This window comes from Panthera onca, chromosome B4 (genome assembly GCF_046562875.1).
Source record: "Panthera onca isolate mPanOnc1 chromosome B4, mPanOnc1 haplotype 2, whole genome shotgun sequence".
Classification (NCBI taxonomy): Eukaryota; Metazoa; Chordata; class Mammalia; order Carnivora; family Felidae; genus Panthera; species Panthera onca.
Window position 1 is genome coordinate 131,294,037 of NC_138345.1, and position 273,529 is coordinate 131,567,565.

Below are 273,529 nucleotides of genomic sequence, written 5' to 3' on the forward strand. Positions count from 1 at the left end.
TGCCGCCTAATTTCAAGGGAGGACACGTAGGAGCAAACCAGGTATGAATCAGTAGTTACGCACAAAGAGGTCTGTTGCCTCGTGTAGAATATGACCGACTGGCCACCACCTTAATGCTCAGCAGTAGGGAAGGGTCACGGTCCGGGGACAGAGCGTGACGCAGCCATTGAAAGTGATGTTTACGACGAATTTTTAACGACAGAGGAAATGTTTTCCGTGTATTCTTAAGTGAAAACCAAGATGTAGGGGCGCCTGGGTGGCTCGGTCGGTTGAGCGTCCGATTTCGGCCCAGGCCGTGATCTCGTGGTTGGCGGGTTCGAGGCCCGCGTCGGGCTCTGTGCTGACAGCTCGGAGCCTGGAGCCTGCTTTGGATTCTGGGTCTCCCTCTCTCTCTGCCCCTCCCCTGCTCGTGCTCTGTCTCTCTCTGTCTCAAAAGAATAAAATTAGTTAAAAAAAAATAAAGTTATTTGAAATGAAGGCATGGTGTGTATCCTGTCTTTAAGAAGGAGTCTCGTTTCTCTGGAGGATCTGTTTATGTGAATATACGAGATCTTGGAGTGTATTTATATATTTTTCAGCTTGAGGTAAGGAGCTTGGGTCAGTTAGGAATGCGTTTTGACTGCAAATAACAGAAAATCCAGTGACATGGGCGGGGGGGGGTGGGGAGGGTTGTATTTTTCCCCTGTACCAAGAAGTCCCCCTTCACATCCGGGGCTGGTGTGGCTCCGAGAGGCTGTTAAGACCTGTTTTCACCCTGAAACTATCTCTTTCAAGCCTCTGTCCCCCACACCCTATGGCAGTTCTGGGACTGAGACCAGCCTCTGCACATGGCACTCCCTGGCGGTATGTCTGCGTTCATCATCCGGCTCTGTCTTCCAGGTTCCACTTGGGGGCTGGGACCAGGCGGCTCAGAGGGGGCCAGCTCGTGGGGGGCTGTTCATGAGGAAGTGACCTGCCCCAGTCACGCTGCTGCTCAGGGAGCCGGATGAATAAAGACTAAACGGATGGATGGGGGCACAGTTAGAACCCGGCTCTCAGCTCTTTTCCCCGCCCGAGCGGCAAACCACCAAGTCTCAACATCTAGCATGGCCTGTCAGTCCCTGGAAGCCCTGGCCCTGCCGACCCGCTTAGCCTCACGTCTCACCACTGAACTGCTGTGGCTCACACGCCCGCCACGCCGGGTTTACTCTGTGCCTTCGCATATGCTGTTCCCTCTGCCTGGGATGCCTTTCTTTGCTGCTGCTGCCGCCGCCGCCACGCCCTTTGGTCTAACTTCTGTTCACCCTTTTAGAGTCAGCCCAGCATCATCTCTTTCTGGAAGCCTCCCTGACCTCCTGGCTGGGCTAGGGGTGCCGCTTCTGACACCCCAGAGTACTCCGTGCTTACCGAACTTACCACACTTCAACGTTTATGTTCATGTTCTGACCGCCCCCCTCCCCGCCCCCAGCCGCTCCCTCCTGGCCCGTGAGCCCCTCGAGGGAGGACGTATCTGATTCACCTCAGCATCCAGCCCTGGCCTCAGAAGGGGCACGTTTGAGCAGGAAGTCAGGGGACCTGGCTGTGTACCCCTGGTCCTGAGGACAGCCTGGACCAAGGCGTCCCCGGGTCCCATCCAAAATGTTGGGCCACATCGGGTCACTTCTGAGCATGTGGTCATTTACTAGAGGGGCGGGGCTGGCACGGGACCCCCTGTACTGGGTGCCCCAGACGTGGGGGGAGGGTCATGGCCAGCGCCTTTGGTCAGCACCCCCACTACTTACAGTGTCTGGTGGTGGGGAATGGGGGTGTGGGTGCGAAGCAGAGGGGTTCTGGGGCCCCAGCACACCAGACCCCGCCAAAGAGGCTGGCCTGGCATCCCCCCACGGCAGGGGGGGTGGCCCTCAGTGGTTATCAAAGGCCAGCAGGGATGCCTCCCTCAGATGATGGCTGGGAGGGGGAAGGGGTCTCCCTGGTGACACGCTGGGCCATCCGTCAGCCTTGAGCACCATGGGGTCATTAACCCCTGACCCTGGGCCCTTCTTAGCCACTTCCTCTGGAGGGCTCTCCCCACCAGAAGAAGAAGGGAGGGGGGGATTGCTCTTAAGCCTCCGTCTTCAATGAGAGGCCCAGGGGCCCCTTGGCTGGTCTCGGGAGTCGCAGCCTTGCAGATTCTTCCAACGCTCAAGGTCCCGATTCTCTAGCTCCCATCCTCTGCAGCTGCTTCGGGGATCTGGTCGTGGCTCCCACCCTCGGTCAGCCGCAGGAGCAGTGTGTACGGGGCGGGACAGAGAGGGACCCTGAGAGCGACAGAAGAGACACGGGCCTCCTGAGAGAGACACTTGAGCTCAGAGACGGCTCTTTGCCATTTGCATACTATATTCAAAGGGACCTTCCAGACCAGTCCCACTTGCGAAAAAGTCAACGCAAGGACCCTAAATAAAACAGTAGCGGAACAAACCCAGCAATGAATCAAAAGGATACATACATCATGACTGATCGGGTTTACCCCAGAAATGCAAAGGTGGTTCAACATTCGAAAGATCTATTAGTGGCATCCATCACGTTCATAAATTAAGGGAGAGAAGTCATATGATCCTCTCGGCACTGGCGATAAATTTCAACATCTGCTTATGATAAACATGTTTTAGCCAACTGGGGATCGAAAGGAACTTCCTTCAGTTGATAAAGATTATTGACAAAACCCAGCACAAATACGGTTCTTTACGGGACAGTAGACAAAATCCCTTAAAACCCAGGGCAAGGCAATTTTGCCTGCATCCATGCGTCTATTTAATATTGTAACCGAGGTCCTAGATAGGGCAATAAGAGAGTAAAAAAAAATAATAATAAAACAAAACAACAAGGTGTAAGGATTGGAAAGCATCATTTGCGGATGCTAGGATTGTCGACATAGAAAACCCCAAATAATCTACAGGCGAATTATTAGAACCACGAATGAAATGTAACAGATATATAGAATATTCCAATATCCAATCAATAGGAATATACTATTGGATTGGATATTGATTGGATATTGATATTGATTGGATATTGGAATATTCCATATATTCCATATATTCTATATGTACTGACTTGTACACTTTAAAATGATTACTTTTATGGGGCGCCTGCGTGGCTCAGTCGGTGAAGCGTCCGACTTCAGCTCAGGTCACACGATCTCACGGTCCGTGGGTTCGAGCCCTGTGTTGGGCACTGTGCTGGCAGCTTGGAGCCTGGAGCCTGCTTTGCATTCTGCGTCTCCCTCTCTCTCTCTCTCCCCCTCCTCTGCTTGCACTCTGTCTCTGTCTCTCAAAAAGGAATAAACATTAAGAAAAAAAATAATAAAATAAAATGATTACTTTTATATTGTGTAAATTAGATCTCAATAAAGAGCAGTCACGTTTCTAAGCATGAGAGCAGAGTGTAATTTTTAAAAATCCTCCATTTGCAATAATAACAAAACTTAAATCTGACAAAATACCTACAGAGAAAAGCACAAAACGTTACTCAGGTACAGCCCGCCTGGAAAACACTTCGGCAGTTTCTGAAAAAGCGAAACACACACTTAGCGTTTGACCCAGAGACCGCGCATCTAGGCCCTTGTTATAGAGAAAGAAAACTAATATCCACATGAAAATACCTACACAATTACGCGCGGCGGCTTTATTTGTAATAGTCAAAAATAAGAAAGAGGGGCTCCTGGCTGGCTCGGTCTATAGAGCAGGTGACTCTTGATCTTGGGGTGGCAAGTTCGAGCCCCACGTTGGGCATAGAACTCACTAAAAAAAAAAAAAAAAGAAAAATCTAAATGTATCTAAATGCCCTTCAGTGAGTGAATGGTTAAAAAAATTAGTGTATCCAGACCGTGGACTATCATTTGCCAATAGAAAAGGAACTAACGATTGACAGGATTGACAGAGGCAACTACCTGGATGGAGCTCGAGGGAATTATGCAAAAAGAAAAAAGCCTATCTTGAAAGATTTCATGCTAAGTTCTCAACATGACAAAAGGAGAGAGAGGGAGAATGGGAGAATTGGTTAGTGGTTGGAGGGGTTGGGGAGGAGAGAGGGAAGGGAGATGGTAACTGGTGGGACAGCTCTGTGTCTGGCTCGTGGTGGCGATTACACGAGTCCACACAAGGGAGGAAACTGCATGGAACCACACACGCACGCACACGCTCATGTGCGCACGCTCATGAATGCAGGTAAAAGGAATGGAATCTGAACGAGGTCTGTGGGTGGGGCCGATGTCAGTTTCCCAGTTTGGATAAAGTACCAGAGTGTCGTGAGATGTGTCACCACCACTGGGGGAAGCCGGGTGAGGGGTACCCAGGAACTCTCTATACTGTTTTTGCAACTTCCTGTCAATCTAGAACTATTTGAAAACAAAAAGTAAGACCAAAAAAAAAAAAAAAAAAATCAAAAACACTATTAGAAGACTTTAAAGGAGACCCTAGAGACTTGCTTGAAAGTAAGGAAAGCTGGGAAGGGAGAAGGGGCAGGAAGGGACAGGGTTATGGCTGAACAGAGAGCGGTCACGAAGGGTAATGGGTAGAAAGTTCTCTGTTACCCTCCTCTCTGTCTTTTTGTACACCTGACATTTTTCTTAATAAAAAGTAAAAGAGGGACGCCTGGGTGGCTCATTTAAGCGTCCGACTTCAGCTCACGTCATGATCTCACGGTTTGTGAGTTCGAGGCCCGCGTGGGGCTCTGTGCTGACAGCTCGGAGTCTGGAACCTGCTTCAGATTCTGTGTCTCCCTCTCTCTCTGCCCCTCCCCCGCTCGCGCTCTGTCTCTCTCTATCTCTCAAAAACAAATAAACGTCAATTTTTTTTTTTTTTCAGTAAAAGAAAGAACTCTAAGCAAATGCAGAGAGATAGCCATTAACCTGCACAGGGAGATTGAATATCACAGATTTCTTCCCAAATCAATGTCTAGATTCAATTCAGTCCTGATCAAACCCCCACAGGGTTTCGGTGGAGCTTGTCAAGCAGATTCTAAAAGCACCAAGAGTAGCTGAGACACTCTCACGGAAGAAGGAGGTAGGGCGCTTACCCTGCAAACATCAAGGCTTATTATAAAGCTATAGCGATCAGGCCAGCTGGAACAGAGCTGGACCGCTCGGCGGATGGGGCGAGACAGAGAGACTGACACGCAGGCGGGGCCGTGGCCGATCAGAGGGGAAGGGGGAACAGACACGTTCACATCTGTGTCACATGTCACCCTCACTGCGTTCCTGTGGGGCTGGATCTCTCCTAAGCATCCCAAGGTCCCATTGCACACTCGGCGGAGGCTCGGAGGAGGCCAGTGGTGCCCGAGGTCTTCTGGCTCTGGTCCTAGGCTCTTTCCAAAGTGGGGGTCCTCCCAGGGGTCCCTGCCCTGTGTCTGAACCATGGGCCCCCCCTCCCGAACCTACTGATTCATAATCTTTGGGGATGTCCCCGCATCCACACGACTGCTAACTTCCCACTTGAGCCCGAGACCTCATGAACTAGAGAAAGGGAAAGGCAAGGATGGGTGGGGGTGGCGGGCGAACGCAAGAGCGCGCACAGCCAGTCACACTGAGGCCCGCGGGGCCTCGCTGCCAGGGGTGGGGAACAATCAGGCACTGTCCCTCTCCTTCCACCCCCTTAGGCTTTCATCACTGACCTAACTCTGGGGGCAGAGCACTAGCAGTGTGTGTGTGTGGGGGGGGAAGGTCAGGGGTCAGCCTGCTGCATGCCAAGCCGAGCCAGGAATAGAGCCGGTTTGGGGACGGCTGGGGGGACTCAGGGCCCCACGGGAGCCCACAGCCCACTACCGGAGGACGCCACTGAGAAGAGAGGAGGGCAGGGAGGTCCACAGCTCCATCCATGCCGCTAAGGGGCTTCTGGAAGGATGCAAATGCCTCTGAGCAATGCTAATTCTCCTCCTCGGCCACTGCTGGCCTAGCGGGAGGGACGTTCCTGTCCCCAGGAGGATCCGGGATCTGGCCTCCACAGACCCATCGCCCCCAGGCTGACCCACTGGGCGAGTGGCCCCTTTCTGCCTTGCATCCTAGCTTCCGGTCTGTGGGTCTGCCGTGCAGTTCCTGGGCCCTGCTCCCCCACTTTGCTCAGATTAGGGGAGGGGAGATTCCCCCCACCCCCACCGACCTGCTGCAGTAGCCAGTGGGGTCCAGCCACCTACAGATCTGACTGTTCTGCTCTTCTGCTAGGCACCTGCGACTGCCCAGGCAGATGGAGTCTGGGGCCCCGATTCTGAGGGTTTTGAGCCCTCCGCTGTCTCTGGCCACTCCCCAGCCTCCGAGCGGCGGTCTCGATGATACAGTCATTCATTCATTCAATAGATGTGCATTAAATGTTGTACGTGCCGGGCACTGTGCTAAGTGTTGGCGAAAGGCGTGACTAGGACAGGCCAGGCTCCTGCCAGCGGGCAACTTGTAGTCCTGGGGAAATGAGTGGGTGTTCAGAGAGACCAGACAAGGGCTGCGCTTGGGCTGGCGAGCAGGGAGGGCTTGCCTGAGGTCGTAACCTGTGAGTAGAGACACGGACGAAGTGACGGGGTGAGTGTACCCGGGGAAGAATGCTCCAGACAGAGAGAGCTGTAAGGGCAAAGGCCCTGAGGTGGAAACATTCCAACACGTTCCAGGAACAGCAAAAGGCGCTGGAACAGGATGCGGACAGAGAGGAAAGCTGGGCCATGTGCCAGAGAAGCAGCCAGGCCCAGATCTGGGAGAAGACCGCGTGTGTTGGAAAGATAGCGGAGGGGTTCGAGCAGGGGTTCGAGGAGGGTCTCGAGCCCACGGAGACCAGGGCTCAGAGAGGTCAAGTGAGGTGTCCAGGGTCACATGGCCTCCACTGAGCCAATGGTCTGTCCAGCCCCCCTCACCAGCTCCCTACAAATCTACAATCACGCCCCTTCCCACTGGGCTCCCCTTTCGATTCGGGGCCTCGCTCAATGCCCCGAAGTCGGAGGTGTTACCCTCCTTGTGCAGCTGAGGAGGCTGAGTTCGGAGAGGCCAGGTCACCTGTCCACACGCACACAGCCTGATCCCAGAGCCGCTCCGGGTCAGACGCATCTGGCTTCAAACCCCGGCCTTACCCGCGATGGCCTGAGAGGTGTCTAACCCTTCAGAGCCTTGTCCGGGAAACAGGGGTGGCAATAACATTGGCTCTGACCCCCGCTGACCTCACTGACCGATTCCTGCGCTCCGCCCTACCCCTTCCAGCCACGCTGGCCTTTCTGTTCCTCGAAGATGTCCGCTCACATCCGCCACAGGAACATCCTGCCCCTCGGCTCCCTCTCGGGCGTCTCCGGCCACCTCCGAGGACTGTAGTGACCTTACCTGGGCTAACGTACGGGGACTGTTTGGCAGAGGGCCCGACGCAAAGGCCCAATGAGTGTCAGCTGCCAGGACTACTGTTATTATGTTCGATTCTCCAACCCACGCTCCAAATCTCTGTGCTGCTGCTCAACTGAACCAAACTTCATCCCCTCACCCCCGGTTTCTTGGCCTCCACGGGGGTCTTTGAAGCCAGCGGTCGGTGAGGCGTCAGGCCTTGTGCTGGGGCCACAGCGGCGCTGAGGGGCGGGCACCTTGGTCACAGCCCGGCGTATGACCAGTCTCACTCAGGGCCCACAGGGTACAGAGACTCCTGGTCTCCCCAGCCAGACCAGAGCCCGGCGGCGGGTGGTGGCAGGGACTGGATTGGAGAGGTGGGGACTCCCGCTAGGGCCCTGGCGCCCCAGGAGGTGTTTTTTCCCCATGGCCACTGGGTGGCAGCACTTCTCCAGGAATATGGGGGCAAGAGAGGCGCTTTTCCTAAGCGTTGGGAACACAGGACGGGAATCTTGGAGGGGACCCAGGCCCGGAGAGGAGTTGGGACTTTCCCAGGGTCACACAGCATTCAGGGGTAGGGCCTGGCCAGGTGAGGGGGTCACCCGCCTGCCTGGAGGAAGCAGAGGGAAGGAAAAGGAGGAGGAGGAAGCTGGGAGGGTGAGTGAGGGCCAGCCCGGACTCAGTCCCCGGGGGGGCGGTGGATGTTTATACCCCAATCGACTCCCAGAACCCTATCCATCCTTGGGTAGGTGCTCAAAGCTCCCCCCCCCAACCCCGATGCCCTGTTGACCCCTCTCACCCAGGCCTCAGGCGGAGGTGGTGGTTTGCACTGTATTCCCACCTGGACTTGCATGGCTGTCACTGTCCCCACTGACTGCCTCCCCCGCCACACTGGACTGTGCCTTGTACCCCCGGCTGCCTGCACTAGCCGTGTGCCCTCTGCCTGTGTCACCCTATCCCTCTTCTCAGCCTGGGTAGCACCAGCTCCTCCTTCAGGACTCAGCTGAGATGCCCCTTCCTCCAGGAAGCCTTCTCTAGCCTTCAGCCTGACTAGGAGCCCCTTCTCTGGGGACACATAACGCCCTGGACTCCTCCTGGATGGTGACACCTCTGGAACACAGTTTGTTGGTGGACTTATCAGCTCCTCCTACCCCCCCATCCCCCCCCCCCCCCCCCCCCCCGACTGTGCACAGACAATGTACATCCTGAGCCTGTGACCCGGTGATCCTCAAACTGCAGTAGGCTTCGAAGTCATGGGCGGAGCTTTGCCGAAGCGTAGCCTCCAAGACCCGCCTTCCCTCAGAGACTCTGATTGAATAGGTCTGAGACCGGGGCCCTGGAATCTGCACGGAAGACACTTCCCGGATGAGGCCGGAGCATCCTAAGGCCCTTTAGTGTGCCCTTGGCTCTGCCTGCTGAGGCAGTTGGGCAAAATCATTGCAATGAGGCACAATAAAAACCCCTGACATCTGAGTCACTTGCGAGGTACATGCACACCGGCTTCTCCTTTTATTTATTTAGTTTTTAATAATTCTTTTGAGCTTATTTATTTTGAGCGAGAGGGAATGAGTGGGGGAGGGGCAGAGAGAAGGGGACAGAGGATCCAAAGCGGGTTCTGTGCCGACAGCAGAGAGCCTGACCGCAGGGCTCCAACTCACGAACCAGAGCCGAAATGGACTGAGCCACCCACGCACGCCCCCACCCCCCGCCCTGCTTCTTTTATTTTTTTAATTTTTTTTTTAATGTTTATTTATTTTTGAGACAGAGAGAGACAGAGCGTGAATAGGGGAGGGGCAGAGAGAGAGGGAGACACAGAATCCGAAACAGGCTCCAGGCTCTGAGCTGTCAGCACAGAGCCCCATGCGGGGCTCGAACTCACGGACCGCGAGATCGAGATCCGAGCCGAAGTCGGACGCTTAACCGACTGAGCCACCCAGGTGCCCCTGGCCCTGCTTCTTTTAATCATCTTTTTAACTACTCTCTTGGGAGGGATCATCATCCCCAATTCTACAGACACCCGAGGCTCAGAGGCAAAGGGTGATGTGGCCAGGATCCCCTCCCCCCCCCCCCCCCCCCCCCCCCCAAACAGCAGGGCTGAGCTCAGATCGGAGCTGGGACCGTCCTCGGGTGGGAGTCGGCAGTCTAATGATCAAACCTCTGGGTTTGGAGGTTGCTCCAAACGTGCTCGTTTTTGCTAAAGACCAAAATTCCAAACTTCAGGACCTACAACTTGCTGTGATGATCCCAGCCCCGTGGAGGAAGCTTGGGGCCACTGCCACTGTTCAGGTTCAGGTTCAGGCCCTCGTCATGGCTTCTCTCCGCCAATCCGCATCCTGTCCTCCAGGGCCCAGAAAATGCCCCATCTCAGAAAAGGTCACAGCCATTTCTAGGGCATTTCATCCGCAGCCGGGTACCACGCCCGGCTCTGTGGGAGATGCGGGCAACCCCTCCCCTCCCCCCTTTACTGCACTTTATAGATGCCCGAGTCTCTTACACATCCAAGGCCAATGGCAGTTGAGCGAGTCTGTCGGCGCCATTTTTCCAACAGCATTGGCTGACTTCGTGTCTCTGGGTCACGTGTTGGCAATTCTCACAATATTTCAGAATTTTTGATTATTATTATATTTTTTGCAGCGATCTGTGATGAAGGATGATGTCTCAGTGAAAGCTCGGATAATGGTCGGCATTTTTTTTTTTTTTTTTTTAGCAATAACGTATGTTTTAATTACGGTATTTACTTTGCTTTTTCAGATGTATGCTATTGCACTTACTAGACTACACTACCTTGTAAACATAACTTATTTTTTTAAGGTATCTATTTTTTGTTTTGTTTTTTATTTTATATTTGAGAGAAACAGAGAGACGGACCATGAGCAGGGGAGAGGCAGAGAGATGGAGACAGAATCGGAAGCAGACTCCAGGCTCTGAGCTGTCAGCCCAGAGCCTGACGCTCGAACCCACCCACCCACCCACCCACCGTGAGATCGTGACCTGAGCCGAAGTCAGACGCTTCACCGACTGAGCCACGCAGGCGCCCCCCATAACTTGAAAATTTTTTTAAATTTAATTTATTTTTTAAATGTACATCCAAGTTAGTTAGCATCTAGTGCAACAATGATTTCAGGAGTAGATTCCTTAATGCCCCTTAATGCCCAGTTAGCCCATTCCCCCCTCCCACAACCCTTCCAGGGACCCTCTGTTTGTTTTCCATATTTAAGAGTCTTATGTTTTGTCCCCCTCCCTGTTTTTATGTTATTTTTGCTTCCCTTCCCTTATGTTCATCTGTTTTGCCTCTTAAAGTCCTCATAGGAGTGAAGTCATATAAACATAACTTTTATAGGCACTAGGAAATCAGAAAGTTCATTTGACCTGCCTTATTGCTGTATTTGCTTTGTTGTGGTCCAGAATTGAGCCTGCAATATCTCCGAGTTATGCCTGTGAAGAGGACAAGATCTGCCCCCAGGGGCTTTCCGTCTGGCTGGGAAGACAAGAGGTGCTTACTTTGGTGATGGAACAAGTTACTTGAACTTTGTTTCCCCTTCAAATTCATGGTCCCAACCTTACTCCCTTACTGGAACAGGTTTCCCTGCTGCGTGGGCTGACCCAGGAGGCCCCCCTCACTGATAAAGTGGTTCATAGTATTTTCACACTGCTAGGCATTACAGAGCAATCCGATTTTCTTTTTCTTGTTTGTCACGGTAATACCACCCATCGATGGATTCCTAGCATCCTCTGGCAGGTGGGAATGCCAAGGATTATAACGTTGGTACAGAAAAGGAAATCAGGGAGAGGCAGTTTGCAATTTATCAAGATATGAGCCCTGAAGCCCCAATTTTAAAGGAGGAAAAACTTCCTCAGACAAAGCACCAGCACGATCTGAAGCCAGCTCGGTGCTGAGAGGAGAGAGCCCAGAGTGGGGCTCAAACTCACAAACTGAGAGATCACGAACTGACCCAAAGTCAGACGCTTAACCCACTGAGCCACCCAGGTGCTCCTGAAGGCTGTTGCTTTTAAAAAAAAATTGGGGGGCACCTGGGTGGCTCAGTGCGTTAAGCGTCCGACTTCGGCTCAGGTCATGATCTCGCGGTCCGTGAGTTCGAGCCCCGCGTCGGTCTCTGTGCTGACAGCTCAGAGCCTGGAGCCTGCTTCCGATTCTGTGTCTCCCTCTCCCTCTGCCCCTCCCCTGCTCACGCTCCGACTCCCTCTGTCTTCCAATAACAAATAAACGTTAAAAAAATTAAAAAAAAATTTTTAATGTTTTATTTATTTTTGAGAGAGACGCAGTGGGGGAGGGGCAGAGAGAGAGGGAGTCACAGAATCCAAAGCAGGCTCCAGGCTCTGAACTGTCGGCACGGAGCCTGATACAGGGCTCGAACTCACAGTGAGATCGGGACTGGAGTCAGACACTTAACTGACTGAGCCACCCAGGCGCCCCATGGGGCTGCTGCTGCTTTTTATTTTTATTTTTTATTTTTTTTTTAATTTTTTTTCAACGTTTTTTATTTATTTTTGGGACAGAGAGAGACAGAGCATGAACGGGGGAGGGTCAGAGAGAGAGGGAGACACAGAATCGGAAACAGGCTCCAGGCTCCGAGCCATCAGCCCAGAGCCTGACGCGGGGCTCGAACTCACGGGCCGCGAGATCGTGACCTGGCTGAAGTCGGACGCTTAACCGACTGCGCCACCCAGGCGCCCCTGCTGCTGCTTTTTAAAACTAAAATCCTGGCCTGAACAGGGCTCGGCAGTTCCAGCCCTAGATCTGCCACCGACCATCTGTGAGGCCGAGGGAAGCTGCTTCACTGAGCCTCAGTTTCCTTACTTGCACAGTTGTGGCTGACAATCCTTGTCCTCTTCTCACAGGGTCGTGCTGGACTTGGAAATCCCGTGAGTAACCTGAACGGCAGAGCAGTGGGAACACGGGGAGGTCGCCCCGTGTGGCATTCTGCACATTTGCTGAGGCTCAGATTATCTTCCTAAGGAGGGGGTGGCGTGGCGATCCCATCGGATGGTGGGGTATTCGGATGATCATCCTTCTGTGTCTCTCCTTCCTCCGCTGCCCCTGGGAGGAAGCTGTGACCCTCCGTGGGGCCCCAGCGGGGCTGCTCCCGAGGACTAAAGAGGGAGGTGAAGTGTGAGGAGACTTTCGCCAAATACCGCAGAAGCATGTGCCTCAATGCTCTTAGTTTGCATATGGGGAAAGGGGGCACACAAAAGCAAACGAAGGTAACTTGTCCAATCTGTGGTCAATAACTGAGCCACTGAATACAAGTGTGCAAGCCTTAAAAGGGCGCTGAACCCGGTGGCAGGAATCTCAGGGTCAAGATCTAGATCTTATACCACCTGGGGGGTGGCTCCGGACCAAAAATCCCTTGCCTTCTCTGGCATTGAGTTTCCTGGTCGCAGAACTGGGATTAGGCTCCAGGGGCCCTAAAAGCTCGGAGACTGTCATTCTAGCAGAGGAGAAACAAACAGCACCCTAAGACGGGGTGCTGAAAATCTGAGAGGGTTTGTATTCCCCTGAACTTCGCCGGAAGCCTCCGCGCCCAAGGATGCTTCCGTTGCCAGGCAACCGCCCGGCCGGCGTGGTCCCCCGCGTCCCGCTGAGGAAGCCGGGAAGAACCCTACCCTTATCAAGATGGCGGCGGCCACAGGGCGGGGGGCGGGGTTGGGCGCTGTCGGCCCGTCCAGACCTTTCCTCTGTTTCCGCTGTTTCATGCTAAGGGCGAGCTTCCGCCCATACTTGTTCTCGTTTCTGGTTCTCGGAGCCCAGGGAGCCAGGGAGGAAGGCTTGTCTGCAGGGATCGGGGCAGATACCCGGGTGGTGGAGAAGGCGGGACTTCCGCGTCTCGTCGGAAGTGACGCGACAGTCGCGGCCGCAGACAGGTGGAACGGCAGGTGGGTTCAGGTGCCAGCCCGGCCTGGACCCGGCGGAGGGACTGACGCTTCCGGTGAGCGACCGCGGTAGCTCCCAAGGGCCTGGAGACCCGTGGGGCGGCCTCTGGGGTCTGAGTCCACTGCCCTGGCCTGGAGTTCCCCCCTGTACCCAGTAAGAACCCTTTACCTTCCCGCCCCCAAACCCCGGGGACTCCCCCCACCGGCCAGAGGGAAGGGGGAGGGTCCGGCTCTCCCGGATCGCCGCGGTGGAGGTTGACATCTGGGCACTGCGGGTCCCTAAACCCTACGCTCTTTTCTCTCCCTGATCCAGTTCCCCATTCCTCTGCCGAGCTGGGCAGTTAGCCAGCCCCCCTCAACTCTCGGAACCATGTTTGCAGACTTGGATTATGACATCGAGGAGGACAAACTGTGAGTATTTTGTTCCCTTCAAGTCCCAGGGATGCACGAGCCCCAAGGGCCTCCAGATCCCCAGACTTCCCAGGTCCAGAGGCCCTTGCCTCTCACCCTGGGGGTGGGGGGTGGGGGGGGATTGGGTCTTGTCCTGTAGCAGAAATGGACCCTGCCCTAACAGGAGCTCACCCTCTGTAGGGGGCTGTGGACACATTAGCAGATGATATTCCAGGGCCACATGGGCACTAATGGAGAATGGCCTGGCGACAAGGAGAGATCAGATGGGCCAGGGCTTTTGCTGGGATGTTCAGGGAAGACTTCGAAAAGAGGTGGCCACTGAGCCAGGTTTTGAAGGTGAACAGGAATCTCGTAAACGTAGCTTGCTCCCCGGCACAGATGATGAGTGGGACAGATTTTTAAAAATTGTTCGCCTCCTTACCGAAATGTATTCCCCATCACTCCGCTGCCCGTGTCCTTAGTGCTTCGTACGGTGTTCGACGTCAATAGGTTGTTAGCCAACGTTTGCTGAACGAGGAAGTGAGCGAAGGCAAATATTTTTCCACAACACATAAATAAGCGCCGACCTCGTAGTGAAAGCTGAGAGGTAATTGAGCAGAGCGATTGAGAGATGGGTGACGGATAGTTTAACAGGAGCCTTCCCTGTGCCCTCGGTCATCCTTCCTCCCGGGGAAGCAGACTCATGTCTTTTCTTTCTAGCGGAATCCCTACTGTGCCCGGGAAGGTGACCCTCCAGAAGGATGCTCAGAACCTGATCGGGATCAGCATAGGAGGAGGGGCCCAGTACTGTCCCTGCCTCTACATCGTCCAGGTACTGGCTGCCTTGGAGGTGGGGGTGAGGTCCTGGAAGGGGCGAGCCACCTCCCTACTTGGGCATGACCAGGGCAGGTTCATCCTCCACTCTGCAGAGCTGATGGCTCCCTGTCGCTGAGGTCTGACCTCCTCAGAGAGGCCTTCCTGACCCCTCCCCCTCCAGCCGGCGTGCCCTGGTTTTCTTGTCATTTCAGCGTGTTCTTTTCCTTCTCAGCACTTGTCGCCGTCTCTAATCACGGGTTTGCCCGTTAGTCGTTCTCTATCTAGCCGCTTCCCAGACTCTGCGCGGTGAGGACAGGAGCCGAGTTTGCTTTGTGACCGCAGTCAGCACCCAGTGGCGTTCCTGGTGCGGGGTCGACCTTCGGTAAAAATGCCTCTCATGAATCCACGGAACCGAGTCTGCCCCGAGTCCTGGTGCAAGTCGAGTGTAGGGGGGAGTGTGCAAGTCCGTGAAGTAATAACGGTCTGAGTTCAAGTGTCACCTTCCCTGCTTAGCAGCCAGTTACTTAAACTCTCTGGGGCTCAGTTTCCTCACCTGGAAGGTGATGGTGTAAAATGTGAAGGTCACGGTGGCGGTTAAACAGAATGCCCCAAACAGTGCCTGGCATCCAGTAAACACCCATGAGGTAGTAGCTGTTACTATGTTTATGGCGGCTGTTCATTTTCCCAGACGATCTCCCGGAGGTGCTGAACAATTCCGTGGTTCTTGTCAAAGAGACTGCCCTGGTGATACTCTGTCAGCCGTGACTCAGGAGTGGGGACAGTTTTCTTTACCCCGTGGCTGGTCAGGAGTGACTGGTTTTTCGGTAGCCTCGGAAGGAAACTTGCCACCTCAGACGTAAACTTGACCTGGCTTCTACCCTGATCTAACTTTCTCAGCTAGGTAGTCATTGATGGCAGATGGGAGACTGTAGTCTCCCAGGATCTTGCAAGAGTCGCTTCTGGGCCTTGGAGACCGAGATTCCCGGGATCTGGCCCGGCCTGCTCAGGCTCAGGGTGCTGCCTTCACGAGCAGTTTGGTCTGCTGTGACCCAGGAGGTGTTAGGGAGGCCTGGCCCAGGCCTGGCCTCCTTGCTATGTGCCTTTTGGGCCCCTGCCCCCTCCCCCTCCTCACCTGTTTGGAGTCAGTTTTGCTTAAAAGAAACTGGGATTATACACTCATAGAATTTGGTTTTCTAAAAATCGAATTGTTTTGGGTGCCTGCGTGGCTCAGTCGTTGAGCATCTGACTTTGGCTCAGGTCATGATCTCACGGTTTGTGAGTTCGAGTCCTGCATCTGGTGAACGTGAGCCTCCACTGCAGGGAAAAAAAAACAAAAACAAAACGAAAACAAAAACGCAAACCCCACTTTGGGTGAGACCTGCTTCTCTCTCTGTCTGTCTGTCTCTCTCTCTCTCTCTCTCTCTCTCTCTCTCTGCCCCTTGCTCACTTGTGCCCCCGCCTCCCACTCTCAACAGAAATTGAATTGTATTTTTATCAAAGCATATCCGATTTGCTCTGGACAAGTCAAGAGCACCAGAAGGCCTGTGTCAAATAACAGCCCACCTCTCCCACCCCTTCTTACCACCCTTCCCCACCCCCATCCGCCCTTCCCCCACCCCATCCGGCAGCAGCACCGCTTTTCCTCCCTTGTAGCTGTTTCTTCCGGTGCGTTTCCATTTTTCTCAGACGCTTATCTTGTTACTTCTTGGTCTGTCACTTGTAAATATCTGTCAACTTTTCCCAGTCCGGTGGATGGGAACGTTAGCTGTCTTCCAGAACCACTCTGCTTTCTCTCACCCCAGCCCCCCCAGCATAGTGAGTTTGCAGTTTCCGCGAACCCACTGTCACCACCGTCAGCGCGGCAGGCCTGGCTCCAGCTAGGGATCAGGACGTGAAGAAAATAAAGAGCCCGTCCTCCCTAGCTCGTGTTGTAGGAGAACGGTAATGCGCTGTTCTGCATACTGAGCTTAGGGATCCTCCATGGTTGTGCTTTTTAAAAAGATTATTTAAGGGGCGTCTGGATGGCTCAGTCAGTTCAGCGGCCAACTCTGGATTTCGGCTCAGGTCATGATCTCACGGTTCACGAGTTCAAGCCCTACACTGGGCTCTGCCCAGACGCAGACGCACAAATTAGCGTCTGTGCTGGTTATTTTATTTTATTTTATTTTATTTTATTTTATTTTATTTTATTTTTTACAGTTTATTTATTTATTTTGAGAAAGAGCAAGCATTAGTGGGGTGGGGGGGGGCAGAGAGAGGGGGAGAGAGGGAATCCCGAACAGGCCCTGGGCTGTCAGTGCAGAGCCCGACGCGGGGCTGGATCTCACGAACCACGAGATCGTGACCTGAGCTGAAATCAGGAGCCTGATGCTTAACCAGCTGAGCTACCCAGGCACCCCGTGTGCCGGTTATTTTCGATTGGTTGGTCATCTGGTTATTATAGAGGTTGTTTTTTTCTGGATATTTTATAGAAAAAGAATCTGCACACGTCACCTTTCGTATCTTGCTTCTTTCACGTAGCATAATGTTTTTGAATTTCAGTCAAGCTGTGGCATATTTCAGTAATTCATTCTTTTCACGGCTAATCTTCCATTTTGTGGATACCCCACAATTGGTTTCTGCACCTTCCGGCTGTTACGAACGACACCACCGCAAACATGCACGCGCAGTTTCTGTGGGGACACGCGCTTTCCTTTTTAGGGGGTGCGTACCTGGGAGTGGCAGCGGCATTGCTGGGCCCCCCGGTGCCTCTGTGTTTAACTTTTTTTTTTTTTTTTTTTTTTTTAACGTTTTTTTTTTTTTTTTTTTTTTTTATTTTTGGGACAGAGAGAGACAGAGCATGAACGGGGGAGGGGCAGAGAGAGAGGGAGACACAGAATCGGAAACAGGCTCCAGGCTCCGAGCCATCAGCCCAGAGCCTGACGCGGGGCTCGAACTCACAGACCGCGAGATCGTGAGATCGTGACCTGGCTGAAGTCGGTCGCTTAACCGACTGCGCCACCCAGGCGCCCCTGTGTTTAACTTTTTGAGGAACCTCTGTCTCCATTCTTAACTCAGTTTTGTTTTTTGAAGTCGTTTCTTGGGGGGCACCTGGGTGGCTCGGTCGGTTCAGCGCCCAACTCTTGATTTCAGCTCAGGTTGGGATCTCATGGTTTGTGAGTTCGAGCCCTCGTGCTGACAGCTCAGAGCCAGCTTGGGATTCTCTCTCTCCCTCTCCCTCTGCCCCTCCCCCGCTCATGCTCTCTCCGTCTCAAAATAAATAAACTTAAAAAAAATTTAAAAATGAAGTCATTTCCTGGGTTTTCTCCCTTTGCACTCTCCTCGCACATTCAGGGCCCTTTGGCTCTTGTCGATAGCGCTGCTATAAACGTGGGTGTGCACGTGCCCCTTCGAAACAGCACACCTGTATCCCTTGGATAAATACCTAGTAGTGCAATTGCTGGGTCGTAGGATAGTTCTATTTTTAATTTTTTGAGGAACCTCCATACTGTTTTCCGGAGTGGCTGCACCAGCTTGCATTCCCACCAACAATGCAAAAGAGATCCTCTTTCTCCGCATCCTCGCCAACGTCTGTTGTTGCCTGAGTCGTTGATGTTAGCCGTTCTGACAAGTGTGAGGTGGTATCCATTGTTTTGATTTGTATTTCCCTGATGATGAGTGATGTGGAGCATTTTTTTCATGTGCCGGTTGGCCATCTGGATGCCTTCTTTGGAGAAGTGCCTATTCATGTCTTTTGCCCATTTCTTCACTGGATTATTTGGGTTTTGGGTGTTGAGTTTGATAAGTTCTTTATAGATTTTGGATACTCACCCTTTATCTGATATGTCATTTGCAAATATCTTCTCCCATTCTGTCGGTTGCCTTTTAGTTTTGCTGATTGTTTCCCTTGCTGTGCAGAAGCTTTTTATTTTGATGCGGTCCCAGTAGTTCATTTTTGCTTTTGTTTCCCTTGCCTCCGGAGACGTGTTGAGTAAGAAGTTGCTGCGGCCAAGATCAAAGAGGTTTTTGCCTGCTTTCTCCTCGAGGATTCTGATGGTTTTCTGTCTTACATTGAGGTCTTTGATCCATTTTGAGTTTCTTTTTGTGGATGGTGTAAGAAAGTGGTCCAGGTTCATTCTTCTGCATGTCGCTGTCCAGTTTTCCCAGCACCACTTGCTGAAGAGACTGTCTTTATTCCGTTGGATATTCTTTCCTGCTTTGTCAAAGATTAGTTGGCCACATGTTTGTGGGTCCATTTCTGGGTTCTCTATTCTGTTCCATTGATTATCTGTTCTTGTGCCAGTACCATACTGTCTTGATGATGACAGCTTTGTAGTATAGCTTGAAGTCCGGGATTGTGATGCCTCCTGCTTTGGTTTTCTTTTTTGAGATTGCTTTGGCTATTCGGGGTCTTTTCTGGTGCCATACAAATTTTAGGATTGTTTGTTCTGGCTCTGTGAAGAATGCTGGTGTTATTTTGATAGGGATTGCATTGAACACGTAGATTGCTTTGGGTAGTATCGACATTCTAACAATATTTGTTCTTCCTATCCAGGAGCATGGAATCTTTTTCCATTTTTTTGTGTCTTCAATTTCTTTAATAAGCTTTCTGTAGTTTTCAGTGTATAGATTTTTCACCTCTTTGGTTAGATTTATTCCTAGGTATTTTATGGGTTTTGGTGCAACTGTAAATGGGATCGATTCCTTGATTTCTCTTTCTGTTGCTTCATTATTGGGGTATAGGAATGCAACCGATTTCTGTGCATTGACTTTATATCCTGCAACTTTGCTGAATTCGTGAATCAGTTCTAGCAGTTTTTTTGGTAGAATCTTTTGAGTTTTCAATATAGAGTATCATGTCACTGCAAAGAGTGAAAGTTTGACCTCCTCCTGGCCGATTTGGAAGCCTTTTATTTCTCTGTGTTTTCTGATTACAGAAGCTAAGATTTCCAGGACTATGTTGAATAACAGTGGCAAGAGTGGACATCCCTGTCTTATTCCTGACCTTAGGAGGAAGCCCTCAGTTTTTCCCCTTTGAGGATGAAATTAGTGTTGGGTGTTTCACATATGGCTTTTATGATCTCGAGGTATGATCCTTCTATCCCTACTTTCTTGAAGGTTTTTATCAAGAAAGGATGCTGTATTTTGTCAAATGCTTTCTCTGCATCTACTGAGAGGATCATATGGTTCTTGTCCTTTCTTTTATTGATATGATGAATCACGTTAATTGTTTTGTGGATATTGAACCAGCCCTGCATCCCAGGTTTAAATCCCACTTGGTCGTGGTGAATAATTTTTTTAATGTATTGTTGGATCCGGTTGGCTAATAATCTTGTTGAGGATTTTTGCATCCGTGTTCATCAGGAAAATTGGTCTGTAGTTCTCCTTTTTAGTGGGGTAAGAGTCTTTTTCTTGTTTTGTCTCTCTCTCTCTCTCTTTTTTCCCATTTGCACTTTTGTTTTTTTCTGAAATTCCACATATGAGTGAAATCATATGGCATTTGTCTTTCTCTGACTTATTTCGCTCAGCATCATACTCTCTAGATCCATCTATGTCTTTGCAAATGGCAAGATTTCCTTCTTTTTTATGGCTTTGCATATTGTGTCTCTATATACCACATCTTCTTTATCCATTCATTGGTCGATGGACAGTTGGGCTGCTTCCATATCTTGGCTGCTGTAAATAATGTTGCTATAAACATAGGGGTGCACGTATCCCTGTGAATTAGTGTTTTTGTGGGGTGAGTGGGTAACTCAGTCAGTTAAGCGTTCAACTCTTGATATCAGCTCAGCTTGTGATCTCGCGTTTCGTGAGATCGAGCCCCACATTGGGCTCTGTGCTGTGCGTGGAGCCTGCTTGGGATTCTCCTCTCTCTGCCCCTCTTCCCCGTTCACTCTCTCTCTCTCTCTCTCTCTCTCTCTTACAAAAAAATAAACATGAAAAAGAAAAGAATTAGTGTTTTTGTTTTCTTTGCGTAAATATTTAGTAGTGTGATTGCTGGATCCTAAGATGGTTCTATTTTTAACTTTTTGAGGAACCTCCACACTGTTTTCCAGAGCAGCTGCACCAGTTTGCATTCCCACCAATGGTGCCAGAGGGTTCCTTTTTCTCCACATCCTTGCCAACACCTGTTGTTTCTTGTGTTGTTGATTTTAGCCGTTCTGACAGGTGTGAGGTGGTATCTCATTGTGCTTTTGATTTGAATTTCTCCGACGGTGAGTGATGTTGAGCATCTTTTCATGTGCCTGGTGGTCATCTGGATGTCTTCTTTGGAGAAATGTCTGTTCAGGTCTTTTGCCAATTTTGTAATTGGGTTATTTGATTTTGGGGTATTGAGTTTTGTAAGTTCGTTATATATTTTGGATACTAGCCCTTTATCAGATTGGTCACTTGCAAATATCTTCTCCCATTCCGTCGGTTGCCTTTTAGTTTTGTTGATTTTTTCCTTTGCTGCCCTGGACAGGAGCCGCCTTCCTCGGCTTACTTCCTGATCGTGGTGGAACACATCCTCCTGTAGCTTTCTGAGAGAGGCTGCCGGGGAGCTGAATATTTTGAGAGCTTGTGTCTCTGAAAATGCCATTATCCTGTCTTTGTTGTGATTTTCATTTTCTTTCCATCTGACGCTTGGCCAGATCAAATTCAAGAATGACAAGTTTGAGGGGCGCCTGAGTGGCTCAGTCGGTTAAGCGTCCGACTTCGGCTCAGGTCATGATCTCGCGGTTTGTGAGTTCGAGCCCCGTGTCCGGCTCTGTGCTGACAGCTCGGAGCCTGGAGCCTGCTTCATATTCTGTGTCTCCCCCTCTCTCTGCCCCTCCCCTGCTCACGCTCTGTCTCTCTCTGTCTCTCGATAACAAATAAATGTTAAAAAAAAAAAAAAAAAGAGTGACAAGTTTGAAAATAATTTTTCACTTAGAGATTCGATGGCATTTTATTATCTTTGGACACGAGCACTGTTGTTATGTCTGATGCTTTTCTTATCTGTGACTCTTTATCTGTGATGCCTTCTGTCCTTGAAATGTCAAGACTCTTGGGAACTTCTTCTTGTCCTTGGCAACTTGAAGGGCCATAACGATGGCTCTTGGCACAGGCCTTTTTCTGTCTGTTGTGCCGGAGCCTCAGAGGGTGTGTTCCTCAGGGAGCCTCGTGTCTTTCTCTGCCCTGGGAGTCTTGAGTATTAGCTCTTTGATGAGATCCCGCTCTCTGGTTTCTGTTCCCTCTTGTGGGACCCCTCTTGGTTGGTGTTGGGCTTCCTGAATGGACCTTCTTATATTTTTCTTTCTCTTTTCTTCTGGCTGTCCAGTTTGTCAGTTTCCTCGGCTTGGTTTCCCTAGCTTCTTTGACATTGTACATTTCAATTAGATTTTGCATTGCTAAGAGATCTTTCCTATTTCCGAGTCGATCCTTTTACATCATCCTGGTTTCCTTTTTCTAATCACCTTGAAGATGTTAATTATGGTTTTCCTTTTGTTTTTCTGTTACCTCTGCTTTGTCGCTGCTTCCTATGGTTCCTTTTTTTCTGTTTAAGTATTTTTCACGTGGGGCACCTTTCTCAAGTGCCCGTCCTTACATTAAGAATGAACCATCACAGGCACTTACTACCATGAAGATCCGTGTGCAGGCCGTGTCGGGTGGGCTTCCCGTGGGGCGGTCGGGCATCAGGCAAGCTGTGGGGGGATCTCCCGGTGTCTACATCGACGGGCCGTTCAGGGCAGGGGCCTCCAGTCTCCCTCGGGGAAGGGCAGTAAGCCTGGCTGCTGGCATTCTGGGGCCCCAGTGGGGCTAGAGGGCTTTGGGACTCGCTAAACCTGAATCTGTCTAGACTCGTGCCTCACTCCCACCTCCCTCGGTCCCTGGGCCTGAGTCGGGAGCTTCTCTGGGGAAACCCATCTCCATCTTGCCCAGAGAAGGGGGAGTGGGCGGCTGTGTGGACAGGGAGGGAGCCCAGAGTTGAGTCCATTCCCTACTTTCTACACCTTGCCTTCTACCCACCTGTGGCTGTTTCCAGAGGTCCGCTTCCCGACCCTCTCGCAATTTCCAGCAAAGATTAGATCTCTCTTACTAAAGCCCCTCTGCGGGCCCTTGGCTTCCCACTGTCCAGCTTCCAAGGACAGGTGGATCCTCTCGCTGGTGCGGTCTCCTTTATCAGTTTTTAAAAAAATAATCCCCGGGGCGCCTGGGTGGCTCCGTCGATTAAGCGTCCGATTTCGGCTCAGGTCATGATCTCGCGGTCCGTGAGTTCAAGCCCCGCGTCGGGCTCTGTGCTGACAGCTCAGAGCCCGGAGCCCGTTTCCGATTCTGTGTCTCCCTCTCTCTCTGCCCCTCCCCCATTCACGCTCTGTCTCTTTCTCTGTCTCAAAAATAAATGAACGTTAAAAAAAATTGAAAAAGAAATAATCCCTGTGTTCTTAGCGTGATGCTCTGCCCACCTCCCCCACCCTGCACCCACAGGTGTTTGACAACACCCCGGCAGCCCTGGACGGCACTGTGGCGGCTGGCGACGAGATCACTGGTGTCAACGGCAGGTCAATCAAAGGCAAAACGAAGGTGGAGGTGGCGAAGATGATTCAGGAGGTGAAGGTAAGCCTGCTGCGGGGGTGGGGACACAGGCACCCTTCTGGGACGCCCAGCCTGCCAGAGGCCCCGGCGGGCCTGCAAGGAGACGGGCCCTCTCTCGGCTACCTCCTTGGTGCGCCGGGGTCTGGGCCACACTCCAGCCTCCCTCGGTGGCCCCCACGCGTGGTCAGTAAATACCTCAGGGCAAGCCAGCGTGTCCCCCCTCAGGGCTGGAGCTGGAGCTGGAAGTCCAAGGTGATCCCGCCGGGGTCAGTAGACCCTCGATAAATGTCAGTTGGGCCATGCTGGGCCTGGGAGGGGAAGGAGGAAAGAGAAGCCCCCCCCTCCTCATCCCTGTAGGGACTTTCAGTCCCCTGGGTCCTCCTGGGCTCACAGACTCCCCCCCCCCCCCCATCCTCTGAGCCCCCCATGGTGCCCACGAGGACGAGAGCTGTTGTGTGTGCACAGCCTTGACATCAACACAAGGATCTCCCGGCTCCCGTGTTTGGGTGCGGGCAGGGACTACCGTCCCCATTTCACTGGTGCCCGGAGAGAGGAAGGGATTGGCTTTGGTCACACGGCGGGACCAGAGCCCAGGTCTGACTCCCGCTGCTCCAGCCGCTGTCGGTCCTGGGGCCCCGGCATGCTCTGCCGCAGCCCGAGAGAGAGCCTCGTGCATCCGCGCGACTCTGGCTGCGTCAGGCCAGTTTGGTTCCCCTTCAGGACTCATTTTTGAAATCCTGTTTCGCATTCGAATGGATCCTGCCCCAAGTTCAAGGGTCTTAGGATTGCGTGGATGAGAGTGCCCGTGGTGGCCTCACGTGGTTAGGGAAGGCTTCTCAGGAGAAGCCGGGCACTTCTCTTCCAGATGTAGAATGCGACGTGCGTCAGCCTCCCTTGCTGCCTCGGTCCCTGGGAGGTTGGGGCCGCCCTGCACCTGCTCCTTGGAGCCCCAACACCGGGCACAGAGAAAGTATGCAGACATACTAGCTGAGTGAATGGAGGGACCCCTCAGGATGGGGTGGCTTCGAGCGCAGAAGACACTCCACGTGGGGCAAATGGCGTAGCGAAGGCTTGGAGCATGGCGTGCGTCGGGGAGGCGGGGCACCTGATCCGGCCGGAGCACGGGACATCAGGGACTGCCACGCCGTGAGCTCTGTGGCAGCAGGGACTGTGTCTGCCCTTGTCCCCGCTGCTTCCCCGGGGCCTGGCACATAGCAGGACGAGGAGGGACTGGAAACAAACCGGTTAAGGCAGGGCCGTGTCACAGCCCTTGGCCTGGCATGGCAGAATCCATAGTTGGTCTGGGTCCTTCCCGGGGCTCAGGATTCTCTCGTGACCGCAGATTTGGGGGCGGACAGGCCTTCCCCAGGGAAGGGGTCTGGGACCCAGGAGACTCCATCTGAACTCTGCCTATCCTGCTTTTCCAGGGGGAGGTGACTATTCACTACAACAAGCTGCAGGCGGACCCCAAGCAGGGCATGTCCCTGGACATTGGTAAGCTGGACCAGAGCAGGGGCCCCACAGGCACCTGGCCCCTCCTCTGCCTCTTTATGACAGTGTGTCAGGAGCTACGTGGCTTTTGACCAAGCCAGTGCAGAGGGCCTGGGAGGACCCACGATGCTCTCCCGCCTGCCACTGGCTCCCAAGAATCAGTCCTTGATTTCGCTCTGCCCCGTGTTTCAGCCCTCTGCCCTGGCCACCTCCTCTGGGACCTTGCTGCCTTAGGGTGGCCCCTTAGAGGCCAGCCCCTCACCCTTCCAAAAGGGAGGGCGGCTCACAATGAGGCGTGGTGCCCCATGACCACCCGCACGCCCCTGCTCGGCCCTGGCCTCCTCTTCCGCCTCCCTACTCCCGGGAGGGCTCGAGGTCTGAACTGGACCTCAGGCCTCGGGCCGAGGGTCGCAGGCCAGCCCCTCCTCCCACGGCATTCCCTGGGACAGGTTGCCTCCTGCAAGGGGGGCTGGGTTTGGCTCTGTAGTAACTTCAAAACTCCAGGCTGGACAGCAGCTTCGAAGTCCTCTGGACCAGCCGCCTCATCCCGCATCAAGGCCTGAGGCCCAGAGAGGGCTCTGCGTCCCCTGGGTGAATGCACGCGCAGACCTCTGGGCTCTGGAGCCCGGCACGCTTTTCCTCCACCCTAGGGCCGCAGCCACCTCCTGTTGTTTTTAAAGGAAAGAGGCTAAGAGCAGGTCAAGTCTGTCCTGAAGGTTCTCCCTAGAAAAGCCCTGTGGTGCCATCCCGGTCCCCTTCCAGGGACTAAGTATACGAACACATACACGATACTTGAGTCCGGGGTCTGAGGCCACTTGTGGTTGAGGGCACCTCCGCTCCCAGGTGCGGAAGGGACAAGAGGCTCTCCCTGGTTTGCCTCTTGGCATTACACGTATTTAGCTCCTTCCAGCTCCCGACACTGCCCTCGTGTGGAGTGAATAGGGCAGGGGGCCCAGCACGCCCTCCTGGGGCTCCCCCCACTCCACGTTCACCCCTGCACTAAACATCAGCGCGGCCCCTCAGCCCCTGCCGTCGCTTGCAGTGGGAGATGAGCTGGGGCAGGGATGGCCTGAGGGCCCTGCTGTAGATTACCTGTCACTGAGTCCACTGAGACCCTTTCTCGCCTGGTCCCAGTGTTGAAGAAAGTAAAGCATCGGCTGGTAGAGAACATGAGTTCGGGGACCGCGGACGCCCTGGGCCTGAGCCGGGCCATCCTGTGCAATGGTGAGTCCTGTCCTCCCGCCCAGCTGCCCCGGGGACGAGGTCTCAGGCCCAGGCTTCCGGAGAGAGGGGCGCCTTGGCTGCCCACGTTGCTGATGTGGGTCCTGCTGCCTGTGGGGCTGACGGTCACCATCCACCTGCCCATGGGCCTCTCTGCCTCCCCAAGAGCGCCCGCAGCCGTCAGCCCAGGCGGCCATGGCCCCCACACCCCGGTGGGGATCCCGCGCCCGGGTCACAGATGAGACCAGCACACAGTATGGAGGTGCTTCCTTCCAGCAGCCCGAGCCGGCGCCTTTGCCACTGCCCCCGGCTGCTGTCACAGCGTTGGCCGCAGCCACCGGGTGCCCTCTTCTCCAGTGTGGCCCCGGCTCCCTGCTCCTGTACCGCCCACCTCGCGCCTACCTTTCTCCAGAAGGTGGCGCTGCTGCCCTCGTCTTGGTGGTTTCTGCCCGGGACTGGGGGTGGGGGCGGGGAGCCACGGACACGCACGTTCACACCCACGCATGTGTGTGGCCAGCAAAACACTTGGTCCTGCTCCGACCGTCCCCAGCCCGGATTTATAAATAGCAGTTCTGCCGTATATATATGTGGGGGCGGCTATAAGTGCCTATATATATATATATATGGTAGGCTCAGCTGGGCCTCATTGGCTGGGACGTGGGGGTGGGGTCTGAGCCTGTTCCAAACGGCTACAAAAGTGGCAGCTGCTATTTTCAGCTTCTTGGTGTCTATAAATCCCGGTCACTGTAGTTACCATGCGTTGAGACAAAATTAGAACTGGTTGTTGTGTTTTTCCCCCCAAACCTTGCAATTTCCCCAGCCTTAAATAGGGTTTCTAAAATTGAAGCTGTCATGATGTCCCATGACCCAGCTAAAAACAACAGCGCGGCCCTTACGTGGCTCCTTTCCTGCCAGGCTGGCCAGGTGCCAGGGCTCCGGGGAGCCAGCGCCTGGGGGCCGGCCGGTGGCCAAGCTCCTGAATGCCCCCTACCAGGTGCCCTCCTCCCCCAGAGCCCACCCTCCTCCCCGCCCCCTGACACGCGGCCACTGTCTCTGCCCGCACTCCGCTTCTGCTCCCCTCCTGTCACTCAACAAGCCCTCAAGGTTACTCTGGTCATTTGTTGCCCCCACCCCCACCCCACCCCCTCTGCTGGACCGTGAGCCTCGAGGGCATGTCTTGGAGCTCATGACTCCGGCACACGAAAGGTGCTTGAGAAACACAGCCGTCAAGCGGGTGGAGATGTCCACCCAGGTCCGGTGCCAGGTCTGCCTCCAGGTCCCTCCCGAATTGGCCTTCCTGCCCCACTCGGTTCTCCCTTCTGAGCCCAAACCTTCTGAGCCGTCGCGATGGCGATGGCGATGGCTTCTGCGGGAGGGGCTGCGCCGTGCCTGCGTGAGAGTTGTCAAAACAGCTCCTCTCTGGCTCCTGCCTTCCTCCTTGGCTGTGGGCAGGGTTTGTGTTAGACGACGGGAGCCTTGACTGCTCGAGAGGGCCCGCCTTTGGCTGGCGGTGGGGAGCCACCCCCGGGTTGGGCCTCGGGGAGGGCCCAGCCGGTTTTCGCTGGTGACCCGCACTGGTGCCTCCGTGGCCGTCGCCTTTCTGGCCCTCTGATGTGCCCGTCCTGCGTGGGGCGTCGGGGGACAGCTCGTCTCAGGAGCCGCCCTGGGGGCGGCCCTGCCTGTCCCCCGCTCGCCCGTGGTTTGGGTGGCCCGGGTCGCTACGAAACGCTTCCGGGACCGGCTGAGATGCCAGACCCCCCCGCCCCTGGGACCCCGGCCCGTGCCAGTCCTGCTTCTCCTCTGGGCGCTGCCTCTCCCCTCCCCAGCCTGGCTCAGGCCGCCCCTGGCTCTCTCCTCGCCCCATGCTCCCCGAGACTCACTGGCCTCACCTTCTCCTCTGACCCCCGCAGACGGGCTTGTCAAGAGGCTGGAGGAGCTGGAGCGGACCGCCGAGCTGTATAAAGGTGAGCGGGCGCACACTCTGGCCGCCGGCCGCGTGCCCGGAGGGAGGTGTGCCCGGCCGGGCGGTAAGTGCCCAGCACGGCTCCGCCCTGGGGTAGAGCTTTAGGGCCCTGCGGCCATTAGGAACTCTTCAGAAAAAGAAGCCTCTCATCACTTCCTTTTTCTGACTACGGAAGTAACACGCATCCACAAAAAGTCGAGCGGTGGCACGCGTAGACAAGGCGAGAGTCTCTCAGAGCCCCGCCGTCTCCCGGAGACGAAGCCCATAGAAGGCCTCGTTCACCTTCTGCCCCCGCCAAGTCCTGGCTCCCCTGTCTTGACGGCGGCTCCTCTCGGGTGGTGCTGGGGGCTAAGCCTTCGACCCCAGGCCCTAGTGTGACTGTGGGAAAAGCCAGCGAACTCAGGAACAGGGAGGGCCCGGGGGTGGGGGTTGGAGGCCGTGTCCCGGGGGGCCCTTGTGGTGTCACCACGTGCCCCTGTTCCCCTCTGGTTGGGTCTCTCCCACAGGAATGACAGAACACGCCAAGAATCTCCTGCGGGCCTTTTATGAGCTGTCACAGACCCACCGGGGTAAGGGCACCCCCAAACCTGCCAAGTGGCCCCGGGAAGACCCTCACTCCCTCGTCAGCTCAGTCCTTCCCCGTACGGTGAGGGTGTGGCTGATCCCCTCCCCGGGACCTTTCTCACGCCCCCACTCGGGTGGACCCCACAGCACCTGACCTCGGGCCCTTTCCGGGCCGGGCCTTGCCTAGATGCTGGGATATAGCAATAACGGAGGCCAGTCGGGAACGTGTGGACCAGCCGGTCTTCTGTGGGGGCCCAGGCTCTCGTCTGGGCCCTGCCCAGTCTTACCTGTACCGCCTTACTGCGTACGGGGCCTTTCTTACTTGTGGTCTCATTTCCTACAAGGCTGTTAGCTGGGCAGGGCAGGGCAGCTGCAGTTAAGCCCCGTTTCCGGTTGGGAAAATGAAGCCCCGACAGAGGAAATAGTCATGCAGCTCCTTAGGGCAGAGCTGGCCTTAGGACCCAGGCATCCAGACTCCCAGACCGGTTCTCCGCTGTCGGGCAACGCTGGCTTCTCCAACCTTGACCGAGCCTCCTTCCCTCATGCGCCGGTCACTCTGGGGAACGAGGGCCACTCCGTCATGTACAGCCCCGGCTCCCTTAGGGGGTACAGACCCAACTCGCTTCAGGCGTAGAACCACCTACCTGGGTTTGTAGACTTCATGCGGACCTTGGCCTTCAGCCTGCCGGGCCCCCCTGCCCTGCCGCTTCTCCCCACCGAATCCCGGGCTCCTCCACGAAGGGGTCAAGTAGGGGCAGCCTTCAGGGCAGACTTGTCCCGCAGCCTTTGGGGACGTGTTCTCCGTGATTGGGGTGCGGGAGCCCCAGCCAGCTGCGAGCGAGGCTTTTGTGAAGTTTGCCGACGCCCACCGCAGCATCGAGAAGTTCGGCATCCGGCTGCTGAAAACCATCAAGCCGGTAGGTCACGTCGAGCACGCGTGTGTCAGCCTGTGAGGGTAGAGAGAGGGCAGCGCGGCACGCAGAAAGGGTCCCGTACTGGAGTTGGAACCCTGGGGTGCGGGTCCGGCTTGGTCACCGACGTGGCCGACTGGGGGTAAGTCGCTCTGTCCCCCCGGCCTCACTCGGCATTGACCGACTCACTCGTTAAGTCTGCCCTTGGCCTGGCCTGGCCTCTCGCCCTTCAGTGGACAGAGCCGTCTGGGAGCGCCCTTTGGCTCTGACGCCTGAGTGCACTAGAAGGATTGACGGATCGGTGTCATGCTTTGTCAGCTGGCCAGCCTGCCCCCTGCCCCTGGGGGACTGAGCATCCGCCCCCTCCATCCCTTCCAGATGCTGACAGACCTGAACACCTATCTCAACAAAGCCATCCCAGACACTCGCCTCACCATCAAGAAGTACCTGGATGTCAAGTTTGAGTACCTGGTGAGTGGAGTCTCCAGTCTCTGGGGAGGGAAGGGTCTGGCACCACGGGGAGGGAGCCCCCCTGGAGGTTTGCCCCTTAGTGGGCCACAGGGTGGCAAGCCGGATGGGGCCAGCCTCAGTCGTGTCTGATTGAGGGTGTGGGACCAGGGACCTGGGAGGTACTGGAATTGGGCAGCAGCCTGGACACTGGCCCCAACTGCTGAGAGGAGACTCTGGGAGGCTGGGAGCCTGGGGTAGGCAGAGGGCTTATTCTGGACCACTCTGACCTCTTGGGATTTTGGGGTCACTTTTACCAGTGGGTCAGTGGTTATAAAGTAGGTGCCAAGGGACATTATTGAGTTTTATGTTTACGTAATAATTCTCATGGTCAAAGGAGTTGAGGGAAAATGCTCCGTGAAGCAAGCCAAGGTTCCTTTGCTGCAGGACTTCTCAGAGCCTTTGACAGGCCTATGTGTAGCATGAGTCTTCAAGGGCCTTCCCACGCTCTTTTGACCACGGAATCCCTTTTTTCCCAGAGCATCTTGAGTTTAGTAAACGCTGGGCTGTCTTCTCAGGCCCTTGCCAGCCTCCCGGATGCGTGCTCGCTCCCGCGTGCTCCCACGTGCACCTCGCCCCGGGCCTCCCCGAGCAAGGGCCGGTCTGAGTGAGGTGCCAGCCTGCCCCTGACATGTCTCAGCCTGTCCTCGTTGAGGATGCGCAGGGCCCAGGAGGCCTGGCGTGGCTGCTCCTTGGCGGGGGGCGTAGGGGTTCTGTGGCGTGGGAGGAAGTGGGGCACAGGGTGGCCAGCCCGAAGGTGCCGCCGCCCTGACATCGTGGCCTCGCCCGTCCCACACAGTCCTACTGCCTGAAGGTGAAGGAGATGGACGACGAGGAGTACAGCTGCATCGTGAGTCCTCAGGGGCTGTCGGGCGGCCCTGGTGTGGGAAAGGGGGCTGTACGCACCCCCGCTTGTCTCCCAGGCCCGAGAATGTCCTGGGTCTGCAGGGGCACCGGGGGGGGGGGGGGGGGTGGTGGTCAGGCCTACCTGGGAGGAGGCTTGGGGTCTGGCCGGGCCTTTTGTCTCTGGAGCTGTGGGGCTCTGTGCCCCAACCCTGGCAGCTTGCCGTAGGATCCCCCCCCCTCCCGAAACCAGCCCCTCTGGGCCCTGTGAGGCTCTTGCGGGGAAAACCTGACTTTCCTCCCTCCCAAGAGGTGTTTTTAATCTAAATTTTTTCATATTTAAAAAAAATTTTTTTTTTAACTTTTTTTTTTAATTTATTTTTGAGACAGGGAGAGACAGAGCATGAACAGGGGAGGGTCAGAAGAGAGAGGGAGACACAGAATCCGAAACAGGCCCAGGCTCTGAGCTGTCAGCACAGAGCCCAACGCAGGGCTCGAACTCACGGACCGCGAGATCCTGACCTGAGCCGAAGTCGGCCGCCTAACTGACTGAGCCACCCAGGCGCCCCTAAATTTTTCATATTTTTGATGGCAGGATCCACCCTAGGACTAGATGTTCCTTGTTTAATGTGGCGAGGGTTTGGTTTTTTGTCCCCCCCCCCCCCCCCCCCCCCCCCCCCCGCCAAAGGTATGAGCAGGTGCTTCTGGCCATCCCGGCGTCCTCAGCAGTGGTAGCTTTGACGAGTGCCCTGTGTGCAGGGGAGTGAGCTGGCGGCTGGGCTCTGCAGCCTTCCTGCCCCCTGCCCCCATCTGTCCCAGGGCAGGCCCCGCCCGCCCCCTGCCAGGTCCCTGACGGTCACCTCCCTGCCCCAGGCCCTGGGAGAGCCCCTGTACCGCGTGAGCACTGGCAACTACGAGTATCGCCTGATCCTGCGCTGTCGCCAGGAGGCCCGTGCCCGCTTTCTCCAGATGCGCAAAGATGTGCTGGAGAAGGTGGAGTTGCTGGACCAGAAGCACGGTGAGGGGCGTAGGTGGGCGCCGGGGGGGCCTCGGGGGCGTGCCCCGGCCCAGCCTGTACCGCCCTCCGGGTTGGGGGCGGGGAGCGGGGGCGGAGGCTGCCGGCCTCTCCCCATCTCAGAGCCGGGAAAACCGCGGCCTGGACAGGTAGGCGCTTACGTGAGGTCCCACGGCCAGGCCATGGCGGGGCTTTGAGTCCGACCCAAGAGGGACGGTCCTGGCAGAAACGCAGCCCCCTTCCTAGGGTCTGGCCTGAGTGGGGCCGGTCCACGCCCTGTGGGCGCAGTGGGGTGCGGGCCCGGCTCCCCTCTCCCTGACGCGGGAGCTGGGAGACCCCGCTGCCCGCTCCCAGGGCGCGAGGCCTCCGCGGGGCGGGGCGGGAAGCCCGGGGGGAGGGGCAGGGGGCGCCCGGGCAGGCTTGGAGGGGCTTCTCCACCGGCGCCTGTCCGCTTGCCCCCCTCCCCAGTCCAGGACATCGTGTTCCAGCTGCGGCGCTTCGTATCCACCATGTCCCAGTACTACAACGACTGCTACGCGGGTGCTGCGCGACGCCGACGTCTTCCCATCGAGGTGGACCTGGCCCACACCACGCTGGCCTACGGCCTCAGCCAGGAGGAGTTCACCGACGGGGAGGACGAGGAGGACGAAGACGACGAGGACACGGCAGCTGGGGAGCCGTCCAGGGATGCGCGAGGGGCCGCCGGGCCCCTGGACCAGGGCGGGAGCTGGTGTGGCTCCTGAGTTGCCCCCGTGGGGTGCGGAGCTGGGGGGGGGGGGGGGGGCAGGGTGAGCGGGAGGACGGCGCCCGGAAGCGGGGGCGGGGCCGCCGCACGACAGGGCGGAGCCGAAAGGCCCTGCTGGCTTGGGGCGCCCGCCTCCCTGCTCCTCTGTCCTAGCTCAGCGAGCCCGGGGGGCCCCCGTCCGGGAAAAGGCCTGGGCCCCGGACACCAGCCCCCTCCCCCCTCCCCCCTCCCTCCCCAGCCAGATGGAGAGCTTGGCCTCTGAAACTGCCTTAGGAAGGAGAGAGGGGGCAGAAAGGAGGAGTGGTGGGAGGCGGCAGAAGTCCAGGACCCGTCCCCCCTGGGCGGCGCCACTGTCCCCACCTGGAGCCTGCCGGAGCTGGGGGGCCGTGGGTGGACGGCCGAGGTTGAGGCCAGCGTCTCACGTACACCCGCACCTCGCCCAGGGCGGCCCCACCGCAGCCCACACTCACACCTCGGCGGCCTTTATTTATTTCGTGCCCCCGGCTCAGCCGCTTCCCCGGGGAGGGGCTGGGCGCCGGGCCTGTATCGAATAAACACGAACCCAGACGGAGCTGGGCTCTTCGCGGTGGCCTCAGACCCCCCCTCCCCTCAGCGCCCCGCCTGCTGCCTCCCGGTCTCCGGGGAGGGTGGGCGACAAGATTTGTGGACGTTCCCTTCGAATATGTCATTTACGCCTCACCCTAGCTCTGTGACTGGCACTACCGTCCCCGTTGACAGACGGGAAACCGAGGCTAGAGACGTGTCTTGCTCAGGGCCACCCAGCGTTACAGGGACAGGGTGGGCTTTGGACTTCAATCTGTCGGGTCCCCGAGGCTCTGGGGAGCCTTTCCTGTCCTCCCGTATCTTTGATCTGTCAGTGCTTCTGGCCAGCAGCCCAGCCTTTATTTGGGGAAGGACAGGACAGACCCTGAGTCAGGAGGCCCCAGGCCCCACGTCGGGGAGAGAACGTAGGGTGCCCCCACCCTCCGGCCGCGCCTGTTCTGCCAGGGCCGTGGGAGAAGGGCAGTGGAGAAAGCCACCCTGGTACTCCGTGTCTTTGCAGGGTGGCCGTGTGTCCCGTGAGCCGCGCATCAGTCTGTACCTGCGGTCCCGTGTAATTAATAGTGTCCCTGTTTGGACAGTGAATTATACGGTCATCCCGACGAGGGAAGAGTCTGGGGGGGGTGGGCAGAGGCTAACATGGGGCGGGGGGAGAATGGCTTTCTGCTTATTAGCTGTGAGTTCATGGGTCACGGGCAACAGCCCGAATGGGACTGTCAAGCGTGGAGGGAGGGACGGGCTGTCGCTAGGAGTCCACGCAGGTCCCCCGGAGCTGCCAGACCAGACCGCCTCTCTGAAGGAACAGCCAGTGTGGAGGCCAAGGGCACAGACTGCAGCCAACCACCTGGATTCCCGTCACAGCCTCTCTAACCCTGAGCTCCTCCCTGACCTCTCTGTGCCTCGGTTTCCCCGTCTGTGATTGTGGCCAATAACAGGTCCCTGCCTTAGTGGGCTCTTTTGAGCATCCGAGGAGGTGACGCCTGGAAAGGACTTAGTGCCTGGCACAGTCTGGGCGCCGTGAGTGTTAGATCAAACGTAGTCACTGCTCCAGTGACCCAGGGGGAACCTCAGACCTGTGTGAGCCAGCCAGGCACCTGGAGGGCTCCCCACATCCTGTGTAGGGCCTGGATGGAAAATGAGACCAACAGGGAGGTCGGGGGGGGGGGGGGGGGGAGGGGGGGGGTCGCTGGGAGGATGGGCTCTCTTGAGCCCATGGCTGGATAGTCCGGGTCTGTGGTGGGAAGACTCTTCCTTCCACGCTTGGGCCTGGTCCCCACACCCACGATTGGGAGGGAGAGAAGCCGAGAAAGTGGTGTCAGGTTTGTGGGAGGGCTCCCCGCACTTGGATCAAAGCGCAAGAGGTCAAAAGTCAAAGTGCAAGAGAGACCGCTAGTGCCCCGGAGTCTGAGAACACCTCCCCCTCCACGCCCCACCCTTCCCCCTCTCTGCCACTTCCTCTCCCGACAGCTTCCAGGTCAGAGGGCCCCGAGCAGAGCCTCCCGGGCTCCTTCCGACCACCGACCCCCGGGGGGGGGGGGGGGGGGGGGGGGCAGCCAGAGCCGCCAAGACGCAGGAACGGGACTCGGTCTCGCAGCGGAGCTTTATGCACTTGAGTTTCACGCAGGCCCCGCCCCTGGCGGTGCACAGCCGCTGAGCGAGGGCAGGGCCTGGCCCGGGCCTGCTGGGCGGACGAGGGAGGCGGCCCACCCAGGACCCCAGGGGCGACCTCTGCAGAGCAGCCTGCAGAACTCCAGGCCCCCTCGGGACAGCTAGGGCTCTGAGAGGGTCGGCCCCGTTTCCAAAGTCACCAGCCACCTCGCCTAGTGCCCCCGAGCTATACAGACTCGGGGTCCACGCCCAGCTCTGCCTCCGCCTTTGGTTCCCCCGGCCCAGCCCCGGGGCTTGGCGCCTCCAGGGCCTGGAGGCTGCCGGGCTCCTCAGCGCCGGCGGGCAGGGCCTCAGCGTCCTCTTGGGCCTCAGCGTCCTCAGTGTTGCTGGCCCCGCCCTGGGCGCCTTGGCTGGGCGGGGTGTCCTTAGAGCGGCGCAGGCAACACTTGGTGGCCACAGCCATGAAGATCCCAGCCAGGGCCACCTCAGAGCCGGCCAGGTAGAAGATGATCTCGTAGTTCTTCAGGGCGTCCACCAGGCGGCCTGGGGGGCAGGGAAGGGGAGGTAAGGGTCTGCCGGAGGGGGGGGGGGGGACTCCGCCCACTGCCCTTCCCCGCAACCTCAGATAAAGGGCAGTGCCCTCCCTGGAGTTGGTGGGTTTACATTTGAGGGATGCAGACACCCACCCCGGTCTTTGTTCCCGTTTTACTTACGGACGCAAAACACCACCCGGGTTTTGCCATCTGAGACCTTAAAAACGTCACCACCTCCTGGGGCCTCCCTCAATTTCTTAAGTCGTGTGGACTCTTTGGGGAGGCAGCACCTTTCAGTTTACAGGGCACCCCGTCCACCCCCAGATCCAAGCCCCACACGTTCCCCGTGACTTGCCCAGCTAAGGAGTAGGGAGGGGACACTGCGCTTAGCCTCGCCCTCCTGGGGGTCCCCAACTCTTGCTCTTTCCACCCAACTTCAGGGGCCTGGCCCAGTCTTCAGGGGACTGGCCCAGCTTTCCCTCCAGCTCCCTCCCGAGCCCCCTCCTGCCTCTGCCAGGAGGCCCCGGTTCCCTCGACTGAGCTTCCCTAGACTCTGTGGGCTCCGTCCTCTCTGGGCATTTTTGTGGTGGACCGCCCCAGGCTGTGACCTCTTGGTCTACAGCTCTGTGGCCTCGGGGAGGCTTCCTTGTGTCCCCCCCCCCACCCCCACCCAGGCCGGCTGCCTACCTGAGTCCCTTTGAGCACCACTCCCAAACTTGCCTTCCTGCCCTGCCCAGCCAGCCGCCAGTCCTGTCCCCGCCCCTCCCACACTCGGCCCTGCAGTGTCCTTCACTGTCTCACTCCCTGTTAGATCTACCCCCCCACCCCGCCCCAGGCCACATGAGAAAATGGAAGAGGGCTCCCTGAGCCTCTGCAGGTGGTGGGTGGGGGTGGGGGTTGTGGCTGTGGGTGGGGGGCTTGGAGGCCACCCTCACCCAGGTTAGATGACAGAGCTGGATGAGGCCACTCGGCCAGCCCAGCCCTGGAAGGAAGGGGCAGCTCACTCCACCTCAGGGGCAGCCTGGGTCCCAGCAAAGGTGGCTCCCCTCCATCCCACAGCCTGACCTCAGCGCTGCTCACAGGCAGGCCCCCTGCTGTCTCAGGGACGACCTGCCAACCCTGGAAAACCCTAATATCCACCCCCCACCCCCCTTCCCAAGCTCAATTCCTGCCTCACTTGAGAACTGCCTCACAGTTTAGGAACACTGTCCCCTAAACGTGCCCTATGCTGTCCTGTGTCCTCTCCTGTGGGGTCTACCCTGCTCCGTGAGGCTGCCTTCATGCCAGCCTCTGCAAGAATCCTTTCCTGGCCTCTCATCATGGCAATTTCCAAGAGGCAATGACTGCAGAGTGCCCAGGGGCACGCACCGTGGAAGGCCCAGATCGTGTCGGGGCACAGCAGCTGCACCAAGCGAGGGCAGGGCCTGGCCGTGGCCCGCTGGACAGATGAGGAGGGAGCCCCTCCCTGGGCCCCTGGGTCACCACCCCATGTGCACACTGAGCACCCCCACTCTGCTCCTGGTCTCACGGCTGGTTCCTCAAACACACCGTCCCTACGTCCCTATCCTGGTCACCCTTAGAGGCTGGGGACGCTAAAGCACTAGGAGGCAGTGCTCCAAACTAAGGGCGTCTAGCACTGGGCAGGGCTCTGCTCAGTTTGGGGACTGCACCTGTACTAGACCTCTGTGCCTCAGTTCCCCCCATCTGCGAAAGGAGAATAAGCATTTGCACTTCACAAGGCCTTTGTGCCAACGCTTGAGATGACCCAGTGGGTCAGCAGCCGTCGATGGCGGGCTCTTCCTGGGCCTTCTTGGCCTCTCCGTCCCCACCCAGGGCTGGTAGTACTGGCTTGGAGGAGGGGTTCATTGGCCACGGGCAGCCCCACCCCCCACCCCACCCCCAGGCTGTCTCGGCCAATGGGTCCCTTCCTTTCATCCCTGGAAGCTCCATCTGGGACAGAGAGGGCGCTTTTTTCCATCTAAAGACATTAGCCCGTCACCCCCTCCTCCCGAGGGGCGCACCGGCAGAGGGGGGTCCAATGAGCACAGCCACGGCCTCGACGAGCAGCACCAGGCCCAGAGCACTGGGAAAGCGGTGCGACCCCACAGCTGCCATGAGCACCTCGAACTGCAGCGCGCCCACCATGCCGTACGAGAGGCCGAAGGCGACGCAGAAGGCGACAAGGGCGCCGTAGGAGCGCGCGCGCGCGCTGCTCAGGTCCGTGAGGCCATTGGCCATCAGGGCCAGGCTGAAGAGGTAGGCGACGTGAGGTCGTAAGCGCGCCAGGCCCGCCAGGGCGCCGCACGCTGGCCGCGCCACGATGTCTACGAAGCCCACAATGGACAGCAGGAAGGCGGCGTCAGCGTCCGGCACGCCCGCGTCCTTGGCGTAGTTCACCAACAGGATGGCGGGCACGAAGAGGCCGAGGGCCATCAGGAACTTGGTGACGGCGTACACCCCGAAGGCGCGGTCGGCGCACACGGCCACGTCCAGCAGGCGGCGGCGGGTCCGGCCGCCAGGGGGCGCCTCGCGCAGGCGCAGCCCGGCGCGGTCCGCTTCCGCCTCCCCGGGAGCGTCGTCCGCGCTGTCCCCGCGCGGCCGCGGGCCGGGTCCCGGCGGCGGCCGCATGACGGCGCCGCAAGCGCAGCAGTGCAGCAGGAGGCCGCCGAGCAGCAAGAAGCCGCCGCGCCAGCCGAAGTGCTCGAGCAGCTGTTGGCCGAGCGGCGACAGCACCGACAGGAACACGGGGCTGCCCGCCGCCGCCAGCCCGTTGGCTAGGGGCCGCCGCCGCTCGAAGTACAGCCCCAGCATGATGAGCGACGGCTGGAAGTTGAGGGCCAGGCCCAGGCCTGCGGGGCGAGGCGGCGCTGTGCCGGGGTCCCCGAGGGCGCCCCCACCCCAGCCCCGGGCAGGAGGGAGGGGGGGAGGGGGAGGCCCCGACGGGGCAGGCAGACCCCCGGGGGAAACTGAGCCGAGGGACGTCGAGGACCGCCTTTGGAGGGGAAACTGAGGACAGAAGGCCTTGCGGGGAAACTGAGGACAGAAGGCATTGCCACAAGGACTCCCGACCCCACCCCCACCCCCCACCTCACAGCCGGGCCCCGTCCGGTAGGGGAGGTGAGCAGTGGCCGCCCTCACCTGTGAGCACCCCAGCCGTCAGGTATAGCTCCAGGAGGCGCGTGGCGAAGGATGCTAGCACCATGCCCGCCGAGGCCAATAGCCCACCCACCAGCATCACCGGGCGACAGCCAAAGCGGGTCACGAGGATGCTGGAGACCGGACCTGTGGACCGGGCACGGTCACCGCTCCGGTTGGACTAACCTCCTTTCCCCGTGGACACTCCGGGCTTTGCACCTCCCGGCCCCAGAAAATGGCTCAAAGGGATAAGGTCACCAGCGGTTCAGAGAGGGCAGCGTCTGGCCAAGGTCACACTGCTTGGCTGGGCCAGACCAAGGAGACAGCGGCCGGCCGAGGACTCACGGGAGGGACCCGTCTTGGTCCAGAGCCCCCATCCATCCCCAGTCCTCCTGAGAACAGGGAACCCCAAGCAGAAGAGGTGGACCCCACTCCCTTTTTTTTTTATCTGCACAGCTGGAATCGCCCCTTGGGCTGCCCAGGCTCTTTCCAGAAGAAAGAAGAAAGCCTCCTCTTTTCCGCGAGGCTTGGTCAGGGTAACGCCTGCATTTCCCCCACCGCAACAGGTGGTTAGGGCTCAGGGGAGCGGGGAGCCGGAATCTTATTTAGACCGATTTCCCCACCTGTAACATAGGCGGGCGCAGGTCTTTTGGCAGAACTGGAGGGGTCCTGCCGGCTGGCCAAGCTTGCCAGGTGTGTGGGCTCTTCAGCCACTGTTCCTTTCCTGCCCTTTCGTCCCCTCTCCCTGGTGCCAGTGTTCACAGGCAGAAAGTGGTTCCCGCGCCCTCCCCCCCGAGGGGTCTGGGGAGGGCTCATGGGGTCCGTGTCTCCTAGTCCCTGATCCCTGCTCTCAATCCCGGGCCCGGGGTTGGGGGAGGGACCCGCGAGGGGGGCGCTGACCCGTGCCGTAGAGCATGGCGAGCATGATGGAGGACACCCAGGCCGTGTCGCTGTAGCCCGCGCCGAAGTCGCGCATAAGGGCGCGGAAGAAGACGCTCACCGCCTTGGGGAAGCCGTAGGCGAAACCGGTGATCACGAAGCAGGCGCCCAGCACCGCCCAGCCCCAGCCGCCGTCTGGGGGGCCCGCGCCCCGCCGGGGGCCGCCAGCGCCCATCGCGGCTGCCTCTGCTGGCGGAGGGGGACGAGAGGGAGCAGCGAAGGTTTGTAGCCCAGACCACAAAGGGGGATGGAGACCCAGCGTGGGGGAAACCGAGGCACGGGGCTACCCCTGCTCAGAGAATGAGCCAAGAAGGGAAACCCAGGCAAAACCTCACCCCAAGTGTCCCCTCCTCCGAGGGGCCCATGAAAGATGAAGGGGGGGGGGGGCGGTGGTGGTAATGGAATCGCTCCCACCTGAGCCTGAACTTCAGGAAGACTCCCTCTGGAAGACTCCTTGCCCAGGGACCTGGTGGTGGCAGGAGAAGGGGTGCTGGTGAATGGGAGCGCTGGGCGGCCAGCGTGTGCCCCGTGTGTTTGGGAATCCCGTGTCCCCAGTGTGCAGGTGTGAGGGTCTCAGCACAGAGGGACTAACCCCACGTGTGGGACAGAGAAGCAGGTGCCAGCTGCAAAATGGGTGGGGTTTATTTTCTTCCTTGGCCTTGCCGTATATTCCTAATTTTTCTCAATGATCAGAAATGACTATTGTCATTTAGGGGAAAAAAAGAAGAAGAAGAAAAGAAAAACCCAAGAACATGTAAGAACATCAGCCTTGCTTCAGGAGCAAGGGAGCCGAGTTCCGGTTCACCCCGGCTTAGCCATGGATTTGCTCTGTGACTTGGGCAGTTCCCCTTCCCTCGCTGAGCCTCTGTTTTGCCACCTGTAAGATGGGTGACGGATTATCCCAGGCCAACCAGGAGTCTTGGTGCCGGGGTGGGGGGTGATCAGATCTCTGGTTCCACTGGGCAGATAGGGACCTCTGAGGGGGCACCAAGAAAGAGAGCTTCTGCTCTCCAAACCCCTAGCAGCCTGCCCCCCCCCCCCCCCCAACCCTTCACAAGCAGAAAACAGCTCTAAGGCCTCTCACACTCTTGGCTCTCCTCCCAGGGGTCCACACAGCAGCCTCATGCACCCCGGTAACAGACGAGGCTGGTGGGCCTCCCCAGTAGGGGGGACCAACCCACAGCCGGGCAGAAGCCTCCTTCCCTCCCACCGCCCCTCTGCATGTGGGGTCTCCTTCCCGGCACTGGGGAACACCAAGATACCCGTGGGAATCTGGGACTCTGACCCTCTCTCACCAGGACGGGGTCCTGGCTTTTCCTGCCTGTTGTCCCCTCACCGCGGCCGCAGCCACTTGGAGGCCAGGACAAGGGGGTGGTCCTGGCGGCCCTCGCCCCACACTCACCTGAGCCGTCCTGTGGGTTTGGGCGTCCAGCCTCACATCTCCCGAGGCCTTCCGGGAGGGGTTGCCCCCCCCCACCCCGGTTCCCCCTTGAAGCCTAGCCTGAGGGGGGCGCACAGCCGAAGACCCCCCCCCCCCCCCAGGCTTGCCTACAGATCAGCCGCTGGCCAGACTCACCCACGGCTCACTCCCTCAGGCCTGGAGCTTAGAGTGTTCCCCACCCCCACCCCGCTAAGAGGCTTTTGCCTGGAAAGGGAGAAGGGACGGGGCAGTGACCGCAGCACAGGGCCAGGCTGGACCCCACGATGGGGGTCCCTGTCTCAGGCCCTCCCAGCAGAGCTAGAGAGATAATGAGGTCCCTCCACTGGGCAGAGGACACACAGAGCCCTGCTCTGGTGGTGATGGGAGAGGAGGATCCTACTGGTGCTGGGGGCGCAGCCCTGCCCTGGAGAGACCCCGCCAGCCCTACTCACCTCAGTGCCTCGCCTGCCCCCCACCCCCAGACCACATTCCAGGAGGGGCCTCCCAGGCTTTCCCCTGGATCAGGCTAATCCAGGTCAGAGAGCCTGGGACCGAGGGGGGGAGGGGGGGCGGAGGGGCCAGAACAAAGGGCGCTGTGTCCCAGGCTGTGGCAGGGTGACTGCTGGTGGTCCTGGACCTTGGCCACTGCCACCCCTCCGCCTCTGGAGAGGCCACCACAGCAGCAAAGGGACTGGGCCCGAACTGGGTGGATAGACCCTGAGGGCTTCAGGGCAGACCTAAAGATTTGCTTAAAATGAGGGATGTGACAGGTGCCCGGGGCGGGGGCTCAGTCTGCTGAGCGGCCGATTCTTGTTGGTTCAGGTCGCGATCTCACGTTTCGTGGGTTCAAGCCCCGCATCGGGCTCTGCGCTGGGATTCTCTGTCTCCCTCTCTCTTTGCCCCTCCCTCACTCGCTCTCTCACAAAATAAATAAACTTAAAAAAAAAAAAAGAGAGGGATGTAAAGGGCTGTGAGTGAGCGGGTCCTCTCGGTGAACTCCTAGTGACCTTCAGGACCTCCTAGACACCGTCCTCCAGTGGGAGGCTTCCACGCCCCACCCCCCGCCTGTCCCCCCAGTTCGACACCGCCACTCCTGCTGCTGTGTCTCCTTTATTTCTCCCCGTTTACAAAAGTTAAACCGGAGGACGTATGGGGGGGTGGGGAAGGGGGTGTGCGGGGCTCCTCCCTCCTGGGGCAGAGAAGGGGAAAGGCGGTGGGGTGCACCAGACAGGCCCCCAGGGAGAGTCCTGGGGCCCTTGGAGGGGAAGAGACTGTCCTGTCCCCCATTCTGCCTGCTTTACTTTGAAGGTCCCAGACCCCAGGTCAGTCCCCTGGGAGGGGCAGCCACCCCCAGTTCCAGGGCCCCGGCTTCTTGGGTCCACCGCTGCTGCTTCTGCTGCTGCCCCCAGCTCCCGACAGCCCCTGGGCAGGTGTGGGGACAAGCTCAGACCCCGGATGGATGAGGGCGCCTCAGCGGATGAGGGGCGCTGAGCGGTCGTTGGTGACTGTGGGCCGCAGCTTTACGGTGGCAAAGGGGTTTGTGCCCCTGCGAGGGGAGAGGTCGGGGTGAGAGGGGCCCAGGTTCCCCCCCACGCAGCTGGCTCTGGCTCCAAGGAAGGTCGCCAGGTGCCTGAGCCAGTGTCCACCCCGACCTCCTGCCCCCACTGGTCACCTCTCACCCCTGCCTCATCTCCCCCCTCCCCAGAACCCCTGCCGAGCCCCCCCCCCCACGCCGCCCCCAACTCCTGTCCTAGGACTCACCGAGGGAAGAGCTCTGGAGGGTGCTGTTCCGAGGACATAAGTTTCTGCAGTGAGGGTGGAGGAAAGGCCAGGTTTAGGGGGGGAAAGGGGCAAGTGAGCCCCCACCCCTGCAACTCCCCATTCCAGGAAGGCAGACGACTAGACCAGAGGCCCCTGCAGGCCAGGCTTCGGGGAAATCAGGCCCGGGCATTCCGAAGCTCAGAATTCTGTGGGTCTCAGACTTGAGAAGCCTCTGGGCCAGGGCACCAGCTGCTCTCCCTGCACCCCCACCCCCCACCCCCGGTCCTGCCCAGCCAGCCCCAGCCCAGGCTCCGTCCGACCCAGGACCCTGGTCTTGCCTCTCCCGGGAGGTGGGAAGGACCGGCCTTTTCCAGTGCTCCCAGCAGGACCACGGGGGCTCCAGTCCCTGAGAGGAATGTTTTCCCCCCACCCTCTGCCCCAGGCTCAGAAGCCCATCCCACACCTCCCTGCAGATTAGGCAAACTGAGGCTGGGGAGGGAGGGCCCCCCTCCAGCCAGCCAGTGGCAAAGCAGGGAGGGTCACCCGGTCTCCAGTCTCCCAGCCTGCTGGATGAGCCCAGGGCTGGGGACTGGCTGGGGGGGAGGGGGCTCACCTTGACGTCACTCGCCACCCCCATGCTGCCCACGCTGCTTCGGCGGTTACTAGGCAAGGGCGGAGGTGCAGGGCTGGGGGCGCGGCTCGGTATCCGGCTTGGGGTTCGGGAGCCGGATTGGCCGTCCCAGTACTCCGAGGGTGCTGTAGAGTTGCCCGGCCGGCCCAGGAGGTCATCAAGGCTGTGGCTGCCCCGGAGGGGGTAGGATCTGAGTCCAGAGCAAGGAGGGACGGGCAGGGGGTCAGGCGTCAGGCCCCTGCTGCTTCCCCCACCCCCGATCTTGCTGGGCCCCTCAGCATCCTACAGCTTCTTCCCTTGCAGGGGGCGAGGGGGAAGGCCACAGGGCTTAGAGGCAGTCCTCCGAGGAGGCAGAGGGACGCAGTGACTCTGGCATGCGGAGAGGTGAGGGTCCACTTCCTCCGGGGACCGAAGGAGGCTGGGTGCACTCAGGACTGCCACTCACAGATGTCCCCCTGGGGGGTGGGGCCACTCCCCCTGAAGTCCCCACCCCCGCCCCACCTCCGACCACCCAGGTACCTGGAAGGTAGCTCATTCATAGGGTTCATCAGGTTCATGGAGGTCACTGGGGTCAAGGGGTTCGTGGGGTTCACAGGCACCTCCACCAAAGGCTTCACGTAGGCCTCGGGGAACCAGCCGCTCCTGCGGGGTGGAGGCAGAGGGTCCCATAGGCAGAAGGCCCAACACCCGTGCCCAACAGAACGCTTCCGAGGGCAGTTACTGGGCAGCGCTGTGTGCCAGGCCTTGCTCGAAAGGCTGTGCCCAGAGTAACTCATTGAATCCCCCCCAGGAGACCTTTCTCCACTTTCAAGCCCAGCTGTCCAGCTTCATGTCCCGCCAGGGGCTAGGTCACCTTGGGGGGAGCTGCAAGTCCAAGGAGGAGAGCGACGTGGTGACCGGCTTCATTGGCTACTCGCCGAGTACCCACCACGTGAGGGCCCACAGAGAGCCCGACACACTTCCTGCTCCCCGGAGGCCCCCGGCCCGGCCGACAGGCCCACAGACGGATGATTACCAGGGGACAGGGGACAGGGTGGGGGGCCCGGGGATCACGGGCAACTGTACCAGCCAGGGGAAAGGGCACTCGAGCCTAAGGTGCCTAATACCAGCCAGTGCCCTTTCCTCCGCAGCCCTGCCCCTTCCCTCCACCCTAGAACCCTGGTTCCGGGGACCCCGGGCACCCTGCCCTTAGAGTCCGTGCCTGGCTGGAGGCTCATCACCGCCCCTCCAGAACAGCCAGGGTTCGGGGAGAGGCACTTCGCGCGACGTTCCTTAGCTTTTTCAGACCCCGCGGAGCCCAGCGGATTCTGGCAAGCACTCTGGAAAGCGTTCCCCACAAAAAGCCACCTTAGACCTCCAGACCCAACCAACAGCGCGCTCTCGCCTGAAGGTAACTAGGAGCTATTTCGCCTCAAACTGACAGACCAGAAGCATTTTCCACGCGTTTTGCTTCTGTCTTCACCGGATAAAACTTGCCACCTTCTTCCCTGACCTGTGAGGCACAGAGGGAACGGCAAAATGTCCCGGGAACGTGGGTGGAGAGCACCGGCCCCCGGTGGTTTGACACTCAGGTCCCCCGGGGGGGCAGTCTGCTACACGCCTGTTGTGGGGACTTGTGCGGGTCCACGAAGCAGGTGTTTCCAACCCTGGTGGCTGTAGCCATCTCCCTACGTCGCCAGCACAGCCTTCCGTTCTTGATCCAGCAGTCCCCGGGCCTCCACCCCTCCATCCATCCGTCATCCCACCCTGCCTCCCGCATCCAGGATCCACGTGGGCAACCACGCACGGACCGCCAGTCCCTAATCCGTCTCCACCTGCCTGCCCTTCTACCAGCCCGTTCACATGCTTCCCCACTCACCCCTCAGTCTACGTATGCACCCCACATCCGTGCATCCTCTCGAAAGCACCTTGACGTGCACCTGCTGACTCCTGCCTCTAAGCCTCCATTCATTCACTCAGGCCCCTATTCTTGCCCTCCTTCCTCCCTTCTCTCCCTCGCATGAGTGCGAGTGGGCACCACACCGTCTCCGGCCCGTAAGGCCCCGTCGGGGGGGGGGGGTGTCACTGCCTGGCTCCAGCAAGCCCCCACCTCCCCTTTTCCTTTGGTGGAAAGAGTAATCCTTGCACACTCTCTTTTCTGGCCGCCAACACCTGCTCTCCTCCAGGCTCGCGGTGACCACAGAGCACTTCCCCACCTCCCCGCTTCCATTCACGGGCGCGCGTCGAAACCGACCCCCAATTTGCCTTCTTTAAGGATCTGCACGGCCCGCGACCGCCCCGCTGGGCCTGTCGGCCTGCTCGGTCCCCGCTTGGCCTCTGGGCCTGGCCCCGGGGAGGCCACAGCCTGCTGTGCTCTGGGTAAAGAGGGGCCGCCCTGTTGACCCCACAGTAAGTGCTCAAGCAGTGGGGTTGCTGCAGCCTTCTGCAGCGCAAGAGAGAACCTTCCCGTTCGTTCCTCTCGAGGGCCACCGCCCTGTACTTCCCATCCCCCTTGGACTGGATGAGGACACTGAGCGCCGCGCGGGAGAAGGGGAGAACCGTCTACCGCCCTGGGGCTGGAGGTTGGGGGGCGAGGAAGCCTGCGGGCCGGTGGGCGGGGGGGGGGGGGCCTCCTTCCACCCCCCTCCCCTGCGCCCCGGGGGCGCCCACTCACGTGGACGAGCCCTCCAGCTTGCCGTAGAGCCAGCCGTTCTGGGCCTCTGGCACTAACACCTCCACGACGTCTCCGGCCGAGAAGCGCAGCAGCGTGTGGTTGGCGCCCTCCGAGTGGGAGACGAGGGCGCGGACTCTCCGGGCGCCCCCGCCGCCGCCCCCGCCGCCCGGGCGCTCGCCGAAGGAGTTGGAGCGCGAGCGCTGGGTGCTGCCGGCGTAGAGCGAGGCTGCCGGGGGCGGGGAGAGCGCGGCGGCGCGTGGGTGGCGGGTTCTCCCCCGCGATCTGGGCCCCTTCCCGGCCCCCGCGTCCCCGGCCCTCCCTCTGCGCTGCGGGGCGCCGGGGCCACTCACAGGCGGACGGCGTCCGGGGCAGCGACCGGCGGTCTGGCTCCAGCTGGGACGCGGACCTCGCCTCGGCGGCGGGCTCGGGGCCGGGGCCGTAGGAGCCGGAGCCGTGCCGGCTGCGCGGGGAGCTGAACTCCGCGAGCGGCCGCTGGGGCTGCGAGGGGAGACGGGCAGGGGAGGGTGGGGCGGGGAGGGGAGGGGTGGGCCGCGGCGCCCTAGTCCAGCCCCCACCCCCAGTCCCAGACGTCGGCGGCGTAGGGGTTCTGGGGCCTGCGGCCCAGCCACCACGGGGGCGCCGAGGCCGCGCCGGGGAGGAAAGGCCGGCCCAGGGGCGCTGCGTAGACGGGGAGCCTGGGGGGCAGGAGGCTCCATGGGGGGGGCCTCGGGCCCCAGGGCGCCGTGGCGGGTGCGGGGATCGGCGGGGGCGCGAACAGCGGCGGGGGCGCCCGGGGCCTCACCATGTCCAGGCGGGTGGGCGTCAGGCGGCCCGAGGGGTAGGGCGGCCCCAGCACGGGGCCCAGCAGGCCGGGGGAGTGGGCGCGCGACGGGCTGCGGCTGGCCTCCGACTGCTCCTTCCACAGCAGCACGCGGTTCTGGAGCGTGCTCCGGGCCTGGCCGCGTGGGGGGGGGGGGGGACACCGGGGTCAGCCAGATCGGAGCTGGGGACTCAAAAGTGACACCCTAGGCCTGGGAACTCGGGCCCTGCAAGCTGTGGATGACAGGATCCTCAAGCCGGAAGGAGCCAGAGATGGCGGCGGGGTCACCTCGTAGGGTTCGCTAAATAGAGTGAAGCCAACCCAGGAAACTACAACTAAGGAAACGTGGCAAATTTCCAATCGCACGTGTGCTCCTAGATCCAGCCATACCTGAACCCCTTGAACTAAAGGGATAAACTAACCAAAGGGATAAATACCTCTCCTGGGTAAGCTAGTTTGAGTGGTTTCCTAAAAGAGGCCCTTCAAATACAGTTTTTCCAGTCTATTCCTTTCAGTCTACGTAAGCACCCCTAGTGCTCCTGGTACATAGGCATCTGTTTGAATATTTCCAAGGACAGGAAACTCAGCAGTTGACCCCGCAATTCATAACAACCTGGGGTGAGAGGGCTTTAAATGTCAGACCTGCTGTGTGCATTTATCATTTTTTTAGGGGCGCTTGGGTGGCTCAGTTGGTTGAGCGACCGACTTCAGCTCAGGTCATGATCTCACGGTTGGTGAGTTCGAGCCCCACGTCGGGCTCTGTGCTGACAGCTCGGAGCCTGGAGCCTGCGTAGGATTCGGTGTCTCCCTCTCTCTCTGCCCCTCCCCCACTCATGCTCTGTCTCTCTCTCTCTGTCTCAGAAATAAGTAAACATAAAAAAACGTCATTTTGTTAACTTTCTGTATTTTGCGTGTTGACATCCCCGGGGCTTTGTTAATCCTGCCCAGATTGTCCCTCCCGGGGCCCGATAATTCCTAGAGATAGTAAGCAACTTGCCAGTAAGCAAGTATGCAAAACAGCTGGTTCAAAACCCACATCCCTAACCACCTCCCTTATCTAACACACACCAAGCCAGTATTTCCCCTGACCTCAATCACCCCAGAGCCAGGTGCCAGACAGTTAGAACCACCTCCTAGAGCCCAGAGCCCAGTGAAATTATTCACACCATCCCGTCTTTCAATGGCCTTGACCTCTCTGTGCTGTCACTCAGTCACTTCTATCAATTAAATCCCAGGTATGATCAAAACACCGTGCTCTCTTCCGTTACAGAGGTCTCCCCCTGGGAATGCAAGCTGGTGCAGCCGCTCTGGAAAACAGTATGGAGGTTCCTCAAAAAACTAAAAATAGAACTACCCTGCGACCCAGCAATCGTGCTACTAGGCATTGATCCACGGGATACAGGGGGGCTGTTTCGAAGGGACACATGCACCCCCATGTCTATAGCAGCACTATCGACAATAGCCAAAGTATGGAAAGACCCCGAATGCCCATCGATGGATGAATGGATAAAGAAGATGTGGTATACACACACACACACACACACACACACACACACAATGGAGTATCACTCAGCAATCAAAAAGAATGAAATCTTGCCATTTGCAACTACGTGGATGGAATTGGAGGGTATTATGCGAAGTGAAATTAGTCAGAGAAAGACAAAAATCCTATGACTTCACTCCTATGAGGGCTTTAAGAGACAAAACAGATGAACATAAGGGAAGGGAAACAAAAATAATATAAAAACACGGAGGGGGACAAAACAGAAGAGACTCTTAAATATGGAGAACAAACTGAGGGTTCCCGGAGGGGTCGTGGGAAGGGGGAGGGGCTCCCTGGGGAAGGGGCACTAAGGAATCGACTCCTGAAATCATTGTTGCCGTAGATGCTAACTAACTTGGATGTAAATTTAAAAACTAAATACATAAGTAAACAAACATTAAAAAATAAATAAATAAAGGCCTCTCCCTTTTCCAGTCAAACGTCTCCTCCCCCGAGGCCAAGCTCAAGACCGTCACCTTAGGAATAAGCAAAGCTTCCCTTTGTTGAGCATTTACTTTGTGCCAGGCCCAGTGTTAAAGCTTCACCCGTTATCATCTTATTTGATTCTTGCAATAGCCCTGGGAATTAGATGTCACTATTACCACCATCTTATCGAAGAAGATACTGAGGGTCAGAGCGGTTAATGACTGGCCCCAGGTCTCACAGCCAGTGAGCCTCGGCGTGGCCTGCACTAGTCCGTTTTGAGGCAGCTTCCCCGGGACGGCACCTTTGGACGCTTTCTCCCTTCAGTCTGGGCCAGCTGCTGAAAACCTCATGGGGATCTCGGGCAGCCAAACAGCAGCGACTCCGTCACAAGAGCAAGTGGCCAGCGGGTCACTAGGGTGGACAGCCCCTCCGTTGTCTTGTCACGGTGCTAGGGCGTTCTGGGAGGAAAGGTCCCGGCACCAAGTCCCAGCCTGGACAGCGCAGAATTTTACTGGCTTTCGTCAGCCCTGCCTCCGGGCGGTGTAGCCAGGGCTCGGGAAGAAACACCGCACAGGCTTTCAAAACCATAAAGAGACCGTGGGGGGATTTCCAAAACAGGGATGGGGTGGGAGAGCCAGTCTAAGTATGATACGGACCCCCCCCATGCTAGAAAAGACGGATACATTTGATTAAGTCAAGATAATTCTTTTAAGCACGGCAAAACCTACAATAAGCAAAGTCAAGCGATAAATGACAAACTGGGAAGATATGTGCCTCTCATCACCGAGGAAGCTCTAATCTCAGTAACATATATAAAGAGCTCCGAGAAACTAATAAGAAAAATGGAGGAAATGATGCTGATATCACAGTGAAGGGCGTCCGATGGCTCTGAAACATGAAAACGTATCAGTCTCACTTGTAAGACGATAAAATAAAACCACGTCTGGAGAGACCGTCTTTACCTCGCTGGCTGGCAAAGAGGGAAGTTTGCCGTCACGCTGTCATCGAGGAAAAGAGGATCTCCTATTTTGCTGGCAGAAGGGTAAACTGGCACAACGAATGCCTACATCCCTGGGCTCGCCAATTCCATTCCTAGGAATGTATCCTGGAGATACGCTCGCACAACTGCGACGAGCCCGGAGAAGCTGAGGGCGAGGTGGGCCGAGAGGCATGCTATTGACCAGACGCAGACTCAGCCAGTGTTGGTCACGGGAGGCGCGTGAGAATGACCGCTTGCTGAGCTCAGGCCCTCATCATTCTTTCTTTTAAAAAAAAAAAATTTTTTTTTATGTGTATTCATTTTTGAAAGACAGAGAGAGACAGAGCAGAAGCAGGGGTGGGGCGGAGAGAGAGGGAGGGGACACAGAATCCGAGGCAGGCTCCAGGCTCCGAGCTGTCAGCACAGAGCCCGACGCGGGGCTCGAACCCGCGACCGGTGAGATCGTGACCTGAGCCGAAGCCGGATGCTCAACCGACTGAGCCCCCCGGGCGCCCCTCATCATTCTTTCAATCTTGTTCCAAATCTTGTGCGTTCTGTTTATAGACAGAGTGACAGGTAAACACGTATGTTTGACTATCTTCGGGAGTTAGATCTTGTGTGTCCTAAAAACCAGCTGGGTAGAGCAACACGATACCTACCCCACATCCTTAGCAAATCCATCCCCTAGAGCCACGAGGAGTGAAAACGTGTCCACGCAAAAACTTTCACTTACATCCCTGCTGGCATTATTTCTAATAGCCGCAAAGTAGAAACGACCCAGATATCCATCCACGGATGAATGGATAAATAAAATGCGGTCTATCCAGACCATGGAATGTTATTTGGCAATAAAAAGGAATGATGTACTGATTCCTGCCACAACCTTGATGAATCTCAAGAGCGCGAAGCTTCGTGAGAGGAGCCCATCACGAGGGACCGCGTATCGCATGATTCATGAATTACGTGCTGTGTGGGTTAGATCTCAAGAAGACCATTTAAAAGAAGGTAAAACAGCTCTGGAATGGAGCCCCAGTCCGTGGGAGAGAGGAGGGGCAGGGGGAGAAGGCTGAGCCCTGAGCTTGGGGCTGGCTGTGGGGACAGCGTCTCCCACCTCTGCTCAGCACCGGGGGGTCCCTGGGTTCAGAGACTGGGGAAGGGGCTTGGCTGAGGCGGGGAGGCGGGAGTCTGCTGCTGGCTGTGGGGGGCAGCCGACTGCAAGCAGACAGATCTCCTGAAGGGTAGCTTTTGTTTTCATCTTTGGAGGCGGGGACAGAGCAGGGGCCGGGAGATCCTAATCCTGCTGGGCTCCTTCGCATGAAACTTACATCATTACATCAACCTTGTGAAGAGGGGATCATTTCCTTCTTTTGCCAGAGAAGAAATGAGACTCAGAGAAGTGAAATCACTTGCTAGGTCTGCAGCCGGGGCGCAGAGGCTGGGAAACTGAACGAGAATACGAAGAAAGAGAAATAGAAACGAAATAAGAATGCACAGAAATCGGAAGCATTGGACAGAGGGATGAGGCTGGGGCGGGGGGAGGGGGTGTGGGGGGAGGAGCCCTGTTGGGGGCATCAGGAATAGAGAAGCTGCCTGGGTGGGTGGGTCAGGGACCCAGATGGAAATAGAGACAGAGCCTCTATTTCATAGACACAGCGGGGCTTTAAAAATATTTATTAAATACGTGAATGGGGGGCACCCGGGTGGCTCAGTCGGTTAAGCGTCCGGCTTCAGCTCAGGTCATGATCTCGCAGTTTGTGAGTTCGAGCCCTGCATCAGGCTCCGCACTGGCGGCTCAGAGCCTTCTTGGGATTCTCTCTCTCTCCCTCCCTCTCTCTCTCTCTTTCTCTCTGCTCCTTCCCCACTTAAAAAAAAATACATAAATGAAAGAACAAACGATATTGGAAAATGCAGGGACAAGGTCATCAATTTATGAAGGCACGGTGGAAAGATCATGTCCCAGTGTCCTTGGCACCTCCTTCTGTACATCCCACCAGCCCCCCCACCTGCCCCCCAGAGGGGTCAATAGCTAGACTAGGCCAGGCGGGTAGGAACTGTGAGGCTTCAGCCCCTGTTGGACCTAGAGAAGACAGCAGGACAGAACTTTGACCAGTGCTGGGCTGGCAGGGGCCTGAAGTGCTCCCGGACAAAACACAAGAGGCTCTTAAATATGGAGAACAAACAGAGGGTTACTGGAGGGGTTGTGGGAGGGGGGGGCTAAATGAGTAAGGGGCATTAAGGAATCTACTCCTGAAATCATTGTTGCTGACCAATTTGGATGTAAGTTAAAAAAAATAAAATTAAATACAAAATAAAAATAAAATAAAATAAAAATGTCAAGAAAGAAAGAAAGAAAGAAAGAAAGAGAGAGAGAAAGAAAGAAAGAAAGAAGTGCTCCTTTCTCCAGGGAAACACAGTCTGCACGAGTGTGTTGAGTTTTGAGGGTAGAGCATAGCTCCTACTCTCAACCAGGTACCCTTGTGCAGTGCACGACCTGCGCAACCTTCCCCGGCAGCCCTGTCTGCGGGGGTTCTCCACATGGGTAGGCTACATTAATCCCTATTGCTGAGGCTGAGTGAGAGCTGATTTGCAACAGGAAGACCTGAGTTAGAGATGGGGTCCCACTGGAGTCGAGATGGCTCCGCTGCCCCCTCCCCCCACATTTGTCAGTACCTCTGCCTGAGCCCTTGCAGCTCACCTCAGAATGGGAAGAGGACCATGAGGAGGCAAAGGAAAGAAACAAGGTACCTAAGAGGACCCAGTGGTCAGGGAGGAGAACCCAGCAGACCACCCAGGCAGCTGAAAGAAGGGGTGACAAGCTTAACAAGATCTTGACCGGAGCCTTTGCTGCATAGCAAACACCTTCCTACCCAGACAAAGGTCAGGACTGTAAGTTTTAAAATTCAACGGATGAACTGGGGCGCCTGGGGGGCTCAGTCAGTGAAGCGTCCGACTCTTGATTTCGGCTCAGGTCACGATCTCACGGTTGTGAGATCAAGCCCCGCGTCAGGCTCAGCTCGGAGCGTGGCGCCTGCTTGGAATTCTCTTCCTCTCCTTCTCTCTCTGCCCCTCCCCCGCTCATTCAGCCTCTCTCTCTCTCCCTCAATAAACGAATAAACCTAAAAAAATAACACAGTGAACGGATGAACTCTAAGAGAGAGTAGTCCTGTTGAGAACACAATCCGTTTCCTGACAAGTCAAGGGGAGAGAGATCTCAAAATACAGACCAAGAAGAGATGAACACATGGGGGGGGGGGGGGCGGGGGAGGGGTCGTAGATGTGGAGTTCCAGAAGGAGGAAAAGGAATGACGGCAGAGAGCTAATAATTTAGGAACCAGAAGAGGAAATAGCTCCCCTGACCTGAATATAGGCCTGAGCCCGCAGAGGGAGGGGCCCGGACAGGCGCTCGTCTATGGGTAACCAGACAAGTTTCTGAGTCCCAAGGACACCAAGAAAATCTCCAAGCATCCAGAGAAAGAGCCAGGACGCAGACCAGCACCCGACTTAGCATCCGCAACACGGAGCGCTAGAAGCCAGAGGAACATCATCTTGGGCCACAGGAGAAAAGGGCCACAGCTCTGGAGTCCTGCAACCAGCTAACGTGCCACCCGGCAGTCAGGGTAAAAGTGGGACATTTGCAGCTACGCAAGGATTCAGACGATGTGTCTGCGGAACACGTTCAGTTAATCGGGACAGAAACCTCAAGACAGTGGGAACGGAAAGGAACGAAAACAGTGGCGAGCGGTGTATCTGGTCACGTGGGTCATGATGCAAAGAAATGACGAGTGAGAGCCTGGAACTAAAAGTCCCGAAGTTTTTTGGCAAAACCAAGAGCCGGAGTTGGGGTGGATGAAGGGAGGAGTAAGGCCACATCTTAGAGTGCCGGGGAGGGCAGGAAAATTCTTCCCAAGGCCTTATCTTAAGGGCTGGGGAGGGTGCTCGATGGACGGAGTAGTGTCGGGGGGGGGGGGGTGTCCGTATATTTTGGAAAAGATAATAAATGAACATCGATTACCATGATATTCGTCACAAGGTGAGGTCATCGTGAGTAGCGATGAAAAGGACAGTAGGATTTGCAAACTAATAAAGGGGAAAAGGAGGGGCGCCTGGGTGGCTCAGTCGGTTAAGCGGCCGACTTCGGCTCAGGTCATGATCTCGCGGTCCGTGAGTTCAAGCCCCGCGTCGGGCTCTGGGCTGACAGCTCAGGGCCTGGAGCCTGTTTCGGGTTCTGTGTCTCCCTCTCTCTGACCCTCCCCCGTTCATGCTCTGTCTCTCTCTGTCTCAGACATAAATAAACATTAATTTTTTTTTAAAAAAAAGAAGAAATAAACATTAAAATAAATAAGTAAATATTTTTTAAAAAAGAAATCCGGTGAAAAACGAAAGACTCTCTGATCGGTCTAGCAGACAGAACAGAGCAAGAGCACAGAGGATTTAAATAATACGATAAAATGATAGGCCATAACTCAATACGCCCATGAATTAATGAATTTGCAAATAGTATCTGCACGCAGGAATGAGAAAGTAAACGGTTCCTACGTGAACGAAGAAAGGCGTGAATTAGTGAATGAGTGTGAGAATAAGCAAAGTCATGAACGAAGGAATCAATGAATGAATAGCTGATGACACAAATCAACATAGAAACAAACAAAGAAATAGATGGGGAGAGTAAACGAATAAAAAAAATATCTACAGAGGGGAAGGAAGGAAGGAAGGCAAAGGCAGGGGACTCTCTGGGGGTAGCCAGCTCACAGAGAGCACAGACCCGAGGAAGGCCCCCCATTAAGCCCGGCCCCGGCCCCCGCTCACCCGGCCAAAAAAATGCAGGAAGGTGTTGGAAAGCAACAGGTGCTTCTCGGCCAGGAAACGATAACGCCGCTTCTCTTCCAGCTCAGCTGCCCGCTGGCTCTCGGACATGAAGGCCTGCATCTGTGCGTGCAGCCGGTTCACGCTCTCCTGGGGGAGAAGCGGCTTCTAGCAGGAGGCAGCGGGTGGGTGTCTGCCACATCCCACCTCCCCCCAGTGCCGGCTGTCCGAAGCCCCCCTGTCCTGCCTGAACCACCTCCTCCTGGAGGCCCTCCCTGGAGCGCCCAGCCCATCCTGGCTCCCAGGCCCGCCTCTCATGGGCATCCTCGTGCTCTGTGTCCGCCCGGCCCGGGGAACTCCTCACGGCCATGCCTCTTTCCCTAGCTCCAGGCACCTGGCCGAGCATGGAGTGGGGCCCGGGGAGGTTGGTTTAAGAAAGTGTGAATGAGTTGATTCATAAGCCCCTACTTGGGAGGGAAGATTCTGAAGAGGAGAGGTAAGAGCTTATTGAAGGAGCCAGAAGACTGGGGGCGCCTGGGTGGCTCCGTGGGTTAAGCGTCCAGCTCTTGATTTCCCCTCAGGTCATGATCCCGGGGTCGTGGGATCGAGCCCCGCGCTGGACTCTGTGCTGACTTTGCGGAGCCTGCTTGAGATTCTCGCTCTCCCTTTCTCTCTGCCCCTCCCCTGCTTGCTCTGTGTCTCTCTTGAAACATAAATAAATAAACATTACAAGAAAAAATAAAGGAGATAGAAGACGAGACAGGAAAGGAGATAGAGGTCTTGGAGACAGAGGCCGGTCAGGGACAGGGCCAGGACCCCCGAGCTGGGGAGGAGGGCCGGTCCTAGCCAGGGGCAGGAGGGAGCGGAGAATGGCAGGGACCTGCGCTACCATGATCAAGGGGCAGCATGGTTGAGGGCCTTCGGTTTTCTCAGTGAAGTGGAAGGCGGGAGGCCTGGGGAGGGCCAGGAAGTGACAGCCCAGGGAGCAGCGCTGAGGGTGGCCCCGGAGGGCCCGTGGTGCCCAGCCCCCAGGGGCTGGCTGAGCGCTCTGGCTTTGCTCACGGCAGAGGGCATGGCAAGTGGCCCTCCTAGAGTTGGGCTGATGCTGGGCGGGGGACCTGGGTGGCAGGGGGGAAGGGGGATTGTCAGGGCGTTCCCCCCCCCCCCACCGGAGCCCGGCTTGGCCCCCCAGCCCACGCACCTTCATCTCCCGCGCATTCTTGTCCCTCTTGCGCTCCATGCGCCACAGCTCAGACATATACTTCTCCAGGTTGGCGGCTCGGTGGCGGTATTCGATCTCATAGTGCTGGCGGCTGTCCTTGGGTGGCGTGGCGAGAGGGGGGGCGGGGGCTCAGCTGGGAACACGTACAGCCTGGGGCCAGTCGATACCCAGCGCAGGCCTCAGTGTGCTCATCCATCAAATGGGGAGGGGCAGTCTTGCCTGTGATGGGCTGGGGGGGGGGGCCAAGGTGGGCGGCCAGACTTACTTTGATGAACTGCATGTCCAGCTTCGTGTTCTTTTCCATGTGTTGCAGCAGATCTCCGTGGAACGTCTGCACCTGTGTGGAGTACAGGGTGGGGGTGGGCAGGGTGGCCCCGATCCTTCTAGACCCCAGCATCCCTCGCGCCGCCCAGTCTAACACAGCCCACCGCGTTCCTCACACCCTAGGCACCTGCCCAATCGTCAGAGACACGGTCATAATAAAAGCACCCGGAGGGAGGGAGGATTAAATGGTTAAAAATGCGAAACAGTGCGGTGACTGGGTCGAAACACACGGTCCGATACGCGTAGCAACGTCTTCTGGTTCTTAGACTCAGTCTGTGCTTTGGTCAGGCGGTACCCTCTGCCTGGAATGTGCTATCCAACTTGAAATACCAGCTTCCCTGCCCCCTCTGCCAGGAGGCCTCCCCGACTTCCCCAGCGGAATCCACCGCTCTCCCGTTTTCTTTCCGGAACGTGTATACGTTAGTTCGTTTACTTTGCATTCTTCGAGCCACAGGCCAGATTTCTTCCTGCGCCCCTGGTCGCAGCCCCTTTGGAGATGCAGCGAGCCGCTGTGGGCACGAACGTCGTCTGACCCATCTCCGTGTCCCCAGCACCGTGGGCGGGGCCCGACCCAGGGAAAGCGCTCACAGCTGTTGAGAGGTCCTCACTGAGGGGTGGCCGGTTCGCGTGACAGGTGGGACGGAGGCGGCTGACCGCCTGCGTGGCCAGGAGGCCGGGGAAAGCTACTGGGCTCAGGCTCAGAAAACCTGCATATTCTAGATCAGCCTCCAACTTGCTCTGTAACTTTGGACAAGATGCTGCCCTCTCTGGGCCTGTTTCCCTATCTATAACAGGGACGTTTCGGCCCGATGCTCTTGAAGGTTGAGCTTTATGAACCTGAAGAGCTTTGACGCTATGGGCCTTGGTGGTCACCCGGCACATTCCCCCACCCTGCACCCACTCCCGTCTCTGCTCAGCCTTGTCTGCACACCCTCTCCCCTCAGCAGCACCTGCTCAAGAACCCTCAGTGGATGCCGCCTGCTGCCACAGGGGTCCCCACGCTGTGCTGTGGGCGCTCTGTCCCTTGGGGCAGGGCACTGCCCAGAAAGAGAATGCTGGTAATCTTCTCCTCGTATGCGGGGAAAACCAGCCAAGTATAAAAGTTGCAAGTTTCACGGGCCCCTGGGTGGCTCAGTCGTTTAAATGTCTGACTCACGATTTCGTGGTTCGTGAGTTCGAGCCCTGCGTCGGGCTCTGCGCTGACAGCGTGGAGCCTGCTTGGGATTCTCTCTCTCTCTCTCCCTCTCTCTCTGCCCCGCCCCCGCTCTCGCTCGCTCTCTCTCTCAAAATAAATAAACAAACTTTTTTTTTAAAGTTGCAAAATTTACATTTTTTTCCCTCCCATAATTGTTTCTGAAACCCTGGTAACGGCTGGTCTGTAGGGGAGCTTGAGTGTGGCCCCCTCGGGACTGGCCACGCCTTGAACCCTGAGTTGTGGCTGCTGGTGAGTGTGTGTGTGGGGGGGAGGGGGTCAGTGTTATGAGTGGCACCAAGTCCACGTTTCTGCCCTTATCTGCTGGACCCAGGAAGTAAGGAAGTGAGCCACCTCAACCCGCACTGCGGGACCTCCCAGTGGAGCCCTCGGGGCGCCTCACTTGCCCCTCCCCGGGCTCTGCTTCCCCCTGACCGGGCAGTCTAAGACTTGTGCTTGAACTCCGAGCGTATGTTCTTGAAAATCTGCACAAATCGCCCAAAATAAACAACGGGGCTTGGGGGAGATGAGGGGTTGGAGCAGACCTTCAAAAAGCCCGGCAACTTTGTAACCAGAGCACTAATAAAATGGATGAGTGGTACCCGGAGACGAACTTGAACCACGCCGAAGGCCACAGAAAATATCTGCAATGCGCAAACCCGACAGAATGGACGCGGCAGCTCCGCCTGAATTACCTCAGCGCTGGCAGGCTGAGCCGTGCAGGGGGGTAGGGGACGGGGGGAAGTAGGACTGTCACAAAGGTAGGCAAGGGAGGCTGTGCAGCCTGCCCCCAGCTGAGGGCCCTGGGTGGCTGGGAGCGGTCTCCCCAAGGAGGCTTGAGTGCAGGAGCTCTTTTCAAATGTTCTTAAAATACAGATCAAAGGGCTCTTGCTGTCAGTGCAGGAGACAAGTTGGGGGCCTTTCCCTGCCTCCTAATTCTGTTTGCCTTTTCCCATTCTCACCTGGGAGATGTCGCTGTGAATAAACTAACCTTGCATGTGATCAGATGTCACTCCTGTCACGTATGAACGGAGTCACACCGTGGATATGTGTGTTAGAACAGGGCGGCTGGATTGTAATTCTTCCCATTGCCACAGTTTGGCTGTGATCGCCAAAGGGGTAGAGGGCACAGACCCAGGATGTCCCATTAACATGGGGCCCAAGCACCAATGGGTTAATGGAAAGTCTTTGTCAGGCTCCAGAAGAAACGAATCTATTAAGAGGTTGATAACTGATGTGAACTTTGAGCTCTTGTTATGGGGAAACCATAGGACTGTTAGCAGGTGGCTTCTGAAACAAGGAAGTCATCAACCCCGGGCAGGTCAGATTCCCAGCAGGTCAGAAAAGAGACTGCCCTTCCCAGAGTTTCCTCTCCTGGCATATCCTTCATTACCAGGTCCTGTGAGCACCTCAGTACAGAAGCTGAGAGGAGACCCACTGTAGAAAACACTCACTGTAAGCTCTATGTATTGACTTCTTTCAGTAACTTACAAGAGATCTTTTTGTCGCCTACACAAGAAAACCCCCTGAAAGAGTTGTCCCTGTGAGCTGATCCCACTCCTGCCCTCTCATTTGCTCGGAAAGCCCCTCCAGTCAGTCTGTGCCCCACCATGCCAACAAGAACGTCCTTGTTGAAATCACTGACACTCCACAGTGCAAAGCCAGCTGTCAGGACTCATCTGACTCGTCCTGTGGTCATCATCTGACACAGTTGACCATTCCCTCCTCCTGAAACACCTTCCTTCCTTGGCTTCCAGCCCACCGCCCTCTCCTGGTTTTCCTCACACTCCCTAACCTCCACTCCCACTCGCCACCCTCACTGCCTCTTGTCTGTCCCGCTGATTCCCCCTCATCTCCTGATCTCCCAGGGCCTCTTCCCTTCCCTTCCTACACCCACTACCTCCATGAGCTCATCTGTCCACGCGCTCACGACTCCCAGACGAACAACCGAACCTAGACCTCGACCCCAAACTCATACATACAACTGATGTCCACATCTCCATTTGGTTTTCTGATAAGCATCGCAAACTTATATCTAAAGCCGAGTCCCTGATCTCTCCCCTCCACCCAAACTGCTTGCTCCACACTCAATATCTCCCACATCAGCTAATGGCAACTCCACTTTCCAGTTGATCAGAACAACACCTTGAAGTTACTCTGACTTTCCCTTTTCTTCTACAACTGACGTCTACTCCATCAGAAAGTCTTATTAGCTCTACATTCAATCTGATTTCTTCTCAACACTACCAGTGCTGTCACTTTCCCAAGTTATTTCAGTCTCCCCCTAGATTATTGCAACAGCCTCCAAACTGGTCTTCCTGCTTTTGCTTTTGCCCTCCACTGCTGATAATTTTTTTTTAATGTTTTTATTTTATTTTTGGAGACAGAGAGAGACAGAGCATGAGCGGGGGAGGGGCAGAGAGAGGGGGAGGCACAGACTCCGAAGCAGGCGCCAGGCTCCGAGCTGTCGGCACAGAGCCCGACGCGGGGCTCGAACCCACAGACCGTGAGATCGTGACCTGAGCCGAAGTCGGTCGCTCAACCGACTGAGCCACCCAGTCGCCCCGATATTTTATTCTTAGTACAGGAGCCAGAGCGATCCTACTAAAATAATGTCAAACAATGAACAACTCGAGACAAATTGAAAAATTCCAACTGTAGGAATGCCTGGGTGGCTCAGTCAGTTAAATGTCTGACTCTTGCTTTCAGCTCAGGTCATGATCTCAAGGTTCATGAGATCGAGCCCCACATCAGGCTCTGTGCTGACAGTGAGGAGCCTACTTGGGATTCTCCCTCCCCTCTTTCTGCCCCCCCCCCCACTGGTGTGTGTGCATGCACATGCTCTTGCCCCCTCAAAATAAATAAGTAAACATTAAAAATTCCAATTATAATGGTTAAAAAAATCAAATATGTAGGAATAAATCTATCAAAAGATGTGCAAGACTGCTACCCTGAAAATGACAGGGTGTTGCTATGAGAAATGAATAAATGGAGAAGTATACCATGTTCATGGATCAGAAGTCTCAATATTGTTAAGATGACCATTAATTTATGGATTAATGCAATCCCTCTCAAAATTTCAGCAGACTTTCTTGAACTGACAAGCTGATTCCAAATATGTAAATGCAAACATTGTTGAATGTCCAAAATAATTTTAAGAAAGAAGAACACAATTCTTAGACTGCTTGATTTTTAAGACGCACTATAAAGCAATAACAATTAGTACAGTGTGGTATGGTTGTAAGGATAGACAAATATATATCAGCGGGATAGAGTAGAGAGCTCAGAAATACACCCACACATATACAACAAAAAATTTTTTGACTAAGACAGCAAGTGACTTCAATTGGAAAGCAAAGTCCTTTTGAAACAGTGCTGGAACAATTGAATGTCTATACAGGGGGAAAAAGAACCCTGACTCTATGTCACTTCATACACAAAAGCAAATTTAGGGTGGGTCATAGAAATAAACGTAAAGCCCAGAACATACAGCTTCTACAAGAATACTTAGAATATCTTTGCCAAAGGGGTAGGCAACGATTTCTTGAATAAGATATGAGCACAAGCCATTTCTTAAAATTGTCAAGTTAGTAGAGACAGGTGCTCTTTTTGGTGTTTGCTGTTGCCACAGCATTGACTCATGAACTGTAAGGTAGTTTACTGAGTTTAAACAGATTCCACCTTTTGTAAAATGAAACCCATAAAATAGCCAAACTGGGCTTCCCAAAAATCTAACTTTCTGTTCATCAAAGACACTATTTAGAAAATGAATAGACAAGCTATAGGTTGGGCAAAAAACTACGCACCATGCATATACCTGACAAAGGACTCATATCTTGACTATATAAAGAACTCCTATAAGTCAACAGTAAGTATTACCTGATAAATGGGCAAAGTACTAAGCAAACACTTCATGAGACAAGATATGCAAATATCTGGTAAGCCTGTAAAAAGTCTTCAGTCACTGGCAAATGCAAAATGAAACCACAATAAAGTACCATTCCATACCGTCTAGAATGGCTAAAATGAAAAAGGCTGACAACATCCAATGCTCGTGAGTGCCTAGAACAGCCGCAGCTTTCAAACATTGCTGGCAGGGGTGCGGCTTAGCACAAGAGGCTGGGAGAGCTCTTTGACGATTTCCTATTAGAGCTAAATACATGTCAACCCTGAAACCCACAGATTTTGCCCCCAGGTATTTTCCCAAGAGGAATGAAAATGTATATCCACAAAAGACTTGTATAAGAGTGTTCGCAGCAGCCCTCTTCACAATAATCGCAAACTGGAAACAACCCCAACAACCATCAACGGAAAAACCAGATAAACACATTGTGGTATCTTCGTTCAGTGGAATACTAAGCAATCAAACAACAAAGCAGCAATGCCCGTGAAGTTCACCGAGGGAACGAGGTGGGACGCAGAGGGATACTCATGTACGATTCCCTTTGTATGAAGTCCAACAACAGGCAAAATGAATCTCTAGAGCTAGAAATCAGAAAGTGGTTGCCAAAGAGGAGGAAGACTTTTTAAAATTCTTTAAAAAAGGCTATTTCTTTATTTTGAGAGAGAGAGAGGCAGAGAAAGAGGGAGAAAGGGAGAATCCTAAGCAGGCTTCACGTTGAAGCGTGGAGGCTGACGCCTCAGGACTCGATCTCACAAACCCGTGAGATCATGACCTGAGCTGAAATCAAGAGTCAGATGCTTAACCGATGGAGCCACCCAGAAACCTTTTTTTTTTTTTTTTTTTTTTAAGGAAAAGTGAAGAAATGAGAGTGACTGCCAATGGGAATGGTGTTTTGGGGAAGGGGGTGACAAAAATGTCCTAAAATTAGGTAGTGGGATGGTTTCAAAACTCTGTGAGTACATTAAAATCTTCTAAATCGTGCACTTTAAGGGGGTGAATTTTGGGGTGCCTAGGTGGGTCAGTTGGTTAAGCGTCTGATTCTTGGCTTTGGCTCAGGTCATTATCTCATGGTTCATCAGTTCAAGCCCAGCATGGGCCTCTGTGCTGACAGTGCAGATCCTGCTTGGGATTTTCTCTCTCTCTCCCTCTCTCTCTGCCCCTCCCCTGCTCGTTCTCTCTCTCTCAAAATATATAAATAAACTTTTAAAAAAGGTGAATTTCAAGCTGATATTATATATTTAACATAGATTATATCATATATAATATATTTATATTCATATGTACAATAACATATAATATATATTATATATGATAATATATATTATTGTGTATACATATACAACTATGATAGGACTTCTATTACGGACTCCATTCGGGGTCTAGGTATTAAATCATAATATCTGGAAGTGGAGGAGAAAAAAAAGAAATGAAAAAAGTAAAAATAGCCAAGAGGAAGAAACAGATATTGAAGATAAGCTATGGAGATCTAACATACAGATAATAGGAGTCCCTGAAGAAGAAAGGCAAAGACAGAGAACAAAAATATTCTAAAAACCGGGATTCAAGACAACTGCCTAAAATTAAAAAAAAGATGTCTAAAATTTAAAAAATATATATTTAAAACTACATATTGAAAAAGCATATCATATAACTGATCATATTGACCCAGACTGATCAACATCAAGACACATCTAGAAAAATTGCTGAACTTAAGAAACAGAAAAGAAATCTTTCGGGCATCTAGGTTAAAAAAGTAAGTGATTTACGATGGGAAAAAATAGACGATCAGACCTTTCAACACCAACACTCAACATTCCATGCCAGAAGACAACTGGGATATTTGAATGCTTTCCTTCTCTGTATCCTTGAGAATCAGGATTTTTTTTTTTTAATGTTTATTTTTGAAAGAGAGAGAGGCAGACCGACAGATAGACAGAGGATCAGAAGTGGGCTCCGGGCTGACAGCAGAGAGCCCGACGCGGGGCTCGAACTCACAAACCGTGAGATCATGACCTGAGCCACAGTAGGACGCTCAACCGACTGAGCCAGCCAGGCGCCCCGAGAATCAGGATTCTTGATGAAGACCAGGAACAAAGGAGATGCTGGTATAATACCAGAAGAGGCTGAGCAAAGCAAGACACCCAGCAAGCTATCAAAACCAGTAGGGTTGTGCCCAAAAGAGTCAGGAGCCAGACCGAAGAAGCTTCTACTGGCCAAAGAGGGGACATTTTCAACTTTGCCAAAGACAATAATCACAAAGGACTGAAATACATCAAATGTGTTGAAGTCTATGATACTGGGGGCGCCTGGGTGGCTCAGTCAGTTGAGCGTCCGACTTGGGCTCAGGTCATGATCTCAAGGTTCGTGGGTTCGAGCCCCGTGTCAGGCTCTCTGCTGACAACTCAGAGTCTGGAGCCTGCTTCTGATTCTGTGATTCTGTGTCTCCCTCTCCCTCTCTGCCCTTCCCCCACTCATGCTCTCTCTCTCTCTCTCTGTCATAAACATTAAAAAATTTTTTTTTTAATTGGAGCCCTACAACACTTGCTATCCGCCTTCCCTGCTCTTTCCTCCAGAGCACATTTTGCATCTAAGCTGTCACTTGCTAGTCTAGGGTTTTGCCCGTCTCCTCTCTTGGGGAAGGCAAGGGTCTCCCCAGTGCCTGAACAGTGCCTGGCATCCGGCAGCAAATGGCTGTTGAGTGAATGAGCCCAAGGGGGAGGCGGCCTCTGGCGTCCTGGGTCTGGTACGGTTCTGGCCGAAGGCCCTGCCTGCTTGTCACAGCCAAGACACTGGTACCCAGAGAGGGCAGCTCTCCTTACAGAGAGGCCCTGGATGACACTTGTCCCTAGCCAGCCCAGATGTGCCACAAGTGACACGGAGAGCCCTCAAACCCGAGAATCGGAAGTCACCGGCTCCCCGCACGAGGTGTGCTCCGTAACTCCCGTCCTGAGCCCCAGGAAGGGGCACCGGCTGGGCTCCCAGCCTGCGGGTGGCCGCCAGACGGGCGCCCAGGACCAGGGTTTCCTCCTGTGCAGGATGCATGTTCTCTGCTCGTGACGTCGTTCCCCATTTTGACATAGTGACCAAACTGCTGAGTGTTTTTACGGCGTTCCCCCAAAGAGCACCCTGACTTCCAGCGGTTCCCGGCCCCCACCCCACATTTGAGAGCCACGTGCCGTGGCAATGAGCTGACATTTCCTCCCGAGCTTTCCGAGACCCCTCACCATCAGGTCCTCTCTTGCTCTGCCCCGGCTCCCCATCGTTGGCTCGCTTCTGCCCAGCACACACGCGCCTAGCCCGCCGGCGCCCTCTGGGAATGCCCTCTCGCCTCCTCTCCCTGCGGCCAGGCCGCACCCCCTTTTCAAAGCTCGCTCTTTCTGTCCAGACTGAGCAAAGCCCTGCTTGGTGCCATGCTCCGGCCCAGCCCTCGCAGGGATCCGAGTCCCCGCAGAGATAGAGACGGGGTGGTAGGTTCTGCCTCTAATCGTCACAGCGGAGACGCACGGAGGGCTACAGGTGGGTGCCAGGCCATAGGAAGTCGCTTAGGCCTCACAAGAATCCTGCCAGCCGTTTTTACGGTCGTTTTCGTTTCACACACAGATAAGCCCAAGTGCAGAGAGTCTTGTCCAAGGTCACGAGCCAATGATGGGTGGCGCTGGGCTTTGAACTCAGGTGCCCCGGCTGCAGAGCTCGCTTTCTTAACCACCATGTGCTAAGAACGGATAGAAGCAGCGTTGGGAGTCCAGAGGGGGAAGTGATGAACGCGCCCAGGGGTCAAGGGAGGCTCAGGAAGGTGCTGGCCGGCAAGGGTAGGGGTGGTTCTAGGCTGACAGAACGGCATGAAGATAGCCCAGCGGTGAGGGCACCAGGCCGCGTCTGCAGAGGCAGCTCTTTGGGGTGCTGGGCTGTGATGGGGGGGTGCCACGGGGAGACTGCTGGCTCAGCAGGGCCTGGAATCCCTCACCGAGAAGACTGGGTTTGGTTCTGTGGGTGGCCGGGGGTGGAAGGGCTGTCCTCATGGGCATGACAAGGTCAAGTGCCTGGCTACTCTCTTGGGAGCGTGGAGGGAGGGGTCGCGGAGCCAGGGAGGGGGCAGGGCCTGGCCGGATGCACCCGGGCAGTGGTCCTTTCTCTCCCCAGCTCCTCCACTCACTCTGGAATTTGGGGCAAGGGACTGGATCTCCGAGACTCAGTTTCCTCCTTTGTAAAATAGAGATGGAAGTAGTTCCTGCCTCCCAGGGTTGCTGGAGGCTTGCACAATATATGGCAGAAAAACACGCCCAGCACAGCCTGGCGCTGGCGGGTGCCCAGAAGGGCAGTGCTTGTGTGTCACTAAGGGTCCCAGGGAGTCCTCCCTGAGAAAGGATGTGGGAGGTCGGGACCCCGGTCTTCCTTGGAACACAGCCCAGTCTCCTCCAGGCCGAGGAGTCTGATACTCACCACCACCTCCAGGTCGGAGTTCAAGTGCCGCTGGGTATCTGACATCTGCACCAGGATCTCCCCTGGAGGCAGGGGGAGCAGCCGCTTCAGTGGGGCGGCCTGCCCCGCCCACCCCTCCTTCTGCTAGAAGCTGCTACAGGGGGCTGCCCGAGGCTGGATTTGGGGACCAAAGTCCAGGGAGTTCCCAGATGGCTCTGGGAGGATGGCAGTGCCTGTCCCAGCCCCGGAACAGCCCTGCAGGGAGTGGTGGGGAGGGGCTTGGGCTCCAAGGAGTCTGGGCCGTGGCCGCAAGGCCTGTATCTTGGGGAGATTTCCTGGAAGGGCAAGAACATAGCGGGCACGCTCCCCGGGATCTCAGGACGGTGGGCGAGGCAGGCCTCGGGCCTGAGGGATGGCAGGAGGGAGACAGAGGGGCCTGGACAGCAGGAGGAGGCCTGGGGTGGAGGCAGGGCTAGGAGGAGAGCACCCCCAGGCCCAAGCAAGAGTGGGGGGTGTAGTGGGAGGGGGAGCGCCTCACCCAGAATCTGCGAGGTGGAGCTCTGCAAGGCCTGCTCCCCGATCTTCTGGATGGCGTTGAAGTATACCTCAGCCGCCTCGGACAGAGCTGCGTGGGGATGGGGGATGGGTCCGGATCCAGCCCCCCACCCCCCGCCCCCCGATCTCCATCCTCTGGAGACCTCTCCTGACAGGGCACGTGGAGGGGACACTGTGGGGTCTGCCATAGGCGTCTGTGACAGGGAGGGGTGTCCCGGGTGGTGCGTGAGGACAGGTGGCGTCGGCCAGGGGAGAAAGCGGGTGTGGAGCGGGGGGTGGGCTTCCCCCCCACCCCCCCACCCCCCCACCCCCCGCAGAGGCAGGGCCCAGGGCGGATGCACCGAGCACAGGGATCGGTGCTGAGCCAGACATCCGGGGGTTTGTCATGGGCAGGGGCGTAGGCACCTGCGTGTACCCGTGTGGAAGACCAGTTCTGATGCGCAGGGTAGGGGTGGGCTGAGGTTGCTGGGGGTGGGGGGGGTAGGAAGCAGGCTTTGACTCTGAGGTCCGAAACGGCAGGGAGGGCTTGGGTGTAGCAGCAGGCTCCATGGATAGCATCAAGGCGACCTATAGCATCACGGTGTGTGTGGCTGGGGCTGTGTCGGCCACCAGGGCCTGGCTCTGCGTCTCTGGGAGCATCCTGAGGGCACTTAAGAAGTGGGCAGAGGAGGGTGTGGGGGTGTGTGGGTGAGGGTGGTGGACAGGGGTGTGTAGGGCTGAGCCTGAGCTGAGTGTGTGCTGTGGGGTGCAGAGAATATGGGTGGGGACACCAGTGCACGGAGGGACCGGGTGGGTGCGGGCAGTGACGGCCGAGGGGCTGGGTGCCCTGGGCTGGGCACTTACCGTGGAAGGCCCGGAGGTAGTTGTTCCCGAGGTACACCAGGTTCTCCAGGGCAGGGTTAAACTGCTCCATGATACTCTGGAGCCGGAGGGCAAGGGGTGATGGGGGATAGATTGGGAGAGGAAGAAACGTTGATGGGCAGGGAGGCAAGTCACTGGGCCTCAGAAGCAGGGCACCCCCGGACCCAGAGAGAAGCCCGACCCTAGGGGAACCCCTCTAGAAATGCGGAGTCACCCAGGATCCTGACTCTGCTGCAGGGGCCTCGGAGGCCATCCCTTGGGCTCACACGCCTGCCCCGGCAGGAACTTGTTCCCAGGACAATGCGCCTGGAAGGTTCTCCTCCTCCCACTGGGTTGAAGGCTGTGGTCCATTGTGGGCCCCCAGCTGGGTGTGGCTCAACCCTGCCCCGGGTCCAGGCCCCGCTGGGCTGAACACACAGGCGGCCGACAGTCACCTCAGGGGCAAGGGCAGACTTGCCCTTCCCAAAGAAGAGCCCCTCGTGAGCAAGGTTGTGGCTGGGTCATAGGCCACCTCAGGCCATGGCCGGCAGGAGAGTACCCTCCATGGTGGAAAGGGCGCTGGGCATGGACTTAAGACTTGGGTCTTGGTTCAAATCCCAGCAGCCTCTTTGGGATCTCTGGTGACCTTGAACAAGCTGTTTAACCCTGCTGGCCTCGGTTTTCTCATCTATCATTTGGGGTGATTATTTTCTATCCTACAGGCAGGCTTATCTGCCATGAGGCTTATCTGTGAAAGGGTCTTGTACACAGTAGGTGCTCAATAAAAGTCTATGCAGACTACAGTAACCTCTCTGGAGTGAAGCAGAAAATTTGAGTGAGGGGTTCAGAAAGGACAGACAGACAGAGACGGGAAGATAGAGACAGACAGAGAGGGACTCTCCAGTCGTGGGCCAGGTGGCTCTCCGGCCCCCCTGTCCCACCTCTGGCCACCCTGGGTCCTGTCCTGCCTTGTCCGGCATCTAGGAGTGCTGTCTCAGCAGGCCTGTCGCTCCCTGGGTAACTGTGTGGACAAACCCCCGCCCTGCGAGCCTCAGGTTGGGGCTGGGGTGGGGGCCTTCGGTCTGCATGTGCCCAGACCCTGATGGCCGGCGGGCCACATCTGGGGAAGAGGTGAGAAGGCTGGCTGCGCCCAGGGATCCCCATGTCATGCCCACAACCCAGCCTGGTTCACAGACCATGCTGTGCCCACGCACACCCTCCACCCTCCAGCCCTGGGAACGGATGTTCGGGCCCCGGGCCCCCGGCCACACACACATACGCTCACCTTGTAGATGGCCATGGTGGACCTGTAGAACTGGTCCATCTCGGGGGCCATGGAGTGGGCTTCGACCCAGGTGCTGAGCAGGAGGCTGGGGGTGCTGGCAGGGTCGGGAGCGCCGAGGGTCAGTCCCCTCCAATGCCCACTGCTCTAAGGGAGTGAAGAATCCTGCAGAGTAGCACGGAGGTGAGGGCCTGCCGGTGGTGGCCGGGGAGGTGGCAGCTTAATTATTCACCAGCCAGGGATGTCAGAATGTGATCTGGGGCGTAACCAGACCCGGGGGGAAGGCATCCTGTGACGCGGGCAGGTTCGTGTGACCTGCCCTTCAATTATTTACCCCTGTGAGCCGTGGGCTGGTGGGCACGCGTGGATGGGCCGTTCTCTTAGGTCACCTCCTCCTCCAGGCCCAGCTTTCCCCAGGCCCCGCAGGGACCCCTGGCTATGGGGGGACCCCCGCCCTCCTGCCTGCCCACATTGGGCCCTGTCCAAGTTAGAGGGGCCAGAGCTGCGGGGGTGCCCTCCCCCAGAACCCTCCCCGACAGACCCAGCCCCTGAGGCCAAACGTACCAGTGGGCATCGCCGTTCTCTGGCCTCTTCTCTACCCCAAGCTGCTCACACCCGCACTTCAAGGGCTGAGGATCCCGCATCTGCCAAAGCCTGCCCAGCCCCTCTCATGCTGGAGAGGCGGTACCACAAGCCCCAGAGCCACACAGACCCGGGCCAGACCTTGTCCCTCCGCACTGGCCGTGTGACCGTGCCCAAGCCCCCTGCCCTTTCTGGGTCTCATCCCCTGCCTGCCCCGGCAACTGGGGCTCGTCCTCACCCCGCACCGTGGGCAAGTGGACTTAGCTGCCGCCTCTGAACACCCTCACGGCCTGATTTGGGGGTGCCTGGAGCAGAGAAGTAGTATCCCCAGGGGAGCCCGGAAAACAGCATTCATCCAAGGGGGCACAGGAAGAGGACAGTCAAGGCTGAAGGGAGCCGGTGGGTGCGGGGCCCTGGGGGACTCTGAGCACAGTGCACACAACACAGGTGAGCTTGAATCAAACCGTTTATTTCAGTTAAGGGCAGGCTCTGGATCCCCGCCCCACCCATCAACCACCTCGGGTCGGGAGGAATAACCGAAGTCACAGAAGTGACCTTTGAGAGCTGGGGGGAGCTCGCAGGGTGGGGCAGTTCCGAGGGGTGCAGGCGGCTGCATGTGTGTTGAGGGCAGAATCGGCGGGGCTTGGGTTTCCCTTGCTGATGGGTGGGCAAAGGCCTGTTTCTCCAAGCCCCCCACCCCAGGGAAGAGGACAGAGAGTGGAAGGGGTCTTGGCATCCCCCCTCCGCCAGGGGACCTGGGAGAACGCCTGGTGTCTGAGCTAACAGGGCTGGGGGCCCAAGCGTCAGTTGTCCTTGGCAATCAGGGAGAGGGCCCCAGTGAGGCTCTAGGATTTCTAAGCGTGGAATGACAAAAAGTGCCAGAAGGCGGGGACGGTGTGGGCAGGACCCAGGACCAGCCTCAGGCAGGAAGCCCAGTGCCCTCTGAGGCCTGGTCTGTCTGGTCTGGAGAGGCAGAGCCGCCGAGGCCCAGCTCTGCCCAGTGGCGCGCTGGTTAGATGTCACTTGGCCTCTCCATCAAGGGCTGGGTGGGTGGGATGGGGTGGCGGGGGGTGCCCAGCGGCCTCACGGTGACAGCAGCAGCTGAATGAGCTTCTGGAACTGTTCTCGGTGCTCATAAATATAGACCTCAGTCTCCCACAGGGCATTGACCAGCACTGTGTCGCTGACCTCATCCAGCATGATGTCAGTCCCCAGCTGGGGGTTCAATCTGTCCGGGTCAAGGAGGAGGGGGTCACCCCACGAGGCTCGGCTTGGGTTGGGGACGAGAGCTAGGACTGGGGAGGGCTTGGGGCACGGAGCGGCCGCGTGGGGAGAGGGGACATCCACACCGAGGGCTGGGTGGGTTAGTTCACTGGGTCTGGCCAGGCCGGGATACGGGGCTGAGGCCTCACCTGAAATACTGGATGCCGACCATCTCACACCAGGCCCGGGCCCGGTCCACGGCCCGCCCATCCGGATCCGTGCACTGGCAAGAAGCAGTCTGTGTGAGCGTCCTACACATGCTGTACCCACAGCGCCTGCCCAGGGACCCCCAGGTTCTGGTCTGGCTTAGCCGCTCCTCGGCAGAGTCCCCCTGCCTGGGCCGCAGTGACTGTCCCAGCTGTGTCACACAGGGGCGCGCTCTGAGGTTTTCTCAAGTGGTTCAGCAGCCCCTGACCGGGGTCAGGGGAACAGGCTTTTGTCCGTCTGATATCCTGGGCTTCCGCACGGGGCTGTGTTTGAAGGGGGGCTGTGTTTGAAAGCCCCAGGTGTAGGTGGCCACTAAGGGTCCCTGCCAGCACTGAGACTGAATCAGGAACCCCCTCCCCTGGGCCGGCTAAAGAGGTTCAACGGAGCCTCCCTGACGCCCCGGGTCCCAGGGGGCTGAGATCCAGAGGGGAGAGGACATGGGGAGGGGCCCATACTCACACAGTCCACCACCATCTTCCCCAGTTCCTTGGCCCCGAAAACAGTCTTGGCCAGTTCCCAGGGGTTGCTGGGACGGAATACGTCCACACAGGTCACGGGCACCTGTGGGGACCTCCCTGTCCCCAGAGAGACCACGATGGAGAGCTTCTTCACCTTGCCTTCCTGGCCCTGTTGGGGACAGGACAGGGGTAGTTGGAGGGGATCTGCCCACCGGCGGACCCTTCCCCAGGTGGCAGAACCAGAGCCTGTGCTGTCCTCTCTTCTGCTCCCCAACAAGCTCTGCTTCCAACATGCTGGGCAACCTTGACAAGTCTCCCCGCCATCCAAGGTCCTCATCTGCAGTAGGAGGCGACTCAGACAGAGGATGACCCATGACCCTCCCCAACCAAATCTTTGAGCCCTTCCTCCTCCAGGACGCCTGCCCTGCCCAGTCTGGCCGCTAGAGGGCGCCTGCCTCTCGGACCGCCACCCCTGTTGTGTCACCCAGGGGCTGCGTCCTGGGCTTCCTGATGACCACAGTGAGAACCACAGCCGGCAAGGATATGGCACACTAGGGGTCAGGCACCGTCCTAAACATTTTACACAAAAGCGCACGGACGCCTCATGACCGTCCCCATGCCGGTACCACCCATCCCCCGTGCAGTGGCTAGAGCGAAGCACAGGCAGAGCCAGCGTCCAGACCCTGAGGCCATCTGGCTCCGAGGCCTGATCCCACGTCTCGGCACCTCTGCTGGTAACACACGGGCCTAGCCCCGCCTCTGCGCTAAGGGCTAAGGCCCACTTCTGTTCCTCTGGGTCACTGAGTCTGCACGGTCTCCTCCCTAGAGGTCTCCTCCACGGGCCCTTTGCAAGCCCCCAGGTCTCCCAGCACAGGCTATCCTCCTCCTGGGCTCCTGCGTGGTCCTCTATCTCAGCAGCCCAAACCCCTGGAGGGGCGTATCCTTGTTTATAGATAGCCCTGCTTATACAGGGCAAGCGTGTGTCCCCAGGCTGGGCAGGGTAGCCAGCATCGAGGCAGGCACGGATCACTCTGCCTGCTGCCCACTAGCTGCCCTTCACCACTCGGTGCAGATTGGGCCTCAGAATCCCTCTGATTAGCACAGAGCTCTGGGCAGACACAGCCCATCAAGCAAGTTCGAGCGTGAGATAAAGCTGCTGTCCAGGGCACCCACGAATGAGCATGAAAATAAGTGCCATCTGGTCTCCTAGGAGTCCGTCCTTAGTAAGACTTGCTGAAACAGGGGTGGCTATGGTGGACGGTCACGTCCAGCCCCTCTGACCCGCGGCTCTCTCACCTTGCGGATCATGTCCTGGTTGTACTCATGGATCTCGGTCATGGCGTCCAGCGTGGGATTGTTGGCCAGCAGCCCGCCGTCCAGGAAGCGCCCGTTGGGCCGGAAGTAGGTGGGGGCTGCCCCACTGCTCCGGGCAGCTCGCCACACCAGCTGCTCTGGGGGTGAGGGAAGAGGGTGGCCCAGTGGCACGAGGGACGGGTACAAACCCATGCAGTCCCAGGGTGCACGTGCCTGTGCGTGTGCGGGTCTGTAGGGAGAGGTGGAGAGGCTGGGGGCTCTTCTGAAGCAGGACCCACAGGCCATGCTCTCTGGCCCCGCCGTCCCGGTGGAAGGCAGGGTGCAGCTGAGGACCTCCAGGGGCCTCCTCCAGCCTGAGACTGGAGAGCGCCCCGGTGCGGCCTGCCCTCAGCTGATGAAGACTCAGGGCAGTGTGAGGGATGGTGGTGGGCTGGGGGTGCCCAGCAGCAAGCCTACGACTCCCACCCACCACCCCGCGGCCTCTCAGGCCGACTGTTTCCCACGGATGCAAAAAACATAGTTTTCACCTGAGGGCTGAGTCGGAGGCTTCAGGTTAATATTCTGGCTGAAACGAGGTTCCCGTACACACTCCGGGGCCTCGTAATTCCGGAAGAGGTGAAGCTCAGCAGGCTGCCGGTCAGACAGCGTCCCCGTCAGCATCACCCTGGAGAGACACGAATGGCAAGACAGCTGAAGTCCCTGACTTACCCACCCCTGAAAACCCACGTTGGCCGTCTGCATCCGAATCACTGAAGGCCTTATCCTTGGACCCATCGGTCCTAGTTCTGGGAGTTCATCCTAAGACATTCTCACGGACGCACGCAAAGCTGTCAACAGCGGCATCGGTGGACAGAGAAAACCACTGGAAGCAGCTGAAAGGTCCACCAACGGGATGGTCCGATGCATCGCGGCTCCCCTACTCCGTGGGCTCTGTGTCACTGCAGAACGACCGAGGAAGCACTTGATGCACTGATAGGCCGTGAGCATCACGGTTTACAGTTAAGTGCGAAAAGTAAGGGTTAGACCGGTGCGCATCCTATGCCACCATTTATTTGAAAACAAAACCCCAAAAATTGATGTGCCTAATGGCTTGGTCAGAAGGACCCATGAGCGGAACCTAGGAGCGATGAGCTGCCTCTAGGGCAGGGGACAGCTCGGTGGCTACAGCTCACAGACAGCAGTGGGAGGAGACTTCTCACCGTGTCACCTTTGATAACCTCTTCAACGTTCCACTGTGTGAGTCTATAATCTATTAAAGACTCTTACTTGTCTCAGACAAGACGAGCATCCTTAAATAGTGCAGGGAGTGTGGACTGGCATAGCCCCCTGGGAAGCTAATGTGTACTAAGATCTTACAAATATCCTGGCTCTTTGATCTGAGAATTCCATTTTGGAAAATCTATCCCAAAGGAATAATCTGAGCTACAGTAAGAGCTTCTTGCAAAAAGCTATTGGTTGCAGTGCAATTATTACAGTAAAAAATGGCCCGGTCTGAGGCACCTGGCTGGCTCAGTCGGAGGACCGTGCAGCTCTTGATCTCAGGGTCATGAGTTCGAGCCCCATGTTGGGCATAGTGATTACTAAAAAAAAAAATAAACTTGGGCGCCTGGGTGGCTCAGTCGGTTGAGCGTCTGATTTCGGCTCAGGTCATAATCTCACAGTCAGTGAGTTCGAGCCCCATATCGGGCTCTGTGCTGATGGCTCGGAGCCTGGAGCCTGCTTCGGATTCTGTGTCTCCCTCTCTCTCTGCCCCTTCCCTGCTCATGCTCTGTCTCTCTCTGTCTCAAAAATAAATAAAAACATTAAGAAAAAAAAATTTTTAAAAAAATAAACTTAAAAAAAAATAAACAGTAGCAAGAGAAGGGGTAAGTAAATGTTTTGCACCCACTCCAAATCGTGCCAGCCGACTAACAAAGAAATAACGTTTGTTATGCTGTAAAAACAACAACAACACCACACAGGAAAGGGGACAAAAACTCTGCCTCTGCATAGGAAAAATATACTAGTTTTTCATTTCTGGGAATACTGTGGAAAGCTTATTTGAACAACCTCCCCACTGAACAAAAAGTGAAATGCTGGAAAAACTACTTTTAAAAATCCCCTTAGGGGTTCCTGGGTGGCTCAGTCGGCTGAGCATCTGACTTCGACTCAGGTCATGATCTTGCCGCTCCCGGGTTCAAGCCCTGCATTGGGCTGTCTGTTGTCAGCACGGAGCCCACTTTAGATCCTCTGTCCCTGTCTCTCTGTCCCTCCCCATGCTCTCTCTCTCAAAAATAAACATTAAAAAAAAAGAGTAAAAATAAAACACAGGAGACCTGACAAGACAGAAGGGAAATACCAGGGTAAGCTCTGAGGATAAGCAAAAATCCAGAGAAGTAAGTGAAGCATAGACCTAGGTTTGACCTGAGGCAGATACCAAACTCAGTACATTTGAGTTTCAGTTTTGATGGCTTCATGGGACTTGGGAGACAAAAGTCAAAGCCCAGGGCCCACCAAAATTTCAGGGTCTAATGGGAGACCCCCACATTAGGCTGGGACCCCAAAGGACTACACTCTTGGGTAGGGGTGAGCCAGAAATAAATCTGCCCCTTTCCTACCTCAGAGCCTGTGAAGAAAGTTGCTTTGGCATTGGATAAAAGAGAGAGAGAGAGAGAGAGAGAGAGAGAGAGAGAGAGAGAGAGAGAAATTCCTGAAAATGTATAACCACAAGCTAATCCTCCTGCAGATTTGTGGTCTAAATTCATATCACCTCGGGGAAGTCCCCAAACTTTATGTCAAGAATTTAGTTATAGTGGCATTAGATGGTAGGGTACCTAGTACCTGGAAGACACAACACAAAACAATCTGGAGGGAGATACTTGCATTCTAGGCCTCATAGAATCTAGTCATATTATATTTCAACACTAAGGAACACCACACAGTAAAAAAGGGAGGGGAGGACACACAATGAAATAAAACATCATAAATGAAAACCAGTATAAACCAACATAAACAGTAAAATATACCTATAAAGACTGCAGCTATTTGAGTCCTTGAACACAGATGATAAAACAGCTATGCCTACAATGTTTAAAGACATCAAAGGCAAGTGTGATAAAATCACCAAGGAATAGGAAACTATCAGTAATGACCCAGAAGAACTGAAGAAGAACCAAAGAGAACTTCTAGAATTAAAAAATAAAAAAGCAATAGAATTTTAAAAAAATCAATGGATAGGTTAAATGGAAAATTAGATAAAGCTACAGAGAGAATTAGTGAATTGGAAAACAGGTAAGAAGAAATTGTCTGGGATGTAACACAGAGAGACAGAATGACAGAATATACAGGAGAAATTAATAGAAACAGAAGACAGAAAAGGTCTAGCACATGTTTAATTGTAGTTCCACAAGGAGAGGAGAGAGAAAATTAGGAAGAGGCAAGGGCTGAAGTGATAACAACTCAGGATTCCAGAACTGAAGAAAGGAAACAATCCAAAGATTCAAGCCTAATAAATACCATGCAGGTTAAACTGGAAGTAATTCATATCAGGCAGAAAGAAAGTGGTCACAGATGGAAGTTTGAGATGCAAGAAACACTGTAGAGCAAAGATGTAATACACACACACATACGCATACACACACACACACACACACACACACACACACACACACAGAGCCAATGGTGTGCAGAAGCCAGCTCATACTGGCTTGTAAGAACCTATTGCTAACTCCCACAAGGTGGTTATTAAATGGTTGGTAACTTGAAATTGGCCATGGTGGGAGTGTTCATGCCATGGGAATTAGCCAACACTACAAATCAGGACTTTTTCCCCCCAGAGATCTGGTTTACCAGCACACTACTGGGTAAGTCTAAAGGGTAAATCTAAATGAAAACCAACTTCAAAAGCTAATAATAATGTCTTGTGATGCTTAAAAAAAACAAGATGGAATTAAATTATTTTAAAATCCTTGATTATCTGAGGGGAGGGTAATGGTATCAATTAAATTTAGGCTTTCATAAGTAAAGTATTCACTAACAAAAAAAGAAATGAGTTCACAAACTTGAAACTATGGGGGGAGAAGTATAATGATCAAAATTATTCAGCAATTCTAAAAGAAGGTAAGAAAGAGAAAAGAAATGGAGAACAAAATAGGATGGCACATATCATCCCAAATATATCAGTAATCATATAAATAAAAATGGACCAGCCATATAAACTATTGGATTAACCACATGAACTTTCTGATAGTCAAATCAATCAACTAAATCAGACTTAACTAGTTGACTTAAATCAATATATTACTATGCATTTAAAGCCTATAAATGGACTAAATGCTCTAGATAAGAACAAAGAGTAAAAGACTACAAGTAAAAGTACAAAAGATATCTCTAAAACATAAGGATTCAAAGAAGTTTGAATTAGAGGGTGAGTACAGATCTACCACACAAATATAACCAAAGAAAGCTGATGTCACTGTATTAGTATCAGGACAAAACAGGCTTTAAAGCAAAAAGCATTCCTAGAGGTAAAGAGAGCTGCTTCATAATAATAAAAGATACCAGTCACTAGAAAAATACACAAAAATTTAAATATACATGCACTTAATAGCATTGTGTCAAAATATTAAAAGAAAAATTGACAGCACTAAAGGGCAAAAGGGCAAGTTCCCAGAGTAGGAGATTTCAACATGTCTCTCTCAATAATCGATAAAAGAAGTAGGCAAAGAATTCTTAAGGATATGGCAGATTTGGACACTTATTTTATTTATTTTTTTTTTTATTTTAGAGAGAGAGTGCACATGTGAGTGGGAAAGAGGGGCAGAGGGAGAGAGAAAGAGAATCTTTTTTTTTTTTTTAATGTTTATTTATTTTTGAGACAGAGAGAGACAGAGCATGAACAGGGGAGAGTCAGAGAGAGAGGGAGACACAGAATCCGAAGCAGGCTCCAGGCTCTGAGCTGTCAGCACAGAGCCCGATGCGGGGCTCGAACTCACAGACCACAAGATCATGACCTGAACCGAAGTCGGACGCTCAACCGACTGAGCCACCCAGGTGCCCCAAGAGAGAGAATCTTAAACAGGCTCCATGCTCAGTGTGGAGTCTGACACAGGGACTGATCCCACAACCCTGGGATCATGACCTGAGCCAAAATCAAGAGTCAGACACTCAATCGACTGAGCTACCCAGACGCCCCTGGAAATTTTCAGCAACATTTCTAGCCGATATGACTTGATCGATTTGTGCAGTACTTGGTGCCCAATGCAGACTCCATATTCTTTCAAATTAGATGTGGGACATTTATAAGAATTGACTGTACAAGTAAGTCCACAAAGCAAGTAATAACAAAAATACAACCGGAGAATTCCCTAAGTTTAGAAATTGAGAAATGTAGTTTTAAGAACAGAAGGTTAAAAATCAAGGAGTTAAAAAATAACACTGAAATAAAACCAAAGAGAGTGCAAGGAATAAAAATAAAAGCAGAAATACATGAAACCAAAAAGCACACACAAGAGAGAACCAATAAATATCCAAGAATTGGTTTTCTGAAGGACCAGTCCAATGGAAAAGCCTGTGGCAGAACTGGTAAAGACGAGAGAAGGTGTACATAATTGGGACTGAAGGGCCCATCACAGCAGATGCTGCAGACATTAAAAAGATAATAAGAGAATATTCTAAACAACTCTAGGCCAATGAATTTGAAGATCTGATGAAATGGACATATTCCTAGAAAAACATAACCAAAACCAACTCACGAAGACATTTAGAAATTCTACCACTAAAGAAATTAATCCCATCATCAAATATCCTCCCCAAAGCAAACTCCGGGCCTTGGTGACTTCCCTGACAAATCCTACCAAATACTCAAGGAAGAATTAAGTCTTTCTTAGACCAACTTTTCCAGAAAATAGAAAATGAGAAACACTCCCTCAAAACCAAAACCCAGCAGCCCCCAATGGGAAAACACACGTCCCGCTCACTCGTGAACATGGGATGCAAAATCTAAACAAAATATTATTAGCCAACGGAGCCCCCCAGAATTCTCTCTGTCCAAGGCACCAGGCATTGAGAGCGGGATCTAGGAAAGGTACCTGTACACCCCTGTGGATAGCAGCGTTATCCACAATGCTCAAAAGATGCAAACAGCCCAAAAGGCCATCGACAGATGAACGGATAAACACAGTGTGGTGTATCCAGACAGCGGCGTGTTATTCGGTCTTAAAAAGGAAGGAAACTCTGACAGGTGCTACAACACGGATGAAACTCCAGGATGTTATGCTCCGTGGAAGGGGTCAGCTGCAAAAGGACAAATATCGTACGGTCCCCTTACAGGAGATCCCTCTAGAGTCATCAAAATCATAGAGGCAGAAAGTTGAACGGCGGTTGCCACGGATTGGGGGAGAGGCCAATGGAGGGGTGTTTAACGGGAACAGAGTTTCAGTTTTGCGGGATTAAAAAGTCTGGGAGGCCAGCTGCATACCAGTGTGAGTCTGCTGGGCACTTAGTCAACTGTACCTCGGACGGTTCAGATGACGCATTTTATGTTACGTATATTTTACCACAATTCAACACTGTAAAATAAATACGCGGTATCCCTAAAAATGGGTAATTTACAGTAGCACGAAACACATGAAGTACCTGAAACAGATACAAACACCCCATTGTGCTAGATCTCGACAGAGAAAATTATAAAGCCACGGGGAGACACTTCAAACAAGCGGAATGCTTTCCTATATCCTCTGATTGGAAGGCTCCGCGTTTTCAGATGTCATTTCTCCCCCCACCCCAGATAAACGTACAGATTCAATGCGATCTTAATCAAAATCCCAGTAGGAGGTGATATTCTGTAGAATTTGACGATCGGATGCTACCATTTCTGGAAGCACAAAGAGCAGCAAGTAACCCTTGAACCTCACATTGTGTGCCGCGCATGCTTTTACATAGTAACTTTTTTCCTCCTCCTGGAAACCCCACGAGGCAGGTCTACATTATTTCTATTTTTGAGAAGAAACTTCAGGGCATTTGCTGCTCTTCTTCTTCTTCTTCTTCTTCTTCTTCTCTTCTTCTTCTTCTTCTTTAGTTTTATTTATTTATTTTGAGGGAGAGAGAGTGGGGAAAGGGCAGAGAGAGAGGGAGAGAAAGAATCCCAAGCAGGCTCCGCGCTGTCAGCAAAGAACCCGACGTGGGGCTCGATCTCTCACGTACGTGAGATCATGACCTGAGCTGAAATCAAGAGTCAGATGCTTAACCAACTGAGCCACCCAGGAGCTCAAAGCACGCGCTCTTAACTACTTCTCTATGGCGTCTCTAAGAACAGTCATGATACCCTTGGGGACGGACAAGGTGGGAGGCCTTGCTCTCCCAGATACCGGGAAAGTTGAACAACGGGAAAGTCAGGGCATGGGCACAGGGACCCAGCCCACGGAACAGAACACAGAAACAACCAAGCAAGGACCCCCGAGCCACCTCTGTGGAAGCATGGCCTGCAGAAATGGAGGGAAAGACGGGCTTCTTCACAGGTGAGGCTGGGGAAACTGCTTGTTCATGTGGGAAACATGAAATTGGGTCTCCCCTGATACAAAACCCAGTTCCAGGTTGATAAAGCCCTAAACGTGAAAGGCAGATCTTGAGAGATTTCTGAGCTGACAAGAAAATCGCTCCCTGCCTCAAGGTTAAGGAAGGGTTCTTGAACAGACATAAAAAGCACCAGCCATAAAAAGAAAAACATTTATAAATTCTACCACATTACGAACATCCGTTCATCAGGGGCACCGGGGTGGCTCAGTTAAGCGTCCAACTCTTGATTTGGGCTCAGGTCATGATCTCGTGGTTTGTGAGTTTGAGTCCTGCGTCGGGCTCAGCCCTGGTCGCTCAGATTCTGCTTGAAATTCTCTCTCAGCCCCTCCCCTGCTCATGCTCTCCCTCTCTCTCTCAAAATAAACAAATAAACTTTTAAAAAAATCCATTCATCAACAAAACGCTGTAAAGAGAATGAAAGGTCAAGCCACAGAGTGGGAGAAAAGATTTAAAATCTATATACAAGATTTCACATCTATATACCCATCAAAGGACTAGTTTTTAGGATATAAATATCACCGGGACACCTAGGTGGCTCAGTCGGTTGAGTGTCCCACTCTTGATTTTGGCTCAGGTCATGATCCCAGGGTCACGGGATCGAGCCCCGCCATCAGGCTCCACACTGAGCGTGGAGCCTGCAATTCTTTCTCTTTCCTTTTGCCCCTCTCCCCTGCTCACGTTCTCTCTCTAAAATAAAATAAAATAAATCATTAAGAAGCTTCTTAACCCCTCAGGGATATGGGTTTGAGTCCCACATTGGGAGTAGAGATGACTCAAAAATAGATAGATAGATACATACATACATAGAAGCCTCTTAACCCCCAAATCCCACAACCCCATTTTACCAAAAATAGGCAAAACATCTGAACAGGAACTTTACAAAAGAGGAATGCAAACAACCTCTAAACATATACAAACGTGTTCAATCTCCGCAGTAAATCAGGAAAATGAAAATTCAGGCCACATGGAGACACCACCTTTCACCACCCCCACCCCCACCCCCGGATTTGTAAAGATAAAAACGTTTGATAACAACCAAACATAAACAAGAATGCAGAGCAACAGAAACTCCCAAACATGGCTTAATGAGAGAGAAAACAGAAACTGCACTTTGAAAAAAAGAGTTGGTCAGAATCTATGAGCTGAAGCCATGCATTTTCTGAGAGGTGGAGACATGTACAGCCGTGGGTCAGAAATCAGGTCCGGAGGTGTTCACTGCAGGACTCCTCCCCAGAGGTCCAAAGTGGAAACAACCGAAATGTTGTTGGAAGGTATTGGGAGAAGCAAACTGGGCATCGCCGTCCAGGGGAGTCCCCCACGGCAATGGAAATGAATGCAACACAGCTTCGCCCAGCAGCGGGGGCCACGCTGACAAAATGCGGCATGGACGGAGGGGAGCTAGAACATAAAATGCGTCCGTCCAAGCCCAGAGACAGGCAAGACCCAAACCACGCTGTTCAGGGCTGCAGTCACAGGCGGTGAAATTGTACAGGAAATCCACATGACCGCAGTCAGGAGGACAGCGCCCCCAAGCGGCAGGGCGGGGTTGTGATGGGGCTGGGGACGTGCTCAAAGGGCTTTTGGACTTGGCTGGTGGTTACCTGGGTGTTTGCTTTGTAATTATTCACTGAACTGGTTTACGTACTTTTCTAAATGTTTGTTCTATTTCACCATAAGAAAAAAGAGCAAAAATGTCTAGGATAAAATATATTAAAATGTTTTAAAAAGTTATCTTTGGGGAGCCTGGGTGGCTTAGTCGGTTAAGCGTCTGTCTTCAGGTCGTGATCTCACGGTTTGTGAGTTCGAGCCCCGCGTCCGGCTCTGTACTGACGGCTCAGAGCCTGGAGCCTGCTTCGGGTTCTGTGTCTCCCTCTCTCTCTGCCCCTCCCCTGCTCATGCTCTGTCTCTCTCTGTCTCAAAAATAAATAAAAACATTAAAAAAAAATTTTTTTTAAACCAGTTATCTTTATGGGGTGCCTGGGTGACTCAGTCGGTTAACCGCCCAACTCTTGGTTTTGGCTCAGGTCATGATGTCACAGTTGGTGAGATCGAGCCCCGCATCGGGCTCCGCGCTGACAGCACAGAGCCTGCCTGGGATTCTCTCTCTCCCTCTCTCTCTCTGCCCCTCCTCTGCTCTGTCTCTCAAACTAAGTAAGATTTAAAATAAATAAATAAAATAAAAACAAAAATAGTTATCTTTTGGGTTTTACTACGTGGATGAGATTTTCCTCCTTCTTACTTTCTGTATTTGCCAGATTTTCTTAAAAGACTAGGTATTATTCTTAAATGGAAAAAAAGAAAAAGAAAAAAGAAAAAAAGCTTTATTATGAAAAGAAATCCTCCCTAAATTTCTAGGGCCTTGCTGACATGTTACTTCCTCCAGGAAGCCCCCGTGACCACCTTGCCCTCAGGCCCTCAGTTCGTTCTCTCTCTCTCTCTCTCTCTCTCTCTCTCTCTCTGACAGTCAGTCAGCTCATGAACACTTCTCAATGCCCTGCTCTGGGGCAGGCACTGTGCCAGATGCTGGGGGTGCAGAAGAAACACACGGCCATGTTTCTGCCTCAGGGAGCTCTAGCCTGGCGGGGAGACAGGCAAGAAACGGATGAGAAAGTAATTCTGGGGTGGGGAGTACTACAAAGAAATAGCTGTGCTGCAGGCTCTTCTGGAACTTCTCAAGCACGGGCGGCCCTGCGTGGCTGTCACTTTTCAGGTCAGTTACCTCCCAACCAGCCTGCAAACGGCGCACCAGCCTTTCCGCCCGGTGGTTGCACCTTTCACCCCCCACCGCGCACATGCGATGCCTGGGGCAGAGCCCTGCTCAGCAAAAAGGCCCTGAGTGTATGGTGGACCAGACGCGACCCCCTCGGACCTGGGGTGAGGGTGTCCGCCATGTCCTCCAGAAGCCCCCGGTTCACTTGGGAAGAAGCGTCTCGCCTCCCCGGCCCCTCAGCTTTAACCAGACCAGGACAGGGAGCCCTCGGCCCCGCGGGGGAACAGCCGAAGGGCTGCCTAGCCGGCGCCACAGCCACAGCGCTCCCGCTGAGGAGCCTTACTTGGGTTTCTTGACGTCGGTCATCTTCGTGTGCTCCCCAAACTCGCGCTTCAGGAACTCCTCCAGGGGCCCCGACTCGTAGGGCCGCGAGCCTCGGAACACCTCATCCTTCATGCGAAAGTACACGCTCCGCATGTAGGCCATGGACTTGCCTAGAACAAGATCGGGGAGACACGAGGGCCACGCCCTGACAGCCGCAGGACCACGGTGGCCGGCAGGGGATGGCAGGAGGGGACCGGATTGGCTCAGGCACTACCCAGGCTTGGGCTCCTGGGCCTCTCCTGGGAAACTTCCCACAGAGGCAGAAATCTCCTTCAGCAGCCCCGCGGCTCTGGGCCTAATTCTGTGTTCCCAACTTTGTATTATTTTCCTTAGAGAGGGCCCTGAGAGTGTAAGAGCTTGTAAACTGAATCTAGAGCCACCTCATGTGGCTCAGAACAGAAGGGCCAGCCCTGTCCTGTGGGCCTCTGAGGACAGCCAGAAGGAGCAGGCCACACCTGGGCTGTGCGCGCAGAGGGGGCTGCGGAGAGGAGGGGGTCTGCCCGTCTGAGACTTCTCAAATCTCTCCCATAGCCCCTGGGAGTCTAAAGAAGGAAGTGACCCTTTCTGGACGAGGCCAGAACCTCCGCCGCGGACCTCCTGCCCCACCGAGCAGAGGCAGATCCGAGATAGCTTTGCGCTCACGGAAGGCACAACTGGAGACCCCGAGAGGGGATGTGGGGCCCCTGACGCTAGCAGTTTACTGACTGATAATCCTCCTCGTCCCGGAGGAGCTCGATGGGACGCTGCTCTCGGCCACCGGCTGAGCAGGCTGCCCCATGTCCCTGACACTCCGAACTGCTGGCCCGCGGCCTTTTCACACAGTGAGTACCCAGGTACCTGTGGTTCCCCCAGGGGACTGGGGCTCCCTGAGCTGGAGCCTGCACCTGACCCACAGGCCCTGCCTGGGGGCAAGAAGGTCCTCTCCTGGTGCCTTCAAGACATGGGCGGGGGGCGGGGGGCGCCTGGAGAGCCTGGAATCCGCCAGGCACTGGGGCAAGGACGGCAGGTTAGGGATGCCGAGGCAGAGGACAATTGCCTGGGTGGTTGCTGGCTCTGGGAGGGCCCCCACAGGCAGCCCAGCTTGAGTGGAGACAAGAACTACCCAGAAGCCTGTCCGGTATGCAGGGCGCTGCGGTGCAAGGCACTGCGGCCTTGGGAAGTGCTGGGCTGAGAGTCTAGGGGACCGTCCTAGCCCCAGTAACCCCATGGGTGGGCTATGTGACTTTGAGTCACCTCTCCCACCGGGGCCTTCATGTCTCTGGGGGTAAAATGAGACGTGTGGGCCGGGGCTCCGGCATTCCGTGGCTCTGTGGCTCCTCCTCCCTGAGACCATCCACCATCGGGATGGTTTTCCTTATTTTCAGCAGGTTTTGAGGCCCTGAGGTGCCTGCCTCACAAGGCTATGGGCAGGAGTGGTGGAGGCATAAAAATGGAAAGGCAACCAGTTCTGTCCCCCGTGGAGGGCAGGGCACCATGCCCCTAGCCTGCCTCCAAGCCCTTCTCTTTTGAGCCTCAGACCCCAACACCCTCACCCGCCCCACAAAGGGCTTACAGGCCTCCCCGTCCCCGGTGACTCTCTTTGCAAAGCCCTGAAAAGAAGCTGAGCCCAATGTGAGGGCAGATCCCAACCGCCCCCCCCACACCCTGCCCCCACCGCCCCCGGGGCCGCCCTCACTGTGCAGAATGGCCAAGGCCAGGATGCCTCCAGTGCTGGTCCCCGCCACCCAGTCAAAGAGATCCTTGGTGGCGACGCCCGAGGCCTTCTCGATGGCAATGAGGAGCTGGATGATGACGAGGCCCTTCACGCCCCCTCCGTCCAGGCAGAGCAGGTGGTCGTGGCTGTGGTGGGGACAGCAGCGGGAGAGAAGAGGGCCCGTTAGAGCCCAGCTCCTTACGTGGGTCTGTGTCCCTGAGCATCTGTGACTGTGTGAGACAAGGCCCTGTGGAGCTCGTGCTACTGGGCTTTTAGGGGGGTGTGTGGGGGGGGGGCGGGGGGCAGGTAGGGGGAGCGCAGTCAGTAAGGAAATAAACATATAGTATTTCAGGAGGGGGAATGTCACCTCAGCAGACACCTGGGTCTGTCTCTCCCACTGGGTTTTGGTCGGGCCTAGATTCCCAGTCGGGAGCCTGACCGGAAGCAGGTGCCTGAGAAAAGTCTGTCTGAATTAAATGAGGCTGGGGGAAGGGCTCTCCTGCAGCCAGGAACGGTGGTGGAGAGGGAGGAGGGGGGCAGGGAGGAAGCACCATCTCTGTGCCAGGGGCTGTGAGGGGCTTTCACCCGCATGAATTCACTTAGATGTCCCACACCCCTTGGAGGCAGACGCTCCCTGCTACCCCTGTGCACGTCTGGGAAGGAGTGAAGCTCAGAGGTTAGGTGACCACCCAAAGTCACGAGATGGGGAAGCGATGTGGCCGGACCCAGACTGGGATGGGGGAAGGGGAGGGTCTGCTGACTCCTGAGTCACCTGCTGGGCAACACGACCCGACACGTCTCCCTCGGTCCTGCCGTGCCCAGCTCCCTGCCCTAAGGCTTCCACTGTCTGTGCTCAGACTAGGAAGCTTCCGTCTGGTCTCCTCCTCCTTCCATCTCAGCGTAAAAGTCACCGCCCGGAGAAGCCTGCTCTGATGCCATTAGCACCCTCCGGCTCAGCCAGCTCCTTCTCCACCCACTTTCTTGCTGTAGAGCCCTTCTCCCTCCCACAAGCAGGCGGTTTTCCCTCGTTCACTTTCTCCCCCAGTGGGTGGGACAGAAGCTTCCAAGGGCAGGGACTGCCCTGCTCCGCGCAGCGCTGCCTTTCCAGTGCACTAGGGAGACGTCCGATGGACTAACTGGTGAATGAAGGAGGCCCGGGTGGCCCACCTCTAGGGTCCTTCTTCTGACAAGCTGCCCAGCCCCGCAGCAAGCCCAGAGCGTGGCAGGGGATGCTGGGCCGTCACTGGAGGCCTGCAGGGCCCATGACCAGGGGGCCAGGGCAAAAATGCAAGAGACCCTTCTGAGGATGTGGGGCTTACAACGGAGACGTCAGCCCCCAGGGAGCAAGGCTGAGCTATGAGGCTCACAGCCTTTCGTGGGAAGGTCCCCACGGGGGTGTCCTGATTGTCGCCTCAGTCCCACCTCCAAGGAGAGTACTCAGGCTGCTGCAAACCATCTGAGTCCTGCTGGAGAATCTGCCTCCTCCCATCTTACTGGTCGGGACGTTACCCTCCTCAGCCCCTGTGCAGGTGTGTGTGTGTGTCTGTGTGTGTGTGTGTGTGTGTGTGTGTGCGCGCACATGTGCGCCTACATGCAGGAAGTTCATTGGGAGCAGAGAACTACAATGCTGATGCAGCAGGTGCACCCCCACGGGGCACGTTACAGGGTGGCCTTGGAAACAAGTAGGACTTACCAAGGGGAAGCCAACCCTTCAGGCAAGGGGAGGCAGAACCACTTGCCACTGCCTGGCCCTAGGAGCAGGGACTGAGAGCTTGCCCTGCGGGGGCCGGCACTACTGAGGCAGCCGGGAGAGTGCCTGCGGCAGCAGAAAGGGCAGGAACTCAGGAGACGGGGGCTAGAGTTTCTGCTCCCACACTCATGGTGTGAGCTTGAGCAAGGCACTTCGCCTCCCGGGGACTCAGGTTCTGTCTGCGCGAAACAAGGATCCTAATCCCTCCCTAGGAAAGCTGTTAGGGACGTGGGACAGTCGCAAACGGAGAACAAGAAAGCAACTCTATCACGGAAAGGAAGACAGAGCGCAGTCGAGCACACACACGTTTGTGCTCCGGGAACTTGCCGCGCTGGCAGGCACCGCTTCTGAGGCCCCAGGGACCGCCCTCAAGGACAAAGGCCTCTGCTCTTTGTGCCCATCACGCAGGCCTGCCTCCAAGAACGGGCCTGGACGTACAGCAGGTGCTCGGGAAGTCCGCCCGGCCCACCAGCTCTGTGGAGGGAAGCAGGGCAGGGGCCAGGACGGAGCCAGAGGGAAGGAGGCTCAGCATCGCGGTGGGGATCTGGGTGACCTTCCCCAACAAACCAACACAAGCTCAGGAGGGACGGGACAGGCTTGCAGCCAGCTCTATCGTGTAACCCACAGCCCGCACGGTCCCTGATGAGAGAGCAGACCCAGGCTCTCCGAACACCCGGTCTCCTGGCTGTGAACTACAGAGGACACAGGCCACCTCATAGGGCTGTGGTGTGCACTAGACAACAGCCCCGATCCTGCCGGAGGGCACCAAGCAGAGGCCTGGTGCATGCGGTCCCCCTCCCTCCCTCCCCCACTTACGTCCGCTTCTCGTCCCTCATGGAGCTCAGGATGAACGCCGGCTTCCGGGCCCGGGAGATATGCATGATGTCCTGAAGTTCTGCGAGGCACAGGGCAGAGTGGGCTGGGGCCACGCAGGTGCCAAGCACCGCCCCCCCCCCCCCCCAATCCCACGGGCCCTGAGCAAATCTGGAGCTGAGCCCTCACCCTGCTGGCCCTAGGGGGCGCACCTTGCCCCCTGCCACCAGGAAGGGCCCTTTGTCCCAAGACACAGCTGAGCCAGAGGCCACGGGCCCCTTGGGGTGAAACGGGCTCGAGTGCAGAGGGTGGCCCCCTGCCCTGGGAAGCATCCCTCACCCCCGCCCGGCCACCTCCCAGATTCTCCGCAGTGCCTTCCTCCCAAAGCCCCAGAGCACAAGCACCCCTTCCGTGGCCGGTGTTTCCAGCCCACAGAGCACTTTCTCATGCACCGGGCAAGTGGAGTTGCTGACAGCCGCCGTCACCAGAATCCTTATTCCCAATTTACAGATGAGGCTCAAAGAGGCTACATAAACTCGTCCAAGGTCATTTAGCCCAAAGGAGTGAGTCAGGACACTCCTTTCGGTTTAAACCCATGAGCAAAGGGAGATAACCGACCACTCTTCAGAGGCTGCTCGCCCTGATCCCAGGTCTGGAACTTTCCTCAGCGGCCTCTCAGACCAGCCGCACCCACCCCTCTGCCCATGTTCTCCTCTGGGCCCGAGCCCGCCGCCCCCCCGGATGGACTGGCTGCCCTCCTGGCCAGCAGCCCGGCCCCGGGGGCCTGGCCCAGCACCGCCATGCCATCGGATTCTGACTGCCCTCCCCACCACTGTGCAGAGTCTAGAAGCAGCAAAGCGGGAAGGCAGGCTGCAAGGCAGTGTATCTACCCTCACCAGAGCGGGTGGCCAGAGGGTGGGCGAGACAAGTGGAGACCGGCCAGGAGAGGCAGTGGCCAGAGTGCCAGGGGGAGGGTGGCCAAGGATGGTTCATGGTTCGGGCAGGCAGCTGAGAAGAGGCCACTAGAGCTACAGCTAACTCGGGGCTGGGCAGGCTCTGCAGCCCCTCCAGGCCCAGGGCGTTACCCATCAGACGCTGAGCCCCAGGCCCACCATCCAGCCTGGCGTGGGTGACTGCCTGCCTGTAAAATTGAGAGATAAAGACGGGGTTGGGAGGGGGGGCAGGTCCTAGACGGGGACGGGCAGGGGAGCGGAGAGGAGGAGCCAGAAGGACAAACTGTGGCCGCGGGCTCTGCTCTCCTGACTCCTGGCTAGGCTGGGCCATCCAGGCTACAGGTGCCGGTGTCTGCTTCCACAGCAGCGGGGAGAAAGGCCAGCTTGCCAAGGACTGGTTGCCAACAGCCCTATCCAGGGGACCCGGCTCTCACACAGTCTAGGCCGTGGCTGGGTCAGCCCACAGAAAGCCCAGAGACGGGACCCCATCTCCTTGGGGGCCATCTCCACGGGCACCAAGGTCACCTAGGGGCAGATGCAGGTTGCCTGGCCATGTTCAAAAGCCTGTAGGTCACCAAAGGGCCAGCAGGGGACAGACACACAGGCCCCAGGCCTGACAGAGACACAGCAGCACGGCAGACACACTCCTCATTGAAGCCAGAGGGCCAGGGGTGCCCGACCCCAACAGCACTCCTCACCGCCCCACCCTGAGCTCCCAGGGCACAAGAGGCTGAGACAGTCCTCACCGCAAAGGTGCCACGGGGACGCCCAGACCGGAGACCATGTTCAGAACATCCTCTCAGGAGAAATGGACTGTGGCATTAGCCAGGGGCCCCTCTCCCCCCAGGCCTCTGGGCTCCGTGGGTGCTGGCTGCCTCCAGAGGCTGACGAATCCTGCCCCAACCTCCCTCGTTCCTTTCAACAACTTCTACCCTGGGCCCCGTTTCCTTCGCATCAGGACTGCTCCGATCCCAGTGCCTGGGGACCAGCTGGAGAGGAGGGAGTGTGGCAGGAAAGAGGCCTACCTAGGTTGTTTAAGCTGATCGGTGGGGGCTGAGATCTTTCCTGGGAGAACAAGGAGTGATGTGTCGCAGTGGAGCCCTGCTCCGAGGGGGCCCCTTGGGTGAGTGGGAGGCGGTGGTCGGCCCCTACGTTTTTCAGCAGAGTTAAGAGCGTCTTCCTGGTAACAACTAGTAAGGTTTGGGGAAGGGGAGATCGCACAGGATCACAAATGATGTCAACAAGCAAGTGAGAGGCCCCTCCTTTCCACACACGGTCCCCTCTCTCATCTACCAGGTGGCCTGGGTATGTGGGGGAACCGGGCGCCCGGGAGGCCTGACCCCACCCTGACAGGGCGTGCTGACTCCAGTCGCCTGTAGCCCAATAGTTTCCTGGGGCCCAGGGCAGGTGCTGAGGTCGACCACAGAATCTGGAAAGGGGTCGAGGTTACCCGGTCTGAGTATTTGGGGTCCCCCTCTTTCCCTTCACTTCTGGTCAAGAAAACAGGACTCCCCCCTCCATACACACATCTCTACAAGCTACCATGAACAGTCAGAAATCAAAAATTTAAAAACAGGAAAAAACAAAACAAAACAAAACAAAAAACCCACGACAATGGGGCGCCTGGGTGGCTCAGTCAGTTAAGAGTCCAACTCGTGATTCGGGCCCACGTCATGATCTTGTGGTTTGTGGGATCGCGCCCCGTGTCAGGGCTGCACGTACGGCAATTCTCAAAACTGCCGAATGCAGAGTCCCTCCCGGGGCTCGAAAGGGACGAGCCAGTCCGCGGGCATTTACCCTCATCTAACAGACAGGGTAACTAAAAAGGATGTTTTCAGGAAGTAGCACACACACACGTGCGCACACACAGTCACCTGCGCGCCCACGGCAGCCTCCACGGCTCCCTGAAACCCCCCGAGGGGCCCCGGGCTTCTGCTGAGGATGATCTTTCTCCAGCCCGGACGCCAGGGCTCACCGAGCGAGCATGCAGTGTGTGCCTCAAGCCCGCGTGCACACACACTCGTGCAGCGGGCATGCATCCACCCGCAGTTCTTCCTGCCAGTGGCTCCATCCGGGAATTACTTACTGCCTCCCCCACGTGCCTCCCCCCGCGTCCTGCCACCCGGAGGTGGGATGAGGGCGGCACAGAAGGGGACACTGGCTTGGCAAGCCCCTTGGAGGGTCCCACCTACTGGGTATGGCCCTTGTGCTCGGGCACAGGAAGCTTCCCCTCTCTGCCTCCCAGGTGCTCCTGGACACCCTACGCAGGCAGCAAGTGGGGTGGGTACGGACAGGATGCTGGTGCCGGGCTGCTGGGACCACCCCTCCTCCCCAGTGCATGCATCACCACCCCCACCCCACCCCCCCCCCAACTCTGGGACCGGAGTGCAGGGCACTTACGTTTGCTGATCTTGGAAGCTATGAAAGCAGGAGTCTCTCCGAGGTCATTTGGGGTATCCACCTCTGCCCCAAACACAATGAGGGCCTTGATCATCTCCACGTTGTCTTTCTGTTGGGGATGAAGTGAGGGGGAAAATCCAACGGCTCAGGGAAAGGAAGAGAAAAAGGACGCCAGCCTCTTCCGCTCTGCCTACCGACTCGGCGGGCCTCTCACGGCACGGCAGAAGGTGCTAGAACCCTTCAGGTCCCCCACCCGTTTAATAACCCAGGCAGAAGCTGGAAGTGACTCACCCCAGGTGCCAGCCCCACCAGCTCCTGGAAGGAAGCAGTGCATCAATGACCCCCTGCCCCAGGGGCCACGGGGCCACTGAAGGGTCAGCTGCTGATCACTTCCAGAAGCAGCAGCAAAGGGTGAGCGGGGAAAGGGAAGGCTGTCTTGTCCATCAGGTCTAGGGTGCCACTTCTGAGGGGGTAACTGGGCACACGTCCTCCCTGAGGGCAACCTCCAAGGGCAGCTTGCCTCCAAAGCGCATTGTGCGTTTAACATCGGAGGCTGGGCGGGGCAGGGCGGGGCGTGGTTTCCCAGAACAAGCCAATCAACTGGCTGCCTGGAGACCTCGCTCTGGTCTTATCACCTCCCTCTTGCTGGGGCCTGATCTCCTGGCTTGGAGAATGAAGACTTGTGTCTAGAATGCAGTTTTCCAAATAGTGGTTCATGTACATTAGGATTTATACGGGGACTGGTGATTATGCATGCTTGAGTCATTAGTTACGCATTTCTGTCTTGGTTTCCTTCTTTTCGTGTCACTGGTTTACCACTTACGGTGGCGACAGAACATCTCCTTTGAAATAAATTTAAGTAAGATTTAAAAGCAGGCCAACTTAGGGGTGCCTGGGCGGCTCAGCGGGTTAAGCGGCTGACTCTTGATTTCAGCTCAGGTCACGGTCTCACGGTCTGTGAGATCGAGCCCAGCATTGGGCTCTGCACCGACAGCGTGAAGCCTGCTCGGGATTCTCTCCCTCTTTCTCTCTCTGCACCTTCCTGGCTGGTGCACACACGTGCTCTCACTCTCTCTAAAAATAAATAAATAAAGACTTTATAAAAATAAGTTGATAAAAGCAAACCAACTTAAAGAAATGATTGAGCACTAATTGTGCAAGTGACACATCAACGTGCCAAAAAATGTGAGGCCGGTCTGCAAGTTCCTGAGGTATGGGAACCAGTGAATGTCAGCAGTCCTCAAAGTGACACGTGTGCCCCCCCCTCCGCCCCCCACCGAACGTGTGAGACCCTCTAGAGGGTTTTGTGAGGTTCAAACTGTTTTCACAGGGACCTCTGGCTGGCTCAGTTGGAAAAGTGTGCGGCTCTTGATCTTGGGGTTGTGAGTTTGAGCCCCAGGTTGGGCGTAGAGATTACTAAAAATACATTAAAAAAAAAAACCTGCTTTCATAAGACTATCAAGATGGTGTTTGCTTCTTGCATTGTGTTGACTTTAGCACTGATGGCATAAAAACAATGATGGATAAAGCTCCTAGTGCCACAGCAAGACGGTGACACCGTTGTGGTGTTCTTCTCTGCCACTCACTAGCAGTAAAAAATCAACCAATTAACAGGCGCCTGGGTGGCTCAATAGGTTAAGCATCTCAGGTCACGATCTCATGGTCCCTGAGTTTGAGCCCCGCGTTGGGCTCTGTGCTGACAGCTCAGAACCTGGAGACTGCTTTGGATTCTGTATCTCCATTTCTCTGTGCCCCTCCCTGCTTGCACTCTGTCTCTTTCTCTCTCTCTCAAAAATAAATAAAGACATTTTAAAAAATCAGCCAATTAATTAAAAAGCCAGTCTCACTTTGGAATGCCCTTCATGAAGCAGTAAGAATGAATTTTATTACGATTTGACATTGTGTACTTGTGTTGTAAGATAGAGAGAAAGCCTGGGCATTTCTGTGGCATACCAGAGTACAACTGTTATCTTGAGGAAAAGCACGTAGGCAATTTGCTGGAATTGTGAGCAGAAGCACGCGTTTTTTTCCCCGGGAACACCATTTTTATTTGAGACCACGACTGACAAACTACGATTGTTCAGCCTTGGGTATCCAGAAGACGTGTTCTCAAAAATGAACGCAGTGAGCCTGGCACTTCAAGAAAGAAAAACATCTGACGATATTTTGTGCCAATGACAAAATTCAAGCTTGCAAACAAAAATGGCAATTCCAGAAAACTTGTATATGCCACAAGTGGGCTTGACAGCTTTGACGGCTTCCCCAAACTGAAAGGTTTTTCTGATGAGATCAGTGGGGATATTTACAAATGTGGGGTTTTGATAGCATCTGATGAAATGGGTCGCCGTTTCTACGCATACATGGTGAACCGGTATTTTCTAAGGAAATTACGCATGGGTAAGAGATCCATGCCAAGTACAAGAGATACCGGTGGAATAAAGTGTTTAATGTAACAAAGTGTGAAAAGCTCCTGGAGATGGCTGCTCTGCCCACTGCAACTGACTTGTCAGAAACTACCCTTGTCCAGTTTTGGTGCAACATCAAAGAATATCCATGATTCTCTGAAAAGGTGCAACTGTGCATCTTTTCCAACATAGCATTGGGAGGCCAGATTTTCTTCTTATCCCCCAACATATATTCAACAACATATTGCAAGAGAATAAATGTAGCAGAAGATAGGAGGCTCAGTATGTCTTCTCTGAGGCCAGGCATTAAAAAGATTCACAAAGATGTAAAAGGATGCCAACTCTTCTGGATTGTTTTTTGTTTTGGAAAATAAAGTTGTTTTGCATAAAAATGTTATTTAATTTGGCTAGCTTGTGATTGGTGAATTGTTATTTTTAAATGAATCGATATTTTGAGGGGGACCTGGGTGGCTCAGTCCGGTAAGCGTCTGACTTCGGCTCAGGTCATGATCTCACAGTTCGTGAGTTCAAACCCTGTGTTGGGCCCCGTGCTGACAGCTCAGAGCCTGGAGCCTGCTTGGGATTCTGTACCTCCCCCTCTTTCTCTGTCCCTCCCCCACTCATGCTCTGTCCCTCTCTCAAAAATAAGCATTAAAAAAATTTTTTTAATAAGTGAATTAATATTTTGAAAATGTCTTATGTTTAAACTCCAATCTATGGCCAACAGGCACATGAAAAGATGCTCAACGTCGCTCCTCATCAGGGAAATACAAATCAAAACCACACTCAAATATCACCTCACGCCAGTCAGAGTGGCTAAAATGAACAAATCAGGAGACTATAGATGCTGGAGAGGATGTGGAGAAACAGGAACCCTCTTGCACTGTTGGTGGGAATGCAAATTGGTGCAGCCACTCTGGAAAACAGCGTGGAGGTTCCTCAGAAAATTAAAAATAGACCTACCCTATGACCCAGCAATAGCACTGCTAGGAATTTACCCAAGGGATACGGGAGTACTGATGCATAGGGGCCCTTGTACCCCAATGTTTATAGCAGCACTCTCAACAATAGCCAAATTATGGAAAGAGCCTAAATGTCCATCAACTGATGAATGGATAAAGAAATTGTGGTTTATATACACAATGGAATGCTACGCGGCAATGAGAAAGAATGAAATATGGCCTTTTGTAGCAACGTGGATGGAACTGGAGAGTGTGATGCTAAGTGAAATAAGCCATACAGAGAAAGACAGGTACCATATGGTTTCACTCTTATGTGGATCCTGAGAAACTTAACAGAAACCCATGGGGGAGGGGAAGGAAAAAAAAAAAAAAAAGAGGTTAGAGTGGAAGAGAGCCAAAGCATAAGAGACTCTTAAAAACTGAGAACAAACTGAGGGTTGATGGGGGGTGGGAGGGAGGGGAGGGTGGGTGATGGGTATTGAGGAGGGCACCTTTTGGGATGAGCACTGGGTGTTGTGTGGAAACCAATATGACAATAAACTTCATATATTGAAAAAAAATAAACTCCAATCTAATAAATATAGATGGATAAAATCCATATAAACAAAAAAATCTTTGGGATCTTCAATAATTAATTTTTTACACTATAAAGGGACCACATAGACCTCAAATTTTGAGAACTGATGGACTAGATCATTCTAATGGCTCATTCAGTGCTGAAAATGGCCATGGTTTTATTTACAGTTTCCACCTCCCAGGGTAACAGTGTCTCCACCACAGTGATGGCCTTTACTGTAAAACAGGATGTCTTTGAGTTTGCCCTAAATCTACATCTTTAAAATTTTTTTTTTAACATTTACTTATTTTTGAGAGACTGAGAGAGACAGAGCATGAGCAGGGGAGGGGCAGAGAGACAGGGAGGCACAGAATCCGAAGCAGGCTCCAGGCTCTGAGCTGTCAGCACGGAGCCCGACGCGGGGCTCGAACCCACGAACCGTGAGATCATGACCTGCGCCGAAGTCGGATGCTTTACCAACTGAGCCACCCAGGTGCCCCAAATCTACTTTTAGAGTCCCAGATGCCTCTCCAACTCCATCACTTGGAAATCTGTTGAACATACTTATGTATACACGGTATTGCTACGGAATGGGAACACACACACATCCGTAACGTAGTAAGAGTCCCTTCCCTGTACTCCTTATGTTCATACTCCAGTTGTCTATCCAGACTGGAGGGGGGGAGCTCTGCTCTATAATAAACCAAAAGCCGCGGCCAACACCTACCATGGGCCACGGAGATGTACAAGCAGACCCTGCCTCCCAGGAGCTTGCAGCCCCCCCAAGGAGATAGAAACAGTATGCAGACGGGTATTTTTCCCTGATGCAGGAGAGGAGAAGTGACATCTGAGGGTTGCCCACTGGTGCCAGGTACCACATGTGTCATCTGGACATTCCTCCTGGGGTTACCGAGCATCCACCACTCACTCCGCAGCCAGTACCGACACCCCCGGTTTCCAGATGAGGAAATCGAGGCTGACAGGCGTGACGTGACTTGCCCAAGGCCACAGCGGGTAGCCAGAGCCATCGCACCATGCACTTGTCACATGGGGGACGCGGGAGCCAGAGGGACAGGGGCACAGAGGAAGGAGACGACACTCTGGGCTGAAAGGGGGACACGGAAGGTTCCTAAGGGGGAAGCAGGTCTGAATGGAGTGTAGGCAGGTAAGAAGATTCTGAGAGGCGGGGAAAGGAAGAGGGTGTCGAGGGAGGGAGCGACGGGTAGCCCCCCACCCACCCCTGCAGGCTCACCGACATGGCCAAGTGCAGCGGCGTGTTGCCGTGCTCTCCGCGGGCGTTGGCGTTGGCCCCGTAGGTCAGCAAGGCCATGATACAGTCCAAGCGGTTGCGCATCACGGCCACATGCAGGGCTGTGTTCCCCAAGCTGCTGGTGCCGTTCACGTCGCAGCCCCGCTTCAGCAGCATGCGGGCCATCTGCGGGAGAAAGGGTCCGCGCCCAAGGAGGCGGTCACTAAGGGCGGCAGTGGCCGGCGACACCTGGGGGTTGCCACTGCCGCCCTGAGCGGCCGTCAGGTATCGGGCCTCCAGAAAGCACTAGCAACAAGAGCTCAGGTGGCAGGCCCCAGTTCTGGGGGTGGCCCTACATCTTGGCTCCCACATCATCAGCAGGACGGTAGAGGACAAAGAGCTGATTTGTGCTGGCTGATTTAAGGGGCTCCCGGGTCCTTTCCTGGAACTAACGGGACCCCACGCATCTCAGCAAAGTCCCACAACTTGCCCTGCTCCCTGTGACCTTCCCTGGGATCCTGCCAAAGTCTGGCCACTCCCTGGGCCTTGGCGACACCGGCCCCTGCACGCCCCACAGCCCTGGGGAGCCTGGGACGCGGGGAGGGGCGTGGCCTTTGGAGCCTGGGACGGGGGCGAGGGGCGTGGCCTTGGGAGCCTGGGCCCTGGGGAGGGGCGTGGCCTTTGGAGCCGGACAGTCCTGAGCCCACAGCTCAGCCTTACTTCCTCCCAGTCCTGGGAGCTTGGGTAGGCCGTCACACCCTCTGGACCTCAGTTTTCTGTGGCAATAGAAATGCAAGTCCCTACCTCACAGAGGGGTGACAACGAATGGCAACTCGTACACTCGAACACGAAAGGCCGGACTTGGCGTCTCGCTCAGGGCAGGAAGGAGGTACCCTGAAGAAGTTGGCAATCTCCTCCCTCCTGGCCCGTCACAACGGACCACAATCTCTGGGGCATCCAGGGCCCTGTTGAGCTGTGCTTCCTGGAGGTGAGGGACCAGAGGCCTCCACCCTCCCAGGGGCATGGAGCTTGGCTTAGGGGCGGCCCGTGGAATCGCTGCCCCACCAGGCTCTCTGTGGGCACAGCCAGTACCAGCACCAACTTCTGTTTGGCACTTTATGAAGCCTTTTCTCACACGTCACCTCGCTGATTTCACGCCTCCAAAGCCAGGCCATAGGACCCCCAATTCATACACAAAGAACCCACAGACAGGGCCCTGAGCCTGCGAGCAGCAAAGCCTGCGGGACCACTATGAGATCAACCCCCCAGAATCATCTCAGGGACCTCCTTCCCGCAGGCAGCTGAGGAACATGGGGCCCTGGGACCCTGCCCCCTGCCCCCTCCCCCCCACCACTCACCCTCAGACTCTGCCTACCTCTGCGTTCTTGGCCCAGTGGAGGGGGCTGGCTCCATAGCGAGGGTCTTTGCTGTGGATCTGGCTGCTGTCCATGCTGATGATCATTTCAGCACACCTAGGGGGAAGAGGAGCCAAGGGGCAGTATAGAAGGCCATGGGATGGTAGGAGGTGGCCTGGGGATGGTGGGAGGTAGCCTGGGGATGGCTGGAAAAGGCCACGACTTGGGGGCTTCAACCACTGGGGAAGAAGAGTTTCTGCAAATAAAGTTGCAACAAAACCAACCAGCACGTGTACTGTGGTATGTCCAGGGTATCCTGGGCCCCTATACACAGCTCAAGCCCCCACCTCCAGGAAGCCTTCCCTGACGGCAGCAATCGGCCATGATCACTCTCACTGGTGCTGGCTTTAGGGTCAAGCCCCAGCCTCCTCCCTGGTGATCTCCGGAAAGTGGCTGAGGCCGCCTGCGACACGGGCGCGGTCCTAGCCGGACTCGTGGGGGTTGAGGGAGAGAAGACATTTCATTTCTGCGCCTGGCACGTGGTCGCCCTCCATCCCCTGGCCCTCCCTCCGCTCCTGCTGTTTCACGCAGTGACCTGCGTCCTGCGGGAAGCACAGGCACAGCAATTAAGGCTGCAGCGACTTCCCACTCCCGGGCGTACAGCCAAAGGAACGGAAAGCAGGGACTCAGACAGATACTCGTTCCCCCACATTCCTAGCAACACTGGCCAAAAGGGGAGACAACCCAAGTGCCCGTCAACAGATGGAGGGGAAAACAAAATGTGGTCCATCTGTATATTACTCTGCCTTAAAAGGGCAGGGAATTCTGATACGTGCTACAACACTAACGACCCTTGAAGACAGCTGGCAAAGTGAAAAGTCGAGTCCCTGGCCCCAACCTGGCTCTGTGAAGGTCAGCCGAGTTGACGCTAACAGCGGAGGGGCTCCCAGATGGGAGCGGGGACGGAACCCCTCTCTGTGGCCCTGACACCTGTGATCGCTGCCACCAGCTGCCGCGCGGTGGCAGAGGGATGGCCCCGCCGGGGCCCTGGGAGGACGCGGCTGTGGCAGGAGTAGGGCACGCCCGAGGTGTGAGGCTCCCTGCGTCGTCTAATGTGCGACGACCCCTTGCGATCTCTGCCAGCCCCACAGGGGAGGCCTGGCAGGGGAGAGAGGAATGCGGCTAGGGGTGACCAAGGAAGGCACAACGTGGGCAATTCCAGGCCCCTGGACAGCAAGGCTTGGGGAGGCTGAGCTGAGCAAGAGGGAGGCCGCCGTGTTACGTCTCAGCTATGACACGGCATCACCCACCACCCGTGCCCGTTCCGGCTGCAACCTGCCCCCGGGGAACCTGACCCCTGGGGGTGAGGTGTCAGTACTGTCTCCAACCGTTTGGTCAGGTCGTTCTGAAAGTTCTTCTCCATCTTGGCTGTGCTGGGGAGGACATGGCAAGGGGGGCTGGCCCAAGCTTGGACCAGACCTTTGAGGGGATGGCGTCACCAGAGGGGCCGGCATGGTGGGGGCAGACTCCAGAAGAGGAAGAGCCTGAGGGACGGCCAGGCTTGCCCCCGCCCCCATGTGCGTGCAGCCCTCTCTCCTCTTCCCCCTGCCTGTTTAGCACAGCCCAGAAGGACCGGGTGACCTCTGTGTCTCCTGTCCCAGAGCTGCTTTCTTTTCCGTCTAAGGCCAGCGCCTAGCACAGTGTCCGGACTGTGGGACCGACTGCCTCGTTCATTCATTCATTCAGTCAGCCATTCCAGACAGCGTTCCCACTGGGCCACATTTTAAGATATTCCTCTCTTTTCTCACCCCCCACCCCCCCACACACACGCATACACACATACCCACACTCCACATGGAGAATCTTCCCGAGAACAGGGTTCCCCAGGTCTCGGGAGAAGGGAAGAAGCCCCAGATTGGTCTGTGGCTCCCCACGGCATGCGCCTGGTACCTGCCTCCCAGCGGTGCCACCAGCCAGGAAAGATGGGGCAGATGGGGCTCTGGGCCACCTTGCCAAGCATTCCTGGGCCTCGAGCCAGGAAGCTGCAGAAGCCACAGGGCAGCACTGTAGCCAGGAAGGGGTTCGGATCGGGCTGGTGGGCTTGGGTGCGAGAGGACCCAGGTCGGGTGGGCCCCTCCCTGGGGCTGCGTGTGACTCCAGCCCAGGAGGACCACCTGGGGGAGGTGGAAAGGGGAGGAACCCCAGGGAGGATTTGGATCGTTCTTCTCCAGTTTGGGAGAGGGAGGTTCGTGGCCAGAAATTAAGGTGCGTTACGGAAAACATCTGAAAGCTCTGCTCTTTGCACAGCTGACTTTCTGGACGGAGATTCACACCTGCTACACGTTCATCGAGCACTCTGTTCGTGCCAGGCCGGACCTGGGCACCAGCATCTGATACACATCTAATGAGCCTGGGGAAGCCACTGCTCACTTGGCGTGAGGACAAGAGATGTCAGAGCTAGAGAGCCAGCCAACGGGGCGGGGGGCGGGGGGTGCGGTCTTACCCCTTATGGGAGAACTTCATGGCTGTGTGGATGGGGTAGCCACTGGGCCCCATGATGTTGCACCGAGCGTTACAGAGTAACAGTACTCGGACCATCTCTTGCTTCCCCATCTGGCAGGCCAGGTGCAGTGGGGTCTGCCCTTGGTTGTTCACCCGGTTCAGGCCGGCCGATGCGTTCTTCCCTAGGAGCTGACAGAGGGAGACTGGGGTGGGCTGGGGCCTGACAGAGGCAAGCCCCCTGCGTGACCCTCCCCGACACCTTCCGGGCCAACCCCCTCCGCCGACTTGAGGGGAAGGGAAGTCTGCCGATGAGATAACACGGGTAGGATTATAACCCGGGTAGGAACGTTAAGGGAAGCCCCGGAGAAAGGAGGTTTGGAGGCAAACAGGAAGCTGTCTGTGCCAGCCGGCTGGGGGGCTGGTCCGCCATTGCTGTGGCTCGTGGGAAAAATTCCTGGGGGTGCCTGGATGGCTCAATTGGCTGGGTGTCTGACTTCGGCTCAGGTCACGATCTCACGGTTCGTGGGTTCGAGCCCCACGTCGGGCTCCGTGCTGACGGCTCGGAGCCTGGAGCCTGCTTCGGATTCTGTGTCTCCCTCTCTCTTTGCCCCTCCCCAGCTTGCACTCTGTCTCTGTCTCTCTCTCTCTGTCTCTCAAAAGTCAATGAACATTAAAAAAAAATTAAATAAAAAAATTTTTCTGAATTAAGAAACTTAAAAGGGCGTTGTTCCCAGGGATGGGCACTGGAGATCTGGTCCCACCGGACCATGAGCCCCTTCAGGAAAGGCTGAAATGAATTCACCCAGCCCAGGGTCAGGCTTGGTGGGTGCTTGGGACAAGCTGAACTAAACTGACTGGCTGGACTGGACCTCTGACTTCATTTCCTGGGTTGGAGGACCTCCCGAGGGTGGTCAGAGTACAGTGACCAAGGATGTGTCTCTCCTTGGCGAGCAGGAGGAGGGAAGGGAGGAGAGGGTACACCCTCCAGGAAGGAGCTCGGGGCCAAGTGGGGACAGCGGGGTGTGGCCAGCACCGGTCACCCCCGCTCACCTGCAGCACCTGGGAATTGTCCCCCTGGACGGCGTAATGAAAGGCAGTCTCTCCGTTGTTGTCCGTGACATCCATCTGGGCGTGGCAGTACTGTACCAGCTCCGCCAGGATCTCCCCGTCGCCCTTGCGGCAGGCCAGGTGCAGGGGGGTACAGCCCTCCTCATTCTCCCGGCTATTGGCACAGCTGTGGCGGGGGGGGGGTGTGGGGGAGGGAAGGAGGGAGGGGCGCTGAGAAACTCAAGTGCAGAAGAGGGAAGTGGGCTTGGAGCTCAGGGGCATTCACGCCATGCTCAGGCTGCCTGGTTCAAACCACTTATTTGTGGCTGATGTGATCTTATCAGTTGTTCAGTGGCACATCCGTACAAGACACGCGTCCTAGGCCCACGCCAGCCTGAAGTGGGAGGCAGGCAGGGTGGGGTAGAGAGGGTCGGAAGGCAGAAATCTCATTAACCTCGGGCAACTGGCTTAATCTCTCGGGGCTTCAATATCCTTATCTACGAAAAGATAACAATAATAGCAGCTGTGCCCGCCCTAGGAAATGGACAGAAGCACTGGGAAATGAAACACCATGATGGTGTGCAAGAACAGGTCCGTAGGCTGTAAAGGGCAGTGAGGAGTTTTGAGCCTAGGGCCTGGGAGCTGAAACGAGCTGCAGTCACCTCAGGGCAAGCAGGCGAGCCGGAGTCCTGCGGCGGGGCCCACATGGTCCCTCTCGGGGGTCACTTCCACTGACCATTGGAAGTGTTGGCTGAGGGGCCATATGCAAGAAAGCGGTCCAGCCACCAGGAGGGCACCCGGATCCTTGGAAGGAGATGCAAGGATCTGAGGCCTCTTCGGCCGTCTCCAGCGGAGTGACCTTGCACGGGCCACGTAGTCTCTTGGGGGGATGATGACCCTTCATGCGGGTATTGGAAGGACTCAAGTTCATGGTGGGTATAACACACCAGGTGGGCCTGGCACCCGTCGGGCCCTACGTTTCTCCTTCTGGCTTCAGTCCGGCGTTCGTATGCTCCCCACTCAGAGGCAACACCGTCCCGCAGAGGGGAACTGAGGCAGGGCTGAGAGGCTCCCCGGACCCGCCCGTCCACACACACAGACCCGCGGACCTTCCTGAGGGTCCGGCCCTCCTGGCCCACCTGATGATGTGGCTGTGATGGAAGCACTCTCGGATGCCCAACTCCACCGCCAAATGGGCCGCTGACCAGCTGGGATGGCTGCGGATGAGGTCGGTCAGCTGTTGCAGGGCCTCGACGTGCAGGACTTGGCTGGAGCTCTCGTAGAAGGGCGGCAGCTGGATAGAATAGTGCTGGAAGTTCACGAGGGCGTCCGTCTCCCTCTCCAGCTGGAAGAGTCTGTGGAGCCAGGGCACAGGAGGATGACACAGAAATGAGCCAGCCTCAGCCCACACCCTCGCTGGAGTCAGAAGCCCTGGGTCCCCGCGGACGGCTCACTGCCTGCCTCTGGCTGTGCACTGACCTGTTCCAGCTGGACGCCCCTCTCCACCACGCACACGTGCACACGCATGCACGCACACACCTCTAAATGGAGTCAGGATTTTCTCTTTCTTTCTTTCTTTCTTTCTTTCTTTCTTTCTTTCTTTCTGTTTTATTCATTTTTGAGACAGAGAGAGACAGAGCATGAGCAGGGGAGGGGCAGAGAGAGAGGGAGACACAGAATCCGAAGCAGGCTCCAGGCTCTGAGCTGTCCGCACAGAGCCCGACACGGGGCTCGAACTCACAAACTGAGAGATCATGACCTGAGCCGAATTCAGACACTTACCCGACTGAGCCACCCGAGCGCCCCAAACCCCTGCCACTGTTCTAAATGGAGGGGTAAGTTAATGAACGAAACAGATGACATGGCCTGCCTTCCCGGAGCCCATGTTTTTGTGGGCGAGATCAACACAATGAGTAAGGTAAAAATCAAAATAAGAAAGTACATTAAACAAACTGCCGTGGAATGAGCGCTATAGAAAAAACAAAGAAGAGAGGACAAGGAAGGAAGTTATTCCTCATTTTCCTCGGCTCCTCTTTGTTTCATCCTGCCAACCTCTTAACATCAGTGTGCTCCACGTTAAATAAATGCTGTTGCTCTGTCGGGTATAATGACACTAAATGACAACTAGAAATGACACTGAAAATTGGGGCGCCTGGGTGGCTCAGCCGGTGAAGCGGCCGACTTCGGCTCAGGTCATGATCTCGCAGTCTGTGGGTTCGAGCCCTGCGTCAGGCTCTGTGCTGACAGCTCAAAGCCTGGAGCCTGTTTCAGATTCTGTGTCGCCCTCTCTCTGACCCTCCCCTGTTCATGCTCTGTCTCTCCCTGTCTCAAAAAGAAATAAAAATGTTAAAAAAAAAAAAAAAAAAGAAATGACACTGAAAATTGATCATTGGGCTTAGCATCCACTGACGACTTTGACAAGACACTTTAGGTGGAAAGCAGAGCCTGACTCGAATGGTTTAAGAAGGAATGGAATGGAAGAAGCCGGAGAAGTACAGACAGTATGTTGGAGGGGTTTTGCTGTAGAGGGGAACAAGCAGAGGTAGCTAACGGGGAAGGTGGAAGCAGGCGTTTGGATTCCGGTGAGAAGAACCCAAAAGAAAACAGGATCTCTCTGAGGCCTTCCACTCCCACGGCAGACTAGGTCATGTGAACGGGAGCGCCTCCTCGGGACAACCAGAAATGCACGACAAAATATAAAAGGCCATCTGCTTGAGGCGCTGGATACCTAAGTAGACTGGGATGAAGTGCCAGGCTGGACGGATTACGGAAATCTAGGAAGTGAGCCTGGTGTTGAAGGCTGCTGTCACTTGAGAGGCCGGAGGGATACACCAGAGCATTAACAACCTCGTGGGCTCGGGGGACAGGGACCGGAGGCCAGGGGCGGGCCACCTCTTACCGTGGGTGGGCACCCTGAAGGGCTAATGCTACCAGGTACCTGGGAGAAGCAAACATAAAAGAAACAGAAGGCCAGGCTTCGGGACACCTCGGTGGCTCAGTCGGTTAGGTGTCCGACTTCGGCTCAGGTCATGATCTCGCAGTCCGTGAGTTCAAGCCCGCATCAGGCTCTGTGCTGACAGCTCGGAGCCTGGAGCCTGCTTCGGATTCTGTGTCCCCCACCCCTCTCTCTGCCCCTTCCCCACTCATGCTCTGTCTTGCTCTGTCTCTTAAAAATAAATGTTAAAAAAAAGAGAAAGCCAGGCTTCAGCTGATTTCTACAAGCACTGGTACAAATCCAAAGTGTAGCACACAATCAAAACTCACCAAGCACGGAGGAGATACACATGAAATGCAAAGAAACCAACAGAAACAGATCTGTAAGTAGGGGGCTGCAAACCCTGAAGTCTTCTGACACAGGCTTTAGAATAACTGTGATAAGGGGCGCTTGGCTGGCTTAGTAGAGCGTGCGAGTCTCAATCTTGGGGTCGTGAGTTCGAGCCCCACGTTGGGCATAGAGCTAGCTTACTTTAAAAAATACATAGGTACAACAGCTGTGATAATATTCAGGAGGATAAAATAGAAGGTTTAGAATTTGGGCAAAGAACTTGAAACTATTTTAAAAATGGAAATTACAGAATTAAAAAATACAATTGCCAGGGCACCTGGCTGGCGTGGTCGGTAGAGCACACAACTCTTGATCTTGGGGTGGTGAGTCTGAGCTCCGTGTTGGGTTTAGAGATTACTTAAAAATAAAATCTTAGGGAAGCCTGGGTGCCTCAGTCGGTTAGGCATCCAACTTCGGCTCAGGTCATGATCTCATGGGTTCGAGCCCCGCGTCGGGCTCTGTGCTGACAGCTCAGAGCCTGGAGCCTGCTTTGGAATCTGTGGCTCCCTGTCTCTCTCTCTGTCCCTCCCCCACTCATGCTCTCTGTCTCTCAAAAAATAAATAAACGTTAAAAAAAATTAAAAATACATCAATAAAAATAAAATCTTAATAAATAAGTGAATACATACATCCAATTGCCAACAGTTAAGAACCCAGTGGCCAAATATAAAAGCGGACCGGATGTGGCCTGAGTGGCTCAGTTGGTTAAGTGTCTGACTTTGGCTCAGGACATGACCTCATGGTTCGAGAGTTAGAGCCCTGCATCAAGCACTTGGCTGTCAGCACAGGGCCCACTTCAGATCCCCTGTCTCCCTCTCTCTCTGCCCCTCCTCTGCTCGCACTCTCTCTCTCTCTCTCTCTCTCAAAAATAAACATTAAAAAAAAAAGAAAACTTAAAAAAAAAAAAGCAGACTGGGAAATGCTTAAGAGAAACTAGTGAATAGGAACATAGGCCAGAAAAGAGTAAACGGAATAAAGCCTGAAGAGCCTAAGGATGAAAAGGCAGGACAGGAGAAAAAGGACACAGAATATATAACGAAAAGATCTACCATAGGTATAAGTGGCACTACAGAAGCAGAACAGAAAAAGAACGGCACAGAAGCCATGTTTGAAGAGTTCATGTCTGTGAACTTTTCAACATTGATGAAACCTTTTTTTAGACTGACTGAAAAATATCTACACGCCCTCCCACACAAACACAAAAATAGAAATTCGCACTTAGGGACCTCGTGCAGGTTGTTAAAACGTGGCCCCCAAATTCTTTGACACTGCTCCCATTGAGTAGTGGTGCCTTATGGCTCTTTACCCCTTAATTTGACTCTGTAACTGTTTTGCCAATAGAATATGGCAGAGGTGATGCCACTTTAGTTTCTGGAGCAAGGTCTTAAGAGACTGGAAGTTTCCACCTCTTTTTTCTGGGGACCCAGTTATCATGCTATGGGAGAACTGACACAACCCACAGGGATGACTCTTGACCTTGGACCCTTAGCTCTGGACGAACTTCCAGGCAACAGCCAGCTCCAACCTGCCCGCTGTGAATGAGTCATCTTAGAATTGGACCCTGCAGTCAAGCCACCCTGGCTAATACCATGCAAAGTAGAAGAGAGCTTTGCCCACTGAGCTCGGCTCAAATTGCATATTTGTCTGGGCTACACAACTGATTGTTGTTTTGAGGCAAGTTCTGGGGTAGTTTGTTACACAGCAGTAACAGAGGACGACACACATCCGTCAACATACTGAAACACAGCAGCAACTGACAGGTACCATATTACAACGGCTGTAAACAAAACGTGGAGAAAAATGCTAAAAACAGCAGAGGAAACAGTTGTCTTCAAACACTGGCGGCTGGCTTCTCAGCAATGGAAGCCAGAGACAGTGGAATGACATCTTAAAGAGCTAAAGGAAAATAAATGGCAATGAGAATTCTATACCAGCACGCTTCCCTTTAAGTAGGAAGCTGATATTAAAACATGTCACTCGTCACACAAACAAAGAGAAAGAGAGAGAGGCTTTGTCATTAGCAGACCTACACAAAAGAAAACAGAAACGGATTTTCTCCAGAGAGAAGGAACTTGATCCCATATCGATGGCCTAAGATACGGGGGGTGGGGGGTGGGGGGTGGGAATGAAGTACCAGGAAAATGGCATTTTTGTGGGTGAAACTAAATAAGTGTTGGTGGCATCATGTCTTGTGTTTAAAATAAAACTAGAGGGGCGCCTGGGTGGCGCAGTCGGTTAAGCGTCCGACTTCAGCCAGGTCACGATCTCGCAGTCCGTGAGTTCGAGCCCCGCGTCAGGCTCTGGGCTGATGGCTCGGAGCCTGGAGCCTGTTTCCGATTCTGTGTCTCCCTCTCTCTCTGCCCCTCCCCGGTTCATGCTCTGTCTCTCTCTGTCCCAAAAATAAATTAAAAAAAAGTTGAAAAAAAAAAAAAAATAAAATAAAACTAGAATTAAAAAAACAAGTGGTATAGAAGCCTAGAGAGGAACAAATGGGGTTAAAAAGTTCTAGGACCCGTTTGTTGTTCTGGGAGACACTAACGTACCAATTGTACTTCAGTCAGTCCAAGGATGTGTGTTCCGATCTCTAGGGTTCTATCAAGAACTGGGAAGGGTTTCCGATTTTGCCCTACTTGCAAACTAACAAGTTAGCCTGACATAGTTTCATGGATGCTGGCAGAAGACACAAGATTCCTGGCTCAAAGACAAAGGCCAAATTGTTACTCACAGCAACAGCAGTAGCCAGAGGATCAGCGTGTGCGCCAGTTCCCTGGGATCCAGTTCCCAAAGGGTGACGTGAAGAGGGCCAGGTGACACCTGCTCACGTTGCATTAGAAGAGAGAAACCCTGAGTGTAGGGAACTTGGATCTTTTACCATTGTGAATAAGCAAATCTGTCTCAGCTTTGCCCTGGAGGATATGATTTTTATTCCACAAGAGAGTAAGCAAATGTCCCCTCTGCTCTAGGGAAAGACCCAATCTCTATTTTCTAAGGCTGTTCGCTGTATTTACCTCCTTGTAAAGATAACCTGAAACAGAGGAAGTCAGTGTCTCTGCTTGCGAGACACAAGAGAGACCCACAGACAACTGTCCCCCAACAGTTATCACTGAAAGAGAATGACAAAAAAAAGAGAGAGAGAGAGAGAGTGAATGACAGAATGCATAACTTTCGGACTGACAGAGAGGGGACAAATGGAATAATAAGAAAACGATCATGAATTGCAAAACCATTACGCTAAGTGGAAAAAAAAGTCATAAGACTACATGCTGTATGATTACAAGGCAAAACCTTAGTGACAGAAAGCGTATCGGTGTTTGCCAGGGGCTGTGGTGGGTGCCGGGGACTTACCACAAAGGAGCATGGAGGGAATTTTGGAGACCACAGAAATGTTCTGTATCTTAACTGTGGTGATGGCACATGGGTGTGCCCTGTCACCGAAACGCACCAAATGCTACACTTCCAGTTGGTAAATTTCTCATTTTTGTAAATTGCATCTCAGTAAAGCTAACTAAAACAAAACAGAAATAAAACTAAATGTGTAAGAAGACAAGAAAGAAAGGAATAAAGAAAATAGGCAGAACAACAACAAAGAAAATAACAAGATGACAGATTTAGACCCAAATATATCAGAATTGTATGAAGTAGACAGAGACTTAATGTTCCAAATAAATGTAAGGAATAACAGACAAAGATAATCTGGGAAAAAAGTCAACTCTATACTCTTAACAAGATTAAAAATATAAGGAAAATGTGTGTATATATATATATATATATATATATATAAAGAGAATATTTATACATTTTTATATTTATTTTATATTTATATGTTATATTATAAATTATATATTATATATTATACAATATAATACTAACCTAAAAGATCTGGTGAAGCTATAATGATAAGAGACAAAATAAGAGTTTCAGGTAAAAAGCCTTACTGGAAACAAAGAGGGACAATTCGTAATGATGACAGTTTCAACCCACCAGGAAAATATGACAATTAAGTTAATACGCACTTCATAATAAATCTCCAGAATAAAGTCACACTTGATCGAATTTTTAAAACCAGACATTTCTCAAAACAATGAAATCATCCATAATTCCAGCAAAAAAGAGAAAAAACGAGACAAATCCACAGTCACACTGAAATATTTTAGTAACTTTTACCACTCGTAAAACAATCAAACCAAAAAAAAATCCCTACTGGATCTAGAATGATTAGCAAGCCTGACCTGGCCGACATAGATGAAACACTATCAGCTACAAAATAAGCTTTCTTTCCAAGCACGTGCAAACAAAAGTTAGAAATACTAGGCGTAAGCTGGGCCGTAAAGTACATCTGAACAAATTTCAAAGGTTTTAAAATATTTATTTTTTTTTTAAATGTTTATTTATTTATTTTTGAGGGAGAGAGAGAGAGAGAGAGAGAACACGCGCACACAAGTGGGGGAGGGGCAGAGACAGAGGGAGACAGAGAACCCCAAGCAGGCTCCATGCTAATCTGCACAGAGCCCCACACTGGGTTTGAACTCACAAACTGTGAGATCATGACCGGAGCTGAAGCCAAGAGTCGGACATTCAACACATTGAGCCACCCAGGTATCCGTCAAAAGCTTTAAAATATTTAGACCGTGTTCTCTGACCACAGTGAAACTAGGCAAGAGGCCAAGAACAAAAAGGGAACGAAAAGTCTCCCATACGTTTGAAAGTTAAACAAGATACATACAAACTATCTATGGTTCAAATAAACCTAAAAAAAAATTTTTTTTTTAATGGGGCGCCTGGGTGTCTTAGTCAGTTGAGGATCCCGCTCTTGGTTTTGGCTCAGGTCATGATCTCATGGTCTGTGGGTCTGGGCCCCGTGTCGGGCTCTGTGCTGACAGCTCAGAGCCTGGAGCCTGCCTCGGATTCTCTGTCTCCCTCTCTCTCTGCCCCTCCCCCACTCACACTTGGTGTCTCTCTCTCTCTCTCAAAAATAAGTAAACATTAAACAATTGGTTTAATAAATAAATAAGCTTAATTTTTTTTTTTTTTAACTATCTATGGTTCAAACAAGAAGTCATGGGGAAATCTGGCAAACATCCTGACTCAGTGATAATGTAAATATTCTCTATGAAATTTGTGGAGGAACCTCTGCCTCTGGGTAGGACAGAGGAGCTTATACCAAACTAGCCTGCCTGCCGAAAACAAATAGAAAACCAGGACTTAATGCAAATGAGTACAGGAAGGTGTTGGAGGGAGCCCAAGGCCGACAAGAATACAGGCCAAGGTTGTAGAGAAGAGGAAAGCCCACTGAGGTATGCCCCACATTTTTACTCAGGGCACTCTGGGACCTGTGATGCAGGATATAAAGGATACAAAGGCTGGGAGGCAGCCAGACGCTGCCAGAATTCCCGCTTAGGATGGGCAAAGAGAAGCCAGTATTCAGAGTTTTCCAAGAAGGCCAGAACTTGAGGGAATTACAGGGAAGTAAGCCCAAAATTCTGCAAGCAATTTTCCCTCCTAAGCTAGGCGGAGCAAGATGTCAAGGAAGCACAGTGTCACCGGGGTGGCTCAGTCAGTTGAAGATCCAACTTCAGCTCAGGTCATAATCTCACAGTTCACTAATTCGAGCCCTCGCATAGGGCTTGCTGCTGTCAGCACAGAGCTGGCTTTGGATCCTCCGTCCCCCTCTCTTTCTGCCCCTTCACTGCTCATGCTCACTCTCTCTCTTTCTCTCTCTCTCTCTCTCAAAAATAAATAAACATTTAAAAAAAGAAGAGAAAGAAGAAAGAAACCAAACGGAAAACAGCAGCAGAGAGGTTACAGAGCCAAGCAGAAACTGTGGCAGTTTTTCAGTAGTTCGAAAACAGAGATTGAAGTTCGAGGCCTACCAGGTGGAAGGAGCCTGGGGAAACCAAGGCCTTCAGCTGAGGCCTCAGAGCTTCTAGGCCCTGAGAGTAGACATTATGACCTAGGAATCAGTTCCAGGTAGATAATGAATCTACTTACAAAGGGCAAAATAATAAAGCTTCGGGAAGATACTACAGAACTACAGAAAAATATCCTCAACTCCTCATGGTAGAGAAGAACTTTCCTATACAGTACATGAAAGCAAACAATAAAAGAGATCAGAGACTCTGACTTCCTTGAGACTAAGAATTCTGTCTTGTCAACAGATAGCATTAAGAAAGTGCAAGGGTTGGGGCACCTGGGCGGCTCAGTCGGTTAAGCGTCTGACTTCAGCTCAGGTCATGATCTCACTCACGGCTCGGTCCATGAGTTCGAGCCCCATGTCGGGCTCTGTGCTGACAACTCAGAGCCTGGAGCCTGCTTCGGATTCTGTGTCTCCCTCTCTCTCTGCCCATCCCCCACTCACGCTCTGTCTCTCTGTCTCTCAAAAACAAATAAATGTTAAAAATTTAAAAGGTTAGGCGTCCGACTTCAGCTCAGGCCATGATCTCACAGTTCCTGAGTTAGAGCCCTGCATCAGGCTCTGCGCTAACAGCTCAGAGCCTGGAACCTGCTTCGGATTCTGTGTCTCCCTCTCTCTCTCTGCCCCTCCCCTAGTTGTGCTCTCTCTCTAAAATAAACAAATAAACATTAAAAACAAAAAGAAGAAGAAAGTACAAGGGGAAGCCATGAGGGGAATGGCTGCAACACACATAACCAACAAAAGGTGTGCGTTTGAATATAGATGCTAAAACTGTAAGAAAAAGAACTTTATTTTTTAAGTGTTCAAGAGCATGGGGCAGGTACTTCACTGAAGGGAGAGTGCCAAATGGTTCATCACCTTATCCAAAGGTGCTCAAACTCGTACGTAACCAGGCAAAGGGAAATGAAAGCCACAACGAGACACTACTACACATCCAACAGAATAATTTTTTTTTAAGTTGTCAACACTATACATCAGAAGTAACGGGAATCTCTTTCACCGCTGACGGGAAACCGGATGGGCATTATCCACTGAAGCTCAGGATGTGTATGGCCTCAGCTCGGGAGCTGATTCCACTCCCCGATAGATGCCCACCACAAATGCACACATATACACGCCAAGAAAACCAGAAGCAGCCCAAATTCCCACCAACACACAAATGAGTAAGTGAGCTGTGATGTAGTTAACACAGCAGAATTGTACTGCACAGAAGCCGGACCCAGTTCCATGCAAAACCATGTGGAAATCTCACGAACCAAATGCTGCGCAAACAAGGCAGGCACAGAAGCAATAACCAGTAAGTTGGGTTAATGGTTACCCTTAGGGGGGCAAGGGAGCAAAAGGGGGGCTTCCGGGGTGCTGCAATGTTCTATCTTTTGACATGGGTGCTGGTTACAGAGGTATCTGTGATCATTGAGCTGCCCGTGCTTTTCCATGTGTGGTGTATTTCACTATTTTTAACAAGTTTAAAGAGGGAGAACAGGAGGAGGGAATTGGGGACGGCTGAATAGAGGCAGTGCCTGAGGGGAAATGAAGTCAAGAATGAAATTTTTTTAAAAAAAGGAACAAAGAAGGAACGGCACATTTGTAGAGCAATGGAAAAAACCTGGTCAAGAGGGGAAATTACCCAGGAGAGAGGAAAGAATTGCTGAAGTGGTGTCCTGAGGCGGATGAGGGGATGTTGACCTTGACGGGGACTGGCCTCTGCAGTGACAACAGGGAAGGCCCAGAATGCTGGAGCAGGTGTGGGCAGACAGGGTGGAGGTGCAACCGGCTGCAGGTGAGCATGAAGGGGGTGGGGAGGGAAGGAGGTGGAGGACAGGGTCAGACATACCCGCCGGCCCTTTGGGGTGAGGGCAATCAGCAGGGAGGGGAGCTCCTCAGGCCACGGTGGAGAACTGGAATTAACCAGCATTAGGGTTTTGCCAAGCAAATATGACAAAGAAAGAGAAGCAAGGAAGAAGAGAGGGTATGCAAGGTGTGATCATAATGACAGTTTCAGCAGGGCAGGAAGTGAAGTCCATGAAGGGGACAGGGACCCTAGCAGGGTGACACCTCGGTCTGTGTCTGCAGGGGGAGAACTTGGCATTGAGAGGACTAGGGAGAAGAAGCGGGAAAGACAGGAGCAAGGGTGGCACGTGGGGGGCTTGTATTTGCAGAAGAGCCGCCGTTACTGGTGATGACAAGATCCAGGGAATGGCCATGTGGGCTGAGGGAGGTCTGGCACCAAGAGCCGTGGGTGTAAGAGGGGGCGCCCTGCAAATTTCACAGTCACCGAGCATCAAAACAGGTAGTGATGGTGACAGGGCACTCTGGGCCAGGGGCACATGTCCCCAAGGGTGTGGGGAACCCCGGGACGGAGTGTGGATAGTACAGGATGATGATTTCAAGGCTGGGGGGCAAGGGGCACCCTGTCCCTCCTCCAGGCCCAGTAGGGGAAAGACCGGGAGAGAAAACTCTTGAGGCTTTCAAGGGAGAGCCAGCCTTGGGTTAGGGCCAGGGGTGCAAGATTCAGAGAGAAGACTGAACACCGAGAGGGCTCGTGGGGCTGTCTTTTCCCTCTCTTCTGGAACTGAGCCCCCAGACAAAAACCACCTGGCATCAGCTCTGGGAAGCCTCAGCCTTGGCTGCGAGTGAGCTGTAGATGTGCCTCAGGGGCTCCGTGAACTTCAGGAAATCGCATGCCATGCATTTGGGGGGGGGGTGGGGGGGGGGGGGGTGGAGAGGTCCCCTGGGACTTTCAAGGGCGTCCTAGACCAAAACATGGGCAAGAACCATTAGGCTAGAGTGGTATCTAAGTCTCCAGTTTCAAAGCTGAGCACGAGCCCTTCGGCACGGAGGAGAAACTCTCTGCACGTGATGTGCCTCTCTCTGCAGAGCCCTCTCTCAGCGCCTCCTCCAGGTGAAATCTTCCTCCTCCCCCCTTTAGGCCCATCTCTCCCCCAACTGCCCCCGAGAGGCCTTTTCCAACCCTTCCTGTTAAAAATTTTTTTTTAACGTTTATTTATTTTTGAGACAGAGAGAGAGACAGAGCATCAACGGGGGAGGGGCAGAGAGAGAGGGAGACACAGAATTGGAAGCAGGCTCCAGGCTCTGAGCCATCAGCCCAGAGCCCAACGCGGGGCTCGAACTCACGGACCGCGAGATCGTGACCTGAACCGAAGTCGGACGCTTAACCGACTGAGCCACCCAGGCGCCCCTAACCCCTCCTGTTAAAGACACATCTACCTTCAGTGGACGCGGGGGCAGCCACACTCGCGACAAATACTCCTCACGCACCTGAGTGCCTGCCTGGCACTACCACGGGCATTAGGGGAGATGACTCTGACCCAGGCGCTGTCCCTCGGGACCTCTGCGGTCTGCTGGGGAGACACAGGTACAAACAGACACATAGCGATCCCAGGCAAGAGGGGTGGACAGAAGTATGGACAGTGCCGAGGGAGAAGAGAGTGGGAGAGGACCTGCCCACAGAGCAGGGAGCCAAGGGTCGGGCAAATGGGGTGGGGAAGAGCGGCGGCAGTGAGGACAGAGAAGGAAGGGGCAAAGGGGGAGGTCTGTTTGGGGAACGTAAGAGCTTTCCTCGTTCCTACTGTAACATATTTCCCGCTGCACGCTGGGTACGGATCTACCTTTCCTTGCTACTGTGTGAGCTCCTGAAGGTGTGCTGTGTTCAGCTCTGCTCAGAGAGGGTGGGCTGTGGGCTGGATGAATAGGGAGGGAGCAAGCCAGGATACAGGCCACTCAGCTTGTCTGAGGTCCCAGTGTTGGGGGGGGGGGGTGGGCTGCCTCGAAGATCAGTCCCCTTTCAAGAAGCAAAGATCACATGTCACAAGCAAGGGGCAGGAGTAGGTGATGCATTCGCAGCAGGAACGTAAGTCTGGATGTTATCAGGATGCACACGCAACGCTCCCAGAGACCACCAGAAGAGCCAGGGCTCTGGACCAGACGTCAGGCCCGGGGTGCCCAGGACGGGCCCAGGCGAGCGGAGTCCCACCCAGCTCTCCCGTACTGCACGGTGGCCCGGCGGGGGGAGGGGAAGGAAGACCTGGGTCCCGGAGCCAGAATGCTGGGTCTGGACCCCAGCTCTACGACTGACCAGCTATGTGACTTGGGCAAGTCACTGAAATTCCTTCGGCGGGGGGGGGCGCGTTTCCTCCTTTTGTAAGACGGGGTCAGTCCCACCTCCTGGGACTGTTTGTGAGGATACAGTGAGTTACTGTTTAGACCTCAGTGCCTCACACATAGCGGATACTGTTACTGTTGTCGTCGCCCTCTGCACCAGCCAGCGCCTGATCTCTCCACCCGGTCCGGTCCGGTGGGTCCTTACCTACAGGATCCAGAAAAGCCCGATTCCTTGCCCCATCCTGAAGGTGTGTAGCTGCAGGACAGGAAGCCCTCTACCCGGAGCCTAAGGCTGGAGGCAGCCCCTCCCTGGCTACCTGTAACGGGGCTGTGTGCCGTGGGGCAGTTCGGAGCCCTTTGGGCGAGCAAAGGCAGGGGAGGCCTTTCAAAGGCAGGACGTCAGCACCCCGGAGAAGTCTAGAACACCACACCTTCCTTCTACGAACTGCAGGGGATTGGGAGCAGCGGGGGAGACCCCGTGATGACTACCTCTAGGAGAACCCCTGGGCTCTGGCCCCCACACACACCCCCCCCCCCCAGGCCTCAGCACGGCCATTTCTGCACCTCTTCATAACTTCCACCCTGCTTCCCAGCTCACCTCCCCGACTGCCTTGAATCCGACAGTCCCCAGCCCCGGACAGAGGGCATGGCGCACAGCGAGCCCTCCGTAAATACCGCCGAAGCTGCGTGAATACACGGTGCTCATCTCGCAAGGCCGGGTGCTGGGGACTGTACTGGGCTGAACAAGACACACACGGCTGCTCCCCCTCACGGGCTCTGTGGCCCACCAGGAAGGCAGTCTACTGAGCGCAGGGATGGGGTGCTATGGGGCCACACAGCAGCAGCCCCTGCTCTAGCCTGAAGGTCAGGGAAGGGCAAGCAGAAGTGAGGCAGGCCAAGAAAAGGAAAGCATTCTAGGCCGACGGAAGAGTCTGGGCGAAAGCCAGGAGCACAGGGTGGCAAGAGCTGAGACCAGAGGGAGGAGCAAGGCTTGACCACGCTGGTCCTTTCAAGCCAGGCTAAGCAGCTGATGAGTTAAGGAAATAGGGAGTTCTTGAAGAGTGAAGCAGGGAAGGGAGGGATCAGATTTGTGCTCTGGAAAGCTCTGCTCTGACAGCAGCTTGGAAGAGGACGGGAGGAGAGCCAGAGGCTGGGGGGCGGGGGGTGCAGCTGGAGTCTGTGTGTACAATGACCACGGCCTGGAAAGAGAGGCGGCAGCAAAAAGGAGAATAACAGAGCCCCGGATTTTGGATTGGCACGCGGCTGGAATACAAGGCTCGGCTTCCCAGCCTCCCCTGCGGTTAGTTGTGGCCACGTGACCACCACGTCCGGGCCAAAGGGATTCAGGTGAAAGGCTTCTGTGCAACTTCCGGGAAGCCCCTAAGAAGGAGAGCGTGCCTTTTCTCACCCTGTGCTTCATTTTTCTGCCGACTGGGAAGACGGCCGTGATGGCCCACCTGGGACCAGGTGGTGACCTAGAAAATGAAGGCCACCCACGGCAGAACAAGACAGCAAGAGCCCGGGCCCCTGGGGTCTCTGCAGAGCAGAGCTGTCTGCCGTGGCTGTCACTTGGGAGAAATCACTCAGGCCAAACCTAAGCATGACTGATGGAGAAGCAGCGGCAGACTCAACATGTGCTTGGGAGGGGCACCCGACAGAACTCAGTCGTGACCCGGATCTGGGGGTGACGGAGCCCGAGGAACCGAGGATCACTCCTGGGTTTCTGGATTGCACAACCACGCAGATGGATGGTGATGCCACCTGCTGAGACAGAAACGCCTGGGTGGGAGCAGGGCAGAAGAAGAGGAGGAAGAGTCCAGAGCCAGGTGAGGGAGGTCAGGGATTCTGAGAGGAGACGCGCGCTTGGCTCGAAACCACACCCGACGCTCCCTATTCCGTCTAAAGGCTCGGAAAAACACAACGGCGCAGGAAGAGAAAAGGCTTAGGAACCAGAGGACACAGGTTCCGTTTCCTCACTGCTTCCCGTGCAACCTTGAATGACTCCCTTATCTTCCCAAGCCTCAGTTTTCCTACCCATAAAATGGGATACTGCCTTCCTTGCTTCCTTCTAAAGGTCACTGGAGGATGTGCTCATGTACCATATGTGAAAGTAGTATAAAGTGGCCCCCTAATTAAAGGTAGTAAATAAACATGTAGTTGGGGCGCCTGGGTGGCTCAGTCGGTTAAGCGTCCGACTTCGGCGCAGGTCATGAACTCACAGTTCATGAGTTCGAGCCCCGCGTCGGGCTCTGTGCCGACAGCTCGGAGCCTGGAGCCTGCTTCCGATTCTGTGTCTCCCTCTCTCTGCCCCTCCCCTGCTTGTAAATAAATTATTTGTTAAACAAATCAATAAACATTAAAAATAAAATACATGAAAAAAATAAACATGTAGTTAATAAGCTGCTGACAAAGGGCTGAACCCCCTGGATGGAAGTGTGCCCACAGTGGGGCTCGAGCTTGCTGAGTCGGATCTGGAACCCTGTCAAAGGACATTTGTAGTGGACAGGACCTGGGTGATGGGGGAGGCCGGTAGAGCTCCCAGGGCTGGGTGCCCCAAAAGCAAAGCTGAGTGGTGCTCCAAAGAGGGGACCCGCCGCCTGCTCAGCTGTGCGTTCCCCACCGGCCGCCCTCAGCTGCGGGCCTGGGGAGGAGTTCTGGAGCCACGGGAAGCCTGCCTGCCCTGTCCTGACCAAGGCCAGCAGGATGGCCATCCGCTCAGGCCCATCTGTGCCCGGCGTGTGGACTAGCTCTGCTGTTTAAAACTGGTGTCCCCCCTGGCTGCTGAGCTGTGTTCTTTGCCCACTGTGGGGGCCTCTGCCTCAGTTTCTCTGTAGAGCCAGGCTTGGATTCTCCCCTGATAGGCCGCCTCCACTTTCCTCCTGTTGGCTGGACACTGACCCCCCAGCTCACCGCTGAGATCCTGCTGGCACGCCTCCTCGATCGGAACGGCCCCGGAGGCTCCCTCTGGCCTCACTTCTCACCAAAGCCTCGCACGCACCGGGGATCCGACCCGGCCTGTCAGCCTGCAGGCGCCCCCCACCTCCACGCCTCTGCACGTCTGGGATGACCTTATCCACTCTCCTCTGCCGGGCACGTTCCTACGCATTCTAGGCTCGGGGTAGCCCATCGGGAAGCGATCACCTCCCGCGTCCCCACTGTCCGCCCCTGCCACGGCTCTCCGCACGTGGCTGTTACGGTGCCTGGCTGTGCACGTGGCCTCCCCCGAAGACTGCACATTCCGTAAGGACACGAAGCGTGTCTCACAGCGCCAGCTGGGCCTGGCCCAGGGCCTGGGACTCCCGAGCCACTGGAGATGCCCGGTGTGTGGTGAAGGGGTGGACGGTGGGCCGGCCAGACGGATGAACGGATGGAAAAAGGCCCACCAGCACTAGCCCAGTGCCAATCCGCCAGGCTCCTCTGGACCCTGCGTTTCGGGTGCTCGGCCGCTTCTCCACCCCTGCGCCACTCGGCTCTGCAGCTGGCTCAGTTCTCTTGGCCCTGTCCTGGCTTCCCGCCCTTTCCTTCCAGCCCACGGGAGACCCAGCATGCCCTGAAAAGTGAGCGCTGTCCACTCCTTACACATTCTCCCGCACCTTGGCCGGCCCCTGCAAGGACAGTCACGCCTTTAAAGATCCAGGGGCTACAGGTGATCCCTCGATCTGACCCGATCTGACCCTTCTCGGCTTTCCTGTCCCTCCTCCTTCCCTCCCGCAGCATGGGTCCAGCCTGGAGGCAGGACGAAGCCTAGGCTTCTATCCCCACACCCCTGCTGCAGGGCCCCTGACAGGCCAGAAGGTACAGAGACTAGGAGGTTCCCCCCCCCCCCCCCACTCCAGAGCCCTCAGATGTTAGGCCCAAAGAAGCTGCTTTTCGCCCAAGGGACCTCCGGTGCGAGGAGTCAAAGGAAAGAGGTGCGTGTGGGAGCCCGTCGTCACCCACCGGAATCCGTTCTGTGAGTTCCTGGGGTTGACCAGGATGCAGTCCCATGTGCGGTTGGGAAAGTTCTGGAACAGAACCAGCTGCCCTTCCTCCCGAATCCGGCCACTCGAGACGTAGTCCGCCACAGCCACCTCCTTCACCCGGAATGGGTTCGAGAACAAGTTGGTGACACTATTGAGGGTGTTGACCAGGCGCCCAAAGAACTGCATCTTCCGCGGGGCAGGTGGGGAGGCCCTGCCACCTGCCCCTTCGGTCTGGAAGAAAACGGGGTCTCTGGTCAGCTGGGCTCGGTCTCCCATGCCCACCTCACCAAGGGTAGCAGTTTCCTGCACGGGCTCCCAGATCTCTCCCCACCAGTGCTGCTGGTTCTGGGCCTGGAGGGACCTGGAAAGGAGGGAGAGAAAGAGAAATGACACTGGGTAGGGGGTAAGAAGTCCTGATGGGAAGCTGCCACCACTCCCAGGGGACCAGACCCCTCCTGCTTCCTGACCAGTTTCCCCAACGGAGCCTCAGCTTCCTCGTCTGTAGCGTGGAGCCGTGTCACTCAACGAGACGGCAGACAAAGGGGCGCCTGGGTGGCTCAGTCGGTTAAGTGTCCGACTCTTGATCTCGGCTCGGGTCATGATCTCACAGTGCGCGAGTTCGAGCCCCACGTCGGGCTCTGCGCTGACAGCATGGAGTCGGCTTGGGATTCTCCCTCTCTCTTTCTCCCTCTCTCTCTCAAAATAAATAACTTAAAAAAAGAAGATGGCAGATATGAATACACATAGACGATACTGCTCTGTCCAGATGGAGGGGTTCTTGCTACCTGAGGTTCAGAGTCAGGATTTTAGCATTCAGAAAGCTTGCCATGAGTCATTTCAATTCTGCAAACGAAGCCAGTGTCCCGTCTCTACAAGAAGCCGCAAGGGGACCAGGATCGTCCCACACTCCATCGGGGGGGTTTTGTCTCCAATTTTTGGTGCCTGCTACCACCGGCTTCCCAAGTGCCTCGGCAATGAACGTGAACATCAAGACTTAGACGCCACAAACGTGTGTTTGGATGGAAACACATTCACGTGTCAGGTTCAAAGAGTCACGGTTTCTGCCGTGGAAACTGTTCCCAGTTGGGATGACAGAATCAGACGTCTCACTGTTGCCTAGGCTCCCAGAAAGCATGCTGCATTCCTGAGGCAGGGCCACCAAAGCTGGGTGACATTTAGCTACAGGCTGCCCTCTGGCTCCGGGTCAGGAAGTCGCCTGCCAGAAGAACAGACATAGAGGACAGAGAATAGGAGCGTGGGCACCCCGGGGGAGGGTGGACATGTGGATGGACCCTGGCCACACTCTGGCCCAGCTCTTGAGGAGAGGATCGAGCTTGTGGATAAAAAGAACAAGAAGCCTACGGAAGAACCACCTAGGAAGGGAACAAGCGTCAATGACGATAATTACATCAGGGGACGTTTACTGAGCCCTGACTGACTGGGCAACAGGCCCTGGGCCAAGCATCTTACGTGACTGTCTCGTTCCATTCTGAGAAAACCACACGAGGCAGGGTGCTGGAGCAAAACTGTGTTCAAATCCTTACCAGCTGTGTGTCCTCGGGCAAGTCACTTAACCTCTCTGTGTCTCAGTGTCCTTATGTGCACCGTGAGGACCGTAACGGTGCCCAGTAACAGAACCTGCAGACAGCGAACGTTCAATAAACACTATTAGTCCTCTTTACTCCGATCGCCCTCCCTCTGACAGATAAGGAAACTGAGGCACGGAGACCGTGCTTGCCGAGTTTTGAAAGTGCTCTACAGCTGTGCAGCACCCTTCCTCTTGTGATCGGTAATAAGATGTGGCGGGAGCAGGCTGTGAGCCTCAGTGTCCCCTTTAAAGTGAGGACAGTGCTCACCTCTCGTGTGCTCTGAGGTTAAATGAAAACTTCCTTAAGAATGTTTAGACCTGTGCCAAGGTCCTCCTTTCTCCTGCCCTTGGGAACGGAAAGGACAGAGGTGCTGGGGGGGGGGGGGGCCTGCGCCCCTCCCCATAGCCAGAGGAGACGGGAGGGACCCCAAAAGACGGCATGGGAAATAGTCCCTGGAAAAGACGCCCCCAAGACAGAAGGCGTGGCACACGCATCAGTGTTCGAGGCAACAATGTTTGTTTTCACCCAGAAACGGAAGTAACTTCTACACCCAACGTCACAGGAATTGTAAATTCCGCCGTGTTTACTCCAGAGAGCCCCTGGAGTCACGAGAGACAGTCATGGTGACCGTTACAGCTCAGGAAGCACGCGGTGGCGTTACAGGCTCCGTGGCGTCGAGTCCTCGACGCTCCCTGTGCTGTTTGTGAACCGCAAACTCGACCGCAAGGCCCCTGCCTCTCCGCGCAGCCTCTCCCGGTCGGTCCCACCCACTGGGCTCCAAACCTCACAAGGTTCCAGAAAGCAGGGCTGTCTCGCACCGCCTTGCCTGTCCATTGTTGAGCTGTCTATCTGCTATGTCCTTCCTCTCCTTGATCCTCCTGCCTGACACCACACCAGCCGGACCAAACACTCATGTGCCTCTCTGTGCTCTCTGGCCCTGGGCCAAGAACTTGACATATGCTCATCTTTAATCTGTACCACCACCCTATGAAATTGTTACCATTACCATCTTCGTCGTACCTATGAGAAAATCAAGGAACAGAGAGGTAAAGCAACGGGCCCAAGGTCACACAGCTAGTGGGTGAAGGAACAAGGGTTAGAGCCAGACAGGCTGGCTCTAGAGAGAGTCTGAGCTTCTTAAGGACAGGTGCTTGGTCGTTTCACCAACGTGCACTCACCCCTGGCACAGGCGTGGCCCACAGCAAGCCTGTTAAAACGTAATTTAACTGAATAAAAATTATGCAACAACCACGACGGAAGTGATAGAAAAATACCAAAATACTAAGGGGACATGAGGATATCGGGTTTATGGGCCATTTTTTCCCCCTTTTTCCTATTTATCAAATGGAATGGAAAAGGATTTTGTGTGTGTGATGATTCTATTTTTTTTAAAGAAAACAGGAGTGCGGGCTGAGCCCCTGGGGCCCACAGCTGGGGAAATGGGGGCCCACGGGGGTCAGGACCGGCTTAGAAAATCAACACAGGGGCGCCTGGGTGGCTCAGTCGGTTGAGCGTCCGACTTTGGCTCAGGTCATGATCTCACAGCTCGTGAGTTCGAGCCCTGCGTCGGGCTCTGCGCGGACAGCTCGGAGCCTGGAGCCTGCTTTGGATGCTGTGTCTCCCTCTCTCTCTGCCCCTCCCCTGCTCGTGCTCTGTCTCTCCCTCTCTCTCAAAAATAAATAAACATTTTTTAAAAAAAAGAAAAAAAAAGAAAAAAGAAAAGCAGCACAGAGGCTTCCCAAAGAGCAGGCGGGTGGCACCAGGAGAGGGGCTCAGAGGCAGTGGGTACAGTCCAGAGCACCAGCGCCCATGAGCCCACTGGAGGTTGAGGGGAGGGTCACCACGGGCGACCAGCTGGATGGAAAAGCAGACATCCGGCCCCAGAGGAGAAGACGCCTTCCTCAGGGTCCTGGGGCTGGTGGCCGGGCTGCCTCCCACATGCTGACGACAGCCTGGCCACAGAAAGGACAGGTCTGGCCATCGCCCGGAGGCTTCCAGGGTGGGCGTGAGGGTGAAATGACACAATGGAGGGAAAGCGTCCCAGACGCTGGCCGACCGTGGGCACACAAACAGGGGCCATTGTTATCACAAGGTAGAAGAAAGGAAATGAAACCCCTGGGCCACATCCTGGAACAATCATAACAGACCAGCCCGGAAAGCAGCAAGTGAGAAGCAGACAGAGCGCATGCCTGTGCTTCCCTCTTGCCTCGCTTCTGCGCTCTCCCTCCCATCCTGCCCCTGACCTTGGAGCCCACGTTGTTTCCAGCGAGGCTGCAGGGGGGAGCACGCGGCTGCAGCGGGAGCACGCGGGGCTGGGGAGCAGGCTGCCATGGGAACAGCGCCCCCCCCCCCCAGCCCCCTCACCCCTGCCTTCCTCCCCGCTCTGGCTTCTCACAGCTACTTGCCCTTGACCTCCCTCCCCAGATCATCAACACTCGCTTTCATCCGCTGATACCCGGTCTCTACGGCTCCTCACCTGGGCTTGCTCCCTGCACGTAGGTGGTGGCGCAGGGGACACCAAGGTCATCTGACAGGGACTGTCCGCTCCTGGGCACCTAAGGCTTTGAGCAGCTCTCAGATGCCACAGGCAGAAGAGCAGGAGCTTTTGTGGTGAGGGGGACGCTGCCAGTCCCGCCTCTGTACTCCTGCGATTTCCGGGTGTCCACTACATCTTCCCTTCAGTGAGGCCGGATTTTTCTGGCCTCTTCTCCTTATTTTTGCTGACCCATCCCCCTGTCAAAGGCCCAGCCCGCCTGCTTGGCTTCTTCAGGGAAGACTCAGAAAGTCTTCTTCTGCTGGGTGAGGCGCCCCTAGGGGAGAGGACCTGTCAGGCAGGAAGGACGCGTCCTAGTGTCCCCATTTTAGAGATAAAGTAACTGAGGCCCGGGGAGGCCTCAGACTGTGGGTGTGGGAAGGGCAAGTTCAAGGGGGACATACCGATGTCCACCAAAAAAGAAAACAAAACAAAACAAAAGAACCAGTACTGGGGTCACAGGCAGATTGGAACCAACGGGGGGCGTCTCTGGTGAGTTCCCCGGAAGCGGCCGGTTGGGTTCATAAAATGAGCAGCCCCGGGGGGACCCAAGCCCAGTCTCTGTCCCCTGGTGGGGGGTGGAGGGAGAAGAGTCAGGAAAGGAGGACTGCACGACGTGATTCTTGAGCTGAACTTTGCAGTGGGGTCCCGGGTGAAAGGCCACCCCACAGACGGAACACAAGAGAACCTGTGGGAAGATAGGGAGACGGCCCGTATGACGTGTCCGGGGACGAGCACCTTCACGGGGCCTGGGTGGCGTGGATGGGCACCACGGGCACTGCTGGGATCAACATGAAGACTGGTCGCCACGGAGCCACTCTGCCAGCATCTAATTTAAAGCCGTGGTCGGGGGACACCTGGGGGGGGGGTGGAGGCTCAGTGGGTTGAGCCTCCGACTCTTGGTTTCGACTCGGGTCACCATCTCACGGTTTGGGAGTTTGAGCCCCACGTCAGGCTCCCCGCCGTCAGCGCAGAGCCTGCTTGGGATTCTCTCTCCCTCTCTCTGCCCCTACCCTGCTCGCTCTCTTCTCTCTAAATTAATTAATTAGCTTGCAGACGACACAGCTCAAGAAGTGCCATGAGGAACGGGGAGCACGTGGGCTGGTTACAGCGGTGGTTGTGGAGAACTCCGTCCCCAAATGTCTGGTTCCACCTCTGCCGGGAAGTCCCCGAGGGACCGCAGGCAGGGGTCAAGCAAGGGAGGAAGTGCAAAGCCGCCAGGTCCTGGGCCCCGTCCCCCGTCCTCCTCCTTGGGACGGTTCTCTCTTTCAGAGACAGGGGTGGCCCCGCGTTTTCAAACTGTCTACTGTCCTACCTGGATCGTCCTCTCCCTGCCCCCGCTGCCCCCTGTGGAGACTCAGGGTGCCACACAGGTCCCCCCTGCCACACTCCCAGCCTGCACTATATCCTTTCGGTGCCCGTGTGACACGAAAGCCAGGTCGGCCTGTCCAGCCCTACAGCCCCTCTGTGCCTACCGCAGGATGCAGATCGGATGCCCCCACCTGCCCACAGACGTCCCACCACCTTCCAGAGGCAGCCTAAGCTCCGGGCCAGGGAGGCAAGCGCCCACAGGAGCTGGCCGAGCCCACCTCCTGCACCCCTCCTCCAGCCACGCTGCACCAGAGACCTCCTGGAACATGCCCACCCCCCCCAGGCCTCCCCGCACCTGCACACACACCCCTGCCTAGACTGTGTTCCCCTGCTTTCCTCCTCTGCCTCGTGGTACGCTCGCACCGTCAGACAAACGAAAAAACCCTCCACGTCCTTCAAGAACCGGCTCACAGGACTCCGCATCTAAAAGTCATACCCTAGGCCTCCCCTACTCTCAGCCCTGAGGGCACCGTCACACAGCCCAGCGGCTCCCCCAAAGGAGCCTTTCTCCCGTGATGATGACGGTGCATCTGTTGGCTTGGGTCGCTCCCCTCTATTTTTTTACCCAAGCACATGGCACGCTGCTCCCAATGAACAGTGGATATTTAATACATGTTTCGGGGCGCCTAGGTGGCTCAGTCGGCTGGGCGTCCGACTTCGGCTCAGGTCACGATCTCGCGGGCTGTGAGTTCGAGCCCCCGCGTCAGGCTCTGTGCTGATGGCTCGGGGCCCGGAGGCTGCTTCGGATTCTGTGTCTCCCTCTCTCTCTGCCCCTCCCCTGCTCATACTCTGTCTCTCTCTCCCTCTCTCTCAAAAATAAATAAACATTAAAAAATTATTTTTAATAAAAAACAAATAAGCGTTTGGTGAATGAGAACAAATGAGCAAATGCCACCGGAAGGCCACGGGGCCGGCACCTTCGAGGCACCCTCCCCTCCTCTCTTACTCCCTTGCGGGTGGTAACAGGCCACACACCCCCATCCCCCACCCACTGCCCAGCACATCGCCACCGTGGAAACCTCGGGAGAACCTTTATGGGGCACCTGCTGGGCTTCCCGAGTGGCTTTGGTCTGGAAAGTCTGGCTTTATACACCTGAAGCTGAGCTCATTCCGAGTCTAAGCAGGGGACCTCTTTAAGCCCTCTGCTTCCTTCTGGACGAAGCCCAGCCAGAGGCCCAGGACAGCTGCCCGGGAGAGGTGCGTGACAGGATCCCACAGGCAGCCGGGCCAGGAAGCTGACCTCACAGGCCTGGCCTCGTGGGGGATCCTGGGAGCACACACAGGACCACTCGAGTTGTAAATCAGGCTTCCCGAGCCCCGGCTGCTTAGGACAGGATGTCCCATGATTGGAACAATTGGCACGGGCCAGCGATCCCTCCTGTGCGGCTGATGTGTCCCCCCGGTCCACTGCCCGGGCAGGGTGGTCAGGGCACCGAGCCCAGGCCGAGCACCGCCTTCCTTCCTTCGGCCCCGCTGGCCGCACCTCTCAGCACGTGAGCGCACCGCCTCATGAGGCCCTCTCACGAGACCACCCCACTTTATGGCTGGCAAACATGTCCCACCCCTGTTGGCTGTCCCAAAGCCCACAAACACCCGTGAAGGAAGGAAGGTGCGGGTGCTGTCCCTGTCTGGCACACAGGGAAACCGAGGCCCAGAGAAAAGAAGTGGGAGGTACTGCCTGGTGGCTGGACTCATGGCTTCTTCTCCTTGTATTTAATTTTTTTAATTTTAAAGTAGGCTTCACGCCCCAGGCGGAGCCCAACACGGGGCTTGAGCTCACGACCCTGAGATCCACACCCGAGCTGAGATCAAGAGTCGGAAGCTTAACCGCCTGAGCCACCCCAGGCGGGGGGCCCCTCGTGCCTTCTTCTTTGGACTCCTGAACTGCGGTACGCACGGGGCCTGCAAACAGTCGGTGCTCCATTAGTGCATGAGACAAGACTGGATGAAAGTAGGGGTAGGTCAAATGTCCTTTCTTTCCATCCCCCCTCCAGGCTCTGGACCGCCAAAGCTGCCTCCAAACCAAAAGTTTCCTCCAGATGTTCTCTTTGATCCCAGCGCATCCCAAACCCCTGATGTGAGCGAGGAACGAGGAGAGCTGGCTCCCGTCCCTGTACCCAGGAAACAACACTGCCACGTGCACTCAGCACCCATGGGGCACCCAGCACCTCACCGTGTGGCTGAGGCAATTATCGCATTTAATCTTCACGACTCTCCTAAGAGAAGGTGCACTTCTATCCACGTTGCACACGGGAAACTGAGGCGCAGGACGTTATGTAACTTGCCAGGCTCTGCACCCAAGGGGTCGGCCGCTGGCACGCCATCTCGTCATCCTCAAACTGCCTTCCGGGAGAAAGCCTGAACGGAAAGTGGCCGAGTGGCTCAACGGTCAACCTCTTGTCCTCCTCCGAAAGCTAAGGCTCCCGTCTGAAAACGCAACGCCATTCACACGCGCCAGAGGCAAACGCCCTTCAAGAGAGGAGAAGGTTTCTGTTTTCAGTTGCTCTGCTTGGCTGGACCACAGCTGACAGCGGGCTGCCCCAGATGTGTTGCTGGGGCTCCCAAGGACGGGAGACACCGATCGCCTGAAGAGATCTTTGGGCTCGTGCCTAGGTACAGGGTGGCCCATTTTATGAATCACTCCATAAATATTTATCGAGGCCCTACTCTGTGGTAGGCATTGTTCTAACAGCAGAGATTCCGCTGGTGTGAGCAACATAGACAAAAGCCCCTGCTGTCCTAGAACTTCTATTTTAGAGAGAGCTATAAATAATAATAATAATAAAAAAAAAAAAGATAAATGGGCAACACAGATACGTTGGTTTTAGGTGCTACTTAGATGCTGAGAAGAAAAGTCAACCAAAGAAGAGGGATAGGAAGTGTGGAGGTAGAGACTGAAATTTTGGACAGGGTGACCGGGGAAGTCCTGACGAAGGACGTGACCTTGAATAAAGACTAAAAGGAAATGAGGGCAGAAATGGTACGGACACCCAGGTGCAGAGTTTTCCAGGCGGAAGGAAGAGCGAGTGCAAAGGCCCTGGGGCTGCAGCATGCCTGATGAGTTCCGGGCACAGCGAGGGAGCCAATGAGGTCAGGGGGGTAATGGAGCGCCAGGCATGTACAAGTGAGAGGAGAAGCCATTGCAAGGCCTAGAGCAAAGGAGCAACATTAACAGATCACTGGCTGGACGGCAGGGTGTAGAGAGGCTTCAAGGATAACCTCACAGCCCTGGTCTAAGCAACTGAAGAAGAATACTGCCATTTTCTGGGGCACCTGGGTGGCTTGTTTGGTTCAGTGTCCCCCTTCGGCTTAGGTCATGATTTCGCGGTCTGTGAGTTCGAGCCCCGCGTCAGACTCTGTGCTGACAGCTCAGAGCCTGGAGCCTGCTTCGGATTCTGTGTCTCCCTCTCTCTCTGTCCCTCCCCCACTCGTGCTCTGTCTCTCTCGGTCTCAAAAATAAATTTAGAAAAAAACAAAACAAAACAATATCGTTAAAAAAGAAAGAAGGGGCACCTGGGTGGCTCAGTGGGTTAAGCGTCCGACTTCGGCTCCGGTCATGATCTCAGGGTATGTGGGTTTGAGCCCCGTGTCGGGCTCTGTGCTGACAGTGTGGAGCCTGCTCAGGATTCTCTCTCTCTTCCTCGCTCTCTGCCCCTCCCCTGCTCACACAGTCTCTGTCTCTCTCAAAATAAATAAATAAACTTACATTTAAAAAAAAAAGAAAAGAAAAGAAAAAAGGATACTGCCATTTCCTAAAGATGGGAAAGTAAGGGGCAGGGAGGAAGGGAAGATTTTGGTGGAAGGTGGGGCAGGGCCGAAGGGGGCGCAGGAGATGAATGTCAGGAGCTTAATTCTGAATGCTTTTAACTCGGAAAGGCCTCCATTTGAGGTGTTGGGCAAGCCATTATATGCAAGGTGAGTCTATCATCCAGGGGAAAGACCTAGACTGGACTGGAGACATAAATTTGGGAGTTGTCAGAGTAGAGACGGTGCTTAAAGCTATGAGACCGGATGAGATCGCCCGCAAAAATGAAGACGGATCAGAAAAGACAAGAGGGATTTAAGGCACGGGTCTATTAAAATGTTCTCCCAGGAGCCACCCTCTATGAAGTGAAGCTCGTAACACAGTCCCTTCACTACACCCCCTCACTCCGTTCATACATACACACCCAGCACATGTTGGCAGACCCACACACAGCACTTCCTCTATCTCTTGGTGACGTCATTCTGCTGAGTGAAAAGGAAATTCTCCTTTGAGGATGCTATCCCTTAACGAGAAAGCAATCCACAGAAGGGAGAAAAAGGGCCCTGGGCCCTGAGACAACACGAGTGACCCTTGCCCAGCAGGGCAATCACATGGGCGTTATAAAGTACGGTATTCAGGGTGGGACTCCAGTCTCCTCTCAACACCTGGTGCCTCTCTTCCTTACGTGAAATAGGAATGACATTGGCTACGTCAAGAGGAGCCCAGAACATAATAAACAGTCCTTAAATAGTTGTTCAATAAATGAGGAATGAATGGATGGTAAAAGCAGCAACACACAAAAGAGCCTAACTCACAGCAGATGAGCCATAAATACGGCCAAATGCTAAATGAAGACAATGCTCCTACTTGCCTTTCCCTCCTTGCTTTTTGTCCTTTTATCCCTTTCCCTTTCCCGCCTATGACACAATAGCCAACCCATGCATTTGTACAGGACCGTGCCGATGACGAAGCTTCATCTGCTACATTTTCTCAAAATTTCAACCTCACGGCAGCCTTCCGAGGGCAGGAAATACAATCCCCCTTTCACAGATAAGGAAACTGAGACTTGGGACAGAAAACAGCCTCCACACTCCAGGAACATTTTAAAGCAGAGACAATGACAGAAACACTGCATTCAGCGCAAGGGTGGGGCATCTGTGTTGCCAACCCAAACCTGCCTAACATCCTGTTGGGTGGGTGAAAGGGCAGGTGAGGGAAAGACCCAGAAGCTCAGGGGAAGGGAAGGTATTTGTTTATGCGTAGTCCACTAAAAAAAAAAAAAAAAAAAAAATGGGCACAGATCCCTGAGCCCTGTGCCCTCCTTGTCCCATGACCACGGGCCTGCCCATCTCAGTTGCATGGTCATACAGGTCATGCACTCCCTGTCACCAGATGTCAGGGCATCTCTGGGAGCAGGAGCTGGACACGGATTGGTGGGTTGGGAGACCCTGGGTGAGGAAGCTATGGGGAACCTGGTGGGGAGCAGGGACAGATGAAATCTGGAGACACATGAGAGACAACAAGCAAGGAGAAGCCAGTCAGAAATGGGGGAGAGTAAAATGGACAACAAGGGAGACACAAATGGAGAAAGGCAGAAAAGAGGTGAAATGAGGGATCAAGTGGGAATACAGAGGCAGAAAAGTCGGGAGCACTGAGAAAGGCACAGGAAGGAAACGGGTCAATCAACGCGGCCCAGAGTGAAAGCTGAGGGCATTGAGAGGCACCAGAGCTGGAGGGAGACGGGGAAGGTCTCACTAAGGAAGTCAGGATAGAGGAGAGACACATCCAGGAGACCGGGGTACTAAGGACGGACCCAGGGTCGAAGGTGGCGACCCAGGGGGTGGGGGTGTCACAAGCTCGAGATGAGACAAGAGCTGTCACAGATGGAAGTTGGGGACGCTGAGGATCAAAGGGCGGAAGTTGCAGGCACTCAGGGGGGTCACACGAGGGCCAATGGAGGACACGACTAAAAACCGGGGAACACAAAGGAGGTCCGAAGGAGGGTCCGGGTGGAGACCACCGAAATTGGGGCGCGGAGGAGGTTTGGGAAGGGCCCTCAAGGCCCGCCTCCCCTGGGCCGTCACTCACCTCGGCTTACTCAGCACATCTACTTCCTCCTACTTCCGCAAACAAACGTGCCCGAGGCCACGTGACGGTCCGGCCACGGCCCTCCGCCAATCACCGAAACCCTTACCCCGGCCGCCGCTGCGGCCCCGCCCCCGCGCCGCGAGGGGGTGGTGCGAGGAAGGCGGGGGCGGGGCTCCGCCATGTTTTATAACTGCCCAATGGAAGGGGCTCCCAGCGCCAAGGAAGGCCGGGCCCTGGGTTGGAGCCAATCCTCCGCGGCGCGGCGCGGCCACGTCTGTGCGGGGCGGAAGGTCCTCGCGCCGGCTCGTTGGTGGACATGTTGATGAGGGGCAGGAGTCTCCGCCTTCTCCGCCTTCCGCCTCCGGAAAGGGTCCGGAGGTCTGGAGTCTGAACCTAGTGTCAGGGAGACGTAGGGCGTCACGGGGAGGAGCTTGCTTTGATTTTGCCGGGGCACCCCCAGATTGAGCAAATCAAAATATGAGACGTTCAGTTAAATTTGAATTTTGGCTCAACCACCAATACTTTTTCAGTTTAAGTAAAAAAACACTAAGTGCATTTGTGCTAAAAAAAATATATATACATATACATATATACGTATATATATGTATATATATATATACGTATATATGTATATGTGTATATATATATATATGTGTGTGTGTGTGTTTTAAATAAAAAAACACTAAGTGCATTTGTGCTAAAAAATATATATATACATATACATATATACGTATATATATGTATATATATACGTGTATATGTATATATATGTGTGTGTGTGTGTGTGTATATATATATATATTCGTTGTTATCTGGCAGCCCTATAGCAAGCTAATCTCGGGAAATATCTTTTAGTAGAAACTTGAGCAAATGACTTGGTCTCTGTGGACTCCTCATCCTTAATAAGTATGTTGTGACCTGGAGATAAATTAATCTCTGTGCCTGCACATAGTGGAATTTCAACAAATGGTCGTTGTTATGATTAGTAATGCTGAGAAAGGGACACAGAAGAGAAGAGAGGAGCCTGGGTTGTAGTGACAGATTTGCTTGTGACCAAGCAGATCACGTGAACTAATAATACCCATTACAAAATAATTTGACTTCACATCCATCATCTCTGAATTGTAGTTTCTTTCTTTCTTTCTTTCTTTCTTTCTTTCTTTCTTTCTTTCTTTCTTTCTTTTTCTTTTTTGTTTTTTTGTTTGTTTGTTTTTGAGTTTACTTATTTTGAGAGAGACAGTGCGAGCAGGGGAAGGGCAGAGAGAGAGGGGAACAGAGGATCTGAAGCAGCCTCTGCACTGACAGTAGTGAGTCCTACGCCAGGCTTGAACCCACAAAACATGAGATCATGACCTGAGCCCAAGTTGGACGCTCAGTCGACTGAGCCACCCAGGTGCCCCTGCAGTTCCTCTGGTTTGCATTTTACAGGTGAAGAAAATGTCCCTAAACCACAATTTGAATTTTGCTCAAGAGTTTCAGCTTTGAGTCGAGAGAACCAGGTGAAGACTCAGACTTCTCACTGCAAATATTTTGCTCTCCACGCCCCACACAAGTGGAGTTAGGGCGATGGTTATCAGGAAGCTTGCAAAAGGCCAGGCATTCCTCCCTCTGCGGAGTAATCTGACCCAAGAAAACATGTAGGTTCAGCGGGACGAGTCCCATTCTTCAGCAGACACCCACTCGGGTATTCAAAGTGGGTCTGAAAGACAAGTTTGGCAACGAAGACGCACAACCGAACCTGAAATGCAGAAAAGGCCAAGGGAGGCCGGATCAATTGTTAGAAACCCTCAGAGATCCATGAAAGAAATTCACAAAGTAGAATCTCAGGGCCTGATGAGATTGAGTGCCCCTCCTCTAGGTATTTCCGGTGAAAACTGTTAAAGGAGTGGATAAAGCAGGAGATGAAGTATAGGGGATGATTAGGTAGCACTGAATGATCAAGCAATGGGAGGGCCGGGGGCAAATGAGTAGGCAAGGGAATGCACTCCATTGGGTTTCTGTTGGATTTTGCATTGGGGCCAAGAACTTCTCTTGAGGGGCTGTGCTAGAAACATCTCGGTGGGGCTGGCAGCTGCAAACATCGCAGAGCAAAAAGGTCTGCTTTCTAGGAGCCCAGAAGCCAGAGAATCAGGCTAGACCAAGTCCTCTGCCTCAGAGTTGGATGGAAATGTAACTGAAATTTACCAAATGGTGCAGTTTTCCACCCTTACCTTGTCTGATCCTGGCAACAATGCTGAGAAGTAGTTACTATTATCCTCCACTTTATTGTGTTTTTTAAATGCTCATTTATTTATTGTGAGAGGGACAGAGCGCACACATGAGCAGGGAAGGGGCGGAGAGAGAGGGGGAGAGAGAGAATCTCTCTGAGCTATCGGCGCAGAGCCTGACACAGGGCTGGATCCCATGAATTGTGAGATGGAGACCTGAGTGGAATTTAAGACCCAGGAAGCTTAACCAGTTGAGCCACCCAGGCGCGCCCCCTACTCTGTTGTTGCAGAAACCTAGGTTCTGCAGTGCGAAATGATCTCCCAAGTCACGCGTCAATAAAAGGCAGAAGCAGAATCAGGACCTTGTCTTCTCTTTTCTTTCCCTACTCTGTAGACGTCCCCGCTGGGTGCCAAGTAATGTTCTTGGTGCTGAGGAAACCACAGTGAACAAAATAGGTAAAAATCCCTGCCCTTGTGCTGTTTGCAGTCTTGTGGTGGGAAGACAGATGATAAGATAAAGCCAAACACGGAGTGCGTTTTGCTAGAGTCTTCGGGTGAAGTGTCACGATGTTATTAGCAGCTTTCCAAATACCTTGCATGTTGAATCTGGGGTTGTGTATATGAGTGCCGTCGTGTTAATCCCTCCCTTTTCTGTGTGTTTGAACATTTTTATAATTGAAAAGCTAAGGAAGGGGCACCTGGGTGGGTCAGTCGGTTGAGGGTCTGACTCTTGATTTCGGGTCGTGGTCCCAGGGTCGTGGGATCGAGCCCTGCTTCAAAACTTTGGCTTTCACTTGGCGGGAAATGGGGAGCCACGGGAGCATTTTCTGAGCACAAGTGACCTGATTGGATTTACATTTTAACAGATCATTATCTGTTCGGGCAAGATTAGACCATAAGGGGCAAAGCAGAGACGGGGAGGCCGGTGAGGAGGCTGTTACAGAAATTGGGGTGAGAGACGACGGTATGGCCCGTTAACCCATCCAATCACCACGACCGCAGAATCATTACAGTTGGGGTTTGTGTCATGATAGAATGCGTAAGGTGTAGAGGGCATTGCAAGAAGGCATTGGTGAGGTCTGTCCAGTGGGAAGCTTTGTGAGATGATTCTTGAACGGGGGCGGGCAAAATAACTCCCCTGCCACCTGGTCCTCCAAACAAAGTTTTGTTGGAACTCAGCCACATCATTCATTCACACGCCTATGCTTTCTACAACGGCAGAATTTTGAGTAATTGTGACAGAAACCATAAGGCCCACGATGCCTGAAATATTTCTCCCTGGCCCTTTACAGAAAAAATTTACTAACCCCTGTTCTTTTTTTTTTTTTAATGTTTATTTATTTTTGAGAGAGAAAGACAGAGAGCAGGAGAGGGGCAGAGAGAGGGGGAGATAAAGAATCCAAAGCAGGCTCCAGGCTCTGAGCTGTCAGCACAGAGCCCCACGCGGGGCTCGAACTCACGGACCGTGAGATCATGACCTGAGCTGAAGTTGGACACCTAACCAAGCCACCCAGGTGCCTCCACTAACCCCCGTTCTTAAGTGGGTTTTCAAAGGTTGAATAGGAGTTTGCCAGCTGGGTTAAGAAAGGGAAAACATGGGGCGCCTGGGTGGCTCAGTCAGTTGAGCGACCGACTTGGGCTCAGGTCATGATCTCACGGTCCGTGAGTTCGAGCCCCGCGTGGGGCTCTGTGCTGACAGCTCAGAGCCTGGAGCCTGCTTCTGATTCTGTGTCTCCCTCTAACTCTGTCCCTCCCCTGCTCATGCTCTGTCTCTCTCTGTCTCAGAAATAAATTTAAGAAAGAAAGAAAGAAAGAAAGAAAGAAAGAAAGAAAGAAAGAAAGAAAAAACATGCCAGATGGAAAGAACCGTATGAGCAAAAGTCAACATCATAAGATTGTGCGGATCGTTTGGGACAACTGCAAGAGGCTGAACCCTCCTGGAATCTGATGTGTGAGCAGGTGAGTGGGCAGTGAGCCACAGAGGCCAAGTGTGAAGGGTCTCGAGTGCCAGGCCGAGGATACGGATCTTGTTCTGCAGGCAGTGGGAGCCCCGGAAGGGTTACAAGCAGACAACTGACGTGGGGAAAAAAAAAAATCCCCGATTACATGAGAGAGGTGACTGGAGGGCACAGAGGTCACAGGCAGCTGTGTAATGATTACACCAATTACATGGCTTCTGACTTGATGCGGGGGGGGGGGGGGGGCGGGGGGGGGGAGGCATCGGGGCTTGTGCCCTCTTCTGGAAGGAAATGAGTGCAGGTGACCTTGGGCTGTGCAGCTACGTGTGTTCCCATCCCAAGGAGGAAAGCCGGTCCTGGCCAGCTAAGCCAGGACGTCCCCGCTCTAGGGGCCCCTCAGCCCAGCTCAGGGGCTCACAGAAGAGACGGTGGCCTCAGGGCCAGAGGGCCAGGGACGCTTTGACAAGAAGTTAGCCTGAACCTGGATCCTGAAGGCTGGTGAGGGTTTGCAGAGGCTGGGCAGAGGGCATCTTGGGCAAAGATGTGGGACCTGTGCCAGTGATCATGCGGAGTCTAGCCTCTCAGGATGGGGGTCTAACGTGGGGGTCTCGGAGGTCACAGTGTGCAACGTCTTCCTCCCTTTCTTTTTTCTCCTGGGCTCCTCACTTCAGTTTCTCCAGCCAGTACGGATAAAGCACCTACTACGTGCACAGCCTCACTCTTGGTGGGGTGGGGACACGAAAGGTCCTTCTGTTCCTGTCCTTAGAGTTCACAATTTAATGCACACTTGCCCCAGATACACAGGTCATTGTTTATTGTGACAAAGCCCTGGACTATAGGCAAATATGATTTTCCTGGTGAAATCACAAAATGACAAGGGATCCTGTTCCACGGGACCAGGCAGGATAGCCTAGGGAATGTCGCAGTCGTGAACCACGATCTGGGAGTCATCAGCACCGATGGCCCCTGAGATCTTGAAGGGGAATGAGATTCCCCAGGGACAGCAAGAGCAGGCAGAGGCCAGCTCAGAGCATCACTAATCACTGAGCTCATGGGGAAGCAGGGATAGAGACTGAAAAGGTAGGAAGGGAAGCCCAAGCCTTAGAGGCAGAGCCGAGAGAGTGTTTCAAAACGGAGAGGAGGGAGCCACACGGTCAAATGCTGTCCAAGGACAAGACTGGGACGGAAAGGGAACCTGGATTCTGTAACCAGGAGGTCCTGGGGAGGCGAGGGGGCAAGAAAGAGGGGGGCGAGAGAGATCTGGCTGTAAAAGAGAAGAAAAGGGGGGGCTGGGGGCTGGGGTGATGGGGGGGTAAAAAGTGGGGGCGGGGTGGGGGTTGGTGATGTCAGCCGCTTGGGGAAAATGTCGGTGCTGAGAGAGTGGACGGGAGCTGGGGGGGGGGGGGGGGATGGGTCCTCTGCCACCGACTGGATGCGTGGATATTGGGCTGGTGGTCTTGCCTCCCCTCCTGGCGTTCAGATTTCTCGATTTCTCGTCTGGCAATGATAACACCTCGCTGCTCAAATGGTGGAGAGGACCTGTGGCAATCAGGCCCAGCACATCCAGCAACGGGGTCCCCTCTGGGCAGCTGGTGAACCCGTAAACTGGTCCGTTTCCTCGCCTTTAAAATGAGGCTGATCATTTGTGCCCCACTGCCCGCCTGCCACGTGGAGGGCTTTTGTGAGAAGGAAAGTGAAGTTATAAAGACACTGAAATGCGATAAAAGCACAGGTGATGGGAGGGGGGGGGGAATGGTTGTTGGATTTAGCAGTGGGAGAAAAGATCCGGGGAATATACACCGTGCAAACAGGTCTGAGGCACTTAGTGCTGTGCCTGGCACATAGGGCCAGAAATGATCCCCGTGACATCACTCCCACCCAGCAGAGGAATGCACCCGAAATGCGGCACCTGGTTCAGTTGATGGAGGGTTGCCCCCCCCGCCCAAGGGGGGCTGGGAAGGCCCCAGTGTCCAGGGACAGGAGCTCTTAGGGGCCTGGAAATCAAATCTCAGGACAGGAAGCACCTCCAGAGAACACTCGACCAACCAACCGGGAGTCTCAAAGCCAGCACCGGTCCCCCTTGGGCAGTGAGCCTCCAGGCTGTTTTACAATGTGGGACCCACAAGGCAGAGTCAACTTTCCTTCGAAGAAAGTTTAGTGGGTTTGAGATTGTTTCAAAATCACTGACCTAATCCCAGGCTGTCACTGCAGATGGGGAAACTGAGGCTGGGAGCGAGGAATGCCCCACATCGGGGTCAGCCAGGGGTGCGAGTGAGCTGAGAGCCAGGCTTGGGTCAAGCTGTCACCGCGCACCTGCTATTGAGCGAGGCACGCCCTGTGGGCTGGGGTCCCACGGAGATGTGCTTGGGTGCTATTTGGTGTCTTGGCCAGGCGACAGGGGGGTTGAGCTTCGCAGTCAGTGTTCTGCCTGACTCAGCTGGCTGAAATGCTCCCTCCCTAGAAACTGGCAACAGGGCCCCGCCCCGCCGGCCGGCAGGAGGTGGGGTCTCTGGCCCCGGGGGCGGGGTCCTCGCTGTCTTTGTGTCACTCGCCCAGGGAGGAAGCAGGTTCCTCTAGGGGACTCTGGAGGACTCATCTTTCTTTCACCCAATATATCTATCAGTCTCTTATCCCGCACTTGGCACCGGGCCACATGCTTTTAAATGTGAACACATTACATTGTTCCTCAACCCATGAAGTCGGCACTATTTGTAAACCCAGTTTACAAAGGAGGAGAGTGAGGCAGGGAGAGGTTAAGTCACTCAGCCCGTGGAGGGGTGGAGGCCAGGATTTGAAGCCGGCAGACTACCCTGAGAGCCCCTACTTAGAAAAAGAAAAAGAAAAAGGAAAAGGAAAAGGAAAAGGAAAAGGAAAAGGGAAAAAGAAAAACAAACAAAGGAAAAAAATGGTATTAAAACAGAAATGGCAGGAATGACAGAATTTCTTTATGTGCTTCACCCAGATCCCCCAGCTGTTAATATTTTATCACATTATCTTTCTAACTCCCTTCTGTCTTGTTCTGAACCATCTGAGAGTAAATTGCAAGCCCCTTCACCTCCAAATATGCCCACACGTGTTTCCTAAAATCGAGGACGCTCTCTTGCCTGACGGCAGGACAAGGACCCCAAGGAGAAGGAAATTAACACCAGTGAGATTCTGTTAGCTGGTCTCCAGAGCTCACCGGGGTTTTACCAGCTCTCTTCACAACGTCCTTCATACCAGCAGGAAATCCTGGACCCCACACCGCCTTCGGTTGCCAGTTGCCGTGTCTCCTGTCAGCCTGGAACAGCTGCCCTCTCTTTTCGTCTTTCGTGATCTCGCCATTTCTTTAAAACGGACGGTCTCTCAGCGTTAGGCCACGATCACATTCACCAGGAGTGTTTGGATGCCGCGTCCTTCTCAGTGCATCATTTAGGGGATGCACGTGTCGATTTGCCCCCTCACTGCGGATAGGAACTTTGATCACTTCGTGAAAGTCGTATCGGCCAGGTTTCTCCACGGTAGGATTACTATCGTTCCTTTTCTAATTGAAAATCATATTTAGGGCAATACTTGGAGACTACGCAATTTCACGCTGCTCATCAAATCTTCGTATCCATTGACGATTCTTGGAATCCATTGTTACTAGAATGCTTGCCTAATGGTCATTTTCTCACCCTGTCATTCCTTCTACTGGAAGGAGGAGCTTTGTCTTATTTATTTATTCATTCATTCATCTATCCATTCATTCATTTATTCACATTAGTATAGACTCATTGATTCTCCTTTTATTTAATGGCTTCTGATCATCATTACTGTTATTTATTTTGATGTTGAAATTGTCCTAGATTGTCCTGTGGGAGCCCCCTTTCAAGCCACAGAGCTGCTGCTTTTAAAAAACGACGTTGCTGGGGGCACCCGCGTGGCTCGGTGGGTGAAGCCTCGGACTTTGGCTCAGGTCACGATCTCACGGTGCGTGGGTTCGAGCCCCGCGACGGGCTCTGGGCTGATCGCTCGGAGCCTGGAGCCTGCTTCGGATGCTGGGTCTCCCGCTGTCTTCCTGCCCCTCCCCCGCCCATGTTCTTTCTCTCAAAAACAAGTAAGCATTAAAAAAAATTAGCAAAAAAATAATAAAAAATAAAAAATGACATTGTCACTCGACCTTGACCAGAAAGGGAACCATGTCTTCGGGGAAGCAGTCTCTGCTGTGTGGGCACTGAAGTGCTGACTCCCTGACGAGGGCAGGCTGGGGATGGGAGCAAAGGCTTCAGGCAGCATGATGTCCAGGGGTGTCATGAAGGCCATCGGGGATTCATTCGCTAGTTCATTCACTACTATGGCCTCAGCTCTTGAGATGCTCTTAGAAAACGGAGGTGGGGAGAGAGAAAGACCACCAGCCACAATGGCACAGTTTGTAAAATGAAGAACTTTTGTACCCCAGGGATAACATGAGGGGCTCTGTGAGACGTGCAAATGTAGGGCAAGTGGGCAATCTGTTGGGGGGTGTGGTTCTTTAAGCGTCAAGACAAATTCGCCACAACATTTGGTCACTTGGGAAGCTAGTGGGCCAATCTGCATTGGAAACCCAAGGCTTTCAGGAAGTGAGAGGTAGTTGTCCCCATCCCAGATGGACCTGGACCCAGAGGCGGGAAGGCATAACAAGGGCTCTCTCATTCTGGAGCCCAGTGCAGGGCTTGATCCCAAGAACCATGAGATCATGACCTGAGCCGATATCCAGAGTCGGATGCTTAACCAACTGAACCACCCAGGTGCCCCCCAAACTGCCCCTTTTGAGTGGAGCTCCAGGCACTGAATACATCCCTCCCGTTTATACTGGGACCCACTCATCTGGGTAGAGTGCCAAACGTCTGGGCCAGGAATCAATCAGGTCTGGATTCAAATTCCAGTTCTGGTACTTTCTAGCTAGGTGACTTTGGAAAGTCACTTTCTCTCTCTGAGCCTCCACTCGCATATGTCCTCAGTATATGTTTGTTGAGGGCTCACTATGTGCTGAGCACTGTTCTAGGCTCAGGACATGCAGTGGTGAACAAGGTAGACAAGAAACTTACATTCTGGTTGGGGAGACAGACATTAAATAGTGAGCAACTATATAAGCAAGGTAACACCTTATTTTACCTATTAAGGTAATATAAAGGTAATTTAAGGTAATTAAATTAAGGAGATATTAAGGTAATATAAAAACCTATTTCAGAAGTGGGGGCTCTTTTAGCTAGGGCAGTCAGGAAAGGCCTCTCTGAGACAGTGACATCTAAGCCGACCTGAGAGATGAGAAAGAGCCTGGCAGCGAACGGAAGAGGAAACAGCTTGTGCAAAGGACCTGTGGTAGGAACGCGCTAGGCGTGTTTGAAAAACAGTAAGAAGGGCAGTGTGACTGAAGAATAGTGCGTGAGGGGAGAGTGGAAGGAGGTGAGGCTGCAGAATTGGGTATAGGTCAGATGGCTTAGGGCCCTAGAGACCAAAAGGAGGAGTACAGTTTATATTTCAAATGCAAACGGAAGCCGGTGAGGGAATTAAGCCAGAGAGCAGGAAGTGTGTGAAACAATCTGATCCTTGTTTTAAGAAGAACTTTGGTGCGTGAAGAAAGCCGTTGGGAGCAAAGTGGGGAGGCCATCAGGAAGCTTGCTGCCATTGTCCAGGTAAGTTGAGGGTGCCTGGACCAGGTGGGGGGACGGGGGATGGAGTAGCGCGGTCAGATGCACGGCGGCGTTGGAGGGAGAGCCAGCCTGACTGGTGGGGAGGAAGGGAGAAAGAGGAATGGAGCAAAGCTCCTAGAATCGGGCTTGAACAACTGAAATCGGGGAGTCTGGGGGTGGGGGGGAGCTGAGGCAGTGTTGGTGGTCAGGAATTGGATTTTTGCGGTCCTCCTCTGGCACCCGGGTGGAGGTGCAGAGTGGGCAGTCTTGAACTCGCAGAAGCTCTTTGGGGATCCCGGGCATATGGATGGCGTTTAAAACCACGGGACTGGATGAGATCAAGGCAGAGGGTGTAGGGTGAAAGGAGAAGAGGTACGGGGCTGTCGACTGCAAAAACGAGACAAATGACACCTCCGCCCACGCGGCTCTCGCGAGGTATCACGTGAACGCACCCAGCCGCGTCTGACTGGGGTTGAGAACGCCCGCCGCGCGGAGGCCCAGAGATCAGGCCCTGCGTGGGCGGGGCCCGATCGGGGCGGGGCCGCCTGGGGGCGGGGCCCAGAGCCGGGAGGCCGCTCCGGGGCCGTAGGGGCCGCCAGGCGGTGACGTCACCGCATGACTGGGTTTTTATGAATGAAAGGAATCCTGTGAGTGAGTAATTCCGGGAAGCTCGCCTTACAACTCCGCGCCGCCCCCCGCGCCGCCCGCCCCACAACAAAACTCGGCGCTGCGCTCTCGGGAGCCCGGCTCGGAGCGACCGGCGGTCGGGACCGGAGGGGGATCGGACAGGAGGAGGGCGCGGGCCGAGACAGCAACGCCGGGACGGCAGCGGCAGCCGCGCGTGCACGGGGCGCCAGGCGAAGCGGCCGCGGGTGAGGGACGCGGGTCCGAGACGGGGACGGGCGCGCGAAACCCGAGGCGGCAGGGTCTCCGTGCCCGGGAACGTGCCCGGGGCGGGGCGCCGGGGCCCCGCTCCGTCGGCGCTTTGGTGTGTCCTTCGCCCGGACGGCTGGCGGGTGGGGGTGGGGGCGGGGGCCAGAGGTCCGGGAGCTCCGAGACGGGGCCCAGGCGAGCTTGGCGGGGTGTGGTGGTGACGGGCCCCTTCTGGGGGAGCGCGCGGGGAGGCGGCCGAGCGGGGCAGGAAGGGGCAGCGCAGGCCGACGAGCGTCAGCGTCCGCCCAGGCGGGACCGGGGGCGGTGTGTGCACGTACGTGACTCGGTGAGAACAGTCCCTGGACCGGTGCCCGCGAGCAGTGCGTGCGCGGTTTGTTTACGTCCGAAGGCGGGCGTGCGTATGTGTTCCCGGGCCAGTGTCCCGCGTATCCTGCCCGGTGCGTGCGTGTGTGCGTGTGCGTGTGTGTGTGTGTGTGTGGTGTGTCCGCCGCGCGCGCTCCCAGGGGGGTGAAGACCCTGGGGCCTGTGTGTGCCTTGGAGAGAGTGCGCCCGCACGAATAAATGTGGAATAAGGACCCGACCGAGGGAAGTGGCCAGTTCCAAGGTCACACGGGGGTACGGGAATTCTCCCTCGGCTGTCCCCTTTCGTCCAGCCCTCGGCCAGGCCCTGGCTGTCCCCGGAGTTTCCCAGGGACACGGCCATGTGACTGCGGTGTTTGTCCCCCGCCCAGAGCCGGCGCCTGCAGCCCTAGGGTGGGGCGAAGTATCAAAGGCCCCATCCGGCTGGGCTGGGGGGTGAGATGAGTGGGCCACCCCTCCCCCCCGCCCCAGCACCCTGATGCCTCTGTCCTTGTCCCCAGGTTTTCCAGCTGCCCCAGGAAGGCAGACCCTAGGGACTCTCCTTCATCTCCCCGGGGTTGCTCATCCCCTCCCTCTCGGGAGGAACAGGAAGGGCCTGAAAACCCACCACAAAGCTGGGAAGTAGGAAGGAATCCGTGGCTTCCTCTCTTTGGTGGCTCCTCTGGCTGGTCCTGGTTCTGGAGGTTGTACCTGCTGGGTTGGGGAGGGTGAGACCAGGAGAATGGGGTGGAGCTGGTTTCTGCTCTCCTGGTGGTTTCAGTTCCCAGGTGGGATTAGTCAGACCTATGGATGGCTGGACCTGAGGAGCTAGTTGAGGGCTTGGGCCAGGCCTAGGACCCAGAGTCCTCACCCTGGGCTAGGCATGGTCAACAGGCAGTGGAACAGGTGATCTTGGTCCTGAACAACGTATGAGGGGTGGGGCCCGGAACTCAACCCCCGTCCGCATCAGCCTCGTGGAACGGGATGGGGTCTAGGGAGTCCTTGGTCCTATTCTGCCCTCCCCCTCCCACCACAGGGCTTCAGAATCGTCCGCGGGGTGGGGGTGGGGGGGCAGTGATTGAGCTTGAGGGGGTGAGGAACCAGACGAACTTTTAACCTTGAATCTTTGAGCCCTGGTGAGCCCTGCTTCCACAGCTCAGAACTTCAGTATCTCCATCTGCAGCAGGGACTAGGCAACATGCAGGGTGGCAGGATGGGTGCAGAAGGGGGTGGGGTGGGGCGGGGTGTGGCAGCCTCCACATGCAGCCTATGGGAGGAAAAGAAGAGCCAACAGCCCCAGGCTGGACCCAGGGATGTCCAGGAGTATAGGGTTTGGGTGAGGGAGGCGGCAGCCAGGAGCACAGGAACCAGGCACCCCCCAGCGATGGAGCCTGTCACGGACCAGATGCTGGGGATGAGATGGTGAGCAAATCAGATCCCTTTGGAGCTTCCAATCGAGGAGGGGGAGCCAAAGTTGAAGGAAGAGCTACCAAACTCAATGCGGAACCATGGCTGAGATGGGTAGTCCGGGGCAGAAGGCACTGTGATTTGAAAGCATATACACAGGGCTCCGACTTAGCCAGGGCAATCAAGGGAGGCTTCCCTGAGGAGGTGACCAGCGAGCTGGGTTCTCAGATGGCGTGATGGTCGTCTATGAGGCCCTTAAGGGCAGGGACTGTGATTCATCTTTGGGCCTTCGGGACCCAGCACCGAGCCTGGCACAGAGTAGGTGCTTCTTGGATGGCTGCTGATTGAATGAAGGAATGAACACTAGGCCCGTGTCCCGAAAGAACTCCACAGCACTTGGAAAACAAGGCCTGGGAAACTTCCAGTGAAGCAGGGAGCCCGAGTGGGCTATAGGGTTCTTGAAGCCGCCCCTCAAAAGTGAGCAGACCCTCGGGCAGCACTCGGTGCGGGACAGATGGCAGGGCCGGCAGTGGAGGCAGGCCAGACTGGAAGCCCGCGAGGAGGCAGCTACAGTCCTGGCTCAGCTGAAAGGGGAAGTGGTCCCTGGCTATGCAGGTGGAGCAGAGGGATGGTCAAGGCCGATGGTCTCCGAGCTTGTGTTCTCATGCCCCTGCCTCCAGGGAGCCTTCACTGATTTCCTTTCCCAGGGCGTCCGCTCTCCTGGTGGTTTTGGAGCTCCATTCTGGACCAGAATCTGACACTCTATAAAACTCCCAAATCATCAGTGCTGGGAGGTACATTGGGCTTGGGGGAAGTTCGGCATGTTGGGAAACTGAGGCCCAGAGAGAGAGAGGGGAGGGACGGATTTGAAGTCACGTTGGTGAGCGTGAGGGGGTGGCAGAACCAGAGCTAGAATGCAAGGGCCCTGCTTCCATGGGGTGCTGGGCTCTCCCAGCTTTGCTCGGCTTCCAGCAGGGAGGAGGCTCCAACCAGCGCTGGCGGCCAAGGCCCAGGAAAACACATTTTTTCCCTCTGTCCTCACAGAGGAAGCAGAATGGCTCAGCAGCCAGAGAGGAGCCCATGCCAGTGGGTGGGCCGTCTGCAGGATGTCTCTGGAGTGGACTAGGGGGCCCGGGAGGGGGGCGGGTGCAGCAGGGTTGGCAGCTGCTGACTGGGCGAGGCAGCTGTCAATCAATCCCCGAGAGTAAACTCATTCTCATGCCTCCCAAAGAATGTTGGGAACCTGCAGACCCTGGAGGTCAACTCTGCTGGCCTCCGAGGGAAGAAGAGGAGAAACTGAGGAGGTGGGGGGAGATGTGGCGGCCGGCACTGAAGAAAGGGCCCCGAGCTGGGGGTCCTGGGAACCGGGACCCCTGGGTCCCAGCCCATCACTGCCATCAAACAGTCGCTCGGTTGCCTCAGTTACAGAGCTGGTTGGACCTGCTGCTGTCTCCGGCCCAGGGTCCCCCAGACTGGCCGAGGCAGCCTGGCGGAGGGCCCACGCCCCTTGGCTTAGAGCCCTGCGACCCCTGGCCTGGGCTTGGAGAGTGAAAGCCTGAGGTTATCAGACAGTTCCCCCTTCTTGTGACTTTCCCTCTGCGATTACCTGACTTTGCTGAGCCGGGACATTCCTGGGCAAACAAAGGTGCCTCTGCTGACATCCAGGATTTGCTTGAAGGGGCTGAGGCTAGAGCAGGAGAAGGAGGAGGAGAAGAGGGAAGAACAGGTTCACAGTGTCCCTAGAAACTGAAAGTATTTAGAATCCCAGTCAGCTGAGTGGATGGGAACTTCAGCCGTTCTATAGAATAGCGGATGGCCGACAGTGTCCGCCTCTTGGGCATGTGTTGTGTTGAGAAGGATTCTTTTTTTTTTTTTTTAATTTTTTTAAACATTTATTTATTATTGGGAGACAGAGAGACACAGAGCATGAGCAGGGGAGGGGTAGACAGAGGGGGAGACATAGAATCCGAGGTAGGCTCCAGGCTCTGAGCTGTCAGCACAGAGCCCGACGTGGGGCTCGAACTCACAAAGTGAAAGATCATGACCTGAGCCGAAGTCAGTCGCTTAACCAACTGAGCCACCCAGTCGCCCCGTGTTGAGAAGGATTCTGAGGCTGTCTTTTTTTTTTTTTTTTTTTAATTTTTAAAAATGTTTATTTGTTTTTTTTTTTTTATTTTTTTATTTTTTGAGAGAAAGAGAGACAGAGTGCGAGCAGGGGAGGGTCAGAGAGAGAGGGAGACACAGAATCCGAAGCAGGCTCCAGGCTCTCAGCTGTCAGCACAGAGCCCGACGCGGGGCTTGAACTCACGGACCACGAGATCATGACCTGAGCCAAAGTCGGACGCTCAACCGACTGAGCCACCCAGGCGCCTCCCCCCCCCCCCCCCCCCCCCCGACAAAGCTCAGTGGGGGAACAGTGCTGTGATTGATTAGTGATGCCTGCAGAGAGAGTGGAGGGGGTGGGGGCGCTGGGGAGGTAAGCCAGCCATTTGCAGCTCCTGACCTTGTCTAAGTCTCTTGTATCTTACGTGCTTAGACTGTTATGATTGTCCCCACCCTACAAGTGAAGAAACCAAGGCCCAGAGATTCCCCTCTTGTCTGTGGGTCAGGCCGTGCTTCCGAGGTTCTGCATCAGCCACAGCACCCAGGGCTCAGCACCTGGCACCCAACGGGCTCTCAGTTAACCTGCTTCACCTCTCCTATCAGGTCTCTCTGTGGGTGACCCTGGACTACCCTATTGACCTCTCTGGGCATTACCTCACAGAGCCATCAGGAGGACCAGGCTGATGCTGGTTTGAAAGGGGTCCGGATCCAGCTCTGGGTCCTTTACACGTGTTCAGAATCCGGCCCCCGCAACCCCCGCCAACTTGGGGGGGAGGCAGCCACTCACCTGCCGTGTGACTTCAGGCAAGAGATGCCCCTCCGTGGGTCTCCACCTCCTCGTGGGTGAAGTGAGGATGCAGGGCTGGATGCTCTCCCAGGGCCTTTCCCGTGTGACCCCAGCCGGCCTGGGGACCCTGAGTCAAAGCAAGGTCCCAGTGCGGGCTACCAGCCTGACCCCTCCTGGACGGACTCAGCGATTCTAATGACCCCCAGGTGCTCACTGACCTCTGCGTTCTATACCACTTGGTTCCTCCAAAACCCTGCTCGGCGGGTATCGTTCTGATCCCACAGTAGGAAAAGTGGAGGCCCAGAGAGGTGCAGTGCCTTGCCCGAGGCCACACAACCCGGAGAAGACAGAGATGGGACTCAAACCCAGGCTCGACTCCCTCCGGTGCTCCTTCCTTCCCATAGCCCACCTGGGGGCCCAGCATCGCGAGGGCAGAATCCCTTCTGCTCCCTTCCCGTCTCCCTAGCCTCTGTGTACTATTCTTGCCAGGCAGAAGAAGGTGGCAGGTAGAACGGAGGAAGAGTTGGAGACGGGCACAGGGAGGTTTTCTCCTGGACAGTGTTCAGCTAGGCTCGGGCTTGGCATTCGCTTCGGACACTGACAAGCCGGGTCGTGGTGTCAGACCACCCACCCACGTCTCACCAGCGCCTGCTCCCTGCCGGGCCCGGGGCTGGTGGTCTCGACACCCAGAACTGCTCCGGCCCCGTTTCTGCCGCAGAGCTCCCTGTCAGGTGGGGAGACGACGAGGAAATAGACGATCACAAGATGGGGGGGGGGGGGGGAATGTGCGAGGGTGGGCGGCACCCATGACGGTCTACGGATCAGGGAGGGCTTCCTGGAGGAGGAGTTGTCTGGGCCCAGGGCAGAAGGATGAGTAGGAGTCTGCCAGATAAAGTCAGGGGGAGACGTGTCACGGGGCGTGGGGTTGCCCAGGGGCCATACGGTGTGGGAGGGAGGAAGTGAAAGAAACTCCGCGTGGCTGAGCTGCCAGATGGGGGCGGGCAGTGATGGCAGACGGGCCTCAGGTGCCACGCAGGTGGGCCTGGACCCTGTTCAGGGATAGTAAGGGGCCATGGAAGGTTTTCATCTGGGTGGTGACGTGGTCACAGTCACCGGTGGAAAGAACCTCCAGTTGCTGTGAAGAGGATGAGCGGAGGCCAGCAGAGAAGCATTCTAGGCCCTTCCCCGGTGTGTGTGTGGCGGGAAGGCTATTTAAGAGGCCCGTGTTGAAGGGCAGGATTGGCAGGGGTGGCGTAGGAGGGTCTCAGGATAGTGCCGGTGAAAGGCCAGGGTCCTACTTGGGACTTTCTGGAACTCAGTTACACCGCAAGGAGCCTGGGTGGCTCTGAGGACCCTCCCAGCCCAACGGCCACAGTGGCTGCCCCTCTCAGGGGATCTCTTCAAGTGCCACCTTCCCCCTCCTGTCCCACTCCTTGCTTCCCTCCGGGGTGCCAGAGCCCCTGGCTATACGGGCCCCAGGAGCTGCTGGGGGGCTCCAGAGAAGCCTGGGGCTTCTCTGCACGTCGGCCTGAGTCACAGTGAGAGTTCCAACGGTAGTTTGGCAGGAATACGTGAGCACCTGCTGTGTGCCAGGCCCTGGGCACTGGCACGCAGGCAGAGGGCAAGACAGAATGTCTGCTGTCGTGGAGCTCGCGCTCCAATGGCAGCACGAGGAGGCACGAGGAGGTCTGGAGGCAGACACTGAACCTATATGTGCAATAGATGTCATAACAATTCCATATAGTGGAAAGTACCATGAAGAAACGTGAGGTAGGAAAGGGAAATGGAGAGAGAGAGAGAGAGAGAGAGAGTGTGTGTGTGTGTGTGTGTGTGTGCGTGTGTGTGTGTATCCAGGGCTGGGAATTCTAAATGGAGTGAGAACATGAGATTTGAAAACAGCCCCGAAGGTGAGGAAGCAAGCCTTGTGGCCATCTAGGGGAAGGGAAAGCCAGGCCAGGAGAACAGGCAGTGCAAAGGCCCTGGGGAGGAGTGGGCGTGGTTTGTTGAGGAAGAGCAAGGAGGAGGGTGTGGCTAGAGCAGCGCAAGGGAAGGGGAGCCAAGCAGAAGCTGAAGTCAGAAGCGTGTGCTGGGGCCACATCATGCAGTGGTCTGTGGGCCATCGTGATAACTTTGACTTTGACTCCCAAGAGAGATGGGGGCCACGGGAGGGTCCCGAGGGAGAAGTAACATGAGTGACCTAACACACTCTGTGGGGGAAACTGAGGCGCAGAACAGTTACCCGATCTACCAGAATCGGAGGTAGTGAGTGGAACCGCCATCAAAAAGCTCCAGGTGTGTCTGGCATCCGGGTCCAGGCACTTGCGTTTCTCGGGGCCCGTGGGAAGGTATCAGAGGCTGAGCTGAGGCTGTGAGGTGTGTCCCTCAGAAAGCTCGAGAAACCAGGGCTTGCCTTCACTTGCCCCTGCGGTCATACTGGGTACTGCTAATGAGAATTGATAGGGTGCTGCATCTGAGGTCACAGGGCATCTTCCCGCCCTGTCCTCTGTGCTCCTCACCCCCCCCACCCACTGCCTCCCTGTGGGTGGTAACAGATGAGGAAGTGCGGGCTAACAACGAATGGGGGAGAAGATCCGATGTGCAGGGACAGAGAGGACTGCTGTTTTAAAAGGGGGCTTGGGGAGACCGTCACCTTCGTGGGCACTGGCCTCCGGAATGCATTCTCCATATCTCCCCAGTGCCAGTGTTTGGCATACCGTAGATGCTCAATAAATAGTTGCCGAAGGAACATGGAGGTTTCAGGCCTATGGAGGATACACTGAAGGCCCCTGGGCCCCTCCTCAGTTGAGGTACGACTGCCCTGTCTGACCAGGGTGGTGCTGAATTCGTGCTCGTGGCTGCCGGGCAGAGGAAGCTTCTCCAAGACAAACTTTGGTGAGGAAGGCTTGGGCTGGGGAAGAGGGAGGAGGGGACTATGTTTTTTTTGGGTGTTTTGGTTTTTTTTTTTAAGTTTCTTTATTTATATTATTCATTATTTTTAAATGTTTATTTCTTTTTGAGAGAGAGAGAAACAGAGTGCAAGCAGGGGAGGGGCAGAGAGAGAGGGGGACACAGAATCCGAAGCAGGCTCCAGGCTCTGAGCTGTCCGCACAGAGCCCGATGCGGGGCTCAAACTCACGAACTGCGAGATCATGACCTGAGCCCAAGTTGGATGCTCAACCGACCGAGCCACCCAGGCGCCCCTATTTATTATTATTTTTTAAGTAAGTTCCATACCCAACGTGGGGCTCGAAATCACTGCCCTGAGACCAAGAGTCACATACTCTACGGACTGAGCCGGCCAGGTGCCCCACATATGTTTTGGGTGCTTTGGTGTATGTAGGTTATACTTCAGTGAGAAGTTAAAAACAATCAAATAGACATATCTGGACCCCATGTGGAAGGATGGCTGGTATGGGAAGATGAAAGGCAAGAGAACAGTAAAGAGAGCAGAAAGTGCAAAGGTCCTGAGGCTGGAATGGGCCCCTGGGACAGAGAAAGGTGGTATGACAGGACTTCCTTAACAGCAGAGGCCTTGAATGCCGAGGCAGTGAGTCTGAGTTTTATTCTAAGTAGAAGAGAAAGTAACCTCGGTCTCCTCTCTCTCTCCTAGGTCTCAGCCCAGAGGGCACCTTCTGCAAACATGTCTGTGGACCCCTTATCCAGCAAAGCCCTGAAGGTGAGGATGCTGCCTCTGTTGTCCCTGTTCTCCCCCTCGCTTCCGGCTTAGGCTGGCCCATCCCAACTGCCTCTTCAGTTACTGGCACCCTCAAGGGTGGCTCAGCAGGCTTCAGGTGTTCGTGAGGCCCCGGGAAGGGCCGTGGGCTGGAAAGCAAGAGGCCTGATCACAGGCTGTGTGCCCAGGGAGGTGGATGGAGGGGTGGGGGTGGGGGTGGGGGTGGGGGGCGAGCAGGTCACTCAGTTTCCCCATGCGCTCCACGTGCTGTCCCCAGATCAAGCGTGAGCTGAGCGAGAACACGCCGCACCTGTCAGACGAGGCCCTGATGGGGCTGTCGGTGCGCGAGCTGAACCGGCACCTGCGCGGGCTCTCGGCCGAGGAGGTGACGCGGCTCAAGCAGCGACGTCGCACGCTCAAGAACCGCGGCTACGCGGCCAGCTGCCGCGTGAAGCGCGTGTGCCAGAAGGAGGAGCTGCAGAAGCAGAAGTCGGAGCTGGAGCGCGAGGTGGACAAGCTGGCGCGCGAGAACGCGGCCATGCGCCTGGAGCTCGACGCGCTGCGCGGCAAGTGCGAGGCGCTGCAGGGCTTCGCGCGCTCGGTGGCCGCCACCCGCGGCCCGGCCGCGCTCGTGGCGCCAGCCAGCGTCATCACCATTGTCAAGTCGGCCCCCGGCCCGGGCCCCGCCTCCGCCCCCGCCCCCGGCCCCGCCCCCGCCGCCTGCTCCTAGTGCCCGCCCCGCCCGGCCACGCCCATTCCAGGCCACGCCCCTCCGACCCCCCCCCCCCCTTCCTTCCCAAAGTGCCTAAGCGTGGCCTCTGTCCCTTGGTGCCATTTCTCTGCAGCCACCAGCTCTTGTGGTGACCACATGTTCCCTCCCGAGCCTGCTGTCTTCCTCGTTGTAGCCCCTATAACCGGGACCCAATAGGTGGCCCTGGGGTGGGGCACCTTTGGTGAGAATGGTAGGGTGGGGTTGGCGCCTGGGGTCTCTTTTGGCGGAGAGTCCTGCCTTCTTGGACTGGGAGGATGGAATACAGAGCAGATTAGAGAAGGGCTGTCGGGGAGAAGAGGGCCACCCCTCATTGTGTAACCTGTTGGCTCAGATCGTGCCACAGCCCCGCCTCCCCCCAGGATTTAGGAACATGTCCTCTCCCGGGGCTGAGAAGTGAAGGTCAGTTAACAGATGGGGACACCGTCCTCCAGCAGACATGCCAGTGCCCAAGGCCATCTGTGCTTGGTGGTTGAGCTGGGAAAGCTAGGCTTTCTTACTGCTGCCCCGAGATTCCAGCCAGGGGATCCCGCCGGGGGTTGGCAGGGGGCTTGTGGACACGGACTGGAAAGGGTGATGGAAGGGCCTCCCTGACCCGGGAGCCGCCTCTGTGAGTTAGGAGAAGAGAAGTAGAAGGCCAGAGAAGGTGATACAGATGGAAGAGATCGAAGGAGCTGGCCAGCCAAAGAGAAAGGGGACCAAGGAGGTGACCACCCACTGTGGCAGGTGGGAAGACAGATGCTCAAGTCCTGCAGCCAGGGGTGGGGGTCCTGAGAAGGGAAGGGTCCCACCCCTCCCCCTGGGAATGTCCACCGTGGCTTAGGGGCTGGCCACTGTCGTTGATTGCCATTCTCCTGGGAAGCCCAGCCCCAGCCCCAACCCTCCCTGCGCCTCCCTCTCCCCCCCTCCCCGCCCCACAATACGGTTGTTCCTCCCCGCTGTTTATTTATTGCACGAATCTAAGTTATTCTCCCCAGCCAGAAACCTAGCACCCACTCCCTGGGAAAAGCGGTGTGTGGCCCTGCGCTGGACTTTATATTTTATATCTGCAAATAAATCACATTTTATCTTATATTTAGGGAAAGCCGGATGGCAACGACCAAGAAATGTTAAAAAAAAAAACAAAAACGCAAAAAATTCGCCCGGCCCCTAGAATTTATTTATTTTCTGACTTACAGTAAGCGACTTATCCGCCTTCTGTATTTTGTAGACTTTCTGAATAAAGTCGAGTTCTCTTTTTCCACGGAGAAGTATACGTCTCTGGGCTATGGTCTTTTGGGGGAGGGGGTGGTGGGAGAGGTTCCGAACGAGGGGCCTAAGCTGGAGTCCAGCTTTCAACCCCAGCCGGGACCCTCTGCTCCAACACGCAAGTGAAGAAACTGCGCCATCAACCCTCGCTTGCGCACTAGCACTGGGAGCTCAGAGGGCAGGCGGATGCCAAAACCTTGGTTCTTCCGTCTGGTTGCCTGGAGCCTCCCAGGGGAAGAAAATACCAGGAGGACAATGAAATGCAGGGTTAAATTCCCTGGCATCCCTTCAGTGAATAAACAGTCCCGCCCAGAGGAAAATTCCCGGATTTAAGAGTAATCTTTCCAGCACTTTCCCACCGAGGTCTGATTTTCTACAGCCAAGTAGAAAATATTTTCCCCATGTTCCGGAAGGCACAGGGGGGCCGAGAGAGAAGTGGCTTCTTCAGTCCCAGCCTGCAGGCCGAAAAGGCAACCCTGTGTCTCGTCTTGGGCTCCGAACTCGCTGTCGTTAATTTCAACCCAATCCACCTGCCTTTCGGGGTCACCCTGAGAAGGAGGGGTCAGGGAGACCGGGGCTTGAACCCCCGTGATCTTTGGTGACTTACTTAGCTTCTTGCAGCCTGGGTTTGCCCACGGGCAGGATGAAGGCACCCGAGGGGGCTGCAGGCTGGAACATGCAGAGCAAACGTCTCCAGCGGCACAGACAGCTGCAGCGAGGAGGGTTTCTGTCCACACAGATGGCAGGGCTGGGCTCGGGGAAGGACACGTCTGGGGGAGCTGCCCGCTTTGAAAGTCGGGGAGGGGCCGAACCACGCGGGTTGGCTCCAACCTCGGGCCTTTCTCCCCCTCTCAGGTTGAGGCCCTCGATCCTGATCCCTGACCCCCGGGATGCTCAGGCCTGCGAAAGGGCAGCAGGAAGCCAGGGGCTGGGACAAGTGGAGGTTAGTGGCTGGCTGGGAAGTCCCCCCACCCACGCCGCATTCCTGAGCGCTCCTGTCAGCAGGTCAGCTCCTCCTCCCCAAAGGCTGGTGGTGCCCCGTGAGGCTAGGCACCTGGCCTGGTAGCCCAATGCCCAGCGGGCCCTGCTCCGGGCCTCCTTACCCCGAGGGGGAGGTACCTAGGGTCCCGCGGTGGAGGGTGGGCTCAGGGAGGCAGGAAGATAGCCTGGGAAGAACAGCTGCCCTGGAAATCCCTTCAACCCCTGGGGGGAACCTGCAGGAATGGGGCTGCCAGTGTTTGGGCCCCCCCCCCTTTGCTGGCTGACAGAAGGGGGAGCTTCTGCACGCACCAGCCCTGTGGGGTGGAGGGGGGACCCCTTGGGACCAAAGCTGCCACCGTGTCCCACCGGCTGGAGGAGGAGGAGACACTTGGTCCGGTGGGAGCCCGGACCCCAGTGTCAGCCTCTGGCAATGTGGGCTTTTTTTCCCCCCATTACCTACACGTCACATCCCGTCTCCTAGGATACCCCTGCCCACGACCACTCGGCCCACCCCCAAGCACGAACACGGAGGCCGGGAAGAGGAAGGGAAAAAAAAAACCTCACCCACAGGCAGAAGAGATTTCAATACAATCTATATTATCTCATATATAGATCTCTCACTTTATTTGCTCACTTCTGTCACGCATTTAAAATGTCAGAGACCAAAATAGAGCGGCTTTCTGGTGGAACTCATGGCAGTCATACACGAGATACAAAACTAGGGGACTCTGTCCTCTCATACATCATACAATTAATTTTTCAAGTATCTTTTATGTACAAAGAGCTACTCTATTGGGGAAAAAAAATTAAAAAAACAAAAACAAAAACAAAAACAAAAAAGGTAGGTTATGCATCCTAGGAAGGAGGGGTGGAGTGGGCGGGCCCGCATTCCTAGGCCCTCATCTCCCCGGGGGGCCGCTAGCTCCTTGCCGCTGAGTCCCCCTCCGTGTCCCCCCACGGACCATGCCAGCCGGCCAGTGCCAGGGCGGGCAGAGACCGAGGGGGCAGGGAGTCGGCAGGGAGTTTGGCCTGGAGGGAGAGTCAGAGAAACAGATTCGCGAAAGCAGAGGTGGGAGTGGGGGAGGAGACTCTCCTCAGACAGCCCGCTCCCACTCGCTGCCTTCCTGGGCACTTTGGTCCCAGCGAGCCAGGCCCACCAGACAGGGCCCGAGAGCTGGCCTCCGGGACCCTTGCACGCAGGCCTCTGTGACCTGGGGGCCGGCTGGGTCACAAGGGCCAAAGGAAGCCTGGAAAGACGGCTGTCGTGGACCCCACCCCCACCCCCATCCCAGCAGACCCTTGGCACAGTTCATTCCAGTAATGAACGAAAAGGAAGAGACTCCACGGTGAAGTTCTGGTGCCACAGGGCAGGGCCCTCCTCACCCTGTCACCTTCTCCAGGCTGTTACAGCCCAAACCCCAGCGCCCTCTGGGTGTCAAAGGACAGAAGGCTCCGCCTGTATGATCGTTACATCGTTATCTGTCCAGAGGCTCTTCCGAAGAAAGACAGTGGCCGGCATAAGCCCTGCCTGCCTGGCGGGGCGGGGGGGTCCGGCCCTAGGAGGCTCCAGGTGTATGGGCGTGGAGGTGAGCGAGGGGAGGGGACCGGTGATCCTGGCCACCCCTAAGGCCCGTCCGAGGGTGCGTGGCCCAGCACTGCAGGATCCTGAGCGCCAGTAGCTTGATAGGGCGCCCCCAGGGGCTGTCTGCGGCCAGACAGACTGAGGGCCTAGGAAGGGGGAGCTTTCGTATGTGACTAAGGCACAGAAGAGATGGGCCGAGGGGCCAGCCGAGGCAGGACACCAGGCCCTGTGTGGATACGGCGCCAGGAAGAGGAGTCTGGGGTTACCACTCCCACTTCCCAGCTCCCTGCTGCATGCCCCATCCTTCCGTCCTCCCTCCCACAGGACCGTGTTCCTCCAGAAGCTGGTCTGAGATGTGGAAACTCAGACCCTCCCCCTGAGGTGGGAAGGAGAAGCCCTAGGGAGAGGCCAGGACCCTGTGGAGGTTCTCACTGCTCAGCCCCCGAAGGAGGGTTGGGAGCCGCCGACCCTTTGAGCAGCCGGGAAGCAAGGGCCCTGCCCAAAATGCTCTCAAGAAGACAGACCCCAAGCGCTAGGGCAGTTGGGCTGCTGGCTGCCCTCAGCAGGCCAGGAGGAAGGGGCACGAGGCAGGCAGGAGGGGCCGCCACGGAGAGGACACCCAGGGGCCCAGAGACCCCTGCTTGGAGAGGTCTTGTCAACAGAGGAGGGGCCCAGATGCACCTGAGCGCCCTTCTGACGTGGGCCATGTGGCTCTTGGTGTCGCTCTGGTCCTTGCAGCATGCCAGGCAGGCCCTGGGTCAGGAGAGGCCACCGGGAGCATCTGGGTTCCCTCCTCCCCCTCCTGCCTGAGGTGAGGCTAATCTAGCAAGGACAGAGGGCACAGGGGAGGGAGCAGGCAGGAAAGAGCCCAGGTCAGAGTATTGCACGGTGTTGGGGGCAGGGCTGGAAGTCTCGCGGGGGAGCGCGTGACCCGCGTCGGGGCTGAGAGGGCTGCGGCCGCCGGTCCACCATGGCCGCGGCTGGTCCCCACGTGCCGCCGCCACAGGAGGAGCCACGGGGGCATGGGAGTCGCTCCTCGCATCCTCTGTCCCTCGCCCAGCAGCGCGGGGGTGGCCTTGTATAAATATTCCTGAAGGCTCGTCGTGAGCCTGGGCTGTCCCCTGGGCAGACAGCTTCTGGCTGTTCTTTTGGAAGCGACATGTGAGTGTTTCTGGTCCAATAAATTAACGGGCGACGCCAAAGCTGTGCCAGCCTGCCTCCCGGCCCGGGCGTGAGGCCGGAGGGGAGCACAGCCTGCCCTGAGCCGAGGCGCCAGTCCTCCCCACCAGCAGCCGCGCCTAGAACTCGTCGTCAGAGCTAAGCAGGAGAGTCTTCTCGTTGTCGCGGGCGCCACTGAGGCTGTGGGAGCGGGAGAGGCCGTGGGCGCCGCCGCGCCAGGCGGGCCCGGGCTCCAGGGTGGACTGCTGGGTGTACTGCTGGTAGGCCGGTGAGAAGTTGTGGATGGCGTCCTGCACGATGTCGTGCGGGTTCATGGTCTCCTTGAGGCTGCTAGAGATGCTCTTCATGGGGGCGCAGCGGCCTGCAGGGTGGGAGCCCAGAGGCAGGGGTGAGGGGCTGGGGCAGCAGGAGGCCCCTGGTCCGGGGACTGCCCCCCCACCCCAAGGCTCTGTCACCCAACCCGCCCCCTCCTGCAGCAGAGAACACAAGGAGGCACAGGCAAAGGAATGGCTCTCTGGCCAGGGCACAGAGTGGGCGCTGAGCTAAGCGGCCACCGGAGGCTCGTGAGCCCGGCTGGCGGGAAAGGACCCAGGGTGGAGAATGGCATCCGGCAGACGAGGAGCCTGGCGTGCCCCCGGGAGGCCGGCGTGCTGGGGGAGGGGAGGGGCCCAGCTCCACCCTGGGACGGGCACCGGAGTCTGCCTGACCAGCTCTGTCAGAGCTGGCGGCCAGGGGCCCGGGCCCACAGAGGGGCTGACGTAAGTCTTCACCAGCTCCCCTCCGAGAGGGCGGAAGCCGCCAGCCCTGACGTGCTTCCTCCCGACTCCCTCTCTAATGAACCGTCCCCGTGGGTTAAGGGGGGAGAACTGGCCCAGGCCATAAAACCTAGAGGTAAGGGATAAGCCCGGGTCTCCTAATTCAAATTTGGCATGCTCTTTCCACCTTCATGTTCTCGGCCATAGATTTCCCATTCGCAAGCCCCCGGAACCCGGCAGGGCACATTCCGGAACAATGAGAGACCAGAGTGGAAGCAGGCAAACTCTACAGAGCGCAGCCCTTGGCAGGCAGGTGCTCTGAGCTCTGCTGCCCGGGGGGTGCCTGTCGGGGAGACAGGGACACAGAGAAGGGGCTAGGGGGAGAGGCATGCTGGTGACAGTGACCAGGACTGACGTGCAGGACAGACGCGTAGACCGAGAGCAGAACCTACCGTAAGGGCCGTATGTTGGCACTGCCCGCGGCCAAACCCGGGGCAAAAGCAGGGTGGAGAGGGGAGGGGAGGGGGAGAGAAGCCAGAGAAATAGAGAAGACAAGAGACACGGCTGAGTCACACCGTCTGCCCACCACCGAGGCCGGCACACCGAACCATGCGCCCTTCCCGCCTCCCCGCCAGGCCCCACCTAGCACCCGGGCAGCCCCGGCTGCCCCCTGGAGCCTGGCACCTGGCAGGGCATGTCTCCCAGGGATGACTCCTCCCACAGGGCTCGCGCTTCCGGTGGAGGGTGGCGGGGGGGGGGGGGGGGGGGTGGTGCTTACTTGTGCAGAGCCCGCAGTCGAGGCGGCTTTGGACCCAAGCCTGATTGGAGGGCTGAGGGGTTAGCGTGTGGGCAACAGGCCCGGGCCCAGCACAGAGGTGGGGTCCTGCCTTTCCCCGGTAGGGCTGGCCTGGGGTCTTTGCTAGAGCCGGATTTCTAGCCACGCTCCTTTTCGCTGGGGTGGATGTCTGGGAGCAGTGGGTGGGAAGAGGGCCACGGCAGAGCCACCACGTGGGCCTTTTTAAACCTCAAGGGTCCAAAAGGGTTCTCTGCTATGGCCCCAGGCTCCAGGCACAATGCTGACTTTCCTAAGGGCACAGGCTCTGTGGGGACCAAGTCCAAGGGACATCGCTCTCAACACCGGGTGGGTGTTTGCCAGGTCCTTCCGGTGGGGGGCCCAGCGGGAAGCGGGTGGGACCCCAGCTGGCAGCAGTGGGGCATGGCCAGCACAGCGCCTGGCACCGAGCAGGGGTGCCTACAGCCCTCAGCCGGCAAGCGTGCTGGGAGAACACGGTCGGGCGCACAAGAGTTGAGCGACCCGGTGTGCGGTTCGGTCCACAGGCATCTAGCGGGTCTCGCTCCAGCCAGGAAGAAGGGGAGGGGGCCGAGGGGCTCTGCTGCCGCCCTCCCCACCCCCACTCCCGGGGCCTGTGGTGGGCCTGGGCGCTAGGCCTGGGGAAGTGGGGTTCTCTCCTCCAGCCACATGGAAGGGAGCCGCCCGGCAGCCCAACCTCCGGGTGGACGTGTTAGACCAGGAGCTTCCCCTCCCCAGACCCGCAGAAGTCATTTCAGGCGAGCCCGGCCTCCTCTTCCCACCCGCCTTGGCCATCCCCCCTCCGCCCAGCGGCAGCCAGAGGCAGGTCCCCTGACCCCAGGCCCCAGGGAGCTTGGGAAGCACCCCCTACCGCCAGGCCCAGACCACTTATTATGGCAGGATCTCGGAGGGTGGGCTCACACATGGGATTCTGAAAGGGTCTCCGGGGCATTCTAATGTACAACGGCGGGTGCCAACCTCTTCTAACAAAGAGGAAGATGGGCAGGTGTAAAAAGAAAGCTGTTAAGATCGATTACCATCTGAGGGTGTTTCTTAGAAGTAAACCGGGCTGAAAAGAACTTTCGAGAGGAGGCAATTACAGCACAGAATGCAAAGCCGCGTTTGGCCTGAGGAACCCCGAGGAGCTTGTCTATTCTAGGGTCTCCACCCTGGCCTTCCCGTGGGGATATTGTGCTGTAGCATCTCGGGGGTCTCCATACTCCAGGCCTCCTGCAAGAGACAGGTGGCTCTCCAGCTTCCAGGACGTCCCTGCGACCTTGTGTTGGGGGCGGGGGGGGGGGGGGGGAGAGCCTCGACCTGTGTCCCCTCTCCCACAAGTAAGCTGGAGACGCCTGACCTGTCACCACCTGTCAGCCACTGGGGGGCAGGAGGGGCCCCGGGGCGGGGCCGGGGAAGGCTTCTCCCGCTGGGGAGTCATCTCCAGGACCCTGGCTCATACCTTGCGCATCCAGCCTCTTGTCAGCATAGACCTTGTAGGTGAAGGCGTGCCGCAGGGCGAGAGCCGCAAAGAACATCTCCACACAGATGATGAAATCCTGGTAGCCGGCGGCCACGGTGCCCTCGCCCACAGACACGCGGGCCGAGTGGATCTTGGGGATGGCCCCACACTTCTCTAGGATGGCCAGGAGCATGCCTGGAAGGGGAAGCATGGGCATGTGGCCCTAGACTGGACCCCTCTTCTGGCCCCCCCTTCCTCCCTGGAGCACTGCCCGAACGTCACTCCCGCCAGGAAGGATGATAGCCGGGGTCCACGGTTGCTCCCGTGGGTCAGGGATGCCAACACCAAGCTGAGGCCTCTGGAAACCCCACTCTATTGGCTACTTGCTGGCCACCAACACTGAGATGTCACCAGTTACATGGGGTTCCCTGGATCCCCCATCCATGAAGTGGCCCCACCGAAGGTCCCCCATGGCCAGGAGGTGCCCAGTGGACAGAGACCCTCTGGGCTCCAGGCTGGGATCATCCAGGGACGGCACAGGCCCCATGGGCACTGGGACAAAGAGCAGGAGGAGGGGACATATCTTAGGGGACAGGGCAGCATGGGCTGGCCTCACAGGGGCTGGGAAGAGGCTCACCTTGCCAGAAGGAGAGAAAGATGACGGACTTGACCATGAAGAACTTGAGGACAGGGCTGTAGGGGCTAAGCAGGTCCCGGGTGGCAAAGTAGAAGAGGAAGAGGGCGTAGAGAGCTAGGCTGACGGAGATGTTGTAGATGATGGTCACGTAGAGGTAGCCGCTGGTGACACTGTGGGGAACACGGAGTGTTCTCTGGCTTGGACAGAGCTTTCTGAGGGACCAGGGGTCTCCCTCCCTCCTCTACCCTTCCAGTATGCCAAACCCCATGGCTCTCAGCAGTGGCCCCCAAGCTGTGCCCCACGAGCCACTGAGAAGGGGCTCAAAGCGACCAAAACATCAGGGGGCAGAGGAGGGGAGGCGTGCAAGGGTGTGCACCCGGGGTGCAGCCGGCCCTGCCACCTCTGCTTTGCTCACAGGTGTGTCCAGGCTGCAGGTCTGCGGCTCTGGTGCCCAGGCTCCTGGTGGGGACACCAACACGGAAGCCAACAGCACCAGGGCTGGGGGCAGGGGTTCATCCCGACGGTCGGGCAACGGGCGTCAGAGTGACACGGAGTTCGGCTTTGCTCTTTTCTCTTGGGCCAAGTCATGTCCCCCTCTGAGCCTCAGTCTGCTCACCTGCCCCGGTGGGGCCATCACATGGGGTACAGCGGGTCTGCACCAAGTGCCCGCAAGCACAGGGCCTGGGTACGCAGGCACCGTCACTAACCCGCAAAACGGAATGAAATCCGCGTGGGAGAAGTCTTCTACCTGGGGACTCATGACAGGCCTCTCAGGGCTCGGACCTTCTTGCTCCCTGCCTTGGGGTGGTCACTGTCCCTTCTTGACCCACCCCTGGGGCACCACTCTGGAGGCCGTCCGTGAAGGGGATGTGTGCGGAGGGCTGGCTCCTGGGCTGCAGGCGGGGCCGGGTGTGATGGCTGTCACCGCTAGGCTTGGACCTTGCAACTCAGGGGTGCAAGGAGGCGTGAGGAGGGCCGCGCTGTGCTTGGCCTCCCCTCTAAGGAAGGTCATGGGCGTGCAGCCAGTCTACAACCACTCCCTTCCCTAAGGCAGGGCATCAGCCTCTGGGCAGGCCCACCCACTCCTGCACCCACACTCCTCCCCCCGACGCCCCTCAGGGGGACCCGCTGCTTACTCAAAGTCACCATCCCGGTACTTGCCGAAGGCCTGGAGGACCACGGTGCTGACAGCCATGAGTGGCTTCACCACGCAGAACTGCAGGGTGGCCTGTTGGGGGAGAAGGCCAAGAGTTGAGGATGAGTGAAGGAACTGTGTGACAAGCACTCCTCCGGCCAGCTGGGCCTGTGCTGGATGCTGGGGGGCGGGGTGGGGGGGGCCCCATGTCCTGCCCCGAGGGGACTGCCTTCTGGAAGAGGAGACGGATTCTATGGGGGTCAGCAAGGCAGTTGTGCGAGCGGAAGGAAGGAAGGAAGGAAGGAAGGAAGGAAGGAAGGGAGGAAGGAAGGACAGCCACTGGAGGGGCGTAGAAGCACAGAAGAGCCCATCAGAGAGGGCTCCTCAGAAAAGGGGTCAGAAGGAACGTGCCAGAGAGACGAGGACAGCAGAGCACGCAGCTCCTATAGAGACGGAGAGGCTGAGAGCAGACAGGCAAGCAGGTAGATGCTGGTGATGGACAGCAGGCAGGAAGGGGGCCTGGGTCCCGCTCGAGGCCTCCTCATCCACCCCCGGGTCTGGTTCCTGGCCCCATGCTGGTTTATGCCAAGCTGGGGGTCTCCCTGGGGCTGGAGGGGACCTCCAGGAGCACAACAAAGGGAGCAGCCCAAAGCCCAAGGTCTGGAGTCCCGAATCCGAGTCTGAATCCTGGCCTCGCCACCATCTGGGGAAGCTCAAGTGAGCGGTCACTTAGCCTCTGAGCGGCCACTTCACTGGTAAACGGATGTAACCAGCGCCACGTCACAGGGCTGAAGGACACATCAGCGTCTTCTGGGAACTCTCCCCGCTCTCTGTGTTCAATAAAGGCCTCCACTGATCTGCTGGGCCACTGGCAGAATTCCTAAACCGGGTCCTCCCAGGGCCCTACAGAGGTTCCAGTAGACTCCAGGACAACCCAGGGGGCCCATAAAACCATCAGAATCACCGATCTTTTGAAATCAATAGACCTAAGGCCAAACCGCAAGGTCCCTTCGGTAGAGGTGGGAGCAGCTTTAAAAGGATAAGCCAGGGGCACCCAGGGTGGCTCAGTTGGTTAAGCGTCCATCTTTGGCTCAGGTCACGATCTCACCGTTTGTGAGTCTGAGCCCCACATTGGGCTCGCTGCTGTCAGTGCAGAGCCTGTTTCGGACCCCCTGCCCCCCTCTCTCTGCTCTCTCTGCTCCGCCCCCCCCGCCCCCCCAGCTTGCTCTCTCTCTCCCAGAAATAAACATTAAAAAAAAAAAAAGGAGAAGCCAGTGTGGCTCGAAGCCAGGCAAGGACCCTGGGGCAGGGACAGTAACTTGTTGAACCCAAAGTTTCTGCCCCGTCGGGGACCTGAGTGCAGTTTGTGGGGAGTCCCGGGGGAGGGGGGAGGGTTGAGCTGTGGAGAAGCACAGAGGTGCGATGCTGCCACCAGCCAACCCTCACACCTTGAGGGAGCAGGACCAGCACGTTCGGGGAAGAGGAAAGAGCAGCAGTCTGTGCCCAGGGAGAATTAAGAGCCCGCCAACAGGCCGGTGCCGTCCTGGTCAGCTGGGGAAACCAAGGCACGGAGAAGCTGAAGGGGCAGAAGAGGCCGCAGAGCCTTCGCTCAACCACACCCCTGGATCGGGTCCGAAATCAGTCAGTGGTTCCCAGCCAGGCTGGACATCAGAACCACCCGCGGAGCTATAAACACATTCCGGGCCCGGAGCTCCCTAACAGACCTTCTCCGTCAGGCTGGGGTGGGGGTGGCTGGCCAGAGAGTCTCTACCCTGAACCGGCTCTCCAGGAGATTCAGATACTGGGCGCTGGCCCTGCGTTTCTCGGGAGGAAACTTTCTCCCAAGCGAAAGGGGTGCTGTTTTTATCCTCTTTCCTCTTACGACCTCTCCCTGCCACCTCCAAGGAAAGTCAGCAGGACGTCCGAACCCACAGGGCTGGGGAATCATTTATAACAAGGCTACGCAAGCTAGCGATCATGGGATCAAAACTTTGTACACAATATACTCATCAAAGAAGGCAGTGAGTCACAGCTGCGCCCTGGGCGGCTGGAAGGCTGGTAAACAATGGCTCTGAAAGGCCCCACCCACCGTGACCCCAGGACAGTTTTAACTCTTGCCCTCCGGGCCCAGGAGGGAGCCTGGGGATCTAGAACACCCAAGGGAAGGCAGAGCTGGAAGCAGCAGTGTAGACCTGGTACGTCCAGGTAGGTGCTTTTGCGGGTATGTCCACACTGCAGGCAGCCCCCACACCCACCCGCCCTGCACAGAGGGGAGCGGAAAGTCCAGCCCTCTGGTGGCCACAGCGATCAGCTGTGGTTTTCATCTCCCCTTGTGACTACTCTCTAGGCGACGCTGGAGGGGCTGGCAGAGGTCTTGGCACCAAAGGGGAGACTAAATTGAGGTCATACTAGCGAGGTGCGGCACCTCCCCGAACAAGAGACAGCGGGCTCCGTGCCAGTCTGTGTCGCCTGCTGTGTACCCACCGCCGCACCTGTTCCTTCAACCATCCCTCAAGAAGTATCATTATCCCTATTTTGCAGAAGGAGAAGCTAGCTAAGTAAGGCTCAGAGAGGTTACATAACTTAGCCAAGGTCACACAGTCAAGAGGAAAAGCTGAAAATCAAACTCAGATGGGCAGACACCCAGGCCCATGCACTTAACCACAACACCACACTGCCTCCGCCCAGGCTACTCGAGACCACAGGGAAGGCAGCCGAGGAAACCGGAAGCTGGTGGTCTGCCAACTGAGACATGGGGAACAGACCAGAGACTGCACAGGCCCGTCTTGGCATGTATCTTTCACGCAGAAGCCCTCCTGGCCTCCAGCCGCAGCTGAGGAGAGGTTTCAAACTGAGATTCTAGAATCCCCACGCGCTTTCCGATTCCCCCCCCAGCCACCGAGACTTGGTCAAAGTGAGCAAAAGTATGGGACCACTTCGCGCCCTAGGGCCGGTCCAGACATCTTCAGGACACCCGCCGCTGCCCCCTGGAGCACACCCTGCGAACGCGCGTGCATTCCTGCCAGCGTGGGGAGTGGGTGCCGGGGCTGGGAGGTGGCGGCCCCACAAGTGGGTCCCCAGGGCCCTACGTCCGCCTCTGCCACTTGACAACCAGGGGCTCCCGGTCCCTGGCCGGTAACCCTTGCCCGGGGCGGCCGCGGGGGCACACACCTGCTTGCAGAACCGCAGGAATCCGATGGAGTAAGTCTTTCCCCAGAGGCAGCATGTGCCATACACACAGCTGGACCTGGAAGAGACAAGCGGAGAAGGGGGTTGGCGGGCAGGCAGCCAGGATTCAGGAATCGTGGGGCTGGGGAAGGCCTCCCTCCCTCACATACACACGAGTCCGGGTGGAGGGCACTGGGCTGGGAACGGGGCACAGAGCCCAGGCCGAGCACACGGAGAGACAAAGGGAGGTGTGTGCGCCTGCGGGAGGGCTCGAGGGAGCGGGGTACGCTGGCCGGGGCAGCAACAAACCAAGGTAAAAAGCAGTGAAGGGAAAAACCGGCAGACGGGAAGGGACGGGAAGAGAGAGAGAGAGGCCCTCCTCCCCCGAGTCCCAGTGAACAGTGTGGCTCAGGAAGTGTGGCGGGGCGCCTCAAAGCCAGGTCGAGGGCAGAGGCGGTCCGTGCGTCCAGCTGACGCCAGGACAGGCCCAGGAAACGGGGTGCTGTGGGGGGCTCCAGGGAGACTTCATACTCACTCGATGGGCTTCCCTCTGATCTCTGACATGATGGAACTTTCTCCCCCGAGGTACTCATAGCACAGGCTCAGGAAATTATAGATGACCAAGGCTGTGAAAAGCGTCCAGAGAAAACCACTCAAATCAACAGGATGGGTAAACAGATAGTGGAATTCTAAACGGCCGCGGAGACGAAAGCGCCCCAGTCAGGGGCAGCAAGGCCGCAGGGACGTGAGGACCCACACAGGGATTCCATTTGTGACCGAGATCAGGCAACGCTAAGTCATGTTGTTTCGGGCCGCGCACATGACGCTGCTGATCGTACCGGAAACACAGGGAGGCAATCGGCACAAAGTTCCGGATTGTGTGGGGACGCCGCAGGAGCGGGAGACCAGGACGGGCTCACAGGGCTGGTGGGAGCCAGCCACGGGCACATTCTGGGGTTCAACAGGTACTGGCTTCAGGACTGCTTGTTAGTTTCAGACACTTTGCCGTTTGTGTGGTGCCGGATCACAGTTTTACAACACAAGAGGCACAAAACATTCTCTAGAGGGATCTCAGGAGAAATTTTTACAAGATTGAGACAGGAGCACCTTTGTCCGTTCAGCAACCTGCAGTGATGTGATAGTGTGCCCACGTCACCATCAACTCTGCGGGTGCACAAACGTCGTGGGAAGCTGGGCCGGCTCATTCTGGATGCGGCTCGATGTCACCGCAAAGACACAACTCAGCAACAGTGACCGACGGCACAGAAGTATGTCGTCCACGCTACAATTCTAGCAAAACGCTGTGAGCGGGTCTCCTGGTCAGAGGATTTCTGCGGGGCCAGCAAGATGAAGGCTGCAGCCTGCCGGGTGCTAGGAGCCCGGGGACGCACCAGGGGCAAGGACGGGGAGAGCGGAGAGGAGCAGGAGGAACGCAGCAGAGGCCGCCGGAGGGAAAAGGCACAAGAGGAAGACTGAGCAGAGCAGGGGAAATTCCACAACATCCAGCAAAGGATGGACTGAGGGTCCAAATGGGATGAGGGGACAGGAAGGGCAGGGTGGGTACCAGTGGCCCTGCCTCCAGAGGGTTCCTTCTCATCTGCTCCTTGCTGTCCCCCTGTAGTACAGAGGCTTTGAGGCTCGTGGTGCAGCCCTGGGCTTGGCGTTCAAGGTTTTTCCACAGCAACCTGGCCCCCGCCCACCCTTCCCAGCAACTAGATACCCCTCTTTCCCGGCAGGCTATGATGTTCCCCATGCTTTTGCCCTTGCCGATCCCTCTACCTGGGGCGCCCTCCTCTCCGTGCTCCTGGTCCCCGTGAAACCTATCAGACCCCCTGAGAAGTCTCTGGCCCCTCGCCACGGAGGCTGGTGCGTTCTCACCCACGGAACTGCTGATCCGCAGACGCTGTGCGGTACTTCCCGCCCCGCAGTGTGGCTGAGCGTGATCCCTGACTGCTGTCACTGGACTGCGGCCCCTGGAAGGGGCCCACTTCTTCCCCAGAGCAGGACACCGCGCTCGGCACTAATGTGGGACTACCTTGAACTGGAGCACATCCAAGCCTGGTGACAGAGCTATAGGCAAACAGTGGCCTCCAGCAATTGGGAAAAGGAGTATTTTTGGGGTGCTTCCTACCACTCAGTTGCTCTAACCTACTAAGGGCTCACAGCTGGGATGGGTAGCACCCAATATACACGACCCACAGCACCCACCACACTGTGCTGTGACCGTCCCTCTATGGACACACAGCAGAGGGTTTGCAACACGGGTTTGCCACCGGTTAGCTGTGGGCCTCTGTGTGCCTCTGTCTCCTCATCTGTTAAATGGGGACAGTAAAGGTACCTGCCTTGCCAGGTGGTCTGAGTATGCCAAGTACTCAGAAGAGGGGTTGGCACTCAGCAGTGCTCACTAGGTGGCCAGCACGGTTTACCTGCTTGTCTTCCGTGACGGCCAGCATCCCTGGATGGGGCGGAGGACGCTGTAAGCTGCCTGCCTGGCATGGGAGCAGCTCCGGACATGTGGGGACTGCAGAAGTCTCCACCGAGCCCCAAAGCACTCTTCAGTGACAAGAACTTTGGGGCTAAAAGAGGGTGGGCGTCAAGCCAAATCTGACAGCAGTCTGCTAATGTCCAAAACCACACAAGGCCAAGTAGACTGGATGTGTCCATTCCAAGCTGGGTCCAGCTGCATTGTGGCCAATGGTACTTCCCAAAGATGGCCACACCCTGGGACACTGACACCCCTCTGTGGGGAGACAGGGTCTTCCTCCCTCTCTCTGCATCTGGGGGGACTGTGGTGACTACAGCAGAGGCGATACTCCAAGACGTCTGACGCTGGGGTTAGAGGAGGCCTCTGTCCTCTGGTTCTTTCTCTGGAGATGCCTGCCCTTGGACACAGCCACCACGTTTCAAGGAAGGCCAAGCCAGCCCACGTGGTGAGACTACCCAGAGTGGCTCACGCAGGAGGAACTGGGGACCAGCCGATGCCAGCATCAACTGCCAGACACATGAGTGAACCAGGCTTCAGATCCCACCCCAGCTGAAGGTCCCCCAGTGGAAGCCCAGATAGCAAGGCACAGGGACAGACCATCCCCACTGTGCCCTTTTCAAATTACTGAACTGCACTGTCCATGAACAAAAGAAATGGTTGTTTTACACTAGTCTGTCTGGAGTGATTATTTATGCAGCCATAGTAAATGTATACATATACATATGTGTGTATATATGTATGTGTGTATATATATGTATATACGTGCGTGTTGTATAAATATGCATATATGCATATAATGCGTGTGCATATATGTGTATACATATTTGTATATGGGAGTATATAATATACATGTGTACACGTATATATGCATGTGTCTGTGTATTTACGTGTATGTATGTGTGTATACATGTGCTTTTGTGTATATGCACATAAATGTGTGTATATTTGTGTATATGCATGTATGCATGTGTGTGTGCATATATGTATATGCGTACGTGTGTATAATGTGGGCACATATGCGTATACATGCGTGTGTGTGTGCATGTTTGTGGATGTGTACATATGTGCATATATGTGCACACAATATGTGCGTGTGTGCATATGTGTATTATATGTGTGTGCATATATGTATGTGGGTGTGTACATGCATGTGTATATGCATGCACATGCACGTATAAGTGTGCATATAGTTATATATGTGTGTGTGTGCATGCATACGTGTGTGTGTGTGATATAAAACCACTCCTGGAATTGCCAGGATGTGCAATGGGCTCTCACACCTCTGTGGCAGCCTGTTCTGATGCCTCTGCTAACTCGCAGGGGCAGGCCCTGAGGTGCCACCTCTCCCTTGGCAGCCCTCTGTCCATTGCCCGGCTCGCTCCGCACACCACAGTCTCCCTATTGATCCGTCTGATCCTTCCGGTTCAGGGGCAGCATAATGAAGCAGGACAGCCGTGGACCCTGGGGCCGGGCTACCAGGGTACAGATGGCGGGTCCACCACCTATGTGCTGTGTGACCTCAGGCAGGTTTCTTAAGTGCTCTGTGCCTTGCTTTCGTCATCTGTAAGCCATGGAAAACAGCAGCTCCCTCCTTGTGGGGCTGCTGTGAGGAAAGGGCCGAGTGTGACCCCTCTGGTAAGGCTGAGCTCACACTGAGCAATCCACAGTGTGTTATCTACTGCTCTTTCGAGACTGTAAAGTCCTTGCAGGCAGGAACTGAGGCCTACCCCTGACTACCAGAGGGCCTGGCACTCACACTCAATCAGCACAGAAAGAAGAAACAGACGGACGTGGGCCTTAACTTGGGGTGAAGCTCGGAGAGGCGGGCAGGCGGGGCCGGCACATGGCCTGCACCCCGTTCTGCACCCACGGAGCTCACCCTTCCTGGGCTGCGCAGCTGCGCCCGCGCCAGGCAATCAGACTCTGGTTCCCAAGGACAAAAACCCTCGAGAGAAGCCACAGGGGCAGAGGCTCATCAGCCCCCTTGCCCGGAACCACCCTCCAAAGCCAGGCCGTCTTGTAACCCACTCCTGAGAGGAACTTGGTGTCTGAGCTCACATCCTTTCCTGTGTCACAACACGCGTCGGCACCCTCCTGAGTTACGGGGCTGAGCCGTCTATCCACAGCCAGCCCTGCGTTTGACTGGCTGGAATCATCAAATTGCATCCATCTCTCTCTCTCAGTTCAAGGTTCTTGACCTTTTACCAGTGCTCTAGGGCCAGCTGGTCTGTAAAATACCAATTCGCTAACGGTTTCCTTTCAAGAATCATTAGTGAGTCAATAATGCACTCTTAGAGAAGGGAGACGAGATAGAATCTCCTCGAGATGACTCAAACAGCCCACATCAGCACCCATTGACCATCTGCACAAATCAATCCCCTCCTAGGAAATTACAGAGCTAGGCAAAACACTACCCCCACCCCAGCAAGGGTGTTTGCAGTGGACAACTTTACCACCGCCCCCCACCCCCCCAACCGAACAAACATGAAAACATGCCGGCCCCGGGCCTGAGAAGAGCAAAACTGCTGCGTCGGGGGTCAGCAGGGCAGTTCTTAGGCAACAGGCTGTTGCCCGCCTGCCCTTCTGACCACAGCTCCGGTTCTGCCCCAGAGACACAAAGTGACTCTACGCCTCCCCTAAATACTAACGACAGCTTGGTGCCAGGCTCTGTGCTCGGCCCCGCGGACACATAAGCGACCAAGGGACCCACAAACCAGGCCCTCCAGTCTAGAGGGGGAGCACCCGGCATGAGGGAAGGGATGGTCCTTCTCTCTGTCCTGCCCTGGACCATCAGGCACCTGGAACTTTCTGCTCCATTCTAGATACGAAATCTTAAATGGACTGGAGCAAAGGTACACAGGCAGGAGCAAAGGAGATGGAGATGAAATCAAGATCACACTAGAGCCTTGAGGCCCGGAGAAAAGACAGTACGGTCACTCTCTTCATATAAAGGACATGACGTGGTCCAGAGAGTCAGACAGGACCCACCTGTCTGACAGGGGGCAGATCCTAGGCTTTCGGCCTCATGTAAGAAACAACTGCCAACAGGCCGTCTTCAGAGATGAAAGGTCGTGAGCTCTGTGCCAGTGGAAGCTAGCAATCAGAGGCTGGGGAGTCTCTTAGCAGTCATCATAAAGGACTCCTAAGAGACCTAGTCTTTACAGGTCCCTTCTGTCCCTGAGACTCGAGGCCTTCTTTCCTCACTGGAGGCTTCTCTAACCCACAGCTGCCTGGACAGGAGTCCTCACAAGCTCCCCGCTACAGGTCAAAACGGGCACATCTGTCTGTGCGTTCAGTAACCACTCACTAGACACCTCCGATGTGCCACGCTCCGTGTGCGGAACCTCGGTGACCCTGGGGGCAACCTACTGCTGTCCCAAACTTGCCGCCTCCATGCACCTGCAGCACCTACAGCTGGCCCTGTGGCCCAGCCTTCTTCGCCGCCCCACGTTGGGCTCTGCGCCGACAGTACGGAACCTGCCTGGGATTCTCTCTGCCTCTTCCCCACTTGCTCACAAGCTCTCGCTCTCTCGCTCTCAAATAAATAAAAAAACTGAAAAAAAAATGTATGTGTTTTCAATTAGAGAGAATGCAAGTGGGACACAGGGGTAGAGGGAGAAAGAGAGAATTTTAAGCAGGTTCCACGCTCAGCATGGAGCCTGATGCGGGGCTTGATCCCAAGACCCTGGGATCATGACCTGAGTCAAAATCAAGAGTCGGATGCTCAACCGACTGAGCCACCCAGGCACCCCTGGAATACTTAATTCTGACCACTTTGGACAGAATCTTCTGTGCTCAGGAAACAGGAGCTTCAGAACATGCTTCCCCCTCTTTTTCAATGATCACCATGGACAGGAACGGATGCCACTCGCTGCAGCCATGGTGGGTCGGGGGTTTGCCCCGAGCTGCTCCAACAGCAGCTCTCTCCAACTCCCTTGTGGCTTTTCTGTCCTTTCAATTCTGCTTACGGCTGCGTCCTGCCATCCACATCACCGTTTCTGACGCCTCTTCTGACTGGTTTCCTCTCAATACCTTTCTTCATTCTGATCGACAGCTCCTGTAATTGCTGGCTCTGGCAGCACCCTGGACAGCCACCCCTGGTCCACCACAGCCAGCGAGTGCTGGCAGCACCCTGGCCGGTGAGTCTCTTGTGACACCTGCGTGTGCGGCCCTCGGCTGGGTTCGGGTGACCCTGCTGTACTCTCTCTGCCTAGGAAGACATTTCACTTTGGGCCGGATTCCAGGAAGCAACGTTTGTCCAAAATCTGAAACAGGGTGGATGAAGCATCATTCTTGAACTGTTTCTTTCCAGGCACGTAAACTCTCCTCTCCTAAGCAGAGCTCATGATTTTCCACCAGAGAAACCCATCTTGCACTCCTCCACCCAGGCTGACACGCAGGGAAATTCTGGGGACCACAGACCCTGGGGTGAGTCTGGCCTCTGGCAATTACTCTAAGGGTAATCGTAAATTTCTTCACTGACTCAAATTCTTTTCTCCGCACGTGTAAAATGGGGATGATCGTATATCCACCAGGTAACTGGGAGGGGAGAATGAGCTAACAGTAACGAAAAACAGGTGGTAAAACCGAAATGCTACACAAACAGTATTAAAAAAACAGTGCTTGGGGCGCCTGGGTGACTCCTTAGGTTGAGCAGCCGACTTCAGCTCAGGTCACAAACTCATGGTTCATGAGTTCGAGCCCCGCGTCGGACTCTGTGCAGACAGCCTGGAGCCTGCTTCAGATTTTGTGTCCCCCTTCTCTCTGCTCCTCCCCTGCTTGTGCTGTATCTCTCTGTCTCTCAAAAATAAAGAAACGTAAAAAAAATTTAAAGGAAAAAAAAGAAAAAGAAAATAGTGCTTGCATAAAGCGATGGGAGAAGTCAGGTCTCCCTCCTCTGAGCTCTGGCCCCTCTGCACCCCTGATCACAGAGCTCCCCAGGGCGGTCTCAGAGTCATCATTAAGGGCTACCCTCGCCCTGAGCACGAGCACTACATACACGCAGGGGGCTCGTTCTGCCCTCCTCTGTCTCCCTGCCCCGATGGCACAACCTGGGGCCACGTGAATCGCAGCCCTTGCCAGATGGGAGAAATGTGACCCTGGGTGAGCCATTTACTTCTTTGAGATGCAACCCCCACCTTGGAAGACAGCAATTCTGCCACCAAGTTGCGGGGTTCAGTTCTACTTCCTGTCCCCCCCCCCCCTCCTCAGTGAAACGCCACTGAAGTGAGAACCGGTCGGGGGGCGGGGGAGGGGAGAGTACAAACCTTCACGCACAAGGAGACAGCCGACCAGAGATGCTGCCCACAGCTCTGGAAGATACAGTGTGGTCACCGACCCGGACATGGGGGAGGCCAATGAGAAGCCCTAAAACTGGACACGCTGGGCAGTTCTGACGGCTGTGGGTGAGGGTGCAAACGGGAAACTCAGCTACAAGTCTCCACACGGAGCTACTGGGTTTGTACTTTCAGGGCAGGTGGAGGCGGTTCTGTCCTCGGAGAGCAAGGCTCAGCGGAGGGCAACGAGATGGCCAGAAAGTGGGCAATGCCTGAATGCGGCGGGCGAGATGCCAGGTCCCTTGCCCCATCTGAGCCCTCAACTCAGCCTGCCCAGCTTTGGCCTCCCAGGCTGGAAGCGAGAACACTGTTCTCTGGGGAAACAGGCCCAGAATCAAAAAGTCTTCATTTGGTGCCTGCCCCCTGCGCTGCTCCCCTGCATAAAAATGGCAGAGGGCACATCACGTTACCCAACTGGGAAGCCCAGCAGTTTTAAGCCCCATTTTCTTTTTTTTTAAAGACAGAGAGAAAGAGAGATAGTGCGCATAAGCAGGGAAGAGGAGCAGAGGGAGGGGGAGAGAAGGAGAGAGAGGGAGAGAATCTCAAGCAGGTTCCACACTCAGCACTCACTCTCTCTCTCTCTCTCTCTCTCTCTCTCAAAAATGAATAAACGTTAAAGAAAATAATAAATAAATAAATAAAGCCTCTGATAGAAAAACTCAAGGGTAAAGATTAAAACAAAACAAAACAAAACAAAACAAAACAACAGCTCCTTGAAAACAGAACAAAAAAAAAAAGCTCGAAAATTATAAAGAAATTCTGAGCTTCAATCCAGAAGCACAACATCCTACAAACAGGAATTCCAGAAAGGGAGGATTAAGTGGTGGGGGAAAGTTACCAAGAAACATACAAGAAAATTGCCCAGAACCTCAGGACAGGGGTTTCCACATGGAGAGGGCCCACGAGATGCCCCGCACGAGGAACGTCCCATTACCTGGGAGATTCTCAAACACGGGGGATAAAGGCACGGTCCCAAAAGCCAGCCTTAAAAAAGTAGGTCACATACAGGCATTAAGGATCAGAATCCAGCAGACTTTCCCCAGACAACACTGAAAGCTAAAATACAGGGGGAAACACGTCTTCAAAATTCAGAGGGAGGATGATTTCCAACTTAGAACTGGATTCCCGTCAAACTCCAAATAGGACAATACAGTAAAAATAGTTACAGATAATTTTCAGATTTTAGGCTTTTCAGGCACTTTTTTTTTTTTTTTGCCAGGAAGCTCTGGGAAGGTATGTACTGACCAAAAAAGGGGGAGTAGACCACAAATAAGGGAAAAAATGGCATCCAGGGAACAGGCGATTCAGCAGAGGGGACAAGCAGGATCCCAGAACGATGGTGATGGAGAGACCCAGGACAGAAGCTGAGTGGTAAGAGGCCAGACAGGAGCCAGTCCAGACCAGAGCAAGAAAAGCAAGGCCCGGGGGAGTGCCAGCAAGGGAAACCCAGAGCTAACAGATTCACTGCTGTGTCTGCACGGAGGAGAGGTTTCTCTCTGTTACTCAGCTGAAGCATTTGGGAACAGATTAACGATAGATACACAGCAGAGCAAACCAAAAAGCAAGACAAGCAGTAACCAGAGGAAAATAAAAAGTTATACAGGGATATGTAGTCTCAGAACTCAGGCTCAGCTGTGATCAATATTTACAGACAGGTAATAAAGCAAATGCTGAATGCAGACTTAGAAAAAAACGGTGATCTAGTCACAATGAAGAAAAGAGCACTGTGTGTGTGTGCATGTGGATGGGGCGGGGGATAAGGTGCCTAAATCAAAGCCTTGTACAATAGGAGGTCACTATGTAGCACTATCTAAAACCGAAAGATCGAGAAACAATAGTATAAGCATATTTTTAGGTTATTCTAGGAAAAAAAAAAACAACAGTCTACAGAGTTGAAAATGCAGTGAACTTGGGAGTGAGGAGGAGTCAGGGTGATTTTATCTTTCAACTGTATGCACTATGAGAGTTAACATTTTAGTTGTTTTAATTTTGTTAAAAAGACAATCGGGGTTTCTGGGTGGCTCAGTTGGTTAAGCATCCAACTTCGGCTCAGGCCATGATCTCACGGTTCGTGGGTTTGAGCCCCACATCGGGCTCTGTGCTGACAGCTCGGAGCCTGGAGGCTGCTTCGGATTCTGTGTCTCCTTCTCTCTCCCTCTCTCTCTCTCTCTCTCTCTCTGCCCCTCCCCTGCATGCACTCTGTCTCTCTCACTCTCAAAAATAAATAAACATAAAAAAAACTTAAGAAAAAAAGTAAAAAGAAAAGACAAGCCAATATCTGTGCAGTGCCCAGTGGGGTGCAGGCTGCCTGGCTCCGAAATAGGGGTCGCCCGGCAGAGCCCTATTCCTGTTCCCCTCTGTCCCTTCCCGGGTTCGGGGGGGGGGGGGGTGGGTACTGAGAAGGAAGGGTGCGAGGGGAATGAATGGGGGGGCCTCTTTTTGAATTTTAAGGGACCTACTCTTATGGCCAACTCTGCAGGGGATCTTGCAGATGAAATGACAAGGGGAGGGGGTCCCAGACGCTGAGCAGAGGTGCAGAAAAGGCCAAGCCCACCAACTCAGACACTAAAGCTGGTGAACCCTGGGGCGGCCTGGACTTCCCCGCAGCTGCCTCACTGTTTGTAAACTCCCTGGGAGAGGAGAGGCGGAGAGGCAAGGGGATAATAGCGTTGCTAGGAGACATGCTTAGCAGGGAGGCAGACTTCTTACCAGGACCTTTAAGTGGACCAGGAGGAAGGCTGGGACAGGAGGGGCCTGAACAAAGAGGCTTCTGGAGTGGGGGGACCCAGCCAACCATCTGCCGTCGTCTCTGAGGACGGTACTGAGGCTCCTCTTCTGCCAGGAGCCTAGTCTTCTGGGCCCCATAGAGGAGGGAGACTACACGGCCCCCTGACCACACAGGGGAGGACCCCGCGGCAGGGAACCAGCGGGCAGAGGCTGCCCCCGGGCACACATCTGTGATCAGAAAAGGATTCTCAACACCAGCCTTGGCAGCTCCCCAGGGACCCAGAGGATTCCCTGGACTCTGCTGCTTCCAGGGACATCAGACATCAGAGCCCCAGTTATGCCCGGAGCGGGTCCCCACCCGGCCTCAGTATTCTCAGCTGCAAGAGCCAGGCAGGGATCCCAGCCCGGGAATTCGGTGAGACCCCACGCGAATGCAAGGCACACAGCAGGTGTTTGATAAAGTCCCTTATTCACTCAAAACATACAGACTGAGTGAGCACCTGGCCTGGCCCTACCACCTGGGCTCTCTGCCCGTTCCTGCTCTCGCAGGAGCTGAGTCTACTCAGGGAGAAGAGGGCAAAGCAGGCATGCACGGTCAGGCCACGAGGGTGGGGCTGGAGGGGCAGGTGAGGGCGAGGTCTGTGGCTGGAGGGGCAGGAGGGGCCCAGAGCGCTCCTGTCAGGCGCCCGCACTTCTTTGCCAAGTCCGAAGGCATTTCCTGAGGCCCACGAGACCTCAGGGATACACAGGTTCAAAGTGGGACAGGAAGGGAGACTCCGCTTCCATGGGGGTGAGCACGCTGCACTCCGATATCCACGGAGCCCAGGGCCCGAGGCAAAGCCCTCGCGCAGTCAGGGACGTGAACAACTGGTCATGGTCAGCGCTGCCCCGCCTCAACATGAGGAACCCTGACTTCTGGTCACTCTGCCTGAGACCAACAGTGCAGATATGGGAGGAAAGAGAAAAATGCACGACCCTGACAGGAGGGGCAGGGGGCATCAGAGTGGGGGATCCTGAATTCAAGGACCCCCTCCCACCACCCCTGCCGGCCTATGCCAACCCAGGGATCATGGGCCTGTGACCTGTCTCAGGGCCTCTGGCCTCTCCCTCCTTCACCCATCCTCCACAGAGAGATTTTCTAACCTGCAATTTCCAGTCGCATCATAGTTTTGTGCATCCACAGTAAAAAAGAGAATCTGATCTAATCTAATCTAATCTAATCTCTTCTGGCCGCGGCCAGCCGGCCAGCCCCCAGCCCGGCTCCCCGCACCTCCCGGCCCGCAGAGTAGGGATTCCCTCCTTGCCCTGTGCATGAGCTCTCCTGTCTGCCCAGGATGCTCTGAGTCTCTGCTCCCTGTGCCTGTGGCCAGGCCCTCGCAGAGAGCTGCCCCGTCTGGTGGCCGGTCAGGCAGGCACCGAGGGGCCGGCTTTCCTCCTCTCGGCCTAGCAGCCAGCAGGGGGGCCTGGCCGGTGCTTGGAGCTCAGCACCAGAGCTTCCATACCACACACGAGACCCGAGGCCTGTGAAAGGCAGCGGGTCGCTTTCTTGGGTGGCACAGCAGAGCCTGCTCCCGGGACAAAGCCCTCAGAATTAAGACACGTGGGGGAGGGAGGCTCGCCCCTGCCACTGCCCTGCCATGGGCCCCTGGCTAAACCCCTGACCCATCCGTACCTGGGGTTTCTATCTAGGAACGAACGGACAACTTCTTGACCGCTCACCCCTATCAGAGATGCCAGACTGAGAAAGGAGACCCAGGGGCGGGGTCCCTGCTTGCAGGTAACCTGTAAAGGGGCTGTGGGAGCCACGTGGCAGAGTGCTACGACCTGTGCTGTCCCCTGTCAACTGGGGCCTGGCTGGAAGCCCTGAAGTGGGTAGAGAAGCAAGGGGCAGGCCCCCGAGGAACCCAGGGAGGGGGGCTTCCGGGAGCCCGGGGGGGGGGGGGGTGGTGTGCGGCCCGCCCCGCCCCGCACGCCCTCCTCACCCTCGTAGCAGTCCCGCACGGTGCCGAAGTACACGTAGTACTGGTCGTTGGTGAAGAAGAGAAGGCTGAGCCAGGAGTCGAAGGCGTAGATGGGCACGATGAACAGGATGCGGACGATGTAGCGCTGCTCGTTGGGGCAGCTGTAGCAGCGCAGGTGCATGTAGATCTGGGGGCGGAAGGGGGCGGGCTCAGTCAGGCCTCCCCCCCCCCCCGCCCCCCCGACCGTCATGGCAGCACCGCCGCCACCCTCCTCCTCCTCTCTGCCCTCCGGCTCTGCCGCTCGCCAGCTCTGTGAACATTGCTGAACCCCGAGCCTCAGCGCCCTCCTCGATGATGAAACTCCCCATAGGGCTGTTCTGAACATCAAACCAGAGGGCGCATAAAGCTTGCAGGGGCGCATTCAGCGGTGCCCAGGCCAGACTCACAGACACGGGGACCGTGAGAGCATGCCCAAGGCTGCACTGATCAGAGTCAAGGATGGCCGGGGAGTCTAGAGTCATAATAAGCTCCCTGGGGACCCGTGTGCACAGCCGGGCTGGGAACCTCAGGCGAGTGGCACAGAGGAGATATTTACATCTCCTCGCCTCCACCCCGGCCTCCCTGACGCCTGGTCCCAGGGGTTTCAGGGCAGCAGCGTCCACCCCGTGTGTGGGACAGACGGGACCCTCGCTTCCATGGAAGGTGGAAGCGCTCTCTGGCTGAGCGGCTGCAGTGACGTCATCCTGCGTCTCACTTTCCCATCTGTTACACAGAGGCAGCGCTGCCTGCCTCGCTGGGAAGCTGGGAGAATGAAGCGCAGTTTTTAGAAAGCGGGGGAAAATAGAAGCCACACACAAATGCCAACAACTGCTCTGGCCACCCTCCTCAGTCCCAGCAGCCAGAGTCCCGTCCCAACTCTCGTGACTTCACACTTGGCCCCGCCGAGTCCTGGGCTCGGGAGGAAGAGAACAAAACATTCCCCATCTGCTACGAGCCAACTGCCTTGGAAGCCATCGCATTCGAGGAGGGACAGGGACCCAGGACAGTAGGTGAAGGAGCGGACGGGGACCCGAATAGGCTCAGCCTCCCCTCTTCAAACCTTCCCCTTCCTCGGACGGCCGAGCCAGGTCTTGGCCCACACCAGCCTCCTGTGGGGATTGCGCGTATCGGGGGACAGGAGACCTGGCTTCTCTCCCGGTGCTGCCACCAACTTGTGCGGGAGTAGGCCAGCACCCCCTCCCATCTCGAGGTCTCAAGTTTTTCATCTGCAAAGGGGCCGCTGACGTCCATGTGTCCACGCAGGGCCCCCCACAGCTCAGGCTGCACATGTAACCCGCACACGTTCTGCCCCACGCAAGGTGAGCAGAAGTGACGCGTGTCCTTTCTGGACGGAGACGGTTGAAGAGCCACAACCAGTTGTCAGACGGGTGACACCGTGAAGCTGCAGGACGTGGGAGCCATACAGTGGGGCCTGAGCCGCACCGATCGGGACATGAACGAGAATCAACTTCTACCTGGTGGAACCCCCAGATTCAGCTTATTTATTACTGCAGCAGAGCTCGGCCTCATACTCTGTTGGGCTAGAAAACCTCTTAGGATCCTTCCAGAGGGCCTTCAGAGGCTCTCCGGCTCAAAGGCTCCTGACCGGCCTGGGTACCTGGTGGCAGGTGATGAGCAGGGCCGTCCAGACGAAGAAGCCAGAGATGGCCTGCGCGGCAGTTGTCATCAGGAACACAGGCTGCTCCATGGCCGTGGGGCTGCCCTCAGGGGTCACAGAGACACTGGGCGAGGCTGCCACGGTCGTGGGCGACACTGGATCCGGGGCCAGTGCGGCCCCCCTCACCGTCATGGTGCCTGGCAGCAGGGGGTCCCTGAGAGAAACTCTTGCAGGAAGCGAGGAGCTGGCCTAAAGAGAGGAAATCGCACTGTTAGCCTCCTTCCCGGGTGAGTGGCAGCATTGCAAACAATCTCCCGGGTCTCTTCTGTCCACCTTCAAAATGTAACTGGACTCTGACCACGTGTCTCCCTGACCCGGCCACTACGATGGTCCCAGCCCCTACCGTGTCTCCCCTGGATTCATGAAACAGACTCCTGAGCCGTCTCTCTGCTTCTGCCTTTGCCCCTACTGTCCAGTCCCCACACACGGCGGCCACATGAGGCTTCTCAGCCATTAGCCAGACTGGGCCCCTCCCGCCCCTTGCTCAAAACTCCCCGGTAGGTCCCATCTCCTTCAAAGTGGAAGTTGCCATCTGTCCAATGGTCCACAAGACTGCCGACGGCTCCCCAGGGCTCTCATCTCCCCTCCTTACAATTCTCACCCTGACCCTCTACTCCAACCACACAGGCCTCCTGCTGCTCCTCCGCTGTGCCGAGCCTGCTCCTGCCGCAGGGCCTTTGCACCGGCTGTCTCTGCTCCGCCACACTGCTCGCTTCTGCACTGCCTGTAGGTCTCTGCCCTGGCCACCCGCTCACACATGGTGACGCCTCCCCGACCCCAGGCACTCCTCGCCTCTTTGCTTGATCTCTCTCCAGAGCACTCACTCCCACCTGACGCCCTCTGACAAAGTGTACATTTGCTCACGTACTTGCTAACTTTCTGCCTCCTTCCCCAGAACATAAGCGCCCCGAGGGCAGGGCCCGCGTTCTGCTCGCGGTGGACTCTCCAGCATCGGTCATACAGCAGGCGCTCGATAAACACACCTGGACACTTCCCAGTCTAGCAAGATCACTTTGTTGCTTTATCTCTTCAAAGGGCTGTGCCTTTTCTTTGCCATTTCTCCCCAACTTCCCTAATAATGGCTGACACCCGTTCATCATCCGTCTGTGCTGCTTTAGAAACTCTGCGGCCCACCTTGTGGGCCTTCAAACTGCTCTTTTAATCCAGTTTTCTGGATCACTCTTCCTCAATGCCTGCCCGCCCTCCTTCCCCCATCAGGGACGTCGATCCCTTTTCCATGCCTTTGTGCTTCTGTGTAACATGCAGCCCTGTCACTTGCTCGTGTGCTTCTCCTCCTGGGGCTGTCCACTCTTCGAGGCAAGACCACATTTCCATCATTCAGTCCCCAGCACCAAGCTCAGCACCAAAGCCATCTACTTTATTGCCTGTTGATTTTGAGTCCTTATTACAAAAAAAAAAAAAACAAACATTTTTGAGGCTTTCACGGAGAAGCAAACAGCTGAGGGGATTGGCATAACGGGAGCTCCTGGGTGGGAAAACAAAGACGGGAGCGGACGGGACACAGGCTGGCGTTCTAGGGTCCCATCCAGTTACCCCACGCAGGATCTCCGTCCGCTGCCCTTCCCAGCGGCAACTCTAAGACCCCTGGTAACAAACGAACAATTTCGCATTAAAAATTAACCCGGGTGCCCCCAAGGAAAAGCTGCTGTCAAAGAGTAAAGCCACTCTCGAGAGGCTGGCCACAGCAGTGGCCAAGGGCATCGGAGCCCCGCGGCCCTGACAGGCGTCCCTTTCGGGTCTGCCGGCTGCTGACGGGCTGGTCAGAGCCACCCTGGAGCAGCCATCTCCCCGCAGCAGAGGCGCCCTGGGTGCACCCAGGCCCACAGCCTGACCCTGCACGAAGAGGCTCTTTGCCTACTGTGTCCGCACGCTCCTGGCTTTGCCCCCGGCCCCTCTCCCACGTCTCCAGAACCCTGCCCCCCGTATGCGCCACCTCTGCTCTTAGCTGTGAGTTTTTACCCTACGAGAGCCCTTTGCATTTCTGTCTTCCTGCACAAATAAGTGATCTCTAACACACTGACCAAGAGATGAATCCAGATTAAAAATCAAAAGTGGAGAAGGCATCTATATAAAGAAACTCCAAACTGGAGAAGGTGTCTATATAAAGACCGGTGGCAGTGGCGAGCTCTGAAAAGGAAACAGCGACAAGTCTAAGAATAGCTCCTGTAAGTATGGCTGCAAAATTGGAAACCGGTGCCAGAAATACTTCTTTAAAAAAGAAGATTTGGGTTGTAAATCATCATCGTTGTCTGTCATCCCAAATTAAATGAATAAACACAGGGAATTGGGTAGGGGGAGGCGCCTGGAGGGAGTGCAAATACTCTTAAACCTGCGGCTTCCAAGCAAGGGCGGGCGGGTGGGTCAAAGGCTGTTTTGTTCGTCACCAAAGGCAGCGTTGAGAGGCCCTGCATAGGGGCACCGCTGAGCTGACCCTGCTCACGGGGTGGGGACACGCGCCAGGACGGCTCCTCGGCTATGGGAGCCTGGCAAGCCGGGCGAAGGCCCCAGGCCCAGCTTCTTCCCGGGGCTTTGCTCAGGGCCGCTCGAGCGCCCCCCTCTCCGGCCCCAGAGAGACAGAGATGCCAGCATGCTGAGTTCTTTCACGCTCCCCGTGTCAGTCCCCGTGTCAGTCAGTCAGTTCACAGGAGGAGGAGATCCGCTCAGCAGGGTGGGGGACTCGCCCCAACGTCAGGGCCAGGACTCAAACCCAGGTCCTATGTATACGTTGTGGTCCCCGCGCCTTCGGAGGTGGGGGCTCCGCGTGAGCAGCCCCCTCGGCTCCAGAGCCTCCTTCTGGGACACGGCCCCTTCCCAGCAGGCCCGAGACCCTCCTGGCAGGAAGGGGCAGCCGATGCTGGCAGGGCTCTCCGGCCCGGCGTGCTCGCCGCGCTTCCGGGTTTCCCAGCCACCTCCTTGACGCCAGGCAGCGCTCGTGGTTTACAAATCATCTTCCCAAGCATCGCCTCGTGTTTTTTCTCACAGCAGCTCTGAAGTAAACACTCGGGCAGCGTCACCTGCCTCGGCCTAAGGCTGGGGGGGAGAGGGTCAGGAAAGGCTTCCGAGTGGCTGGGACTGTGGGGCAGAGTGTTTAAGGAGCACAGCCAAGCTTCAGCTTTGAGGTCACCCAACAGGATTCCTGCCAGACTCCACCATCGGCTAGTGTGGACAAGTGACTTCATCTCTAAGAACCTCAGTTTCCCTATGCACAATACTTCAGGGTAACTACACGAATGCTAAGGGTGTGTCCTACTCTAGAGCAGGCCCATTAATAAAGAGAGACAGAATAACGGAATAAAAAGGACCATTTTGCAACTGCGAAAACAAATACTAGACATAGACATGGGTCATCAATGGATGATAAAGCCCCTGGCTGATGGAGAACTTGATAAGGGATGCACCAGGCAGCTGGAGGAAGTCCAACTCTGAACCCACAGTCAAGATCAGCATCCCCGAAACGGGGCAGTGAGAAGTTTCCAGCTTCCTGATGGGATGCACAGGGAGCACAGAGCACCACCCAAGAAGGACCCTTACCCAAAAGTGAAATGGGATTGACACAAGCCTCTAGAACTACGACCAGTATCTAGGAAATACAGAGGGTAGTGGGACAGACTAAATGATATCACGAGGAAGCAGCCGGCAAATCCAGACTACAGGACAGTCTATAGGTCAGATGATTTGGTTTCGCCAACAAATCGGTGGCTTATACTCAAAGGTGCTTGAGGGGCTATTACAGAATAGAGACTCAAGATACAATTAAATACAATGTGTGGACTTTGTTAGGTCCTGAGGCTAACAAACCAATGAAGAAAAGATATCTTTGAAATAGGTAACACACAGGAATTCTTAGGTGAGATCGTTCTTAGGTGAGATCGTGGAGGGCAGGTACAAAAACATCCTCATCACTGGGAGAAGAATCGTCTTTTCAATAAACAGAACTGAACAACTGGACATCCAGAGGCAAAAAAAAAAAAGAATGAACCCTAACCTAAGCCTTTATACCATGTACAAAAATTAATTCAAAATAGATCACAGATTTAAATCTAAAATGCAAGGCTATAAATTTTTAGAAGATACATATCTAGCAAATGGCAAGCATCTAGAATACAGCAAGAATGTTCAAGCTCAACAGTAAAACAAACAAACAGACAGACAGACATCAGAAAATGGGCAAAAGGTATGAATGGACATTTCACTCAAGAAGGATACATGGAGGGGCGCCCAGGTGGTTCAGTCGGTTGAGCATCCAACTCTTGGTTTTGGCTCAGGTCATGATCTTGCAGCTTTGTGGGCTTTGTGCTGGGAGCAAGGAGACTGCTTGGGATTCTCTCTCTCTCTCTCTCTCTCTCTCTCTCTCTCTCTCTCCCCCTCTCCCTCTCCCTCTCCCTCTATCTCCCTCTCTGCCCATTCCCCACTTGTGCTGTCTTTGTCTCTCTCAGAATAAATAAACTTTTTAAAAAAGGATACATGGACAATAAACACATAAACAGCTGTTCAACATCGTTAGCAATTAGGGAAATGCAAACTGAAACCACAAGATATCACTACACACACATTAATACAAAACAGAGACAACATCACTGGCAAGGATGAGGAAGAAACTCGTTCTTACATACATTCCTGTTAGGAATATAAAATGGTAGAGCCACTCTGGAAACCAGTTAGTTTCTTATAAAACTAACATGCAATTTACCAGACAACCCAATGATCACTCTTGGATGTTTCTCCTACAGAAGTGAAACCATATGCTCGCACAAAACCCTACACACTTAGGTTTGCAGCAGCTGTGTCTGTAATTGCCAAAACCTGGAAACAATCAAAATACCCCTCAACAGGCAAAAGGTTAAACTCCAGTACGTCCAGACCATGGAATACTACTCGGCAATAAAAAGCAACAAACTACTGATACAGGCAGAAATCTGGATGGAGCTCAAGGGCATTCTGTTTCGTGAAAACAGCCAACCACAAAAGGTCACATCCTGTCTAGATCCGTTCTATAGAACACTCTCGAAATGGCAAATCTATAAAGATGCAGAACAGATCAGGAAGGTGTGTGCACAAATAGAGGGCAGCACAGGAACCTCCCTGCGGGTGACGAGATCCCTTCTACCTTGACAGTGCTGGTGGCTACATGAGTCTGCAGGTGATAAAACTGTACAGGGCTACACACACACGCACACACACACACACGAACAGTGAAAACTGACTGAGATCTGTGGTATAGTTAATAGTACCGTACTGATGTCCACTTCTGGTTCTGACACCGTCCTACAGCAATTCAAGATGTCACCACTGAGAGAAGAAGGACACGGGGTACTCTGAATACTATTTTTTGCAACTTCCTGTGAGCCTATAATTATTTCAAAATAAAACAAGTGTTTTAAAAAGTCTTTATCAAGAAGACAGACATACTGAATTATTAAGGGGTAAAAAATGACAGGACTTCTGGGATTCGCTCTTTAAATGGAGGAGAGGGATAGAGGCATCTGGGTGGCTCGGTCGGTTAAGCATCTGACTTCGGCTCAAGTCATGATCTCGCGGTTCGTGAGTGAGTTTGAGCCCCACGTCAGGCTCTGTGCTGACAGCTCAGAGCCTGGAGGCTGCTTCAGAGTCTGTTCTCTCTCTCTCTCTCTCTCTCTCTCTCTTCCTCCTCCTCCTCCTCCTCCCCTGCTCATGCTCTGTCTCTATCTCTAAAAAATAAGTAAACGTTAAAAACAATTTTTTTAAGGGGGAGAGGGATAGAGGCAACGAGACGGCAGGACATTCCTTACTGTTGAAGCGCAGGGACTGACAGGCAGAAATTCATTGTATCATTTGGTCTACTTCTGTGTGTTTGAAATTTTCCACAATAAAACGCTGTAGACAGTAGGACAGAATTTTCCACAAAATTTGTAATGAGATGGGCAGTGACTCAGGAAATCATCTGTTTCAGAGATTTACTGGTTATCTTGTAGAAAAGCAATCAAAAAGACCCAACCACCTACTTCAACACCTCTTTCGTTCACAAAAAAAATTTCCATATTTGCCCTTCTTTCTCTGTGACCACGGGCTATCAGGAATATGCTTCCCAGTTAAGTTTCCGAACCATCTTTAAGCATGTTTAACACGTCCCTTTGTGGGAAAGGCGTGTTATCACAACAAATGGGAGAACTACTCTTTCAGAAGCAACCTAGGCTGGGGGCGCCTGGGTGGCTTGGTCGGTTGGGCGTCCGACTTCAGCTCAGGTCACGATCTCACGGTCCGTGAGTTCGAGCCCCGCGTCGGGCTCTGTGCTGACGGCTCAGAGCCTGGAGCCTGTTTCCGATTCTGTGTCTCCCTCTCTCTCTGCCCCTCCCCCGTTCATGCTCTGTCTCTCTCTGTCCCAAAAATAAATAAACGTTGAAAAAAAAAAATTAAGCATGTTTAACACGTCCCTTTGTGGGAAAGGCGTGTTATCACAACAAATGGGAGAAGAACTACTCTTTCAGAAGCAACCTAGGCTGGCGGAGCCTTCTGGAAAAGGATATTCGGAAATGTGGGGAATGTTCCCGCTGCCATAGAGATTTGTTACTGAAAACAATGTAAGTCTGTAACTTAGAAAACTCTCAGACCTGAACTCCTAAAAACCTACGTAACAGAATTTTCTAATCTGTTGAAAAATTTCCAAAGCACTGGACTGGGTTTTGGACTCATGTGTTAAGAACTTTAAAATAAAATACCTTCCATTTAGTTTACAAAAACATCTGATTGGCATCAGGAAGGATGGAAATGTACCAGCCAAATCTCAACAAATCCTCCGCATACGCAGTGGACAGGATGGAAAAATGAGTAACCCAATTTAGAAAGAAAGCCAGTGATGCGTTTCCTCTGTGTACAGCTACATGTCTCAGGCAGGGATCTTTTTCGGAGAGGGCAGCCATTAAAACCAAACATCTAAACAAACTGAACGCAGAGCCAGACCTTCCAACTGTTCTCTCACAGAGCATTAAAGCACACGTTCCAGAAATAATCAAGCACACGAAGCCAGAAGGTTTTTGTACCACCAAAAAAAAAAAAAAAAAAAAAAAATTTTTTTTTTTTTTTAAGTATCCCATCTTTAGCTCCTGCTTTGGTTCCTATTTTTGGTGGAGGTTTTATGATGTACATGGTCTCACAGCGAGGCAATACATGTATGTAGCAATATGCATACGCTGGGGGTGCAGATCCAGAACCAGAAAGTTTTCTACCGACAGGGATGCGTGAATCGGAGAAGTGTAGCCAGTTGCTGACAGGGCTCCCTCTCCTCCCCGATGCCTCTGCTTCCCTGTCCTCAGGCCTCTCCTGGGGTCGCACCTGTTCCCTCCATCCCAGGCTGAGTCAGACACAAAGCAAAGTCGAGGCTTGGGCCCGCCTTTCTCCCAGCAGCCACCTGCCGGCCAGGTCGCTCCACACCTGCGTCCTCGCACCGACACGCAACCCCCAGGCTGTGAAGAAGCCAGGCCACGGTCTGTACTTTGTCCTAGGCTCTGAGTCAGGGAAACAGCTGGAATCCCGGAGCCACCACCCAGCTGTGACTGGGCAAGTGCCTGGGTGTCTCTGAACCTGTCTCCTGGGTGCACCATGCTGTGGCCGGGGCCCCTGGGCCCAAAGAGTTTAGGAATTCAGAGTTTTTTCAGATTTAGAAAGGATTACAGTGCTGGATATGGTGTGCATAGAATGACACCCCAGAGGGGTGTGGGCAGCACCCAAAAATCAAACACATAGTATTTCCATAGAGAAACAGGAGATATTTTTAAAGACCATAATTAGTCTCACATCAATTCAGGTCAGATTTTTGCCACAAAATTAGTTTGCCGCAGACTTAGAAGAACCTTTGGGATTTTGAGTGTTCTGGATTCCAGAAAGGTGGGGGCCTGGGCTGCCCTCCAGAGCTGCAGGGAGGCTGAGGTTCGATGAAGCAGGAATCAGCGTGGTCTACTTCTTCCCTTATTTTCAAACGTGACCATGTCCCTCCTCCTGACCTGAGGTCCTTTGAGAACGAGTCGGGATGTGACGTGGGCGGGCTGCAGTCCCGACTCCTTTGCAGAGAGGCCCGGGGCCCCTGGCAGCCGAGTCCCAGCCTCGCCCCCACCCCCCCCCCCCCGCCTCCTCCCTTAGGGTCCCCACACACACATGGCCTGAGCCTCTGTGCCAACTTGCCTTCCACTCTGCCCTGGTCCTCTTAAGGAGAGCTGCCTCTTCGCTCACAAGCCATCCTAAGCATCACGGCCTCACCTGAGGGCCGGCCCGTGCCTGCTGAGCCACACTGCGCTCGCTCCATGGCACTAAAAGGTCAGCGGGGACACTTCTTGTCTCCCCACGCCTGGGTCATCGGTCTCTAGCCTGGCATTGTGTCAGACGCCATCGTAGGGATGTGGAAGACAAGAATCCATGAATCAGCTGACTGCTGCACACCACACAGGCTTTCCATCACTTGGTCCCCTCCCCACCTTGGAGAGGCCCCTCCCCACCTCCAGAGATTGGCTGAAGGACCTGGACCTTTGGCTGGAGAGAGGAACGGGGCCGGGTGAGGGCAGCGGATGAAGGCTACATCACGCTGTCCCACACCCATCTTCCAAAGTGGAGAGGCCCCGCCAACCAGGGCAAAGGGACGTGTTCGATGAGGTCCAACAGGAGACACCCCCAGTCCACCTGGTGGCAGCAGCAAAAGATGGGGTCTGCTGAGATGGAGATGTTTTTACAACTGGAACAATCTAGCGATGTTCCGGTTGCTTCTAGAAAAAGGAAGCTCCCAATCAAATGAGGCTAGAAGTCCCCTGGGGCAGGAATACTGACCGAGGAGCCTCCGTTGGGTGGTTTACTCTTGCCTGTCTTCTCCCCAGCTGACCTGCAACCTCCAGGAGCTCAGAGGTCATGTCTTACGTGTAATCGTGACCTGGCAGCGGTCTCAGGGCCTGGACGCAGTTCACACTTCCCACGCTTGGGATGGATAAGGGAACAAGTGAATGGGCGTTTGCCCTCCGCAGCTCGTTCCAGCTCTGAACGTCTGTGATGCCCTCCATCACCACCATGCCCAGCCCTGGGGCGTGGAGCATTCTTGCTCCCACCCACGGATCTTTGTCCCCGCCAGCCTCGACAGGTATCGCCTTCTATGACCTATTGGAGTTTGCTCTAATCTGTTCCCTTAACATCCTGTGAGTTGGGCTCCGTGAGGGCAGGGACCGTGTGCCATGCTGGCAGAGTACTTACTGACCGATTGCTTAGGGGGCAGAGGAAACAACATGAACAGAGGCATGGGACAGTTTGTGGGCAGGCACTCGGTCAGGAACACGCCCGGGGCAGAATCTCTGCATCCAGCCCCTGTTACAGATGGGAGGGGGGGCGAGGTGGGGGACAGGCAGTGCCTGACTGACCACCTGTGGCTCTCCAGATTGACAAGGCCTTCCTGACAGCTGCGTGAGGTGTAGTTGGGGCATCCAGGCGGGGGTACAGTTCCCCGGGAGGCCACAGGGGGCTCTAGAAAGCAGAGCCCCGCGGGCGGGGTGGGGGGGGGACGTGTCACCAAGCCACAGGGCTGGACGGAACTCACCTTGTGGGTCAGAAAGCCAGGCCTCGGGACGCCAGTCAGTTAAGCGTCCGACTCTTGATTTCGACTCAGGTCGTGACCCCAGGGTCATGGGATCGAGCCCCCTGACTCTTTTTATTTTTTTTAACGTTTATTTATTGAGAGACAGAGAGAGACAGAGCGTGAGCAGGGGAGGGGCAGAGAGAGAGGGAGACACAGAATCCGAAGCAGGCGCCAGGCTCCGAGCTGTCCGCACAGAGCCCGACGCGGGGCTCGAACGCACAAACCGTGACATCGTGACCCGAGCCGAAGTCGGACGCTTAACCGACTGAGCCACCCAGGTGCCCCGAGCCCCCTGACTCTTGATTTCAACTCAGGTCATGATCCCAGTGTCGTGGGATCGAGCCCCCCACCCCCACCCCGGAGCTGAGCGTGGAGCCTGCTTAGGAAACCACCCAGAGGGCTACAGATGCTCACTTCCCCTGATACAGCCCCTACCCCCATCCTTCTCTGAGCAAGACATCTTCTGGCTAACTCCCTCCTGAAGATACCCACCTCTTCCAGAAAAGCTACAAAGCTGTGTGTGAGGTCAGTCACCTGCCTTGGGAGTTAGGGATTTCAGAGAACACCTCACCATCTCAGAGTATTTCAATACTCCCCCACCCCCAGACTTCCTGTGCCGAAGACCGAATAATGCCCCCCCGCCCCCGCCCCGAGATGTCACATCTCAAACCCCTGAGCCTGGGAATATGTTGCCTCACGCAGCAAAAGGGACTCGGCAGGTGTGACTAAATTAAGGACCCTGAGATTCTCCTGGATTATCTGCGGAGGCGGGATATAATCCACGAGGGCCCTTACAAGAAGGAGGCAGGAGGCTGAGGGTGTGAAGGACACAGTGTGACAGTGGACGCAGAGCGGACAGACTGGGAGGTGCCAGGCTACTGGCTTTGAGGATAGAGGAAGGGGCCATGAGCCAAAGAACGCAAGTGGCCTCTAGAAGTTTGAGGAGGCAAGGAAACAGAGTCTCCCGAAGGAACGTGGCTGTGCCGGCACCTTGATGTGGGCTCAGTGAAATACATTTTGGACTTCTGACCTCAAAACTGCAGGATGATAAATTCGTATCTTAAGTCACTAAGTCTCTGGCATTCTCTTGCAGAAGCCTTAGGAAAGTAATGCACCCGGTTTACAGATGAGGAAACAAAGGCTCGGGGTGGGGTGGGGTGGGGGGAGTGGGGCAAGGCGGTTTGCCCACAGCTTCCGGCTAAAGGGCTGCAGACGCTGCCCTTGCCGCACCATCAGATCCACAGATTTCCAAGTGCCATCAGTGAGCTGTGGGCTCTGCACTCAGGCCACTTGGACCTGAGCCCCAGCCCTGCCACTTACTAGCTCTGCGTCCTTGCTTCAGCTTCCTCAGCTGTGAAATGGGCTTGCAGTCACCCCCGCCTCAGAGAGAGCCGTGAGGAGCAAACAGGTTAATACAGGAAAGCCCTCAGCGCTGGGTCTGGCCCTGTATCATGTTGTCTCTTACAAGGACTCTCCTATTTGAGAGCCGCTTTATCCTGCGGTCAGGCTGGGGGTTCACATGCCCGGCAGTCTCTGACGCCCAGGCTTGTCCTCCTGTCTCTGATTGTTTGCTCTGTTTTAAACCTCCTGAGATCGCATTTTTGTTCGTTAGGTTCAGACCCAAGCCCTTCGGAGCTGCAGCCGTGAAGCGCTCATCCGGGCAGTTGCCACACACACCCACAGGCCAAGCTAAGCTGGCAACCTGCTCACACGCTCGTCCCCAGGATGTTAACACAGCCTGGGAGAGGGATTTTTGCCGAATATATTTCATTTTTAAAAATATATAGGGGTGGGGCTCCTGGCTGGCTCAGTCGGTTAAGCATCCGACCTCGGCTCACACCGTGATCTCACGGTTCGTGGGTTCGAGCCCCCACGTGTGGGCCTCTGCACTGACAACTCAGAGCCTGGGGCCTGCTTTGGATTCATGTCTCCCCCTCTCTCTGCCCCTCCCCTGTTCACACTGTCTCGCTCTCTCTCCCTCAAAAATAAACATTAAAAAAATTCTTTTAATAAACAAATAAAATAAAAAATATATATATGGAGGGGCACCTGGGTGGGTCAGTCAGTTGCGCATCTGGCTCGGCTCAGGTCATGATCTCGTGGTTCATGTGGAGCCCCACATCGGGCTCTCTGCTGTCAGCAAGGAGCCTGCTTGGGATTCTCTCTCTCTCTCTCTCTCTCTCTCTCTCTCTCTCCCTGTCCCTCCTTCCCCACTCCTTGCACAAACTTGCTCTCACTCAGAATAAACTTTATATATATATAATATATATATATAAAGTTTATATATATTATGTTTATATATATTATACACACACACACGCACATATATATATGTGTATATATATGTATATGTATATGTATGTATATGTATGTATGTATATGTATGTATGTATGTATGTATGTAGGGGAACCTGCATTGCTCAGTCTGACTCTTGATTTAGGCTCAGGTCACGATCCCAGGGTTGTGGGGTTGAGCCCCATGTTGGAAGCTCAGCATGGAGCCTGCTTAAGATTCTCTCTCTTCATCTGCCCCTCTCCCTCTCTCAAATTAAAAACAAAAAAACAAAAAATATACATATATTTTTTAATTTTTTAAATATTTTTATTTATTTTTGAGACAGAGAGAGAGCATGAGCAGGGGAGGGGCAGAGAGAGGGGGGAGACACAGAATCTGAAGCGGGCTCCAGGCTCTGAGCTGTCAGCACAGAGCCCGACGTGGGGCTCGAACTCACGGAGTGTGAGATCATGACCTGAGCCGAAGTCGGACGCTCAACCGACTGAGCCACCCAGGCGCCCCTATATACTTATAAACGTATATATAATCATATGTATATATAATCATATATATATCATATATATATATATATGATATATATATATATATATGAAACATTCCATCTTAGCTCACTAGTAGAACTTAGGAATTGCTAATCTGAACTGGCCACTCTGCCCCCATTCTAACACCTGCCAGTGACAACAGCCCTCCTGCCTCCTGGGGCCGTTTGGCTCTGTGAACTTCCGGGGCGTTGGGGAGGCTGCCTTCTGGGGGGGAGGCTGACCCACATCAGAGCAGGTCAGCAGGCCGCAGCCTGGCCCTTCACCAGAGGGGATTAGAGGAACGGAGCGCCGGAGCTGGCCAATTCTGTCTGGGCAGCCTTTGGGAAGAGGGTCACGTGCCCTCACGAGGGGGCAGGGTCCCCTCTCAGCCCCACTCCCTTTCATCAACACCCACAAGCCAGGCCACTCCAATGGCTCCTCGTCTCTCCCCCTTCTCCCGGGGCCAAGCTCCCACGAACCCCCCAACCACGAGAGAAAAATCCTCCAATCATGTGCTATCCTTCGTGTGGAGCAGAAATCTAAGCGAACAAGGCCATCCAAAATTCGTCAGCAAGGGCTGATTTCATTCGGCCTTGTAATTAAGTTGTTGTTATTGTTGTTTAATACATACCAGGTCAGATCTGGATCACTCTAGTTTTCTCCCAAACAGCGAACAGACGGGCCAGAGCTCTGCCTCTTTAGCCTGACTCTATGTCCCCTTAAGTGTGACCACCTTTCCAGCCAGCTAAACCCCATTCAGCACCGCACGCGCACACACACACACACACACACACACACACACACACACACACACACGAACCTCAACTGTCCTACTGCCCCGTGTGAGCAGGCTTGTCCAAGCAAGACCCCTGAACCTGCCCTGACCCGGGAGGTGCCTTGAGCAAGGAACCCGGCTCCTGCCCCAGGTGTCTCCGTGAGAAATCCCAACCTGAATTTCACTCCTGCAGATTCGTGCCCAGTTGGGGGAGCCAGCGTTCCTCCCGGGGGTTCACCCGACCAGTGCACGTGTCCCGCAGACAAGAACAAGAACCTTCACTGCAGCCCTGTGCACACAGCAAGAGGTGGGACACAAGCCCAGTGCCCATCCTCAGGGGAGTGGATAGCTAAATGGTGATAATTTCAAACGGTGGGCCCCCACACAGCAGGCAAAAAGAACACAGGACTGCTGGTCACAATCTGGACGAATCTCAGAGTATTTCTATGAGATTCCATTTCTGGAAAAGTCAAAGCCAGGCAAAGCGAGTCACTAGCGGTGAGGTGTGAGTAGTGGTTACCTTGGGAGGAAGCCCTGGGAGGCTTCTGGGCTCTGGGAATGTTCTGCAACTTTGATCTGCACATGGTTTATATGGGTACTTACAGACGTAAAAACTCATTGTGCTACAGGTCTAAGACTAGTGTATTTTCTTTCTTTATTTTAAATGTGTATTTATTTTTGAGAGAGGGGGTGGGGAAGGGCAGAGAGAGGGAGACAGAGGATCCAAAGCAGGCTCCATGCTGTCAGCACAGAGCCCGATATGGGGCTCGAACTCACAAACCATGAGATCGTGACCTGAGCCAAAGTCAGTCGCTTAACGGACTGAGCCACCCAGGTGCCCAGACTAATGTATTTTACTATACGTAGTAAGTTAACCTCCTTAAAAACTTTAAAAGTAGAAAAATATTGGGGCACCTGGGTGGCTCAGTCGGTTGGGCATCTGACTTCAACTCAGGTCATGATCTCACAGTTCGTGAGTTCAAGCCCCACATCAGGCTCACTGCTGTCAGCGCAGAGCCCGCTTCAGATCCTCCTTCCCCCTCTCTCTGCCCCTCTCCTGCTTGTGCTTTCTCAAAAATAAATAAAAACATTAAAAAAATTTTTCTAAGTACAAAAATATTTATCTTTGAGCACCTCTGTGTGCTAAGTCCAAAGGGTATCTCAGACGAGACTCTAATCCTTTAAGAGTTCATAGTCTGGTGGGGAAGAAAATATAGTCAAATAATACAAGGCTGTCTGTGGCCAGGGCGACAGGTTGTGAGTCAGCCCAGGGTATCAGTATTACTCGTGATTTGGGGGAGGAGACAGAAAAAATTGACGCAATGTAGGACTTAGAGGCGGCCAGATGGGTGCCCAAATCCAGCTTCTTGCTGCTTGCCCTGCTTCCTCATCTGTAAGGGGGCATCATGGCAGCTGCACCCCAGGGGTTCTCATGAGGACGCAAGGAAAGTTCGCATGCAGGCACTCCGGCCCGAGACGAGACCGATGTCCCTGCTTTGCTCGGCCCGGCTGCACTGAGGTTCGCAGGGGTGAACCAGGCCCTGCCCCAAACAGCTTCCAATCTCGCCTGGATTTCGCCTTAAAGGAGCCCACAGCCGGGCGGGGAATCAGATACCTAGGACACAATGTCAAGAGGCTTACCTGCCGGCCGAGAGGAACAGATAAAGAAGCCACAGAGGTCAGAGGGCCCCACGGGGGTGGAAACGCAGCCAGGCCTTGAAAGGCAGACAGGATTCGGGGCACACGGAGACTGCTAGGGAGGGAAGGGCAGGAAGGGAGAGGGACCTACACGGGCAGAGGCGTGGAGGTGGGAAGTCAGGGAGGCGCACAGAGGAAAAAGTAACTAGTCAAGTGTGGCTCAAGAAGGGGCCCAGGAAAGAGGGCCTAGAAGGCCCAGGGCTGAGTTCAACTTTATTTTGCTGTCAGTGGGGAAGCCCCTGCCAGTTTCAGAGGTTAAGAAGCGAGCGTATCGGAGCAAGGATTTAAACTGACAAGACAGGGGTGCCCGAGTGGCTTAGTTAAGCATCGGACTCTGGATTTCAGCTCAGGTCGTGATCTCGTGGTTTGTGAGATCGAGCCCCACGTTGGGCTCCGCACTGATAGCATGAAGCCTGCTTGGGATTCTCTCTCTCTCTCTCTCTCTCCGCTCCTCACCCCCCAAAGTAAATAAACATTTTATAAAAAAATTAAAAATAAAAAATAATAATAAAATGAGAAGCCAGCCAATAGCAGTGTTTCAGAGGAAGGGGGTGACTAGTTTCTCCAGGGCTGGGGCTCGGGTCGTATTTACCAAGAAACATCCAAACCCTCACAGCTGGTCCCCTCTGTGAGACCCAAGCATGCATTTTTGTTGTCTGTTTTGTTGTTGTTTAATGTTTATTTATTCTTGAGAGAGAGAGACAGAGCGTGAGTGGGGGAGGGTCAGAGAGAGAGAGAGAGAGAGAGAGAGAGAGAGAGACACACAGAATCCGAAGCAGGCTCCAGGCTCCGAGCTGTCCGCACAGAGCCCGACGCGGGGCTCGAACTCACGCACCGCGAAATCATGACCCGAGCCGACGTCGGATGCTTAACCGACTGAGCCACCCAGGCGCCCCTGTCTGTTTTTTAAGTAAACTCTGTGTCCAACACGGGGCTCGAACTCATGACCCTGAGATCAAGAGTCGCATGCTCTACAGACCGAGCCAGCCCCGGGGCTCCAAGCGTGCATTTTTGATTCGATGGTGGTAGGAGCCTGAGTGAGGCTGGCAGGTCCTTGAGGGAGTGGCCAGACCCTTGACCTTCCCGCACCGGGCGAGATGTAAGGATACGTTTCTTCCGGTTCTTGTTTCCTTAATTTAATTTTTGAAAAAAAAATCGTCTATCGCCATGACTCGGCACGCAAATGCTTCAAAGGGTCTCTAGCGAACAGCCTCCCAGCACCAGCCCGAACCCAGAGGCACCATAACCACCGACTCGGTGCAGACCCCTCGAGACCTCATGTACGCACATAAGCAAGTGCACTTTTCTTACACAGGTGGAGGCACACCAGACATGCTGCCCTGCACCCGTTTCTTTCACAGCAGACTGTGCCGGCCACGGTTCCATATCCACGCATGGAGTCTCAACCTTATCTTCCACAGCCGCACAGTATTCCATGGTTTAGACGCAGCATAACTTGTTCCCGGCCCTCGGTGGATGGACACTAGGCTCCTTCTAATCTTTTGCTAGTGCAAATATGCAGCAATGACTAATCTTCCAATAGATCCCTTCGCCCCCATATTAAAACACCTGTAGGGTGAATTCCTGGAAGTCCAAACGGCTGGGTGAACGCGTACAAGTGACTTTGAAAATGTTGCCAGAGAGACGGGATCCGTTTAAATCCTCATCAAGAAATAAGCCTAATTGTTAGGAAAAACACTGACGACGTGTAGTTGTAAGAGTGCCCAGACGAAGAAACGGTAGAGCAAAGCCCCGTTCGGCAGACAGAGCGCATCGGCCTCTGCTCGCCCAGCGCCCTCCTCCCCGTGTATTTCTTCACCTGTGGGTGAAGGGCCAGAGCTGCTCAGCCCCTCGGCCCTTCCCAGCGCAGACAGGCTCTGATGCCCTGGCCCCAGGGCAGGTGGAAGGGTGGACGGTGACCGGAGTCACCACGAACACCCAGCCATAAGTGGTCCGCCTGGGCATAGGTGCCAGGGCCCAGGGGAGGAGCAGGCCACAGAGCAGGCCTGGCGGGAAGGGGTGGGAGTGGAGAGCCCGAGAGGACCAAGCGTCTCCAGCCCGGCCATCCCAAACGAGTGACGAGCGCCTGGTGCTTCCCTTGTCCAGGCCGCAGGGACACCACAGCCACACAAGGCACGCTCGTGCTCTACGACATTCACTGCTGTGTCTACCACGGGCCTGTGACATGACATGTGTCTGACCAAAATGGCCGCCTAAACCCTCCTTTTCAAGTGGGCAGCCGGCAGAGGACGGAGGCGGGCCTCTGGATGCCTGGTGCCCTCCCTGTGAGGACAGCTGGGTAAACACAGCGGGCAGGGCAGGGTTTCCTCCCCCCCGCACAAATCCAGCTCAACTACGGAGAAGTGGGAAGGAAATGGTCTTTTACCCCCAACACGGGAGGAGATACCTCCTGGCAAACCAAAGACAGCATTCGAGAGGAAGAACCCTCACCAACCTTCCTGCTTCCGGCCCGTGCTCCGCTCCAGTGGACCGGAGGGCCAGGAACTCCTATAAATCAAATGCACCGAGGTTACTGCCGCTAAAATTCTTCTAACAAATGCACAGCGCATCAACCTTTCTTTGTAGAGGCAACGCGTACTGTTTTGGTAAATCTAGGGTCTCACAGCACAGCTGTGCTGGGGGGCCACTCAGAGCGGCAAGGGCGCAGGATAAAAATCGAAAACCTGTGAGCTTCCCTCCACAGGATCTCAGGCAAATTCACCCTTCTGAGCCTCAGTCTATCCAGCTCCAAAATAGGCATAATAATTCCAAGGCTCCAGGACCACCGGGAGGATTAAAAGAAATAATTTATGTGGAATGTGATTTGCAAACTGCAAAGCCCTACACAAATTCTGGTGAGGATTAGTAACATTGGTATTAAGATGTTGGGGCTCCCGGGTGGGCTCTCAGTTGGGTTAAGCGTCCGACTTCAGCCCGGGTCGTGATCTCACGGTTCGTGAGCCTGAGCCCCACGTCGGGCTCTGCACTGACAGCCCAGGCAGAGCCTGCTTCAGATTCTCTGTCTCCCCCTCTCTCTGCCCCTCCCCAGCTCACGCTCTCTCTTTCTCGCTCTCAGAAATAAGGAAACAGTTTTAAAGGAGATTAATATTGATTAATATTAATACCCTCACACACATCCCTTCACCAATACCCACTGTTGTGCTTTGCAGGCTCCCAAAATGACGGTTGATGGAATTCCAGATTCTGTGTGTTCTAGAATGAAAAACCCCAGCGCTACAGGCAAAGACCAGGAGGCTCTGCCAGTGGCTATAGCAGCAGCAGCCATGGAGTTATAGCTATTTTTCCCCCAGAGCCTTCCTGTAAATGGTGACCCAGAGGGCTTTGGGGAACAGCACGGCCCAGCAGAGTGCAGGTTCTCGGCCACCTGCCAGCGGGGCAGGGCCTCCCCGGGGGCAGGCCGTCCACAGAAGCTGTAGCAGGAGAAAAATATCAAGTACCGAAGTACCAAACTCCACCATGACCTCCAGAGCAGGGAGGCCGTCGGATCTGAAAATCCCTTCGCTGTGACAGATGCAGTAACTTGTAGAGGTTTCACCCCACCCACCCTGAGGTGGGGGTGGCTGTCCCTGCTATCCAGGGACCGCCCACGGACGCAGGCACAAGACTCCACAGATCACAGGTCACCAGCGAGGAGACCGAAGTCTTCAGAAGGATCAGCAAGCAAACTGCAGGTTGGAAAAGAAGCCACACACACACACACACACACACACACCCGTCTTCACGTGACCTGCTCTTACTCTAAATCAGGCCCTCCCCTTGGGGAGCTCAAGGCTTTATAACCACGGACCTCACCTGAGCCTTGCGGCACACGGCAGGTGAGTAGAGCGGGTACAAATAGCCCCCACAGAGGGCAAGGGACTTGCCCCAGGTCACCAGTTCTCTGACGTCCATGCAGTTTTCTGCCTGCCACTTAGAGTCATAGTGTCATCCTAGTGCAAAAAGGGTGGGGACATCATCTTTCCCACAGATACCAGATACAGCAGCAGGGGTTCTGTTTTGTTTTAACATTTATTTACCTTTGAGAGACAAAGACACAGAGCATGAGCGGGGGAGGGGCAGAGAGAGGGGAAGACACAGAATCCGAAGCAGGCTCCAGGCTCCGAGCTGTCGGCACAGAGCCCGACGCGCGGCTCGAACCCACGAAACCTTGAGATCGTGACCTGAGCCGAAGTTGGACACTTACCTGACTGAGTCACCCAGGTGTCCCAGGGGTTCTGTTTTTTAACTTCTCTAACTTTTTTTTTGTATCTATGGCTAACTTATTAATTTCATGGGTAAATGCTTATGAGCTGGCATTATGTGAACAACGAGATAATTCCGGATTATACCTAGAAAGAAAATATGCCCCCACGTCAACAGTGACTATTTCTTGGTTATGAAACTGGCAGTGATGTTTATTCTTACCCACTAATCTTCTGTGTTCCAAGTTCACTACAATCAACAAGTATACTGTTGTCCAAACCAAGAGAAGCCTATTGTTTCCAAAGGCTGAAAGAGATCACCCCTGCAAACTTTCCGTTAAATACTCAACGACTCGCGTGTGACTTTGTAAAACATAGTAGAGGCGGAAGTGAGGCAGGTTAGGCACAAAGGTTTTCTGGGTGGGATCTTCCCGCTCTGGTTTCCGCCCCAGCGAAGAAGGAAAAGGAGGTGACTGCGGGGCTTCCTGCCTCTCAGCACAGGCCCCGGACCTCCCGGATCCGAGACCTCCCATGTGCCCCATCGGCTCCTGATGGAAGCTTGGTCCTAATCAACAATCCTGTTCTGATTAATCCTGGCCTCAATGTCCGTCACCTCTCGAGAATAATTCCAGCTTTATCCTGAGTGGCAATGACATTAACCCACGCGGTCGTTCATCTGGGCAGCCGAAAACTTATTCAGCACCTACTCTGTGCAAGGCGTTGTGCAGACACCGAGCCATCGTTCACCCAAGACTGGAAACGACCAACCGAGGCCACACATCATCCTTCCAAGTTCTGCCCGAGCACAGGAGCAACAGAGATGTGAACAAACGCTGCCTGGGTGTGCAACCTAATTCTGGCATCTCAACTCCCTCTGCCTGAGGTGTTCCCCACCACCCTCCCCTGCCCAGTCCTGAGACAAAGCAGGGTCCGAGAACGGGTCCCTGTAGAGGACGCTGGTAGCTTAGCGGCACTGCACTCAGGTACCGGTGGAAGCAGAGGGGAGGGAACGGGAGTAAACCCAAAACTTCAAGACCGTCCAATTCTCTCCGCAGCGCCCTCCCGCTTTACTTCTTCTCCTTCCTGTCCTCTTTGAGGCTGAGAAGATCACATTCGATGATCATTGACTGAAGGTCCACCAGGTGCTAAGACCCGATGCCAAATGACTTTACAGACAGGAACTCAGACCTCTGCTTTGCACATGCTGGTCCCTCTGCCTGGAACCTGCCTCCTCTCCTTACCCGAGACAGCAGCTTAAATGGCACCTCATCAGAAAAGTGCCTGCCCAGGCAGGTATGCCCTGATGTTCCCTCAGAGTGCCCACGACAACTGTCATGGCTCCCGTTTGCCGTCTCTCTCCCCAGCAGGACTCAGCTCCCTGCGCTGACACACTGACACACAGTTCTTTGGTTTTTTTAGATACGTTTTTTTTTTTTCTTAAATAGGCTCCACACCAAAGGTGGGGCTTGAACTCAGGACCTTGAGATCAAGAGGCGTACGCCCTCCTCGCTGAACCAGCCAGGCGCCCCAGCAATACTTCTTGCGTAAATAAATTGAGCAGCCTGTAACGTAACGATAAAAGCCAGTGTTCACTGAGCATGTACTATGTGCCACATGCCGTGCTGAGCTCCGTGCAGACATGAGGTCACGGCAGCTGCGTGACGGCTGCACTATTTTTACTCCCGCGTTACAGATGTAGGAAACTGCGTCATTTCCCCCCACTTTTAAAGAACAGAAATTAGAACCTGGTAAGTGACTTGCCCAAGGCCCCGCAGGGCTAACAAGAGAGTGAGGATTTGAACGTCTCCCGATTTGAAGGTCTCCCGGGCCACCAGGACTGCTCAGCCGCGCCCCACCCCCCACCCCTGTGCCCAAAGGGGCATTTCTTTCCCCTGTGCTGTCAGTGCCCATTCGTCCCCTTACTGAATTCTCAGCCTCCTCTCCCAAGGCACCCAGTTCAGAAATCTTCTGACTCCTCCCTTCATGTCCTATATACCCCAAGCTCCCAAGCCCGATGCGATGCGGGTGCCTCACGCCATGGGTCCTCATCTTTCGGCCCCGGGGCCTGGGGTCTAGAGAAGCTGCGTGAATGCTGGCCCCTGGACATCCTGCACAGCGGGCAGGGAGAGCAGACGTCTCCCCAGTGAACTCACGCATGGGACCTGTAGTTAAGCCCAGCTTTCCGGCTCCTGCTCCGTCCCCACGCCCCTCCGCTCGTATTTATGGCGCTGCCGAGCGTGGGGGCCTGCGGAGGAGGCACACCCACCATAGCTCTCCGCAGGGAAAGGGAGCTGCCCACGCTCATTCCAGATCTACGGCTTGAGGAGTCAGTGGGGACCCACAAGACCCGGGACAGCCAGGGAGAACTCGGGTTCCGGTCCAGTGGAGCCACTTCACAGCCGGTCCCAGAAGCCAGTTGGAGGGCACACACCAAGGCAACAGCGGGCTCCAGAGCCTGTCCGGGGTCACACGGGGTCGTCAAACCCAGAAGCTGCTGGAAGAAAAGGAGAAGGCAGCTGGGCCTAAAATAAAAAGGATGCCTGTGGGAAAAGTGTCCGGAGGAAAAGCAAAAAAGGAGAGAGGGAGGTCAGGTGTTCTCGGAGTTCTCTGCAGGAATAAGGGAAGGAGAAAAGATGGTAACACTGTCCCTCACGTGTGTAACCCACGGCTGGGGACCTCAATTCATTTTTGCAACCTCTGGGGGCTCCCTGCTGACCACACGGGGGAGGGGGGGGGTCAAGTTCAAACTCCTTAGCGGGGGGGCCTTCAAAGACCTTCATGCCCAGGTCCACTGTGGCCACTGTGGTCTGGGAGGCGAGGTATCCCAGGCCTCCACACTCTGCCCAGGGGCTCCTCAACCTTCTGGCTTCTAGAAGACTTCTGGCACACCCACACCGTGGGGTTACCACCGCTTGAACCCGCTAGGCTGACTCTGCAGAGCGGGAAGGTAACTGATCCCACCTCACCAGGTGGTGGGGGGATGAAACCCAGTAATTCATCAAAGCACTCTGAACTGTGCCTGGCACACAGTAAGTGCTTAATAAACAAGCTGTTGTTCCTATTGTCCTCTGCACCCCTTTAGGGCCTCTGTTTCAACCACAAGTAGAGCACTGTCTTGCATATTTGTTACACATTGGACTCCTTCAGCCAACCACAGCCTTTTAGAAGGCACCATTCAGGCCTCTGTGCCCTGAGGCCTAGCAAGGAGCCCCGCACACAGTAGGACTTCAGCAAGTGCTGACCACCACCGCCGCGGTGAAGGCCCACGGCAGGCCTCACACAGAGCTCTCCCAGGGCCCGGCTGCGGGCGGGCCTTCCACAACTCGCGCACCAATTTCCCAGCCTAAATGCCCCACAGAGCGAGAAGGGCATTCGCTGTTAACTCAGTTTCAAAACAATGAAGGGCTGTACTCTGCCCGACTGAGGCTGTTTCCACTCCAGGGAATGTACGGGGAGAAATGAGCACAGCAGAGACTGGAAATAGCACTGAGCCCCTCTTGGGGCGAGAGCTGGGCCGGCCCGCCAGAAACCAGGAGCAAAACCTCAAAGGCAGACGGGGAGCAAACTCCACAGGAGTCGGCCGACACGAGTGACGTGGGACAAGGAGCTCACTCGCACCCATTCGGCCTTCAAGGTCTCCTTCCCGCCCACTTGGAGAGCTTTAGAAGGCGCTCTCCGTATAGCCCACCACCATGTGGGAGCAACTTACAACACACCCGGAACCCCAACGGGCGCACGAAGGTACCCCGGGTTGTCTGTGGTCCTCGGTGGGGTGGGAATTCGGTGCCTTCTCCACCCGAACGGGCTACTGGGCCCTGGTGTCTGAATGGGGGTCACTGTCTATGCCCATCTCCCCAGCAGACTGGGAGGACTGAGGCCAGGCCCCAGGCCCCATTCATGTTCAGACACCTGCGCCCCTAGCACGGTGCCCAGCACGTAGATGTTCAATCAGCTACCAGGCAGCCAGTTCCGGCAGCAAGAGAGGTCCTGGCTCAAGGACAGCTCCACACAGGTCTGCCATGCACCACAGACAAGTGAGTCATGTGCTGTCCCTGGGTCTCAGTTTCCTCAAGTGCACACGGGGATGACGACGGCTCTGTACTCACACAGCCACTGAGAAAATTAACTGGGAAAACATATGTGGTAAACACCAAAGCATCAGACGCATGCTCGTCATCCTTCAGGCTTCAGCTCAGCCGTCCGCATGTGCTGGATCTTTGCTGCTGGCCATGCTCCCCCTCTTCCAGCAGTGAACCCACACTGCACTCCCTCTATTGTCTTATATTTGTCACTTCATTGTGATTACTCGTTTCTAAGTTTGATCCCCTCCACCAACCTGAGAGCTCCCGGAAGCCCAGGGCATCAATAGTTTGGGTCCAAGGGCTGCCCAGATGGGCACACGGCTCGGGCTGCGGGGACCCTCCCACCCCACGGTTCCCGTGAAGGAAGTCACACCTCTGAGACCTGCATCTCCTCTGCAGGTGCAAGTGAACTTGTTTGCCTGGCTGGCTCCGCAGCGCACAGGCCTCCAGGGCACAGATTGCTGCTTCTTTCCTTACACGAAACACCCGGCAGTCAGATAAATAATACATGGGCTTCACCTCACACCCAGGTATCAGGCGTGCAAACGCCTGCTTTGCGCCATGGTGCCCTGGGCGTGCGGGCACACCCATGCATATGTGTATATGCTATCTGGCCTGGCACAACCCCAGGGAGAACGTGAATTGGGAACAGATACCCATGCCCCTCCCTCAACCCTCTTGCCTTGCCATGGCCTGGAGTCAACTAGCACTAGACCTGAGCAGTGTGCCCAGAGAGGAAATGTACAACCCATGGGATGGATACATACACCCTACAGCAGCCTCTACGGTCCCTTTCCTAACAAATATCCTTTGAGCCCTAGGTTAGCCTCGGTGCCCCTCCAAGCAGCTGGCTCGTATGCAAGGCGTGTACACCCTCCATGCAAGCATCCCCGAAGGCCTGGCCAGGCCAACCATACTCCCAGCTCACAGCCACCCTCACAGGGCACGGATGCCTCCCCCGCTCGGTGGTGCCAGGCGCCAGCACACCCACCGGGCACACACAAACCCCACTTGCAAAGGGCCTGTCCATCGGCCTTCCCTCTCCCCCCGCCACCCCCACAGGCAGGTCCGATTACACTCCAGGCGAGGGCCTGCCACGTTGGCGAGGAGGGGGCCAAGGCACACCCACGGGCAGCCCGGCGACCCTGCAGGGCGGGGAGGGGGCGCAGGGCGCGACGGGCTGGGCGGCGGACGCCCCCTCCCTCGTCGGCCGGGCCGGCCACCTTCGTGCCTTCCCCGCCCCCCCGGGACCTGCGACCAACGCGACCCGTGGGGCGCTCCCCGCGCGGGCCTCTCCAAGACCGAGCAGCCCCCGCCCCCGGGAGTCCGCAGCCACCCCCCTCGGGGCCTCGGCGCGAGGCCGGCCAGGCTGGGTACCTCAGGAGCCCATGGCTGCGGTGGCGGTGGCGTGTGCGGACGGCGCGCGGCAGCCGGACTCTCCTGGCGGGACGGGCGGGCGGCGCCGCAGCCCCGGTGTCTCGCCGCCGCCGGCGGGTCCCGGGCCCAGCGGAGTGCCGCCGCGGCGCGCCTGCGCGCTGAGCACGCCTCCGGGGAGGGCGGGGCGGCGAACTCGCCGCTGAGATCACCCGCCCGGCCTTAAAGGGGCCGCGCCCGGAACCCCCAGCTCTCCGCGGGGTGGTGCGGCAGACCTAGGTTCTCCCGGCGCTCGCAAACAAACCCTCAAGAGTCGTCTCCCCCACCTCAATTCGACCCCCCAACCCTGCCCACCACAGAGCTTCTTCGGGTGCACAGACAGAGTCGTGGGCTCCGAGGTCTGTCCCCGACCCTCGCAGGCTGTCTGGCGCTTCACTTTTCTTAACCCTAATTACCTCCATTTGGGCCTGTTTTGAAGATGGAACAATATATAATGGCTATTTGTCGAGTGAGGCTGCTTGTGGAAATGCGGAATTAACGTGTACTGAAGTCCTATATGCAATCACGCGAGATGAAATTGCAGAGCAGAGAACGAGACTTTTTCTTCCCGTGCCAATTCACAGAGGCGCTTCATTCTTGCCCCGCCTGTCTCTAGGCAGCCTAACCAGCAAAATTTTTCAGAGGTCATTCAAGCCGCCTATCCCATTGCTGTTTGCCGGGTCTACACCTTACCCACTTAACTGAAAAAAATCCAATCAAGTTCTGGCGTTGGTGTGCTCAGATCCCGAAATGTATTTATATCCCCTGCCCAGACTCCTCTCCTGAGCTGTCTACTCAACACTTCCATGCTTGATGGGGCGCCTGGGTGGCTCAGTTTCACCACCCCCCACCCCCGCAGGCTTTCCCCTGGCAGTGAGGAGACTGCTTGGGATTCTCTCTCTACCCACCCCCTCCCTCCCCCCATTCTGTTCCTCCCCTACTCACACTGCCTCTCTCTCTCTCTCAAAATAAATAAATAAATAAGTAAACAAAAAAACTCATACTTGAGGTCCAGAAGACATCTCAAAGTCAGCGTGCCTTCCAAACACATACAAACCCACACCCTCGCAGCCTCTGTTGGCAACTCTGTCTTTTCCAGTGCTCAGGGAAAGCACTCCTGGAGTCGTCCCCGAATCCCTCCTTCCACTCCGTTACCCACTGGAGCAGGAAATCCTCTTGGCTCTACCTGCAAAATATATCTAGACTCTAATCTCTTCCACCCCATCTCCACTGCTAACACCCTCATCCAGTTTCTGCCAAGGATCACAGCAATATTCTTGTTATAGACTGAATGTGTCTCCCGCAAATTCATATGCTGAAATCCTAACTCCCAGTATGATGGTATTGGAGGTGGGGACTTTGGGAAGTCATTAGGTCACGAGGGTGGAGCCCTAATGAGTCGGATTAGTGCCCTTATAAAAAGGATCCCAGGGAGTCCTCTAGCCTTTCTGCCACGTGAGAATAGAAAGGTTGGCAATCGATAACCCAGAAGGGGATTCTCATCAGAACCCAATCGCGCTGGCAGGGCACCCTGATCTCAGACTTACGGCCTCCAGAACTATGAGAAATAAATTTCTGTTGTTGATAAGCCACCCGGTCTATGGTAATTTGTTACAGCAGCCCAAACTGACCAAGATTATCACAATGTTCTCCTAACCTGTTTTCTTATTCTAACCTCATCCCTGTCTCTATCAGTATAGGAGCAAGATGGATTCTTTTGTTTTATTATTATTTTTTAAGATTTTATTTTTAGGGATGCTTGGGTGGCTCAGTCATTTCAGCGTCGGACTCTTGATTTTGGCTCAGGTCATGATCTCATGGGTCATGGGATCAGGCCCCAAATGGGGCTCTGTGCTGACAGAGCAGAACCTGCTTGGGATTCTCTCTCTTCCTCTCTCTGCCCTTCCCCCACACACGTGGTCTTGCACACACACACTCTCTCTCAAAATAAATAAATAAGCTCAAAAAGTCACACTTTTCACTGACTGAGCCAGCCAGGCACCCCTAGAGGGATTCTTTTAAAACCCAAGTCAGAACACGGGAGTCCTTTGCTCAAAAAACCCCCATTGTTCCCCCATTTTACTCTGAGTAAAAGCAAAAGTCCTTACAAATCCTCACAAAGCCTTGCTTGATTTGACATTCTATCCACCAAGGTTTGTCCGACCTCATCGCCACCTCTTCTTTCTCTCCACACCACTTTCTGTTCCTAGGACAAGCCAAGCACACTCTGCCTCAAATCCTTTGCACTGGCTGTTCCAGTTGCTAGGATCACTGTTCCCTCAGATATCCAAATGGTCCCTCCCTCATCTTCTTCAAGGATTTGTTCAAATGTTCCTCACTCATTGAGGCCTTCCCTGACCACACCAATAAAATTGCCAAGTCCCTCACATGCACTCCTGATTTCCCTCTTACTATGCTCTATTTTCCCCCTTATCGCTTAATTTCTATCTTAATAGATAGTTTGCCTGTTTTTCTGTCTTCCGTCAGTAGCACAAAAGCTCCGTGAGGACAAAGATGTACATTCTTTTTGTTTCCTGATCTAATCCCAGTACTTAATACTGGGGTTGGCATAGAGAACACGCTCAAAAGGTATCTGTAGCACTAATGAATACCTTCTAGAAAGAGTCCTATAAAAAAATTCTTTCCCAGCCTCAGGTAAGAAGTTCCTCACGGCTATCCCAACACACAGAACAAGCCTTATTGGTTGCGTTATAATCATCTGTGTATGACTTTCCAGCTCTCCAGGGCAAAGTTCTGGTCCCGGTTTCGCGATTTCTCATGCTTAGCGTAGAAAGCTTACAAAGCAGACACATTCCGACCTCCGCCAACCCCTTCAGAGTGTTGGGGCCAAACCGCACCCAAATTCGGGTTCTCAGCCCCTGCTCGTCAAGGGTACCTACTTAACTTTTGGGTCTCAACTTACGGAGGCCCTAGGCTGGTGGGGTCAGAGACAAGTCGTGGGTATTTTTAGGCTTGAAGACAGAAAGTCACCTGACCTGGGTGACACGGCAGGTTCGCAGGAGGAAGTGGGAACCCTGGTTGTTTGCTCTCTGCTTTTCCTCGTTCTCTCTCCCAGGCTTTCCAAAATGAAGATCAGTGTTCACCCCCTCTGCCTCCTCCCCAGTCCATGCAATTGCCCATCCACGGAGGCTCAAAGATGCTGCTCACGTCGGTCCCTTCTCCCCTCCACGCATGGGGTCACTGCCCTGGTTCCGGTCCCCTTATCTCTGGACAATTATAACAGTTCCCCGCCCACCAGTCATCTTTACACGTGCCCAGTGGGTACTGAAGGCAGAATGCTTTTTTCCACCTCCAGCAAACAGCTACTCTTCCCTCAAAGACCGTACCAGAGGTCATCTTTTGGTTCCTTCTCGATCCCTCCCCTATTTTCCCCATGTCTGAATTCGTTTCTCCACAACAGAAAGTTTGGAAATAACCTGAAAGTCATCAAAGAACCGTGAAGTAAATTTCGGCCTATCCATACAATGGCATATTGTGTAGGTATTAAAATAGCCTCTTTACACATTTCTAATAACGTGGGGAAATGATTAGGAATCATAATGAGTAAAAAGGAAGTAATACATTTGCATGACAACCTGAACTCTGTAAAAAAAAAAAAAAAGATTAGAAGAAAGATTGGAAGGAAATATGACAAAATGCCAACAGTGGGTCCTTTTATTAAATATTTATTTTTGAGAGAGAGAACGTGAGGCGGGGAGGTGCAGAGAGAGCGGGGTGGGGGGGGGGGAGACAGATGATCTGAAATCTGAAGCAGGCTCTATGCTGACAGCAGAGAGCCGGATGCAGGGCAACAGTGGGTCCTTCTAAGTGGCAGGGTTATAAATATTGGTTTGGTTACCTTCCCCCTCCCCAGCCACCTTGTTTCCCTGTATTTTCCAAAATTTGTTGGCAAAAGCATGTAATATTTCCGAAATAAGAACAAAGGTTATTTAAATAAATGATCTACTGTTTCCTTCTGTTTTCTTCTCACTGTGCATCTGAGAACCTCTCAATGGTAGGGACCTGGTTGGATTATCTCCACATCCAAAACCCACTCCTAGCATTTGGCAGGGGAGTGCAGATTCCAGAAGAGCGAAGGCCTCAGCAGTGCAAGCTGATGAGCGGCCCAGAGCCCAGAGCACTCAGGTTACCTGCAACCTCTGTGTCTCCAACTTGTCCCCAAGGATGCTGTGGGGGACCTGGCCTGGTGCCCTGGAAAGGCAGCATGGTGTGGCAGGCAAAGCACCTTAGGCATGTGGCTTTGCCTCTTGGAGCCTCAGTTTCCCCATCAGTAAGTAGGTGGAATGTAAGAACAGCCCATCTGGCAGAACTGTCCCGATAAATGTATGTGAAAATGTCAGCCCAGTACTGTGCACACCGCTGATGGTTGCGCTGCCGTCCACAGAATGTGACTGAAGACCCAGCTAACTTTTTACCTGAATCAGACCCTTTTGTTTGCCAAGAGATTGAAACCCAGTTCCAGTTACACAAAGAAAGTGAATTTATGGGCTCAATTAGGAAGTGCAAGGCAGAGCCGGACCGGAGGCTTCCCGCAGGGTCATTGGGACACTATTTCTCTGTCGCGTGTGCGTCCCTGTGTGTGTACGTTCGCGCGCACGCGCCGACCTCGTTCTCGGGCATTCTCGCCCCCCACAGCGACGATGGCAGAGTACCTCTTTCTCAAGAAGTCTCAAAAAGTTTGATCCCAGGACTGCCTCTGATTGGCCCATCTTGAGTCATGGTCCATTCTCTGAGCCAATGATTGTAGCCAGGAGATGCAGTGCTCCAATTGGCCAGGCCTCGATCATGGCCCTCCCCCAGCGCCAGGGGGTGGAGTCAGCCCCTAAGGAACCCAAAGTACTGAGAGGGAAGGGAGGGTCTGTTAAGGAAAAGGGGACGTCTGGGGAGGAAAACCCTCAGATGTCCAGCAGCTCAGGACGTTTAAGTGGCTCTCCCAGCGTCACCCGGAAAGGACAAGGGCTGACGTGTGACTTCAACAGCAGACACCGAAGGCACTAGGACAGAGCCATCGGGAGGGGGCGGCTCTTTCTGAGGCCTTTGGTCTGTGCAGTGGCCAAACCACTGGGTTCACAGCCCAGCTCCACCGCTGATAGGTTGCGAGGCTTTGAGCAAATCACTTAGCTTCTCCGAGCCTCAGTTTCTTCCTCTGTAAAATGGGTCTACTAACCGTACCATCCATCCCTGCAGGGCTGATGTGAGGATTAAATGAGATAACACAAGTCAGGCTGTTGGCACAGGACCTGGCATGTTACGGGCACTCAGTGTGTGCTGTTTTTAGTAGCTACAAATAGAAACAGTAAGAAGGCCCTTCGTGAAACTCCTGTCTGGAACTGAAAACAAAAACAGGCTCTACGGGGCTGATTCTGATCTGCCATCAGTGATTCTATTTCCAGCAGCGTCGGACCTTGAAGCTGCTGTTGTCATCACCGGGAACATGTTCCCGACTCCTATCTCCGCCCCGTTTCCTTCTGCCCCTCCTTTCGGGTCCTTGATAAAATATCAGTTCCCCTGGATATGTCATCAAGTGGAAAAAAGCAAATGTCACAAAGGACAGTAAGTTCTGGATGTCACATTTAATGCAAATACATATGGGCATATGTATTGGGGGGGCGTATGCGTGTGTGTGTGTATGATTTAAAATGCACAGAGAATTTCTGGAAGTCAGGAGAATAGTGCTCCCATAAATGGAGGGCAAAAAAGGACCGGATCGTAATCATCTTTGCATTCCCAGCACCTGACACACGGGGGTGTGCTCTCTATCACCTTTATCACAACTACTATTTTTTTTTTTTCAACGTTTTTTATTTATTTTTGGGACAGAGAGAGACAGAGCATGAACAGGGGAGGGGCAGAGAGAGAGGGAGACACAGAATCGGAAACAGGCTCCAGGCTCCGAGCCATCAGCCCAGAGCCCGACGCGGGGCTCGAACTCACGGACCGCGAGATCGTGACCTGGCCGAAGTCGGACGCTTAACCGACTGCGCCACCCAGGCGCCCCATATCACAACTACTATTTATTGAGCATTCACTCGGAGCCAGCAATGCACTAACCTCTTTGTCATCTCAGCAAGCAGCAGTGACTGCCATTTGACAGATGAGGAAACTGAGGCGCAGAGAGGCCAAGGTCACACCAGAGCAGCCTGGCACACAGGATGTTTGTGACATGAACCCGGGACCCATGCCAGCCCAAAGGGGACTAGGAAAATCGGGCAGCAAGAGAAAATGCTTCCGACTTCGCACAGCCTCTCTTGTAGGGGTGGTGACATTCAGGGCATCAGTGGCCATCAGCAAGGCCGTTTCTCGGATGCCATCTGGGGTGTGTGTGTATAAATCAGGGATGTGGCTGGTGATGATTTACAGGTTGCCGCGAAAAGAGCCTGAGTGGAGACACATACGTGCACACACACACACACACACACACACCCCTGTCCCTCCCCTGTAGGTGAGGCCGAGTCCCACTTCTAATTTACCTAGCTGAAACGAACAAACAAGCAAGTGAAAGCAGGCCAAAGAGAAGGATTTACTGCCAGTTTCCTTGGAGTTCCTAGGAACATGGGTCAGATTCTCTACAAAATCCCAGGCTGCGGCCAGCTACCCTGGAGGGCTGCCATTGGGAAAGAGAGGTTCACTGCAGGTGGGGAGCTAGGGAGGCAGGGTCCAGGGTTTCCTCAGAGAGGCTTTGATGAGAGGGAGGAGAGGAGAAAGCAAGAGGCTGGGCCGTGCCAGCCTCGGAGCTACAGTGACTGGGTACAACTTCAAAGGGGCCGCCCCTTCATCATGGGTGCTTTGAAGATGCTGAGATGAAAAGCTGGGAGGTGTGATTACCTCCGGTGCTATTCTCCCCCGGGACCTGCAGGAGGCCAGGTTACAGTCCCCGGGGAGCCTCCTTGTGCCCCAGGGCTGGGCCCTCCACTCTGCTCACCCGGGGAAGCCGGCTGGGCTGCTCCCCTGTCCCGACAGCCTCTCCTGTAGGGGCAGCACAGCCTGGGTGAAGCCAGGCCCCGAAGGGCAGCTTCCTGAACCTCAGGAGGCTGTGGGGGCTGCGGCCTCACGCAGTTGGGAGGGCACAGAAGCTGCTGGAGAGAGGCTGAAAGAAGAGGAGGCGGGGAGGGGCCAGGGAGAGGAGGAGGGGAGGGGACAGGTGTCACCACGGCAACATCGATCGTGCGCACCAGACCCCTTCTCCCCCACGGCAGGGTCACGGCCCCAGAGAAGTGTGGCGTGAGTAAGAGAGTCGTACAGGCTGGGGATCCGGCCGGGCGAGGCGGGAACTGGGAATGTGTTCATCCCTCGGACTGACCGGCGCGTTTCTGCCGGCGCTTGTGTGGTGCGCTCTGGGAGGGAGGATGTGACGCAGGGCTCGGCGTTCTTAGCTCCAACCCTGCCCACATCTATTTCTCAACTAGGGCATGGCTGGAGGAGCGGCAGAGGGCGAGAGGATCTTGGAGTAGAAGGCTCTTCCCTTCGCTAAAGCCCTGCCGGAGTGCCCCCCCCCCCCCGGAGCTGGCCACAGGGGTCCGCCGGGTCCACTCCCCGTGGGAGGCCCTGGGTTGTAGGTAGGAATGCAGACGGGAGGCCACCGTCTAGGAAGGAGCAGCGCAGTGACACCAGGGGCTTGTGTTTTTGCGGGTGACCAGCCACACAGGGGAAGTGACCGAACCGAGTCCGGTGGAGGCCCTGCCCCTCCTTTTGTCCCAGACCAGGTTCTCCCTCTGTCCCCTCCTCTCCCCGCTCCTCTAAACCTTCTGCAGCCCGTCACCGGCCCCCCCCTCCGCCCCCCGCCCAAGGGTTCTTCGGCCTCCAAACAGGTGCACAAGTCTCTGACCCTCAAAACCCACCGGAGGAGGTGCTGGGCCCAGGCCTTCCTCCTCCCGTGGGGGGTCCTGCACGCACGGCCTCCTCCCACCTCCTGGAGTCAGAAGATCACCTGTTGATGGAATCCGGAAGGGTGGCGTCCTGTGTCTGTACGGGAGTGGGGGACACTGTATGGGAAGGGGCCGGAGGGAGCCCGCTGCAGTCCTGACAGTCGCCTACAATTCATCAGGTGGTGATTTCACAGGTGTGTAGACAGGTGAAGAACAATGGAGCTGTAAACTTAAGATACGTGCATTTTTTATTAAATTATATTCCTTTTTTAAGGAACTCAAAATGGTCAGCCAGAAGCTCTCTTTTTCGGCAGCCTCACCCATTCAACTGCTCTTTCGCGGCTGGCTGCTGGCCACGCCCTCCTTTCTGATGCCCCGCCCCCAGCTCTGCTCCCCACCACCTCGCTGGCCGCCTCCTTTGGAACTCTCAGAACGCCCTTCTCCAGCTCCACCTGCTTTCAAGCTTTCGGTCGGTGTTCCTGCTGTGCTCTCAGGCGTCCAAGCAGGCAACCTCACAGCCTCCTGACTCCTCTCTCTCTCTCAGCGAGCTAAAAACAGACCGTGTTCTGAAACGGTTCAGTCATCCTTGCCTTCTGGATGCCTCCTGCCTGGGTTGTTGGCATGGCTCCCTAACCCTTCTCCCTGTCTACTGTTGCCAGATTCACATCCCTCAAGTTCACATCCATGGGGATCCTCTCCCCTAATCAGGCGCGTCTCACATTGTAGGTGCTGGCAGATAAAGTCAGGCAGGAGAGTAGGCACTGATTGGTCGGGCCTGTGGGGAACTACAGCTTCTGTATGGCATGATCATTCCCATTTTACAGATAAGAAAACCAAGGCTCAGGAATAATGAGTTGCTTGCAAGTGAGAACAGCTTTCTGCACCCCAAGTTTTTACAGAATCACCTCTGTGTCCTCCAGCATCAGCTGCTGTGGAGTAGATCTTTGGATCTTCTCCTTCCTCTCTGTGCTTGGAATTCTTTTTTTTTTTAATTTTTTTTCAACTTTTTTTTTTTTTTTTTTTTTTTTTATTTATTTTTGGGACAGAGAGAGACAGAGCAAGAACGGGGAAGGGGCAGAGAGAGAGGGAGACACAGAATCGGAAACAGGCTCCAGGCTCCGAGCCATCAGCCCAGAGCCTGACGCGGGGCTCGAACTCACGGACCGCGAGATTGTGACCTGGCTGAAGTCGGACGCTTAACCGACTGCGCCACCCAGGCGCCCCTTTTTTTAAATTTTTTAACATTTATTTATTTTTGAGAGACTGAGAGGCAGAGCATGAGTGGGGGAGGGGCAGAGCGAGGGAGAGAGAGAGAGAGAGAGAGAGAGAGAGAGAGAGAAACCCAAGCAAGCTCTACACTGTCAGTGCAGAGCTCAACTCGGGACCCGATCCCATGAAAGGTGAGATCACGACCTGAGCTAAAACAAGAGTTGGATGCTTAACCGACTGAGCCACCCAGGCACCCCTCCCTGTGCTTGGAATTAGAATATCAAGCTAGTTCATACCTCTGGGCCTTTGCACATGCTATTTCTTCGGCTAGGAATGACTTGCCCTCAACAAACTGTTCCATTTCAAGGCTCAGGTCAAGTATCCTTGAAACACCTTCCTTGAGGACAACAGACACATTCCCCTCCCTCCTTTGTCTCTTGTTCACACTGAACATCTCACACCGGATTCTGGATTGGGATGAACCATTTGCTAGGTCTGTCTGAGTCTTTCCCCTAAGCTGTGAGCCCCTGGAGGCCAAGGTCACACCTCACGTTTGAGATGTATAGTTACCATTACTGAGCACATATAAAGTGCCTGGCTGTAGTGAAGGCTAAAGGCATGGGCTACGGAGCCAGGCAGGTTTCTCTGAGCCTCAGTGTTCTCATCTACAAAACGGGCATCCTTACCCACCAACCTCATAGGATCGTTAGGAGCAAAGGGTTGGGAACATGGCATGGAGAACCCGAACGTTGTTCTGTCATCTCACCTAATCCTATCACCCTCTGAAGCAGGTATCATCACCCCCGTTTTACAGAAAACCAGGACCCAGACAATGCCCAAGGTCACAGAGGGGCCAAGCTGGCCTTCGGGACTCCAGCCCTGTGCTCCCTACCCCTCACCCCAGCACTCTACTCTGCTTCAGCTCGGCACCTGGCTTCCCTGGCACCCACACAAGCCCAGTCAATGTTTGTTTGTTGCATGAATGAAAATGATTCACCAAGTGGCATGTTTGCCCCCTCCAGTCCGGGCAAAATTTCCGGGTGATTATCTGGCGAACTTAATAAAAATAAACCGTGTGCACGGTTGATGCATCCTGGTCACCTCTGGTCTCAGTTAAATGTCAGTTCCTCAGAGACTGTCAGGCACCACCTGCTCCCTTTTACATTAGCTCACAGAATAAGAAACGGGAAGGATGAGCCAGAAACCAGCGAGGATCATGGGTAGGAACAGGGTGAGGGGACAGGAACAGGAGCGATTCTCACTTTTTATATAGCTTGACTTTCATCTATGTAACAACTCCAAAATAAAATGAAAACACGAGGATGCGGGGAAGAGCGCTAACTCATTGTTAAAATCAATACAGGGGTGCCTGGGTGGCTCAGCTGGCTGAGCATCCGACTTTGGCTCAGGTCATGATCTCGCGGTTTGTGGGTTCAAGCCCCGCGTTGGGCTCTGTGCTGACAGCTCAGAGCCTGGAGTCTGCTTTGGATTCCGTGTCTCCCTCTCCCTCTCTCTCTCAAAAGTAGATAAACATCAAAAAATTTTTTTCTATGGGAATGCAAGCTGGTGCAGCCGCTCTGGGAAACAGTATGGAGGTTCCTCAAAAAACTAAAAATAGAACTACCCTACCACCCAGCAATCGCACTACTAGGCATTGATCCACGGGATACAGGGGTGCTGTTTCGAAGGGACACATGCACCCCCATGTTTATAGCAGCACTATCGACAATAGCCAAAGTATGGAAAGAGCCCAAATGCCCATCGATGGATGAATGGATAAAGAAGATGTGGTATACACACACACACACACACACACACACACACACACACACACACACAATGGAGTATTACTTGCCAACCAAAAAGAATGAAATCTTACCATTTGCAACTATGTGGATGGAACTGGAGGGCATTATGCTAAGTGAAATTAGTCAGAGAAAGACAAATATCATATGACTTCACTCATAAGAGGACTTTAAGAGGCAAAACAGATGAACATAAGGGAAGGGAAACAAAAAATATATAAAAACAGGGAGGGGGACCAAAGAGAAGAGACTCCTAAATATGGAGAACAAACTGAGGGTTCCTGGAGGGGTCGTGGGAGGGGGGAGGGGCTACATGGGGAAGGGGCACTAAGGAATCCACTCCTGAAATCATTGTTGCACTAGATGCTAATTTGGATGCAAATTTAAAAAAATATTTTTTTCTAAATCAGTGTAATAACCACAGAGAAAAGGATAATTTCAAGTTACTTCTGGGCACTGTGCTCTTACAATACATCCTTAGTGAAATACATTCCAAGGACAATAAAATCCCCCCGAAAACTGTAAACACACCTCTTTACTCCACAGGTATATATTTGATAGTAATATTAAAATTGTAATTTTGAGGGGCGCCTGGGTGGCTCAGATGGTTAAGTGTTCGACTCTTGATTTCCGCTCTGGTCATGATCTCGCGGTTCATGGGTTCAAGTCCCATGTTGGGCTCTGTGCTGACAGAGCGGACTGCTTAGATTCTCTCTCTCTCTCTCTCTCTCTCTCTCTCTCTCTGCCCACCCCCCATCCGCTTGCCGTGCACACTCTCACCCTCTCTCTAAATAAGTAAACCTAAAAGAATTTTCATTATAATTTGGAAACTCACGTATATTGTAGGATACAACAACACATTAGTGTTACTAAGTATTAGGATTTTTGCTGCAAAAGATATGTATTTTCTTTTTTTTTAAAACATGTCATTTTTTTTTTGAGAGAGAGATTGTGAGCCAGGGAAGGGGCAGAGAGAGGGAGACATGGAATCCAAAGCAGGCTCTAGGCTCCGAGCTGTCAGCACGGAGCCCGATGTGGGGCTTGAACCCACGAACCGCGAGATCATGACCTGAGCCGAAGTCAGACGCTCAACCGACTGAGCCACCCAGGCGCCCCAGGATATAGATTTTTTATAAAAAAATATTAGCTCCTCAGATTTTCCCTCAGGGCCTGTAGTCGGGAACACACCACACTTACTGCTTGATGTCAGATATGCAGCCTGAAAGGTCCTGAGGGGAGCACACAGAGAGCTGGGGGGCCACCGACTCTCCCGGGCAGGCCTCCCACGGTCACTGGCGACCGTTGGCCCTGGAACCCGACCCCGGGATCCCCACTCACAGGGCTCCCTGGTGGATGGTGGAGTTCAGATCCTGCTTCTGCTGCTGGAGAGCTAGCTGTGTGATCTTGGGCAAGCTGTTTTACTTGTGCTCTGTTTTTCCATCTGAAGGCAGGGAGATTAATAGGACCTCACTCAGACTTCTAGTGTAGGTTAAGATCGGGTTGTGAAGAGAGCTTTCAACCTTCCTCTGCAGTTGTGGTCCTGGGCCAGAGGCATCATCTGGACCTTGTGAGGGGGCAGACACTCAGTCCCCACACACCAACCCTCCGGAGTCAGAATCTGCACTTGAATGAGGCCCCGCCCCCCCCCCCCCCCCCCCTGGCAGGCTGGCGGGTGTCTGCGGTTTTTGAAAGATTGATTTAAAAGATCCCCAGGGAGGCACCTATGACTGCCAGCCACACCCGCTCCCAGGTCTGCTGCGGAGGGGGGTGGGGGGGAGGGGCTCCCCCTCGCCCCGCCCCAGCAAAGAGGTGGACCGAGGGCTGCCCATGTCACGTTATCCTTTTCTACTTTATTACTTCAAATTAACAACCACAATAAAGCTCAAAAAAGTCCAATATTTACACAGGAAAAAAGTACAAAATTCCCCCCAAAGTTCTTCAGTATTTTTTTTTCAGTTTTTTAAATTACAAAGTAATAAAAAGCTTTGCTCTTTAATTAAAAAAAAAAAAAAAAAAAGAAAAAGAAAAAAGGGGAAAAAGAGGTAAATAAATTAGGAAATACACACATGGAGAAAACAAACAAAAAGAAAGTAAAAACAGCTGTTAACTAGGAGTGGAAAAGTCCAGCGCCCAGCCCTGACCCCAGGCTCCTCCTCAAGAGAGGCAGGACCCAGGGACGGTGGGACCCCAGTGGGTGTCAGGACCGGAGAATTCATTTATAACCCAGGAGCCAGATGCTTTCTGGAAGCAGTCTCCACGGATTCTGCCCTAAGACCAGGAAAGTGGGATGGGGCTGCCCCAGGCTGATGACAGTCTCCGGGGTCGGCGGTGGCGAGGACCCGCTGGCCTTCTTGAGGGACGTGGAGGTCGCTGTGTCCTTGTTAGGAGGAGAACAAAACGTTGGCCTGGCAGGTGGGGGGGGGGGGGGGGCACCTGCTGTCCTGGGAGCTACAGATACAGACACACACGCACACAAGGAATCTCAGCCCCCACCACCTTGAGACCCATTCCTCAAAGTCTTCTTGGAGAGGCAAAGAAGGGACCCAAACGCTCAGGGGACGCTGGTAAAAGCCCAACACAGAAACTCGGCCACGGTCACTGCAGGGCGGGAGGGGCTGTGCATGTCTCCTGGGGTCCTGAGGTTCAAGAGCACCCAGTGGGATCTGCCTCCGACCAGCCAAACCATTCCCCCAGCTCCTCAGGCCATCTCTTGATGGCACCGGAGGACCGTCTGCATCTCCAACACAGAGATCTCCCCTCGCGGCTGGTGTCTGTGTTGGCTGGGGCGGGGCCTTGGCGTCTGGCACGCGGAGCCCAGTGCGTGGGGGAGCATTTGGGAGCCTGGAGGTTGTGGACAGTGGCAAATGCGGAGGGACAAGGATCCGCTGTGCTGAAGGTTTCCCATCTTCTTGCCGTTGGCAGGAAAAAAAAAAAAAAAGAAAAGAAAGAAAAGAAAAGAAAAAAAAAAATCAAAGGAACAAAATCCATCGTCGGTTTTACGCTGAGTTTTTTTTTTTCCTTTTTGTTCTTTTGAGTGGTTTTTTCCCCCATCTTTTTGTTGTTGTTGTTTTTTAAAAGAAAATACAGTGAAGACACTAGAAGGAGGAGAAAAGACAGATCAGGCGCATGTCTGCCTCTGGCCACCCATCCGCCAGACCACCTGCAGTTCCTGCGCCCTTGACCTGAGGCTTTGAACGGGACCCTCTTTGGGGCACACAGCGGGTGCTCCACTTTCACAGGAAGAACACAATCTCTCTCCCTCCTCTGTTCTCTTGCTGAGTGGCCACACATCTGCCCCACCCTGCCACGGAAGGACTGGTCCCCGGACCTGAGATCCGACGAAGGTAAGCCCTGTTTTAGGTCCCAGCTCGATCTCTGGAACGAATTTCTGCAGAGCAAATCGTGCCCAGGGCGTCCTGGTGTGAGGCCAAGCTGGCGGAGCCCCCTGAAATGTTCGTAGTCCCCGGGGAGCTGGGACCTTCCCCTCACCCCCAAAGAATCTCCACCTCCCCTTCCCCAAGCCAGGCCCCAGGGCAGAGGCCTGCTGTCCACCACCTGGAGACCACACATGGTCATAAACTCCCATCGAGGTTCACACTGGCCAGAGGGCTTGTGGAGGCCACCGAGCGCCTTCTATTCCAGCACATAGACTCCTAAGTACTCCTAAGTCCCTATTCTAGTGCTTTGTGTGAAAGAAGTGTTTAAAAACAGCCCGAGGGCTGGGACAGGCAGGACTAAAGCCCCAGGGGAGGTCAGGGTTTGGGTCGGGAGACTGTCTCTGCTAGGAACTAACTTTCCGGACAACTTTAGGGCAAAGAGGCGGGCAGGGGAGGCGGGGTGGGCAGACGGATGACCGGCCTAACGGCAAAGAGTTTTCTGGCAGAAGTTAGCTGGTGTGGGCCGGGCCTACTGAGAGCCTGAATCAAGTGGCTTCGAGGTTTTAAATTCTCTTGAGAGCTCTTGGTTTTAGGGGTCCCTGCCACTCCCCCCCCCCCGTACCCCACAACATAGACTCGTCTCCTCCTGGGGCCAGGGGCGTTTCTAGACCTGGCTGGGCTGCATGCACAGCAGATATGGACTCACCTAAGCAAATACTGGTCGGATGGCGGTTCCTCCTCACTTCCCGAGATGGTCAAATGGCACGCTTGTCTTTGGGAGGAGAGGCACAGCGGGGGGAGGACATCAGCTGCTAGTAATGGTAACCTGGCAAATCTCTTCCCATTGTGGAGTTCCACGCACCCCCGGCCCCGGCCCCGGCCCCTGCCCCGGCCCCTGCCCCTGGAGCCAAGGGCAGGGCTGTGCGATCTCAACAACCTTAGGATGTAGCTGCTTTGTAGCCAAGAACACTGGCTAGAGAGGCAAGGCACCAGACTCCCAGCTCGTGGCGCACCGAGCCTCTCCCACGGCAGACAAAAGGACCAGAGCAGGTATCCTGCCCCACTCTGCCAAGACACCTTCCCTGGGCCACGGCGGACTGCCCCTTCCTAACCTTCCCAGTCCAAACATGGTCCTGAGTGAGGCCACCAGACGGGATCTGCCCATCTCTCACACCTGTGTTGACCCTGACCTGAGGGAGGCTTCCTGACGGCAGGGACCACGAGCCCCTGCTCTGTGAGCTCCCCGGCTGCCCACCCAGGCCGGGCCCCGGTAGTGAAGGCAGGATCCCAGCTCCACCACCTGCTGGGGCGACCTACTTCTCTGAGCCTCAGTCTACTTTGGTCAGTGGGGCTAAGCTGACCTCAGAGCGATTAAAGGAAGCCAAGTCCCTGCTCAACAAAAAGGGCTGCTCCAAGGTTATCGGAGCGGGGAGAACAGAAGCCCGAGCCCGGACTCCCTCCAGGCCAAGGCCCCGTGGCGCAGCGGTGAGGTGCAGGAGGACTGCAGAGAGGGCGGCTCACCTGTGAGGCTGAAATCCGGGAGACCTCTTGCCGCCCAGTGAGGTCGGAGGAGGAGACGTTGGCGGGCGCGCCCCTGTGTAGCCTCATGCTCACCTTCCTCTCTCGGTCGACTCGTGAGATCGCTCTGGGAGAAGTATTGCCTAGAGGGTGAGGCGGGGGGTAGCCACCCTCAGTGTCCGGGTCCCTGGGTGCCCCCGGCACCCCCCGGGTCCGGCCCGCCACACAAGGTCCCCGCTCACCGGCTTGCTGGATGCGGGAGGCTGGGGTGGAAGCCACAGGCTCGGCAGCAGGGCGGAGCCGGTTGGTGGTGGCCCCCGTGGGCGGGCCAGGGGGCAGGGCCCGGGTGGCAGACCCCCGGAGCTGCCCCATCCTCTCCTCGCGCTCGTGTTCTCGCCGCTCCCGGTCCACGTCCTCGGGGTTCCGGGCTGCGCCCTGTGGGGAGGAGATGAGACTTGGTCAGCCCCTGTGAGCTCAGGGTGCTCTGAGATCCGGCACTCGCGCAGGGCAGAGCACAGGGAAGGAGGCCAGGCGGGCACCTGGGGGAGACGCAGCTCAGAAACCCTCTGGTCCAACCTCCTCCCCGCCAGGCAGGAAGCCCGAGAAGCCTGGGAATGACCCGCGATCACACAGTACAGAGAAACGAAGCCACACGACCGCCCGGAAGGAGGAGGAAGCTGGGTCTGACAAGCAGAGGGAGGTCACTCTGCCCTGGTCTCATGGGGCCGAAGCAGAGCCGAGAGGGCTAATGCCCCACAAAGACCAAGGGCACTCCTTGGCCCTCCCAACCTGGGCCCCTACTGTGTTCAGAAGCCCTTGGCCCCTCCAGGTTTCCAAACAGAGCAGAGCAGGTGTTCAGAGACCCAGAGAAGGAGTAACAGGCTAGCTGAAGGCAGGGCCAGCACTTGGACCAGGGCGCCAGCCAGGGGATCTTGTCAAAGGCTCTTCTTCCCCTGTCCCTGGACCTGGCAGTGACTTTTGGCAGGTGCTGTGGGGGAGGCCCAGGGACTCACACAGATGCTGCCGGCCCTGGGACAAGACAAGAGCTCAGGGGGAGCTCGAGAAAGAACGGGCTAGATGCCCCATAGAAGAAATAGAGGCCCAACAGGCAGGCTGGGGCAGAAGGGGGAACATGAGCCCCCAGGGCCTGCCCTCCAGCTGCTGCCCCCGCCCAGTGCAGGAGGAAAGGAGAAAGGCCCAGAGAAAAGGAGCCCGGCGTGGGAGCGGCACCCGGCCGCGTTACCTAGTTGGTCCTGGGGTCGTCCACAGGGAAGGGCAGGGGGCTGGCAGGAGGGGGGCGGCATCTGTGGAGAAGAGAGCTGCAGGCTGAGTGGGGGGGCCTGGTCACAGGCCACGGGGTGCAGGCTCCTGCAACCCTGTGTCTCTCCCAGGGAAATGGCCGAGAAGGCCCTGCTGTCCTTGGGAAATGACGGCTGGGGATGGCCGTGGCCTTGAAGCAACTCCAAGAGGTAGGGACTAGGGATCAGAATGATCCCTGAATCCTAGTGAGGAACTGAGGCCCAAGGAGTCCTCATGACCTACGTGGGGTCACAGCTCAGGGTAGAGCCGGGATTTGAATCCAGGCCTCTGCCACCCGGCTCTGCTCTGCGCTCTGCACCCCAGAGGACTTTGTAGGACATTTTAGGGATGCGCATGCCCAGCCCTCCCGCCCACAGGCCTGTGCAGGCAGGCCTGGAACCACCAGGGTTCAACCTCCTGACTCCCAGTCTCCACCCCCTCTCCACTCCCGGGCTCCTGCCCACTCAGTGACAAGCTGGCTGAGAGCAACTCAGCCAGAACGAGAGCAAGCCTGTGAGAAGAACCGCAGCACCGCTCAGGAAACCTCCTGAGGGCAGGCCAGGGATGTGTTCATCCCCTGCCTGGGGGAACTGAGGCTGATGAAGTCAAGTGGTCCCTTCAGAGGGGCACAGCCTTGGGGCGACCGACTGAGCAGAGGGCTGGAGACCCTGCCCTTTGTGACCCCAGCAGTCTCGGGTCAAGGCCAGGCCCGAAGCAGGAGGAGCTATTCTCCACGTTTCCACCTAACCAGTGATGCCTCAAGAAATGCACACCGGGGAGGTTTCTTGGCTTTTATTTGCCCACAGAAAACACAAAAGGTCAACATCAAAGTCACACAAGCATCCAGCCCTGTCGTGTGGACCCCTGTCCTTGGCTATATGGAGTATCCTCCTGGCCTGCTGGTTGGACCTTGGAACACAGCGGCTCTGTGTGCTGAGAGCAGTGTCCCAGGCTCCAGGTATCCAGGGATTCCGGGGCCCTGATGCTGAACGGGGTGGCCACTTCAGGGAGAGAAGCTCTCAGTCAAGGGTAAGATCCTTCCCGTGGCCCTCTGTGCCCAGCACGGTGTCCAGTCTGCAGGTAGGTGCTGGTAATGGCACCGGGGGGCCTGGCCTTGAGGTGAAGGCATGGAAGGTCCCCGTCACAGGTCTGCAGATGCTTCGGCCAAAGGGCAGGTGAAGACGGTCAAGCTCACCATGGTGACGGGGTCAAAGGCGCCCGCTGATCCAGCCCAGGCCGAGTCAGAGATCGGTGCGGAATAAGGCCGCTGGCACCTCTGCTCAGCTTCCGACTCGAGAGCTTGCCTCAAAAGGGACCCCAGGAAGGGCTCAGAGTGGCAGCAGTGAGCGGGGAGGGCGCTCTTGGCCTGGCTTGACGTGAGATGCTGCCAGCCGGATGCTCCCACGAGAGGTTCTGTGAGGAGCCATCTAGAGTAGAGCTTTCTGTGATGACGGGAAGGTTCACGTCTACCTCGCTGGCTATGGTAGCCACTAACCAGCCGCTTGTGGCTCCTGAGGGCTTGAAATGTAGCAAATGCAACCGAGGGACTACATTTTCAGCTTTAGTTTTAATTAATTAAAAACCAGCCACACGGAGCCAGGGGCTACCATATGGCATGGCCCAAGCCTAGACAACGTAAAACCCGTTCTTGGAGCTACACGGAGAGGAAGGGCCAAGCCCATCCCCGAACCAGACCCAGGAATGACTTTCCACAAAGATGAGTGAGTGCCCAGCGTCCAGATGCCTTGAGCAACGCCCTCCGGCGAGAAGAGCTGGCCCCCGGCCACACTCCCGGCTGCAAGGTCTGGGTTGTACGGTGCCCCACTGCCCATCTCCCACCCCTACCCCTCGGGTCCCCTGGCCCGTGAGACCGCCGTTCTCTGCCCGACCTCTGTCGAACTCCTCAGGGAACGGTACCAGGCCACTGCCTGAGACCCAGAGAGAAGAGGGGCGCGAGACCCAGTGCCGACCCCAGCGTCCAAGAGAATAAGGCCTCGCGTCCTGAGCGTCTGGCAGAGCGAGCCGAGGGGATCCGCCACGAAAGGACAGGCACACCAGGATGGAGCGCGGTACAGGTGGGGGGCGTTTAATGAGTTCGGGTTCGATACAGAGGCCACCGTCAGGGTCTTGCTGAAGCCGCTCCCGGAGCCCGTTCCCACCAGGCCCTCCGGGGCGGTGAACATCATCCCTCCTTCAGGCTCTGTTCGTCAGGCAGCTGCTGATTCATCCCCAAGAAGCTCCCGGCAGGGCCTTCTCCACCACCCCCTCTCCACCGCACCCCACCACGCCAAGGGACACCTCCTCAGGCCTGGCCCCGATGGGCTCAGACACACCTGGTGACGTCAGAACTGGGGCCCTGGAGTCCAGACCACGGGCCAGTAGTTTTGGGGGGGCAGCTCCTCCACCTCCTCCACGGGCCTATCTGGAGGGCCCTGGGTGCCCAGGGGCGCCGGGCACCTGGAAGGGACAGAGAGCACAGCAGAGGCTCAGCCTCTTGTGCTTGCCCAGCCAAGCGGTAAATCTTGGAAAGGCCAGGCCTCAGAGGGTCCTTACCAGTAAGAGGGTGGGTACGCGGGCCCGGCACAGGGACAGGGGCGGGGGCAGGGCAGTGCAATAGCTTCGCTGTCACGGGGCTGAGCCTGGCTCGAGGAAGCCCCCTTTTCCAGAAGAGATGTGAAACAAGACACACAATTTCACAGATTCCGGAGCTCCGGGGCATGGCTGGCGCACGCTTCTCCCCACCCTACCCCCAAGACCCTTAAGAGAGGGAGACAGAGCAACCGCCTAGCAACACCCAGGGTCCCATGACCAGGAAGAAAGAAACCACAATGAATGGGTCCAGGCTGGCCAGAGGGGCCACGGTGAAGGCAGCCGCCTGGGACGTGCAGAACAAGAGCAGGGTGGTGTAGGCGACAATGAGGACAGCGGGGGGGCCCGCCAGCGCCACCCACGCCCCACCGAGAGCGCCCAGGAGGGACTCGAGGCCCAGCCAGGTCCTCTTGGGTCTGGTGGGAGGTGGAGCCCTGCCCGGGCCCTGCTGACCGCAGCGGCACGTGCTGTCAGCACAGATGAGGCCAGAGCGGGGGGGCCGCGGGGACTCCAGGACCCCAGCGAGGTCGCTTGCGCTGTCCAGCTCATAGCTCCCGTTTTTCGGGAGCCCCGCCCGCCACTGGGTCACTTTGGCCTCGTGAGTCAGGGCCTTCCCCGTCCAGTCCCCCAAGCCCGCCTTGGCCTCCACGTGACTCACGAATTTGAGCATGTTCCAGTCGAAGACGTAGTCGTAGGAGAAGCCCTGCCTGTGGAAGAGGTTGCGGAAGAGCTGGCGCAGGTAGGAGTAGTCGGGCTTGTCGTCGAACCGCAGCGAGCGGCAGAAGTTGAGGTATGTTGAGAACTCGGCTGGCGGGGGTCACAAGGCACAGAAAAGGTGAGGCCCGGGCTCCCGGGCGGCCCAGCAGCCTGTGTCGTCCCACCCACCCACCGTCCCCACAAATACTTTCAACCTAAGGTGGGGGGGGGGGGGGGGCGGGCGACACACAAGATGGCACCAGAGCAGAACTCTGGGCGTCCGGGTGGCACTAAGACCTGTCCCTGCCCGCGGGCAGAGCCTCCGAAGACTCGATGAGAACCGAGGAGGCGTGTGTTAGGGGCGAGCGTCCCCCCGCGGTGAGCAGGCCCCACAAGGCCTTAGGTCACCGCTCTACCTGCTCCTGCCGACCATTCTGGGAGCCTTGCAGATAGCAGATCAAGAGCTGTCAAGCCCAACGGACAGCCAAGAGCCCAATCAATGGGAACTCCCAACGTGCGCTAAGCCACAGGGGGAAACCTTCCATCTCCTCCTGCCCACAGCAGGGGTGGGGAGAGCCCCTCGTGAGAGAACAGAAAACAGAACGTACACTGGGCTCTGCCCCCGGTTCCTGGCACAGAATTCCTAAGACCCTGGGGAAGCCCTAAACGCTGAGAGCACTAGGAGAATCTTTTGTTCCGGATGAGGCGACTCTGGGCGGGCTCCCGGCGGCTCCTGGATGGATGGGAGCTGGTCACCAGGAAGACCAAGCCACGATTAGAAAGCTTAGAATTTTCACGCCCCATCTCCCCAAACACTTCTCTAGAGGGGAGGGGGCTGGAAATGGAGTCAGTGACTGTTTACGCCTATGTGAGGAAGCCTCCGTAAAAACCCCAACAGTGTGGGGTCTGGGCAGCTTCCAGGTGAACGCATCCACCTACAGGAGGGTGACACACGTTGACTCCCTGGGGACAGAAGCCCCTGTGCTCGGGCCCCTCCCACACCTCACCCTACGAACCCCTTCCTCTGGCTGTTCGTCCACACCCTTCGGCACAGCCTTTAATAAAGTGGTAGACGAGGTAAGTTTCCCGGGCTCCTACGAGCCGCCCTAGCAGATTAATCCCAGCCGAAGAGCAGGGCGTGGGAACCTCAGACACACGGCGCAGGTGGCAACCTGGACTTGTCAGTGGCATCTGAGGTGGGAGGAGGAGGACAGCCCGTGGGATCAAGCCCTGAACCTCCAGGCGGACGGCGGCCGAACGGAGCTGCACTAGAGGACACCCAGCTGGTGTCGCACAGAACGGCTCGAGGGGCGGGTAACACCCCCCACGTTTGGGGAGAAGCGTCAGTAGGGACATGTTCTATGCGGGTAGCAAAGGAGGCTCCCGGGGTAAGGCCGAACTAGCTTTTCCTAACACGCAGCCCTTGCGAGAAGAGGCCGGAGAGGAGGCCCGAGCAGCGACAGGGCGCATGCGATTAACGGTTCTGGCGCGGGGCGGGGGGGGGGGGGGGGGGGCAGCAGCGGTCCGGTGTGGGCTGCGTGGCCTTGTCTTCCCCTCCGAGAGGCCTTCGGGGGTCCCCAGGCTGGCCGCCTCCCCACCTGGGCTACTCACAGGGGTAGCCTTTGCAGAGGACCTCGATGGGCGTCGACATCTTCTTCTCGCTGATGCGCTCGTACTTCTGGCGCTTGGTGGCCGCTTTGAGGCCCTGCCAGGGCAGGGAGCCCAGGTTGAAGTACATGAGCACGTAGCCCAGACTCTCCAGGTCGTCTCGACGGCTTTGCTCTGCATGGAATCGAGGACGGGGTGAGGGGCAGGGTCCGCCCGGGCCGGGATCCCCTCCTCCAGGACACCCTCCTCAACGGGGGGGGCACCACCCCTGCACCCCCTCACGCTCACTTGCTGCAACCCCAACACAAACAGGTGCAGGTTATTAACGCTTCTGCAGAAAAGGGCAGTTTGGGGGCGCATCTGGCTTCGGCTCGGGCCATGATCTCGCGGTTCATGGTCTGAGCTCTCTGCTGTTGGCACGCAGCCTGCTTCAGATCCTTTGTCTCCCTCCCTCTCTCTGTCCCTCCCCAACTCACACACACTCCCCCCCCCCAACCCAAATAAACATTAAAAGAAGAAAAAGGAAAGAAAAGGGCAGTTTCTCCAGCTCAGGTACTTCTTCAATCAGTAACTATATATAACGGGTACCCTGGTACCTCCCCGCCAGCCCACTCTGCGGGCAGGGCACGAGCGTGGCATCACCCAGGGCTGAGGTCAAATCCAGCTTTCGTACCAAGCCGCACAGCCTAAAGCAACCTGTGCTGCACCTGTGAGCCCGCGTTCCCCACACTGTAAAAGGGGACCGTCCCCACCCGTTCTCCAAGGCTGCCGTGGGGATGAAAAAGGCACGTTCAGGCGCTCGCTACGCCACAGTTCTTCTTAAGGGGAAGATCTGACTTTGGGGCAAAAATTGGGGGAACTGGGTGCCTGGGTGGCTCAGTTGGTTAAGCGTCCAACTCTTATTTCAGCTCAGGTCGTGATCCCGCAGTCTGTGAGTTCGAGCCCTGCATCTGGCTCTGCGCTGATGGCACGGAGCCTAGTTGGGATTCAATCTCTCTCTCAAAATAAATAAACTGAAAAAAAGGCCGGGGGGGGGGGGGGGGGGGGATGGTGGTGAGGGTAAATCCAGGCCACAGAAAGCCGGGGTCCCGGCCAGCAGCCCATGGGTGCACACTGCTCTCGGGCCTCGGACACTCACCGATGCCCAGATGGGTGTTGATGGAGGCATAGCGGGCAGTGCCAGTCAAGTTCTTGTTTTCCCGGTAGGGGATGTGCTGGTGGGTGCGGGCGTCCCGGTATTTCTTGGCCAGGCCAAAGTCGATGATGTACACCAGGTTGCCCTTCTTCCCCAACCCCATGAGGAAGTTGTCGGGCTTGACGTCGCGGTGTATGAAGTTCTTGGAGTGGATGTACTCGATGCGGCTGATCTGGGGAGGGGACAGCAAATCATTCAGCAAGCGGTCCACGGAAGGGCCTTCGCCAAGCACTCTGCGCCAGGCCCTGGATCGGGGGCGGAGGACTGGGGTGGCAGGGACGGAAAACACATCCATGGTCCCTGCCCCGGGTAGGGGAGAAAGATCTGTCTGCAACTATGTAAGACGATTTCCAGGGGCAAGTCAGAGAAGGCTTCCTGGAGGAAGTGATACAGAAATTCTGAAAGAGGAGTTCACCGAGGTTGTTGTGAGATGGGGAAAGAGAGCAAGATAGGAAATGAAACCTGGAAAGGCATCTGGGCCCCCATGGAAGCCTTTGCTGCCGGAAGCCAGAGTCAGAGAAGCATTTCGAAGGGTGTTCTGGCAACCAAATTACGGGGGAAGGGGGGAGAGGGAGAAGAGCCAATGAAGCCTCGACAATGGTGACAGAGATGGAGTCTAAAAGACAGGATTTGTCCCCCAGCTTGCAAAGGACACCCAAGTCAGGCAGACACAGACTCTTCTCTTCCTTTAAACATCAGGTCAGAAAAGTAAGTTGACTTATATGCGTACGATACACCCTCTGGCTAGTCAGTCCCCTTTCTGGACCTCAGGCTTCTGAAAATCCACAGCTTCGCTTGGCACGGCTGAGTATTTCCTAAGCCTTTATTGAGTGTCACATCCCGTGAGAACCTGACGACTCTCCTCTGCACACACACATTTAGACCAAAATTGCAGGTGCCTGCAGACTTTCTATAGGTCAGCCGCAGACCCTGACCCCTGCCTAATAAGAGGTCTGCGTATCATTCCGGGTCCAACATTGTAGCTTTTGAGGCACCTGGCTGGCTTACTCAGCAGAGTGTGCGACTCTTGATCTCAGCGTCGTGAGTTTGAGCCCCACGTTGGGCACAGAGCTAATGTAAATATAAAATAAGAGTCCAAAATTCTGTGCTTTTATATTTTTAAAGAGTTTTCCGCCCCTGAGTTTAACAGGGCGTCAGGACCCAAGGAGAGCTCATCAGGAGGCATCTGCTCTGGTCCAGGCACCGTGTGGAGTCCCATTTGACCCCACAACGAACAACCCAGCAAAGGGGAGACTCTCATCTGAGACGACTGAGGCTCCGAGAGGCTTAGCGGTCTCCTACAGTCACCACAGCGGGGCGGGACCCAGGTCTGTATGCTCACTAGTTTTAGAATCACCGGAGAGCAGGTCCTACCCCAAGAGCCCAACCCAGGATTTCTGGAGTGGGACCGGGAATCTGCATTTAACCCCTTCCTCCATTCTATAGCCAATGGTCAAGGACCTCTGGTCCCGGTCCAGGAACCAAGCCTGTCCTATGGCCCTGTCACTGCCTCCCGCTGTGGCAGCCTCCAGAGGCAGCAGGCAGAGCTGGCACCCTGTGCCCAGTGGCATGGTGGGGACGCAGCGGTTGGAAGGGCAGCTGCAAGCCCAGCAGAGCCCACAGTCCCTGGCTTGGGAGGGGAGGTGGGGGCTCACCATCTGGTCGGCCAGGAGCAGCACCGTCTTGAGGCTGAACTTGCGGGAGCAGAAGTTGAAGAGGTCCTCCAGGCTGGGCCCCAGCAGCTCCATGACCATCACGTTGTAGTCACCTTCGGCTCCACACCACTTGATGGACGGGATTCCCACTGAGGGCCAGAGTGGGGGGGGGGGGGGGCGTCAGGGTAGGCCCTCCTGTGAACGTGTGCGCATATTCATGCACAGTTCCTCACGCTCCGCCCCCAGGCCCCTACAGCTCTCACCTCCCCCCTGCATCATCTTGTAGAACTTGCTCTCGATGTGCAGCTGCGGGTGCTTCGTTTTCACACACTCTAGCTTGATGGCAACTTCTTCACCAGAGGCGATGTTGGCACCTGCCAGGGGCGGGGGAGGAGCACAAGGGACCTGGGTCATGCTGGGCCAGGCAGGTGGCCCCGGGCCAGGGCTAACTCGTGTTTGCCCCGGAGCAGTTCAGCACCCCTTGGGGGAGGCCGGAATGGTGGCAAAGGGCCCGGCACCGCATCCAAGGGAAGTGGAGGGGCTGCGGGCACAGGGCAGGAACCAGCCCAGCTTAGGCGACTGCAGAGAGCAAGAAGGGCAGCACGTGTGAGGGGAGGGATGGGAAGAACTACAGACATGTCACAGAGCCACAGGCCGGCGCAGCGGGAAGGCCAGATGTAAAGGGAGACGTGTCACGTAAAAGGAATTTTATCCTGGTGAATGGGAGCCACTGAGCCGGAGAGGAGTGAGGTCAGTGGGATGTCAGTGTGGGAAGGAGAGAAGGGGGTAGGGCAAGGCTCTGTCTCAACAAAGACCCACATCCAAATTGTGCCTTGCCTCAGTTTCCCCAGCTCCAATACTGAGTGGACTGAGCTAGAGGTCTGGGGGCTAGACTTGAGAGATGGGCCGGCTATAACCGTAGCTGCAACCACTGAAACAGTGTAGTCTTAACACACAAACCGAGCAGAAAGTCCAGAGGAGAACGCTACCACGAGAAGAATTTAGGGTGAGGGAAGGTCTGAGTCTCAAGTCAGGGGAAAGGACGAGGCTCTGTAATAAGGGTCCTTGGAACAGCTGGCTGCATAGTTTACACCACACACCAGGAGAAAGCCCCAGTGAAGCAAAAGTGTGTAGAAAAAGAAAAAGGTGAGGGGTATAGGTGAGCATAGCCACTTGGCCCCCCCCCCTTGTTTTCAAGTTTATTTTGAGAGGGGAGGAACGAGAGAATCCCAAGCAGGCTCCTGGCTGTCAGCGTAGAGCCTGAGGTGGGGCTTGAACTCACAAATCATGAGATCACCGTCTGAACTGAAATCAAGAGCCAGATGCTCAAGTGACTGAGCCACCAGGGCGCCCCGGCCTTTTTTTTTTTTTTTTTAATTTTTTAGAAACATTTTAATTTATTTTTGAGAGATAGAGACAGAGCGTGAGCAGGGGAGGGGTAGAGACAGAGGGAAACACAGAATCCGAAGCAGGCTCCAGGCTCTGAGCTATCAGCACAGAGCCCACGTGGGGCTGGAACCCACAAACCATGAGATCATGACCTCAGCCAAAGTTGGACGCTTAACCAACTGAGCCACCCAGGCGCCCCCCCCCCCCATTTTTATTTATTTATTTATTTTTTTTAACGTTTATTTATTTTTGAGACAGAGAGAGACAGAGCATGAATGGGGGAGGGTCAGAGAGAGAGGGAGACACAGAATCTGAAACAGGCTCCAGGCTCTGAGCTGTCAGCACAGAGCCCGACGCGGGGCTCGAACTCACGAACAGCGAGATCATGACCTGAGCCGAAGTCAGACGCTTAACCGACTGAGCCACCCAGGCGCCCCATCCCCATTTTTTTTTTTTTTTTTTTTTTTTTAATTTTTTTTTCAACGTTTATTTTTTTATTTTTTTTGGGACAGAGAGAGACAGAGCATGAACGGGGGAGGGACAGAGAGAGAGGGAGACACAGAATCGGAAACAGGCTCCAGGCTCCGAGCCATCAGCCCAGAGCCCGATGCGGGGCTCGAACTCACGGACCGTGAGATCGTGACCTGGCTGAAGTCGGACGCTTAACCGACTGCGCCACCCAGGCGCCCCTCCATTTTTTTTTTAAAGTAATCTTTATACCCAATGTGGGGCTTGAACTCATGACCCTGAGATCGAGAGCTGTATGCTCTACCGACTCAACCAGCCAGGCACCCAAGCATAGCCACTTTGAAAACCAGGTTGACATTTCTTTATCTAGTAAAGCTGAACACACACAAACCCTCGCCCAAGCAAGCCCACTCCTGAGTGTGTGCCCTCCAGAAACATGGGAGCCCCCAGGAGGACAAGAATGTGCACACCACCAAACCAGCCACAGGTCCAACCTCAGAACGGCCAAGTCAGGACGCAGTCTCAGAGCGAGGGATGCCGCAGGGCTGTGCAGAGGAAAGGTTGGCGGGCGGCTCCCGGCATCTTCGCACTCAGTACAAGGCAGCAAGGGGCGGCACCATTCACAGGAACCCAACGTGAACACAACCCAGTGCCCAGCACCGAACCCGTGGACACACTGAATGCATCTCTCCACGCGGTGGGATGTTAACCCGCCCAAAAGGGGACGAAGGACGGACTCACGCTGCAACGCTAATGAACCTTACAAACACGCTATGTGAAGAAGCCAGACGCAAAAGCGTAAATATTGCATGATTCCGTGATCGGAAATGTCCAGAAGAGGTCCATCTGCGGAGACAGGAAGTAGATTGGTGCCTGCCAGGGGTCGGGGGAGGGGGAAAGAGGGAGTACCTACTTAATGGGTACAGGGTTTTCTTTTGGGGTGATGAAAATGTTTCGGGACTAGGTAGGAATGGTGGTTGCAGGACGACACCGGGAACGTCCCGCAGGCCACTTAACTGTGTACTTTAAAAACGGTTAATTTTGTTATGTGCATTTCACCTCAACTGAAGAGAAAAAAGAGGAAGACAGAACAAGGCAGGCACAGTTCAAAACGTGCAGTGCTGAGCAGTGTCAGGGCTAGGGATACAAACGTGATAAAACTCTTTCGCAAGAGGGAACGATCTCAATCGTCAGTGGTTCGCTCTGTGAGGGGAAAGCAGAGGAGGCGATACAGTGGGGTGCCAGGGGCCTGCAAGATGACAGGCGCGTCCTCCCCCGAGGGGAAGGGTGCCCAACACCATGCATATCTGTTGTACGTATTCCTTTGTGCCTACTCGACACTTAATAAAAAGAAAACGTCGAGGGGCGCCTGGCGGGCTCAGTCAGTGGAGCATGTGACTCTTGATCTCGCGGTTGTAAGTTCAAGCCCCACTTCGGGTGTAGAGATTACTTAAAAACAAAAAAAAAAATCTTAAAAAGTTAAAAAAAAAAGAAAAGAAAACAATGAGACGTTAGAGGAATAGAAGAGAGAACTGCCTTCTAACTTTGGGGTAGGCAAGCCTTTTAATCCCTGATTTAAAATCCGAAGGCCATTAAAAAAAAAGGGGGGGGGCTCTGTCCCATCCAGAAAGGGAATCCCTTCTCTGTGGCAAAAACACCAGCAACAAAGTCCTAAGAAATACATACTTGCAATTCTTCGCAGCGGCAAAGAGCTGGTGGCCCTACTACGTTAACGAGCTCCTACGTATCAGTAGGAAAAAGACTCAAGGCTCAAAGGAAATAGTGTAAAGAATCTGAACACACAGTTGGAGAGGAGGAAATCATTCATATAAAAATGGCGTACTCTCATGAAAAGATGCTCAGCCCCCTTATGAGAGAAACGCATGTGGTCCTGAAAAAGCACTCCCACCTGTGACTGGTGGCAATGCCACAACAGTAAGACGCGGGTGCTGTCCCGGCAGAGCTGTGGGGCGGTGGGCACTGTGCCCCAGGCGCGTCCCCGCTCCCGCTTCGGGACTGCACGCCACACCCTGGCGAGTGCAAAAGAGGCCCGGGACGAGGCTGTCCGTGGTGAGCTGTTTCCAACAACAAAACGTGGACACAGCCCAGATGGCCATCATTCTGGCGACGGGTTAAAGAAAGAAGGGCCCACCAAGAACCCAGAATACAATGGAAAAAGAATGAGGAAGCTCTCTCTGTGCCCAAGCCGACAGATCTCAAAGATACAGGAAGTGAAAAAGCAAAGTGCAGAGTAGTATGTATTCTCTGCTCTTTCCAGTTTGAAAACAAACAAACAAAGAAAGGTGGGGAAATCGTCCCGATCTGTGTTTGGTTGTATCTACGTAAGAAAACACTGCAAAGAAGCGTGAGAAACCAGTAAGGACCCGGGAGGGCTACAGGGCTCCGCCGACCCCTAGCCCCGGAAGGGTGAAGGGACACCGCACTGGATACCAGGTTCCTCGTGGTCACTTTTTCCCAACACCTGTGTTGGAACAGAATTCACACACTTCCAATCACTTCCGAAGTATACAATGCAGTGGTTTTTTAGCATATTCACAAGTTCACCCCAAACACCAGTACCCCTCAGTACTCGCTCCGCATCTCCCCCAAACCCCAGCTCTGGGCAAAACCACTCATCTCCTTTGTGTCTATGGATGTGCCTATTCTGGACGTTTCGTGTAAGTGAAATCACACGATGTGCGATCTTTTGTGACTGGCTTCTTTCACGTAGCATGCTTTTGTGTTTTGGTTTTGGGTTTTGTGTCGTTTCATTTTTGAACCACGTAAAATGAAACTAAAATGAAAAAGAACACAGAGGACCAAATCCAGGGAGCCACGGGGGAAAAAGTACTTTGCAAACTGTAAAGCGCTTCTGGCATAGCAACAGTCATTGCCGGGGAGAGCCACACACGTGTCTCGGGGACAGTAAGGTCGTGGCACAGGAGAGGGTGTTTTGAGTGCCTGGCACGCAGTAAGTGCTCAACAAAAGTTGGGTTTGGTAAGTACCGGCCCCTGGGCTTCAGAGGTGAGCCCACAGAGGTCCTAACCACGCGCAGGCCAGTGGGAGGAAAGGCCGCGAGGGCTCCCGATGCATGAGCGGGACTGTGCCAGAGGGAGGTCACAGCACCTGCGAAGGCCAGACGGGAGTGGGGTGCAGCAAACTCTGAGTCGTTTGGTGCAGCCAGAGCTGGAGGTAGCTGAAGAAGACACGGGAAGAGGTGAGCAAGGGAGAGATCAGAAGGGTCTCAAATGCCAGGCTAAGATCCCGGCCATGAGCCTGAGACTCTGCAGGCCGGGTATGAATGCCTTACTACAGGCTTTCTCGGCCTTCCCACTGGCACCCGAGGCCCAGCAGTTCTTTGCTGTGGGGACCGTCCTGTGCTTTGCTGTGCCGTCAGCAGCATCTCTGACCTCCACCCACCAGCTGCCAGCAGTACCCTCCTCTTCCCTGAGTTGAAACGATCAAAAATGTCCCCAGATCTTGCCAAATGTCTCCTGTGGGACACATAAATCTGTACTCCCCCCCCCGGCCTCGTTCGGACCCACCGCCATATTAGAAAGGACTGGAAGGGCATGTGAGGGGCGAGGGAGCCCCAGAAGGAGCCGCTCCAACTAACTGTCCAGGCAAGAGCTGACTGTGGTCCCAGCCAGGCAGGAGGCAGAGACCTTGACACTTTGGAAGTGGGGCCTCTTATGATTCAGCAGATGTGTGCAGGGGGGAGAGGGGGAGAGGGGAAGGAGCCCTTTCTTCCTTTGAACTCTCCTGCAGTCCCGCGAGGACTGTTTGTATCTCTCCTTGACAGCCACAGAAACTAAAACACCAAAGGTCAAAGACTAAATGCCACGCTCGCTTCCCCAGGACACGGACCTCGCTCCTAGGCCAAGGCTTCATGTCCCTGCAGAATGCTGGAAAGCCACCACAGCTGCCTGCCCCCAGAGGCTCCCACCACCACAAGGCCCCTTTTGCTGCCTCTGGGTTCTATCAGGAAGCTGCAAGCCTTGTTGTCTCTGAGCTTCCTTCGTTCTGCCACTGAGGCTCAGTAAGGTGACGTAACTGGCCCGAGGTCATAGGTCTAGCTGGGGGCAGAGCCAGGATTTAAATGTTAGTCCCCAAAGACTCTTTTTTCTTCTCTACTCCAACTGTCTAGCAGCTCAGTCGTTCAATCGACAGACACATACACAGTGAGCCCTGGACCACTGAGGCAGCCCTGCCCTGGATGAACACCGCTCACCTTCTGTGGGGGCAATGGAGGAGAATTCTAAGTGAAGAGTGCCAGAGCAGGGGTGGTGGAGGTGACCCAGCAGTTGGATACAGTGGCCCTGTTGGGGGATGGGCCAGTCTGGAAAACAAACTTGGGACATGGAGAAGGGCTTGGAGCCGGCCCGCCCTAGGATCTGGGGCCTGGGGAAGTCCTGGGTGGGGAGAGGGGGTGACCAACCTCACGTGGGGGCTCATTCTCCCCAGCACAGACTCACGTATATAATCAGGGACCTGGCTGGACTGGAAGTGCAGAAGAAAGCACCCCAACAACCACCTGTTGGGGAGCACTGTCCCCTCGCCATTGAGAACCGAGGAGCAGAGACTAAGAGGCACAGGGAGTTCTCAAGGGCGCACAGCCAGTGGTGGTAGAGTGGGCACAGTCTCGGCCACTTCTGGACCCCGTGTAGCTGACCTGAGGCCCTGACAAAGCTGGTCCCACTCTCCTGGTTGTCCCCTTATGATACTTGGAGACGGGACCGGAAGAGAAGCTGCAGGCCTCGAAGCCATATCCACAAAGCACTCGCCTTCGGGTGATCCTGGAAAGCAGGGCCCGGAGGCCGCACCCAACCCCACCTGCAGAGGCCATCTGGAGTCAGGCCCTGGCACAGGCACCAGCGACAAGAATGCAGCCAGAGCTCTGAACAAAGGGAGCCAGCGAGGCCAGCCGGGGAGGCCCTACAATCGCCACTGTCCCCACACTAGCAGGAGCCCAGGAATGAGCAGGACGCGGCGTCATGCCAGGACCCCCTCGGCCTGAGCACCCAGCAAAGGCTGGACAGGGCAGCTGCTCAGGGCAGAACGGGCTCCCCACCTCCACTCAGGCCGAAGGGGACCCAAACCCTTTGGACAGTAGCAAATCCCAAAAAAGACGGAGGGCTGGGGGGGGGGGGGGTGGGGGGCAACATAAAAGCACTACCGCTGGGCCGACACGTGCGGGCGTTGTGCACACTCTGATCTCGTGACTTCTCACCACCCTGCGGGCCTCATGACCCCGTTTTACTGACAGGGGAGCCAAGGCTGGCAGAGGTCATCACCTGTTCAAGGGCATACGAGAAGCACCCTGGTAGAGTTTACATCAGGGCCTGTCCAAAGAGAAGCAAAGCTGGGTCTGGTTTTTAAAATAAACTAGATAAACAGGAAGTCCTGCCCCCAGGGAGGTCCCACCACATGGACCAGGGACACTAGCTTTCTGAAATGACCTTGGCCTGCCTCTCCCCATTCTGTTCCTTCTGCAAAGAGAAGGCCCTGGATTGGATGCTTCCTAGAAGCAGATGTGCACATGGGCCAAAAACTACTCCCCGTGCCTTTTGCTCTTGGTCAGCCAGGCCTCAACATCACACAAACTTCCCGTATGGGGACACTGAGGCACAGAGCAGCCACACGACTTTCCTGCAACTGCACAAAGCCAGGTCTGGAACTCGGGTCTGTCTGACGTCTTCCCCTCATGTTCTGTCACACCCTCTCGCTCATGTGGGGTATAAAGACTGCCTTTTCTAGTGTTCAAGAGAAACCCTGGGTGGCCAATTTGATGGTACTGCACCTGCTTCTTGATGTGTGCGGAAGGGACAGCACGGCTCTAGAGGCTGCTGCTGTGCGGGGCGACCACATTCAACTAGGACCCTGCCCAGAACCAACTACGTGCTCAGAGAACGTCCCCTCCCTGTCCCCTCCGATGGGGGAGGCAGCAGCTCACCAAGAAGGAGTCCGTACCCCAAGAGGGCAGAGACCCAGACCACTGGGTGAGAGAAACCCCCTCCTCCCCAAGTTCAGAACCAATGAGCACAGCACACTGCCTTGATGCTTTTCTCTGCCCGGGACAGAAATTATTTACCTTGCTTTTCCAAGGAAGAAAAGAGGGACAGGAATGAGGATAAACCCCAGGGGCTGGCCACCCTGCTCTAACAACTCCCATTCAAGGTTACCCACACAGTATCTCCCCTCCAGACCCTTTTCTGCCAGGTCAGGGAACGGGGTGAGCGATTCGTTTCAAATGACAACACGGGAACAAACTCAGACTTTCAACAGGAAGCACATCCGGAGAGAAAGATCCAGAACGCTATGGCCAGACCCCTACCCCCCACCCTCACCCAGAGGTTACTGGGAGAGCCTGCGTCATTGTCATTCCGAAGCCCGCCTGGGCTGAATTCCAGGGGGCCCCCCAAGCAGAGGGAGGGGGCCCAGGCCTCCTCTGCCTATTAGCATCCTTCTCCCAGGAGGCAAGAAACAGGGGTGCTACCCCAGCCTGGCCTTTCCCACGCCCAGCTGGAGACCCAGGTCACCTGCAGCTGGAAACCAGAGCTAAAAATACCCTCTTCTGCCCAGCCTGCAGCAGGTGGGCACCCCACCCCACCCTGACTGCGTGAGGAGCCCCCTGGCCTGCCTCCCCCACAACCTGCTGCTTCCCTCCTTACCTGGGATGGCCCTGGGGACAAAATGGCCCAAACATGCCACGGGAGGCCTGAAGCCAAGTTCTGGCTTCAGAGCCTGAAGACCTGCCACATTCCCTCCTGCTTGTCCCCGGCGCTGTCCCCAGGGCCCCAAAACCACTAGGCCGGAACCAGAGACACTTACCCAGGTAGATGTCTCCAAAGGACCCACTCCCGATCTTCCGTCCCAGGCGGTACTTGTTCCCCACACGCAGCTCCATGACTCACTCTCGCTGCAGAGGGAAGCAGAGACACACGGGTCAGGGAAGCGGGGAGCCGGGAAGGGAGCCTAGGCCGCTGGACCCCACCACATCCCCCACCAAAGGCCAGGGAAAGACCCAAGGAACTCGGGAGACCAACATTCTCCCTCCCACTGTACAGGAAGAGATTTGGCCTGGCTTTGCCCGAGGGCATCCAGGTGCCAGGTGGCCTGATGGCCTCCACATGTGAGCAATAGCGGAGGCGGGCTGAGAACACATGTCAGGGTGGCCGGGCAGAAGGCGGAATTGGAGATAAGGCCCGGGAGGAAAGAGCCAAGCAAGCATCTCCCCGGGGGACACTCATCTGGGGACCCTCCAATAAGAGCCTCTCAGGTGCGGGCCAGTCACAAAGGGCCAAGACCCTGAAAGGAAAATCAAAGACAAAGGGAGTGATGGGGGGGCACAGGAGCTGCTCGTTCTGGGGGTGCTACCATGGCAACCACCGGCAAGTTCCAACCTCCAGGGACGGAAGGACAAGGTGAACCCTAACCCCGGCCCCCACCCCTAACCTTCTCTGCTTCTAGTGCCAGGAACTGGACACGAGGCCTCCACGGCCTGGCCTGGTCTTTCCAGAGGCCAGAACTTGCCAGTGTGCGGCGTGCCCTGCTGGAGAGGGGCCTCCTCCCCAACCCAGGGGGCAGCCAGGAAAGGGGGCCGCCAGAACACCCAGTCACCTCCCTCTCCCACAACACCAAGCACCTCACACAGGTCTCGCTGCACGTATTTTTGGGGATGGACAGTTTGGGGTTGGCTTCCTTCAAGACTAGAAGGAGGGTCTCCCCAGAGGGCCCCACAGAGCAACTGAGGCAACCAAAGCCAGGTTTTTAGCCACTGGCCTCTGGGGTGGGAGGAGAGGTCTGAGGGAAGGATGCTGATGTGAGCAGCTCCCCTCCTTCCTGTGCCCCATCCTGTGCCCAAGCCCATGAGACATCAGGGGCCACCCTGGTGGGGATCCCTGTGCCCTCCAGGATCCTGGCCTGCAGAAGAAGAAACTCAAAGGCCAGGAGATGGTTTCTACAGTTAGGGGAGAGGGGATGGTGAACTATCAAATGGGGAGAAAGACGGGGGATCCCTAACGTCTCAGAGTGTTCATGTGGGGGGGGGTCTCCCTTTGCAGACAGGGAACTAGGGAGGCCACATCACCTGCCCCACACTCCACAGCAGCAACTTGGTGGCAGTCTCCTCACCTCGGACCCAGACAGGGTTCCCGCTGCCCCACCTGACACAATCAGGACTGATTTCCTGCCAGGCCTGGGAAGCAAAGCAGGAAGACAGAAAAGCAGCTGTATGTACCAGGCACAGCAGCCCTGCCTCTCCTATGCCAAACGCTATCCCCAAAGCCAGACCCACCTGGGAGGGGAGATGGGCGAGATCTAGTTCACAGATGGCCAGGCTGGAGCTCTCTGGCCCCGCAGAGGCCAGAAGCCGACAGCTCCTGCCCAGGACACACATCCAGCCCTGGCACCTCACTCCCAGGGAGCCGCCACTGGCCCTTCCCCCGGTGGCCACAAGGAAGTAGCCTCCACCCCATGCCAGCCAAACTCTGGGCTCTCAACCAAGGGCCTCTGCCCACACGCCTGGCCAGTCCCGGCTGAGGTGCCGCGGCTGCCAGCGGAACACTCTCCCACATTTGCAGAAAACTCACATTTCACAGACACACCGACCTGTGTGTACCCACCAAAGGAAGAAAGAAAAGCAGACGCACACCGTGAGCCGCACAGAGGGGGAGGGGACGGGGGGGGGGGGTCACGGGTGTGTACATACACGAACACTGCTCCCCAAGCCCGTTTTCCCCCAACGCCAATTCAGAGACCACACATGGCAGCCAGGAAAGCCGCAGGTTAGGAGAGAAACATAAATATACCCGCATCCTATATTACATAAATACCCACGCCAGGTTATATAAATACCCGCGCCCTCCGTCTGGGTGTCTTACATAAATTACATAAATACACTGCACATGACCCCCCAGCCCCTCCCCACTCACCGGGCTGTGGGCAGAGAAGGGAAGAAGAGAGGGTGCAAACGACAGCCCTGCAGGAAACCACGGCTGGGCGCTAGCCACCCAGACCCGGGGCGGGGGGCAGGGCCCCAGAGAGAGCCTAGACTGTCCCAGCACTGTCCCCTAAAAAGCCGCCCGGAGGAAAGGAGAAAGGATAGAGTCAGGAAAAGGAGAAGCTTTCCAGTTCTTTGCCGATTCTCCCATGGTGGGGGGGGTGGGGGGTGGAAAAAACGAAGTGAAAAAGAAAAAAAAAAAAAAAAAAGCAGACGCAAATCCGGAGTTTCAGCGGGTTAAAAAAAAATTACACAAACTACCAAGCAGCAGAGCACATGGACAGTTTTCTTACTCTCTGATACCCCCTCACCCCCAGCCAGAGCCCTTATCACTGGACCATTAAAATAAAAATTGGAGGGACGCTCTAGACAGTAAGGCAAAGGAGCCCCCAAACAGGCATTCGCTGGGCGTAACTTCAGACACTCTGGATCCCCGTCTCCCCAGATCCTTCTCCCTGAGGAAGGCTGTGCCCAGGAAGGTTGTGCTGAGAACACAAGCAAGAGAACTAAGGGAAAAGTTGGGGAGGGGGCTCACCCCACTTTGAGTTTGGGCGTGAAGAGGAGCTTGGGAATCCTCTCTCTAGAGAGACCCGGACAAAACATAGTTTGTGTCCACGGAGACTCGCAAAACACGGATTTCTCCCAGCAGAAACGGGAGAATGCGATCTGATAAATAACCCCCACCCCTTTCTTTCTCTCCACAAAGGAAAACAGAATCTGTGGCTGAGTGACCACACACCCCATCACCTCAGGGCCCCCAGGCGCCCCCCCCCAGCACCCCCATCCGACACACGGGAGCAGCCTTGCTGACCCCCAGGTCCGGGGCCCCGAGCCGGGAGAGAAGGGGGGAGGCGCTGCTGATTGTCCAGCGAAACACACAGAAGCCCAGGGTTTGGCCGAGAAGCCCGAATCAACAGTATCAACAGTCTAGGGTGGCCCCAGCACCCTAGTCCCGGACCTCCCCCTCCCCCCCGCAGCGTCCCCCCAATCCCAGCCCGGGGTGGCCTCTCGGCCGGCTGGGGCCTTGAAGGGTCCAGCTGGGGGAGGGGGAGGCGGGCCAGACTGGGGGGGCCTCCCCCGGTTAAGCCTGCAAAATAATAGTCACCCTCCTCCTCCTCGTCCCCAGCCGCGCCTTTGTCCTCGCCGGGCCGAGCGGGCGGCGCCCGGGCTGCCCCCCCTCCCCGTACCCGAGTGCGAACGCGCGTGTGTCCGCCCTCCCCTCCCCTCCCTCTCGCGCAAAAACAAAGAGGCGGAGGGAGCCCCGTTTCCCCCCGGGTTTGCGCCCCTCCGCGGGCCCGCGGCCCCCCAATATTTACCCCGCCGGGAAGGCGCCGGTACCGGGCCGCTGCTCTGGGGGCTGCCGCGGGCGGGGGCGGCCCGCCGGGGCGGATGCCGGAGGATTCGCGGAGCCGCCCGGCGCGCCAGCCTCTCCCGGCCCAGCCGCCGCCGCCGCCGCCGCCGCCGCCGCGCTCCGCTCCGCTCGGCCCCGGCCGGGCTCTGGCTCTAGGTTCTCGCCGCCGCCGCCGCCGCCACCTCCCTCCTCCGGGCCCTCCTGCCCGCCCGCCCCCGCCGCCGGCTCGCGCGCTCCCGGCCGGCGCGCGCCCGCCGGCTCCCATTGAGCCCCGGGCCCGACCGCTGATGTCATCCCCGGCCCGCCGCCGCCGCCCCGGAGGATTTAAAGGGCCCGCGCCCTCGGCTCCCGGGGACGCTGGTGGGGGGAGGGGGGGCGCGGCAGGGAAACACAGTCCCCCAGCCTGGCGAGGAGCGCGTTGCGGGAAGGCGGTCTTACGTGTGGGGCCGGGGAACACACACAGACACCGACACCCTGATCCAGTCTGGGGCACAGGTGGAAAACGCTGGGTGGGGGTGGGGAGGAGGCGGGCGCACGAAAAGCTGGGGTTTTCTAGACCCAGAGCCTCCTTTTCCACCTGCTCGGTTCTCTCTCCTCTCAAACCAGAGGAGAATGTTTCGGGGGCTCTGAGGACTGCAGAGGACACAGTCCAGGTTAATTCAGGGGTCAATGATTTGACAGGACAGCAAGAGATAGGGATGTTGACAAAAGACCCAGGGAGGTAGCCAGGGCTCGGCTATCCTCACCACCACCACCACCACCCACGGGAAGATCAAAGGCAAAGACCTTTTCCGTCTCCCTCCCTGCTTTTCCAGCAGCTCAAACTGTGATGGGTACAAAACAGATCCCCAAACCCTAATCCTGGTCTCACTGGTTTCATGAGGAACCCCACACACTGCCACGGAGCTAACACTTGAGTCAGGGGCGCCAGTGGTGCAAGTTTAGCTAAGGCACCTCCCAACTCTGGGCTTGGGGTTCCATATCTGCAAATCAGGAAGAAGACCCTGCTCCCCAGGTCACTGGGAGAATTAATTAAGGCTTCTCACCAGCTTCCAGGGTAGCCAATGAAAGGTTCTAGGGCAAAGTTATTAAGACGATATTGACACTGTGCCGTGCACAGCTCCAAATTATGACACACATCCATTCACACGCACAACTGTGATTGCGGACACACAAAATGCCAGAGTGCACTGTATCCAATCCCGGAAGCATGGTTCCCGGGAAGAGTCACTTCTATAATAACTGCATCTTCCCTCGAGCCTGAGGGACTTAGTCACACACTGTCCAAACTGGTGGGAGCCCTGCAGACCAGGCTCTTCTCTAGCACACAGCAGGAAATGGGACCCAGAGAGGGGAGGGGTTTGCTCAGGACCACACAGCACAGCCAAAGAGATAGATAGCTCTGTTCTCCCGATGTCCCTGGAAGACTGAGTCTATCATGAGGTCATTTCCAAGAGCAGGAAAGTGACAACAAACCTTCTCCCAGGGGAGATCAGCAGTCAGCTGGGGACCTGACCTCAGCGCACCCTTTGCCAGAGCAGGGGGTCACCGGGGAAGGTGGTGGGCTTTGCTGGACCTGCACGGTGTTTCTTTGTTATTTATACTGTTTTGTTCATTGATAACCAGTATTGTAAATAGGCCGATTTCATGTTACAGATCCGTATTCCCTATTTCTCTTGAAGCCCTGGGAAAACGGGCCACTCTGGGTCCAAACTCACACCGGGCTGTGACCACACTCAGCTGGCCGAGGCAGCAGCCCCCCATCTCGTTTCCTCACGTGAGTCTGTTGTATCCATTTTTATGACTTCCTTCATCCCCTAGAAGTCCCCAAGTGTGACCCTGTCCTAGAGGCCAGCCACCACCCTGTGATACATACCAATGCCCTTTGTCATCTGTTCTCATCTCAATCTCGCCAACCCTGAATCCAGAGGCTCTGTTTCCGGTGTCCAAGGATGCCAGCCCTCCATGGGGCTGCGTGTTCTCCTAAAGTGACACAAGGTGCCCAGGCCTGGGGCCCCAGGCAGAGGACCCTTGGAAGTACCGAGCAAGGGTGGAATGCACCCCTGTGTCACCGCCCACCCCTCCGACCTGGGCTCTGCTTCCCAATTATGGCCTCCCTCTCCAGGAAGGGACTGGTCCGGCTTTAGCATCCACGGAGCACCTGGCCCTGGGGGAGGTGGTTAACCTCTCAGACAACAACAGATTAAATCCTACTCTATTCTTTCCCTGAGTTTACACAGCACAGAGCACGGAGCCCGCATCTGAGGCTCTTAACAGTGCTTGCCTAAGGGCACGCATTAACCACAAAGTCCCAGTTTCCCTGTCCAATCTTGTCATACCCCCACCCCCCACGGAAGGATCCTGGTCAGTTTCCTGGGCCACCCAGTCTTAAGATCTACTTGTCCCCTAAGGCCTGCTCCAAGGCTTTCTCCTGCTGTCTCCACCCACCGCCCACACCCAGACTCTGATTACCTATGTGTGGGCCCCAGTTCTCCTCTTTCCTAAACTCCTAGAAGACTAGCCCCCCAGGGTCCTTCTAAAGAGCTTTGCAGCTCAGCTCTAAGGAGAAACTGAGATGTGACACAAAACTGAGTGGAGGAATGGAGGCAGTTCCAAGGGGGGGAGAAAGCTTACGGAGTTCTAGCAGCCTCTGGGCCTGACTTCTGTCTTCATACTAGGTTCTCAATGATTCCTCCTGGGACGTAACACCCAAGGTGCGGCCCGCTTGAGTTCACCCCAGTCCGCTCCCTGCACACCCACTCACTCACCCAGAAGATGCAATCAACCTTGAACAATAGGTCCCAGCTCACATGGGCCCCACCCTGGAGTTTGGCTGCTCTGCACCAGGGTCGGGAGGAGAGACTCCCCAGCACTCTCCCAATCTGACCCTACTGTTTCCTTGGCACCCTGGAGCACCTGGCTGGGGATCTCAAGGAATGCCCTGGAACTGCCAGACCACAAAACAATATTGCAGAAGAAACCAGAGATGGGGGGTCGGGGGGGAGTTTTCAGTCCTCCCAAAGGGATCTGTAATCTGAGTCTTGACTATGGGCACCCTGGGGTTTACTAAACATCAGGGAAGGTCCTTCAAATGGCCCTATGCAATCTGTGCCGAGGCCTTAGCCCTGGCTGTTCCTGCTGCCTGGGATGCTTTTCCCTCAGACACCCACATGGCTCATTCCCTCACCTCCCTGAGGTCTTGGCTTTCACCCCCTTCACAGAGAGATCTTCCAGTCCTAACTGAAGATCCTGACCCTACTAGGGCACTGCTTCCCCCTTTCTCCGCTTCATTTTTTCCTGGCACTTATCTCTCTATAATATATTCTCTATGTATCATTTCTCTAACATATTCTCTATATAACATATCTCTCTATAACGTATTCTACATGATACTTACTTGAATTTTTTTTTTTTTTTTTTTTTTTTGGGCCGAGTCTCCTTCTAGAATAAAAGCTACATGAAGGCAGGGCATTATTGCTATTTTGGGGACACGACTGGTCACCAGTATCAAGAATAGTGTCTCTTGGGGCGTCTGGGTGGCTCAGTCGGTTAAGCGGCCGACTTCGGCTGAGATCATGATCTCACGGTCCGTGAGTTCAAGCCCCGCGTCGGGCTCTGTGCTGACAGCTCGGAGCCTGGAGCCTGTTTCAGATTCTGTGTCTCCCTCTCTCTGACCCTCCCCCATTCATGCTCTGTCTCTCTCTGTCTCAAAAATAAATAAACTTTAAAAAAAAAAATTAAAAAAAAGAATAGTGTCTCTGGCGGGGCGCCTGGGTGGCTCAGTCGGTTAAGCGGCCGACTTCAGCTCAGGTCATGATCTGATAGTTTGTGAGTTCAAGCCCCGCATCAGGCTCTATGCTGACAGTTCAGAGCCTGGAGCTTGCTTCCGATTCTGTGTCTCCCTCGCTCTCTGCCCCTCCCCGGCTCATGCTCTGTCTCTTTCAAAAATAAAATAAAACATCAAAAAAAAATTAAAAAAAAAAAAAAGAATAGCGTCTGGCACACGGGAGGTGTGAATGAATATTTGCTGACTGAGCGAATGAATAGTCTGTGAAGAGACAGCCTTCACTCTCTCTGAAAAAACAAGAGCTACACATATTGAGCGCCTACTGTGTGCCAGGCACTCTATAGGACACATTACCCGCATTGAGTCATCCAACCTACACGTCCATCCTCAGCAGAGGAAGTAGACCGACAGAATCTGCGCCCCTAACCACTTCTCCCAAGCTGGTGGAGAACACAGGGCGGAGACGAGTCCCCGGCCCCTCCATCAGACTCTTGAGCCCCTCTCCTGGAAAAGCAATTCTGGGCCCCACCAAGAGCCACAGGGGCCCGAGGGGGCTCCTTGATTCCGGCTCGATCATTCTACAGGCGGAAAATGAGCCCCAGGGAGCCTCACTCAAAGTCACAAAGGTAGCCCAAGACGGAAGCCCACTGTGGTTAAGAATCTGGCCTCGAACGCTGACTTCGCTCCTTTTGAACCGTGTGACCCTAGGAAAGTTCCTTAACCTCTGAGTCTCGTTTGTAAAATGGGGGTAATACAGATGATGATGCACGGGCAAGTTAGCCCAGAAGAGGCCCTGAGGGAGAGGAACATGTTGACAATGTTGTGAAGAGCGGGCAGGGAGGGAAATCCAGGCCACCTGACTCGGACTTCTAGCACACAGGCTGCATCACCTCCGGCTTCTTCTTCCCTTGCCCTCCCCGTCCCCTTGAGTGGAGGTGGGCTGGAGGTATGCACACGCAGGGGGGCCCAGGTGAGCCACTGGCCTTGCCCACCCTGCGTCTTCACCTATGGCCTTGGCTCTCAGATGCCCCTGCAGGGCGTTTTCTGAGTCTCCCTCTTCTTAGCTGCTAATTGTGCCTCTCCCACGACCCCCGAGGGTCAATGACCCACCACAGGCTCTGCTCCAAGGGGTCCTCCTCCAGCTTGCCAGCCTGAAAATGCTGCCCTGGTGCATTCTTCTCGCCCAGCGAGGCCTTGGCAGCTTGCCCCCAGACTCTTCCATGATGTTCCACCCACCTCTGACTGCTCTCAGGGCAGCTGCAAGGGACTTGGCCCGGGCCTCTCCAGACTCCACTGGCTCTAGATGCTTCTCCTGGTGATCTCACCACATCGCCATGCCTGGTCTTTCTCCGGCAGTGGTTCCTCCCTCCTCCTCCTCCTCCAGCTTCAGTGGTGAGGCAGCCGGGTACGGCAGCGAGAGGCCTGGACCAGGGGCCAGGAAGCCCACATTTGAGTCCCAGCTCAGCCACTGGATTTCAGCAGGAATTTGGAGAATTCGCAGCCCCTCTCTGAGGGGCTGGACAAGGAGACCTCTAAGGCCCTTTCTTCAGTCTCCCCATCTATAAACTAAGGGCTGGACTGGATGAGGAAGGTCTACACATTCCACATCTGGGGCACTCTGTTGAGAAAGATGCCGAGGTCACACACATGTGGGCTCAGAGGGAAAGGGTTTTCTCCCCCCACCACTCCCATATTTAAGACATTGTACACGTCCCATCGGCAACACCTCCCAACTGTACTCTGAACCCAGTCACCTCTCACTGTCTACATCCTTCACTCGGATACTACAGTGGTCTGTTACCTGGGAGATCACACCCCTTGGCTACCGAAAATACACCAGTATTTTCTGTCCTTAGCGTGCGATCCATGTTCTTTCCCAGGCCTGCTCTGCTCTGGCCCCGGCCTGCCTCTCGGACCTCATCTCAAACTATCTTTTTTCATTTCTTCTTGCATTTCAAAAGCCTCAAGGCCTTTGCATTTGCCATTCCTCCTGCCTAGAATTATCTCCCCCCCAGATCTTCAATGGCTTGAACACAATGACTGGTGTTCAAGTCACAACTCAAAAGTTACCTCCTTGGAGAGGCCTTCTTTGACTACACAGTCTTTTAGTAGGTTCCACACCCAACAAGGGGCTTGAACTCACAACCCGAGATCAAGACTCACATGCTCTACCGGGTGAGCCGGCCAGGTGCCCCGACCACACAATCTTAAGCAGGCCTCCTTCCCCTCTGCCTCTTCCTACTGGATCATCCTGCTTTCTTTTCTTTTCTTTTTTCTTTTTTTTTTTTGTTTATTTATTTATTTATTTTGAGAGACAGACACAGAGTGTGAGCGGGGGAGGGCAGGGAGAGAGGGAGACACAGAATCCGAAGCGGGCTCCAGGGCTCCGAGCTGTCAGCTCAGAGCCCGACACGGGCCTCGAACTCATTAACTGCGAGATCATGACCTGAGCCCAAGTCGTACTCTCAACCGCCTGAGCCACCCAGGCGCCCCCATCTTATTTTCTTTATGGCACTTACTACAGGCTGAAAACATTAACTTGTTTATTTTGAATGCCCTTACACATAAGCTCCAGGAGAGAGAAGTCCTCTTATATGCTCCTGTGGGTGTCCAATTGGTAATGGGTGCCCCATAAATACTTGTACAATGAGCAAATTCTGCTGCGGGTGTGTGGTTGTAGGAGTGGAGGCGAGGGCCTGGCACTTTCCATCCCTGGGCCAGCCGATGCCTGACAGCCTTCCCTTAGGGACAGGCCTTACTTATCCTGTGGTTCCTCCCCACCCCGTCCACCCCTTCTTGGGGTGGGCTCTTGTTCCCCCCCCTCCTTCGGGGCAAAGCCTCTCTCAGGGTTCCCTGTGCTGCTGGTCTTTGTTGGGGGAATCAACTCCCAGAGGAGCTGGGAACGCCGGTCGCTATAGGCACAGGCACCCCAGCATCACCAAAGGGCCACCGGCTTCACCTCTCCTCACCCCCGCTCTCCCGCCTCTGTCTCTATCCTTCCTTCAACTCGGCCTGTCACCTCGCTGCCCCTCGGCTCAACACGACCTCCCCGTTCGCACTGCGGCCAGTTCTCTCCAAAACGTGCTCCTTCCATCCTCTGGGAATCCAAGGAATCCCATCTCTGGGACACACAACCACTCATTAACTGGGCCGCGGGAATTACGATGATTGCCACGGCTAATGATCCCAATTCCCACAGCAACACTTCTCGACTCAGCATAGCTGGGGCGACTCATCATCTCACCATGTCACACGTCTGTCCACAAACATTTCCTGATGCCTACTCCTCACGGGGCCTGAGAGATCCACACCGAGTCCTGCTCGCCTCCAATTGACAATCCTGGGGCAGCTGGGTATACACAGGAAAAAAGATGGATGAAGGATCCCGGAGAGGACCTTAGTGCTAAATAGTGAGCGCCACAGGTCACGTCCACGTGGCCTGGGGTCAGTGGGGGGGAGTGGCACCACGGGGTGGCCGGCCGCCCCTCTCACCCTGCACCCGGGGAGGGCATCCTGTGAAATGCACAACGGGGGAGTTTCTAACTTTATGCGAAGTGCTACGTGGATGAGCATCCAGATAAGTCCCTGAGGCCTCTTCTAACCAGATTGCCCACCAAGCCCCTTCCCTGGAGAAATTGGGGAGTTGCCCCTGGGGAAGGGAGAAGGAGGAGGGGCTCGAAGGTGGGGAGATTTGGAGGGTGGAGAGGAACAGCCCGAGCCAACCCAACGCTACGGTAGGAATCTCAGACATTTGAAGCTGGGGGGGCCCACCGTAGGGAGACCAGTCAAATGGCACCCAGGATCCCCCTCCCTGGGGGGAGAAGGCTGATGAGGGAGATGGAGGCACGAAGGGTCTTTAATCGCAAGCAGCTAAATATGGGATTTATCCACTGGTTTTGCTCAGAACAGCTTGGAGTTCTGCACACAGAAAGGAAGAAGAGGGAGAGAGTGAGAGAACTCGAATTTGCTGGACCATGAGGCACCACAATAGGCACTTTTCATTGGCTCGTGCTTAATTCTACAGCCAGCCTATGAGCCGGAGATCACCCCACCTGTTTTACAGGTAGAAACCTGAGACTGAGAGAGTGTACCAGAACATGATTTAATATTCACAAAGGTTAGGAAGGACTCCAATTTACCCTTCAGACCCACCCCGGGGCCTCACCCTGCCTTAGGGACTGTACCCCACTCAGCCTTCGTTTCCCACGGGGCGCGCCAACAGGAACCTGCACGGATCTGAGGCCCCGAGGAACGGGTCCCCTTCCCCTTCAGGACACCGTGAGTCTGCTCACCTATGCTGAAAAGCATTCAGGGGATTCTGGTGACCACTAACGGAGCTGTCTCCAAAGTAGATGCCAGCGCCCAGGAAGTTCCCTAGGCAATCTACTGGGGTGTGGGAAGAAAGATCAGAATTTGTATTCTTATTTAAGTTTCCAATCTTAGCTTTCCAAATATTCTATTTTCATGTATGTTTTATAATGCGCACATGAGGGGCACCTGAGTGGCTCAGTCGGTTAAGCGGCTGACTTCGGCTCAGGTCATGATCTCACAGTTCTTGAGCTCGGCCCGCCTTGGGCTCCGTGCTGACGGCTCGGAGCCTGGATTCTGCTTTGGATTCTGTGTCTCCCTCTCTCTCTGCCCCTCCCCCGCTTGCTCCGTCGGTCTCTCAAAAATAAATAAACTTGAAAAAAAAAAAAAGAAAGAAAAGAAAGACATGGAATGTCCATTGGATTACGAGAGTTGATGCACATAAAGCCTGCAGCCCGGAGTCTGGCACCTGAATGACAGATACAGTTATTACTGATGCAGTCACAGGGAGCAGAGCTGGGCCTGGCCTGGGCCTTGGGGTGGGCTGTGCCCTAGGGAAGTGCATCTATTGTAGGAGACCCAGAACCCAGAAGAAGTCATTAGAAATCAGTGTGACCAGGGTTAAGACGGAGACTGCTAAAATTTCTAGGGGACGCTGACAGCCTTATTACTGTCCTAGAGTGACAGGCTGGGCAGAAAGAGGCGGCTTCAGAGGGTCGGGGACCCTCACTACAAGATTTTTTTAGCACTTGGGAAACTCCCACCATGCAGTCGCATGCTGTAGGGGGACATTCCAGGAAGGCCAAATTAGAAACACAGAGCAAAATCTCTCGGGCCTAGAAACAGATGAGGTATGGAATTTCTCATCCTAACCAAGATGTGGCCACAGGTACTCACCAGATTCAGCTGACAGGTACCCAGATCCCTCTCTGAAGATGGCCAGGGGGCCATGAAGATGAGGGGGTCATGGTGGGGGTGTATGACCAGAGATTGAACAGGCCCTAAAAATGGAAGGAGGCCCTGGCTACCCGTCAATGGACAAGCTTGGCAGTGGGTACTAGGAAGGGGGGGTGGGGGTGGGGGGGAGTTATTATCCCATTTCACAGGTGAGGAAACGGAGGCCAAAGAACAGACTTCTGTTTTCTCTAGGCATACCTTAGCCTAGTCCAAGTGCAGTGATGACTCAACCCTGACCTCCTCCTTCCCCCAGCATCCCGTAGTCTCTGTTGCAGAGATCCCCGGGGCGGGGGGTGGGGTGAGGGTGGGGGTTAGGAGCCCTGGGTCTAAACCTACTCTGTTACTGCTACCTGTGTGCATCCTGAACAGATCCCCTGTTCTCTGAACCTCAGTTTCTTTATCTGTACAAGGGGTTGGTTCCTAAGCTCCACCTTCACTCTCCCCTCCTACTTTTCTTCCAGTCCTCTCACTTCAAAGCCCTTCCGGAAGCTTATCCCAAGGGGTTGAACCCTTCTAGGAGCCTGGAGGTCGCAGCCCTGCCTTAGGGTCCTGTCTGTGCCTGGCCCCCACACAGCGGATATGAGCCCATCGGCCCCAGACCCAGAGACATCTCCATTCTGGGGAGCCTGTCCTCAGCTCTTCGTCTACTCCCTCAGCAGCTCTGGCTGGCCCAAATCCCTCCTCCAAACTCACAAACATGTGGACCCTTTTTCTTCCAGAACCACGGGGATGATGTGGGAGGCTTTCTACATAAATTAGCTCACTTAATCCTTACAACATTCTGGGGAAGTAGCTTTATGGATCCAGTTCCCTGATGTGGAAACTGATGCAGAGATCGTTCTCGAGATCCCAGTGTTGGAGGTGGAGGTTGGCCTGACCCAGAGCCCGTGTTTTCCTCTGACACTTCCCCGTCTCCCCCTCAAATCCTTCCTGCAAGGGTTCAGAGGAGCACCCAGCCACGGCCCCTCCCTCAAATGTAACATTATGCAGCCATTAAAAATAATGATTACACACACACAGATGACTAATAACAACACGAGAAAATGCTCATGACACAACGTAAAGAGGAGAAAAGCAAGACACAAAAATTGTAAATACAGTATGATAAAATTATAGTCACACGATCGTGCACACAAACAAGACGCTGGAAGAAAATACACCGCAGTATCCACAGTCGTTTCGTGCGTGTGTTAGGACCACGGGTGATTTCTTTCCTACTTTGCTCCATTTGCCCAACAGTCAATCCATGCGCATTACTTTTACGACGAAGAAAAGATACCAGGTCCAAAAAAATGATAGCTTTGTGGCTGAAATACTTGGAAACCTGCTGTTTTCCACTTCAACTTCCTCTCCTTCCAATCCCTCCAAAGCCTACATTTTCAGTACAACGTGACTCTGGCCAAGAGGCATCGCAGGAGTTTGGGGGCAACCGGCGCCTCCCCAGACCCACGCACAGCTCCGTCTCTCTGACCAGCCTGCTTTGACCAGGCTCTCCTCTGCGTCCGGTGAGGACCCCCCACCCCGGACCCTCCTCCCAGCCCCCAGCCGGGGCTCCTGCTAACGCTCACCTGACACTCGCTGGCCGGCCTCCCGAGACGCGAGATGAGCACACCTGTCCCTCCAGGTGAGGACTCGGCGGCGGCGCCTCGCAGGAAGGAGGGAGCCGGCCGGGGGCGGGGCCGTGACGCCACCCTCCCAGCCCCGCCCCCGGCTTCCCGGCCCCGCCCCGGCTTCCAGGCCACGCCCCGGCTTCCCGGCCCCAGGCGGTGGTGATTGTCGTGCTTGCGGGGTGAGCTGCAGGGGACACTCCTCCCGCCCCGCACGCCCCACGTGGGCGGAGCCCCCAGCCACCAGCCGCACCGACCAAAGGGAGCCTCCGAGTGCTCCCCCCGGGGGTGGGCGGGCTGAAAGGGGAGGTACTACTTTTCCAAAGCGAGGGTCCCTCTGAGAAGCCTGGAAAGAGCGGGGATCCCTACTGCCCCCCCCAACCCCCACCCCTCCACCACCACCCCGGGTTTACAGGGACTGTTAGGTCCGCAGGTTCCAGGTTCAAATCACTGGAAGTAAGGAGTGACGTCCGAGGGACAGAGGGAGTGTTTTCTTCTCTTTGTACCCCCCTCTGGGTGCTACCCCAGGACCCTTCCTCCGACCCCTTCCGCCAAGGAAACCAGAATGGGGGTGTATGGTGAGTAACCAAGAAATGTGGTTCCAGCCCTTGGGGGTTAGGAAAAGGTAATCGGGCATCTGACACCTGTGGTCAGAAAACTATTTTCACCTACTTTATATCATGCGAGATTGCTTATATTTGGCAAAGTTCTGTATTGGAAACGCCAACCTGCCGGCTGTGGCGAAAAGAAAGGGCACCGCTTCTTTGAAAAGGCGATCCAGCCTCGCCTATCCAGAGCTTTAAAAATGTGCTCACCTTTGGACCCAGCAATCCCATTTCTTTTCTTTTCTTTTTCCTTTTAACATTAAAAAAAAATTTTTTTTAATGTGTATTATCTTTTGGGGGGGGGGGAGGGGCAGAGAGGGAGAGACACAGAATCTAAAGCAAGCTCCAGGCTGTGAGCTGCCCGTCATGGGGGATTTGAACCCACCAACCGTGAGATCACGACCTGAGCCACCCAGGCACCCTGAGCAATTCTGTTTCTGAAAATCTACCTAAGGAAGTCATTCAGAATGCATGTTCATCGAGGTGTTCCTATAGCTTGCTTGCTTGCTTTATTTATTTATTTATTGTGGTGTTCTTTATAATGGTGAAAATTGGAAGTAAGTGTAGGTGTCCAAAACCCCAGGGCAGGGGTGACCAGCACAAACCACAGTGGAATATTACACAGCCATTAAAAGGGATGTTTACAAACAGCTTATAATAATATGAGGAAATGTGTTATACTATTACAAGAAGAAAAGCAGGATGTAAATGTGTTGACAGCAGGATTACAGTTGCGCTTAAAAGCAGAACACAATCTCATGCACAGGAAAGAGCCTGGAAAGAAATTCTCGCTGTGGTTCTCTCTGGGTGGGGGCACTAGGAGGCTTCTTTTTCATCCTTCTATTTTCCTGCATTTTCTTCTAATGGGCTTATATCACTTTTATAAAGCTCCTTTATTTTAGCGTTTATTATTTATTTTTGAGACAGAGACAGAGTATGAGCAGGAGAGGGGCAGAGAGAGGGAGACACAGAATCCGAAGCAGGCTCCAGGCTCTAAGCTGTCAGCGCAGAGCCCGATGCGGGGCTCGAGCCCACAAACCGTGAGCTAATGACCTGAGCCAAAGTCGGACGCTTAACCAACGGAGCCACCCAGGTTCCCCAAAGCTCCTTTATTTCATAAAATGTTCTCATTAATTGAGCACTTACTAGAATCTAGGATAAGCCCCTTTCACGTAATCCTTGCAATAGCGCTGAATAATAGGAATTACTATTTTCCTCATGATACAAGATGAGGAAACCAAGGTCTGAGAGGTTGTTTCTCAAGGTCAGAAATGCTTTCTCTCTTTCAAGGCCAAGGGGCACTTTTAAGCACCCTCCTGATTAGCCACCAGGCTAAAAGGGCTACCAGCCTCAGTTGGGCTAAAGGGAGCCACGGAGAGGGTTTGTACATCCTTGGGCTTTAAGAGGAGAAACACTGTGAGAGGGAACCACAGAGTCTCAGCATGCCCCCCTTCCTCCCTGTGGGTGGGCCCTTCCCTCCTGCCTGGGAGACTTTGAGGCTGACTCACACTGGTGGGACCCAGGGAAGATAGAGCTTTCCAGAGACCAAGCTCCAAAGTTGAGAGGTCAGCCAACTCAGCCTCGTTGATTAGTTGTAGCCTTAATATCTTTTTCTGATTATAAAGGCAATATATAGTTATTATAGAAAATTGGAGAGACCCATAAAACATAAAGAAGAAAGCAAAAGCCGACCCCTTTATTGCTTTACCTTTTATTATAGGTATTTTATTTTATTTCTTTAAAGTTTGTTTATTTATTTATTTATTTTTAAGTAATCTCTGCACCCAATATGGGGCTCGAACTCATGACCCTGAGATCAAGAGTCTCATGCCTCACTGCCAGCCAGGCGCCCCTAGACATTTTAAATAATACTAAACAGTTGAGGGAATGTAGTGTAACAAACCCATGCACCCAGCACTCATTTTCAACAAACATCAATATTTTCCATTCTTGTTTCATCCATCCCTCACCTACATTTTGTTAAAGGGAATTCCAGATGTATTATTTCACCTATAAATACTTCAGTAATTACCTCTAACAGATGAAGAGTTTGTAAAAGAACAACAACAACAACCCACACACATAATACCCTCCTTACACCTAGCAATAGTAACACCGTTTTTTCCATCAAATTATTTAAGAGGCAATCCCTGTTCAAATTCCCTAATTTGCCTCCAAAACGTCTTTTTCCTGGGGCGCCTGGGCGGCTCAGTTGGTTAAGTGCCCGATTCTTGATCTCGGCTCAGGTCATAACCTCATGGTCCATGAGTTTGAGCCCCGTGTCCTGTTGGGCTCCGTACTGACCACGTGGAGCCCGCTTGGGATTTCCTCTCTCTGCCCCTCCCTCTCTCTCTCCCCTCCCCTCCCCCACAATAAATACGAAACACTTTAAGAGAAAAGTCTTTTTCTAGTTGGTTTGTTTGAATCACGAGCCACCGAAGGCCTACTACCTATTATATCTGGTTGATATATCTCTTAAATTTCTCTTTCTCTCTCTCTTTCATTGCACTATAATTTACATACCATAAAATGAACCATTTTAATTTTTTTTAATGTTTTTATTTATTTTTGAGACAGAGAGAGACAGAGCGTGAGTGGGGGAGGGGCAGAGAGAGAGGGAGACGCAGACTCCGAAGCAGGCTCCAGGCTCCGAGCTGTCGGCACAGAGCCCGACGCGGGGCTCCAACCCACGAACCGTGAGATCATGACCTGAGCTAAAGTTGGATGCTTAACCAACTGAGCCACCCAGGCGTCCCAAAATGAACCATTTTAAAGCGTACAATTTGGTGGCTTTTTGTAGAGTCACATGGTTTGCAGCCATTACCACCACCTAATTCTCTAACATTTTTATCACCCCAAAGAGAAACCCCCTTACCCACTGGTAGTCACTCCCCATTTCTGCCCTCCCCTAGTCCCCGGGGACCACTGATCTACTTTTGCCTTTTGCCGATGGGAAATAGTTCCTATAAATGAGATCATACAATATGAGACCTTTTGTGTCTGGCTTCCCTTAGCATCATGTTTTCAAGTTTCAACCACATAGCATGTTGTCCGTACTTCCTTCCTTTTTATGGCTGAATAATATTCCAGACTGAGTTTCCCAGTCTGGAGTTGCTTGATTGCATCCCTGTGGTGTCTTTTAACGTGTTCCACTATCCCCCATATTTCCTAGAAACTGGTCATCGAAATGTGGACTTTGAGGCTGGAGGCTTGATTGGATTTGGATACGATTATTTTATCAAGAATATTCCACAGATGACGTCGTCTTCTTCCTGGTGCATAAGAGTAGGAGCTGCGGGGTGTCAGGCTCTTTACTTTCTAGTGATGGTAACGTCGATCGGCGGCTTTAGGTGTTGTTAGCCTTGTTGTCTCTTATAAAGTTACCCATCGGGGCACCTGGGTGGCTCGGTCGGTTAAGCGTCCGACTTTGGCTCAGGTCACGATCTCGCGGTCCGTGAGTTCGAGCCCCGCGTCGGGCTCTGTGCTGACAGCTCAGAGCCTGGGGCCTGTTTCAGATTCTGTGTCTCCCTCTCTCTGACCCTCCCCCGTTCATGCTCTGTCTGTCTCTGTCTCAAAAATAAATAAACGTTAAAAAAAATTTTTTTAAAAATAAATAAAGTTACCCATCAACATCTGACCCAGTGATTTTAACATCCATTGATAATCACAGCCTAAGTCTGCTCTTTTTTTTTTTTTTTAACATTTATTTATTTTTGAGACAGAGAGACAGAAAGCGCACGAGCAAGCAGGGGGAGGGGGAGAGAGAGAGGAGAGAGAGAATCCCAAGCAGGCTTCGAAGCGCCTAATGCAGGCTCAACTCACGAACCATGAGATCATGACCTGAGCCCAAGTCAGGTGCTTAACCAACTGAGCCAGGTGCCCCTGATCTCCCTTTTCAAATGAGGAAAACTAAGGCCCAAACCGGTGAAGAAACCTGCCTTTCTTTGATGAGTCATTTGGCAATCCATGTCAGGAGATTCGAGACGACAGATAAAGGGAGAAAACACAGTTCTTGCTCTGCTAAATATAGACACAAACAAGGTGTACAGAACCATAAGAGAAAAAGATATGGGAGTCATGGAAGTCTTCCCAGAGGAAGCATCACTGGATCTGGGCCTTCAAGTATGTGTAGGAGTTTGCCACGGGGACTAAAGGCAGTGGAATGAGCCCACCGTACGAATAAGGCCTGAGGTGTGACTTGGGCTGTGGTCGAAGACTCCATTCCTCACCATGGACATATTCTCACAAATGTGGTCTTTGGGAAGGAGGAAGAGAGGGCGTGGTTTGGCCCATCACGTACTTAGAATATGCAGTCTTATTACAGAGTGAGGAGTACAGACAGCACTGGGATAGGAGTCTGGAGATTAGCGTTCAGCACACTGGGAGGCCTGGATGTTGCACCCAGGTATGGTCCCTACCCTCAAATGCCTAAGAAAAACGGATGGAGATAGACCTGGGGGTCATTAGCTCTTGCCCTAGAAAGGAGAAAGGTCACCTAGTCCAGTCCTCCAGAAGGGGAAAAAAATGTGCAAATCATGCTGTCCTTCATATACAAAGAACACCTGGAAATCAATAAGAAAATAAGAATACACACAGACTATTTGCAGAAAAGGAAATACAAAGGTCTCCGAAACCCAGGTCAAGACTGCTGCCTCATTCAAAATAGGAAAAATGCAAATTAAAATTTACACAGAGATTCCACACTCAGCCGGCAGGTGAGGAAAGTTACAACATTTTGGGAACACTGACGGCAAGTCTCGGGGGGAACTGGCACCTTCATTTGTGGGAGAGTAAATGAGAACAGCCTCTAAGGAGGGTAACATCTACCAAATTGACAACTGCACATTTCCTTTGCCCTCGGAATTCCAAATCTAGGTATTTATCTTACAGGTATAATCGCGCAGGAGGGAAATGGCCTATCGAAAGTGTTATTCATAGCAGAGTCTGCGTGTGTGTGTGTGTGTGTGTGTGTGTGTGTGTGTGTGTCTGATGGACCTTTTGTCCATCAGTAAAAGGGCTGAGAAAGTAAATCATAGAACATTAATCCAAGGGACCATAAGGAAGTCACGTAAACGAGGAAGCTCTTTGTTTACAAATGGGGAAAGGGCTACACAAAGTATTGTGCTGCGTCGGTGTCTCTTTATGGAAAAAGGCAGGGAGAAGAAAGAACACACATCATTTTCTTCTGTTTCTATCATACGCGTGTGTCTCTGGCCGGCCGTGTCAGAAGCTGTTGAGTGGCCGTCTCCTCCAGGAGAGGAAGTGGGGGGCTGGGGGCAAGGCACGGGACGGAAACTTTTACCGTACCCCTTTTGGTAACTTTCAGACTTAGATCCACGTGCAAGGATTTTCCATTCCAAAAATTACATGCAATTCAAAGTTTAAGGGTCCGTTTTACAGAGAGCGGCTCCGCGGGTGTCCAGTTTGTAAGTGCCTCTCATAGGCGGCCCAGGGTGGAGGAGGGCAGGAGAGGAGGGTTGTCCTCTGGTAGGGCATCCTTCTTGGTCTCCTGATTTAATCCTCATGGCAGCCTCCCCATTTTTCAGATATGGCCACTGAGACTCAGAGACAGAGAATGACACCCTGAGCTTCCAAGGCTGGGGTGCGGTGGGGAGCCAACGTCTAGCTCACATTCATGGCTCATGACCTTCCTATCGGCCCTGTCACCACACAGTGCCAGCCCCAGCTGGCCAGCAGGCGTGACGGATTTCTCATTCAACTGGTGCCGGCCATGCTTCATCCTGAACTTTCTGGTTATTTGACCGAAGTGTACTATTGTTTGCCTGAATTATACTTTATTAAAAAAAAAAAAAAAGGATAAGCCGATTGCATGAGCAGTCATAGGACTGGAATAATTAACGAAATTATTTTCCGATTGAATCATGGCAGTTTCTTTCAAGACTTAATTTGCCTCCTTCTGAAGCTTTTCTAGAGTTTACCAAGGAGTGCCGGGGGCATTGGAGGCTCCTACCAGTCAGGTTCACTCTGTGTAGCAGGGGCTTCCTGCCAAGTCTGGTCCTGGGGCCACTTCCTCTGGGAAGTCCTCTAGGATCCCCCACACTCTGCCCTCCACAGCAGTCACGCCTCCCTGCCCCGGCTTCCCGGTTCACACTGGGTGGTAGGGAAGGGTTTCCAGAACTGTTTCCCTATAAGGCTCTCTGCTCTTGTGGGACGCAGGCTGTGGCTTCACCTGGTCCCAATGCTTGGCACATGTCTTGGCCCAGAGCAAGGGCTCAGGCCAGGGGTGGAATGAATTCACCCCAGGCCTTCTGGGTCCCAGGCCACGGGACACAAGCCTCCCTCCCACTCAGCTGGGACATTCAGCTTAGTTCTTCTGAGGGGGGGGGGGGGTGGGTTTCTAACTAACCCATGGTGGAATGATATCCCAGCACCCCCCTAATCTAGCATCTAGCACCCCCTAATACAGATCTCCAAAGTGCACCGGCCTCTACAGTTTACGAAGAGTTCCCCACCCTCTCTAATACCCAGAGCCATCCACTGAGGCGTGGGTTCTCTTCCCCCTCGTACAGCTGACATCCCCCCGGGGCTCAGAGAGGGGCAGAGTCTTGCCCAACATCACAGAGCCGGTGGGCGGGGCAGGTCAGGACTCCAGGCTCCTGGAGAGCAGGACTGAGGCCAGGAGGTGTGCAGGGTGGTGGAGAGATTATAGGAGGAGCCTCACCCTGTGCTTGAAGGGTAGAGGGATGCAGACTGGGGAGAATCTAGGTTCAGGGAGTTGTGAGATGGGGCAGCAGGAGGTCAGGGAAGATTCCACAAAGTCCTGGGAGGTGAGGAGATGGCCAGCAGTAGTGGGAGGAGGAAACTGACGTGGAGTCACCTATTCAACCAGCAGCAGACCTGAGGGCTGGGCCCCGGAGGGTGGTCAGGAAGATACTGAAGGACGAGGAGGTGTTTGCCCGGCTGGAAAAAGAGAATTCTGCCAGCTGATGCTTCTCAAGGGCCCGCTGTGTACCTGACTCCGTTCTAATTGTTCTCCACACACTGACCCGCTTAGCCCTGCGGCCAGCCTGGGGGCTGGGGCTCCAGTTCACCGGGCGGGTAAGAGACAGAGCTAGATGTGAACCCCGGGCAGGGAGGCCCCAGAGCCTGGCTCTTTGTCGCACTGCCCCGGCCTCCCAGCACACCGGGTCACGGGCAGGGGGAATGGACGCTCGGGGATGTGGAAGGAGCAGCTCTCAGAGGCAGGTTTTCTCGCTTTTTCTACGTTCCCAGCAGCATCGCGGTGAGCGAACAGAAGGCAAGAGGACTTGGGTTTATAGCCCCACCTCGTGCACTCACAACTGTGCAAGCTTGACCTCTCCGAGCCGCAGTTTTCCCGTCCGTAAGATGGGCAGAGAATCCTTCCTGGAAGCTTATGGAGAGAAAGCCCAACACCTGGTCAGTAAAGCGGGGTCCCCTCCCTCACTCGCATGCCTGAGGAGGACGGGGACACAGGCGCTTCCCTTCAGCCCCAATTCCAGCGGCCTAGGAAGGTCTTCTTGTCCAGCCCTCTACGTATACAGAGAGCTGGCTCATCTCTGGCCAGAGATGCCCTGAAGAGAAGGAAATTCTTTGAACTTCTTGATGATGATGGAGTTGGGCATGATGACAATGAAGGTGGTGTTGGTGGTAGGGACAAAGCTCTGGCCCCTCCCTGACATTCCGGCAGGGCAGGGCAGCCTCAGCTAAGTGCCGAGCATAGCTCTGGGTTGGGGGGTGGGGGTGAGCACCCAGAAAACTCCCCTGTGGCGGTGGTGACTTTGGCTCTGTCACCATCTGAGCCCCACCCTCAGATCATGGCTCTGATGACGCCCTCGGCCCCACCTCTACTACTCTGTGACCGAACGTGTTCCCTGGGACTGACTACTCAGGAGGCTACATTTCCTAGAAGGTTGTAACCAAAGCCCAGGGAAGGGAGACACTTGCCTGAGGCCACACAGCAAATCGGGACAGGGCAGGAACCTAGGGTTCCAGACTCTCAACTCTCTGCCAGCCCCATTTGCTCCCACTGAGTTAAGAGGGTGGACAGGGAGCCCGCTTTAAACAAACCTCTTGGCAGATTGTGCCGGAGCCCCTACTGGGTGCTGGCACCAGGAAGAGCCTGGAGTTTGTGGGAAGCCGGCTCTGCCCAGTGGAAGGTCACAGGGCCTTGGGGGAAGACGAAGGAGGCACCCAGAAGTGGGGCAAGGTCGGCCTTGGAGGGTGGGAGGGGGCATTCCTAGAGGCAGGAAGGCCAGAGTCAAAGGAGGGAGGGAAGGAACGGCAGGACGTGGGCTCCCGTGAGGCTGCTGCTCCTCGAGGTGGTCGTGGGTGCCCACAGGGCGAGCGTAGGGTCCTGCGCGTGGTGGGGCCCAGCGGCCCTCGCGGGGTGGCGGGAGAGGTCAGCTGGGGCCAGGGGCCAGGAGCTTTAAATGCCAGAACAAAGCCTCTGGGTCATATCTTGCAGACTATGGGGGGGTCCCAGAAGGTTTTTAGCAGAGGACAGGACCGAGGGTTTTCCCAGAGGCCAAGGGTGTGCGTGACAGCTGGGGTAGGGGCAGGAGGACTCTAAGACTCCCTGAGTTACCATGACTGTGCTCTTGGGAGCATAGAGCGTCTTGCCCAGCGTGACTCTGTGTTGGGATGGTTGGGGTCTCTGATGGGTTGGGAGGTGTTGGGACATTGCATGACAGTGACAAGGGAGTCGTGAGTGTGCTAGCCGTGCCCCGCCTACCTGTCCCCCGTCAGCGCCCCATTTCCTTCCCCTTTTGCACTCTGTGCTCCCAACTCAGTCCCCTTGCCTCTTGGGGACACACTCTCCCTCCTCTTCTACAACTTTGAGAAGTTGCTCAAAACTGCCCTGCTCTGCCTGCCTGATTTCCCGCAGTTGTTTATTTTTTTTTAAATGAAAACAATTTGGGGCGCCTGGGTGGCTCAGTCGGTTGAGTGTCTGACTTCCGCTCAGGTCATGATCTCACAGTCCGTGAGTTCGAGCCCCGCGTCGGGCTCTGTGCTGACCCCTCAGAGCCTGGAGCCTGTTTCAGATTCTGTGTCTCCCTCTCTCTCTGCCCCTCCCCTATTCACCTCTGTCTCTCTCAAAAACAAACATCAAAAAATTTTTTTAAAAATGAAGTTGTCATTTTAGCCATTTAAAAATTTTTTTTGAATGTTTATTCATTTTTGAGAAAGAGAGAGAGAGAGAGAGAGAGAGCAAGCAGGGTAGGGGCAGAGAGAGAGGGAGACCCAGAATCCGAAGCAGGCTCCAGGCTCCGAGCTGTCAGCACAGTGCCGGATGCAGGGCTCAAACCCACGGACCGTGAGATCATGACCTGAGCGGAAGTCGGATGCTTAACCGACTGAGACACCCAGGCGCCCCATTTTAGCCATTTTTGAGTGGCACTAAATACATTCATTCACTCTGCCGTGCCCCTGTCACCACCACCACCATCTTCCCGTACTGAAACTCCGTGCCCACGGAACACTAACCCGTCCCCCCCAGCCAGGGGCCGCCACCCTTCTTTCTGTCTCTACAAATTTGACTCCTCTGGGTACCGCATGCGAGTGCAACCATACGACCTGTTTCTAAAAGCCCAGAGGGGCCGCCTGGGTGTGGCTCAGTCAGTTGCGCGTCTGACTGCAGCCCAGGTCATGATCCCGTGCTTCGTGGGTTCGAGCCCCGCGTCGGGCTCTGGGCCGATGGCTCGGAGCCTGGAGCCTGCTTCCGATTCTGTGTCTCCCTCTCTCTCTGCCTCTCCCCCACTCTGATTCTCTATCTCTCCCCCCCACCCCCAGGCAGAGAATCACGAAATGAGCTTCAGGTTCCCCCCTGCTCCACGCACCGCAGGGGGGGGAGAGGGGGAGCTCCAGAGGGCTTCTCACCCAGCACTCCTGCTTCCATAGTGTGGCCTTGAACTGGGGCCAGGGGAGGAAATTCTTTGAACTTCTTGGAAGTCCATGATGATGATGATGATGATGGCCGTGATGATGAAGAGGGGGAGGAATCTCTAGCCTTCCCGCTGACACATTTCTCTGACCAGGGCGGTCCCTGCAGACCGGGATCACGTCTTTTACCACCTCTGCCAAGGCTGGGCACTGCCTGGGTCTGAGGGCAGGGTGGTGGGGGAGGACCGCAGCTCTCGCCACCATGCCACCAGCCTCTCATCCTCTGCGCCCCTCCCCATGGTCCTCGATGCTGGTGGCCCTGGCTGTCCCCTCTGTGGCCTTCCCTCCCCCCCCCCATAACCTGGGGAGGGGGTACTGGAGGGTTGGCCCTTGATGCTCTCCCCCAACCCTGGCACTATCTGGAACACGCTACCCGGGTCAGCTGGGAGGCTCTCTTCGGTACTTTTTTGCATTGTGAGTGGGTAGGCCTGGGGAAACTGAGGCACGGGGAGGTGTTCTGACTCACCCAGGCCACTCTAGAAACCTGTTCCCCTACTGTGCCCCATCTGAGGCCACATGGGGAAGCAGCCTGCTGGGCCCCTGCCCAGGAGACAGGGCAGACCCTAGGCTCAGTGCCAGGTGTCAGCCAGGCTGACCCGGGTCATATGGTGCCAGCCTGCTCACTCGTAGTGGCCACGGCCCCATCCTCGTCTGTAAGTGGGACAGGTGCTGGTGTTGTGTCCCACGGGGACCGGAGCACCCAGTAAGGCAAGCACTCCAGGGCAGGGCCAGGCTCGTGGTTAGGGGCTCGGCAAATATCCCCTCTGCCTTTTCTTTCCTGCCCTGAGGTATGACAGCTGGATGGTGTAGACAGGCCTGCAGACAGGGAGGTTCAAGTCCTGGCCTGCCTCTGAGCTACTCTGAGCCTTAGTATCTTCATTTGCCTCCTGTAGCTGCTGTGCTGTGCGCGTGAGAGGGGCCATGCCTAGGGGCTTCGAAAGGCGCCCCCAGCTTTGTCCTCCCTCTTGCGGGGGATGGAAGGGGCTTGTGTTAGGCTGGCCATGAGGAGGCAGCTGGAAGGGGACCAGGTGGGAGGCAGGTGCTGGGCGGCAGGGCCGACACTGCAGAGGTTGTGAAGGGGGGCTGTCCCCTGAGTCCAGGACCTCCCACGGGGCCTCTGGAGCCTCTCCCTGGTCCCTCTGTGTGCAGAATGGACTTAAACGTCCCTTAAAGGTCCAGGGAGCACTGGTCAGAGACAGAGGCACACCTCTGCCCTGTCCTCAGTGTGAGAACACAGGCACATCGCTTCCCCTTTGGGGGCTCGGGTTCCTCATCTGTACCTGGGGATTCCCACAGGCCCCGGGCTGGGCTTCGGGGCAGGTGTGACCTCAAGGGACTTCCCTCCGTCTCCCAGCTTTTCTCCACCTGGGGATAAGAGGCTTCTGTCAGTTGGAGGCAGGACCCCACCGTCTGAGCCCGGACACCAAGGCACAGAGCCCCTCTCTGTTTGTTACTAACGTTCACTCAGGGATTGCCAGGGTCAAAAAAGTCCCCTGTAGGCAGCCTAGTCCATTTGATAGATGGGGAAACTGAGGCTCCCCGGATGAGGTGACCTGCCCAGAGCAAGTAGTAACAGCCAGACCCAGGCCCAAGTCCTCTCCCTGAGGCTTTTGCTCTCTGAAGAGTCCAGGCAAAGGCCCCGGGCTAGAACTCAGGCGGCGGGCGGCGTGGAGGGCGCTCGCCTGCTGCCCCCGTGTGGCCGCTGCGGGTGCTGCATCCGGGACGCCGCGGTGCCTCCCGGTCGGGGTCACGCGGAGGGGGGGGGCTGGGGCACTCCTCGGTGCCAACCTTCCCGCGGACGCGGGGCAGCTCACTGAGAGAAGACGAGCCCTGACTGTCCAAAACCTTCGGGCCTGGGCCTGCGACCCCTAGAAGTGCCTTGAACGGGGTCACTTAGAATAGGGAAACCAGGAATGCTTCTGGGGCGTCGTGTCACTAGAACAGGTGGCCCTGAGGGTTGGTGAGCGCCCTGCCTTGGAGAGGTGCAGGCCCCGGATGAATTATGTGCTGGACTAAAGTAGCGAGGCTTTGCTGAGCCACCCAGGCACCCCAAGAGAGTTTCCTTTTAAAATAAATTTGCTTAGGGGCCCCCCGGGTGGCTCGGTAGCTGAAGCGTCCGACTTCAGCTCAGGTCATGATCTCACGGTTCGAGGGTTCAAGCCGCGCATTGGGCTCTGTGCTGACAGTTCAGAGCCTGGAGCCTGCTTTGGATTCTGTGTGTGTGTGTGTGTGTGTGTGTGTGTGTGTGTCCTCTCTCTCTGCTCCTCTCTCTGGTGCTCTGTCTCTCACTCTCTCTCAAAAATAAATAAACGTTAAAAAAAAAAAGAAAGAAAGAAAAGAAAAAGAAAGTGAAGGCTGATTCAGAGAGACCCAGAGTGAACGTGGAGATGTTACTGGGCTCCCCTCCCACCTTGGGGGGCCCTGAATGCCAAGGGGAGTGGGTGGGTCTTTGCCGGGGGTCACAGCTGCCCTCCCAGACCCCAGAGCACCCAAAACCCCAGCGGAGAGAGATCTCTGCCTGAGAGCAGGGAGAGATAACAAGCCCCCCTTCCCACCCTGAACTCACACCCATCGGCCCCAAGCCTGGCCGGCTTATGTTGGAAAAAATCTCCCTGTTCTCATCACCTCTGCTCTAGATACAGCCTTTTCTTCGGGAAGGAAACCAGCGCGCATTGAAGAGTCTGATCTGCTCCATTGCGCGAGACACCTGACCCACAGCATTGCTGCCCTGAGATCCGGGAGCCACTGCCACCCGATACAGATGAGGAAATGGGGGCTCAGGGAGGGGGTCAGATGGGAGTGTGAAGAGTAGCCTCCAGAAGGACACAGGGGAACAGTCCTGGTGCTTGCCTCGGGGCACGGGGGCGGAGAATGAGGAGACTCACTTGTCTGTTTGAATGTTTACATCATGCATTTCGAGGCGCATATATTCTGAGGGGCTATAATTATAATGCATGACCGTGTGCTTGCTCAATAAATGAATGCGAAAGTAAATAATCACCTGGGGAGCTCCTTAGACACGCGGGCTCCTGGGCTGCAGCCCCCCCCCCCCCCCCCCCCCGCCGGGGGATGGAAGCGGTAGGTCTGGGGGGTGGCAGGGGACCAGGATGCGTTCCCCAGGTGATTCTGTCACAGGTGGCCCTGGACCACACTTCGGGAACAAAATCACCAGCTGGGGCCTCTTCCCACCAGCCACCAGCCGGGCTCACGTGCAGGGTCTTTTGCATATATTTGCATGATTTCTCTGGTTCCCCAGGAAGCCTCCGTTAGCCCTCACGCTCCTTTCTGCCTGGGCCTAAGGAAAGCTTCTCCCCTCCCACCTCATCCCCCAGCCCTGCCCCCATCCCCGGACCTGTATGAGCCCCTCCTCCTCACTCCCCCCCCCCCCCCCACAGGGCTGAGCCCAGCCCTACACCCATCCCATCGCATCCAGTCCCTCAGAGACCCCATGACCCATGAGACGGGACCGCATGAGGCCCATTTTACAGAGGAGGAAACGGAGCCTTCAGGAAATCACGTGACTCGCCAGACAGCGGCGAGCCCTTCCCAACCCACCAGTCAGCCTCCTAGAATGCCCCGGTGCCCGTTTTCTCCCACCTCGTGGTAACGTTATTTGGGTTTTCTTTTGCTTCGTTTGCTTTAATTGTGTCTTTACAATTGCTTTCTGGAAAAAAAAAAACATGCAAACGATCCAGAAATGTTTGAAGCAAGCATGAATTCTCTGCTTGCCCATCCTCCCCACCCCACCCCCCACCCCCCAACACTCTATAGGCAAAGCTACTGTGAACAGTCTGGGGTCTCCTTCCACCCTCTTGTGCCCTTACATACAGATGTGGTATATGCAAATATACAGGCGTAGCGTTTTTATTGTAAGACACGCATGCAAAAGGTAAACAATTTGAAGAACAATCCAGGCGCGCCTGGGTGGCTCAGTAGGTTAAGTGTCTGACTCTTGATTTCGGCTAAGGGCGCGATCTTGTGGGTGTGTGAGCTCCAGCCCCCGTGTAGGGCTCTGCACTGACAGCTCAGAGCCTGCTTGAGATTCTCTCTCTCTCTGCCCCTCTGCAAGGCTAACCTATTTTCCAAGGAGATTGAACCAGTTTTGACTCCTACCCAAAGTGGGTGAGCGTCCTCACTGAGCCATGCCTTTGCCAAATGCGGAACTGGTTGACTTTATAATTTTTGCCAAGCTAGTGGGAGTAAAATTCCAACTCATTGTGGCTTTAATTTATGTTTCCCTGATTACTAATGATATTGGCTGTCTGTCTTGTTTATATCTTCTGTATCCTTAGTGATTCTTTTCTCTTTTTGATAGATCAGTCATCGAAAGTGTTGAGATAAAATCACTAATTGTGAATAGTGGGTTTGCCAATTTCTCCTTGTTTTGCTTTATGTGTTTGGAGGTTATGTTGCCAGGTGTATGAGTTTAGAACTGTTCAATCTTCTTGGAGTTATATATTCCTTCTTTGTTTCTAATAATGCCTTTGCCTTGGGGCGCCTGGGTGGCTCAGTCAGGTAAGCATCTGACTCTTGATTTCGGCTCAGGTCATGATCTCACAGTTCATGAGATCGAGCCCTGTGTGATAGGCTTGCTGTCAGCCTGGAGCCTGCTTGGGATTCTCTCTTCCTCTCTCTCTGCCCCTCCCTCCCTCCCTCATGCATGAGCCCTCTCTCTCTCTGCCTCAAAATAAAGAAACATTAAAAAATAATTATGCTTTTGCCTTGAAGCCTCATTTGTCTGTTATTAATAGAGTGAAAAGCCTTTTGACTTTGATCTTTTTCCAAAGAAGGACAATTTATTTGCCTCCAAACAAACTACGACTAGTTGGCTTAGTGAGAGGTGACCCGATTTCTTAGTTTATAAGTATTTATATTATAGAAACTTTTCAACATCTACAGAAGTACACAGTCACATAAAGTGAACCTCCTTGTACCCACCGACCTGCGTAGACACATACCAAATCAAACGATTTTAGCTCTCCCATCCCATATTATTTTGAGGCAAATCCCACATACATATAAATCAATCCCTAAACATTTGAAGATGTATCTCTCTTTTTAAAAAAATTGTTTAAGTTTATTTATTTATTTTGAGAGAGAGAGAGAATGTGAGCAAGGAGAGGGCCAGAGAGAGAAAGAGAGAGGGAATCCCAAGCAGGCTCCGTGCTATCAGCACGGAGCCCAATGTGGGGCTCGAACCCACCAACGGCGAGATCATGACCTGAGCCGGAAGTCGGACGCTTAACCGACTGAGCCACCCAGGAGCCCCTGAAGGTGTATCTCTAAAAGAACTTAAAAAAACAAAAAAAAACCCAAACCCCATCACCATCCTATAATGACAATTCCCTAACATTATCAAATGTCATTTTTTTCCCCATTTGTTTAAGTCAGGAATCTTAACAAAACCTGTCAGGGTGTAATTGGTCAATTAAGTCTCCATCTGTAGGTGCCTACTGTATCTCATTTTCTTTGCACTTTGTGGAAGAGATCAGGTCATCTCTCCTTTATATAAAAATATTTTGGGGACGCCTGTGGGTGGCTCAGTGGGTTGAGTGGCTGACTCTTGATTTTGGCACAGGCCATGATCTCACGATGGTTCGTGGGATCGAGCCCCACGTCATTGGGCTGTGTGCTGACAGAGGGGACCCTGGTTGGGATTCTCTCTCTCCCTCTTTCTCTGTCCCTCCCCTGCTCACGCTCTGCCTCTCTCAAAATAAATATATAAACTTAAAAAAATAGCTTGTTTGATGGGATTCCATAGATAATGTTCTTTAGCAATATATATGGGCCATCTTTCCTCTTAGTACATAGAAGTCAATGCTGGGTTTCTGGCTGGTGCACAGAACCCCATAATTACTATTTGGTAAAGTGTCTTATCTCCTTTACTTACTAGGAGGATTCGATGAGAATTCGGCAAATATTTAGCGAGCCCTTACTTAGTGCCAGGCCCCATACAAGAGTCTGAGAAATATAACGGTGAACACGCCAGAGGCCTTCCTGGAGCTTCAACTCAGACTTTGGTGGTCCGCCGCATCCCTTGAAAGATTTGTTACAATTCAGGGCTGCCGGAGGCCTGGGAGCGGGGGGCGGAAATGGGCACTTTTTGTCTACCTAGTCCAGAGCTATCTTGTGGAAATATATGACCTCAAACAGGACCTGCATTTGTCCTTTTAAACTTTCTACCTATTACATAAAAAAGTAGAAAGAAGGACGCCTGGCTGGCTCAGTCTGTTGAGCACCCGACTCTCGGTTTCGGCTCAGGTCATGATCTCTCGCTTCTTGGTGAGATCAAGCCCCACGGTCATGACCTGAGCGGAAGTCGGAAGCTTAACCGAGACACCCAGGTGCCCCTAAGAGCAAAATATAGTTAATAAATATACTTAATACATACATTAAAATACTTTAATTATGTATTGTATTTAACCCGAGGTATCCAAAATATCATTTTCAACATGTAATCGGTAATAAAAAGTTACTGGAGATGTTTCGCTTTTTTTTCGAGAAGAATGAGACCCTTTCCAAGACACATGTTTTGGAGTATTTATTTATTTATTCTTTAAGATTTCCTTTAAGAGAGAGAAAGAGCTTAAGCAGGGAAGAGGGGCAGACGCGGGGGGGGGGGGGGGGGTGGAGAGGGGGCCGGAGAGAGAGAATCTTGGCAGGCTCTGGGCTCAGCCAGGACCTGGGCCGAAATCAAGAGTTGGGCCCCTTGTATGCTTTTTAAAATTTATTTATTTAAAAAAAAATTTTTTTTTTAAAACACACTAAGTCCTTGAAATCAGGCGTCTGTTTTACATTTACAGCCATCTCAACTCCGATGAGCCACGCGTCGAGTGGTCTTTGCGGGGTCCGGGCTGCGGTTCTAGAAAGCACAGCCCGCGAGTCTGATCCGGACCGCCGGGCGGCGGGGGTGTGGGGGGGTGGGGCACAGTGGGGGCGACGCTGGGCTGGAGAGTGTCTCTGGAAAGCACTTTGCAAACTCTGGTGCCCCACACAAAATACGGGGACAAAGTCACACCTGGGCTCAGATCCTGACTGCGTCCCCTCCGCGCCCCGTGCCGCTCCGAGACCTTGGAAGTTGCCTTCATCTCCGGAGCTTGGATGTGCGCGCCCCGGTGGAACCGGCGGACGAGCCCTGCCCCGCGGCGGTGGAGGAGCACCCGAGACCTCGTGCGGCGCCCGCTGGGTGTTGGTGGCAGGGCGGCAGGACGGCTGCGGGGAGGTTTGGTGGCGCAGAGAAGGCGGAGAGCGGGACTCAAGCCTCGGAGACCCAGCGGACCGCCGGCCGCGGCGCCCGGCGGGGAGGGGGTGCCCGTGCTCCGCCCGGGGCCACGTCGGCTGGGCGCCCGCCGCCTGCAGTCCCCGAGGCCGCCGCGGGGCGGCGGTGTGGGACAGGGACCCCGCGAACCGCGCAGGGCCCTTGGGGTGGGGGGTAATACAGGTCCCGCGGGGGGCGAGGTGAGAATTACTCTTAACAGCTTCTCTGGCGCGGACTTCCCTGGGGAGCGAGCGTTCTGGTGTCTTCTGCGGCTGGAGGGGAAACAGGCAAGGAGCTGTTCCCTCCCCATCCTTATCCAATTCCACCAACAGCTGCTGTGATGGAAGGGACTCGGGTTGTGACCAGCTGGGGGCCTCGGGCAGGCGGTCCAGCAGCCCGGCCTTTTCTCTCGCCTTGGGAGACGGGGTTTGCGGTGCCTCCCAGGGCCTGGGGACTCCCCCGCGGATGATGGCCAGAAAGGGGTTTTGCCACCTGTCTGGTGCTGAGCCAGGGTCACCCGGCGCGCAGGGATTGAAAGCTGAACTTGGAAGGACGAGGATAAAAATATCAACTGCCCTTAACTAAGGGCTTAAGCCCCTTAACTCTCCCGTAACAGCGCAAGGGTTCGGTGCCACTATTGCCCCCATCTTACAGATGAGAAAGCTGAGCCTCGGGGACATGGTGTGACTTAACCTGAGGTCACACAGCCCAGCAGCGTCTGTCCCCTGACATCCGGGTTCTGTGCTCGTGCCTGAGTAGAAGTTGGCTGAGGTTGAAGGGGACGGATCTTTTCCTGCCCCGCCTCCCTCTCCCATCCCTGGTGCCTGGCTTCCTTCCTCCCTCCGGCTTTCTTCTCAGCCTCCCCAGCCTCCCCGCCCCGCTGAGGCTGTCTTTCCCCCCATTAAGACACGCGCCTCTTCCTGTCCACAACTCAGGCCTGGCCAGTCAGGTGCCCATGCCCCTGACGGCCGTGGTGGGCTCAGGGTTGCAGGTGACTCAAGCCTGGCCGATGAGGCAGGATTCTGGGACTCTGATGGAACTGTTGAGACTCCTTTTGCTGCCGAGGAGCTGAGCAGCCGGGAGCCTGGAGCCCAGGTGGGGGTCGAGGTGGGGCCTGGGAATGTTGTTTGAGCCTCAGCCTTTACCTTCAATGGAGGGGAGCTGACTGACCCCCCCCCCCCCAGGATTAAGGAATGGGAGGCAGCCTCCCCCACTGTCCACCTCCTCCTCATCTCCACCCCTCTCCCTGCCCACTCACCAGATGTGAGGCTTAAAGGGTGCAGAGTATGGGCCCTGGAGACAGACCCCCTCCACCCCTCCCCCCCCCAACCCCCCCCCCCCCCCCCCCCCCCGGGCTCTCATTCCAGGCCCTTGTACTCACGAATGTATAACCTTGACACTTCTCTCTGTGCCTGTCTCTTATCTGGAAAACGGGGGAAAGAGGCAAGTCCCCCGGTGTCTCCAGAGACCAAAAATGTTCTGCCCGATGACAGCCGACCTGTCTTCCCTAAGGCTCTGCTCAGCCCATGCCGTCCCTCCGCATGCACGTTCTTCCAGAGGGACCCTGGAGTGGTTCAGGGCGCGGACCTAGGCCGCCCGCTTTCCAGTCCCAGCTGGAGCTAAAGGAGAAGGGCGTCCCAGGCAGGGGAACTACAGGTGCAGGGACACTGAGGTTAGAAAATGGCACCTCGCCCTGGGGAGAAGGTTCTGGGGGCTGAATGAAAAAGGTGCATGGTGGCACTCCTAACCTCGCAGTCCTGTCTCCTTCCTTCTGCCCCCAGGAGGACTTCTGATGGGGCTGTGGAAGCATGCAGGGGGCCTCGTTTGAATAATGCAATGGAGACTGCGGGGCCCCTGACCAGCGTGATGGTCCTGGGGTCTATGGGAGACACGGTGTCCAAGTGGAACTGAGACCCTCCATTGGAATTGGAACTGAGCCAGGAGGAACAGGCAGCCTCGGCTCGGTGAAGGGCCCTGGGGGCCCAGGCCGTCACCAGGAGGCAGGAGAGGCCAAGGCCACAGCTTGGCAGGAGGCGCAAGGTGTGGGCACGGATAGCAGGGTGTGGGGCGAGGGGCACGGGCTGGCAAGCGGTTGAGGACGACAGCTGCCGAGGGGGCCGGCAGCCTGAAGCCACAGTCATTACCTCCCTCCACACTCCCAGCAGCCCTGGGCAGTAGGAGCTGGGGCTTTCCCTACTTCACAGAACAGACCCAGGTTCAGAGACACCAAGCCACTCACCCAAGGTCACACAGCAGCAGTGGCAGAGCCGGGAATTCGGCCTGGGTCTGGGTGGCTCCGGAGACTGTGCTCCTAACCACAGCTGTGTGCGTGAGCATGACTGCGATAAGCAGAAGGCTCAGCCCTTTCCTGAGCACCTACTACGTGGGGGGCCCTTTGCACACGTTAGTTCTGGGACCTCAGGCCCCATCCCGGCGGGAAGCCACCATCATCCCCTTTCCACCGACGGGCCTGAGGCCAAGAAGGGTCAAGCGTGGGGTGTTCCTGCCTCTATCCAAGTTACCACACAACCACGGTCACGTCCTTTCCCCTTCTGGGCCCCTGTGTCCCCATCTGTAATTCAAGGAGATGAGGCCCGGTCCCAGCGGGCCTGGCCAGCTCTGGTACTGTGAGACGTGTCGCCGGGAGACTGACAGAGGGCTGGGGTGGGGAGGGGGCCGGGACGACTGAGGGAGCGTTCGGAGCCTGCCTTCCCTGCCCTGCCTCCAGCAAACCCATTCTCCAGGTCTTCAACCGAGGCCTACCCATCCCCGAGGGCAGAGAGGGAATGCTCATTTGCTTAGCCCAGAACCTGCCTGACACTGTGCCACTTAGTCTGTATGTCCTCGTCCCCATGAAAGAGCCGCTGTTACCGTGTCGTTCTTACCGGTGAAGCCCCGAGAGGGAAGACAGATCCCACAAGACGACTCAGAAAGGGAGGGACATGACTGCAATGCTCAGGGAGGCTGTGGGCTCGAGAACCCTGCCCTTTCTGCTGCCTCCTTCCTGAAGCAACAAAGTCAGCCCCAGGCATTCCTCAGTCGAAGACTGATTTCTAGCCACCACCCCCCTACCGCGCCCCCCTACCTCCCCAGCCTGGGTTCTTGGCTGTCCCTGGGGCGGGGAGGTCATTTGTGGCCTCCTTCTCACCCACCCCTTCCCTGCAGGGTCTGGGCCCTAAATAGCCTTGTCCATCGTCGAGGTAGGTTTCCACCTTTGCGGCTCGCTGTGCTCAATTGCCCGTGTCCTCCCTCCCTTCACCTGTCATGGCGAAGACGGGAGCCATCCCACCCCTTCCATTCCCCCCACCCCCACCCTGTCACCCCCGCCGCCCCCTGCCAAGGCTCCTCTGGCAACATCTCAGTCCGGACCCCCTCAGGGCTGCCACTCCGCCTGCCCTGGACAGCCAGCTTCCGTCCCTGCCCACTCCCCGCTCCAGCCCACTCAGCCCGAGCTCGGCTTCCTGAGTGCCTCCCCCATCACTCACTCCCCTGCTCCAAGACTGTCCAGGGCTCCCACGGCCTGCAGGGAAAGGCCCAGATCTTCACCTCCTTGCCTGGCAACTGTCTTCTCCCACACGCACCCCCTTCCGGCCCCGCTCTCCTGTCAGCCAGCCTCTGCTGTGGCTCAAGGGCTGAGAACCCGTCACCAGTAGGCCCGGGGAAAGGGTCACATTGCTGTGAGACCTTGGGGAAGGGGGGCACAGCCTCTCAGAACCTCCGCCTGTGCAGTGAGGATCCGAACAGGGTCCCTCCTCAGAGGGCTGACGGGAATGTTAAATGAGAAATCAAAGATTAAGGCTTTGTAGGGGCGCCTGGGTGGCTTAGTTGGGTAAGTGTCCGACTTCAGCTCGGGTCATGATCTCCCAGTTCGTGAGTTCAAGACCCGCAGCGGGCTCTGTGCTGGCAGCTCAGAGCCCTGAGCCTGCTTCTGAGTCTGTGTCTCCCTCTCTCTCAGTTCCTCCCCCCCCCCCCCGCCCCCGCTCGCACTGTCTCTCTCTTTCTCTCAAAAATAAATAAAGATTTAAAAAAAAATTTTTTTTTTTAAAAGCTTTGTAATCTATAAGGTGCAGACATTTCATTGTTGCAGTTGTCCCATGAAAGACTGGGGAGATTTACCTCGCACTGTAACCAGGGGCCCCGCGGGATGCGTGGGACAGGGTGGGGCTGCCCCACGGGGCCTCGAACACAGGGCTGGGAGGCCACATCCACATCCCCAACCCAACCCACCTCTTCTCTCCGCCTCTGCGCCTCCTCCTCGGACTCCACTCCGGGCAGCTCTTCTCTTCCATGAAGTTTCCCTCTGGCCAGCTCTCTCTCCCTGTCTGTCCTGCGGGCCTCTGTCTCTGCCACTGTCTCTCGTCTTCCCGTCTCTGGCTCTCTCACTGTCTCTCGGTCTCTTTGTGTCTTTGTGTTCTCTCGCCCTCCCCCACCTCTGTCGCAGCCGCTCTGTCCCTGTCACCTTCTCTCATATCGGTGTGTAATATCCCCTTCATCCCTCACAGCATGGGCACCGCCCCTGGAACCCTCTGTCGCCTCCGTGGACTCACCCTGAGCCCCTGTTGACAGGGAGGCCCCGGAGGAGGGGAGGCCAGAGGGGGGGCTCAGACAGGCCTCAAAAAGTCCTGGAGGTGAAAAGGGAGGACGGTGAGCTGAGCCTCTGCTCTGCTTGGCAGGGAAGGTTCCAGAAGCGTGAGGGACAGGTGCTGGCCTCTGGGCCCTCATTCCAAGTGGCCACTTCCAGTGCAGGTGATCCTAGGGGCAGGTCGGGGGTCAGGAGCCCGGTCCCGGATTGGGCTCTGCACCTGCCCCTCTGTGTGATGTCTCCCTGAGCCCGTCTATACCCCGTCCCTGAGGTCCCACCCAGGGGTCCCCTCCTGGCCTCCCTCCCACTGTGGGCACGGTGAGTGCTGGCAATGGCTTCTGTCCGGTGGGGGCTCCGGCCCACCTGCCCCACTGCTCTGGCACCTGTCACCGCAGTGGACAGTTACGGAGGCGGAGACCAGGGAATCCTGCTCACTGTCCTAAGCGTAAGCGAGGAGGGGCAGCGACTGCCCATGGTGCCACCTAAAGTTGGCAGCAGGACCCAGGCCAGAGGCCTCAGGGCTGCCAGCCCAGCCCCAAAGTCCGGGGTTGGGGGTCTGGGGGCCCAGGCCCCAGCTACATCTGTGCTTGTTTGGCTCAGTGCTGAACCCCTGCTCCTAGACCAGGGGCCTTACTTGCTCATAGCAGGTGCTCAACGAGTATCTGTTGAATGAATGAATGAATGAATGAATGACACAGAAGCCCTTGGGAATCTGTAAGAGTGATGCTGATGTTTGCGCTGACAGTCAGGGTGCAGGCAAATGCCTCTGCTTGGGGAGTTCCCGCTGCGGCTGGCGTAGGGACTTTTATATCAGACGTGAGGCAGTCAGTGCATGGAGTTAGAAGTGGATCCCGGAGGTCATTAGGTCCAACCCCCTAACTTCAGAGATGGAGAAAATGAGGTCCAGCCAAGGGAAGAGAGCACCCGGGATCACACAGGAAGTCGGAACCCCAGTTCTTGCTCTAGCCTCCCACGCCTCATATACTGAGAGCTAAGTGATCTATCTGGTTTCCCTTTTTGCATGGCTGCCAGGAAGCTCAGAGGTCAGTTTTCAAACCGTCTGTGTCTCCTAAAGCAAGACCATCAAAATCTTTTCTGGAAGGTAACTCACATTACTCGGGCCCCCTAATGTGCCCAACACCATGCCGTGCCTGGTCCCACGTGAGATCTCATTTGGTCCACGTGAGCATGTGAGAGAGGTATGAATGGTGCTTTTTCACAGATGAGGACACAGGTCCGGAGACATAACTGACCCAAAGTCCCATAGCTGGTAGGTGGTAGAGGGGAGAATTCAAGCCTGAGGCCCTCTGGCTCTCACACCCACAGCCTCTCTTCTGGGCAAATACACACAAGGGTGCCACTCTCTGCTCTCAGCTCCCGCCCCGGGGCCACTTCTGTGCCCTCCCCTGACCGCCCCGTCTCAGCACACGGCCCCCAGAGAAGCTGTGGAAGGGGAGCTTGGCTTTAAACCTTCTCCCCTTCGTCATCCTTACTTAGAACTCAGGTTTGTACTGTCCTTGTGGAAAGATTGAGACGCTGGGGTTGCACTTTGACACAATCTGGCCAGTGTAGCCCAGAACTCTGTTAATACTCAGCCTGAGCAAACAACCACATGAAGGCAAACAAGAAACAACAACAACAAAAAGCAGTACAAAGGCGTTGGTCGGAGCTTTTCTCGTGGAGAAGAGCTGGCGTTCATGGTGATCCCGCAGGGGCGGGTTCGCCCAGCAGAGCTCAACTGAAGGCTGGCTTCACGGGAGGGACCTGAGCTCGGTTTAATCCCCGTAGTCTCTGTCTTAAAAGTCTTAATTTTCTCCTTGAACTTGTGCTTCGTAAGTGAAGTCCGAAGAGACACGGTGGCAGGCACGTGAGCAGAGAAGGCAAGTAATCTAAAGACAGGAAGAAGGTTTACGTTTTGGGTGTGCCCTTAAAGTGGCGGTTTCCCCAACTTTTGAACAAGGGACACGTATTTTCACGGTGCAGGGGACCCCGCCGTTGGGTAGCCGGTTCTGTGTGTCGTCGTGGCAAGGGCCCTGGGCCGGGATCCAGGACAGCGGGGTTCAGGGCTACTCCCCTCTAGGCCTCAGTTTCCCCACCTATAGGCGAGGGGCTGTTCCGCTGAGCTCTAGGCTTCCATGAACAGTATGCAGTCGTTCAAAATTGGAAATCCGTCAACTCCGTCGATACCGAGAAAAGCCGCTACCCATGACAAACTACGGTGAGAAAAGCCTGATCCAGGAAGAAGGGGCCCCAGATCGCAGCCGGTGACCTAACGAAGGGCCAGCAAAGATAAGGAGGGGCTTTAACTTTTTCAGAAGCTGGCGGGAAGGAAGCAGAGGTGGATTTATAGGAATTATGCCTGAAAGGTGGGATTTGAGGCAAGATGAGGGGGTGTTTTTCAGCTCCATCAGACCACACCCTCTCTCGCGCCCTGCCCCCCCCCCTTCTCTTCCTCTCCTTCTCCCACCTGCTATCCCTTTCTCCATTCCTTCCCTCCCAGCCGCCCACCACTGCCCCTGCTGTGACTGAAGGGGGAGGGCAGGGCAGGGGAGGTGAAGGCCTGGAAGATGCAGGTGCAGCGAGGAGGGGCTTAGCGGCCCCCCCCCCCCCCCCGCTTCAGCCAGCCCGTTTCTGTGACTCCGGGCTTCATGATACCCGAGGTTCCTCCACCCCAGAGACAGCGACCCCCCCACTCCAGTGAAGTGAGACAGATCAGAGGAGTTGCCTGCCAGCAGCAGGAGGGAGGGCAGGTGGGAGGGCTGTGAGAGGGGAGCAGGTGGGAGAGGGAAGGTGAGTCAGCACCAAGCCGAGCAAGCAGGGGTTTGCAAGCAGCCCGAGTGGCCCGGGAGCCTCCCTGCAGCTCTGTGGCCCTGCCCCCTGCCCGCGGGCACGGCACTCCTCTTTGACACCCCAGACAGTCCTTGCTTTTCCAACCCCGTGTCCTCTAGATCGTGCCCTTATGTTAACCTCTAAGATATGTTCTGGGGGCTCAGAGTGCCCGAGTCTGAGGTCCTCCCTAGGGACTGCTGGTTACCCAGGCACCAAAGCATACTGGGAATGAGGTCGGCAGGAGAGGATGAGATTGGTGAGGCCCACCCAGGAGCCTGCAGGGGAGAATAGAGGGACATCTCTGATGAGCTGGGTGGGAGGTAAGGACTCCGGGGTGCTCCCGCCTGGCAGAAGGGCACTAAGGGACCCTCTGAGAACGTGGGCAACTGGGAAGCTGCCCTTTTGTCTTGCTGAGTGGTCCCCCGTAGGCCCCCCCCCCACCCCAGGCCCCCAAAGGCCACAAGTGCACTCTGGGAAATCTGGATGGGGCAGCCCCTCCCCCTCACTCAGTCCCTGCCGGGGAGAGGGGGAGCGAAAGGG

General features: G+C 55.4%; 7 protein-coding genes and 2 long non-coding RNA genes across 28 annotated transcripts; 3 read left to right on the forward strand and 6 right to left on the reverse strand.

Annotated features, from left to right (window-relative positions):
- Window positions 1-12,984: 12,984 nt before the first annotated feature.
- PICK1 (protein interacting with PRKCA 1) lies at window positions 12,985-32,764 on the forward strand. 3 transcript variants are annotated; one of them, XM_078449463.2, is made up of 13 exons: window positions 12,985-13,346; window positions 13,506-13,603; window positions 14,303-14,414; window positions 22,826-22,954; window positions 24,361-24,427; window positions 25,559-25,648; window positions 27,556-27,609; window positions 28,115-28,177; window positions 28,956-29,089; window positions 29,462-29,554; window positions 30,390-30,440; window positions 31,307-31,451; window positions 31,917-32,764. In XM_078449463.2, exons 2-13 carry the CDS (start codon window positions 13,563-13,565, stop codon window positions 32,189-32,191), a joined length of 1,254 nt encoding a protein of 417 aa, XP_078305589.2. In that variant the 5' UTR covers window positions 12,985-13,346; window positions 13,506-13,562; the 3' UTR covers window positions 32,192-32,764. The 3 variants fall into 3 exon arrangements, with proteins under 3 accessions (XP_078305589.2, XP_078305588.2, XP_078305590.2); XM_078449462.2 differs by having other exon boundaries at window positions 12,985-13,248; XM_078449464.2 differs by having other exon boundaries at window positions 12,985-13,195.
- A 1,704-nt stretch (window positions 32,765-34,468) lies between these two features.
- Window positions 34,469-41,361, reverse strand: SLC16A8 (solute carrier family 16 member 8). Of its 2 annotated transcripts, none has more exons than XM_081796263.1 (5): window positions 39,384-41,361; window positions 38,931-39,155; window positions 38,034-38,177; window positions 36,917-37,744; window positions 34,469-34,905 (listed from the first exon to the last, which is right to left on the reverse strand). In XM_081796263.1, exons 2-5 carry the CDS (start codon window positions 39,142-39,144, stop codon window positions 34,589-34,591), a joined length of 1,503 nt encoding a protein of 500 aa, XP_081652389.1. In that variant the 5' UTR covers window positions 39,145-39,155; window positions 39,384-41,361; the 3' UTR covers window positions 34,469-34,588. The 2 variants fall into 2 exon arrangements, with proteins under 2 accessions (XP_081652389.1, XP_081652388.1); XM_081796262.1 differs by having other exon boundaries at window positions 38,931-39,158.
- Window positions 41,362-41,532: 171 nt separating this feature from the next.
- Window positions 41,533-67,971, reverse strand: BAIAP2L2 (BAR/IMD domain containing adaptor protein 2 like 2). The gene is made up of 14 exons (XM_060656358.3): window positions 67,747-67,971; window positions 66,465-66,540; window positions 65,605-65,691; window positions 65,088-65,149; window positions 55,493-55,564; window positions 55,207-55,323; window positions 54,009-54,155; window positions 46,237-46,389; window positions 45,785-45,932; window positions 45,435-45,660; window positions 43,301-43,423; window positions 42,764-42,971; window positions 42,151-42,194; window positions 41,533-41,935 (listed from the first exon to the last, which is right to left on the reverse strand). The coding sequence occupies exons 1-14, from the start codon at window positions 67,795-67,797 to the stop codon at window positions 41,860-41,862; spliced, it is 1,590 nt and encodes a 529-aa protein (XP_060512341.1). The 5' UTR covers window positions 67,798-67,971; the 3' UTR covers window positions 41,533-41,859.
- Window positions 67,972-68,778: 807 nt separating this feature from the next.
- PLA2G6 (phospholipase A2 group VI) lies at window positions 68,779-128,662 on the reverse strand. Of its 7 annotated transcripts, none has more exons than XM_078449454.2 (17): window positions 128,547-128,662; window positions 117,198-117,451; window positions 101,040-101,255; window positions 99,904-100,087; window positions 98,855-99,042; window positions 96,372-96,468; window positions 95,000-95,182; window positions 89,825-89,933; window positions 88,450-88,614; window positions 86,475-86,553; window positions 83,891-84,054; window positions 82,175-82,325; window positions 72,095-72,231; window positions 71,550-71,704; window positions 70,255-70,422; window positions 69,738-69,811; window positions 68,779-69,553 (listed from the first exon to the last, which is right to left on the reverse strand). In XM_078449454.2, exons 2-17 carry the CDS (start codon window positions 117,404-117,406, stop codon window positions 69,409-69,411), a joined length of 2,424 nt encoding a protein of 807 aa, XP_078305580.1. In that variant the 5' UTR covers window positions 117,407-117,451; window positions 128,547-128,662; the 3' UTR covers window positions 68,779-69,408. The 7 variants fall into 7 exon arrangements, with proteins under 7 accessions (XP_078305580.1, XP_078305582.1, XP_078305579.1 ...); XM_078449456.2 differs by lacking the exon at window positions 128,547-128,662 and adding an exon at window positions 124,887-125,174; XM_078449453.2 differs by lacking the exon at window positions 128,547-128,662 and adding an exon at window positions 121,286-121,585.
- Window positions 128,663-138,225: 9,563 nt separating this feature from the next.
- Window positions 138,226-149,557, forward strand: MAFF (MAF bZIP transcription factor F). Of its 3 annotated transcripts, XM_060656370.3 has the most exons (4): window positions 138,981-139,216; window positions 144,364-144,605; window positions 147,485-147,550; window positions 147,825-149,557. In XM_060656370.3, exons 3-4 carry the CDS (start codon window positions 147,515-147,517, stop codon window positions 148,275-148,277), a joined length of 489 nt encoding a protein of 162 aa, XP_060512353.1. In that variant the 5' UTR covers window positions 138,981-139,216; window positions 144,364-144,605; window positions 147,485-147,514; the 3' UTR covers window positions 148,278-149,557. The 3 variants fall into 3 exon arrangements, with proteins under 3 accessions (XP_060512352.1, XP_060512353.1, XP_060512350.1); XM_060656369.3 differs by lacking the exons at window positions 138,981-139,216; window positions 144,364-144,605 and adding an exon at window positions 138,226-138,347; XM_060656367.3 differs by lacking the exon at window positions 144,364-144,605 and having other exon boundaries at window positions 138,982-139,216.
- Window positions 149,558-149,951: 394 nt separating this feature from the next.
- LOC144616866 (uncharacterized) lies at window positions 149,952-151,334 on the forward strand. Its single transcript, XR_013556636.2, has 3 exons — window positions 149,952-150,162; window positions 150,420-150,507; window positions 151,027-151,334. It is a non-coding gene; the product is annotated as an uncharacterized LOC144616866 (long non-coding RNA).
- Window positions 151,122-200,202, reverse strand: TMEM184B (transmembrane protein 184B). 2 transcript variants are annotated; one of them, XM_060656363.3, is made up of 10 exons: window positions 200,053-200,202; window positions 175,438-175,686; window positions 173,802-173,967; window positions 161,807-161,897; window positions 161,275-161,350; window positions 158,105-158,196; window positions 156,969-157,138; window positions 156,332-156,526; window positions 154,514-154,534; window positions 151,122-153,667 (listed from the first exon to the last, which is right to left on the reverse strand). In XM_060656363.3, exons 2-10 carry the CDS (start codon window positions 175,627-175,629, stop codon window positions 153,426-153,428), a joined length of 1,245 nt encoding a protein of 414 aa, XP_060512346.1. In that variant the 5' UTR covers window positions 175,630-175,686; window positions 200,053-200,202; the 3' UTR covers window positions 151,122-153,425. The 2 variants fall into 2 exon arrangements, with proteins under 2 accessions (XP_060512346.1, XP_060512344.1); XM_060656361.3 differs by lacking the exons at window positions 154,514-154,534; window positions 200,053-200,202.
- Window positions 200,203-206,605: 6,403 nt separating this feature from the next.
- Window positions 206,606-208,443, reverse strand: LOC132693730 (uncharacterized). The gene is made up of 2 exons (XR_009616928.3): window positions 208,037-208,443; window positions 206,606-207,196 (listed from the first exon to the last, which is right to left on the reverse strand). It is a non-coding gene; the product is annotated as an uncharacterized LOC132693730 (long non-coding RNA).
- A 4,375-nt stretch (window positions 208,444-212,818) lies between these two features.
- On the reverse strand, window positions 212,819-237,371 carry CSNK1E (casein kinase 1 epsilon). 8 transcript variants are annotated; one of them, XM_060656352.3, is made up of 12 exons: window positions 237,101-237,368; window positions 233,615-233,702; window positions 225,189-225,299; window positions 224,926-225,074; window positions 223,214-223,442; window positions 222,079-222,249; window positions 220,430-220,578; window positions 217,127-217,187; window positions 216,126-216,318; window positions 215,887-216,026; window positions 215,072-215,137; window positions 212,819-213,893 (listed from the first exon to the last, which is right to left on the reverse strand). In XM_060656352.3, the coding sequence occupies exons 2-11, from the start codon at window positions 233,688-233,690 to the stop codon at window positions 215,121-215,123; spliced, it is 1,296 nt and encodes a 431-aa protein (XP_060512335.2). In that variant the 5' UTR covers window positions 233,691-233,702; window positions 237,101-237,368; the 3' UTR covers window positions 212,819-213,893; window positions 215,072-215,120. The 8 variants fall into 8 exon arrangements, with proteins under 8 accessions (XP_060512335.2, XP_060512334.2, XP_060512338.2 ...); XM_060656351.3 differs by having other exon boundaries at window positions 212,819-214,083; XM_060656353.3 differs by lacking the exon at window positions 212,819-213,893 and adding an exon at window positions 214,131-214,376.
- Between the last annotated feature and the right edge of the window lie 36,158 nt (window positions 237,372-273,529).

What these genes read in the sequence shown, in the direction of transcription:
- PICK1 (XM_078449463.2), top strand. Translation starts at nt 13,563, where the DNA reads ATGTTTGCAGACTTGGATTATGACATCGAGGAGGACAAACT. An exon ending in AGATGATTCAGGAGGTGAAG is followed by an intron (nt 22,955 to 24,360) that starts GTAAGCCTGCTG and finishes CTGCTTTTCCAG; the next exon opens with GGGGAGGTGACTATTCACTA. An exon ending in GGGCATGTCCCTGGACATTG is followed by an intron (nt 24,428 to 25,558) that starts GTAAGCTGGACC and finishes GCCTGGTCCCAG; the next exon opens with TGTTGAAGAAAGTAAAGCAT.
- SLC16A8 (XM_081796263.1), bottom strand. Translation starts at nt 39,144, where the DNA reads ATGGGCGCTGGCGGCCCCCGGCGGGGCGCGGGCCCCCCAGACGGCGGC. An exon ending in GACGGCTGGGGTGCTCACAG is followed by an intron (nt 37,745 to 38,033) that starts GTGAGGGCGGCC and finishes CTCGCCCCGCAG; the next exon opens with GCCTGGGCCTGGCCCTCAAC. An exon ending in CATTGGACCCCCCTCTGCCG is followed by an intron (nt 34,906 to 36,916) that starts GTGCGCCCCTCG and finishes CCTGCCCCCCAG; the next exon opens with GCCGCCTGGTGGACGCCCTG.
- BAIAP2L2 (XM_060656358.3), bottom strand. Translation starts at nt 67,797, where the DNA reads ATGGCCCCCGAGATGGACCAGTTCTACAGGTCCACCATGGCCATCTAC. An exon ending in TGGACATGCAGTTCATCAAA is followed by an intron (nt 55,324 to 55,492) that starts GTAAGTCTGGCC and finishes ACGCCACCCAAG; the next exon opens with GACAGCCGCCAGCACTATGA. An exon ending in ATGAATGAGCTACCTTCCAG is followed by an intron (nt 42,972 to 43,300) that starts GTACCTGGGTGG and finishes CTCTGGACTCAG; the next exon opens with ATCCTACCCCCTCCGGGGCA.
- PLA2G6 (XM_078449453.2), bottom strand. Translation starts at nt 121,336, where the DNA reads ATGACCTTGGTGTCCCCTGCGCCACCACCTACGTGCAGGGAGCAAGCC. An exon ending in CGTGCAGGGAGCAAGCCCAG is followed by an intron (nt 117,452 to 121,285) that starts GTGAGGAGCCGT and finishes GTTTTCTTCCAG; the next exon opens with ACCGAAGGGGCAGGTGGCAG. An exon ending in CATCACAGCCACATCATCAG is followed by an intron (nt 100,088 to 101,039) that starts GTGGGCCAGGAG and finishes CCCCCGCCACAG; the next exon opens with CTGTGCCAATAGCCGGGAGA.
- MAFF (XM_060656369.3), top strand. Translation starts at nt 147,515, where the DNA reads ATGTCTGTGGACCCCTTATCCAGCAAAGCCCTGAAG. An exon ending in TATCCAGCAAAGCCCTGAAG is followed by an intron (nt 147,551 to 147,824) that starts GTGAGGATGCTG and finishes TGCTGTCCCCAG; the next exon opens with ATCAAGCGTGAGCTGAGCGA.
- TMEM184B (XM_060656363.3), bottom strand. Translation starts at nt 175,629, where the DNA reads ATGACGGTGAGGGGGGCCGCACTGGCCCCGGATCCAGTGTCGCCCACG. An exon ending in TGCTCATCACCTGCCACCAG is followed by an intron (nt 173,968 to 175,437) that starts GTACCCAGGCCG and finishes TTCCGCCCCCAG; the next exon opens with ATCTACATGCACCTGCGCTG. An exon ending in ATCAGAGGGAAGCCCATCGA is followed by an intron (nt 161,351 to 161,806) that starts GTGAGTATGAAG and finishes TGTCTCTTCCAG; the next exon opens with GTCCAGCTGTGTGTATGGCA.
- CSNK1E (XM_060656349.3), bottom strand. Translation starts at nt 233,690, where the DNA reads ATGGAGCTGCGTGTGGGGAACAAGTACCGCCTGGGACGGAAGATCGGG. An exon ending in CTTTGGAGACATCTACCTGG is followed by an intron (nt 225,300 to 233,614) that starts GTAAGTGTCTCT and finishes CGCCCCTGGCAG; the next exon opens with GTGCCAACATCGCCTCTGGT. An exon ending in TGCTCCTGGCCGACCAGATG is followed by an intron (nt 223,443 to 224,925) that starts GTGAGCCCCCAC and finishes TCCCCTCCCCAG; the next exon opens with ATCAGCCGCATCGAGTACAT.